Here is a 288,358-nt window from a genome sequence, read left to right on the forward strand (position 1 = left end):
TGAATATCCAGAGAGGTGTAGTCTCCAAATGGGGGTGACTTGTGGAGGGTTTCCACTGTTTAGGCACATCATGGGTTCTGCAAATGAGACAGGGTGTGTGCGATCTGCACCCAAAGTTATAAAAGTGATAACTTCCTTTCAAAACGCTGCCGTACGTCCAAAGAGTATTTTTTTCCTACCACATATGGGGTACTTGTGTACTTAGGAGAACTTGCACAACAAATTCTATGGTCCATTTTCTCCTGTTACCCTTGTGAAAATCAAAAATTTTAGGTTAGTGTAACATTTTAATTGTAAAAATTATTTTTTTCATTTTTACAACTCAACATTATTTAATTCTGTGAAGCACCTGTGGATTCAAGGTGTTCACCAAACATCTAAATTCTTTGAGGGTCTAGTTTCCAAATGGGGTGACTTGTGGGGTGGTTTCCACTGTTTACTCACATCAGGTGCTCTGCAAATGCAACATGCCATCTGCTATTTATTCCAGCCAGTTTTGCACTCCAAAATTCAAATAGGCCTTCTTTGCTTCCGAGCCTTGTCGTGAGCCCTCATAGTAGTTTTCCATCACATATGGGGTATAGGCATACTCAGGAAAAAATTCTCAACAAATAATATGGCACCTTTCCCCCTATTAAGCTTGTAAAAATGAAAAATGTGGAGCTGAAGCAATATTTTTGTGGGAAAAAGTAAAATGTTGATTTTTCCTTCCATATCGCTTTAATTCCTGTGTACCACCTAAAGGGTCAATTAACCTCTTAAAAGTGGTTTTGAGCACTTTGAAGGGGGAAGTTTTAAAATGATATCACTTTTGGGTATTTACTGTCACATAGATTTTCAAAGTCACTTCAAATATTGTGTTCCCTAACAAAATTGGTTTCGTAAATTTTGTTGGAAAAATGAGAAATGGCTGATAAATTTTTAATCCTTCTAACTTTTTAACAAGAGAATATTGTTTAAAAAATGGTGCTTATGTAAAGTAGACATGTCAAATGTCACTTATTGATGATTTTGTGTGATATAACCATCTGGTTTAGGCCCCCTTCACACATCAGTGAAAAACACTGATGTTCTTCACTGACGTGTAAAACACGCACATGTCCCTCCATGTTCCGTGATTCACTGCACATGGACAACCCATGTGCCATCTGTGATCCGTGGCCATTACTCACCTGCCTTCACTACTGCTGTCCATGGTGCTGAACTCCTCGGCTCTGCAGCGTCCACCCACCGCTCTCTGCAGCTACTTCCGGGTCGGCTGTTCCTGCTTTCATGAATATTCATGCGCCGGGCAGGAGCTGCAGAGAGCAGAGGCTGCACAGTGAATCGCTGGAAAGGTGAGTTGAAAATGTTTATTATTTGATATGTCAGTGTTTTTCTGGTACGTGTTTCACGTATCACACACGGATCACACCATAGTGTGGTCCGTGGGTCATCAGTGATGCCAGAAAAAAACTGACTTGTCTCCGTGCAGAATCACGGACACCCGTGTACGCTGCACGGAGACACGTTCAGTGAAAAATCACTGATGTGTGAGCAGACCCATTGATTATAATAGGTCTGCGTATGTCAGTGATTCTGGTACGTATTAAAAAAAACACATATGTACCAGAATCACTGACGTGTGAAGGGGGCCTTAAGAACATAAATATTCAGTGCTCAGCCCGCTTTATACACTACAATATATCTTACTATGTGTCGGCGGGGTCACGTTGTAAGTGACGCACATCCGGCATCGTTAGTGATATTGTAGTGTGTAACAGCTACATGCGATTGCGAATGAACGGTAAAACATTCATCGCACGCACGTCGTTCATTCCTCATGAATTAAACATCAGGTTGTTCATCGTACCCGGGGTAGCACACATCGCAGTGTGTGACACCCCGGGAACGATGAACAGATTTTACCTGCGTCCTCCGGCTCCCGGCCAGCAATGTGGAAGGAAGAAGGTGGGCGGGATGTTTACGTCCCGCTCATCTCCGCCCCTCCGCTTCTATTGGCCGCTGCTGCATGACGTCTATGTGACGCTGAATGTCCCTCCCACTCCAGGAAGTGGTCGTTCGATGCCCACATCAAGGTCGTATGCACGGGTAAGTACGTGTGACGGGGGTTAATCGTTTGTGCGGCACATTCAACAAAATTGAACGTGCCGCACATACGATAGGGGCGGTTATGATCGCATACGATATCGTATGCAGAATCGTAACATGTAAAGCAGGCTTAAAGTTCAAAAATTGAGAGATTTTTACATTTTTGTCAAATTTTCTTTATTTTCATAAATAACCACAAATTATATCAACAAAAAATTACCACTAACATGAAATACAATGTGTCACGAAAAAATATTCTGAGAATCACAGGGAAATATTGAAGCATTCCAGAGTTATTACCACATAAAATGACACTCGGGGGTGAAAGGATTAAACCTTAAGGCTTGAGTGAATTTTTTTTTTTTTTTTTAACGAAAAACCACAATTTTCGTGTTTTTGATTTTTTTTCTCCTCATGCTGTTTACCAATCTGATTAATTTATTTTAGATTTTAATAGATTGGACTTTTACGAGTAGAGGAATACCAAATACAGTCATGGCCAAATGTGTTACTACCCTTGAAATTATTCTAGAAGATTAAGTATTTCTACCAGAAAGTTATTGCAATTGTTTTGTCATACACATGCTTTTTTTGAAACACACAAAAAACAGAAAAATAGGATATAATTTCACACAAACCCCCAAAAATGGGCTAGACAAAATTGTTGACACCTTTCCAAAATTATTGGGTAAACAACATTGTTTCAAGCATGTGATGCTCGCTCAAACTCACCTGTGGCAAGTAACAGGTGTGGGCAAAATGAAAATCACACCTGAAACCAGATAAAAAAGGGAGAAGTTGAATCAATATTTGCATTGTGTGTTTGTGTGTGCCACACTAAGCATGAAGAATATAAAGAAGAGAAGAGAACTGTCTGGGGACTTGAGAATCATATTTATTGAAAAATATCAACAATCTCAAGATTGCAAGTCCTTTTCCAGAGATCGTAATGTTCCTTTGTCCAGAGTGCACAACATAATCAAGAAGTTTGTAACCCATGGCACTGTAGCTAATCTCCCTCGACTTTGAAAGCAGAGAAAAATTGATGAAATGTTGCAACACAGGATACTCCAGATGGTGGATAAGCAGCTCCTATGAACGTCCTAAGTAATTTAAACTGTCATGCAGCCTCAGGGTACATCAGTGTCAGAGCAAACTATCCATTGACTGAATGAAATGAAATGCTACAGCAGGAGACCCAGGAGGATTGCACTGAGACATAAAAAAGCTAAACTGTACATGACTAAGTCAAAATCCTTCTGGGAAAGCATCTTGTGTGCACAAATGAGACAATATAGAGCTTTTTGGTAAAGCACATCTATAGAAAACAGAATGAAGCCTACAAAGCAAAGAACACAGTACCTACAGTTAAATATGGTGGAGGCTCAAAGATGATTTGGGCTTGTATTGTGCCTCTGGCACTGGGTGTCTTGACTGTGACTGTGTGCAAGGCATCATGAAAACTAAATATTACCAAAGGATTTTGGGTTGCAATGTAGCACCCAGTGTCAGAAACCTGGGTTTGTTTTTTAGCTAATGGGTCTTCCAGTAGGACAATGACCCCAAACATACTTCAAAAAGCCCCTAGAAATTGATGGAAACAAAGTGCTGGAGAGTTCTGAAATGGCTGCAATGAGTCAGGATCTAAATCCTGTTGAACTCCTGTGGAGAGATCTTAAAATTGCTGTTGGGAGAAGACGCCTTCAAATATGAGAGACCTGGAGCAGTTTCCAAAAGGAGAGGGGTCCAAAATTCCAGTAAGAAGCTTGCTGTTATATGAAGCGATTGATTGCAGTTATTAATAACAAAGAGTGTGCAAACAAATATTAAGTTGAGGGTGTTAACAATTTTGTCCACCCAATTTTTGGGGTTTTGTGTGAAATTATGTCAAATTTGCCCTTTTTTTCCCCAATTTTGTTTTTTGTATTGTTACAATACACGAAGAACAAGCATGTGTAATCGCTATAATTTTCTGGGAGAAATACTTCATTTTCTGGAATAATTGCACGGGTGCCGATACTTTCGGCCATGACTGTATGTGCAGTTTTTGTTTGTTTTTTCAGATTTTGTTTTACTTTTTTTTTCTACTTTTCACTGTATTTAATAGTTACCTTAAGGGATTTAAACCAAACGCTTGTGCTATAAACAGCAATGCCACAACATATAGCGGAAATCACAGTCTCCTCTGAACGTCGGCCATGGGCTGGTTTTCACAGGAGTACTGTGATAACAGCCACAGGGGTCTTCAGGAGATCCCTAGTTGTCAAGGCAACATATCGGCGTCTCAAAATCATGTCCAGGCATGCTGATGAATAGTTATAACACTGTGACCCCCCTGACGGCGCACATTAAATGCTGCTGTTAGAGATCGACAGCGGCATTTAATATGTTAACAGCCACGGGCAGGTGAGGGCTGAATAATTCAGTCATGATCACACAAGACCCATACATTCACATACAAATAACACTGAGACAGACTACAGAGTATGGATTGGAATAAATTGGCCATTTGTTTATTATTAAGGGTTACCAAATAATCAAGTATATAAAAACCATAACAAAACATTACCATATAAAACCATACCAAAAATTCACAAAGATAATAACCAGAATCCACCAAGAGCCTCTGGGCGATTTTTCCCCTCTAATATAAACAAATGACAAAAAAAAAATAACAAAAGAAAAACTAAAAGGATAAAAAAGGGGGCGGGAGGGCGGGGCAACTTCTTCTTAGCTCTTCAGCTGTGAATGGCACAGCTGACCAAAACCACTCTTTTTATAGCAAAAACTCCTTCCCGCACAAAATAATACTACCAATAAAATACTTATAAACACCCGCGCGGTGTGCTGATTGGCCGCAGGCCACACACCCGCATTACCAGGCAGAATACCTCAGGGTCTGCCAAAGTATTTGTAAGCACCCGCGCAGTGTGCTGATTGGCCCCAGGCCACACACATCCGCGTTACTAGGCAGAATTATCCCAGGGCCCGTGTGATCATGGCAATCCCCCGCTAGTTGCTATGGGATTTTTTCATGATCACACAAGACCCATACATTCACATACAAATAACACTGAGACAGACTACAGAGTATGGATTGGAATAAATTGGCCATTTGTTTATTATTAAGGGTTACCGAATAATCAAGTATATAAAAACCATAACAAAACATTACCATATAAAACCATACCAAAAATTCACAAAGATAATAACCAGAATTCACCCAGAGCCTCTGGGCGATTTTTCCCACACGGACACTAATGCCTCATTAGTGTCCCCCCACACGACCAACAAGCCAATTCTCCACCATACTCTGTAATCCCAGATTAAATATATCTATACCGATATCAGATAGATGTACCCCATCTGATCTATATATGCCTTGTTCAAAACCCTCTAAATCCAGATGCCTAAAGGAAGCTTCCCCAATCGAACAGAAAAATTTTGATAAAACCCTATTAATCCGTTTTCTAATCTTTTCCATAAATGAAAACTGAGATCCACACCAAACCAACCTGGGGATGATTTCAGAGAACACCAGCGCTGCTGAAGGAAAAATATTTTTAACCAAAACAATGTCTCTTTTTATTCGGGCAATAAAATCAAGAGTTCGTACTTTTCCTACATCGTTCCCTCCTACATGAATGATTAATAAATCAGGAGATGGGTAGTACGCTGCTCCCCTTCTCAACTCAGCAAAAAGGTGCTCCCATTTCATACCCCGGCTGCTAAGCCAAAAAATGTTAACCTGTTCATGGGCAAATGCAAGGTTTTCAATATATGTCCGAGCAGCCGCACGCTTCTGGGCCCAGTAAACAAACGAGTGGCCAATTATCCAGACAGTCAGGGGCTCTGTAAACAAAAATGATTAGGTAAGCAACAAATGAGGCCTGACATACAGTTGGTACCGCCCTGAAGACCATCTCCCCAACTTCATAATTTTTCCTTTATTTAATCCCAAGCTGGCTGCCACCGTGGCGGCCCCGATTCTAAAAGAATGTGAAGATATCTTCAAATCACTCTTCCCCAGAAATGACAGACAACGTTTTAAAATTAAATTAAACTGAAATTTTGTTGCTGGGTCGCCCGAGCTATGAATAAATAAAGCTCCAGCCAAAGGAGGGCGAACGCCTAACCACTGTCTAAGGTTAAAAACTGGACACAGACGTGAATTGGCAATGGACGAAAGCTTAATTAATTGACCCCTCTTAAATTGATCAGTTTTTGAGCTACTAACAGAAATAAAACAATTTGCTCTAAAATCCTTCACGTCCTCAAACATTAACCCACTAACGACCTTCTTACTGTGAGAAACTAACTCCGAAATCCGCAATGCGGCAAAAAAGGCCACAACAAAAGCAGCCCGAAACAACAATGTCTCAATATTATTCAAACAAACAGACGCCAGTGCAACCCATAGTTCTTCTAACAACTCCATTGAGATAGGACGTCTAGCATCAGCCTGGATAGACCCTTTCTTAAGCCCTTTAAAAAACTGCCTAATAGAGAAAAAAGAAAAAAGCGACTGAAAACCCCATATTTTCAGAAAAAATGAAATACCTGACAAGGCTTTGTGTAATGCAGAATGACTACTCCCACCCAACAATTCAAAGTGTATGTAAGCCCAAACTGCGGGTAACTCACCCCTGTGACTATCAAACCCTCTAGCATCACAAAACTGTTTCCATTTGTGCCATGCAGCAGCATAAGCTGCCCATGTATTTGGAGCTAGAGAATTCTTTATACAACCCGAGATTAAATCCCCAGAATCTGGAAGAAGTGCTCCGGACAAGCTACTTCTACCTGTCCCTTCCGTGTTCCTTCTCTCCACCCGGATAACCGCTGCAAAAAAGATAGAGATGAAACCACGGTCTGTTCCTGAGTCAACACTGCTTTCAACCAGATGTTAGCTCTCAAGCATTGCAAAACAATCTGCCTCAGCACCCTGGCTGACCAAAAACACTTGGAAGACAGCGTGTTAACAGCAAAAACAAGACCTTTACTACTGGAACGAAGACAAATCCTTTTATTAGCGAGAGCCTCGCCCCACAGGGAAACGACCACAAAAACCGCAAATAACTCCAAAGCTACCTTTTTTTCTGTCAGGCCAACAGCTAACCATTTTTTTGGCCAGGCGTCCGCCGACCAGACACTGCCTAAAGAAACTAAAAAACCATGTGAAACATCTGTACAAAAGCTAAGACCTAACTCCTCCGACGAACAAAACTGTTCCTGCAGACAACTAATCCCATTAAACTCACATAGGAATCTTTTCCAAACCACTAAGTCCTCCCTCATTTCAGCCGATACCCGAATATGTGCCATAGGAGAACTAAGCCCTTTAATACTGTCATATAACCTGCGGCAAAACACCCTCCCCATGGGAATAATACGAAAGGCAAAATTGAGCGATCCCAACAAAGATTGTAGTTCACGAAGAGTGACCTTCTCCTTAAATACAATGCTATCTATCAAATCCTGTAGCTGTATCAATTTATCAGCTGGAAGGCTGCATTCTAATGAAGCTGAATCAATTGTAATACCTAAAAAATCTAAATTCTGGCAAGGGGATACTGTCTTTTCGCCGGCCACAGGGACCCCAAAATGATTCATAAACATCAAAAACCTCTGCAGCAACTCCCCACACAAATCAGAATCCCTGTGGCCCACGAACAAGAAATCATCCAAGTAGTGCATGATCCCGCCAGATGGCACGGAATCCTGCACTACCCAATGTAAAAATGACGAAAAGCTTTCAAAATAAAAACATGACAAAGCAAACCCCATTGGTAAACACCTGTCGAAGTAAAACTCCCCATTAAAATAAAACCCTAAGGAGTTGAAACCAGAAGGATGGACAGGCAGTAATCGAAATGCCGACTTTATATCAGACTTTGCCAGCAGAGCTCCGCGACCAAACCGTCGAAGGAGCTCAACTGCCAAGTCAAATGATGCATAATGAACAGATGCATCCCTGGAATCAACTTCGTCATTAAGAGACCCTCCCTTTGGAAAAGATAAATGGTGTATCACCCTAAAACTACCAGCCTCCTTTTTTGGCACTATACCCAAGGGTGAAATTCGGAAATTAGCAAACGGAGGAGAAGAAAATGGGCCCGCCAATCTGTCCAAAAGCAATTCCTTCTGAATGTGTTCAGAGACAAATTGAATATGCGGCCTAATAGAAGGTAAATTGCGAACCAAAACGCAACCTTGACCCAAAAATGTCGGTACGAAAAAACCATGCTCAAAGCCATTAGCTATTATGCTGCCTTTCAGCCTGTCTGGGAACCGTTTTAACCACGGAAGCATTTTTCCCAACATCACAGGAGTCTGTGCTTTTGAGAAAAAGCTCCCGCAGATTGTTTGCTTGCTGACCAGCTGGCGCATTTCGTTTGAAACATCTCGCCATGGGATGTGCGCCACCACAATTAGAACATTCGTGTCTAAACCTACAGTTGTTCAGCCACTTACAAGCTGATTCATTAAAAGCAAAGCAGACTCCTTTCTTCAACTGCAGATTAGGAGCCTGCTTTGCCACCATATTCCTTTGTGGTAACATTAAATTCAACCATAAACCCACGTCCTTCTCCCCCCACTTCATACTATCATGCATCGACATTTTTTGCCTAAATGACTCGTCATAAACAAGCCATGCGGTTCCCCCGAAATTGCGGTAGGCCTCCAATATTGCATCAATATGCTGGAACAGCCCACTGCACTCTCCAGGGAACCGCTCACCCAAGACTGATGCATAGATTGTGAACGCCTGAAGCCAGTTATGAAAGGACTTGTAAATCTTTTTTTTATCACCGTCCAACTCACCCCTGACCTCAGACCCCACAATCCGGGACTCCCTACCAGTTGGTAAAAGTGAAAAAACATCAACATATTCCTTTTTCCAAATCTTCTCCTTTACGGCTCCATTCAAATGGAACCCCAAAGGAGAAGATTTACATGTTAACGCCTCCTTGTAACAAGTTTGGGGGATACCTTGAACCATAGGCTCATGCAAATTTACAGGCAGCACTGACTGGGGGGTAGCTGATCTAGCACCAGTCTGCATAAACTCTGTACAAATACTGTAGATTAAGTCCCTAACACTATCTACACTACCTACACTTAGGTTAGCAAAAGGAGAATGTGAGAAGGAAAGCTCACCATTCCTGAAGTCCCGATTCTCCCTCCTGCCGCTGGCATCCGATGGCTGGGGGGCAGCGACCGATGGTCCTACGGCGGCAAGCCCAGGAACGCCACAGACTTCACCGCCGTCGCTGACCGAATTATCGGAGGCCCAGGCCTGTAGCGCTGCCGCTGCAAGGGAGCTCTTTTGCAGCAGCGACGGCATGCTACTGCCCGCGACAACCCCCTCACCGGCACCCTGGACAGTGGCAGCCCTTCGCGCGACCTCCGGCACCACGGACGCCTCCTGATGACCCGATCTCCTGAAGTCTCGCGCTGACCTCTCGAAATCCCGCGAGACTGCTGACGCAGCCCGCGCAGATCTCGCGCGACCGCTGCCACGACCGCTACTTCCGCTTCTTCCGGATCTTCGTACACCCTCGTGACTCCGCGATGCCGATGTCAGAGTCGCTGCCGCCGCCGCCTTCCTCCGGACACCTGCCGACGCCGCTCCAGCCTTGCTGCTCCTGGACCTCCTCTCCAACGCTGGCGGTGAGTAGCTCTCCTTTCTCTTCCTCGACCTCCGCACCACGCCGACACCATCCTCTGTCGCCGCTACCGGAACCGCCGTCCCCGACACTTCTCCTATCTCCCGGTCCTCCGATACTTCAGCGGCGCCTCCGCCCAGACAGGCTCGCATCCACTGGACGCCGTCCTCTTCGCCGGCCCTCTGGATCAGCTGTTCTAGCAGGGACTCCATGGCAACTTCTTCTTAGCTCTTCAGCTGTGAATGGCACAGCTGACCAAAACCACTCTTTTTATAGCAAAAACTCCTTCCCGCACAAAATAATACTACCAATGAAATACTTATAAACACCCGCGCGGTGTGCTGATTGGCCGCAGGCCACACACCCGCGTTACCAGGCAGAATACTTCAGGGTCTGCCAAAGTATTTGTAAGCACCCGCGCAGTGTGCTGATTGGCCCCAGGCCACACACCCGCGTTACTAGGCAGAATTATCCCAGGGCCCGTGTGATCATGGCAATCCCCCGCTAGTTGCTATGGGATTTTTTCATTATGTGTCTGCAAAGATGTGGGCTTTGCATGCGAGCCCGAATTACAGGCACGGAAAAGACTTATGACAGACATATTACAAGTCATTAATGGGTTAAATATTTTATAGCATCTTTTTTATTTTTCCTACGAAACACACCACATGTCAATTATGATTGCTTTTTTTGCCTTGATTGTTGTGTCTGTTATAAATTGGTGCCATAAAGTAGGTTTTATAGCATGCACTTATGGGATTTTGAAAGAGCATATAACAGATGCTCAGTTTTAACCCCTTAATGCTGAATTACGGACATAGCACATCTTGAGTAGGTGTCAGCTCCCACATAATGGCATGCTATGGATATAAACAGTCACTGTGAAAACACACAGTGACAGCTCCGTGCTGGCAGCAGTCACCGACAGCTCCACAGTCACCGACAGCTGACCAGCACGGCTAGAGATGCCGGGGTCAATTACAGCGGTCCCCACTCTCTTTAGTGTAATTTCCAAACTGGGTCAGTTGAGGGAGGATTCGCCTCTGCTGGCACTTAGGGGCTCTGTATATGGAGTCCTGCAAACTATGAAATGAAATGCTCCAGCGATTGATCTGCAGCCCAGTACAAAAATTTCAAAAATGTTCTCAACTTGTGCCACCACAATGCTGATTTCAATATCAGCGCTGAATGGAATTTTTTGGTACCAGTCATGGAAAGTCACCCTGTGATGGGATTGGAGGGACAGCAAAGAGGTTGGCAGCTCATGCCAGTCTTCAACGCCCAACTGAAAACCAAATATTGACCTCGGTGAATTTAATCAACTTTTGCAACAAGCAACTGCATGGAATCAAGTTTTTTTTTTTTGTTCCAAAAGAAAAAATTTATGAAATACGGGTAGTTCAAGAGGAAAGGTTCAAAGATGGACATACAATTGCTGGAACAAGAGAAAATCACCAGTTTGTGCCAATTGATGACAAAAAGATTCGCATTTCAAGGGTGTCAAATGACCCATCATCTTTCATTGCCCATGTAGATAGATCTGTCAGATCAGAAATGCCTTTTGTGCCAATTGCAAACCTCCAGCCAGGGCAATACATTTCCTGCATTTACGATAGGAACTGGTGTATTGGAAATATTTCTGAAATTTCAGTCGACGACCATGATGCATTAATAAATTTTATGCATCCTCATGGACCAGCTGGCTTCTTTCACTGGCCTGTGAGAAATGATACATGCTGGATTCCCGAGCAGTCAATCATTGCAATAATTCCAGCACCAGCTGCAACGGCAATAGGCCGACAATACAGCTTCTCTGAACCGATTATGTTGCAAATTCAGCAACAATTCCAGACCACTTAGACTGAACATTATGGCTTGGGAACCAACAAAAGATACCCAATATTAGGCTTGGGATCCTAGGCAAAGACACCTACCCTCAGGCTTCGGAACCTGCGATAAAGTGACCGCCCGCGGCTGGCCTTGCATGGCTATCGGCCATGGCTCCTAGGAGATGGGGCTGCCAATTCTCGAAAGACAGCATTATTACAATTCTTAATAGGATTATAAGACCAATTCTTAGTGAATTGGTTGTGGTATAACCACCATGGACCAACGCAAGGGTTTGAATAGTGCAGTTACCATTCATTGCGTATTAATAAATAACACCATGTTCAGTAGCATTTTTCTTTTCTTAAACTGAGAGACTCCAAAAAAACCCCCAATGATCCTTGTAGAGAAAAATGTGCTCTTTCTAATGATATCAGAATTAATATATTTTAGGGGTACCCTTTTTGAGAAATTTGACCTAAAAATAGGTAAAATTCGTTTTTTTAAAGTTTGTCATCATATGTGGGTGTGAATATTTCCACAAATACATATGCTTTGACCGTGATATTGCAGCAATGCAACGTCATGTAGATGTTTGGGGTACAGGGCAAAGCACCAGTTACTATTGGTTTTTGGTCTTGAGTTATATATGGGCAAAGTTAGGCATAAATTTTATGCGACACGTTTTACAAGCTACTTTGACACAAAATTGCGGCCGAAATATTGTTTTGTCATAGCCGGTAATAATTTTATCGTGTTAAGAAGCAAAGGTTGAGCTAGTATGCCAAATTTCAGCATCATAGCCAGTATAGAACTTCATTGGCTATGTGCCAAAGTTTGCAAAATCCTCTTAGCTGAAGCCGCTGGCTTGGTGGGACCTCCAGTGAAAGGTCAACAGTGCCCAATGTATTTGAGATCTGGCCCTAAAAATTTACAGAACCTCTTTTCAAACATACATGTACATCCTTATAAATTTTCAGCAAAATTGGAGAAGGTCGAGTGGGGACGATTTTTAAAACTGGTCCACTTGATGTGGAATGACCCATTTGTGGGTTCAAGGTGCTCCCCATACCTCAAGATTACATTCCCTGAGGAATGTAGTTTTCAAACTGGGGTCACTTGTGGGGGATTTTTACTGTTTAGGCACATCAGGAGCTCTTCAAATGTAACATGGAGTTTGCTATTTCGGCTTATTTTGCACTGCAAAAGTCAAATGGTGTTCCTTTCCTTCCAAGCATGGCTGTGTGCCCAAACAATAGTTTTCCACCCCCTATAGGGTATCGGCCTACTCAGGAAAAAGTGCACAACAAGTTAAATGGTTTATTTTTTCTGTTACCCTTGAGAAAATAAAACATTTGAGAGGCTAAAGTAACAATTTTGGGGGAAAAAGTAAAATGTTCATTTTTTTTCTTCCACATTGCTTTAATTCCTATGATGCACCTAAAGGGTTAATACAATTATTAAATGTAGTTTTGTGTACTTTGAAGGGTGCAATATTAATATGGTGTCACTTTTGGGTATTTTCTGTCACCTACGCACCTCAAAGTGACTTCAAATATGATGTGGTCACTAAAAATTTTGGTTTTGTAAATTTTGTTGGAATAATCAAAAATTGTTGACAAACTTTTATTCCTTTTAACTTTCTAATGAAAAAAATGATGTTTCAAAAACGGTGCTGATGTAAACTAGACGTGTTTAACCCATCTTTCCAGCATGTATCAATGAAATACATCTCATTGTAAGGTAATATCACTTTATCAAAGATTTTATGATCCATGTTGACCTGCAATCTATTTGTTTGTTTTTGCGTCATATTGCCTCCTGCTGTCTTAAATATTGATCGATTGTTAACAAGTTAAGTTAGCCCTGGATCTAAGCACAAACCTCCCTATATATTACACACAGATAAGGGGAAGGCACTTGTGCAGATTTTATGAAAGTGCCTTACAGTTACACATGGCAGTTAGATGGGCAGTTGTTATGATCTGGTAACCGTGGACGATCACAAAAAATCCCATTAATCAGGAAGAACCAAAACCACAAGAGTAGTTGGAAACTAAGCTGACCGCAACCCCCAATCTATCAGACAACACTAGAAGTAGCAGTGGGATGTTCCTAACATACCTAGACACCTCGTCACTGCCGGAGAAACTTGCTATGGTTAATATCCATGCCAGCAAAAGATCTTCCACGGAACCCAAAGAATAAGAGGAAAAATATACAGAATAAAAAAAAATTCTTTCTTTTGAGTACCTTTTTTGTTGTGTGGCCGGTGATACTGTTATGATCTGGTAACCATGGATGGTCCCACAAAATCCTATTAATAAAGAAAAAACAAAACCACGAGTAGTTGGAAACTAAGCTGACCGCAATCCCCTATCTATCAGACAACACTGGAAGTAGCAGTGGGATGTTCCTAACACACTTAGACACCTCGTCACTGCCGGAGAAACTTGGTACACCTCAAAGATAGAAATGAGAAATCCTAACTTGCCTCTGAGCAGTCCCCAAAGAAATAGCAAGCCTTTAACATGCAACAACGGGGATGTAAGAAAACACAATACACAGATAGAAAATATAGATTAGCAAAGGTGAGGCCCGATTTACTAAATACGACAGGACAGGACAGATAACTGATTGCGGCCAGCAAAAAACCTTGCAAAAAATACCAAACTCCTGATAGGAAAAAAAAAATACTAAGACCACTGGGCCTTCCCCCGCTATATCAGGTACTCTTGTGCCAGACATTTTAAAGTGAACTGGAGATATAATGGGAAGAAACAAAATCACAGAACAAACAATATTCTAAAGTGCAAATAATCCAAACATGAACAGAGAGCAAGCTCCCTTTCTTGCTGGAGGAACTGCCCTGCTCACAAAAGCAGAAAGACAGATTCTCACATACAAGAAATAAACACAGAACCAAATGGAATAAGCAGAAACACCCTTAAGTGCAAGTCCAGCAATTACGCATAGAAACTAGCAAAGTTATCTGTAGTAGATTCAGGCCCAGAATAAATGGGAGAAACTGAAGGGAAAGCTCCCAGCCATCTTCAGAAGCAGCACAAAAACAGCTGTCACCAGCGGATGTCAGGCAGAAAATGCTCTTTTAAATACACTAGGCTAATCTGCAATAGGACTTCCTGGATTCCCAATTAACTCCAACACCTGTCTTCGTCACAGATTCAGACTCAGCTTCATTACCATTCCTGGCCACCAGAGGGAGCTCCACACCAGCACCCACTCGGATGACAGTCACAACAGGCAGTAGACAGGTAAAGTCAAACAAGACAGCCAAACAAACTTGTTTTTAGTTCATTTATGCTGCAAACTGTTTTCACCATATGTATTTGTATAATTTATGTTCTAGTGCTTCAGTCCCTCATTTCTACCATCCTTTCACACACTCTGTACTTCATCTACATCAGTCCCTCTCTCTTCCCCTCTGTACAGCTCTTGTGCTGTTTTCACATTCTTATACCACAATGATCCTTTCACTACCACCATATAAGTTAACACAAGAGATACTCTCAAAAATCACTCAACCATCACTCTATTCTCCTTCTCTAAGTCATAGGAGATATCTCCTCTAACTCAGGTGCTTTTGCTACATTCAGAAACCCCACAAATTTCATTAATATTTTTTGCAGTCCTTCTGTCTCCTGACCCATGGTCAGCAGGTAACAAACAATCCTACATTCTGACCTTTTCCTGTCAGATTCCCTTAACCTCCTTGATCTTACTGAGACCTGTCTCCAGCAGTTGGACACCACTGTCGCTGTCTCATATGTTGGGGTAAAATTTTCATACTGAGAACAGAACAGGACAGTCGAGGTGCTACTTTCAACAAATTGTGCTTTTCAGGTTAACGCTCCTGTACACTTTTTACTTTACTCACTTAGCGCTATTAATTCCTCAGTGCTTTACAGATGTGATCATCACTGTCCCAATTGGGACTCACAATCTGAATTCCCTATCAGTATGTCCTTGGAGTGTTGGAGGAAACTGGAGTACTTGAAGGAAACTCATGTAAACACGAGGAGAACATACAATCTCATTGCAGATGTTTTCTCTGCTGGAATTTGAACCCAGGACCCCAACGCTACAAAGCAACAGTGCTAGCTACTGAGAAACCATGCTGCCCCTATTAAACTTATCTTCTTTTGAGGTCCACACTTTACAGGCCCTTCTCCCTTCAAGTGGCATGTATCCCCTTCCAGACCTCCCCCCACCCCCATCAATTGCTCGATCAATATGTCACTTGGCTTCCTCATTTTCTAGCCTGTTACACTCCCACTGTCATCATCGGGGACTTTACCATACCGATTTATGATCCCCTCGCTCCATCTGCAGCTCATGTTTTATCTCTATCCTCCTCTTTTGGCCTTTCACAACTTACAGAGTATGTCAGTGGCAGTGCTGCGGTCTTCATGGCTGGGGACAGGTGAGTGTGTGAGTGTTGTGAGTGTGTGTGAGTGTGTGTGTGTGTGTGAGTGATTGTACACATGCGGAGTGCGGGAGGGGGTGGAGCCGAGCGGGGGGCGGAGCCAGGCGCTGAGGATGTCAGTGGCAGTGCTGCGGTCTGCATGGCTGGGGAGAGGTGAGTGTGTGAGTGAGTGTGTGTGTGTGTACACATGTGGAGTGCGGGAGGGGGCGGAGCCGAGCGGGGGGTGGAGCCAGGTGCTGAGGATATCAGTGGCAGTGCTGCGGTCTGCAGGGCTGGGGACAGGTCAGTGTGTGTGAGTGTGAGTGTGCGTGTGTGTGTGTGTGTGTACATGTACGGAGTGCGGGCGGGGGGGCGGGGCTGAGCGAGGAAGTGTCGGCTCCCTGCACACGTAACCAGACTAAATATCGGGTAAAGCAAAGCACCCGATGTTTACCTTGGTTACCCGATATTTACCTTGGTTACGGGCGTACACCGCTTAGCGCTGGCTCCTTGCATCGTAACCAGGGTAAATATCGGGTAACCAAGCAAAGCTGGTGACGTGTGCAGGGAGCCAGAGAGCATGCGCAGCGAAATCCGACGGATTGCACTGCTCAACAAAGTTACAGGCTGCGTTCCTCCCGCCCGGCGGTCAGTCGTTCCACGACTGATCAGTTGTGGCGGAGGGTGCAACGCAGCATCATGAGTCACAATCCACCGCTCATACAAGTCTATGGGAACAACGGAATCCGCTAAACGGATTCCGTTGTTTACCAGAGCAGCGGATTGTGACTGATACAATTTAACGGTGTGAAATTGTGAACGGTGTGTAAAGTGTGAACCTAGCCTAACTCTCAAACACGTGAAGACCGGAATATGCTGGACCTGATCTTCTCCCTGCTCTGCTCAGTGCATGTATTTACAAACTCCCTTCTCCGTCTCTTTGACCACAACCTTTTTTCAACTACAAACACATTTTCTCCAGCAGTTCTCAAGATGCACTAGACCTCTGTGGAGAAAATCCAATCTGGCCGAAGATTGCATCCATTATAAGTTTATGCTTGAAACACAATTCTGCCCCTCACCTGTACAAACAAGCTTACTTCAACACTCTCATCACCTCACTATTAGGGATGATCGAATACCAAAATATTCGCCTTCGCGAATATCCGACGAATAGGTCGCCGCTATGCAAATATTCGATGCACAATGTAAAGGGTGCTTTACACGCTGCGACATCGCTACTGATACATCGTCGGGGTCACGTCGTTAGTGACGCACATCCGGCACCGGTAGCGACATCGCAGCATGTGACACCAAGGAGCGACTATCAACAATCGCAAAATCGTTAAAAAACGGTGATTGTTGACACGTCGCTCCTTTCCTTAATATCTCTGCTGCCACAGGTACGATGTTGTTCGTCGTTCCTGCGGCATCACACATCGCTATATGTGACACCGCAGGAACGACGAACATCTCCTTACCTGCGTCCACCGGCAATGCGGGAGGAAGGAGGTGGGCGGGATTTGTACATCTCTGCCCCTCCGCTTCTATTGGCCGGCAGCTTAGTGACACCGCAGTGACGTCGCTATGACGCCAAGCGCACCTCCCCCTTGAGGAAGGGATTGTTCGGCGGTCACAGCGACGTCGCTGACAAGGTATGTGCATGTGACGCTGCCGTAGCGATAAAGTTCGCTAAAGCAGCGATCACAAAATGTCGCACGAACGAAGGGGCGGGTGCTATCTCTCGCAACATCGCTAGCAATCGCTAGCGATGTCGCAGCATGTAAAGCACCCTTAAGTCTATGGGAAGCACGAATAATTGTTATTCGGGTTTCCTATAGACTTACATTGCGCATCGAATATTCACTGATAGTCGAATAGCGGCGACCTATTCGACGAATATTCGCAAAGGCGAATATTTGTGGTATTCGATCATCCCTACTCACTATCCATAAATTCTAAACGACTCTTTGACACTTTTTATTCTCTTCTTGGTCCAAGAGTACAGACCCCAACCACCAACCTTAAGCCTGCTTTACACGCTGCAATGTATCTTACAATGTGTCGGCGGGGTCACGTCGTAAGTGACGCACATCCGGCATCGTAAGTACATTGCAGTGTGTGTGACAGGTACGTGCGATTGCGATTGAACGTTAAAACGTTCATCGCATACACATCATACCTGTCTCTAGAATTGCATGTCAGATTGTTCATCATACCCGGGGTAGCACACATTGCAGTGTGTGACCCCCCCGGGGAACGATGAACAGATCTTACCAGCGTCCTGCGGCTCCCGGCCCACAGTGCGGAAGGAAGGAGGTGGGCAGGATGTTTACGTCCCACTCAGCTCCGCCCCTTCTATTGGCAGGCTGCCGTGTGACGTCACTGTGACGCCGAACGCCCCTCCCACTCCAGGAAGTGGACGTTCGCCGCCCACAGCGAGGTTGTATGGACGGGTAAGTACGTGTGACGGGGGTTACTCGTATGTGCGGCACGTTCAACAAATTGAACGTGCCACACATACGATGGGGGCGTTGCAAATCGCATACAAGATCGTATGCGAAATTGCAGCGTGTAAAGCAGGCTTTAGCCTAGATGATCTGGCCAATTATTTAAAGAAAAATAGACCATATCTGACAGGAAATTTTCTCCCAGTCTCCTAATATCACACATTCTCTTCCCTCCTGCACTTCACCTAGCTCATTTTCTGTTTTCACATAAGTTACCAGGCTCCTTGCATCTTGTCGCCCTACTCCCTGCACCAGTGAGTGACCCTATTCCTTCACATGCTTCAGTTCCTATCCTTGGCTGTCACCACTCACCTAGCTAAAATATTTAACCTCTCACTCTCATCTGGTGTCTGTCCCTCATCCTTCAAACATGCCAGCATACACCTGTTACTAAAAAAATATCCGTCAACTAAAATTGAGCTGCTAACTACAGACCTGTCTGTAATCTCCCATTCATCTCTAAACTTTTGGAATGCTTGGTCCAGTCCCGTCTAATCTCCTATCTTTCAGATAACTCTCTTATTGGTTCTTTATAATCCAGTTTCCGGTTCTTACAATCTACAGAAACTGCTTTTATTAAAATCTCTAATGGTCTTCTAACAGCTAAATTTAACGGTCACTACTGCCTGCTGATTAATCTGGATCTCACAGTAAGACTAAGTGGTTAGCACTGGGGTCCTGGGTTCGAATCGCACCAAGGACAAGATCTGCAAGAAGTTTGTATGTTCTCCTCTATCTAAAACTGAATCTGTCAAAAACTGAACTTCTCATGTTTATTCCCTCCTACTAAACTTCCTAAACACAATATTACCATTTTCATGTGTGGTTCTACTATTATTCCCCAGTAGAATGCCCGCTGTCTTGAGGTGATATTGGACTCAGATCTCTCCTTCACTCCCTAGTACATCCCATCACTCACTCGGTTGTGTCACCTAGACCTTAAAAACATCTTTAGAACTCGACCTTTTCATACCGTTGACTGCAAAAACGTTTACTGTCACTCTTATTCATTCTCATCTGGACTATTGCAACTGTGACACCCCTGGACTATTCAGGTCGTCACAGGGTACTGCACAAACTGCCCTCCTAGTGCAGTATTCAACCCCCCATGGTTCTGGGTCTCTATCCTGCAATGCTGCCTCCATCAGCATTCACAAATCCTAGATACATTTTGTACCACACCTGTCAGGCACACCAGTGGGCTTCTTAAGCAGGAATAGGGCCACCCCCCTAGGGGTCAGACACGGAGGTGGGAGGTGTCAAGTTCAGAGAGTTGAGTGGAAGCCCTCGAGCAGTGAGGAGCTCTGAGGAAACTGGGAGTTGGTGCTTCCAGGGAGAGAAAAACTAGGTCGCAGACGGTGGTCTGGACCTAGAGGAGTCGGACCCCCGGTCACAAGGGATTGAGGCTAGGTGCCTGGGCCATGTCGAGGAGAACAGACAGCAGCCTTGTCCTATCACCAGTCCGGGGCCGAAGGCACGACAGGGTACACGGACCCTAGGTCGGGGAGAAGCTTCAGGCAGCCCGGCAATTAACCTGAGGAGAACAGGGCCTTTATTGACTATTCCCATCAGCTCAGGGATCGGGCCACTAGCGCAACGAGGGGGATAGAGCTTTCCTAGTAAGCAGCCCACTGAAATCCCAAGCGTGAGCTCCTGAGAGCAGGCTCCTTCACTTAGCCACAGTGGGGAGCTGGGCCCGGATAGCTCCAAGCTACTGGATCACAACGGACAATCTAAAACTTAGTGCCAGGAGGCAGATTAAGGACCACCAGCAGCACTGTAGGGGACGGAACCCGGACGAGCTCCCCTCGAGAGGCAACGGTGTTCAGAGACTTGAGTTACCCTGTTGTCAGCGTCTGCTTCATTGCTGAGTGAGTACCTGACTGACCCCTGCACTGCATCCCAGCACCTCAAAACAGAGTCCCGGGGCCTGTACCTACCCATGGAGTGCAACGTCACCTAGCTGCCCCACTTCATCACCCCGGGTAGTCCCAATGGCAGTGGCGGTACTCCCAATTACCGTACACCACGGGTGGTGTCACGAACTATATCTAATCCCCTGTAAGTATTCCCCTTTTACATTTGAGTGTGGCCCCTAAGCCACCGGGTCCGGAGACCCTCGAGCCACGAACGAACACCACCACCGGATCCGAGCGGTTCGATCTGCTGCTGGGGCAGCACACCTCAAATTTCTGGCGTCACGAACAGGATACAAACTGGACCCACTAACCTGGGTGACGTGCGCCTTGAAAAGTGAAGCTGCGTGTCAAAAGTCCCGTTCCAACCATTTTCCACCATTTTCTGCCATCTTTGGCGCCAAAACGCCATCTTCTAGTCCAGGGGTGGGGAACCTTTTGCTGCCGGGGGCCATTTGGAAATTTCTGCCAACCTTCGGGGGCCGCACAAAATTATCAATGTGAAAATGAACCAACTATATTTGGTCAAACAGTTAGTTAACTCACCCCTATTGTGGTGGCCGGAGCAGCTTCTCTTTGGTGCGGCTGTGATGTTCGGTGATACTTATGTTGCTTCTCTCTTTTCCAGGTTTGTCACGGTCTGGAGCGCAGGCAACTCTTTGTGATAATAAGATTGGTAGACTATATACATCACACAACAGACACAGGGACTGGAGTATATAAATCACAGGAGACACATACATGACTGAAGGGGCTGTTGGCATATACATCACATAGGAGACGCAGGGACTGCTGTATATACATCACATAGGAGACGCTGGGAATGCTGTATATACATCACATAGGAGACGCTGGGACTGCTGTATATACATCACAAGAGACACCTACATCACAGAAGACACTGGGGGCACATACATCACACAAGGGGCTGAGGACATGTATATGCCCCCTCCTGTGATGTATATGCTTTCAGCCTCTCCTTTGATGTATATGCCCCCAGCCCCTCCTGTGAGGTATATGCCCCCAGCCCCTCCTGTGATATGTACAGTCCCAGCATCTCCAATGTGATGTATATACCTCAGTGTGTGATGTATATATCACAGGAGGGGTTGGGGCATACACATCACAGGAGACACTGAGGCATATCCATGACAGGAGGGGCTGGGAGCATATACATAACAGGAGATGCTGGGGAACTCACATTACTAGGTCACAGGGAGGCATAAGCATTGCTGTGGGGCACACACATCACTAGGGCGGCACAGAGAGCACTAGGGGGGCACGGACATCACTAGGTGGGCACAGGCATCACTAAGGGGGGGCACACAGACATCACTAAGGGGGGGCACACAGACATCACTAAGGGGGGGCACACAGACATCACTAAGGGGGGGGCACAGAGACATCACTAAGGGGGGGACACAGAGATCACTAAGGGGGGGGCACAGAGACATCACTAAGGGGGGGGCACAGAGACATCACTAAGGGGGGGGAAGGGGCACACAGACATCACTAGGAGGAGACTGGGAGGCACAGACAGCACTTGCAGAGCACAGACTTCACTAGGGGGTATACTGCACTTGGGGTGGTAAGGAGCACTGGAGAGAACTCAACAGTGGGGGTGATCCACATCGCTGGGGAGTCTGCACACAGCACTGCAGGGGGCACGCTGCACCGGAGAAGGGGCAGAGAGCAGGCAGCACACAGCACGTGGAGCTGCACGCTGCACCGGAGAAGGGGCAGAAAGTGGGCGGCACACAGGACGTGGAGCTGCACGCTGCACCGGAGAAGGGGCAGAGAGCGGGCAGCACACAGCACGTGGAGCTGCACCGGAGAAGGGGCAGGGAGCGACAGCACTGATCGAGGCACGCTGCACGGGAGAAGGGGTGTAGAGCGGGCGGCACAATGCAGGAACCGATGAAGCTGCTGTGGAACTAAACCCACCCACACAGTCTGTTCTGAGCATGCTGGCACCTGCCAGGGAAAGAGCTCATTGGTGCGCGCTAGCAGCGCCTGTGAAGCCTTAAATGGCCGGCGCCCGATAAGATCACGGCAGTGGCCGGAGCACTGCCACACCCGGGAATGTGCCCGGGGGCCGCATAAAAGGTCTTGGCGGGCCACATGCGGCACGCGGGCTGGAGGTTCCCCACCCCTGTTCTAGACCAAAAGTGCGCGAAGCCGAAGCCCCGCCCTTCGTCCTGAGAGTGTGCCCGGAACCGGAAGTTCCCAGAGGGCCCCAGCGCAGCAGTGAGTGGCTGGCAAAAATCGAGGGGGCGTGACTGCATGTAACAGCAGAAGTGAAGCAGGGACGGCAGGACTCTGCGATAACATTCCTGGGTATCGCAGAGGCAAGATGGCGGCTGCACGAAACTGGTCACTGGAGTGCGCTGCTCCTGGGACTGCAACTTGGATCAAACAAGAAACTGAGCAACTCTGCAGGAGGATGCGGACGCAGTTCCTCTTTATCCTGCACCATTGGAGGGAAGAGATGAAGAGCCTGGCAATGGCGATGCGAGCCCATGAGATCGAAGTCACATGTGAGGAGTGGGTAAGCAGCTACCCAGCCTTGGTTGACCCAGCCTTTATGGCTGCGGGGTACGGTCTGCCCCCACCCGTCGCAAGCGCTCCGCCACCGTCACACTCGTCAACGGCGGACGCCGAGCTGCCTACTCCTATACCGGCAGCGGAACCCCCAGTGCCCGTTTTTAGAGAACAACCTGCAGAGTTTCAGGCCCAACCACCCGACCAGGCCACACCGGCCCGACCAGACTCTGCCGCATCACTGGGCCCGTACCTTTATACGGAACACCCGGATTCTGCACCCCGGGCTGCGGAGCAGTCGGTCCCTTTTCCCATTGTGGCAGAGGTGGATCCTGAGGAGCTGCCAGCTCCACCACCGCGTGGCATCCCGGCGGCTGCTGGGGCTGCATGAGTCCACCTACGAGAGCTACCAGTGAGGCAGGCGAGGCCCGACGCTGACGCCCTTTACTGGGAAAGAGAATGGCAACTGGAGAAATTGCAATTAAAAGTGACAACCCGAAATCAGTGACGATGGAAGATTGTTGCCTGTACCCAGAGACAAAAAGGAGCACCTGAGAAAAGCTACCTTCCGAGTCTGAGGGCCACGGTACCGTGGTCTTGTGAGGCGCTTTGACCCCGATAAAGGGTGGGGGTTCATTATGGAAGCAGGCCTCATGGATGAGGTGTTTGTCTCCCGGAGAGATGTAGAGGAGCATCTCCCGAGGGGACATCTGGGCCGTAGCCTGGAACTGGGAGAGGTGGTGTCTTATACCCGTCATTGTGGAGAGCGGGGCTGGTATGCCCTAGATGTGAAGAGGCTCGTCATGATTGATGAGAAGGTCATGCCAGCCTCCTCCGTGGATTATAAGCATTGATGATAGCGGTGCTAGGCTATCTGAAGTTAGAATGTTAGAAAAATCTGTGTTTTCCTTTGTTGTTTTTCATAGTTTGTTATGTTATTGTTATTTTTCTTAAATGATAAGAAATGTTATTATATGCAAAATGATGATTACCGGGTTTAATCAACTGAGTGCCTCATCTGATTAGGAAACGTTTATAAGATGTTTGCACCAGGTGCATGGACTCCATTTCTTTATTATATAGATATTTTAGTGGTAAAAATGGACCACTTTAACCCTATCACGGACCCCAAGTAGAAATGCTGCGGGTCAGGTTTGTTTGAGTGGCGGGTTAATGTCAGGGCCGGGAGTACTGGTGGGCCCAGGAGGTGGATCCACTGGACCTTGCACCCCACCGGAGGGCAGGGCACACGGCAGCCGGAGCACTGGCGTGGCAGGGACAAGTATAAACAGGTCACCAGAGTCACAGAGTTCTTTAGGACAGTAATGTAAACAGGCAAGGTACCAGAGTGCAAGGACAAGAAGTCAGTAGGACACGGTACCAGGGGACCTGAGCACCTAGCTCATAAGACTAGCTACAAGACACGTTGATCAGGCCCCGCCCACATGGAAAGGCCAGTCTCATATACCCAGCACAGCCTCATGTCATTTCCTGCTGCAGGTGTGCTGGGCCTATAAGACCAGGAGAGTGGGCGCGGCCTGGTCCTATACAGAACCATGTGGCTAAGACTCAGAGTCAGACTCATAAGACCAGGAGCAGGACACAGGAGAGCACGAGCGGGAGCGGCAGCCATGACTGGTGAACACATGGACTGGATCAGTGGGTAAGGAGCGGTGCTGGGACACGGGGAGCGTGACAGTACCCCCCCTCTATGCCCCCCCCTCCGTGCACAGAACCCCAGGGGCACCCCGGATCGAGTCACCGGACCAGGATCCAACACAAAGGCGGGGAAGGACCGCTGATCCCGTACCGCCTTCCTGGCCGCACGACGCCTAGTCGATCTACCAGCAGTGGCAACGGGGGCAACGGGAAGCGGGGGGAGACAGTCAGAAGCAGGACTGGAGTCCTGGATGACCGGATCGGGCGCCTCGGACCAGATACAGGACAATGTCTCTTCCTCGGTAGCCGGTGGCATCACAGTCTCAGTTGTCAGGGACGGTGGAACGTCGCTGGAGTGCGTCGCCTCCTCTGGTTCCGGTGGCATCACAGTCTCAATTGTCAGGGATGGTGGAACGTCGCTGGAGTGCGTCGTCTCCTCTGGTTCCGGTGGCACCACAGGTACAAGTGACAGGAGTTGTGGTACGGCACTGGACTGCGTCGTCACCTCTTCCTCTTCCTGCGGCATAACAGGTTCAGGTGACAGGGGCCGAGGAACGGGCTGTAGGCAGTGGTCATGACACAAGGGCCCCCAGCGAGTAATAGCGCCAGAGCGCCAACTAATGGCAGGGTCATGGAGTTGAAGCCAGGGCAGACCCAGCAGGAGCTCAGGAGCCATTCTTGGGATGACATAGAAGGCAATGGTCTCAGTATGCAAAGTGCCAACCTGGAGTCTCACGGGTTCAGTGGTATACCGGGCAGGTTCGTATAGTGGTTTACCATCCACGGAGGCGAACCAGAGGGGCTTGGCAAGCGGGATCACAGGTACCTGGTATCGGTTCACTGCAGACTGGTGTATGAAATTACCCGCTGCCCCAGAATCAATGTGGACCTCTGCTGTGAACCTGATCTTCTCCGTCGTCACCTGGACAGTCTGCGTAACTGGAACGGAGGGGATTCCGGTGCCAAGGGTGGCGGTTCCCACCTCCCCTTGGACCTGGGGTCTACCAGGTTTCTCCGGGCAAGAACGTAGCATATGTGACCCGTCTCCGCAATAGAAGCACAGGCCCCGGGCGAGCCGTTCTGCACGGCGTTGCTGGGCCTGGGTCAGACGGTCCACCTGCATGGGTTCTGGCGATAAGTCACGGAAAGGCAGGGACGAGGAAACGGTAGGTCTCTGCGGGGGCAAGGCATGGCAAGGTGGTCGCTTCTCCCGGACTCTCTCTTTGGTACGCTCCTGAAAGCGAAGATCAATCCGGGTGGCCAGGGAAATCAAAGCGTCCAGGGTGTGAGGGACATCACGGCCGGCTAGTTCGTCTTTAATACGACCAGAGAGACCCTCCCAAAAGGCCGCTGTTAAGGCCTCATTGTTCCAGCCCAGCTCCGAAGCGAGCGTGCGGAACTGGATGGCGTATTGGCCGACTGTTTGGGTCCCTTGGCGTAGCCGGAGGAGCGTAGAGGTCACTGCGGTAGTTCGTCCGGGTTCGTCGAAGGTGCCTCTGAAGGCTCGCAGGAACTCCTGGATGTCGGTGATCATTGGATCCTCGTTTTCCCACAGGGGGTTAATCCAGGCCAGGGCTTCACCTTCCAGGTGTGACATCAGGAACGCCACCTTGGCCTGGTCTGAGGCAAACAAGTGCGGGAGCAACTGGAAGTGCAGAGAGCACTGGTTCAGGAAACCGCGGCAGGACTTGGGATCCCCTGCATAGCGAGGCGGAGCAGCGAGGCGAAGTTGCGAGGCCGTGGAAGAAACTGGTTCGGACCTGGAGACTGGTTGCTGCGTGGACGAGACGGCAGTCTGCAGCGTATACAACCGGTGGTCCACGGACGTCATGAATTTCAGCATCCGGTTCAGGGTTTCACGCTGTTGTGCCAGCTCCTGGCGCAGCTCAGCCAGCTCCGATGTTTGTGCTCCAGCGGGATCCATGGCTTGATCAATCTGTCAGGGCCGGTAGTACTGGTGGGCCCAGGAGGTGGATCCACTGGACCTTGCACCCCACCGGAGGGCAGGGCACACGGCAGCCGGAGCACTGGCGTGGCAGGGACAAGTATAAACAGGTCACCAGAGTCACAGAGTTCTTTAGGACAGTAATGTAAACAGGCAAGGTACCAGAGTGCAAGGACAAGAAGTCAGTAGGACACGGTACCAGGGGACCTGAGCACCTAGCTCATAAGACTAGCTACAAGACACGTTGATCAGGCCCCGCCCACATGGAAAGGCCAGTCTCATATACCCAGCACAGCCTCATGTCATTTCCTGCTGCAGGTGTGCTGGGCCTATAAGACCAGGAGAGTGGGCGCGGCCTGGTCCTATACAGAACCATGTGGCTAAGACTCAGAGTCAGACTCATAAGACCAGGAGCAGGACACAGGAGAGCACGAGCGGGAGCGGCAGCCATGACTGGTGAACACATGGACTGGATCAGTGGGTAAGGAGCGGTGCTGGGACACGGGGAGCGTGACAGGTAATGGGATCTGGGACATTGGAACTGGACTTTCGCAGGAAGGGGCTGCAACGGAGCAGGTTGAGCCCCCGCTACTATCATAACCGTTCCATAGTTTGTAAAAGGTGAACTCTAAGGGGCACTTTGCACACTACAACTTTACAGGTGCGATGTCGGTGGGGTCAAATTGAAAGTGACGCACATTCGGCGTCGCAGGCGATATCGTAGTGTGTAAAGCCTTTTTAATACGATTAACGAGCGCAAAATCATCGTAATCGTATCAACGGTGTAGCATTGGTCATTTCCATAATTTGGAAATTACCAATGTTACGATGTTGTTCCTCGTTCCTGCGGCAGCACACATCACTGTTTCTGAAGCCGCAGGAGCGAGGAACATCTCCTACCTGCGTCCTGCGGCTCACGCCGGCTATACAGAAGGAAGGAGGTGGGCGGGATGTTTACGTCCTGCTCATCTCTGCCCCTTCGCTTCTATTGGCCGCCTGCCGTGTGACTTAATAAGGAGGCGGGTCGCTGACCAGAGCAACGTCGCAGGGCAGGTGAGTGTTTTGAGCTGGCGTAGCGATAATATTCGCTACGCCAGCTATCACCATGAGCTGCGACGGGGGCGGGGACTATTGCGCTTGGCATCGCAAGCATCGGCTTGCGATGTCGTAGTGTGCAAAGTGCCCATAAGAGTTTGGTGAAACGTTAAAGTAAATGTGCCTTCTTTATGAGGGATGAAAAAAAAATAAAAATGTTATTCCTTTTTGCCTTTGCAATTTAAATAAATAAATAAATAAATAAACCTCTGGATGTCCTGTAGCTCGAGGACGAGCTAAGTTTAACTAAGGGGGAATGTGACGCCCCTGGACTATTCAGGTCGTCACAGTGTACTGCACAAACTGCCCTCCCCATGCAGTATTCAACCCCCCATGGTTCTGGGTCTCTATCCTGCAGTGCTGCCTCCATCAGCATTCACAAATCCTAGATACACTTTGCACCACACCTGTCAGGCACACCAGTGGGCTGTTTAAGCAGGAATAGGGCCGCCCATCTAGGGGTTAGACAGGGAGGTGGGAGGTGTCAAGTTCAGAGAGTTGAGTGGAAGCCCTCGAGCAGTGAGGAGCTCTGAGGAAGCTGGGAGTTGGAGCTCCCAGAGGAGATGAAAACTAGGTCGCAGACGGTGGTCTGGACCTAGGTGAGTCGGACCCCTGGTCGCAGGGGATTGAGGCTAGGTGCCTGGGGTCCGTTAAGGAGTACGGCCAGCAGCCTGGTCCTATCACCGGTCCAGAACTGAAGGCACGAGGGGGTACGCAGACCCTAGGTCAGGGAGAAGCTCCAGGCAACCTGGCAATTAACCTGAGGAGAACGGGGCCTTGATGGTCTGTTCCCACCAGCTCAGAGATCAGGGCACTAGCACAACGAGGGGGATAGGGCTCTCCTAGCAAACAGCCCACTGAAATCCCAAGCGTGAGCTCTTGAGAGCAGGCTCCTTCACTTAGCCGGATAGCTCCAAGCTACCGGACCACAACGGACAATCTAAAACTTAGTGCCAGGAGGCAGGTTACGGACCACCAGCAGAAAAGTAGGAGACGGGACCTGGACGAGCTCCCCTCGAGAGGCAACGGCGTTCAGAGACTTGGTTTACCCTGTTGTCAGCGTCTGCTTCATTGCTGAGTGAGTACCCGACTGACCCCTGCACTGCATCACAGCACCTCCAAACAGAGTCCTGGGGCCTGTCCCTACCTGTGGAGGGCAACGTCACCTAGCTGCCCCACTCCATCACCCCGGGTACTCCCAACGGCAGCAGCGGTACTCCAAATTTCCGTACACCACAGGTAGCGTCACAAACTATATCTAATCCCCTGTAAATACCCCCCTCTTCATTTGAGTGTGGCCTCTAGCCCCCAGGTCTAGAGACCTTCTAGCCACGGGTAATCACCCCCGGATCCGAGTGGTTCGACCACTGCAGGGGTGGCACACAACTCTCTACTAAACTGTCTCCCTTTTACTAAACTCTCACTTCTCAAATCCATCCTGAATGCAGCAGCCAGGATCATATTCCTCTACCACTGCTACACCGATGCCTCCATCTTGTGGCAGTCATTACACTGGTTGCCCATTCGCTGCAAAGTACAATATAGACTTATCACTCTCACCCACAAAGCCCTCCACAATTCTGCACCGCCCTACATTTCCTCCCTGAACTCTGTATATCACCCTGTCCATGACATCTGTCTCGCAAATGGCCTAAGACTGACATCCTCAATAATACGAACCTCCCACTCCCCCGTCTCCAAGACTTCTTGCCAGCTGTGCCAATGCACTGTAACTCACTACCAAGAACAATTCAATTAATTCACAATACCCACAATTTTAAGCGGGCTCTAAAAAGGCTAGTCTAAAGAAATGCCTATCACCTCACTTATCTAACTATTCCTGTTTTGGCCTTACAATATTTTCTTCAAAATCTGGTGCTTCTTGTCATCTGTGTACACCACCTCCATGCACTTAGTAGCACTCTATATACGCTCTATACTTGTACACATACTGGCTTGTAATCAGTTCATGCACAGTTATTTGAATTCCCTACTTATATTGTTGGTTGAACCAGACAATACAAGCACTTTTTACCATTTACCTTTTGTACCTCCCCTAATTCCTCATAGATTGTAGCTTGCAAACAGGAACCTCTCTCCTCTTGGTATCTGCTGAATTGTGTTATTCTGTAATGTCTGATATTGTCTGTACGTGTCACCTATGAATTTTAAAGTGCTGCAGAATATGTTGGCACCATATAAATAAAAATTATTATTAAAGGAAATTGTCACCCTTTTGAGCCTTTTGAGTTATCAATATGGTCATACAGGTTGTATATAGCTAAAATTAGTCATACCTGTATGCCTCCTGGATGATGTTCAGTATAAGTAATATTTTTTAGCTTTGATCTTCCATGCTAAGTGGTGTACACTGCCCGAAAGATAAGACTGCCTCCGGTCATCATTATGCAATATTTATCTTCAGTGTGCCTTTGACGTCAGGTACGGGGCCGGAAATTGCAAAGCAGCGCTAGCCTCCTGCATCCCAGATCTTACCACTCTGTTCCTGGCTTATTACTATTCATCTAAGCTGATAACAGAGGGCGCTCTGTTCACATGGCACAGTGCACAGAGTGCAGGAACAAGCCCCTGAAACAAACCTCACTGATGACGCTTTGTTTTAGGGAGGGGGAAAAGGATACAGCAGTGACCGTAGCTCTGTCCCCTGATGATGCTTTGTTTGAGTATTCCAGCATCCATTGGGAATTCTCAAAGGAAACCTCACCACACAGGAAGTGAAAAAAAATTGTAAAGCCATTAGATATAGTAGTGAGGGAGGTTAGGTAATTATTTAAAACAAGTATATTAGAAAATAGCTTAAATTATGGCATCAAATAAGGAGTTAGGAGGTAATTTACTTTGCCTTAGGACAACCATTTTAAGGTTACATATGTGACGCCCTGGCCGGGCTAGGTAGTCACAAATAGGCCCCTGCACAACACCTTCCCTCACAGGTTACAGCAGCCGACCTTTAAACCCTAGTCACCCCCCTCAGGGCTAGATGGACACACCAGGGGGCGGAACCAGGTGGTTGGAAGACGCCCACCGAGGAGTCTAGACAGTCCATGGCGGGAAAGTAAACAGTCTAGTCTAGTTTAGTGTTAGAGTTCAAGTTGGAGAGAAGTGTGGGCTGGAGCTGTGCCCAGCTCCAGCAGAGGCGAATACCCCAAAATTGAACGGCGCTAGGGTAGGAGCCCTGGTGCTATTGGCTAGGAGACAGACGGCGGTCTCCGTCTGCAGGTGACGGGAAGACGGCTCGGGGGAACCGAGGTGGGCCAGGACAAGGTTGTAGCCCGCCGGTACCGACCTGGGAAACCGACTCGGAAACCAGAGCACACAGGGGGGTACTCGGACCCTTAAGCCGGGACCAGAAGCGACTGGAACCGGTTAATTAACCGATTGAGACCAGGACTAGAGGTCCTGTCCCACCCAAAGTCCCTATTAGAAGACAACAGCCCACCGAGGGGGTTAAAAGGCCACCGCCAAGGTTCAGAGATCCCACGGGCCAGCGTCTGTGGGTAAGGGCTCCTTAGGCCACATTCAGCCGGGAGCGGACTCCTGAGGTTGCAAGCACAGGTAGTCCACCGTTCTAAAAAGGTGTAGGAGAAAGGCAGAGACCACCAGCTGGGTGGGGGAACCAGAACGTAGCCGGCTGCGGGCACCGACCACCATCACCTTGGTTTACCAGAGACTCGTGTGTTTCCTTAATAGTGAGTACACCAGCACCCTGCGGTCGCCCATCTCCCTGCACCAAACCCCAACGGGTCCCGGGGCCACCATCCCTGCCCACAGAGGGGTTAACAACTTTCTGCATAACATCTCCCCCGGGTGCCCCGTACCTGCAGCGGTGGTATCCAACCTCACCACACACCGTGGGTGGCATCACGAACTTAATACGGCTCAGCCCGTACATATTCGTCCTACATCCACCATCCCCCACCCTTTTCATTCGGAGTGTCCACGGGACCCCCCGGGTCTGGAGACCCTCGAGCTACCCACCGGAAGGTCCGGACACGAGCAGCGGCAGGCTGCTGGCACGGGGGCGGCACACATAGTCTCAGCATTTCCAACACATGATGTGATAAGAGGAAAATTTAAATTGATCCTCCTGGTCTTGGTTGTAAGAACTCCTTGAGACACCTAAAACAGTTTAGGGAAAATTAAGAATCGTAACGTTGGATCACAGATCATCACCTTCAGAGAGTGTGCAAAATACAAAATACAAAGGAAGAATCTTTGTGGATGTTGTGTTGGTGTTTTAAAAATATAGTGCTCCCTGAAAACAGAAAAAATCAGTGCTAGATTGAGAGTATTACAACTTGTAAACATTGATTGTAAATGTCACACAACACAAGGAAACTATTTTTGAAAAAAGGTGAATCCAAATTTTTTTTAGGAAAGTGAACAAACACTGGAAATCGAGTAAAATAAGTAGAGATGAGTGAACCTTTGGAGGTTCAGTTCACCAGGTGCATTTGAACCTTAAAAAAGTTTGGTGTTTGACCCTGACTTAATCTGAAACTCAATGGGAAATCAGTAATTGGGCAGTTCGTGGTTCCACCCATGTATAGCCAGCCATAAGCAGAACACTTCCAGAGAAGGGCAGGAGGGGTTTTTCAATTGTTTTTTATTGTGTGTACACTACATCTGATCACGCTGTTTTTACCCCAAGTGTGAGCCATTCAAATACTCACACAGGGCTGATCATAACTCATTCCTAAGCACAATGCTGTGCTGCTCGCTTTATTGGTTTGCACTCATAACTCACTCAAACTTTGAAAGCGAGCTTTGTTTCTTTTAAGTTGGTTTCCAAACCCGAACATCGAACCTCGCGTTTGCTCATCTCTAAAAAGAAGTATAATACGTAAGGAGAAGCAGCTGCTTTTTGGATGTTTGCCCTATTATTCAGAGCATCTAACATCAGTCGTGTTTAAACAAGTTGGTTAGGCTGACCTCTAGTTTGTTTGAGAACAAAGATAAAAGCTGTAATTTCTCGGTAGCCTGATGAGTGATGTCAATAAATAGTAAATGTTTTCATACGCTAAGAAATTCCACTGAAACACTCCTATATTCACCAACTGAACAGATAGCAGGAAACCTTTTCTCTTAAAGGGAATCTGTCAGGTCCCCAGTGCACCCAGAACCACGAGCAGTTCTACAACCTCTCTCTAACAGTCCCAGCATATAGTAGCACATAAACAGATTTTTACTTTAGAAAAAGTATTTCTAAAGATCGTTTATGATATGCTAATAAGAGCTGTGACTAGTTGCAGGAGCGTTACTTTCCTGGCTAGTCGGGCCACCTAGCATGTTAGCACACCCCTGTGAGCGTGCTAAAATGCTTTACAACAGCCAGAGTCATGGTAACGCAATACAAAGCTGTCAGCATCCAGGTTTTTGACGCTGGGTGTAAGCATCCCAACTTCAGAGATGCTCACTGCCCATGATCTGAAGTTGTCTGCACTTCCAGTAATGCGCACTACTCAGAAGCCGGGTGTATGTGTCCCAGCTTCAGAGAGAAGTAGTGTACCTGACCGGAAGTGCAGACGACTTCAGATCATGGGCAGTGAGCGTCTTTGAAGTCGGTACGCATACACCCACCGTAAAAGGAGCTGAAAGCTGACAGGTACAAAGCCACGCGCATGCGCGGCTTTGTATCGTGCTGCCATGATGCTGGCTGTTGTAAAGCATGTTATCACGCCCACAGGGGCGTTTTAATATGCTAAGCAGGCCAACTATCAAGGGGACTAACGCTCCTGTGACTAGTCAGAGCCCTCAGTAGCATCTAATAAACAGTCTTTAGAAATACTTTTCCTAAAGATCTGTTTACATCTGCTACTACATGCTGGGACATTTAGGCAGGGATTCTAGATATCTACCCAAAATTGCTAGTGGTCCTGGGTACACTGGGGACTTGACAGGTTCCCTTTAAGTGGTCACTATGATTTCAACAAACTTTGCATGCATTAGTAGTACTAGTGCTCAGAAGAAACTTTGTAGTATACTTTATCACAGAAATATGCTTCTGTTTCCAATAATAAGTCACATCCCTCAGCCCCCCCAGCCTCTTGAACTGATTATTCTCACTGAAAAACTGCTAAAATCAGTCTTGGTCAAAACAAGATGGACTGCCAGCTCACTGAGGGATCAGATTACAGCTACCTATTGAAGTTTATAGAGACTGAAGGCAAATGAGGAGGAAGGCAGCCATGAAATCTGTGTAGTTTGTATGGGAAACATCATAGCTAGGGATGGGCGAACCCGAACTGTAAAGTTCTGGACCTGTACTGAACACACCACACAGTGTTCAGGCACAAGGTCCCGAACATAAATTTTCCTGGGAAACGCATGTTACAGTTCAGCCGAGGGTCATGCGACTGTGATGGGATTTTGGGATCGCATCACAGGTGCGTAAAATAGAGAGGGAGCACTTTCTCCCCCATTTCCTCCGCTGCCTGTCTCTGCGTACTGTATATCGAACTGCACTCAGATTACATACGAGTACAGTGTGATGTTTCACACACTCCCATAGAGTTCTATGGGGGTGCGTGAGCCGATACTCGCTGCCAAATGCAGCATATAGCATGAGAAATCAATCGCAGATGGACACTGCCCCATAGTTTTGCACTGGTGTGAGAGCAATCCGATGTTTTAGCGGATTGCACTCGCCCATGCAAAACGCAAGTGGAACTGGACCCTCAGCCTGCTTCTCGCTCTGTATAGACGCTTGTCTGTTACGAGGGGGACCCGGGGAAGCGTGCCAAGATGGGAAATGGACAGCTTCCGCCGGTCAAGGTCCACTGTGCGGTGTAAGGGACTGCCGCTATGGTGAGGAAAGAGTGAGCGGGTTACTACTAGTGATCGTCTGGAAAGTCACAGACGATCTATGTACACCGGTCCGCCCTAACCCGTGAGGGTTGTATGGCTCGGGGCTTCTTGATCGGTGTACCTGTTGCACGGGGACGCACAGAGGTGCCTACGCACGTGTGCCAGCGGGAGTCACAAGATATGGCACGAGGGTAGCACAGAGGTGCCCACGCACGTGTGCTTTCAATAACCAGGTGAGTCCGGTGGAGACTCGAGGAGCTCACCTGGGACAGGGACACGGCCTGTCGAAGGAGATACTGCCGAAGCAGCAAGGCAGGAACACGGCCTGCTGAAGGAGATACTGCCAGAGCAGCAAGGCAGGAACACGGCCTGCCGAAGGGGATACTGCCGGGGCAGCAAGGCAGGGACACGGCCTGCAAACCAGGTGCTGCCTAAGCAGCAAGGGCCAAGCCCACAAAGGACAATAATGCCTGAGCAATGGCGTGGCAGCACGCTGCCAGACATCCAAACATAGAAGGACGGTCGCGCACCGCCATGATGGCAGGGGGAGCTTTTAAGGAGGTGTAGCTCCACCCAAGGGCGGGCGCGAGATGGGCGTGACCCAATCAGGGTTCGTGACGTCCTGGCCCAGCCAGTCAGGATTCAGCACATCACCAGCCTCGTCATGGGGCCGTGTGATATCAGTGAGCGAATCAGAAGACGTCACGTGGAGCACATGCTCATCTTCCTGCCTCTGGGTCATAAAGGCGGGATCCTCGGTTTCACAATGTGCAGAGACATGGGAAGTCTTGCTGCTTCCCTGAGTATCTATTCTTTGCACACTGCGCAACCTCCCAGAGCCTCTGTGATGCTGAGCAGGAGAGCTCGTGGCAGGCAAGGGATGGGAGATCGCTCCATTCCTTGCAAGGGGAGAACCACCAGGTGTCACCCTTCTGCTGTGTCTCTGAGGAGGCAACTCCTACAGACTGCGCAGTCTCCCAGACATTTGGTGCTGCTGAGCAGGAGGGCTCGTGGCAGACAAGGAATGGGGGACCACCTCATTCCTTACAACAAGAGAGCCATGACGTGTAACACTTGTCTGTATAGACTGATGAAGCAGAGCTGACGTTGCTCTCCCTGTGGACTACGTTGAACTAAAGATATTTTATAATAAAGATGGAGTCTCAAATGTTATTTTTCTTTTATTGCTAATAAAAAAAATTGTGTTGTGTTGTTTTTAAACTGTTTACTAGAAATTCATGATGGCCATGTCTAATTTGGTCTGACACCATGAATTTCGGGCTTAGTACCAGCTGATAATATAGAGCTGGCCCTAACCACATTATAACCCAGCGTGCCACCGCCAACATGGCCACTGGACGAGCCAGGTAAAGCGCCAGCAAATAGCGCTTCTATGAATGTGCCACTTTCTGAGGTGGCTGGGGACTGCAATTCGCAGTGGGGGAGACCCAGACAGCTTGGGCCACCCTGCGCTGGGGATTCCACCCCCCGCTGCCTGATTTTACCTGGCTGGTCATCAAAATATAGCATGAGCTCACACAATTTAAAAAAATATATATTTATTTAAATAATTTAAAAATAAAAATTGGGTTTCTCTGAATTTTGATTGCCAGCCAAGGTAAAGCCAGGCAGATGGGGGTGACAGCCCGTAGCCGTCCACTTTATCTGTGCTGAGAATCAAGAATACTGCGGAGTACTATGTATTTTTTTAATGATTTATTTATTTTTACAGTACTGTTATGTCAGGCAATCACAGACATCAGCACAGAGAATAGGCATCTGTGATTTATAGTTGGAGTAACCTGAAACCAGCCCATACATTCATATGCGGCAGGAACTGCACACAACCATAAAACTTATAGAGGAGAGGACAGCAACTTGAGGTGCAATCTAATGGATCTGCCCCTTTTAACTTCTGGGTCTCAAAATTGGACACCTGGCCTGAGCTTGCCCTTTATGCCTTGGAGGTGCTTGGGGTGGTCATAACAGATAAGCGCACACGTTTGTCCACAGCCAACGTGGGAGCACTGACTTTCCTTAAAATGAACCAGGCATTAATTGCACAGGACTTTTCGCTAACTTTGGCTTACTAGAGAACTATAACAGTCGCACACAGCCATGGTTAAACTTTATTTCATATTACTGTTATTTTGGTGTGACCCCAAATTTGAACCAGCACCCCCACCCCCCAAAAAAACCTGTTCTGTATCTCTACTGACAATATATATATACACCATGTTCCAAATTATTATGCAAATTGGATTTAAGTGTCATAGCGATTCATTTTTTTTTTTTTCAATGAAACTCATTGATGGTATTGTGTCTCAGGGTTCTTTGGAACACTGAAATCAATCTCAGATACCTGTAATAATTAGTTTGCCAGGTGAGCCCAATAAAAGGAAAACCGGATGTTCCACAATATTAAGCAGGCCACAGTTTTCAAGTAACATGGCAAAGAAAAAGGATCTCTCTTCTGCCGAAAAACATTAAATAGTGCAATGCCTTGGACAAGGTATGAAAACATTGGATATTTCATGAAAACTTAAGCGTGATGATCATACTGTGAAGAGATTTGTGGCCAACTCAGAGCACATACGTGTTCGTGCTGATAAAGGCAGAATGAGGAAGGTTTCTGCCAGGCAAGTTCATCGGATTAAGAGAGCAGCTGCTAAAAAGCCATTACAAACCAGCAAACAGATATTTAAGCTGCTGGTGCCTCTGGAGTCCCTCGAACCTCAAGGTGTAGGATCCTTCAAAAGCTTGCTGTGGTGCATAAACCTACTATTCGGCCACCCCTAACCAGTGCTCACAAGCAGAAACAGTTGCAGTGGGCCCAGACATACCTGAAGACTAATTTTCAAACAGTCTTGTTTACTGATGAATGTTGAGCAACCCTGGATGGTCCAGATGGATGGAGTAGTGGATGGCCACCATGTCCCAACAAGGCTGCGACGACAGCAAGGGAAAGGAGGAGTCATGTTTTGGGCTGGAATCATTGGGAGACATCTGGTAGGCCCCTTTAGGGTACCTGAAGGTGTGAAAATGACCTCTGCAAAGTATATAGAGTTTCTGACTGACAACTTTCTTCCACGACACAAAAAGCAGAAATGTGCCTTCAGGAGAAAATTCATCTTCATGCATGACAATGCACCATCTCATGCTGCAAAAAATACCTCTGTGTCATTGGCTGCTATGGGCATAAAAGGAGATAAACTCATGGTGTGGCTACCATCTTTCCCTGACCTCAATCCTGTAGAGAACCTTTGGAGTATCATCAAGCAAATAGATCTATGAGGGTGGGAGGCAGTTCACATCAAAACAGTAGCTCTGGGAGGCTATTCTGACATCATGTAAAGAAATTCAAGCAGAAACTCTCCAAAAACTCACAAGTTCAATGGATGCAAGAATTGTAAAGGTGATATCAAAGAAGGGTTCCTATGTTGACATGTAACTTGGCCTGGTAGGATGTTTTGGATTAAATAGCTTTTTATTTCAGTGAATGTGACCTCCTAATGCTGCAAATTCCACAATTGAGCATTTTCAGTTCTTTATAACATATAAAATGTTTAGAAACTCTAGTGTACCTAATAATTTGGAACCGTGCATTTTGAGTTTTTTTAATTTTGAAGATTAAACTGTTATCATTGGGAGGTTTCTTCAATAAAATTTGATGTATACTCTAACGGGTGATGACTTTTATTAGACTGACTGTCATTTGCACCGACCATTTAGGAAAATCAGAGAAAAATATAATTTGCATAATAATTTGGAACATGGTGTATATACAATATTTTGTAGTGTAAAATTAAATAAATAATTTAATAAAATGACGTAGCGCTCCACGGTATTTTTGATTCTCAGCGCAGATAAAGTGGATGGGTACTGACTGCCACCCCAAGCTGCCTGTCTTTACCTTGTCAATCAAAATACAGGGAAGCCCATTATTTTTTTTTTAATTATTTCAAAATAATAATGTGACACCCCTGGACTATTCAGGTCGTCACAGGGTACTGCAGAAACTGCCCTCCTCATGCAGTATTCAACCCCAATGGTTCTGGGTCTCTATCCTGCAGTATTGCCTCCACCAGCATTCACAAATCCTAGATACACCTTGCACCACACCAATCAGGCATACCAGTGGGCTGCTTAAGCAGGAATAGGGCCGCCCATCTAGGGGTCAGACAGGGAGGTGGGAGGTGTCAAGTCAGTTGAGTGGTAGCCCTCGAGCTGAGAGGAGCTCTGAGGAAGCTGGGAGTTGTAGCTCTCAGGGGAGAAGTAACTAGGTCGTAGATGGTGGTCTGGACCTAAAGGAGTCGGACCCCCGGTTGCAGGGGATTGAGGCTAGGTGCCTGGAACCCGTCGAGGAGGACGGCCAGCAGCCTGTTCCTATCACCGGTCCGGGACCAAAGGCACGTCGGGGTACACGGACTCTATGTCGCGGAGAAGCTTCAGGCGACCTGGCAATTAACCTGCGGAGCACAGGGCCTTTATGGACTGTATACACCAGCTCAAAGATCAGGGCACTAGTGCTACGAGGGGAATAGGGCTTTCCTATCAAGTAGGCCACTGAAATCCCAAGCGTGAGCTCCTGAGAGTAGACTCCCTCACTTAGCCATAGTGGGGAGCAGGGCCCGGATAGCTCCAAGCTACAGGGCCACAACGGAAACTTTCAAACTTTTGTGCCAGGAGGCAGGTTACGGACCACCGGCAGTACTGCAGGGGATGGGACCCGGACGAGCTCCCCTCGAGAGGCAGCGGTGTTCAGAGACTTGGTTTACCCTGTTGTCAGCGTCTGCTTCATTGCTGAGTGAGTTCCTGACTGACCCCTGCACTTCGCCCCCGCATCTCCATCCAGAGTCCCGGGGCCTACCCTTACCCGTGGAGGGCGACGACATCTAGCTGTGCCACTCCATCACCCCGGGTAATCCCAACGGCAGTGGCGGTACACCCAATTACCGTACACCACGGCTGGCGTCACAAACTATACCAAGTCCCCTCTAAATACTCCCCTTAGTGTGGCCCCTAAGCCCCCAGGTCCGGAGACCCTCGAGTCACAAACGATCACCACCCCCGAATGCGCTGCAGGGACGGCACAATAATAATAAAAAAAAATGTGTGGGCTCCCACTGTATTTTGATCACCAGTCAGGTAAAACCAGACAGCTAGAGGCTGGGATTCTCAGTGTGGTAAGGCCTAAGCATTTTGGGCCCCCACACTAAAAACCGCAGTCAGCAGCCTCCCCTGGAAATGGCGCATTGTTTCTTAGTGCCATTTCCAGGTGCTTTAACTGGCTTGTCCTGTGGCCCTGATGGTAGTAGCACGGTGCGTAATAAAAGGGTTAATGCCAGCTTTGTATTCTCAGCTGGTACTAAGCCCAAAATTCATGGTGTTATGCCAAATTAGACATGGCCAGCATGAATTTCTAGTAAAAAAAAACCCAACATATAGAAACATTTTTTTTAATAGAAATAAAACAAAAAAACATTTAGAGACTCCATCTTCATGATAAAAAAAACCCTTAGTCTGACGTAGTCCATAGGGAGAGCAATGTAGGCTCTGCTTCATCGCTCTTTACAGACAAGCTTCTCTACAGAGCGAGAAGCAGGCTGGCACTGACAGTCAAAGTTCTATTGAGTCCATGGCTAAGCCAAGGACTCGGGTGAACCCTAACATCACCGCGAACAAGGCCGAAAAAAGTCGAAGACTGCCGAGTGACAAGCAGTGCAGGAATTCCACCGAAAGTTAATGATTGGACCCCGATGCAGAAACGGCCGGCAGATAGTGGGTCTGCAAGATGCATCACGGGACCGGTAAATATAATGTCAATGTTTATTATTAACTATATTCTGTATTTTACAGCCCCCCGCCCCATTGCATAACTGTAAAGTCCAAGCTTGAGGGTCGGACGCAAGTTCGCGTTATCTCCGGCCCCGAACTCAGATTTTCCAAAAATCTCGGGCGAGTCTACCAATCTCGAGCATCGGGGGGTTTGCCCATCACTAACATAGCAGCTAATCTATACCCTACTATCTCACAGACAACTGAAAATTAGAGAGCGCATGCAAAGGGAAAAATGCAGGATACAAGTCATATAATGGTCAGAAATAGTATTAGGGTTAATGTATATACGCAGCAGTTTATTCTGAATTGTGAGTTAAAATTAAAGGGGTTGTCCATGCTTGGGTCAAATTTCTGCAGTCACTCTTTGACTGCAAAACGGCGATCATTACAATGTGCATTGCACATGAATGTCACGATTCCCTGGTATTTTCAGTACAAGTGGGTGGTCACATGACTTTGTGTACAGGATTTGCATACTTGCAGTCAAGTGCTGTTGAGACTCACCGGGCTTCTCTCAATTTTCTTCTATTGAGTGAAATCAAATGCGCATAGTTGACATGTGACCGCAAGGATGCTAATTCCATACATGAGGTCACATTACTGCCTGCTCTTCGCACCAAGAATATAGGGGATTTGTGACAGCACATGTACAACACCTTCTTTAAAGGGGTTGTCCAGCCTTAAGGTACAAGTTTGCAGTCACTCTGTTTCTCTGTGTCACTCTTTGTGACTGCAGACTTGTGAATCCACATAGCGATTCTCCAGGAGCAGAGGGAGTTTGACTGCAAGTATGCAATTTGGATACACACGGTCACATGCCAACTAGACGTGTGCAGCCTCTCTCAATATAAGTAAATTGAGCAATGCCAAATATGTTTAGTCACAATGTGGCCAGAAGTATTCAAATCTTATACTTCAGGCCAAATGACTTCCCACTCCTGGTAGTGGAAAATCCTCAGTGTGCAGTGCGCACGCTGTGAGTATTCACAAAGAAGCAATCACATAGCGTGACTGCAGATTTGTGCCCCAAAACTGGACAACCCCATTAGAAAGGTAGGATTTTCATCTAACAAAGCCAAAAAGTGAAAAAGGAAAAACCAGCTCACCTGCAAGACATGCACGGATCAAAAAAAAAACAAAAACAAACAACAACAGGGAACAAGCAAAAAGGAAAAGATCCAGCAGTGAAAATGAACTCATTTAATGCATATTAAAAATACAAACTGTGAAAATGGAGGAGACAGACAAAAAACACACCTGGATCTGGTTTAGATGTTTTGAGGAACAACCTCTTAATCATATATGGTTCTGATTAAGGCTATGTGCGCACTTTGCGTCGTCCTACTTGCGTTTCAAAACGCATATTTTTGCCCAAAATGGCTTTTGCTTTTTTGGATTTTTGCCACAACATGCATCCCAAACGCATCAGTTTGCCTTACGTTTCCGAAGCTTGTAACTTACGTTTCACTTGCGTTTATATGTACTTTCCTGCGTTTCCGAAATTTCATTCATGCTGCGTTTGTCACATATTTAACATTGTAAATAAAGTTGATTGTTGTTTTAGTTCTATTTAGTATAAAAAAAAGGATCTATAGAGATCTACTGATGTCATTTCCGACTTGGATCCTGAAATCAGCTTTTCTTGGTTTATGTGATTCCATTTGAAGATGCCTAATTCGTCGACGCATTTACGTTTGAGGAGGTCGCAAAGGCATCGCTTGTTGCTAATATTGATGTTATTAAATCGTAGAAGAAGACTACAGGTTTGGTTTTTTTTTTTCTTTGTAAATTTAAAATTATAGGAAATTTTTCTAAATTATTTTAGAACCCTCAACAGCAGACGACAAGAGGAATGTGGGTACATCCCCTGTTACAGGATCGCGCTGTCAAAGGCCATTTTGCTCTCTTATATGCGGATCTACGAAAGTATATATTTCTTGAATTATATCTTTTTAATTTTATTATGCCAAATTTAGAGTGCATTTAAACTTGCGATCTCTATTTTTTTTTTTTTAAATGTTTTGGTAAATATCAAATATTATTTATTTCATCCTTAGATTTGATGATAAATTCATCGCATTTTGCCGCCTGCCACAACAAGGCTTTGATGAATTGCTAACCTTATTAAGACCGAAAATTACCCACGCAGACACATATATGCGTCAAGCAATATCTGCAGAACAGAGACTTCTTGTTACATTGAGGTTTTTTTTGTTTTTTAAATTTTACAAACAAAATAAGCCTTTAAAAAATTATAAAATAAATTAAAATATTTATCTTACATTACAGATTCCTTGCCACAGGTGAAAATTTTTCATCACTCCATTTACAATTCCGACTAGGCAAAACCACAATTTCCGAAATAATCAAAGAAACTTGTCAAGCAATATGGGGAACCCTTCAACCTATTGTCATGCCTACCCCTACTGCAGAAAGCTTAAAGAAGATAGCTGATGATTTTTTCCAAATAGCAAATTTTCCACATTGTATTGGAGCAATTGATGGCAAGCACATCAGAATCCAACAGCCACCCCGTTCTGGTTCTAATTTTTTTAACTATAAAAAATATTTTTCCATTGTTTTAATGGCAGTGGCCGACGCAAAATATAATTTTATCGCAATTGATGTTGGTGCCCATGGAAGTACTGGTGATTCACGTGTACTACAAAATTCACAAATAGGACTTCAATTCATTTACAACTCTGAATTCATACCTGCACCTGAACCAATACCTGGGTCAGATATACCTTTTCCTTATGTTTTTGTTGCTGATGAAGCTTTTCCCCTTTTACAAAATCTACTGCGACCATTTCCCAGAAGAGGATTAGATGTTCCCCGTCGCATCTTCAATTACAGATTAAGCCGGGCAAGGAGATATGTTGAATGCACATTTGGCATAATGAGTAGCCAATGGCGAATTCTACATACACCCATACAATTAAATGTTTCAACAGTTGATTTTGTTATTAAAACTTGTTGTGTGCTACATAATTTTTTGCGTAAATACAGATTTGAAATTAACGAGGATGAAATTCCATTAAACTTCCATCCATGTCCTTCAATATCTGGCCGCTTAAATAATTTAGGAATATCTGTGAGAGACCAATTCACAGATTATTTCATGAGTGATGTTGGTGCCTTACCTTGGCAACACCGTTCTGTCGGAGTTGAGCCTCCAAATCATAATTAACCAAAAATAATTAAACTGCACGAATTGTGTCAATTTTGATTTATTTTTTTTTTTGTCCAAATCAAATTATGTTGCAAGACATTCGTTACAAATTCTGTATTAAATCAAATTTGTTAAGGATATGTAAATTTCTTTTGAAAGGAAAATGTCTAATTTCACAAAGCCTTTCAAAACCCAAAAAAGGTTTTTTTTTGGATAAATAAAAAACATTATTTCCATGCAAATAAATTTGTCAATATAATTTGTCAGAAACAATAATCTCTTAAGTAATTAACAACCATAAGGAAAAAAAAAATCATGGCTGAGAAAATAATTCATTTGTGAAAAAGCCAGACATTTGTTCGTTTGGTCTATTTCGATAACTATTTGTAGCTTGATAATTTTCAGGAATGGAATGAGCAAAATCTTTGCTTACTTTCATAGGGTTATAAGGTTGGTTACTTTGTGCAGAATATGATTCTTGACAATCTGGATAAAAACCAACTCTTTGTTTGTTTGATTGAAAATGAGGTTGAGACTGACTAGAAATTATTGGATTATTTTTTTGCTCAAAAGAATTTTCACAAAGATGAACTATTTCGCCACCTGATGGAAATTTACCATCATCCTCAAAACAGGCCAATAATCAACAGATGGCAGTCATACATGCCGATGTTTTTTTTTTTCTGTTAATTTTCTTAAACGGCAAGCAACACTAATTGCAAAATTGTCAAACTCCTCATCTTGGGTTGCTGTTTTTAAAATTTCTATAGTTTGATTTGTTAAATGATCTTGGTTGATTTCTTTTGCGCATGGTATATTTTTTTTTTTTGCTTTTGATTTTTGAAATCTCACAGGTTGTTGATCTTGATTTGGATTTGAAACAGATGGTTCTAATGGGCTTGGTTCAACATCAGACTCCAGATTTGTTGCCTCCTGATTATTTTCTGCCTCAATGGATGGTTGGATTTGGGCATTTTTTTCTGGATTAGTATTATCTTTTGATACATCAATGCTCTTTCTTGGCGCAATATTTCCGTCGGTCCTTTTTTTAAAACAAATTAAAAATTTATTTTTAGTTTTATTTAATATCATGAGATATTTTTAAATTTTTCAAATATAAAAAAAAACACTTACGTTCTTAAAACACGGCCGGTACTCAAGAATTTCAACTTATTGTAATAAATAAAATTAGGTTTCACTGGAGATGAACCACTTTTGCCAGGGTCAAATCTGATCTTATTAAATCTGTCACGGACAGATCGCCATCGCTTCCGTACATCATTTTCTGTAGTTTGTAAGATTTCAAAAAGAAATTATGTTTTAAAAGATTTGTGTAAAAAAAAATATATATTAAATAGAAAAATAAGAACAGTTACAAAAATAACATACCAATCTTAGTCTGGAGGATTTGATCGGCCTCATGCCATTGCGGATATAATTCTTTACATATTATTATCCAGCATTCTTCTCGTTTGTTTTTTATCATGTACTCGGGCGACGTGGGATCCCATAAGCAGGGCATTGATTCAACCTGAGTATGAAATTTTAAGTTTTAAAAATAAGATAATTGTTTAAGTAATATTTTGAACAAAAAAAAAAAAAAAATTACAAAAATATTTCACATATTTAAAAAAACAAAAAAAAAAAAAAGAGAGACAAACAACTTACCATACTAATAAGTTTGGAGACATCCAATTTAAATCTCTTATACCAAGACATGTTGGATATTTTTGACAGCTTTGCTTGAGACCACAATGATTAAGATCAGTGCAGCAATATTGTTCCCACATGGGTCTATTTATTGTTAAGCGGATGTGATGTTAATTTAACTCTTTTGTGAGGTCATTTGAAAATTTACATAGTTGCGTTCGGAAACATCAAAACGCATTACAAATGCAATTCAAACGCATATAAGACGGATGAATTTTTGAGTTGAGTTCAATTCCGGCGTTTCTCATTGACTTCAATGTGTTGAAAACGTAACTAAAAAGGCAAAAACAATTGACAGGGTCCTTTTCTGAACGCATGGTTTTTGACCAAACTTATGCAAATTTGGAGATGCGTTTAGAAACATTAAGTGCGGACAAGAAATCATGAATTCTCATTGTATTTAATGGAAAATCAAAACGCATGCATTTGGGCACAAAAACGTTGCAGTTCAAAACTGATCAAAAACGTACCTGAAACACAGGTGAAAACGGAAAGTGCGCACATAGCCTAAGAGGTTGTTCCTCGAAACATGTAAACCAGAACCAGGTGTGTTTTTTGTCTATCTCCTCCATGTTCACAGTTTGTATTTTTAACATGCATTAAGGCTATGTGCACACACTGCGTCTTTTTAACGGTGCGTTTTTGTGCGTTTTTGGCCGCTAAAAACGCACAAAAACGCACCTGCGTCGAAAAAACGCGGCAAAAAACGCACGCGTTTTGCCGCGATTTGGTGCGTTTTTTTGCTGCGTTTTGCTGCGTTTTTGCTCACTGCGTCTTTATGCGTTTTTTATCAGTGAACAAAAAAAAAGGTCTGATGTCATTTCCTTCTTCAATGTGCTCTTCATTCTCCACTAGTGTATGCAGAAGAGCAGACAGCTGCAGAACTACAAGGCTCAGCATATTCCATCCAATAGTGTATGCAGGAGAGCAGACAGCAGCTGCAGAACTACAAGGCTCAGCATGCTCCATCCAGGACTATATGCTTGAGGGAGAGTCAGGGGGAGCAGACCTACAAGGCTCAGCATCCTCCTTCCAGGACTGTATGCAGGATTTCTTTGCCCCCCCAAACAAAAAAAATGACGTGGGCTTCGCCATATTTTTGTATACTAGCCGGGTACAGCAGGCAGGTGCGGGCTGCCCCCAACCCCCAGCTGCCTATTTGTACCCGGCTGGGAACCAAAAATATAGGGAAGCCCTTTTTTTATAAATTATTTCATGAATTTCATGAAATAATTTAAAAAAAAAATGACGTGAGCTTCGCCCAATTTTTGAGTCCAGCCGGGCACAACTAGGCAGCTGGGGATTGGAATCCACAGTGCAGGGTGCCCATGCTTTCTGGGCACCCCCGCTGTGAATTGCAGTCCCGCAGCCACCCCAGAAAATGGCGCTTTCATAGAAGCGCCATCTTCTGGCGCTGTATCCAACTCTTCCAGCTGCCCTGAAGCCGGGTGGCTAGCTAGGTAATAATGGAGTTAGGGCTAGCTGTATATTATCAGCTAGCCCTAAGCCCGAAATTCATGGTGTCACGCCAATATTAGACATGGCCACCATGAATTTCTAGTAAAGATAAAAAAAAACACAACACAGAAAAATATTTTTATTAGAAATAAAACACAACACAATTAGTGACTCCATCTTTATTGAAATAAAGAACCCCCCCTCCGCAGTAATCCTGGGTTAGGGTCCCGCGCCGTCCAATCTGGATCCAATATCATCTGATCGGTTTGCTGGAAGGCAAAGCGATCAGATGATGTGTCAGGATCAAGTGCCTGAATCCCATCACACATCAGCTGATTGTATAAAAGCCGATTATACAATCAGCTGATGCATCGGTGCAAAAAAAAATAAAAAAAATAATACTCACTTATGTGCTGATTACCGGCAGCTTCTGGAGCGATGGGGCGGGAGTCTGATCCCGTCCGATCGCTGCAGCAGCTGCCGGTAATCAGGGATGAAGTCTCCTGACGCATCCGCTGATACCGGCCGGGCGCCCACGTCACCGCGATACTTACGATCACCTGATGCGTCAGGTGACTGCATCAGGTGATCCATCGTCAGGTCCTGCATCCATCGGAGGTTTCCCGGCCGTCTGCAAACAGCCGGAGCAGGGGGTGGCGATACCGTGAGAGGAGATGGGAGCGGGCATGGCACCGGGAGGCTGCAGACAGGTGAGTATAACTTTTTTTTTTTTTTCTACTGTTAACTTTTGTTTTCGCAGCCGCTTCCACCTCCTGCCTGTACATGGCGCCGCATGGCAGCATACATGCACAGGACGGGAGGTGGACGTGGCGGTGACGGTACCGGGAGGATTCACGCTTCTGTATATACTGACAGAAGGAATCCTCTTCCTGTACACGTCACTTTACTACCCACCTCCTGCGTTTATAGCTGCGTTTTTGGTCTTCAAAACGCACCAAAACGCAGCTATTTGCGTTTCTCATTGCGTCTTTCAACATCCCATTGAACTCAATGGATGAAAAGCGCAGTGAAAAACGCGGGAATAATTGACATGCTGCGTTTTTGTGGTCACCACAAAAACGCAGCTGAAAAAAAACGCTGTGTGGGGACAGCAAAAATGAAAACTCATAGACTTTGCTGGGGAAGCAAAGTCATGCAGTTTTGAGGCCAAAAACGCACCCGAAAAACGCCGAGAAAAACGCACTGTGTGCACATAGCCTAAATGAGTTCATTTTCACTGCTGGATCTTTTTGTTTGTAGGATTTACATCTACCCTATCTACCCTATATAAGGGAATTCTATCATTTGAATCCTAAGTTGGCTCATTATGGAAACTAAGAAAACTTTACATCAGTTCAGACTAGAAAATAAACAAGAATATTCATTTTTAAAGTTCTGTGATAATGTTCAGAGAAGAGATAAAGACACATTCTAAAGTGCAAGAATATGAAGGTTCACGGCTGGTAGTTTTAAACACTGCAAATACAAAAGAGTTTTTTCAAATAAAAAAGGCCCAGCTTCATCAAAGTGATTATGCCAGGAATTTGGCATAAAATGCTATGAAAAATTGCAAATATTTTGCGATATTTTCACTCTAGTAGTTTTGCCCAGTTAGGCTATGTGTCCACGGGAGAATGTAGCTGCGGATTTTTCTGCATCAAAATCCGCAGCTTTCCCGCAAAATCCGCACCTTTTCAAAGGTGCGGATTTACCGCGGAATTGCCGCGGATTTGATGCGGATTTTGGTGCGGATTTTTTTTTTTTTTCCCCCAATTTTAAAGCCAAAATCCGGATGAAAATCCGCAACAATAATTGACATGTTGCAGATTTTTCCGGACCAAAATCCGCACAAAATCCGCTGCGGAAAAATCCGCAGCGTGGGCACAGCATTTCCAAAATGCCATAGAAATGGCTGGGAAGTACCTGTGCTGCAGATTTTCAGGAAATCCGCGGCTTTTCCGCGAGAAATCCGCGGCAAAATACGCGCATTTTCCGCAGCGTGGGCACATAGCCTTATGCCAAAATAAGGGGCAAGATGGAAACACAATTAGTCCTAACTAGCTGTGGTGTAATCTTAGTCCCTGGAGGCACATAGAGGCGCATGTCCGTTTTCAGACGCAACTATACTGGGCTGGTTAGGAAGGGAATTTTGATTTGCAAATGTGAATGCTGCTGTCTTGGATTGCATAAGGGACCTGACAGGTTCCCTTTAAGAGGTGTGCACCTGTTATTTGACTGGAGTCAGACACTCCTGATTCATTAAGAGCCAAAGTTTGCAATGTGCATCAGGAAGGTGATAGGGCATACTTGTAGTATCGGGGACCGGTCTGGAAGTAACTGAGTGTGACTGCCTAGAGATAGTGGGCGGAGCGAACACAGTGAGCGGGACCACCCAGAGTAAGTGGGTGTGAGTGGTGATATTGGGCGTAAGCCCACGTGGTTATGGAGTTCTTTATAACAGAAGCGGAGGACTTCTCATTATTAATAATTAATTATGCAAGGGGGGGCTGCACCCTGTCTCCAACCCTTTGCCTAGGGGCATTACACCCAGACCTCTGCTTCTATTATAAATAATTCCATGACCACATGGACTTAAAAATGTATGTTTATACCATTGCGCCACAAAAGGAAACCCCGGGCTGGGCCACCGTCTCCACCCCTGCCCACTAGCTCCAGGTACTCCAGCCTACTGTCTTCACACCCCCCACTATCTTCAGGCGGTCACGCCCAGTCACTTCCAGTCCCTGATACTGCAAGTAAGCCGGTGATGGGTCAAGTGGTCAAGATTACTTTTTTTTCTCTTCTGGTATTAAATATGACCTATCTAGTTCTCAGGATGCTTGAGTGACTTAAAGAAGTATTCCAAATCTCCAAGATCCTATCCCAATATGTAGTAGGTGTAGTAATAATAATAATAATAATAATAGCAAATACCTCCAATTAGAAATGTAGCATAGTTCTTCTGACTCACTATGTCTCTTACTTCATGTTCAGGGCATTTCAGAACCTTATATATGGTTATGACCACTAGCAACTAACTAACTGTCACTATATACGTGGTCATAATTATGGATACCTAAGGTCCTAAAATGCCTAAAAGTTAAGAGACAGTGAATTGGGAGAACTATAGTGCATTTCTAATTGGAGGTATTTGTTAATATATTATTATTATACCTACTACATATTGGGATAGGATATTGCAGATAGGAATAACTCTTTAACTTCCACAAAGTACCTTGGTTCTGTTTGGCTTTAGTTATCTGTAGAGAAAACTGATATGGACACTACTGGTTCACTTGCAGGTGTTATTAATCTGCATTCACACTGTTTCCCTGCCAAATTACTTCGTGAAACAAATGTTTCACCTGCAAAACCGCAGGGGCATTACGATCAGCCGATTTGTCCTGCATGTGAAACACCTGTTTCCCTACACGATTAAGTAGTTCAACTGTGAAACAGGGCTGTTGCGGTTTTCAGCCCCAGTGTGAACGCAGCCTAAGGCTAGGGCCACACATCCGTGCTGCCGGCACGTGTTTGTCATTTTTTACACGTACCGGCGGCACGGAGACACGTTAACCAATGCTACCCTATTGTAGCAGGCACACACACGTAAAACCACACGGAACGTGTGTCCGTGTGCGTTTGTACGTGTGTGCGTTTTTCAAAGCGCTGACATGTCAGTGTTTTCTCCGGCAGCACGGGTGTCACACGGCCCGCACCCGTACCACACGGGTGTAGTGTGGATGCGGTCCCGTGTGACACGCGCCGGAGAAAACACACATGTCAGTGAAAAAAACAAAAAACATTAACTCACCTTCTCCAGCCCTCCTGTCTCTGCCGCTGCTGCCTCTTGCTGCCGACCGCCGCTCATTATTCTCATTGAATATTCACTTCACTGCCTGGCAGCAGCAGCAGCGGGGAGACGGGAGAGCTGGAGACCGAGGATCAGCACCACGGACAGCAGCGCGGACATCAGGAAGGACCAGGTGAGTATGATAATTACCGGTTCTACGTGTGCTATCGCGGATAGCACACGTAGAACACACGTGTCACGCACGTACCAGAGACACGTACTTACCTGCACGCAACACGCAGGGAAAATACGTGTCTCTTGGCACGTGCGTGATTTTCACGTGAGTGTGGCAGAAGCCTAAGGCTTCCTTCACACATCCATGTCTCCGGTATATGTGACGTCCATTTTCACACGTACTGGAGACAGGGGCACATGTAAACCCATTAAACTCAATGGGTTTGCGCACACGTGTGTGTTTTGCCATGGAACGTGTGTCCGTGTGCTCCACATGTAGACATAATGTCAAGAAGCATGGCACTTCTGATATAACTGGATGCTCTGGTAGGGTCCAACTCCATGAGATACAATATAATTGAATCAGGCACTCCCATGGGGAATTTTTTGAAGATTTTATTGATAACAGTAATAGTCCAAATCAAAACGTTTCGGTCTATATGCTGACCTTCATCAGAGGAACGAGGAACTAGCTATTATGTATGCAGACACTAGTAATTAATTGGCCAAGGGAAAAATGTTGGAATAATAGCATGAATCCGGAATAATGTATCAAGTCATATGTAAAGAGGTAAATAAGCAGGAAGTCTGAAAATAAGGGAACCATTTGATTAGCAGAAACCGTTGCTCATCTCCTAAAGGTATATGGAAAATGGATGATGGTAACCCAGGGGGTTAATAAAATTAGAATGGCAGCACGCGGTATCAATCACTTGTGCATAGGGCTATATACGTTGTCAGATAGTTTGTGGAGTGCCAAGCAAAACTCTGTTTTGGAATATGGCACAAGCCCTGTGTGAGTATATAAGCGGTGACCGCCACTAATGGATATGGGTTTAGATCCTGGCCTAGGTCTAGATAGTAGGTGCAGGGAGAGAGACACGCGGTGTCCACCGCAGGTGTACAAGAGACCTATTGCTGTTATCAATAAAATCTTAAAAAACTTCCCCTTGGGAGTGCCTGGTTCAATTACATTGTACCACACGTAGACATGTCCATTTTTCTCCGGCAGCATGGGTGTCACACGGATCGCACGGATGTGATCTGTTTAACATCAGTGTGACACGTACCAGAGAAAACTCACGTGTCTGTGAAATAAAATTAATATCTATACTCACCTTCTTCAGCCCCCTTTCGACCTCCGCTTATTATGGTCATCACATATTCACGACACAGAGGATCGGAGCAGCAGCAACAGCGGGGAGTCAGCAGGGCCGGAGACCGTAGATCAGCAACACAGACAGCAACGGCAGGGACAGGTGAGCAGAAAGTTCCTGTTATTTGTGTGCTATCACAGATAGCACACGGAGGACACACATGTGCCGAAATCAGGGCACATGGAGGGCAATATGCACCTTCTACACGTCCATGCAAAACGTGCGTGGTTTTCACGGACGTGTGAAAGAGGCCTAAGACTGTCTATAATTCAAGAGGAGAAAACAAGATGTCCAGCAATCACATCCAGGTTATATTAAAAATAAAAATTCTTTATTTTATTCCATATTAAAATAAATTAGTCCATCCGGGAATTAAAAGAAAAAATCCATTGAACAATAGAGTAGTAGAACTAGTCTATAATTCAGGGTATGACTGCAAAATATTTTACAACATTAACTAAGGGGTACTTTGCACCCTGCGACATTGCTAGCCGATGCTAGTGATGCCAAGCGCGATAATACCCGCCCCCGTCGCACATGCAATGTCTTGTGATAGCTGCCGTAGCGAACATTATCGCTACGGCAGCTTCACACGCACTTGCCTGCCCTGCGACGTCACTCTGGCTGGCGACTCGCCTCCTACCTAAGGTGGCGGGTCGTGCGGCGTCACAGCAACGTCACACGGCAGGCGGCCAATAGAAGCGGAGGGGTGGAGATGAGTGGGACGTAAATATCCCGCCCACCTCCTTCCTTCCACATAGCCGGTGGAGGCAGGTAAGAGAGATGTTCCTCGCTCCTGCGGCTTCACACACAGCGATGTGTGCTGCCGCAGGAATGAGGAACAACATCGTATCTCCTATTGGTGCGACATTATGAAAATGACCGACGCTACACAGATCACTGATTTACGACGCTTTTGCGATCGTTTATTGGCGCATCTAGGCTTTACACGTTGCGACGTCGTTACCGGCGCCGGATGTGCGGCACTTTCGATTTGACCCCAACGATATCGCAGTAGCGATGTCGCGACGTGCAAAGTACCCCTAACTCTTTGTGGAGTGTAGAGAATGGGTAGGGTTATTATTGACACAAACAACTTTCGACTAACATCCACACTAATCCGAACCTTCTATGCCCAGCTTTAAGACTCCTCCCGAGCTGCACCAATCCTCTGGAATGCTCTACCCCAAGAAACTAGGATGAACCACAACTTACTCAGCTTCAGACGCTCCCTAAAAACGTATCTTTTTAGGGTGGCCTATCAGATTCCCTAATCAAATTCAATTTGCATAGTCCCTCCACTACTTCTCAGAACATAACTGTCAAACTGCAGCCTTTATATATCCCTCAATTGAAATGGCTGGATTGTTGTTGTAAATATGCACCTGTACCTTGTCCCCACCTTATTTTGGATTTTAAGCTCTTATGAGCAGTGTTGACTTTATTTTTGCTCTAATTATTGTATCATCTGTAACTGTTAATTGTTTGTATATGAACCTCTAGATTGTAAAGCGCTGCGGAATATGTTGGCGCTAAAGAAATAAAGATAATTATAATAAATAATAATAAACGTTTTTGGTTGTCAGCATAATATTTTCCAATACATGACCTTGTATATGTGAGTTCACAAAATGTGATGACTTGATTTGATAAAACACTGGTTATACTGATAATTCATTGTAAAATGCCTTTATGTATAGAATAATCTTGAACATTTGCAGATGCCTGTAGGCTGCCTTTTATTACGAGTCAATGACCTCCTGAAACCGTACTGTAATACAGACCAGATACCTCATATTGTACACAACAGATGGAATCAGCTCTTTTTTATTTTTGTTGTTGACTATAGGTCCCAGGCTGCTCTGCGAGCGAAGCAGCCGCACCCCCTTTCAAGTGCCAATAGCAAGCAACAAGTGTGGAGCTGCCCATCCAACATAAAGGCTTGTGGAGCCCCGGTACATCATACAGTGAGGAGAAGAGCTGGGTGTCTGCTGCTCATCCTGGCACAGAGATGGAGTCTATACTGAGTGGCACACAGGAGGCTCTGGGGGAGGATTATTACTCCCTGCTGGGCTGTGATGAGCTCTCCACGGTCAGTGTCATCTATTCTGCTGCGCACATCTGTCTGTTGTATCATTACTGTTCATATTGGGTTATTATTTGTTATGACGTGCCTGTAATATGTCTTGTCATGTAAATCCAGCTTTCGCAAAGCAGCTATGATGTGGTTGTGTATATAGCGTGCACTTTGACATTTTGTGTCCATAGAGGCAGCCAATTTATCCATTTAAAAACTAGAAGGTAGGTAAACACATAAAATATTTGATAAATATACGAATTGAATATTGTTTAGCATTAATGATAAATTCTGACCATTTCTTCACATTCTGACTCAATTTCTGAACAATGCAGCAAATGATTATTGTTACAAAATTGTGATTCTCACAGTGGACAATAATATAACAGAATTATTACTGCAGATACAAACCACCAGCTCTGTATTTTTGGTTTTATATAATTCTAGCTGTATATCGGTTATTTGTCCCTATTAGTGATGAGTGAGTGAGCACTACCATGCTCAGGTGCTCGGTACTTGTAACGAGGATTTTGACGCTCAGATGAGCTCAATTCATTTATCGAGTAGAATGGAACTCAATGGTGAACTCAAGCATCTTTCCAGAAAATCACTCACTAGAAAAATGCTTGAGTTCCCCATTGACTTCAATTATACTTTATAAATGAGTTGAGGCCGTCCAAAAGTCAAAATGCTCATTACGAGTACCAAGCACCCGAACATGGTAGTGCTCACTCATAACTAGTCCCTATTTATTTAACTATATGGTTTAAAATATAGTGTTCAAAGAATAGTACCATTGTGTACTCTTAATATATTATATTTTAATAAATATGTAATTACTAGCTGTAGCACCCAGTATTGCCCAGGATAGTAACTGTCTCACTGTTTCTCACCCAGTCTCGCTGTCTTCCTCTCTGTCTGTCTCCCTCTCTATCTCTCCCTCTATCTTTGTCTGTCTGTCTCTCTCCCTGTTTGTCTCTTTCCCTGTCTGTCTGTCTCTCTATCTCTTTCCCTGTTTTTCCCTGTCTGTTTCTTTCCCCGTCTGTCTCTCTATCTCTTTCACTGTCTGTCTATTTTTCTCTTTAGCTATCTGTCTCTCTCTCTCTCTTTCCCTGTCTGTCTCTTTCCCTGTCTGTCTCTTTGTCTGTCTGCCTCTTTGTCTGTCTATTTCCTTGTCTCTCTGTCTTTCCCTGTCTGTCTCTTTCTCTGTCTGTTTATTTCTCTGTCTGTTTCTTTCCCTGTCTGCCTCTTTCCCTGTCTGTCTCTTTGTCTGTCTGCCTCTTTGTCTGTCTATTTCCTTGTCTCTCTGTCTTTCCCTGTCTGTCTCTTTGTCTATCTCTATCTCTTTCCCCGTCTGTCTGTCTCTTTCCCTGTCTCTTTCCCTGTCCCTTTCCCTGTCCCTTTCCCTGGCTCTTTCCTAAGGACAGGCCATCAATGTAAAAGTAGTGGACAACATTTTTAAAACGTCTAAGGACCAAATGTTTTTTGTTTTTTTTATTATGTCCTGATAAATAAAACCATAGAATTAAAAAACTGTGTTTTGTACATGATTGTAATAGTAGTATAGCGTTAATAGAAATAAAAACATATAGGGACCAATTGATCATGTAGTTTTCGCCAGTTTTATAGCGTAAAGCTGCTTGAATTGTTGCAAAATGTTTGTATACCTCAGTGTTGCCAAAAATGTAGCAACTTTTGTCATTTTTAGAACAGTCTTGGCCAGCTCCGCCAATTATTTCGAAAACTGGGCAGAGCTCAGGCAAGTTGGATCTGATGCATTCATCGTAATTTACGCCAAAAAGTGACGTACATTACAACAGATGTGTACGTTAGCTCTGCCGGTACACAATGCCAGGTGAAAGATGCAGCTCATCTTACTCCGGAACTTCATTAAAGCACAACTCAAACATTTTGGGTTTTTAAAGTGATGCTTTTAATCTAAGGTCTTTTAATCTGCCCCGGTCTTATACTTAGCAATGTGTGTGCTGTGATAATTCACAAGAAACAGTCACACAGAGTGCCACATAGAAAGACTGCAGACTTGAACCCCATGGCCGGACACCCTCTTTAAAGTCATCATTTACATTCACCCACACTGCATCTGCCGATATTTGCATAATTCTATATTCAAGTGAATTCTATAATTTGAATCCTAAATTGGCTCATTATGGGAACTATGAATACTTTATATCAGTCCAGACCAGAAAATAGACAAATATTAATTTTTAAAGCTTTGTGGTAATGATAAGAGGAGGGATGAAGACACTCTCTAAAGTGCAGGAATATAAAGGTTTACAGTTGTAAACATTGAAATACAAAAGCGGTATTGCCTAGTTATGCCAAAATCTTGCTCCAGCCCCTGGAGGCACAGAGAGACACATTGCAAAGAAAAAAGTCCAGCTCACTTGTTCCCTTGAGTGCAATGGATAAAAGGCTCCTGTAATACAGAAAAAAATGCACAAAAAATCCAGAGAAAATCCAGCTCTTCAAAAAAGGGTTAGGCTTTTATTGTATAAAAAAAATCACATATACAAAAGATAAAGAGATGGGTAGTAAAAATATTCCCCAATGCGGGTTACACATTTGAAGGCAACATATCTCTTAAAGTGAACCTGTCAGGTGCAATATACACCCAGGCCCACGAGCAGTTCTGGGTGTATTTTTGCTAATCCCTGCCTAACCGTCCCTGTATACTCTAGGATAGATAAAGAGATCTCTAGAAAAAGTATCTCTAAAGATCTTTTATCTTCTGCTAATGAGCGCGGGGGATAGTCCCAAGTGCATTTCTCCCCTTAGCTAGTCGGCTCACATAGCATGCTAGCACGCCCCTGTGGGCATAATAACATGCTAATGAATACGCACATACCTCACTTTTCATGGCGGCCGGTGGAGGGTGGATGTGCACTGGACATGATTCGGAGTACTCAGCACTACCGGTCATGTGCACTGTACCTCACTGAAGCCGGGAAGCTTACACCCGACATCAGTTTAGTGCTCATGATCGGAAGCCTCGGGTACTCCGGATCATGCGCACTGCACATCCATCCTGGGGCGTGCTAACATGCTATTCAATTCGGCATCACCAGCGGTGATTAGCGTACCTGTGTCCGCTGTGACTACTGATCTGAATATGAATGGGACACGTACACCCGGCTTTATATTGCGAATGTTACGGTACGGGCATTCAGAAGACTGGTGACCACGGACACAGGTAAGCATGTCACCGATGGTGATGCTGCATTGAATAGCATGTTTGTACGCCCCTGTGAGTGTGCTAACATGCTAAGAGGGCAAAATGAGCGCAACTACCTTTGCAACTAGTCCCTGTGTTCATTAGCATATCATATATGGTCTTTAGAAATACGTTTTCTAAAGATCTCTTTATTTATGCTACTAGATACAGGGACGGTTAGGCAGAAATTAGCAATCAGCATCCAGAACTGCTCGTGGTTTTGGGTGCATATTGCACCTGACAGGTTCCCTTTAATATAAATTCCCTTCCCCTGGAATAACCATTTCAAGAACATAACAATTTTATGTCACTAGTTTTTATGACAAATAAAACATCCTACAGCATCTGCCCTGATTCCCAAGTAAAATCTGCAGTACAAATCCTTCTAAGTAGGGTTTGTCCAGTTTAGAAAATTCACTTTAAAAGACCTGCTCTGCCTTGTTTTACATTACACAGACTGCAGACTAATTTTAATAGTAACTGTAATATTCAGCTTTACCTGTGGTGGCACTGTAATGAAATGGAACACTTTCCACAGATGATGATCACTGAGGGTTCCATCAGGATTCCCTTTGCAATCTGTTTATTTTGAAGGGTCACTTAACAAGTTGGAATTGTGACACTCTAAAAAATGATGAGGCATATACACTGCAAGATATTCATCAGTGAGCGTTGTTAAAAACACTTATTTCACAATTATATTGCTGAGTAAACGGGCTACCGATCACCTGATGCAAAATGTTGTTCTTCGGGTGAAATGATCTTTTGCACAATCATGGTTCTCGATGGTGCATAATTCTCTGTAAACAGGACTCACATTGCTGAGAACTAGGGCAGCCCGTGTGCACTGAGCAATCTATTATATGCATTGTCTTCTTTGGTCTGCCTGTATACACAGGCATTTCAAAATGGCCAACGATCAGTAAAGGTTTTCCAATCGGTAGTCGCATCGTGATGAGTCAATCCATGTAACTGGACTTTAAAGGGGTTGTTCCACAAAGTTCATTTTCATCTATAGATCTTTGAATAATAATAATTTCCCCAATTGGGTGTGTTTAAAAACAATGTTCCTGTACTGAGATAATCTTATATATGTGCCCATGTAATGGCCGTGTCTGACCATACAGGAACAGATCGATTATACCACAGCTTCAGGGCAAAGGAGGAAGCAAGAGAGTATACATACATTACAGCATGGGATCACAAATAATTCTTCCTTTGAGGTAAAACATTTTTAAAAAACAGACAGATTATTTTTTTTGTGGGGTAAAATATTTCGCTGTCTGTTTTTTAAAAATGTTTTACCTCAAAGGAAGAATTATTTGTGATCCCATGCTGTAATGTATGTATACTTTTTACTTCCTCCCCAGCCCAGGAGCTGTGGTATGATCAGAGCATGTCCCTGCACAGTCAGAAATGGCCATTACACAGTACATAGCAGGGGCCCATTATCTCATTATCTTATTTTTTAAAAAACACATTTAATTAAGGAACTTGATTTTAAACAGATCTTGGAATAATAATAAGTTCCTTAATGGATGTGTTTTTACAAAATGTTCCTGTGCTGAGATAATCTTATATATGTGCCCCTGCTATGTACTGTGTAATGGCCACGTCTGACCGTACAGAGACATGGTTTGATCATACCACATCTCCTGGGCTTGGGAGGAAGTAAAAAAGTATACAAGTAGCACAGCTTGGGATCATAGATTATTTTTTTTGTGAGGTAAAATATTTCCTTGTCTGCTTCTAAAAAAATGTTTTACCTCAAAGAAAGAATTATTTGTAATAATGTCTGTACTATTTTGCTTCCTCCCCATCCAGGAGATGTGGTATGATCAAACCATGTCCCTGCGCGGTCAGACACGGCCATTACACAGTACATAGCAGGGACACATATATAAGATTATCTCAGCAGAGGAACATTTTTTAAAAACACATTTAATTAAGAAACTTATTATTATTCCAAGATCCAGTATTTAAAATCAACTTTATTTGTGGGAAAATCCCTTTAATAGGTGATGCTCAATTCGAGAACAAAATCTCACAACATGGAAACTACTACTCTTTCTTGGAGAGTGAAAGCAAAAAGATACATACACTTTAAGGCAAAATTTGGAATCGGCAGGTTCCCAATTTATGGTTAAAAGTGAAAAATTAGTGTAATCTAAGGTTTTCTCTGTCCTCATTTCTTTCTTTTCACACCTATTTCTTGTTCCACCTTTCTCGTTTTTTTTGCTCCTTCTTTCTAGCTTATGGCGGGGTATGTGCGGTTGGGTTTGGCCCATTTTTTGCTCCGTTCTCCTTTATCAGTTGACAATTTAGACACATAGGTTTGGTCCTAACACTAATATATTCTATCAATAAGTGTTAAGGCCCAGTCACACACAATGACTTACCAGCGATCCCGAAAACGATGTGACCTGATAGGGATCGCAGGTAAGTCGCTGGGAGGTCGCAGGTGAGATGTCACACAGTCAGATCTTACCAGCGATGCAGGAACAATACAGGTCGCAGTAGCGACCTGTATAACGATCTCAGCAGTCACTGTGACCCTGTCACACAGTGTCAAACACAGCGATATGTCCTGCTCAGCAGGACATCACCTTTGAAGAAAATGGCCTGGACCATTCTGCAACGACTAGAGATCTCACAGCAGGGGCCTGATCGCTGGTAGGTGTCACACATAACGAGATCGCTAACGGGATCGCTACTGCATCAGCAAACGGTGACTCAGCAGCGATCTCGCTAGCGATCTCGTTATGTGTGACGGTACCTTTACTGACTGTGATACTATCTAATAAGCGTTAATAAGAATTTTGGGCTATTTTTGTACAGTAGTTATTTATACAGATCCTTTTTGTTTTCTTTCTTGCTCTGGATTACGTTGTTTTCCTAGTAATAAGAATAACTGAATACTAGCGCAGACGAGAGGGCAAAATAGCAGTGCTGAAAAGCAAATCCCGAATATGTGTCATTACGTCTGGGTGTTCATCTATCGTCTCCAGTGTTGACAGTAGTAATTGATTCTGCAGCTTTAAACTTTACACTTGTTATCAGGTAGGTAGTGGTGACTAAGGGAAAACATGGTTGTAATAACAAAAGACTCAGAAGAGGAAGATGAATCATGACAGGCTCCTTCTGCTGTAGGGGAAGAGCGGACCGTTGTCGGAAAGTGTAAGGCTTCGTCTTATTTGAATAGTCAGGACGACAGTTATTTATATTCAGAGACGTCACAAGCAAATCACTCTGTATGTTTTTCCATCAGGTCGAACAAATTGTTGCAGAATATAAAGTTAGAGCCCTGGAGTGCCATCCTGACAAACACCCCGGCAATCAAAAAGCAGGTACTTCATTATGTCATTCTAATAATAGGCAACAGCCATAAAAGATGCTAATATTGCCATAGCAGCCAACCAGGTTACTTCTTAATTTCAGCCTTACTAAAAGGGGTTGCCCACTAGATGAGCTGAAGAACCCCCTCTCAATCACCATATTTCCCCCATGTTAAATAATAATAGCTTTACCCACCTCTGGGGAGGGAGGTGTTTTAGTGATGTCAGCACCTGTTCTCCTGGGACTCACCTGAAAATGTTATGTCACACGAATCCTGCAGCCTATCTGCGGCCACTTCACTATCTGCGGCCTCCTTCAGACATAACTGATATCCAGATGAAGGCCTCGGTTTCATTTGTGTTTTGCACGGATTAGTGTAATCTGAAAAAACATCAGATTGCACTCGCACCAGTGCAAAAGTATGAAGCAGTGTCCATCTGCAACTGATTTCTCATGCCATATCGGCATAAAAACACAATTGCAGCATGCTGCGATTGTCTGCGAGTCTCGGTTCACTCACACCCATACATGTCTATGGGTGTGTGTGTGAAACATCGCACTGCACCTGGATATCATCCAAGTGCAGTGTGATATACGGCGAAACAGGCCGTGGAGAAGAAGGAGAAAGTGCCCCCTCCTCTTCACAGCTGAAATCCAATCAAAGTCAGAGAACAGCAGCAGCTCTCACTTCTTCTGGGTCTCAGTTTTGTCAAGAGGAAGTAAAACTGAATTAGCCTAAGATTTGCAGCACGGTTCATTTTTATGTCACGCCAGCCCCGGGAGAGAAGTCTTCAATATTGCAGTCATGGCGTCTGCGTCGGAAATGGGTATAGTTGTTACTATGTTAATAGTTTACATGGGGGAAATATGACAGTTCAGAAGGGGTTGTGCAAGTCATAGACAACCCCTTTAAAATAACAGAATCCTGATTTGCTACTAGGAGCATTTTTTGGACCATGAGGGGGATTTAATTAGGAAGATTCTTTGAAATGTAAAACAAAAGTTTTATTGGTGTGGTTCATTAGAATTGAGCTGATATTTCAGACAAACATCAAGGACATTTTCTGGAAAAAACAGACCTGTTTTTCAACAATCCATTTTAAACTAGTTTTACCATCATGAACAACATGGATAATAAAGGTGATTACAGATGCTACGGCTGGCTGCGTGCATCCAAAAGGCCTTGATGCCAAATGGACCTCACAATTTGCCATCAAAGTCTTGTGGCCATCCGTCATTATGATGGATGAAGCTTTGGATGAATGCAGCCAGTTACAGCAAGTGAAATCCCTTGAAGGGCTTCCATTATACGTGAGAGGATGGAGGGAGTTTACATTCATTACCCCAGCTGTACAGGTACATTTGTGACAACCTGTATTCTGCCCTAGTAAGGGAAATGGGGGAAACGAATAAACATATTAAATAAGCCAGAAGACTGGAATACAGCTTGTATGCTCTGCCATTCATTAAGGGAATTAGGATTGCTTGATATTTGTCATGTTTAAGACTTTCGGAAAACAGAGTACTTTTCTGTATCAGGAGTTTAGAATAGACTATATATACACTGTCTAGTCAATATGTAAGGAGGCAGCCTGCGCGAGAAACTATCCCGGTGTGTAAAGGACCAATATCTTATACCACAACATCCTAAAAATGCAGTCTGGTCATAAACATATTCTGAACCTTGGTTTGGTCATCACTATTTACATTTTTTGTTTTGTAGTGAAAGAGTTTCAGAAACTTCAACAAGCCAAAGACACCCTAACTAACGAGGAGAGCCGAGCACAGTACGACCATTGGAGACGGAGTAAAGTCATGATTCCCTTTTCTCAATGGGAAGCCCTGAATGATTCAATTAAGATGGTAGGTCGCCATGTATTTGTGAGAAACATAATACGGAACAGTCTGGAAAATCAAGTACATGAGAGCAGTAGAGGGCGAAAAGCCGAATTTACTGACAATTGTAGTGTTTATGGGACTCCACGCTGTCTGAGATAAATTTCTTAATTTCATAAGCATGCTTGGAGGAAATTATTCTTGTCATGCGACACAACAGAAACCCACTGACATTTTATAGCGTGAATGGTGTTCCTATAAAACGTGTTTGTTAATGGAACACGTGTTATTTCACAATAATTTGTTTTGATAAAATGGTTTCAGTTTTCAGAATCTTGTAACATTGTAAATAAACATTTCCCAATCCGAGCTTTGTAGTATGAGAAAACAGGCTGTTGATGTACGAGAAGCTTTCCGGCTTGATTTATTCTGTACAATCCTTGTTATTATTATAGTGAACCTGTCAACAGGTTTTTCCCATATAAGCTGCGGCCACCACCAGTAATACTGTATATAAGAACCCAAGCCACTCAGTATAACGTAAAAAACACTTATAATACTCACCTAGAGGATGATCCAGTCCGATTGGTGTCGCTGCTCTCAGTCCGGTGCCTCCTCCATCTTGTGTAGTCGCCGTCCTCCTTATTCCCAGCTCCATGTTGATGACGTGTCCTATGTCATCCACACAGAGACCTCCATTGAACTCAGGCGTATGTGCACTTAGATCTTTCCAGCTGAGGTGAGATCAAAATATTATAGTGTGCATGCGGTCTTCAACCTTTCCTCACCCTCTGTATGGATGACGTAGGACGCGTCATCCAAACAGGGCTGGGAAGGAGGACAGTAACTGTACAAGATAGAGGGGGCACGGGACAGAGATCAGCGATGCCCATTGGATCAGACTGGTGCCTAGGTGAGTATAATAAAGATGTTTTTTATGTTCTACAGACCGGCCTGGGCTCTTATATACAGAAATAGAAGGTGGCCCGATTCTAAGCATCGGGTATTCTAGAATTTACGTATTGTGTAGTTAATGTATGATTTTTGTTTATATATATATATATAAATTATATATATATATATAGATGTTGTCTGTAGTCACCAAGTGTTTGTGTAGGGCGCTGTAAATGTTCTGGGTGTTGTCTGGGTGTGGCGGGGGGTGAGAGTGGTGTTGTGTGTGTGTTGCGTGTGTTGCGTTGTTTGTGGAGCGCTGTGTGTCTGTAGCGTTGTGTGTGTGTGTGTTGCGCGGTTTGTGTGTGTGTGTGCACGGTTTGTGTGAGTGTGGTGTGTTTTGGGGGAGGTATGTTTTGTGCAATGTGTGTGTGTTGCATGGTATGTGCGTATATTTATGTATGCCGCGGTGTTTGTGTGTTGGGTGTTGTGCGTGTGCAGCGTTGTCTGTGTGTGTGGGTGTCTGTGTAGGGCGGTGTTTGTGGTTCCCAGTGTGTGTGTGGTGTGTTGTGTGTGTGTGTGTTGGGGGGAGGTGTGCACCTCCCATCGTGCTCCATCCCCTATGCTGCGCACTCCCAAACGTGCTCTATCCGCCATGCTGCGCACTCCCAAACGTGCTCCATCCGCCATGCTGCGCACTCCCAAACGTGCTCCATCCGCCATGCTGCGCACTCCCAAACGTGCTCCATCCGCCATGCTGCGCACTCCCAAACGTGCTCCATCCGCCATGCTGCGCACTCCCAAACGTGCTCCATCCCCCATGCTGCGCACTCCCCATCGTGCTCCATCCCCCATGCTGCGGACCCCCCATCGTGCTCCATCCCCCATGCTGTGCACCCCCCATCGTGCTCCATCCCCCATGCTGCACCAGCATCAGCCTCTCTGCCCCCAGCATCAGCCTCTCTCCTCCCAGCATCAGCCTCTCTCCTCCCAGCATCAGCCTCTCTGTCCCCAGCATCAGCCTCTCTCCTCCCAGCCTCAGCCTCCCCCCAGCATCAGCCTCTCTTCTCTCAGCCTCCCCCCTCCCAGCCTCCCTCCTTCCAGCCTCCCCCAGCATCAGCCTCCCCCTCCCAGCCTCCCCCAGCATCAGCCTCCCCCAGCATCAGCCTCTCGCCTCCCAGCCTCCCCCAGCATCAGCCTCTCTCCTCCCAGCCTCCTCCAGCATCAGCCTCTCTCCTCCCAGCCTCCCCCAGCATCAGCCTCCCCCTCCCAGCCTTCCCCAGCATCAGCCTCTCTCCCCCCAGCCTCCTCCAGCATCAGCCTCTCTCCTCCCAGCCTCCCCCAGCATCAGCCTCCCCCTCCCAGCCTTCCCCAGGATCAGCCTCTCTCCTCCCAGCCTCCCCCAGCACGCCGTGCTCCTCTGCCGACACTCACAGATCCGATCGCATACACTCACACACACACTGACGATATCGCACATACGCGCTCACACTCACAACATCCGGAGATACCACATGCTTCTGGCCATGTGATCCTCCGGCAGGTCCTGGAAGGTCACTCCACAGTATCGCCGCTGAGAAGCAAGCGATATCCCAGGATGTTGTGAGTGTGTGGATGCGATGTGATGTGTGTGTGAGAGTGAGTGTGAGCTGATGTGTGTGTGTGTTGTTATGTGTGTGCGTGTGTTTGTTCCGCCGCTGCAGGACCTTGATGCGCTGGTAACTATGCTACCATGGTTACCAGCGTATCCCGTCCCCCGCTCGCACGGGAGCCCACACCAGCATACCGCGGCAACCCCAGCAATGCGAGGGTATGTGTCGGCTGGGTTGGTGGCGTACGCTGATGTGGGCTCCCGGGGGTACAGTACTCACCTGGGAGTCGTGGCTCCGTGTCGGTTCAGGGAATGCGTGCGGGGGGCGTGGCCAGAGCGAGCGTGCATTGCGTGAGGGGGGCGGGGCGTGGCCGAGTTGCCAATGCGTGCAGGGTGCCGGGGCGAGAGGCCAATCCGTGTGGGGGGCGGAGCCTGGGCGAGCGGCCGGCCAATCCGTGTGCGGGCGGAGCCTGGGCGAGCGGCCAATCCGTGCGGGGGGCGGGGCCATGGCGAGCCCAGCGGCCAATCAGCTTTGTGTCACCGTATGGACACAATTTTGGAGCAAGATAGACAGACAGAATAAGGCAATTATATATATAGATTCTAGAATGCTGTATACAGTGATTGCCATAGCTCATAAGGGAAAATCCTGGTTACAGGACCCCTTTAATATAATTAATATTGATCACTTGGGACTTCAGGTATAGGCTACAAGATGGCGCAGTGGTTTCTACTTGCAATACTGAAGTCCTGGGTTCAAATCCGAATAAGGTCAACTTCTGAATGAAGTTTGTAGGTTCTTAACTGTGTTTGACATTTCCGTTTTTCTCACACATCAAATATGTTAGATGGTAAAGGGGTTTTCCAGGTGCAAACAATAAGAATAATCTGGCAGTCCCCAAACCACCATATTACCTTTTTTCTTAAGCTTCCTTTTAGTTCCTAGAAGCCATCCATGTACTTTATTGTTTGCATCCTGAGATTTCTGCCAGCTCTCCCTTGTTTGCCTATAGAAAGCATTTCTCAAAAAGCAGAGTTGTATCTGTTCCACAGCTCACACACTCCCAGCCTCACGCTGGCAGCCTGTGCTGGACCATATCCTGTGAGCGGATCACAGCTGTGGAGGAGAGGGAGGGATTAATCTTCCCATCTCCTCCATTGTCAGCTGATATCGCACTGCACTAAGGATGTCATCTGAATACAGTCTGATGTTTCACTCGCACTCATAGACTTGTATGGTTGCGGGTGACACGTCTCTTGCTGACAATCGAAGCATGCTGTGACTTTTCGCTCATCCAGAATCTGGATGAGAATAAAGCTGACCATCTGCTCTCCCTCAATGAATAACATTGGTCCGAGTGCAACGTGAGATTTTTGCACTTGTCCGAGTCATACGCTCATGTGAGCGTACGCTAAAGGGGGCTTTACACACAGCGACATCGCTAGCGATGTTGCTCGTGAAAGCACCCGCCCCCGTCGTTTGTGCATCACGGGCAAAATCGCTGCCCGTGGCGCACAATATTGCAAACACCCGTCACACATGCTTACCTTCCTAGCGACGTCGCTGTGGGTGGCGAACAACCTCTTCGTTAAGGGGGAGGTTCGTTCGCCGTCACAGTGACGTCACACAGCGGACGACCAATAGAAGCGGAGGGGCGAAGAACAGCCGCATTAACGACACGCCCACCTCCTTGCTGGAGGACGCAGGTAAGCTGTTCGTCGTTCCTGGGGTGTCACACGTAGCGATGTGTGCTGCCTGAGGAACGACAAACAACCTACGTCCACAACGACCAATGAGATTTTCAAAATGAACGATGTGTTAACGATCAACGATTAGGTGAGTATTTTTGATTGTTAACACTCATTCAGAGCTGTTACACAAGATGACATCGCTAATGACGCCAGATGTGCGTCACGAAATCCGTGACCCCCGACGACATATCGTTAGATATGTCGTTGCGTGTAACAGGGATTTAAGGCTCAGTTTGGTAAAGTTCTAGTTCACCAATAACACAAAGCAATATTCATTATTCTTCATAGCTTGTTTCCATCTTTAATCTGTTGCTTTGGAAGGATTAAACTTTATTATTACTAGAAAATTAGTATAGTATGTAGAGATATTCGGTATTGTATAAATTCCGTATCGCAATTGCATTAATTCAAAGAAAATTAAGGGTATTCCCATCTTATTCATGTATGGCATAGCCTTTGAATATTCCATAAGTTTGTGCTGGAGGTGGCCATACCCATGCGTGACCGGATCCGGCATGGACCCTATAAATCCCACCTGTTATTTCTGTCACATTATGTAAGATATCCATTTAGGCCAATATTTTTTTTAATGCTCATTACAAGAAAGTAATAATAAAAAATTATACTGTGATTTTCCATTTAATCATTTTTATTTTTAGTCAATGCACTGGGCTGTAAGGAAGAAGGAAGCAATGCTGGAGGCACCAGATAAATCTTCAAGTGAAGCACATAATGACATTTCATTTAACTCAGAAGAAAAGAAAAGCCAGATCAGCGATGAAAACGAGGATCATGTATTGGAGAAAACAACAGAAGATATTGATTTGCTGTCGCCTAAAAGTCCTGAAGGTAACAACACAATTAAATTAAGTGTTCAGTCGATATGGTCTTTAAGCCCATGCTTGGCTTGTGAAAAGTTCTTGAATGTCACCCTTCAGAATGGAATTATTAGCGCTTTATTATTCATACACGCTACGTGTTTATTTTTCTTGAAACATGAAAAAAGTTGAAAGACAAGACACAATGTCACTAAAATGTAACCTCTCCGCTTTGAGGTAGTGATTCAGTTATAAGCGCATAACAGCAGTGAGGATGAGATATCATGGAGATGTATGAATATGGAAGAAGACACACTGTGATCTACTCCTGAAAACTAATACACAGTATAATGTGATTAGGGTGTTAAGTATAGGACTTTACTTTTCTTCTCCATTGACAGTTTAATAATCGAGATTTATATAGCTATACAACATATATTAATATATTACTAACATTCACAATCTATAATGTGAGGAACTGCCCAATTCTTCTGATGTGCTTTCTATCACCTAAGGAGATGAACGTGCACATTTTTGACATTAAAGAGAACTTGTCACCAGATTTGTCCCCTATAAGCTGTGACCACCACCAGTAAGTCCTTATATACAGCATTCTAGAATACTGTGTATAAGAGCCCAAACCAATCTGTATAACATAAAAAAACAATGTTTTATTATACTCACCTACTGGGTGGTCTGGTCGGATGAGTGTCGCAGGTCTTGGGTCCGCTGTGCCACTTCCCTGCTCCGTGTGGATAAAGCATCCTACGTCATCCACACATAGTCCTCGTTTGCGCTCCTGCGCACGTGCACTTCTCTTTGCCCTGCTGCAGGCAGATCATAGTATTGTAGTGCACATGTGTCAGCATTCTTTGACCTTTCCCCGTGCCTGTACATTACAGTACTTTGCTCTGCTCTTAGCAGGGCAGATGAAAGTACACATGCGCAGGAGCGTAATGGAGGTCTCTGGGTGGATCACATAGGGTGAGTCATACACATGGAGCAGGGAAGGAGGACGGCGATCGCAAGCAGATAGGAGGCACCAGACAGAGACCAGCGACACCCATCGGACTGGTTCACCCTGCAGGTGAGTAGAATAAAGGCTGCTTTTTACGTTATACAGAGCGGCCTGGGCTCTTATATACAGAATTCTAGAATGTTGTGTATAAGGCTGGTTTCACATTTGCGTCGTTTTGACGGAAACGGAATCTAGCACACATGCAGTACAGTTCATTTATTTACAGTGGAAGTGCGACACAATGTTGACACATGCGGTTGTGTATGAAGCATGGTGTCACGCATCCACTATAAATAAATGAACTGTACTGCATCTGTGCTGGATTTCATTTCCGTCTAAACGACGCAAATGTGAAACCGGCCTAAGAGCTCACTGGTGGTGGCCGCAGCTTATAAGGGCAAAATCTGGTGACAGGTTCCATTTAAGAACGTAGAAAAAAATGTCTGGGACACTTTCTGGAGCAGCACCTATTGAGTACAATTATTGGGCAGCACGGTGGCTCAGTGGTTAGCACTAATGTCTTAGGGTATGTTTGCACGTTGTGTATTTCCGTGCGTTTATGCAGCGCTCTGCACTGCAGAGTAAACGCATACGTTCTGTGTCCCCAGCAAAGTCTATGTAAATTGTGCAAATTCCATGCGCATGTTGCGTTTTTGAACGCAGCAATTTGCCTGCTGAAATTTGTGGCCGAATCGCTGCGTTCAAAAAAGCAACATGTCACTTATTTTGTGCGCTTTGGATGCTGCTCCCACTCTGTCTCTGTTTTGGAGGGGTTTTGTACATGTGGGAGACGAGGTGTGAGGTGAATTAATGATGGATAAGCCATTATGAATAATTATTTATTAAAGGGGTGGTTCACCCATATTTTTTATTGTCTAGATCGATATTATATTGAGAAACAATGTTTCTCTCAAATACCTTGTGTTGGCAATAGTGCCTGTGAGAGGCGCTATTGCAGACCGCTGTTCCCCGTCCAGTGACGTACCCGTCCAATGCTGCCACGTCACATCCGTGCAGCCGGCTAGATTCTTCCAGACTCTGAGCTGTGAGCGGTGTTTCACTGCTGTCACAGCCCATTTGCTCTCTCCTCCCTCCTAGCACAGCACGGCGCGTCTCCTGCTCCCCCCCTCCCTCCTCGCAGAACGCTGCAAGCAAGAGACGTGCTGTGAGGGAGGAGGAGCAGGGAGCAGATGGGCTCAGAATGTAACCGGCTGCACGGATATGACGAGGCAGCATTGGACGGGTACGTCACTGGACGGGGAGCAGCGGTCTGCAATAGCGCCTCTCACAGGCACTATTGACAACACAAGGTATTTGAGAGAAACATTGTTTCTCAATATAATATCGATCTAGACAATAAAAAATATGGGTGAACCACCCCTTTAAACCAACGTCTGCCTCTATTGATTGTGGATGTCTGAATGGCAGTTCTACCACCAATGGCAATACCATTGTTATGATCCCTGATTGGTTGGGCTACCTATTACTTTCTTTGGAGAATTTTTCCTTACCCCTGTCTCTTACATGCTTGTCGGTGTCTTCCCTGATTAAATTCTATAGCACTTTTAATATTTTTTCACAATTGGTGTTTATTATATGCGGTTTTTAATCTTGTGATCAATAAAAATTTTGGATTTTGCCTATAAAGCTCCTGTTTTTCATGGTTCTAATTCTATTATGGAGTGGCTTTTTTCAAGCATTGAATGGTATTTTCTGAACTAGAGATGTGTCGGTTCAAAACTCATGGTTCTTATGGCTGAGCAAGCATCCAGAACGCATGAATTCTGCATCAATTCGGTAGTCACAAAACATCCATATCGACAGCGTTTTGAAACACAGATCCGCTGCCAAATCGCTGCAGAATTTTCAGCATGACAATCCGCAATGTGCGCACATAGCCTTACAGTGCTGGGGTCCAAATACCACCTAAAGGCCACTTTACACGCTACGACATCGCTAGCAATTGCTAGAGATGTCGAGCGCTAAAGCATCCGCCCCCATCGTACATGCGATATCGTGTGATCGCTGCTGTAGCGAACATTATCGCTACGGCAGCGTCACACGCACATACCTGCTGTGCGACGTCGCTGTGACCGGCGAACCGCCTCCTTTCTAAGGGGACGGTTCATTGAGCGTCACAGCAGCATCACTGAACCGCCGCCCAATAGAAACGGAGGGGCGGAGATGAGCGGGACATAACATCCCGCCCACCTCCTTCCTTCCGCATCGCAGGCGGCAGCAGGTAAGGTGAGGTTCCTCGTGCCTGCGGCACAACACATAGCGATGTGTGGTGCCGCAGGAGCGACAAACTACTTCGTAGACCGAGCAGCAGCGATATTCGAGAATAGGAGGGCATGTCACCGATGAGCGATTTTGACCGTTTTTGCGACGATTCAAAATCGCTCATAGGTGTCACTCACAACGACATCGCTAAAGCGACCGGATGTGCGTCACAAATTCCGTGACCCCAACAAGATCGCTTGAGCGATGTCGCAGCGTGTAAAGCGGCCTTTAGACAACATCTGCAAGGAGTTTTATGTTTTCACTTTGTTTCTGTTGGTTTCCTCTGGCTTTTTCCGGTTTCCTGCCACTTCCCAAACACAGACTGATAGGGAATTTAGATTGTGCTCCCCAATGGGGACAGTGATGATGATGTCTGTAAAATGTTGTGGCATAGGATAGTGAAGTCTGATCCAGGACCAGCACTTGTACCTTGTTAGCAGTGATAAAGAAAATCTGACAATGTAAGAATCAGTCAAATTAATGGCAGTATGCCCAGAATGTGTCCTGGAAATATCTGATAAGTGACACATAGGATTGAGAAAGCTATAGACACATTTCATTCTAGATATCAGTAGTAATCCACCTATGTGGTAACTGTATGATCGCTAATCTAATTGTTCTGTACTCATAGACCGTATGTTATCAACAGACCACCACCTGTTTACAGGGACATGGTCCTGCCACTAAGGATGATTTTTATGCTAGCATAAGAATCAGGTTGCTTAAAGGGTGCATTCAGGCTGTATAAATTGGTCTGAAATGATCGGACAGGCAGCGGCTCTCCAGATCTGAGCGGTACAGCTGCATATATTTCTATACAGCTATCATGCTCTGCTCAGGAGAGCCATGGCCAATTTTTATTATATGGTTGTCTCAATGCACCCTAAGAATGAGCGTTTTTTGCTTGTTCAGTGGGTGGTCGTCGTCATATTTAAACTGGCAGATAACGGAATAAATCAGCTCTTGTAAAAGGGTTATATGGCCTCATTCACACTTGCATATTTTTGTCAATGTTTGTGACCCCCAAACCAGATGTAGAACATAATTTATAATGGAAGTGACTACTCCTTACTATGCTTTGGACTACTGGCTTTGGTTTACAAGTGTGGCAAAATGCAGACCAAAACATACAAGTGCCCAAATTGTCTTTTAACATAAATTTCAATTATAGAAGAGCAAAGTTCTTTGTATCTGGTTATATATGTGACACTGTCTAGGTGCACTGTTCTAGCAGTTTGTTCTTTGTCATTGTAGACATGGCTTACTGTCTCCTGCGCTTTCGCTGGTCGGCTGAAGCTCCCTCGGATCTCCTTCGGAAATTCAGGAACTATGAAATCTAGAGAGCCTTCCCTGAAGTATTAAATGGTCTTTCCTCTATATTATAAATAGAAAATATATATTTTTAATGTATTTTATTTCAGATCCATAAAAGGTTTTGTATTTGTCTTTGACACATAGTAGCCCTATCAGTTGTATGTGTAACCAGAAGAAAAAAAAATATTTACCAGCATGTACATGTGCAAGGGATTTCTAAATGTATAAATTTGCCTTCCAAGTGCACATAATTTACTGTCCACACCGCTGTTTATCAGCATGAGCTAAGAGAGAACTTCTCATTGATTTTAATTGTTGATAAAAAGGAAGTATAAAGGCCCCGTCACACTAAGCAACATCGCTAGCAACATCGCTGCTAACGAACAACTTTTGTGACGTTGCTAGCGATATTGCTGTGTGTGACATCCAGCAACAACCTGGCCCCTGCTGTGAGGTCGTTGGTTGTTGCTGAATGTCCTGGGCCATTTTTTAGTTGTTGCTGTCCTGCTGTGAAGCACAGATCGCTGTGTGTGACAGCGAGACAGCAACAACTAAATGTGCAGGCAGCAGGAGCCGGCTTCTGCGGAGGCTGGTAACCAATGTAAACATCGGGTAACCAAGAAGCCCTGTCCTTGGTTACCCGATATTTACCTTTGTTACCAGCCTCCGCCGCTCTCCCTGTCAGTGCCGGCTCCTGCTCTGTGCACATGTAGCTGCAGGACACATCGGGTTAATTAACCCGATGTGTGCTGTAGCTAGGAGAGCAAGGAGCCAGCGCTAAGCGGTGTGCACTGCTCCCTGCTATGTGCACATGTAGCTGCAGCACACATCGGGTAATTAACCCGATGTGTGCTGTAGCTAGGAGAGCAGGGAGCCAGCGCTCAGTGTGCGCTGCTCCCTGCTCTCTGCACGTGTAGCTCCGTGCACTGGTAACCAAGGTAAATATCGGGTTGGTTACCCGATATTTACCTTAGTTACCAAGCGCAGCATCTTCCACGCGGCGCTGGGGGCTGGTCACTGGTTGCTGGTGAGCTCACCAGAAACTCGTGTAGCGACGCTCCAGCGATCCCTGCCAGGTCAGGTTGCTGGTGGGATCGCTGGAGTGTCGCAGTGTGACATCTCACCAGCAACCTCCTAGCAACTTACCAGCGATCCCTATCGTTGTTGGGATCGCTGGTAAGTTGCTTAGTGTGACTGGACCTTAACTTAGAGGCTCAGTTCAAACTCCATAGTTGAAATCAAGCAATAGCATCAAGGCGCACTCACGCGACTCCTCCAAGGATCACATCACAATGCTCGGACTGGTCGGCGGCTCTACGAACCCGAGCATGTTAGCATGTATTTCTATGCAGCTGTCACACTCAGGTCAGGAGAGACACCGGCCAGTCAGAGCATTGCAATGCGATTCTCGGAGGAGTCATATGGCTGCGTGAGTGCGCTCTCAAAGGGAATCTGTCACCAGGTTTTTGATACCTTTTCTAAGAGCAGCATAACATAGGCCAGAGATCCTGATTAGTGATGGGCGGACTTGCAGCGCAGCAGATACCCAGCATCGGTGGGTCCAACCGGGTTTTAAAAAAAAAAAGAAAAAGAAATCCGGTTCATGCCCGGAATTTATCCAGGATATCTGGTCGTACACCGGTCCCTAAATGAGTCTATGGGTACCAGAATCCGGTGCTTTAAAATGGTGGTAGAAGGATTAGGGGGATTGAAGCAAGCGTATTATACAGAGTCTCCCACGTGGCTGTGATGCTACTTCTGGGGCTGCTCATTATCCCTCATGCAGGGTTGCTAACTGCAACCAATTAGAGACGTGGGGGGGGGGACTGGCCGTGGGCGGGGGAAGCAGTGTACAGCCATGAGAGACCGTATGTATAACGCGCCTGCTTTCCCCTTTTTTCTCTTTTTTTAACTACCAGAGTTGCTGGACCTAGATCATTACCTGAAATTCCCTGAGAACTCCGACTCAGGTTGATGCTCGGGTGCATTTGAACCCACATGGATCCGGATGTTTACAGTCTGGGTCCGCCCATCACTAATCCTGATTTTGTGTGTCACTTACTGAACTGCTTAGTGTAGTTTTGATAAAATCATTGTTTAATCAGCAGTAGATCATCATTAGAGGACTACTTGGCCTGCTGCAGGCAGTCCTGCGTATTCATGAGCTCTGTATAACTGCTAGATCTGCAGCAGAGAAAACATTGATTTTATTAAAATGACAGCAAACAGTTTAGTAAGTGACACATCGCTGGAATCCGGGTCTGTCTCTACATTATGCTGCTCTCAGATGAGGGAGCAAAAACCCGGTGACAGATTCCCTTTAAAGGGAATGTTCTGTCCTTTAACGGCTAGCACGGAGTTAAAATAATAAAATCAGCTGTTTATTACCCCTCCCTCCAGTTCGCTGCTGTCTCTCTGCTGCAGACTTTGTTCATGTGCAGCAGGATGTCATGATTGCCTGCAGCGGTGAATTGTACTGCAATCACTGAGCTCAGCAGCTGTCGGTGTAGACAGGCTCAGTGATTGGCTTGAAGCGTTATGTACGCTGTAGTCACGGCCGCAGCCAGTCTATATACGTGATGATGGTCACAAGAGGCCATCAGTGGCATTACCCTTTAAAGTGGCTATCCCATAATATTTATCTCCTATACATAGCATTTTGCAGTCCTTGCTAACTGATACTCAATCTCATGGTCAGAGCTCCCTTTCGAGTGACCCGTGGGGCCCACAGCAGTCGGAGTTTCATGGCCTTTCCTGTGGATAGACGGTAACTGTGGGTTCTTGCCTATAAAGTGCCACAAAGTCACAATCCATCTATGCTGAATTAGATTGTATTGAATCTGGGAAATTTCAAAAACATCTCAATAAATGTAAACCACAATGTGCCATTACTTTTAAAGAAACACTCCAGGCAGAACTGGAAATTCAATCAGCCCCAGTATACTGTAAAGGGAGACACAACAGGGAGGTGCAGGGAGAGCGATGGCCGCCCTTTGTAATGAGCGGTGGTGACCTTCCCTGCACTGCCCAATTTTTAATGGATCCTTTCACTTATAGTCTTATATTAATCAGTGTGTCCAATCCATTAAGTATCAACCTATTCTCATCACTTTCCGTGGAACAGATTCAGCCATTCAAGTAAAAAAAAAAAAGGATGTAAAACAAACATCTTTGCAATGGGAAAAAAGGATCAGACGGCCTCTGCCTCCATCAGATTAAAAGCAGAACAGAAAATAACAGATGAAAACCAAATGGCAAACATGAGAAAATGGCCCAATATTTGAAGGATGTAAAAAACAAAGCATATTGATATAAAAATGTATAAGAAAAGCCTAAAGCGGCCTTTACATGCTACGATATATCTAAAGAGATGTCACGTCGTAAGTGACGCACATCCAGCATAGTTAGTGATATCGTAGTGTGTGACCGCTATGAACGAGCAGAAATACTCACCTTCTTGTTCATCGGTGACACGTCGCTCATTTTCAAAACAAAAAAAAAAAAAATATCGCGCGTCCTGTTGTTCATTGTTCCCGAGGCAGCACACATCGCTCCGCGTGACACCCCGGGAACGATGAACTGCAGCTTACCTGCATCCTGCCGGCAATGCTGAAGGAATGAAGGAAGGAGGTGGGCGGGATGTTTATGTCCCGCTCATCTCCGCCCCTCTGCTTCTATTGGCCGGCCGCTGTGTGACGTCGCTGTGACACCGAACGTCCCTCCCCCTTCAGGAAGTGGATGTTCGCCGCCCACAGCGAGGTCGTTTGGAAGGTAAGTACATGTGACGGGGGTTACAACATTGTGCAGCACAGGCAACAAATGGACCATGCCGCACAAACGATGGAGGCAGGTGTGATCACACGAGAAATCGACACATGTAAAGCAGTTTTTAGTTTTACCGTCAGATAAACAGCAACAGAGATAGTCAGTGGTAGCACATCCTATGACAGTAAGCGTGCTTGTATATAGGGAAACCATATGGCCTGCTATATAAATTATTACAGTCCTGTAATATGTATATATTATACAGTTTACCTGCCCGCTATTGGCATTGCATAGGAAGGCGCTAGTGAAGGCAGGTTGTCTGCGGACCCAACTGGTGCTAGAATGGTTCAGCCCAGAGGGTCAGTCACAGCAGGAGTTGTCCATAGTGTAATCCTGTAAACTGTAGTTGTTTGATATTTATGTATTTATTGTCAATGTGTTGTTGATGTGTATTATCTTGTAATAAAGAAAGTGGAAAGTAATATTCTTTATTATTAATTATTATTATATATTTTATTTCCTGATCACTGGGTGTGTAGAATCAATATTCAATTTCTAGTAAAAGCCTCTTTCTCTATATTTCGGATACGGTCACATAAGCCAAGAGAATAAGAAGCCTAGAAATGCTTATGTCCAGTGGTGTAATTATAGTGCGATGGGTCCTGCTGCGAAATTTGGACTTGGGCCCCCTTTCAGACGTTGGTCAGATGTATGGACACCTGTAGCAGCCAGCTCTTTCTCTGCAGGGCAGGCGCCGGGCCTCCAACGCTGCTGTGCCCGGTCGCAATTGCGACCACAATAGTTATGCCCCTGCTTGTGTCCTAGTATGGGGGCTGCTAATGTGACGCCCTGACAAAATCAGGTTGTCACAGAAGACCGCATCCATCTTCCAGATGCAGCATTCCCTCCTCCTTGGCCTTCCAACACAACCCCACAAACAGGTACAAACACCAGCCACAAAAGCCTAGTCACCCCCCCTCCCCAGGACAATAGGGACACACCAGTGGGCGGGACCAGGCAGATGGTGACTCCCACCTAGGGGTTCTGAGGTGTCAAGGGGAGGGAACACAGAGATAAAACAGTTAGTCTAGTGCTGATCGAGGAAGTGAGAGGAGTGAAGTGGTAGTCGGGGGTTGTAGCTCCGGAATACTTGAGCTGACTAGGTGTCAGACGGCAGAGCGGGGCCACAGGCGATGGAGATCCGGTCACGGGAGACCTTAAGTGGACCGGGGCAGGGTCGTAGCCTGCCGGTGCCGACAGCGGGAATCCGGTCCGGAGGCTGTGCACAGTCGGGGTACCGGGACCCTAGGGCGGGGACAGCTGCAAGCACCTTTCTAATTAACCAGCAGGGGACAAGATTCCAAGTCTTGTCCCACTAGCAGCCCAGATAGTTCGAGACGGAAGCCCTACGCGGGAGATAGGGTGTCTGCAAGTGCCTGCTAAAATCCCAAGGGTCAGATCTCGCGGGCGACAGCTCCCACAGCAAAGACACCGGAAGTGGACTTTTACCGTTTCATGCGGACTAGTCAACACACGAGACACCAAAATAAAGTGCAGGAGGAAGGGCCCCTGTTCTGTTCACTGATGTGCGGGACCAGAGCACATCCCTCCGGAGGCTACCGGTATCCGGCCGTTGGTTTACTATCTGGACTCTGTGATTTATTTAAAAACAGTGAGTACAACGGTATCATCCGGTCCATCCCCGCAGACTGTGCCCGATCACTCTGCCTCACCGACCCCTGGGCCCCGGGACAACACCTCCCCTACCCGTGGAGGGGATACCATCCTGCTGCCCCGCTCCATCAGCCCCGGGCACCCCATACCAAGGCAGCGGCGGTGTCACCAACAATCACCGCAACCCACGGATGGCGTCACTGAAACTCTTCCCTGTAAATAACACCCCCTCATTCAGTTGTGGGCGACTGACTGCTGCACGAGCCCAGGTCCGGCTGCCACTCGAGCCACAGCAACCACCCGGATCCGAGCGTCTTGAGCAGCCCCCCTGCTGTGGTCTGTTCCCCGCCCGCAACACTAACACAGAGGCTCTGCTCACATGTCCAGTAATCATCTAATAGAATGGATGCAGCAGCAATTTGTTAGCAAAAAATTTGTGCAAACAATTTTATGTTTGTTTTTAAAAAACTGATTTCAGCTGGATCAGTTTTTTTTGTTTTTTTTTTTTTAACATCTATGGAAAACAGATTTGTTAGTCAACAGTTTTTCTTTCATTTGAAAAGGATCCGTTTTTTGTTTACTGGATCAGTTTCAAATGGAAGAAAAACAGGTGCCTGATTAACAGACATGTTTTTTATAGACTTCAATGTTAACCCCTTCATGAGATATGACGTATACTTAAGTCATACGTCGTGTCCCTTGCTTTGGTGTAGGCTTGCACGCCAAGCCCGCATCTTTCCCCGCACATGGCAGCGGATTTGACCAGCCATCATGTGCTTCTAATAGCCGCAGGTAGATCGGAGATGGCTGTTAACCAGTTAAATCCCCATGTCAATCTCTAGCAGCGGGATTTAACACTCGCCACCTGGGAGCGCGTCAGTCCCACTCTCATCGGCGCGCCTGTGATGTGATCGTAGTGTGCCAAGGAGTTATCACGATAGCTGGGGTTAGCTGTGTGTCTGTCATGATGATCTTCCTGTGAGCACCGACTGCGAGCCGACGTTTATAGGAGATTGTGATTTCCCCTGTACAGAATGATATTGATGCGGATGCCCTGCTCTGTATAGCAGAAGAGATTGGGTGATCACAGCTTCAAGTCTCCAAAGGAAGTCATACAATAAAAAGTTTAAAAAATAAAATTTAAAAATTATGAGGAAAAATAACCCTGCACAAGTTAAAATCATCCCCCTTTTGCCCCCATTGAAAATAAAACCATAAAAAATAAAATACACATATTTGCATCACTGTTTCAGAATGTCCAATCTATCAAAATATAAATTAATCCAATCAGTAAAGAGAATACTGAGGAACTCCAGAATCAGAGTTTTTGTCACACAGCCAAAGATCTCAAAAAAATGAGAATGTTACAAGTCTTGGAAAATGGCGCCAAAAGCTGATTTTTTTTACATTTAACTTTTTATACAAATTAGATATTTTTTTTACCAAAATAACCCCTAAACAAAACAAATATATATATATGTTTGGTATCTACGTATTCGTGCTTACCTGGAGAATCATACTACCAGGTCAGAATTAACATATAGTGAAGATGGAAAATAAACTCATTGAAACATTGTGGAATTGCACTTTATTTCGCCGCACTTTGAAATTTTTTGCCTCCTTTCCAGTACACTATATGGTAAGATAAATGGTGTGTTTGAAAAGCACAACTCATCCTGTAAAAAAAAACAAGCCCTCATAGGACTACATGGATGGAAGAATAAAAAGTTATGACTCTGGAAGAAGGGGAAGAAAAAACAAAAAGCACCAAAACAGAAAATAGTCATGTATAAAAGTATTAGCTTGGCTATACACATTAGACAATTATCTCCTGAGCCCACAGTTATCAGCAGGACCAGACAACCCATATAGGAATATTATGACACTCCCCCAACTGGAGATACTTGTGAAAAAAGAATCAGGCACTTTATATTTCAACAAAATAGCAATCAGAAAAGCTGATTGGCAGACTAAGGTACTTTGCACGGCAGGAGTTTAAAGGGAATCTGTCAGCAGGTTTTTACTATGTAAGGCCTGTTTCACACGTCAGTGATTCTGGTACGTTTGTGCTTTTTTTTTTTTAAACGTACCAGACTCACTGACATACGCAGACCCATTATAATGAATGGGTCTGCTCACACGTCAGTGATTTATCATTGCACGTGTCTCCGTGCGGCGTACCCGCGTGTGCGTGATTGCCGCACGGAGACATGTCCATTTTTTTCTGGCATCACTGATGTCCCACGGCCCACGCAGTGGTGTGGTCTGTGAAACACGTGCCAGAATAAAACATGCTTTTAAAATAAAAATCATTTTTATTCACCCGGCTTCAGCGGCGCTCTCTGCAGCCTGTTCTCCCTGCTGCTTCTGAGCCGGCTCATTACTGTCGCACATATTCATGATGCACGACACAGCCGACCCGGAAGCAGCTGCTGCGGGGGTCAGCGCCGGCCGGATGCTGCACTATGGGAGCGATCAGCACCATGGAGAGCGGGAGCGCGCACAGGTGAGTTGATTTCTAAGTGCAATCACGGGCCACGGAGAACGGAGCCCGGATTGCACTTAGACAACCCACGTGTGCCGTAATTCACGGCACACGGAGGGACATGTGCGTGTTTTACACGCCAGTGAAAAACGTCAGTGTTTTTCACTGACGTGTGAAACGGGCCTAAGCTGAAGACAGTATGCTGTAGGGGTTAAAAAATGAAAAGCAACCGTGCTTCTCTTAGTGTGTGTACAATTGTTTATTTAAACTAAAAGCTTTATTACTCTGTGATTAACATTGCAGGACTAGAAACTCATGTGCAGGGCAGTTAACCCACCTCACAGTAAATGCATAATCTCTATAGAGAGCCTGGTGTGGGTGGGTCAGCTCCCCTGGCTCAGCTACATGCTTAAAATTCAATTCTTTGATTGCTGCCGTTCTCACACACTGTCATCTAGGTGATACACAATTGGATTCAGAATGTCCTTACCTACATCATGCTGCTCTCAGATGAGGTAGCAAAAACCTGCTGACAGATTGCCTTTAAGTTGAAGTATTTAATATTGCTAAATGTATTAAAGTCAAGTCAACCGACAGCTCTGTCCCCTTTAATGTATTACTAATATCTATAATGTTTCGTCACAGCATGCTGGATAAAGTTTAGCAACTAAAGCGATTTTATCTAGACAAAGGCTTCCTATAGGACAGCTAATTCATCAGAGAGTTTACAGCTAGAAGAATGTTGTACCCGAAACAAATCTAATCCTGGCAAGATGTGAACCAATAACACAACGCTATCAGATTCTAGGAATTAATATCCGGAGCAACCCACATTTCTAGAGTGATGCTTCACAGAAAAATTCTCATAATGTTATCTAATTGATAAGATCTTTTCCATTTTGCCTGTGCATCAATGCTTTGCAGATTTTGTTGTTGTGACGTCAGTTATCAGGTTATTTTTTTCTTCGCCACATTAGTTGCAAAACTGGAAACAATTGGAACCATTCATCCCGGAATTCAGATTCACCTGCAGCTAAATTCACCCTTCGATTATTTTTCTTGTACGTGAAAATATGATTCAAATCAAAGAATTGCATTGAAAGCTTGTGACGTAATTTCTGACTTCCGGACAGGCAGAAGTTACGGTCACAAGATTGCGCAGCAGGACCCTAGTGGCATTGGTAAAAGGTGAAGATGTTGGTGCGTGAGTATAAGCCTATGTGCCCACGGGAAATTAAACCTGCGGATTTATCTGTGGAAAATCCACGGATTTTCTCGATTTTCCAGATAAATCCTAAGGTTTCAGCATGTACAGACACTCCCCATGTTATCCTATGGGACATGGGGAGTGCTGTGTCCATGCTGCGGATACGTGCGGCTGCAGAACATGATGTGGATGTCCCAAAGCAGCACGTAATTGCATGTCAATTATTTCTGTGGAATTACCTGCGGAAATCCTGGCCCTTTACTATGGAGATAGAGGCCGGGGCTTCCGCAGGTAAGTCGCACGAATGCCCGCAGGTTTACCACACATATTTCGCTGGAATCCCACAGCTATGTATAGCTGCGGATTCCGGGGATCAGCTGCGGGAAGCCTGCGGATGTACCTGCGGATATATCCACAGGTACAAACTCCCGTGGGCACATAGCCTAAGAGTCGGGGCAGGGACCTTAGGTTAAAATCACCACTCAAACACTGAAAGAAAAAAAACTGCTGGTTGGAGCTTTAAACCCCTGATAATGAATATATACAGTGAGAGTTTAAAGTGACTGACCAAGTGACCCTGGAAAGAAGACAGAAGAGACTTTCATTTCTTTTCTGTGCTGACCTACACAGTATTAAATGAGGCAAAATTACTAATCTCAAATCGTGTAAACCTAAAATACGGGAAATTGATCACAAAAGTTCATGTTTAATTCATTTGCTGCATCCTCAAAATGTCATGTCCACTTTGATCCCATATTTTGGTGCATGGTGTTGCATTTCAGGTAATGTTCCCCTTTCTGACAAGCCCCACTACTTTCTTATAAGACAGGGATCTGAAACCTGTGGCTCGGGAGACACATGTGGCTCACAACTGTCCGCACCTTGGTGTATTAGCACAAGGTCTAGCAAACAACTATGAAGAGAAGGTCTCAAGATGATGACTTGTCATTATTCCTGGAAAGAACAACACTTCGTGATGCGCAAAAACTGGTGGGGGTAGGAGGGCAATGGGATTAATATGGTAATCTAGAGAGAGGAGGATGCTACCGGTATTATGATGCGTGCCCATGACCAGGGTTCACAGCGTTTTCTACAAAACCCATTCCCACTGTGCTTATTCTTCCCCCAACATAAACTGACCTGCGGTACGGCTTCCTGAGCTGCAGCATGTCAATTTATTGCTGCTGAGCCATGAGTGTTCTCTGCAGGGAGAACAAAGAAAGTCCGCAGCTTCCCGAACCCTGATCGTGGGCACAGACAGCTGCGGTCTCCTGCGGACAGCATTCGTGGCCCAGCAGGAGAGGACATGCTGCATCCAGGACGCAGCATGTATACATCGTGAGCACATACCATTCAATACAGGGATGATGAAGCTGGATACGATAGTTTGGTGGGAATGTTTCATGTGAGGCCTGGAGATAAAATGTAAACCAGTCTACGTGGTTTTCTGCCAGGAGATGCAAGTCTCATCGAGCAGTGTATATGTATGAGAGTTAATGAGCAGACCCGGAAGTAGTGTTACCGCTACATGGGAGACTCAGTAAGTATAAAGCTCCTGCCCTAATTCCTCCAGCCCTTCTTACCACCATTTTAGAGCACAATGTTTGGGTCCCCAAAGACTTATATGGGAGTTCGGCATCAGGGAGATTGTTCAGGTTCAAGTCTGGTCCTGGACCAAATTTTTTTTTATTTAAAGTCAGCTGGAACCGCCAAACCCGAATATCTGCAGGTTTGCCCATCTCTAGTTATTACTATTCCATAAGTAAACAATATATTAGCCCCACTCTTCTGCTAGGTGCTGCCTTCCAAGTCCTGGCCACTATGCTTCTGGTCCTGTGCATGACTCATGAAAGACTTTCCCTTGTTGACACATGACATTAGCAGTGAGTGAAGGGGACTTGCTCCCTCATTGCAGACATTTACGTTTTAGTTTGAAGTACAGTGGAATTTTAGAAAACAAAAAAAAGAAGCTGGGAATGGGGAGAATAGTCAACTAGGGGCTTCCTGTCAGCTTTTCTATGTTCTGCTCAGTTTGGGAGAGAACGGTCAAAGCTGAGCAGCGTCTAGAATAGCCAATAGGGACCATTTACTATGTACACAAAATGCCTTTTTCTCTCAAATATTGTTCACAAAGCTGTCTATCGGTGTTCGTGATCACTTATCCTTTGCCGAGATAATTCATCCACCTCCACAGGTGTGTCATATCAAGATGCTGATCAGACTGCATGATTATTGCACAGGTGTACCTTTGGCTGGCCACAATAAGGGAGGAGGATGGGTCAGAAAAGCAGTATCTTGTGTGACCACCATTTGCAACATATCTCCTTTGTTTAGCGTTGATCAGGTTGTTGAATGTGGCCATGGAATGTTTGTCTACTCCTCTTCAATCGCTTTGCAAATTTACTGGATATTGGCAGAACCCTCCTAATCATCTACATGGGCATACAGAAAAGACGTTGAAAAAAATGATATGTGGATATCTGCCATCCAATATCTTTTTCCAGAAAAATCAACTTTTTTTTCTTATATGCAAATGATCTGTTAAAATCTATGGGTTGGCTATAGACCTCCCTGAGTATCAGAATTAAGAGCTTATTTTAAATGAAAGGCGATGTTATCAATGTGAAACATGTAATGAGTGACACTTGGCTCTCATATCACTGCAGAGTTGTGTGTGATGAGAGCAAAAAGTACAGCAAAGCTGGCACAGTACAGCAAAGCTGGCACAGTACAGCAGAGCTGGCACAGTACAGCAAAGCTGGCACAGTACAGCAAAGCTGGCACAGTACAGCAGAGCTGGCACAGTACAGCAAAGCTGAAGTTTGGTTTCATTACAAAACCATTTGCAGCTACAGTCCTCTTAAAGCTTCAACTTCCATCTCACAAGCAGACAGTGTGAGACGGAGGGGCAGGACAGCAGAGCTGACATCACTGTATGAAAACTGCAAATGTTCTTGCTGTGTTTGTAATGAGACAAGGTTCAACTCTGCTGTATTGTTTTGGTTATAATCATGCACAGCTCTTCGGATTTGAGAGCACTATGAAAGGATAAATGGTACTACACATTTGTACTTAAAGTTGAGATCTGCTGTGCTGTGTTATCTCTGCAGTGATATCAGAGCCAACACAGCACACTGTGATAATGAGCATGGACTGTCAGTCATTGCATGTCTCACACTGATAGCACCACTCATGTAAAATAACCCCTGAAGGCAAATTATCCAGAAGATCTGTGTCCAGCCCATAAGCTGGGTTTACACACTGCAACATCTCAAACGACATCGCTGTAACGTCACCGGTTTTGTGACGCAATAGCGATGTTGTTTGCGATGTTGCAGTGTGTGAAACCTATCAGCGACCCGGCCCCTGCTGTGAAGTTGTAATCGTTACAAATCGTTCAGGACCATTCCTAGGTCCTTTGTTTCCCGCTGTACAGCATGCATCGCTGGAAAGTTTCAGTGTGTGAAAGACTTTGCAGCGACTTTGTTAGCAACTTCCCTTTCAAAAGACTGCTTATCAACGTCCCCAACAACCAGCTAGGTCGCTCTGCAGGTCCGGATCGCTGTTGCGTTGTTGGCCAGGTTTGCCTGTTTGACTGCTCACCAGCGACTTAGCAGAGACTTAGGGAGGTCGCTGTTACGTCACAAAACCGGTGACGTTACAGCGATGTCCTTTGCGATGTTGCAGTGTGTAAACCCAGCTATAGACCTTCACATTTTTCTCACATGCAAATGAGATTTTCTCTGGAATTAGACACTGCATAGCAGATCTCAAGGTATCCTTTTATTCAGCTTTCTAGGATCTGCACATCCATATTGATGCCTACAAATTCCCTATACCACAACTTTCAGGGCTTAATAAACAGGTTTTCTGTTATATGCAGAATACATATAAAAACAGAAAATACTTCAAATTTTAAAGTAAAAACTTTATTTTTATTGCATTTTTTACAATGTGATTGAGGATTATAAACAACAGACTTTATGAATTGAAATACACTAAATAGAGAAAATGAGAAGTTCTGACCACAAATTTCCTACTGAATTTTAAGATGAAAGGGACATTCATGATTATGTACAAGGTGCTGTACACAGAGCCTGTACAGGCCTTTTGTTTTAACTGCAAAACAGCCTTAAGAAAACTAGATTTATATAGAATTTTTAATGTCGTCTTGGCATGGCTCAGTTACTCAAGGCTGCAAAGTAAAGTAGAAGAGACGAAAATCTTCGTTATGCAAGGCTGAATCCTTCATAATGGTCAATGGCCTGGATCAGTTTTTCTTGTAGTGTCTCTTTACTGGTATATTTAGGGAGATCCAAAAGATTGAAACACGTGTGGGCGACAGGTAGGAAGCCATCTCCTCCGCCTGTTGGCTGGATTATGAGTTTTAAACTTTTCATTCCAAGAATAGGTATGCGGTCACTGCCAGTCAGAAACACTGCAAAGAAACCAAGGGACACGATCACATAATGGAAAGGATTCTGTATTTTGGGAAATTAATCTTTACCTTTTAAAAGACATCAACAAGTGAGAAGAGAACTAGGAAAAGCTGTGATCCCCATTGTCACAAACCACCGGGGGGTCACTCAGAAATCCCCCGCGCTGGCTACCAGTACGTCACAATCGGGGGGTAACAAGTGGGGGTCACCCCTCCTTTATACCTCCCGACCGACAGACAGAGCACGTGACGCGCTCTCTAGCGCCCCTCTTATAGTCAGGCCAATTATGGAATTGCCCGACAATAAGCAAGGAGGCCGCTATACTACTTATGCCGATTATTGAAGGGTCCCCGGTGAGAGTAAGGTATATATTCCCCCGACCTCCGCGGGCGGAATATATAAAATCTCCCCGAATCTCACTGGCCTCCCCACAATAATCCTTGGCACAAACTCGCTGCCACCAACCGCTTCACGGTAACTATTAGCCGAACACACAGACGTGGGATTCAAGATCGAGATAACAGAACAGCCCAAGATTAATTATATAATTTAATCAGCCTAAAGCACACTAGAAACTACAATATATACAATAGGGAATCTACAGAATATACATATGTCAGAGTACAGTTACAATCAAAGCATGGGTTACAAACAGGCATACACAGTTCCAGCAGTTACCTTGTTGCGTCTGGCCACAGGGGGGCGCTGTACCCAGGTTTCTAGGATCCTTCCCACAGATGTTTCCTACACGTGCCCCCAGCGAAAAGAACACTGGAAAATGGCCGAAGTAGGGTTATCAACCTGGACAAATCCAGGTCCCCTCCTACCTTCGTGACCTCAGAGGGAGCACTGCTCCACCCCTGGCTGGAGTTATGGACAAAATCCACAACATGGAATATGGCCATAACTTTGCCTGGGAGCGTCGTAGGCGGACGCCAATGCTCTCATTGTGACAGTTATGAATTTAGCTACAGAACGAGGTGACTCATGACCTGTCTGCCAGTTCCCCATTGGCTGATATCACGCCTGGGGCATTTCCCAATGTCCTGCTCCCATAAAAAGGGTGTGCCGGCATCGTCCGCATGCGGAGACACCATTTTTATGGTTGCCATATTTATCGGAAATATGGCTTGCGAGATATGAACCATTTTTTACTGGAGTCGTTCTGTCTGCTAGTTCCATAGCCTTGCTAATGAGATACAACTCTTGTTACAGGGTGACGGCAGGGAGTCATCCTGTGTCCATTGTTCCCACACCACCTCATCTCCATATCACAGGACATGGCCATGGAGGTGTAAGTGGAACACTGAGAACAAGAAGGGAGGGGGCACTGCCAGGGAGTGATGAGGGATTATGACTGGAGTCATAATTCATCTTCATATCCCGGGATTTGCCTCACACCCATCACTTCTATTCTTACATTTCATACACTTGTCATATTGTGCCATCCATTATGCTGCATTCTCGGACTGAATTTAAAGGGGTCATTCTTATTTTAGCCCAGTGTCTTAGTGATGTGTAATATAAAACTGAGCTTTACTTACCCTTCCTGGTTGCAGTCATTCCTCTCCTCTGCTGCTCCGGTCTCAGTTGCTTAACTGACATGGTGAAGTCATGTTGACAGTGCTGCAGACAATGAGCTCAACCGATGTAGATGGCACAAACTCCTGACTTCATTAATTGGCAGGATCACTGTTGACGTGACTTCACCGCTACAGCTGATCAATACAAAAAAGGGCAGCGGCAGAGAGGCAGTGCTCGACTTTGGGAGAGCAAGTAACATGGCGCCTTCCAAATTCTGACCAATTCCTGGTGTTGTATTCTTGGTTTAATGCCACTGCATTCTATCATACCACAATCAAAAGAACAAATGTTCATTTATAGAGTGGGTACGGAAAGTATTCAGACCCCTTTAAACTTTTCACTCTGTTTCATTGCAGCCATTTGGTAAATTCAAAAAAGTTCTTTTTTTTCTCATTAATGTACACTCTGCACCCCATCTTGACAGAAAAAAACAGAAATGTTTAAAAAGTTATTAAACAAGAAAAACATGAACATGTGATATTTCAAAGTATTCAGACCCTTTGCTCAGTATTGAGTAGAAGCAGCCTTTTGAGCGAGTACAGCCATGAGTCTTCTTGGGAATGATGCCACAAGATTTTCACACCTGGATTTGGGGATTCTCTGCCATTTTTTCCTGCAGATCCTCTCCAGTTCCGTCAGGTTGGATGGTGAACATTAGTGGACAGCCATTTTCAGGTCTCTCCAGAGATGCTCAATTGGATATAGGTCAAGGCTCTGGCTGGGCCAGTCACGAATGGTCACAGAGTTGTTCTGAAGCCACTCCTTTGTTATCTTAGCTGTGTGCTTAGAGTCCTTGTCTTGTTGGAAGGTGAACCTTCGACCAAGTCTGAGGTCCAGAGCACTCTGGACGAGGTTTTCTTCCAGGATCTCTCTGTACTTGTCCGCATTCATCTTTCCTTCAATTGCAAGCAGTTGTCCTATCCCTGCAGCTGAAAAACACCCCCATAGCATGATCCTGCCACCACCATGTTTCACTGTTGGGATTGTATGGAGCAGGTGATGAGCAGTGCCTGGTTTTCTCCACACATACCGCTTAGAACTTTTTGGTGATAAATCTATCTTCGTCTCATCAGACCAGAGAATATTATTTCTCAGTCTAGGAGTCCTTCATGTGTTTTTGTGCAAACTCTATGCGGGCTTTCATATTTCTTGCACCGAGGAGAGGCTTCTCTCGGGCCACTCTGCCATAAAGACCCGACTGGTGGAGGGCTGCAGTGATAGTTGGACTTTGTGGAACTTTCTCCCATCTCCCTAATGCATCTCTGGAGCTCAGCCATAGTGATCTTGGGGCTCTTCTTTACCTCTCTCACCAAGGCTCTTCTCCCACAATTGCTCAGTTTGGCTGGATGGCCAGGTCAAGGAAGAGTTTTGGTGCTCCCAAACTTCCTCCATTTAAAAATTATGGAGGCCACTGTGCTCTTCGGAACCTTGAGTACTGCAGAAATTCTTTTGTAACATTGGCCAGATATGTGCCTTGTCACAATTCTGTCTCTGAGCTCCTTGGGCAGTTTTTTTGACCTCATGATTCTCATTTACTCTGACATGCACTGAAAGATTTTATATATTGACCGGTGTGTGCCTTTCCAAATCAGTCCTATCAGTTTAGTTAAACACAGCTGGACTCCAATGAAGGATTAGAACCATTTCAAGGAGGATCACAAGGAAATGGACAGCCTGTGGTTTAAATACGAGTGTCTGAAGGGTCTGAATACTAATGCCCATGTGATATTTTAGTTTTTCTTATTTAATAAATTTGCAAAAATTTCTACATTTCATTTTTTTTTTGTTGTCAAAATGGGGTGCAGAGTAAACATTAATGAGAAAAAAAAATGAACGTTTTTTGAAGTTACTAAATGGCTGCAATGAAACAAAGTGAAAAATTTAAAGGGGTCTAAAGGGGTCTAAATACTTTCCGTACTCACTGTAAACCTTCAAGGACCAAGGCCACCCTGGCAGTAAGGCCAGCAGTAATTTAGCAAGACAGCATTCAGAGCCCATGACATTTTTATTTTTACACTTATGTGGCTGTATGATGACTGTAGTGATGAGCAAGTACTACCATGCTCGGGTGCTCAATACTCGTAACGAGCAGTTGGACGCTCGGATGGACTCTATTCGTATACCGGAGTATAATAGAAGTCCATGGGAAATTTTTGAATTTTTCAGGAAGATTTTCCAGAAATATGCTTGAGTTCCCCCTTTGACTTCCATTATACCCATTATACTCCGTATATAAGTCGTGGCCGTCCGAGCGTCCGACTGCACGTTACAAGTACAGAGCATGGTAGTGCTTGCTTATCACTAATTAGGATATCTTCTTGTTTGCAAAATGAGTTTTATTTTTATTAATAGCAGATTGTTATAAAGATCAAGGATTGGCCGTTATGGCCTGAAGTTGCCACTGGGCTTATTTGGTCATCATACTGATTTCTGTGCCATCACCATAACAAAACTACATCTTGGCATAAATTAAGACAATTTATGATGTACAGTTCTATCATGGCAGCTTAAAAAGGTACCAAGAGAAGAGCAGGAAAGCATACTTACATAAAAACTGCTTTTTCTTTTCAAGTGGTAACTCATGGAAAACCTCCCAAAACATTTTCATGGTAGGATGATCTGCCCAGTACTCCCCTTTATATTCAGTATGCTACATAAAGACAAAAGGTGAAATACAGCATTAGTATGCGCTCAGAATATTATCTACTATTGTATAGAGAATCATGGTTGTCCATTTTTGCGTTTTTTTTCCTCCCCTTCTTCCAAATGGGAGGTAAAATAAAGTTTTGTTTGTCAACATAGCAGTATGCTAGATTGTTATTTTTTTTATTCTGGGATTAGTTGTAGTTTTGAATGACACCAATCATTTTACTATGTGATGGACTGGAAAACGGGAAATATATTCCAATTGGGGTGAAAAAAAGGCAATAATCACCATCGTTTCTGGGTTTTACTTTTACATTGCAAGATATTATCTTGCAACAAGATTTCCACGATTTAAAGGGGTTAGCGACTACTTCACATGTCCCTTTCTACTAAGCTACCATAGAGAAGCATTTCACCAAGTACTTTGCTTTGTCAAATCCACCTGTAGCCTGAGCTGCTCTTCTGGTCATTATCTCTGGCCGAGAACCTCCTGCTTCCTGTAATGCCAGATTCTCCCTTACTTCGGGGCTGTGGAAACTGACCAGAGAGCGGGGCTTCACATGTATGTGGGCGGGGCTGCAGTTAGCAGAGCTCACTCGGTATCTGTGAATGCTCTCAGTGCAGCTCAGGTCTCCCTCATATCTGTATGTATACAAGGTGTGTTTACTTATACACACACTGCTGTACACCCTGTGTAATGTATATATACCCTACAGCATCTGTTACAGTGCCCCAGCCAGCAATCTCATGTATACAGTCTGTATGGCACTACTGAGCGGGTGACATCACTTTATTATTTTTTTTATTTACTTTTTTTTTTTTTTAACACCATTTCGTGAAATGCAGACACTAACTTGCAGGGACCTTCCACCATGCTTCACTGTTACCTGCATACACACATGATTGTACTGTTCTCCAGCCCTTCAGCAAACAACCTGCCTCTGTTACAGACAAATCGCTCACATTTTAAATCATCAGTCCAGAACACCAAACGCCATTTTTCCTGTACCCCAGTTCCTATGTTTTCGTGCATTGTGGAGTCACTTGACATTGCTTTCATGTCGAAGATATGGCTTTTTGGCTGCAACTCTTCTATGCGGATCACTTCTGGCCAGACGTCTCCAAACAGTATATGGGTGCAGTTGGGTTCCACTGGTTGCTGCCAGTTGTGAGATGATTCCACTTCCAATTTAGATTAGAAGCATGATGCATATTCCATCTGCTGCACTAAGTTTCCTTGGCCAGCCCCTGGTAATACAGTCCTCAGTTTTGTCCATGTTTTTGTGTTCTCAAGGCTATGTCTGGTCCAATTAACTTTTCCCAGGCAAGTGTAAAACAGTCAGCACCAGGTCATTATCTGCACCCTTCTATTTTGAGGACTGCTGGCACATTGTAAAGTGAGATACTAAAGTTAGAGACAATCCCAATTGGCTACACTATGTTGCAGTGTTTTTTTTTTTTTTTACAGTTTATTAAAAAATGTTTTTATCTTATGTTGTGTTTGTCTTCTACTAGCCAGTAGCCACAGTGTGAATTTACACCTAGATATTATACTTATTCTAACAGTTGTATATATATTTTGTGTCATTATAAAGGTGTGCCTCACTCTCTCCTGGTATACTTGTGAGTGCCTCTGTTATTTGTAAAATTTATAATAATATCTCAGCAGCAAATCAGGTTACCAACCTTCTCCAATTCCTTCCAGTCATAGTTTGTGTTGCCGATCACCATGGATTGAAGCTCATTTGGTTGGAAGAGCTCTAGGACTCTGCCTCCACACACTTTGTGAAAGCCTGCATAAAATGCGTCAAATAAGGCAGCCACAGAATGATTGAAGGTGTAGTCCACGTAGGCATCTACAAATTCCTGCCTGTGAATAAAAACATAAACCTATGAACACAACAGGACAAACCAATTTTGCGTAACTGCAAATTCTACCTACGGAGTCACGCTGATTAGCAAAAGGGTAACAAGGTTTTGAACTTTTGACTTTCAGGCTCCATATTTCACTATCCACTACAGCTTTGAGTGTGAGACTACCTTAATTTTATAGCCAATCATCTGGACCAGCTCATACGCAAGATTGACTTGCAACTATTTAGCATAGGATTAGTTTTGCAGATTACGGTCATGTCACTGCATTGTTAATGTTTTGCTCCTGGTGGTAGTAAAATCTTTGTTCCTGTATACTACAAATTACATCCTGTTCTCACATTCCATAATAGCTCAGTGTGTTGTTAGGTTCATTCCCAAGTGAATCAAGGTTAAGCCATGAAAAAAAACTTCAAGAAAAGAGGAACAGAATAATCCAGCTAATCTCTTGGTCACGATAACTGCCAAACTGCATCAGGTAAGAGCCATGAAAGTTGGAAGAATACGAAATGAAGTCTCTCCATCCATTCAAAAGCCAAGTGGTGGAAATCCAGGCAAAATATCCGAGTCAACAAGTCAGCTCATCAGAAGTACTATCAGTTCTGGAGCAACAAAACATCAGTGGAGGGGCTTCAATGCATCATAATAGTGAGATCATAGTGTTCATGCAAGCACCATGAAATGCACATTACACAAGTCTGGAATTCGCAGCCTGAAAAAAGGTGAAGCCTAGTTTTCAAAATTGTCATAAGAAGCGTTGGCTTGAGTTTTCAAAGAAGTACAAACTTAGCAGGCTGGAAATTGGCAATTTGGAGTGATGGGATGAAAGTCCATAGACTAGGCTCTAATGGGTGAAAATGGGTCTGGAATAAACAAAAATGGAAAAATAGGCTAATATTTGAGAAACTGAAGGAGCTGTCAAGTTTGATGGAGGAAGCTGGATGATAAGGGGGGGGGTGTTTCACAGCCAAAGGAGTTGGATACTTGATCAGGATAAAAGGTGGGTCTTAAAGCTGAGCTATATGTGAGTATCTGAGAAGACTAGTTACTTTCTACTCAGTAAAACAAAGAATTGATCCTGCACTACGAGTGTTTACCTTTCATGGTTATGGTTCAGTGGCCAGAGGAAAGCTGCTCCAGATCCAAAAATCAAACATGCTCAGAGGGGCACACTTCAAAAGGAGGCAGATGTCCAGCAGGTAATCCACAAAAAAAAAAGAAAAAGTGGCTCCACTCCAAGATCCGTGAAAAGGATTTATTGGTACAAAAAAGGTGTGCATAAAAAGGCAGTGGCAGAGCTGTGTGCGAGCTCCCCCAGAACTACTGCCCTTTTGCGCTAACCATGCATGCTTCTACGGGTCCATGGTCCATTTGCTAGTTACTTTCTACCAACGAGTACTATGGGTATGAAAAGGCCAACAGTCTTCCAGCAGGACAGCGACCCAAAGCATATGTCGAGATTGGAGCAGAAATTCTTCAATGACAATGAAGTAGAGGCGCTGGCTTGGCCCCCACAGTCCCCAGATCGCAATCCAATTTAACACTTTTGAGTATAGGTTAAGAATAGCTGTATAGATACCAAGGTGAGTCGAACAGTATGCACCAACATTGGGAAGGTGTAAAAGAGACCTGGGATCAAATTTCGGTCGAGACATGCTTAAACCTTATCAAGAGCATGCCCAGAAGGATTCAGGAAGTGTTGAAAGCCAAATGCAATTTAACCTTTTTTGGAAGGCCAATTCCTCCTTGTCCACTTTGTATACACATTGATTGAGACCTTGCATTTTTAAAAATTGTATGGTTTCCCTTTTGAGGTCGGCCAGCACTACATCTGTAGCCCTTGCTCTACGCTTATATATGGTACATCTCAATTTCCCGTCCCCCTTTTATCATGTCTTATGTACTCTCTGATATTTACCCTATGCCTTTGCACTTTGAATAATATTTAAAAATGTGTATTTTTTCAGCTAGCTATTCTTGCTCATGTCTTTCTTCTGATTGTACTATGCTAATATGAGCTGCTGTTGACCTATTGTGGGCTCCTCACACTTTTGGTCTCCATTCAAGTTTATCACTGCATGTATGCAAATTTAATTAAATTCCTTTATCTAAATGCTAATTAGTTAAATTTAGGTTGATTTCACAGAAGTGTGATTGACTTGGGAGTTAAGCTGGGTTTACACACTGCAACATCGCAAAGGACATCGCTGTAACGTCACCGGTTTTGTGACGCAATAGCGACCTCCCTAAGTCTCTGCTAAGTCTCTGGTGAGCGTTCAAACAGGCAAACCTGGCCAACAACTCAACAGCGATCCGGACCTGCAGAGCGACCTAGCTGGTTGTTGGGGACGTTGATAAGCAGCCTTTTGAAAGGGAAGTTGCTAACAAAGTCGCTGCAAAGTCTTCACACACTGAAACTTCATGCTGCACAGCGGGAAACAAAGGACCTAGGAATGGTCCTGAACGATTTGTAACTATTACAACTTCACAGCAGGGGCCGGGTCGCTGATAGGTTTCACACACTGCAACATCGCAAACAACATCGCTATTGCGTCACAAAACCGGTGACGTTACAGCGATGTCGTTTGAGATGTGGCAGTGTGTAAACCCAGCTTTACATTGTGTTGTTTAAGTTTTCTCATACATACACTTTTTTTTTTATAGAATTCTGACTACTCTCTCACACAACATACAGGAGAAAATCATATGAAACATCCTTTTTCTAGTTATACCCAATGAGATCTTGTTATCATCCGAAATGTGAATGACTGACATATTCCAATTGGAAATCTTCATGAATTACATAGTGGAATGCGTTGAGAACAATAAAATATAAAAATGATCAACGTAAATCAAAATTAATATCTCATGGACGTCTGGTTAGGAACGATACTCGACATCAGTGTGGAAAATCAAATTAAAGGCTAAATCGAACTTCAATGTAAATGCCTCAAGACAAGAAAATGAGGCTCAGCAGTGCGTGTGGCCTCCACGTGCCTGTATGACCTCCCTCCAATACATGGGCATGCTCCTGATGAGGCGATAGATGTTCTCTTGAGGGATCTCCTCCCAGACCTAGATTAAAGCACCAGTTAACTCCTGGACAGTCTATGGTGCAACGTGACATCGGTGGATGGAACGACACATGATATCCCAGATGTGCTCAATGGTTTTCTGTGGAACAGGCAAACCAGTCCATAGCAGCAATTTCTGCATTATGCAGGAACTGCAGACACACTTGAGCCACATGAGGCCTAGCACTGTCATGCATCCGAAAGAACCCAGGGCCTACTGCATCTGCATATAGTCTCACAAGGGTTCCGAGCATCTCATCCCTATACCTAAAAGCAGTCAGGGTACCTCTGGCTAGCACATGGAGGGCTGTGCGGCACTCCAAAAAAAAAAAAAAATTCCTCCCCACACCATTACTGGCCCAATGCCAAACCAGTCATGCTGGAGGATGTTACAGGCAGCAGAATATTCTCCAAGGTGTCACTAGACTGTCACGCTAGGTACAGGGAAGTATCAAGCGAACAGCGAAAGGGAAGGGAAACCCTATGTTTAGGGAAAAGGAAGATTGTGATCTCTGACCAAACCTACTGCTGGTCCCTGGGGTCCCTCACCACCCTAGATAGCTGCGGAACCTATGCGCCGAGCTGGATACCTGATCTAGGTATCCCTAGGTCAACCCCACTAAACCCTATAGACGACATAAGGAGGACACACAGGGGGAAAATGAATGAGCAACTTAACAGATGACTCAGGTAGAAGTTCACCAAGGTTTTCAGCAACAATACTACAGAGGAGTACAAGTCCCCTGCTTGAAACCAAGAATTGAATGAACTGAAAATATCACCAGCACCAGTCCAAGGAAGGAAGGGGTATTTAAGCACCAAGAAAATGATGATGGTTAACAGCTGGGTGGAAGGAGAGATCCTGATGGGTCCAAAAGGGGGAGAGATGAATCCAGCAGGAAAGCTACCTATACCAATGAATACTGACACCAGGATCAATGGAAAGTCAGGGAGCATTCTGCACAGCCAAATGCTATGACCTTCTATGGCCAAAAACCACATGACTGTCACCCGTGACAGTCACATCTGTCACATGTGCTCAGTGTGAACCTGCTCTCATTCGTGATGAGTACATGGCGCCAATGTTGAATCTGCAAATCTGCACGGTGTTGGGCTGTAAGCACAACACCCACTTGTGGACCTCAGGCCCTCATGGAATCTGTTTCTGACAGTTTGGCAGACATGGATATTAGTGGCCTGCTGGAGGTTATTTTGCAGGGCTCTGGCACTGCTCCTTTTGTTCCTCCTTCCACAAAGGCGGAAGTAGCGGTCCTGCTGCTGAGTTGTTGCCCTCCTACAGCCCCCTCCAGGTCTCCTAGTATCAGCTCCATGCTCTGGACACTGTGCCGACAGACACAACTAACCTTCTTGCCACAGCTCACATTGATGTGCCATCCTGGCTGAGCTGCACTACCTGAGCAACATCTGTGGGTTGTAGACATGGCCTCATGCCATGTCTAATTCTAACTACACTCTCACACAACATACAGGAGAAAATACAACTCCATATCCCCCTATTTTGACTCCCTAGGACAGTGATGGCAAACCTATGGCATGCGTGCCAGACTGGGCACGTAGAGCCCTCTCTGTTGGCACGCGTGCGGTCGCCTCATCCAGCCGCTTTGAACTGCTGGTGTGATCATGCCTGCAGTTCAAAGTTGTGTTAGAGCGCAGGAGACATTTTTTATTGCTATAACACTCCTCTCCTAGGCCGCAGGTCTGCTGCCTAGGAGATGGCAGGAGCGTCAGTAAGCAGTGCAGTAATGACGTCTTGTGGCTGTGCGGAAATTGAGGACTCAGCAGCACACAGTGGTGGAGTGGGTGTTGGAAGGTGAGGTTTTTGTGTTTTTTTTGTTTTTTTAACTGTGTGCGGCTGTGCCAAGGTGGTGGGAAACATGGCAGCATGGGGGAAACATGGCAGGATGTGGGTACATGAACATGCCAAGATGGGGAGACATGCCAGGATGGGGGAAACATGCCAGGATGGGGGTACATAAACATAGCAGGATGGGAAGACATGACAGGATGGGGGTACATGAACATGCCAAGATGGGAAAACACGCCAGCATGGGGTATATTTACCAGGATGGGGAACATTTAGCAGGAAGGGGAACATGCCAGGAAGGGTGACATTTACCAGGATGGGGGACCATGCCAGGATGGTGTACATTTACCAGAAAGGGGGAACATGCCAGGATCGGGTACATTTACCAGGATGGGGTACATTTACCAGAAAGGTGGAACATTTACCAGCATGGGGGTACATTTACCAGCATGGGGCCATGATGGGGACAAATATACAAGAATGTAGGAAATATATATATGAGGATGAGGGACATGTTTACCAGGAAGTGTCCCAGGAAGGGGAACAGTACTACACAATGAAAGGGGAGGGGAGCAACTCGTACGTCTTTATGCGATTTCAAGATGTTCAGACTTTGAAATGTAGATTACAGGGTGACATCTGATTGCATTCCATGCTAAAATCTGTCTAATATGCTGCAATTTTTTGTAGAAAAATCAATCCAACTGCTGTGTCTGCAAAGGGCAGTGGGTCAGCTTCAATGTGTGGTAAGCATGAGCGTGATGCCCCCTGCTGAAGAGAAGAGAAAACTGCAAAGGTAAGGTTAAAATCAATTATTTACATAATAGGATTGGTTGGCACTTCGGAAAAAAAATTGGGTTTAGGGCTACAGTTTGGACACTCGGCATATGAAAGGTTCACCATGGACTGCTCTAGGAGATAGCAGCTGTAGATAATGTAGTGCATTGGATTTAATCACAATGGCTTTCCACCAACTAAAAAAAACAAAACAAAACTGAAAGAAGAAACAATTATTGTTACTTGGCATTTTTTTTCATTCAATATTTTAGTTGTTTATTCCATGTGTGTTAATTATTTGTTCTTAGTTATTGAGGACTGCAGCATCTTGAATAATCTAACGTAGTATAAGGTAATTGTCACCAGATTTGCCTTTTACCAGGTCTGCACATATGTCTGATAAAGGGTTATTCCATCCTCCTTTACTTTCCATGGCAGAGAGGCTGGAATACATTTTTGTAGCAAAGGCAGGGGGGGGTTAAAAGGAATGTGTCAGCAGAAAATGACCTATTTTAAAAAAGGTTATTGTGTTAAATGTGTTTTTAATAATATGTGGATAGATGTGAAAATAATGCAGTCAGAAATTCACCTTGTGTGCGGGCTGACCTACTCCTGGTCATCACAGATCTCGAACATCTCTAAATAGGGGAGCACTCGACGCCCCTACCTCAGGCGTGATATTGGCGTGCCAGGTGTTCAATCCTAAAATAACAGCTCTATCTTACAAAGAGGAGGCAACACAAGCTTAGGTATGGTGCAGTTTGTGCAACACATTGGTAGACCACCAAAACTGACACTCTATATAAGCATGATACCCACCACAGAGAGACCCATTATCATATATCAGTCATGCACAGTCTATGAGCCGGAGCAATGGTGGAGCCCGGCGATCAACTCTAATAATAACCATGCCTGAAACGTGAAGACCTTTGGCACTCAGACAGGATAATTAACAGACAAAGGTTATGTGTTCACACTGGTATTTATAGGTCTGTCATCAGTTCTTTACAATATGGCACCTAACATTATGGCTGACTATGAATCTATTCATATCTGAAAGGCTGGAGTTGTTAGCTATGCTGGGATGTCAGCTGTAACCTCTACACTTGACAAGTACATTCATTTTGGAAAGGTGACATCGCTGGTTAGTTCTCTTAATTCAGTGGGAGTGAAAGGATTCAATTTTTTCTTTCATCATAAGGATTGTAAGCCTTATTATTGTCTCTAGACGCCACTGTATGGTTTTCATATTCATACAATTATATACAGGCAGTGGCATAACTAGAGTTTGATGGGCCCCAGTGCAAAGTTTGGACCTGGGCCCCCCCCTCCACGTACACAGACACCAGAGGTACAGGATAATGACGCTGACACTTGGCTCTTAACCCTCACTACCCAGGTTTCCCATGATCTGAAATCCCTTTATCGGCACCCAGCTTTCCTATGTTCTGATACCCATCTGGTCTTCGACACCCAGCTTCCCCATGCTCTGCTATACATCTTTCCATCAGCACCTAGCTTTCCCATATCAGAGCATGGGAAAGCTGGGTGCTGAGAAAAGATGTATAGCAGAGCATGGGAAAGAGCCTTTTTCCCTCAGCACAAAATGTTCTCATCCCATGTTTGTATCTTTGTCCCTCTAATGCGAGTATATTAGTTCTCCAAATACTATAATGGCCCCCAAATAGCCTTCCATATAGTATAAAGGCAAATCAAAAGGTCCGTGGAACCTCTGTTAGGAGTCTCAACACGGAAACTAGCCAAGGAGTGGCTCTTTTTAGGAGACCACCATAACCAGAATATTAAGTGGCCCTTCTAGTCAATATCCAACTCTTGACGAGTTTAAGGATATGACAAGGGACAATATCAAGGCAGGTATCCATCCACAGACAGCTGTTTCGGGGTATTGCCTCTCATCAGTGTGGAGTAGATTCTGGCCAGGTGAGAGCAATGCTTAGTAGACCAGCAAGACAAAACAATCACTCATCTCGGGGGAGACCAGCCAGAGAAAACACTGCCGGCAGCCAGCATGGCGCTCAACACAGTGAAAACATAGGTGCATTGCCCCCTGGGAAGTATGCAAATCAAAAAAGTCCGTGAAGCCTCTGTTATATAATATAAAGGGTCCCACATAACCCTTCATATACTAGAATGCACCCGCATAGTCCTCCATGTATGATAATGCATTTCCCATAGTTCTCTATGTATTATAATTCACCCCATAGTACTCCATCTATTCTAATGCAACTCCATAGAACGCCATATATTATACTACACCCCCCATAGCCCTCCATGTTTTATAATGCCTTTCCATAGTCCTCTATATATTATACATGGACTATAGGGGTGGATTATACATGGGAGTAGTATGGGGTGCAGTATAAGGTGTCCTTCATGCTGTATAATGCATCCCCATAGACCTCCATATATAATGCATCCCTATAGTCCATGAATAAAGTGTTCTTTATGTTGTACTATGCAGCCATGTATAATGTAGCCCCCCCCCCCAGGGCCTCCATGTATAATGTAGCCCCCCCCCCCCAGGGCCTCCATGTATAATGTAGCCCCCCCCCCCAGGGCCTCCATGTATAATGTAGCCCCCCCCCCCAGGGCCTCCATGTATAATGTAGCCCCCCCCCAGGGCCTCCATGTATAATGTAGCCCCCCCCCCCCAGGGCCTCCATGTATAATGTAGCCCCCCCCCCCCGGGCCTCCATGTATAATGTATAATGTAGCCCCCCCCCCAGGGCCTCCATGTATCCATGTATAATGTAGCCCCCCCCCCCAGTGCCTCCATGTATCCATGTATAAAGTAGCCCCCCCCCCCCCCAGTGCCTCCATGTATCCATGTATAATGTAGCCCCCCCCCCCCCAGTGCCTCCATGTATCCATGTACAATGTAGCCCCCCCCCAGGGCCTCCATGTACAATATAGCCCCCCCCCCCCCCCCCAGGGCCTCCATGTATAATGTAGCCCCCCCCCCCGGGCCTTCCATTGTATAATGTAGCCCCCCCCCCCCCCAGGGCCTCCATGTATAATGTAGCCCCCCCCCAGGGCCTCCATGTACAATGTAGCCCCCCCCCCCAGGGCCTCCATGTACAATGTAGCCCCCCCCCCAGGGCCCTCCATGTACAATGTAGCCCCCCCCCAGGGCCTCCATGTACAATGTATCCCTCCCCCCAGGGCCTCCATGTATAATGTATCCCCCCCCCCCCAGAGCCTCCATGTATAATGTAGCCCCCCCCAGGGCCTCCATGTATAATGTAGCCCCCCCCAGGGCCTCCATGTATAATGTAGTCCCCCCCCTTCCAGGGCCTCCATGTATAATATAGCCCCACCCAGGGCCTCCATGTATAATACAGCCCCCACCGTCATGCGCTTTGCATGCCTCAGCACAGCGGTTGCACAGGAGTGACATCACCACGCAGGCACAGGGGGAGAGTGATGAAGCATGGAGAGGCGCTCGCCTGTGTGTGATGACTGACGAGGGGGGCCCGATGCCGCCGTCGCTGACACTGGCCCCCCTGACTCACGGGTCATATAGCAGCTGCGTGGTCTTCGACAGAACAGTGCAGCTCCTCTCTCACAGAGAAGAGCCGGCTGCTGATCTGCAAGCTGGGCCCCTAACCTGTCGGGCCTGGCCGCAATGATGACCTCTGCGACCGCGGTTGTTACGCCGCTGTATGCAGGACCTAATTTACACACAGTGGGGCCCTGGGCAAGTTTAAAGTGGGGTCCTAAATAGACAAATATTGCACCATCACACTCAAGCATTTAGGATGCACTTGAACATGTTCGGACCATTAAAACATGCGATCGACAATATTGAAGTCATTAAGTTCTTGTTTCTTGGCCTCTTTACACAGGATGAGGAAGAATGAAGGGCTTATAATGATCACTAGCGCCGCAATCTGCCCCCTAAAGTATCATGCTATCAGCAGCACTTCTGCAGTGCATTGGGCAATGAGCTACTGAGAATTATGGATTGTTTATGGCGGATCAAAAAAATCAATCACCGGATGAATCTGCGGCATTTTGCTTGTTCATTGGTCAATTCCCGACATGTTTACTTACACCTATGAACTTTCATCTGTGCACCTGAGATTTACAAATGTGGAAGCTACAGACACATAGTATGTGACACAAACACATGTATACAGTTGAAACCAGAAGTTTACATAATCTTTCTAAAAAGACATCTGCAGGTTTTTCTCACTATCTGACATGAAATCAGAATAAATCTTTCCTGTTTTAGGTCAATTAGGAACCAAAATTATTTATATTTGCCAAATGCCAGAATAATGTGAGAGACAGAAGGCATTTTTATTACTTTCTGCAAAGTAAAAAGTTTTCATACATTTCATTAGTATTTGGTACCATTGCCCTTGTACCATTGCCCTTAAACTGTATGACTTGGACAAACGTTTTCAATATCTTTCCAGAAACTTCTCAATAGTTGGTCGGAATTTGCGCCCATTACTCCTGACAGAACTGGTGTAACTGAGCCATGTTTGTAGGTCGCCTTGCTCGCACCTGTCTTTTCAGATTTGCCCATAAATTTGCAATAGGACAGAGATCAGGGGTTTGTGATGGCCACTCCAAAACATACACTTTGTTATCCTTAAGCCACTTTGTAACCAGTTTGGCAGTATGCTTCAGATCATTGTCCATTTGGAAGACCCATTTCTACCCAAGCTTTAAGTTCTTGGCTGATGTCTTGAGTTTGTTGCTCAATATTGCCAAATAATCTTCTTTCCTCATGATGCCATCTATTTTGTGAAATGCACCAGTCCCCTCTGCACTAAAACAACCCCACAACATGATGCTGACAGATGAACAAGGCACCATCATGTATCTGAAAAGTGCACCGAAGGATGAACCAGACGTGTGTGCAAGTCCACAATTGTCTTCCTGAGATCTTGCCCGATTTCTTTTGACTTTCCCATTATGCTGCACAAAGAAGCAGTGTGTTTCAGGTGTGCATGAAAATACATCCACAAGTGTGGCTCTACTTTCTCCAATCAGAAGCTTCTAAAGACATGAAATTATCATATAGGCTGTCCCATATTGATTTAAAGGGACAGGGACCGCGTTTTTTTATTTTTGTATTAAAAATAGTGATTCTGAAATCAAGTATTTCTAATACAAAATGAAAATCGTAGCTTATTTACTTTTTCTGTTATTCTAATTTTACTGTATGCACTGGGGGCCATGTTGGATTTGCTGTGTGTGTAACAACAGTTACACACTCCTTTATGGCAGCCCCTGTGCATAAAAAATAGTGGTCGCTATCCGACCCTATGTTTAACGTTACAGTGGACGTATGCTGTGACCTGGACGCGCCCCCTGGGCTGTCAAGATCACAGCAGAGGGAGGAGTTCAGCGCCATCATCGTGGAGCTCACAGCGTATGCTGTTTGCTCCACTTCACCCCTGTCAACCGCCGGGATGTGCGAGTACAGGCCGCCTCCCCTCCCCTGCCCCCAATACCGATGACACCGGCCTCCCTCCGCTCTCCCCAGCCCCCGCTACCGCTAGTGCCCGCCCCTCCCCCCTCGCTGTTACCGTCTCCGCTGACACCCCATCCCTCCGCTCTCCCCAGCCCCTGTTACTGCTACCGCCGCCCCCTCCCCCCGCCGTTACCGTCTCCGATGACACTTCTTCCCTCCGCTGCTGTGTATGTGTGTGCCCATGCCCCACTGCATGCGGAGTACCGCCGCTGATGCTGTCTGCACGGCTGTGTATTATCCTCTCCTGTTTGATACTATCTGCTGAGCCGTGTATCTAATCCTCTCTTGGGTGATACACAGCTCAGCAGACAGCATCACCCAGGGACAGGATTAGATACACAGCTCATCAGACAGTATCTAATCCTGTCCTGGGTGATGCTGTCTGCTGAGCTGTGTATCTAATCCTGTCCTGGGTGATGCGGTCTGCACGGCCGTGTATCTAATCCTGTCCTGGGTGATGCGGGTCTGCACGGGCCGTGTATCTAATCCTGTCCTGGGTGATGCTGTGTGCACGGCCGTGTATCTAATCCTGTCCTGGGTGATGCGGTCTGCACGGCCGTGTATCTAATCCTAGCCTAAGTGATACTGTCTGCTGAGCTGTGTATCTAATCCTAGCCTGGGTGATACTGTGTCCTGAGTTGTGTGTCTAATCCTCTCCTGTGTGATACTGTCTGCAGAGCCGTGTATCTAATCCTGTCCTGTGTGATACTCCTGCTGTCCTTGGTGACACTTTAAGCTGGGTTTACACACTGCAACATCTCAAACGACATCGCTGTAACGTCACCGGTTTTGTGACGCAATAGCGATGTTGTTTGCGATGTTGCAGTGTGTGAAACTTATCAGCGACCCGGCCCCTGCTGTGAAGTTGTAATCGTTACAAATTGTTCAGGACCATTCCTAGGTCTTTGTTTCCCGCTGTGCAGCATGAAGTTTCAGTGTGTGAAGACTTTGCAGAGACTTTGTTAGCAACTTCCCTTTCAAAAGGCTGCTTATCAACGTCCCCAACAACCAGCTAGGTCGCTCTGCAGGTCCGGATCGCTGTTGAGTTGTTGGCCAGGTTTGCCTGTTTGACAGCTCACCAGCGACTTAGCAGAGACTTAGGGAGGTCGCTGTTACGTCACAAAACCGGTGACGTTACAGCGATGTCCTTTGCGATGTTGCAGTGTGTAAACCCAGCTTTAGACATTTCTGGTCACCAACAAAATGGCTCTGCATTGTGTCCCTACATGTCATTCTCTGTTATCTGTTGTAAACACTCAGATTGGGAGGTGGAGGCGTGCCACCACACACAGGAGAGCAGACTCCGCCCACTTTACTGCAAGCTGTAACGTGAGCTTTTTCCTACAGTGGGATTTCTGTAAGATTTCAGAAGCTGCTCCCCCTAGTGTTTAACAGTGGAAACAGTGGAAAATATTAAACTTTTTTATTTTTTTTTTTACATTTTGCTCAATTAAAAAAAGAAAATAATATTTAAACAAAACATTAAAATAATATTACTATACATTTTTTCAGGTATTTAATTTTTTTTTTCTGACGATACATTCCCTTTAAGGCATAGTACTCTTCGTGTATGTAAACCTTTGATTTTACAGAAAGTAATAAAAATGGCAAACATTCTCGCAAATATTTGGCAAATATATATAATATTGGTTCCTAATTGACCTAAAACAGGAAAGGTTTATTTTGATTTCATGTCAGATAGTGAGAAAACATGCAGATATGTCTTTTTAGATAGTGTATGTAAACAACTGGTTTCAACTGTACATAGCACACGCATGTATACACCGAGCACACACACACGAGAGAGAGAGAGAGAGAGAGAGAGAGAGAGAGAGAGAGAGAGAGAGAAAGAGAAAGAAAGAGAGAGAGAGAGAGAGAGAGAGAGAAAGAGAAAGAGAAAGAAAGAGAAAGAGAGAGAGAGAAAGAGAAAGCGAGAAAGAGAGAAAGCGAGAAAGAGAGAAAGCGAAAAAGCGAAAAAGCGAGAGAGAGAGAAAGCGAGAGAGAGAAAGCGAGAGAGAGAAAGCGAGAGAGAGAAAGCGAGAGAGAGAAAGCGAGAGAGAGAAAGCGAGAGAGAGAAAGCGAGAGAGAGAAAGCGAGAGAGAGAAAGCGAGAGAGAGAAAGCGAGAGAGAGAAAGCGAGAGAGAGAAAGCGAGAGAGAGAAAGCGAGAGAGAGAAAGCGAGAGAGAGAAAGCGAGAGAGAGAAAGCGAGAGAGAGAAAGCGAGAGAGAGAAAGCGAGAGAGAGAAAGCGAGAGAGAGAAAGCGAGAGAGAGAAAGCGAGAGAGAGAAAGCGAGAGAGAGAAAGCGAGAGAGAAAGATAGTGAATATATTTTTTGCCTTATTCTGTCTGTCTTGCTCCAAAATGACGTCATTACAATGACAACCATCGCATTGGCTGCTCGGCCCCGCACGCATTGCCCGCTCGGCTCTCGCCCCTCTGCACACTGTGCTTGCTCGGCCACGCCCCCTGTGCTCGCTCGGCCACGCCCCCTGCACACATTGGGCACCTATACACCTCCCCCCAGGACTACTCCACCTATTAGACACCTCCCCCCAGGACTACTCCACCTATCCTCCTCTCCCCCCCAGGACTATTCCTCCTATTATTCACCTCTCCCCCCAGGACTACTCCTCCTACTATCCTCCCCTCCCCCCAGGACTACTCCTCCTACTATCCTCCCCTCCCCCCAGGACTACTCCTCCTATTATACTCTATACTCCTATTATATAAATAAATGTAGGGTACTATATAGTCAAACAACTCCACACTATATTACTGGATAGAGTTATATATAGCTCCACTGCACTAAACAGTATATAGTTCACTACACTGCAGCAGCACACTGAACTATACATACAGCACTATAGTATACTCCCCACCACATCATATAATATAATATATAGTATATATACACACAAACACACACACACACACACACACACACACACACACACTGCACTGCACTGCACAGCATAGTTATAACCTTTGTAGTGGTGTATAACCATATACAATTTGTGTATATCGTTTAGTGCGCTGCAATGTACATAGTTATATACTGTGGAGTGCAGTGGAGGTATATACAGTAGAACTGAATACTATAGTGTGGAGCTGTGTTTGACTATATACTTTAGTGCTTTGTATACAATGTGACGCTCTGTATAACTACAGTGTATTCAATATAGTGTGGCGTGTTTGACTATATATGGTAGCGCTTTGTGTATAGTATATACACTACATAGTTTCATAGTTTAAACGTCATTTGAGCAGTGTTTATCTGCTCCACTGGAGTCCTCAGTGGAGCAAAAAGCATACACTATATAGTATATACATTGCACCACACTATATACTACAGTATGTAGTATCTAGCGCTTCACTGGACTCCACATTATGTACACAGCTTCCTGGCGAGAGCTGCATAAAACTATTTACTGTGGGGTCTAGAAGCACACTATATAGCAGTGATGGCGAACCTATGGCACGCGCACTGTCACCACACTGAGCCACTTTGATCTGCCGGTGTGATCGCGCCAGCAGATCAAAGTGGTGTTGAGCAGAGGAGACATTTCTTTTCGCTCTGACACGCCTCCTCTCCCAGGCTGCAGGCCTGTTGCCTAGGAGACGGAGGAGCATCAGTAGGCGGCGCCGGCGTCTTGTGGCCGCGTGGGAACTGAAGGACCCAGCGGTGCGCAGCAGAGGAGCGAGTGCTGGAAGGTAAGTTTTTTTTTTTTCATTTTTAAAAGCTGTTGGGGACAGTGACAGCAAGGGGCAAACATACAGAGCACGGGGAAAGCAAACATACAGAGCACGGGGAAAGCAAACATACAGAGCACGGGGAAAGCAAACATGAGAGCACGGGGAAAGCAAACATGAGAGCACGGGGAAAGCAAACATGAGAGCACGGGGAAAGCAAACATGAGAGCACGGGGAAAGCAAACATGAGAGCACGGGGAAAGCAAACATGAGAGCACGGGGCAAACAGAGCACGGGGCAAACGTGGCTGCAAGGATGGGGGGGAACATGACTGCAAGGATGGGGGAAACGTGACTGCAAGGATGGGGGGGAAACGTGACTGCAAGGATGGGGGGAAACGTGACTGCAAGGATGGGGGGAAACGTGACTGCAAGGATGGGGGGAAACGTGACTGCAAGGATGGGGGGAAACGTGGCTGCAAGGATGGGGGGAAACGTGGCTGCAAGGATGGGGGGAAACGTGGCTGCAAGGATGGGGGGAAACGTGGCTGCAAGGATGGGGGGAAACGTGGCTGCAAGGATGGGGGGAAACGTGGCTGCAAGGATGGGGGGAAACGTGGCTGCAAGGATGGGGGGAAACGTGGCTGCAAGGATGGGGGGAAACGTGGCTGCATGGATGGGGGGGAAACGTGGCTGCAAGGATGGGGGGGAAACGTGGCTGCAAGGATGGGGGGAAACGTGGCTGCAAGGATGGGGGGAAACGTGGCTGCAAGGATGGGGGGAAACGTGGCTGCAAGGATGGGGGGAAACATGGCTGCAAGGATGGGGGGAAACGTGGCTGCAAGGATGGGGGGAAACGTGGCTGCAAGGATGGGGGGGAAACGTGGCTGCAAGGATGGGGGGGAACATGGCTGCAAGGATGGGGGGGGAACATGGCTGCAAGGATGGGGGGGAAACATGGCTGCAAGGATGGGGGGAAACATGCAAGGATGGAGGGAAACATGCAAGGATGGGGGGAAACATGCAAGGATGGGGGGAAACATGCAAGGATGGGGGGAAACATGCAAGGATGGGGTACATTTAGCAGGTAGGAGTACATTTACCAGGATGGGGGGGAAACATGAAAGGATGGGGGGGGGGGGGGAGGGGTAAGACATGCCAGGATGAGGAAAAATGCCAGGATGGGGAACATTTAGCAGGAAGGGTGACCTTTATCAGGATGGGGGAACATGCCAGGATGGGATACATCTACAATGATGGGATACATTTACAATGATGGGATACATTTACCAGGATGGGGTACATTTACAAGAATGGGGTACATTTACAAGAATGGGGTACATTTACAAGAATGGGGTACGTTTACCAGAATGGAGGACATTTAACAGGATGGGGCCATGATGTGGACAGAACTACAAAATGAAGGGGAGGGGAGCAACTCGTACGTCTTTATGAGATTTCAGGATGTTCAGACTTTGCAATGTAGATGTGGATTACAGGGTGACATCGCTGTCTAATATGCTGCAATTTTTTCCAGAAAGATCAATCCAACTGCTGTGTCTGGAAAGGGCAGGGGCTCAGCTTCAATGTGTGGTAAGCATGCATGAGCTTGATGCCCCCTGCTGAAGAGAAGAGAAGACTGCAAAGGTAAGGTGAAAATCAATTATTTACGTGATAGGATTGGTTGGCACTTCGGGAAAAAAAATGGGTTTAGGGCTACAGTTTGGGCACTCTGCCTGTAAAGGGTTCGCCATGACTGCTATATAGTATATATACTCATAACGCCATATTAATTATACACTGATCCGCTGATTTGTAACTGTGTACTATTGCCTTGTTTTATAATCCGTGACAGGAGGAACGCCAGGAGGGAGATAAGTGACTGGAACGATCACGGAGGTATTATAATGCAGAGAGCCGGAGGAGCAGCAGTGCAGGAGGAATAGCGTCAGTCTCTGAGGTGTGGAGATCGGAGAGCGATGCAGAGTGGTGAGAGAGACAAAGAAGCCCGTGCTTTCTCCTGACTGGCCACCTCCTCACCAGTCCTGCACTCATTTCAATGATTCATCACTGTGGCTGAGCGCGCAGCAAGTAGCACACAGGGGGGAAAAAACAAAACAAAACAAGGACAGTGCTTTTTTCCTACCAAACATTACGAATCGCAGGATAAAGCACCTGTTTTTTGCGGATTGTCTGAATACATAGACAGTTGGCAAACCAGCATACATTCTGATGTCCTCACTAATACAATACTCAATAAACAGTGATATTTGGCTTTCAGGTGAAATTTCAGGATAATGGTAAAACACTATCTAACCTTTTCAGGTGAACATAATAATGTGACCTTCTGTAAACTCTTGAATGCACATGTCCAACTGTTCAATGTTTCAGTACTTTTTGCACAACTTGCTGTTCTCTAACAAGGAGCTTAATGGCAAAATTCGCAACAAGTGTTTGATCCATGAATCTCCCAATAAATGTTAGTTTTTAATTAGAATTGATATTTCAATAGTCCTCCTCATCATGCTGTTCACATTTTGACATCATGAGACTGAGACGACACCTAATAACTGATCAACACTACCTAACCATTGTAATGCTTCTCAGATGGAAGTGGCCACTGTGCTTAGTGTCACAGAGTGTCATCAACAGGTTCCAACAGAGATACAAAGAAACACAAAAACATAAAAGTGAACATCTTTTGGCCACATGCCACACTGATCACCGCTTCATTGTGATCAGTGAATCGGATGAGGAATGCCACACAACTCCAGGCACATGTAACGGAGGAGAGAGTCACCCAAGTGTCACGTCAGACCATTTGAAACCATTAAAATCAGTGTGGTCTGCATGCTAGATGACCTGGAAGGATACCTGACCACACCACCAGGCACAGGGGTTATTGTCTTGCATGTGCCAGGGAGCATTTACGCTGTACAAGGGACAATATTGTCTCCTGTAGTACTATGCCCATATTGTTCCCCATAGTAATGTCCTCATTCCGGTCGCCTTCTTGTCCCCTATTATGTCGTTGTTCACACACACACACACAAAATTATTCTCACCTGTCCTCCATTCCCACTGCGCCACAAAGCATTTAAGTGAATAAAGCATTGAAGACAACAGCAGCGGTCTCTGCACCTACCGCGATCACCAAGGGGTCTATATGCCTGCACTCCGCAAGAAAAAGGTAAGAGGACACCACGGGACCGGAAGACAGGTGAGCATTTTTTTTGTGGGATCCTCACTCAAATATAAGTTGAGGGGGGCATTTTCAGCAGAAAAAAAATGGGCTTAAAAACTTAGCTTATACTTGAATATATACAGTAGCTGAGATGATTTAGGAAAACCTGCACTTGCAGTGAGTTGGACCCAATGGTCCTTGAGGTCCCTTTCAACTCTACCATTCTTTGAAGAAAAGAAAAGAAAAAAAAAAAAAAGGAAAATTTAGGCCTTAAAAAAAATAAATGAATAAAAAAAGCTTTGATGAATTAGGCCCAATGTGTACAATTTCCCAGAAACACCCCACACATCTTAGAGACAGAATGTATCTCATGGGAAGTAATCCTGGACACAGTAAGGGCTCATGCGCACGTTGCGTACTCACATGCATTTACGCTGCGTATTGCACTACAGCGTAAATGCATTTGTCCAGCGTCCCCTGCACAATCTATGTAGATTGTGCATGATACGTGTGCCCGATGCTTTTATGAATGCAGCGATTTGGGTGCTAAAATACTGACCCAAATCCGTGCGTTCATAAAATGAGCATGTCAATTATTTGTGCGTTCTAGATGCAGCTCCCACTCTGTCTATGGTGGGGGCAGCAGCTATAGCGAATGAAATCGGCTTTTTTCGCTGCAGAATATTCAGCATGCACGTGCGCATGAGCCCTTAGTGAGGAACAAATGGGAGATTTTAGCTCTGAAACCTGAACAATTATAAACATATCTATAAACTATAACAGACCATAAGCCAAGATTACCTGATCGATCTGCACTCAAGTTCTTCAGAACATATAACTAGTATAAGGAACATTTTTATTTCCCATATGGGACGAGCTATGCCTGACAGGTGAAGTTTAATCAATCAAAACAACTTACTTGTTTTTCTGATCTACAATGGTCTCTGCACCATTAGGAATTAGTTCCCTGATTTCTGTAGTCCCAAAGTTATCCACAGTAACCTGTGCCAAAGAAAGGGAAAGTCAGTAGGGGAACGTTCCGCCTAAGAGCTCACATTGACTGGAAACTGTTTTTTGTGATTTTTTTAACCCAAATTTTCAGACGGAAAACCTGCAGTTGCATACGGTCAGTCATCCATATGCTACAGAATTTTTTGTAAAGAAAGTAATCTATTGTGGGAATTTATACATCTGTGCTGTGCTAATTTTTAGAAATTCTGTCGCTGCTAATTTTTTTGTAAATCCAAAAATAACCCACAGCAAAACTGCAGAAAAAAAGTCCACAAATCCAAATAAAGTTTTAACATAAAACGCTATACTCACTTATCCTGGCGCATTCATGACAACTCGTCCTTAATCACCCCTACCCTTTTCTGCACACCCAACATCAGTGATGACGAGCAGCAGTCCCATGGACGACATGTCTTCTCTGCAGGCTGAGTGTACAGCATTGTCAAGGACGCACCAGAGGAGAGTATAGTTTTGTTTTTTTTAATATGCTTAGCTGTTTTCCACATGGAATCAACTTGGCTTCTGTAAGTCCCTACAACAAACCTGGATATGTAGACATATCCTGAAATCTAACAAGACATTGCCCAAAAATCAGAGAAGCCATGAGATGCCGTCCCAAATACATGATTTAGAATTAGAGATGAGCAAACCCGTGGAAATTTGGTTCGGCGGGTGCAGCCGTACTATAGATAAAGTTCAGTTTTGGACCCGGACTTTACCTGAACCCTAATGGATGTCACTAAATGGGCAGTCGGGGTCTCCACCCACATGCACCCAACCATAAACAGAGCACTTCTGGGGGAGGGGTTTTTCCATTTTTTGGTTTGCTTGGTGCAGACTACCACCGATCACCCTGTTGTTAGCCCCCAGTGTGACCCATTCAAACAATGGAAGTGGCTCGCACTGGGCTGAGCACTGAGCGTACCAGAGCACAGATGCTCGCACTAGTGGTCAACATACATAAAGCACCCGAACACGCTTTTTAGTAAATTCCATGTTCAGCACGAACACCGAACTATACTTTTCAGGTTCGCGCATCTTATTTTTATTTCTATGAATCCTCTGACAGATTAAAAGTGGATCCACAAGTGGAGACTTTCGCATATGGACCATTTTCTCCTCAAACATTCAGTTTCTGCAAATTGTTGAGTACTATGTAGAATATAAATAGATATCTGGGGGATTTAGATAACAGAAACCCTAAAACTTATAATAGAAGAGGCCTGTGACTTGGTGGCAGATGCACATTATCAATGGCATGAGCAGACACATACTGTAAAGTTGAGGCAGAACGTCTCTTCAATGTTATCCTCCATGTAGTCCAGCAGCTGCTGCATGCTCCTGAAAGATGAGCATACTGGTGTTATAGGTGTCAATCAACACATCGTCAGAATTTTTAAAACCAATGCACAAAATATAAAAAACAAAAAAAAAAAAACAAAGAACAAAATATGAAAATCTTTTCTTAAAAGATCAAGAAAATAGGAGTGTAACGGTGGGAGATTGATTAGATATTTAAAGGGACCTTGTCACGTTAAAGAAAAAGGAAAAAAAACCCGCTATTAACCTGCAGATATGGGGTTTACCTGCAGGTTAATAACGTTTGGAACCTGCCCAGCGCTGGCACTTTGAAACTCACTGCCGGGAAGAAAGTGCAGGTGATGGGAGGGTTCCAAACCCTATTAATAAGGAGGCCAAAAACATATCTGCAGGTTAATGGTTTTTTTCATGTCACAGGTTCCCTTTAAGGAGGACAGCATAAAGAGAACTACAAAAGGCCAGAGGATATCCAGGCTAAAAAAATAAAATAAAATAAATTAAAAAAAAAAAAACAAAAAAAAACCAAAAACACTAGGACCACTGTGTCAGCAATGTTAAAAGGTTGTTCCCACATTTACATTTTTCACAATTGGCAGCATATGCATACTTATAAATATAAAGACTAAACCTAATTCAACATTTCTTTCTTGTACCTTTGACTCATGTTTCAGCTCTATCTGCCCCTTGGTGCATCAAGGTTCACATCCCATAATGGGCAGTCCTATTTTATCTGCTAAAACTAAATTTCTCAGCAGCCTTCTGTTTGTTCTCAGTGCTTTAGACCCTTACCCACATCTGTATGCCTCAGACTAAATCCACCTCTCTGAGTTATCATCAAACTAATCTAAGTGTAGAATTCAACTTCTGTGCACTGTTCCTGTACAGTACCCTGCCTGAACAATATCTTGTGCCATCTACATCTGTATAGCAGTCTGTTAATTTACAACAATGTTAGTTAGTTCAAGCAGTGTTCGACTGTCATGCAGTCCTCCACAACGGGTGGCAGATCATTTTGTGAAACTGCAAATGCCGCTATATTGATGCATATGGCAGAAGATGATCCACTGCCATGTGAATCAATAGATCAATTTCACATCACTCGTCTAATGTCATTTTTTCTATATACAGCAACCTATTGATGTGAAGGACTGATGAGTGTATTTATACCATTGGTGCGAGTATAGGCTTCGTGTTTGATATGACGATAACTACATCATACCTAATCCTGTGTCTATCAATCACATTTAGGCAGAGTTCATTTTTTCTGGTTATATATTGAGACCAGGTATACAGAGATGTTTGTGGATTTGTAGTGGTTTGGGACGCACACAGTGAAACAGGGATAGTCTTAGGGACTTTAGGGAGAGTCTACGGTGAGAGGGAGCTGTAACAAAATGTCCCTCCCCTGCCCGTGCTCATGTTGTAATAGTCTGTCTCTCCTTGACTGTCCTGTATGTACTACTGGTGGGGGATTGTTTGTTCTTCTCAGCATGGGACTTCTCCAACCACAACTTGGTAAACAGAACAGAGCCAGGAGTCTAAAGTCCATTCATGTATCAAGTGTCCAGGCGGAGTTAGACTCTTCTGCCCACCTTAGGGGCTGATCCCAGGAGAGAAGAACAATGAGACCCATGTTAGGTTAGTTAGTTGGATCTCGGCTGGAGAAGTACTAGGATCTATAGCTGAGGCTGGATCCTAGAACCTGTGTATGGACTGTCACAGATTGGAGATCAGTGACCACGTGGGATTGTGTTGCCTCAGCCACGCTATCGGATTTAAGGAACACATCTAAGGACTCTTGTTGCATTTTCTTTGGCATCGGATTGCTGTGTGGCGCCCCGGATCTGTTTTCTTTGTGCAGACTCATTGTGGACTCTAAAGAACCATTTGGATATTGGATGTTTTATGCTCCCTGCCTCATTAAATCTTGTTGGATTGTTCATCAGCCTGGCATCCCTTACTGCTCTGTCACATACCCAGTCACAGGGGCACCATTTGCGCTGACTAGGGTGCCAACCTCCGCAGGCAGAGCGATCTATTAAGGGCAGCGACAAGGCAATATAGATATGTGATTTAATCGGATCTTGCAGCTCTGAACACCTACCTCAATTCCCCTAATCTGTCTCTACTATAGTGAATTTTTTAAAGGGAGTGTTTTTGTGGTATTTATTAGGAAATAATTTTAATGCATATTTAATAAAAGTCATATTTTAGGACTTTTTTGATATTTGTTAACTACTGTTTATATTAACTACAGAACAACATAATCTAAGCATCAAATTGTGGAAAACCCTAAATACTACCCAATCTCGTCTGTATAATCTTATTAAAAAGGAACCAGTTACATTGACAATGCAGTCTAAGCTGTAAGCAGGTTCATATAGAGCAAGAGGAGCTAAGCAGAGTGATGTATGGTCTAGTAAGAAATTATTTGGGGCCCGATCTGGTGCAAAGTTACTTGACAACCAACATGTTTAGAAAACAGTTACTCGTATAATTGTGCTACTTTGAGTGTTTTTCCACCAGAATTGAGCCCAGGCTGGCATATATTTCTAGTGATGGATCACGGCAGTTGAATGCAGCACCAAATTCATTGAAGAGACACACAAAGGTCCCAATTTGTCAAAACTGATGTGAAACTTGCCCTTTATGGAGTAAATATCTAACTATTTAAGGTTTTTCAGTGAAGTGAGCAGTCATGCCATTGACCGACACCTTCCTTCTATAAGCGTGCATGCAGAACTGGCAGTAAGCCACCGTTTACGATCACCCACTTAGTTTAAATGCCCACAAAGATCAGAAATCTAAATAAAAAACATGTTATTCTGACACTTTACCATGTATCGCTCTGCTCAGCTCCTGCTCTATATCATGCTGCCAAGAGATTGAACCGCATATTCAATGTGACAGCTTCACCTTAATACAGTTGCTGTTTTCCATTAATATTGGAGACTGTCACAGTGTTTTTTCCCCATTCACACCATGTTGTAAATCAGTGATAAAAGAAGTTCCACAGTGAGTTGTTAAATATGAGTGTTAACCCGAAGAAGTAGCTAATATCTATTAAATCACCTGCCAACATCTGGCATTAACTCCTTTAAATCATCCAAGTTTGGTTTCCTCTTTAAAAGTTTCTTATATAAGGCCAAAGGAAAATGAAGCTCAACAATTGCAAAATTGTAAATCGCTAAGCCACAAACCACACCGATGAGATGGAACAAATTGCTGTCCTCAAAAGTCTGGAAGAAACAAATGGATTATATGGCAAAATATATACAACATAAATACTACTGTAAGATTAAACAAACATGGCTGGTTGTACTTTATTGTACACATCAATAAAAAAAAGTTACTTTTTAGGGAGCCAATAAAAAGGCTCATGGTATAAAGCAGGAGAGCGGAGCAGAGTGATATAGAAGATAAGTACAACAGACTAACAAAAATACACAAACCGATCACACAGGTGTATGGCACGGTCAATATACAGACGACAATGCCCAGTCTGATAGAGTGTCTCCCAACTTGCACTTATAAGGTCGCAGACAGATATCATGCTGTAAATTCAGATCGGGACACCCGCACTCGGTCTGAATATTGCAATGTGTATATGGTATATAAAATATGCCAGGCTGAACCCAGCCCTTCACTTGAGAAACAAATAAAATATTGTGCCGCGCAAACACCCCCCCCCCTCATCCATTCCGCTCACCCCTCTTACCATTACGCTCACCCCCCCCTCCCACTCCGCCGCTCACACCCCCCTCCCCGCATGTGCTCACCTTGGGCCTCCTCTTCTTGCTGCTCGTACTGTGATCACTGACAGGACAGGCTGCCGGGGGCGCAGGTCTGAGGAGAGTGTATGCGGCTGGAAGCGGTGATCGCGGCATGACATCTGTAGTGCAGTGCCACTCAGGCTGCAGATCACCCCTCTTCGCCGAATGTCATCTCGGACCTCCAATCCCGGCCGGCAGCACAGTATATGGGGGCCCAGGATACAGTGAGGCATTTGGATACAGTCAGTGGGTCATTGGGTTACAGTGCGGTGCACGATACAGTGGAACACTATACAGTTGGCTTTAGTGACACTTTAGACATATTAGGATCCCTTTGCGGCCACCTACAAAATGGCTCTGCACTGTGATCCTAAACTTCATTCTCTCGTATCCTTTTTGGAAACACCCAGATTGGGAGGGGGAGGTGACATCACACTCGAGATGCACTTTTACTGCAGTTGTAAGGTGAGCTAGTTCTTTTAGTATTGGCTGGGGAAATTGAGGGGTGTGTCCTGTGTTTCAATGCACTTATATAGTGCTGGGCAGCCCGCCTGATCTAATAGTATGGACAACACTAATAGGCTGTAAGCCAGACACTCTGTACTACACATATGCATGACCGACGCCCTATACAAGCCTCATGCATCTGCTTCATAACACTAGGCAACTACTCCCACCATTAATGGTTGGCGTGAGTGGCTGTTTCCTCAATATTTCACACTTGTGCTGTCTCCACCTATATCATAGGAGCCAGCTGCATGCTGTGATGCATTATAAGTATGACCTGGCATTGGTAAATACAGCTGCTTTTCTTTGTGATGTTTGGGGTTTTTTTTAAATCAAAATCTTTTTCAATGAGTTGTGTACCTGATCTGAAAACCAAATAAGTCTGGAATCTTCATGGAAGCGAAACATTCCATACTTCGGATCTAGAAGTTCTCTCATTATGAGTAAGAAGAACTCCTTACGTACTCCACCGGCATCAACGGCTTCTTCACCCACAAAAATGACCTGTAATTCCCAATACGGAAATTATTATTATTAAACAAACCAAAAGTTGAAAAATGCAAATGAAAAGTCAAGTTCATACTTTACCTTTAGTGGTTTCTTGTAATCTATATTTTTTGTTTTCCTTAACACATCCATGGCATCACCCACAATGTTTTCTCTGCGTACTATTAAAATTAGGCAAGGGTCCACAGATTCAACTACTGGGAGAAACATGGACGAAAAATTCTGTCTGTTGGCTTGATCAATTGCCATCTAATAAAATATAAAGTGTATGTATAAAAATCATCATTCATTGGTTAAATCAACATAATACACATGGCAATTTTGGTTTTAATATTTTGGTCGATAGAGATGTGTGAGGGCTTGTTTTTCCCCTTCCTAGCCTGACAATTTATTGATTGAGACATAGAGATAGATAGTTAGATATGTATAAATAGATATAGGTAGCGAGAGATAGATTATATATCTAACTACACAACACACACACTGTTAGATACAGATGACTGAATAACACAGCCATCTGAGAGGAAAGAAGCACGCTCAGTACCTGTTAAATCGTGCTACTGGCATGACCTTCTGCTGTCAAGGCAGCCATAGGGCCCCCATGATCCCATCGCAGGAGTCCACATTGGGTGAGAAGGAGATCCCTTCTCTCTCAAACTGCTAAATGCTGTGATCACTATCGATTTAGAGGGTAAACAGCCAGAGGCGGTATGGGCACCATCCCTAGCTGTGACAGTTAAGGTACCGTCACACATAACGAGCTCGCTAGTGAGATCGCAGCTGAGTCACGTTTTCTGTGATGCAGTAGCGATCGAATTAGCGATCTTATGTGTGACACCTACCAGCGATCAGGCCCCTGCTGTGAGATCTCTAGTCGTTGCAGAATGGTCCAGGCCATTTTCTTTAAAGGTGATGTCCTGCTGGGTAGGACACATCGCTGTGTTTCACACTGTGTGAAAGGTCACAGTGACTGCTGAGATCGTTATACAGGTCGCTACTGCGACCTGTATCGTTCCTGCATCGCTGGTAAGATCTGACTGTGTGACATCTCACCAGCGACCTCCCAGCGATCCCCATCAGGTCGCATCGTTTTCGGGATCGCTGGTAAGTCGTTGTGTGTGACTGGGCCTTTAGAGCTCTGCTATGACTTAAGCCGAACTCATGGTGGTGACCGTGTGTGCACAGCTCTTGTGCCTGCACAATCACCAGGACCTACAGATACATCCATTTATGGGAACACACTACAACATTGGACCTACCGGTACATCCAATGTCAGGAACACACTACAACATTGGACCTACCGGTACATCCAATGTCGGGAAGGAGTTAAGGGGGTTGAAAGATATTTAGGAATTTATAATAACATTTCCTTTAGTTTTTTTATTTTTATTCCTGGAGTATCCCTTTAATTTTAGATGAAGAAAAACTTACAAGAGTTTTATATATTTTTCAGACACTTTAAAGAGACTCCACCAAATTTTTCATGTTAATGTTCAACCAGACACTCGTAATAGGGTTAGTAGGGCAGTATAGAAGCTTTTTTTTTTTTTCAATTTGCCTCGATTGCAGAAATACTAGCTTTCAAAGTATTTGGCCCCTAAACAGTTTGTTTAATTTTTATTTGGGCATTGCCAGGGAGAGTTCACTGGGACTCTCCCCAGTATGTTGCTTCCTGCATATGATTGGTCAAAGATACACACCTTCACAATAGCACTGACAGGGTGGCCTCATCACTGCGGTGATGACACGTGCTGTAGCACAGCAGACCCGAGTGTGATTAACTGACAACTTTCAGCCATCATCTCTGGCAGTCTCATTACAAACACTTTTTAGCTCTTTTCTTATAGTGCTACCTGCTCTGCCAATCATAAGCAGGCAACCACATAAAATTGGAAAAAGAACATACAGCCACTATAGCTTAGTACAGGCTCTGCTTTGACATAATGGCACAGGCTGCTCCAATTACTGCAGAGTGATTAAATATTTGTGGAGCACAGCAGACCTAAGGGTGATACCAGCTTTCATTTCCAGCAGTCAGTGTGGGTGAGAAGACAGTACAGCAGAGTTGTCAGCACTATACTTGCACCACGAGCAGTTCTGGGTGCATATTGCTAATCCCTGCCTAATTGTCTCAGCATCTAGCAGCACACATAAAGAGATCATAAGAAAAAGTATTTCTAAAGGTCCCAAATGATATGCTAATGAGGCCAGTGACTAGTCGCAAGGGCGTTAGTTTCCTTGGCTAGTTGGCCTCCTTAGCATGTAAGCACGCCCATGTGAGCATGCAAACGTGCTAATGAATGGGCAGCGTCAGAGACATGGTCGCGTTCACCTCTCTGCTGCCATTGCGCCTGATGCTGGATTTCGGCTCAGTACAGATGGACTTCCGATCATGTGCACTATGAAGCTGGGTGTACGAATCCCAGCTTCAAACTGGTGTAGTGCGCATGACCGGAAGTGTCGGGGGACTTCTGATCATACGCACTGACCCTATGCCCTTCGTTCTGAAGCAGTGCAACGGAGATAAGTACGCACGTCACTGCCGATGATGACGCTAGGCAATGGGTATTGAAATAGTATGTTAGCATGCCCCTGTGAGCATGCTAACATGCCAAGAGGCCGCAATGAGCGCAAGAACTAACACCATGGCGACTAGTCCCTGCGCTCATTAGCATATCAAAAGAACTTTAGACATACTTTTTCTAAAGATCTCTTTATCTTCTTTATCTATGCTAGTGTATACAGGGACAGTTAGGCATGGATGAGAAATATGCACCAAGAACTGCTCGTGGTTCTGGCTGCATATTGCACCTGACAGGTTCCCTTTAAAATCATACTCAGGTCTGCCGTGCTCCTGCAGTTATCATCACACTGCAGAGAGGAGTGTGTCCAAATTTGGAGAGAGGTAATCTTTAATTATCTGCGAATATGTGAGGGTTCAGATCCTGAAGTCCCCAATCTATCAAAGGAGCAGTGAAGAGCACAGCTCCAACCAGATGAAACGCACAGAGTGGAGTACGGATTCAATAGTAAGTCATAGGCTATTAAATCCGTACTTTACTCAGATACGAGTAGGAGTATAGATAGTGATGGAACAAATGTCAAATTCCCCCAACGCATCATGTTATGCTCATTGACCGTACCTGCATCTGTATAACGGCATCTGTCTGCAGCAGAGTTGTCTTCGCTTGTGCATCAAAAACAAATGGATATGTACAAATTGTGAGCGAACCATCTGGTCCCTGTACAACAGAGAGAAAGACATGATATAGAATATCCATATATATTGTATAAAATGAATCTTAGAGGAAAAATGAGTTGTGTTACTGCTAATTTATTTAAAGGTTTTTCCTGGGAATGTCATGCAAACATGCAGCTAGGTCATGATGGTTATCGGACACTGTAGAGGATTTGCTTTTAGCATGATTATACTTTTCTCATCACGGAGCCGCCATGTTTATGCTGGATTTGTCCAGTCAGGGAAGAGCCTTAATATTCACAATTATGTGTGGGTCAGCCATGATCAACAACTGATGTGCTGCCCCTGATGAGCTACTAAAAAGTGGGAGGTGAATGCTTTATCTATACATGCTCCAAATAAATCTTAATAAAAAGTAGGTGTACAAAATAAAAACCCCTTTCAACACAAATACTTAATGGAACACTATTATCAACATTTTTTAGCCAAATCGCACTAGGTTTTACAAACGTGGGATTTTTTATAGTATACTAGTGTTATTTTCTAGATGAAGGTTTTTTTTAAGGAATTCTCAATCTGTAAATTAAAGGTAAAGAGGAGAAAAACTTGTCAACTAGTCTACAAAATACATGTAAAATAGGATCAATAGTGAGGAAAATACAAAAAAAAAAAAAAAAAAAGGCGCACAGTGGCCTTTCCATCTCCACTAGGAAAACATTCTCCCGAGCAGTCAGACTAACGAGGAGTCAGTGTTAGACCCTTATCAGGTTGGGAGGTTGAGGCAAATGTTAGGGTAAGTTCACACAGTGCGTTTTTCGCTGCGTTTTTGCGCAGTTTTCGGGTGCGTTTTTGCTCAGAAAACTGCATGGCTTTGCTTCCCCAGCAAAGTCTATGAGTTTTCATTTTTGCTGTCTGCACACAGCGTTTTTTTTCAGCTGCGTTTTTGTGGTGCCACAAAAACGCAGCATGTGAATTATTCCCGCGTTTTTCACTGCGCTTTTCATCCATTGAGTGCAATGGGATGTTGAAAGACGCAATGAGAAACGCAAATAGGCGCGTTTTGGTGCGTTTCTAAGACCAAAAACGCAGCTATAAAACGCAGGAGGTGGGTAGTAAAGTGACATGTACAGGAAGAGGATTCCTTCTGTCAGTAAACACAGAAGCGTGAATCCTCCCGGTACAGTCACCGCCACTTCCACCTCCAGTCCTGTGCATGTAAGCTCCCGTGCGGCGTCATGTACGGGCAGGAGGTGGAAGCGGCTGCGAAATCAAAAGTGAACAGTAGAAAAAAAAAAAAAAAAAAAAAAATGTCACTCACCTGTCTGCAGGGTCCCGGTGCCATGCCCGCTCCAAGCTCCTCCTCCCGGTACCGCCGCTCCGGGTGTGTGTAGTCTCCCCGGGTACGTATGCCTGCAGGATGCAGGACCTGGCGATGGATCACCTGATGCAGTCACCTGACGCATCAGCTGATCGTAAGTCTCGGTGTGACGCCAGCGGCCGGCCGGTTTAACCTATCAGCGTCAGGAGACTTCATCCCTGATTACCGGCGGCTCCTGCAGCGATCGGACGGGATCAGACTCCGCTCCAGGAGCTGCCGGTAATATGCACATAAGGGAGTTTTTTTTGTTTTTTTTTTGCACCGATGCATCTGCTGATTGTATAAACGGCTTTATACAATCAGCTGATGTGTGATGTCAGGTTCAAGTGCCTGAATCACATCATCTGATCGCTTTGCCTTCCAGCAAACCGATCAGATGATATTGGATCCGGACTGGAAGGCGCGGGACCCTTGACCCAGGATTACTGCGGAGGGGGGTTCTTTATTTCAATAAAGATGGAGTCACTAATTGTGTTGTGTTTTATTTCTAATAATATTTTTCTGTGTGTTGTGTTTTTTTTTATCTTTACTAGAAATGTATGGTGGCTATGTCTAATATTGGCGTGACACCATGAATTTTGGGCTTAGGGCCAGCTGATAATATACAGCTAGCCCTAACCCCATTATCACCCAGTGAGCCACCCGGCATCAGGGCAGCTGGAAGAGTTGGATACAGCGCCAGAAGATGGCGCTTCTATGAATGCGCCATTTTCTGGGGTGGCTGCGAACTACAATTCGCAGCGGGGGTGCCCAGAAAGCATGGGCACCCTGCACTGTGGATTCCAATCGCCAGCTGCCTATTTGTACCCGGCTGGACACAAAAATTAGGCGAAGCTCACGTCATTTTTTTTTTTTTTAATTATGTCATCAAATTCATGAAATAATTAAAAAAAAAAAAAAAAAAAAGGGCTTCTCTATATTTTTGGTTCCCAGCCGGGTACAAATAGGCAGCTGGGGGTTGGGGGCAGCCCGTACCTGCCTGCTGTACCCGGCTAGCATACAAAAATATGGCGAAGCCGACATCATTTTTTTTGTTTGGGGGGGCAAAGAAATCCTGCATACAGTCCTGGAAGGAGGATGCTGAGCCTTGTAGTTCGACAGCTGCTGTCTGCTCTCCTGCATACACTATTGGATGGAGGATGATGAGCCTTGTAGGTCTGCTCCCCCTGACTCTCCCTCCAGCATACAGTCCTGGAAGGAGGATGCTGAGCCTTGTAGTTCTGCAGCTGCTGTCTGCTCTCCTGCATACACTATTGGATGGAGTATACTGAGCCTTGTAGTTCTGCAGCTGTCTGCTCTCCTGCATACACTATTGGATGGAGTATACTGAGCCTTGTAGTTCTGCAGCTGTCTGCTCTCCTGCATACACTAGTGGAGAATGAAGAACATATTGAAGAAGGAAATTACATCAGACCTTTTTTTTTGTTCACTGATAAACGCATAAAGACGCAGTGAGCAAAAACGCAGCAAAAAAACGCACCAAATCGCGGCAAAAACGCGTGCGTTTTTTGCCGTGTTTTTTTACGTGGGTGTGTTTGTGCGGTTTTTGCCGCAAAAAAAGCACAAAAACGCAGCGTCAAAAAAACGCAGTGTGTGAACCTAGCCTTAGACAAGTTTGATTACAGCAGCCGATTCTTGGCAAGGAGTCAGACTGGCGGACCCCCTTCCATACAGTAAAGCAGGTTTCTTTAGGAGGAGCAAGTGTGTGTCTAAAGCTTTTGCAAACCATGAGGAATTTACAAAATTACTACGGAGAGCCTAGGAACACCCGGACAAACGTTTTTCTGAAACGTAGTCTTATGGAGGGTTGTACCTTTTTCCAATGTAGCTAATGGCATCCTGGTCTACTCCGCCTGAGGTTGATACTCCTGCATCCTGCCTATCTAGAACGACAACTCTGCCTCTTGGGGAGGTTGAAGGACCCCATAGACAGATGCATAAAGTCTGTGGCTAAATCTGCCTTTGTGGCAGCAGGGTTTGCCCTTTGTCCTGTCTTCACTGCCCCTTGGGTTGCTAAGGCTGTAGTGGCTTGGGCCAAGAACTTGCAATGCAGCTTTTTAGCTGGTTCTCAAGTACTGGAATTAGCTCAAGTAGCAGTTCAAATTGCGCAGGTAGCTAAACTATTATGTTCTGCGTCCCTTGATGCAGTGGAATGCTCAGCTCAGGCTGCAAGCAATAATGAGGTTATCCGTCACATGCTGTGGCTTAAAGTAATGGAGAGCAGATTTGAAAGAAGTCCCTTACAGGTTTACCTACACTTTTGCTTTAGTGAGCCATTTTGGAGGTGCAGAGCCTTGCCTTGCAGCTCTATTACTTTCAACAATATCCAGCTCCAAAAGGTATCTGTCTATCAACGTAGATCCCATACATCCCAGGGATCTAAAAGGGCTTCCTGTAGGCCAATGCCCACAGGGCAAACTCCTGGGCCCTGTGGTAAGCACCTGTTTCAAGAGGCAACAGGAGGGTCTAGGCTTGTTGGGTGGATACTCGCGGGTGGGCGAGTCACCACCTCCTCTTTCAGGAGGCATGGTTGGGGCAGTCAGGGCTCTACAGACTAGAGTTCTCCTCCATTCCAGATGATCGATTTCTCAGGTCTCATCGCCCCACTTTCATCAGCATACGATTCAGCGCCAAGCATGGATGAAGCAAGGGTCTGGCCACACCGGATTTGTTTAGAGGTTTCTATTCAAATAAAATCAATTATCCTCAAGACAGACGTCTTGGTGAGGTCCATTCTGGGACCTGAAGCATTTCTACAAGTGGATGCAGCTATGTAGTTTCAAAATAGAGTTGCTCCACTCTGTTATCACATCCATGTAAACTGGTGAGTTTCTTTCAGCTATAGATATTCAGGACGCTTGCCTGCACGCACCGATATTTCCGACTCACCAGTGTTACCTTTGGTTTGAGATTAATCAGGATCACTTTCACTTCAAGGCTCTTATGATGACATGGACACTCAGTGCCTATCATGGATTAACTTTCTTAAAAGGGTGGTTCACCCATATTTTTTATTGTCTAGATCGATATTATATTGAGAAACAATGTTTCTCTCAAATACCTTGTGTTGTCAGTAGTGCCTGTGAAAGACGCTATTGCAGACCGCTGCTCCCCGTCCAGTGACGTACCCGTCCAATGCTGCCTCGTCACATCCGTGCAGCCGGCTACAGTCTTCCAGACTCTGAGCTGTGAGCGGTGTTTCACTGCTGTCGCAGCCCATTTGCTCCCCCCTCCTCCTCCCTCCTAGCACAGCACGGCGCGTCTCCTGCTCCCCCCTCCCTCCTCGCAGAACGCTGCAAGCAAGAGACGTGCTGTGAGGGAGGAGGGAGGAGGAGCAGGGAGCAGATGGGCTCAGAATGCAGCCGGCTGCACGGATGTGACGAGGCAGCATTGGACGGGTACGTCACTGGACGGGGAACAGCGGTCTGCAATAGCGCCTCTCACAGGCACTATTGACAACACAAGGTATTTGAGAGAAATTGTTTCTCAATATAATATCGATCTAGACAATAAAAAATATGGGTGAACCACCCCTTTAACATTCAGCCAGACATGAAGACAGTTTGTTTATAGATGGGGATAATCCCTCATTGTTCTACAAGACTCTTGGGAGTTTAGTATTGAAGTTTTTGTTGACTCATGTAATTGTTTTGGCCACTGAAGGCCAGACACCCATTGTATTTCAATGTGTTTGCTGGATGCGATTTAACTTCGCTGTCTCTCCCTCATCTCTGCCATTGACCATTATTACTGGGATATTCTGTATTCGGCTTGAAATCTAGCCAATAAGAGCCCAGTCTTATCCACCAATCGTGAAGACCCCAATGGTCTGAATGGAGAGCTCAGGGGTATGAGAAGGAGGACTGTCCATTGCCCAGAGAGACTCTTGCTACATGCTACCAATCTAGGACCTGCGGATCAGATTGGCAAGCCATAACTGAACCTGGATTATAATAATACATGGACTTCAGCATCGAATGCAAGGATTCGGCTGAGATATCAAGGACTACCTAAGGAAGGAATCCAGCTTGGGACAATCCAGTCATCTGACTACAGACTTTGCAGACCTCAGCCAGCTTCCTAAATCTGGCACTATTTCATTCTCGGTGGGTGCTCGCCGAAAGTGGGGTGCTGCTGGATTGGAGTAAGTAGCCCTGGAAGCTCTGAGGCACAGACATTCTAATCCTAATCTCTGGTGAGCCAGCGGAAGGGTGAGACTCTGTTGCCTGTTACATTTGTGTGTTTTGCTAGTTGTTATGTGACGTTAATTGTTTGGGGATCCAATAAAGTCTTAATATTGTGATTCCCTCACCCTGTGTTGTCGGAGTAGTGTTCCACCCACGGTTAAGGAGGTCGGGCGTTCAGTTGGGATGAGCCCTGGGCCACGCTGTCTTTCTAAAGGCAGCCATTCCAGAGGATGAGAGCACCCACTGACCCCCGTGTCTCCACAGCTCTGCCGTTCGGATTGGCTGCAGTGCCCAGAGAATTTACGAAAATCTTGGCCCCACTTATGGCACTCTTGGGGTCTCCAGATTGGCCTCCAAGGGTCTGGTTTTCGGACGTTGTGACGGGACCTCTTCCAGAGCACCCAGATCTTTTATCCCAGGGTCCATTCTTCCATCAGAATTTACAGTCACTTACTTTAACCCCTTCACGACCTTTGACGGATCTAGCCGTCATGGTGCCCTGGTACTTGAAGACCCATGACGGCTAGATCCGTCATGGCGGAATCGCGGCACCAGAGCACCGGGCACCGCGATCGGTTTTAAAAAACTGTAGATTCGGGAAGGAGAGGACTTGTACCTGACCTCAGGAGGGGTGGTGTCTCCTTCCCGGACCTACGGAGGCTGTGATTGGCTGAACGCCGTTCGTCAGCCAATCACAGCCAGTGTTATGTTTCAGCCATTGAAAATGGCTGAAGCATTGAAATCCAGCTATGTCAGTGCTGCTGCAGCACTGGCCATTGGCTGGAGCTCAGTGAGCTTTACTGCACCCGCCCCCAGCTCTGATTGGAGAGATCGGCCTTGTGACCGATTTCTCCAAGCAGCACCGTGCCTCTGGAACCGGGTGAGCTCGCTGTAGGAGATCGCTCTCCTAAAGGTACTGTCACACATAACGAGATCGCTAGCGAGATCGCAGCTGAGTCACCGTTTTGGGGACGCAGTTGCGATCCCGTTAGCGATCTCGTTATGTGTGACACTTACCAGCGATCAGGCCCCTGCTGTGAGATCGCTAGTCGTTGCAGAATGGTCCAGGCCATTTTCTTCAAAGGTGATGTCCTGCTGGGCAGGACACATCGCTGTGTTTGACACTGTGTAACAGGATCACAGTGACTGCTGAGATCGTTATACAGGTCGCTACTGCGATCTGTATTGTTCTGCATCGCTGGTAAGATCTGACTGTGTGACATCTCACCTGCGACCTCCCAGCGACTTACCTGCGATCCCTATCAGGTCGCATCGTTTTCGGGATCGCAGGTAAGTCGTTATGTGTGAAGGTACCTTTAGCTTCTCCCTCCGTGGAATCTGAGGAGAGCGATCCCTGCAGGCGCCCATCTGTGAGTCACAGCCCCCGATCCACCGCTGCCCTGCTCCATGTGCTTCGCCCCTGCTCTCCCGCTGGGCCCCTGCATCTGACGCCGCTACTCTCCCCCTGCATGTGACGCCGCTACTCAGCAGTAAGAGCAAGCGGCGTCAGATGCAGGGGGTGGCGCAGCGGGAGGAGAGCGTCACGGCGGCCGCTGCACTCTCCCCATCAGCCGCTCCACCGCCCCAGCATCTGCCGTCCCCTCTCCCCATCAGTCACTGCTGTCGCCCCATCTGCTGCTCACCGCCCAGCATCTGCCGTCCCCTCTCCCCATCAGTCACTGCTGTCGCCCCATCTGCTGCTCCACCGCCCAGCATCTGCCGTCCCCTCTCCCCATCAGTCACTGCTGTCGCCCCATCTGCTGCTCACCGCCCAGCATCTGCCGTCCCCTCTCCCCATCAGTCACTGCTGTCGCCCCATCTGCTGCTCCACCGCCCAGCATCTGCCGTCCCCTCTCCCCATCAGTCACTGCTGTCGCCCCATCTGCTGCTCACCGCCCAGCATCTGCCGTCCCCTCTCCCCATCAGTCACTGCTGTCGCCCCATCTGCTGCTCCACCGCCCAGCATCTGCCGTCCCCTCTCCCCATCAGTCACTGCTGTCGCCCCATCTGCTGCTCACCGCCCAGCATCTGCCGTCCCCTCTCCCCATCAGTCACTGCTGTCGCCCCATCTGCTGCTCCACCGCCCAGCATCTGCCGTCCCCTCTCCCCATCAGTCACTGCTGTCGCCCCATCTGCTGCTCACCGCCCAGCATCTGCCATCCCCTCTCCCCATCAGTCACTGCTGTCGCCCCATCTGCTGCTCCACCGCCCAGCATCTGCCGTCCCCTCTCCCCATCAGTCACTGCTGTCGCCCCATCTGCTGCTCACCGCCCAGCATCTGCCGTCCCCTCTCCCCATCAGTCACTGCTGTCGCCCCATCTGCTGCTCCACCGCCCAGCATCTGCCGTCCCCTCTCCCCATCAGTCACTGCTGTCGCCCCATCTGCTGCTCACCGCCCAGCATCTGCCGTCCCCTCTCCCCATCAGTCACTGCTGTCGCCCCATCTGCTGCTCCACCGCCCAGCATCTGCCGTCCCCTCTCCCCATCAGTCACTGCTGTCGCCCCATCTGCTGCTCACCGCCCAGCATCTGCCGTCCCCTCTCCCCATCAGTCACTGCTGTCGCCCCATCTGCTGCTCCACCGCCCAGCATCTGCCGTCCCCTCTCCCCATCAGTCACTGCTGTCGCCCCATCTGCTGCTCACCGCCCAGCATCTGCCGTCCCCTCTCCCCATCAGTCACTGCTGTCGCCCCATCTGCTGCTCCACCGCCCAGCATCTGCCGTCCCCTCTCCCCATCAGTCACTGCTGTCGCCCCATCTGCTGCTCCACCGCCCAGCATCTGCCGTCCCCTCTCCCCATCAGTCACTGCTGTCGCCCCATCTGCTGCTCACCGCCCAGCATCTGCCGTCCCCTCTCCCCATCAGTCACTGCTGTCGCCCCATCTGCTGCTCCACCGCCCAGCATCTGCCGTCCCCTCTCCCCTTCAGTCACTGCTGTCGCCCCATCTGCTGCTCACCGCCCAGCATCTGCCGTCCCCTCTCCCCATCAGTCACTGCTGTCGCCCCATCTGCTGCTCCACCGCCCAGCATCTGCCGTCCCCTCTCCCCATCAGTCACTGCTGTCGCCCCATCTGCTGCTCACCGCCCAGCATCTGCCGTCCCCTCTCCCCATCAGTCACTGCTGTCGCCCCATCTGCTGCTCCACCGCCCAGCATCTGCCGTCCCCTCTCCCCATCAGTCACTGCTGTCGCCCCATCTGCTGCTCACCGCCCAGCATCTGCTGTCCCCTCTCCCCATCAGTCACTGCTGTCGCCCCATCTGCTGCTCCACCGCCCCAGCATCTGCCGCTCCCCTCTCCCCATCAGTCACTGCTCTCGCCCCATCTGCTGCTCCACCGCCCAGCATCTGCCGCTCCCCATCAGTCACTGCTCTCGCCCCATCTGCTGCTCCACCGCCCCAGCATCTGCCGCTCCCCTCTCCCCATCAGTCACTGCTCTCTCCCCATCTGCCGCTCCACCGCCCCAGCATCTGCCGCTCCCCTCTCCCCATCAGTCACTGCTCTCTCCCCATCTGCCGCTCCACCGCCCCAGCATCTGCCGCTCCACCGCCCCAGCATCTGCCGCTCCACCGCCCCAGCATCTGCCGCTCCCCTCTCCCCATCAGCCACTGCTCTCTCCCCATCTGCCGCTCCACCGCCCCTACATCTGCCGCTCCACCGCCCCAGCATCTGCCGCTCCACCGCCCCAGCATCTGCCGCTCCACTCTCCCCTGCATCTGCCGCTCCACTCTCCCCTGCATCTGCCGCTGCACTCCCCAGCATCTGCCGCTGCACTCCCCAGCATCTGCCGCTGCACTCCCCAGCATCTGCCGCTGCACTCCCCAGCATCTGCCGCTCCACTCTCCCCAACATCTGCCGCTCCACTCTCCCCAACATCTGCCGCCCCACTCTCCCCAACATCTGCCGCTCCACTCTCCCCAACATCTGCCGCTCCACTCTCCCCAACATCTGCCGCTCCACTCTCCCCAACATCTGCCGCTCCACTCTCCCCAACATCTGCCGCTCCACTCTCCCCAACATCTGCCGCTCCACTCTCCCCATCAGCCGCTCCACCGCCCCTGCATCAGTCGCCACACTCCCCCATCAGCCTCTGCGCCCCTGCATCTGCCACCTCACTCCCCCATCAGCCTCTGCGCCCCTGCATCTGCCACCTCACTCCCCAATCAGCCTCTGCGCCCCTGCATCTGCCACCTCACTCCCCAATCAGCCTCTGCACCCTTGCATCTGCCACCTCACTCCCCCATCAGCCTCTGCCCCCTCCCTTATCTGCTGCCTGCTCTCTCTCATCCCCTTAATCCTCTGCCCCCTCTTCCCCCCTCCCGGATCTGCTGCAATCCTGCTGCCTAGATGCATTCTGTAAGGTAGCTATCCCCAATCTCACCTCCCACTCCCCTTCCACCCTTCCCCTCGCCCCCCCTTCCTCCGCCACTCCTGCATCCGTTGTGCCCTCACCCATCCTCAACCGCTCCTCCATCCGCCACGCCCTCCCATCCTCCGACGTGCCCCCTCACCAATCCTCCGCCGTGGCCCCTCACCCATCCTCCGCCGCTCCTGCATCCGTTGCGCCCTCTTCTATCCTCCATCCATCTTTTTTCCATCCCACCTAGTCCCCCCCTTTTTGCAGTACATCTGTGCGTTTGTCCTAATTTTTTTTTCTGTAAACTAAGAAAGAAATACAAATAAACTTAGTTTAGGGCCAGTAAAATTATACTGTAGTAATAATCAACTACAGTATTTTTTACTGAATATTGTAAGGGTCAGCCCAGTGCCACACATGAGAGCGATGCTCGAGTCTCACACCGCATCATCCGGCACGGTCGCTCTCTTCCAGACAGGAGTGTGCGGCTGTGTCTGGTGATGCGATGCGAGATTTGTGCATTGCTCTTACGTGTGGCACTTGCCTTAGTGTCAGTTGCAGGTGCATATATTTTTTTTTTTTTTACTGACGTCTGTATTTTTTTATTATGCCAAACTAATATTTATTTGTATTGGGGGGGGGGAGGTCTAGTTTCCAACATGGGGTCACATGTGGGGGAGCTCCACTGTTTGGGCATATCAGGGGGATCTCCAAACGCGACATGGTGCGGCTAACGATTCCAGCTAATTTTCCATTTAAAAAGTCAAATGACGCTCCTTTCCTCTGGAGCTCTGCCGTGCGCCCAAACAGTGTTTTTCTGCCACATATGAGGTATCAGCGTACTCAGAACAAATTGCCCAACAAATTTTGCGGTCCACTTTATCCTGTTACCCCTGTACAAATTAAAAAATGGAGCCTAAAATAACATTGTGGAAAAAAAAAAAAAGTACTTTTTTGTTTTTATGCCTCAATGTATGAAGCACGTGAGGGTTCAAAGTGCTCATTACCCATGTAGATTTATGCCATGGGGGTTTAGTTTCCAAAATGAGGTCACTTGTGAGGGAGCTCCATTGTTTAGGCACCTCAGGGGGTCTCCAAAGGCAACATGGCGTACGCTAATAATTCCAACCAATTTTGCTGTGAAATGGCGCTCCTTCTCTTCTGAGCCCCGCTGTGTGCCCAGACAATTACTTTCCACCACATATGAGGTATCTGTGTACTCAGGAGAAATTGCACAATACATTGTATGGTGCATTTTTTCCTGATACCCTTGTGGAAAAAAAAGCTACCTGGTTGAAATAACAATTTCATGGTAAAAAAAAAATATATATATTTTCACGGCTGAACGTTCTTAACTTTTGTGAAGCCTCCAGGGGTTCAAAGTGTTCAGTAAACATCTAGATAAATTCAATGAGGGGTCTAGTTTCCAAAATGGGGTCACTTGTGGGGGAGCTCCATTGTTTAGGCACCTCAGGGGGTCTCCAAACACAACATGGCATCCACTAACGATTCCAGACAATTTTGCGTTTGAAAAGTCAATTGTCGCACCTTGCGTTCCGAGCCCTGCTGCGCGCCCAAACATTTGATTTCCACCACATATGAGTTATCTGTGTACTCAGGAGAAAATGCACAATACATTTTATGTTGCAATTTTTCCTGATACCCTTGTGAAAAAAAAGCTACCTGGTTGAAGTAACAATTTCGTGGTAATTTTTTTTTTTTTATTTTCATTGCTCAAAGTTATTAACTTTTGTGAAGCCCCCAGAGGTTCAAAGTGCTCAATAAACATCTAGATAAATTCCATGAGGGGTCTAGTTTCCAAAATGGGGTCACTTGTGGGGGAGCTCCATTGTTTAGGAACCTCAGGGGGTCTCCAAACGCAACATCACATCTGCTAATTATTCCAGACAATTTTGCTTTCAAAAATTCAAATGATGCTCCTTCTCTTCCGAGCCTTGCCGTGCGCCAAAACAATTGATTTCCCCCACATATGAGATATCGGTGTACTCAGGAGAAATTGCACAATTAATTTTATGGTGCATTTTTCCTGATACCCTTGTGAAAATGCTAAATTTTATGGCTAAAGTAACATTTTTGTGTAAAAAAGTAAAATTTTCATATTTTCCTTCCACATTGCTTTGGTTGCTGTAAAGCTCCTAAAGGGTTAATAAACTTCTTAGATGTGGTTTTGAGCAGTGTGAGGAGTGCAGATTTTAGAATGGGGTCACTTTTGGGTATTTTCTGTCACCTAGGCCTCTCAAAGTCACTCCAAATGTGATGTGGTACCTAAAAAATTTTTTTTGTAAATTTTGTTGGAAAAATGAAAAATTGCTGATGAACTTTGACCCCTTCTAACTTCCTAACGGAAAAAAATTTGTTTCGAAAATTGCGCTGGTGTAAAGTAGACAAGTGGGAAATGTTACATAGTAACTATTTTGTGTGACATATCTCTCAGATTTATGGGCATAAAATTTCAAATTTTGAAAATTGCGAAATTTTCAAAATGTTCGCCAAATTTCCAAACTTTTCACACAAACGCAAAAAATATCGGCCTAAATTTACCATTGACATGAAGTACAATATGTCACGAAAAAACAATCTCAGAATCGCCAGGATCCGTTGAAGCGTTCCAGAGTTATAACCTGTCAAAGTGACACTGGTCAGAAATGTAAAAAAATGGCCGGGTCTTTAAGGTGAAAACAGGCTGGGGGCTGAAGGGGTTAATGGCATGATTGTTGAAGCAGCGGTTTTGAGAAAGTCAGGTCTCTCGGAAGTCATTCAGATATGATCAGGAAATTTAAACACTTTTCGCGATGTATTTACCACCGCACTTAGAAGGCATTCTTTTTTTCTTGTAAGTGTACTAATACTTTTCAAATGTCATTATCTTTGCAGTTACTGATCTCCTTTTTGAACACTGGGTTGGAGGCAGGGATAATGCTGAACTCCCTTAAGGGTCAGGTTTCCAACAGGGCTATCTAGTTTCAGAACAACTTAGGAGCAGAGCCACAAATAAAGGCTTTTCTCCAGGGAATGGAGAATATCAAGCCTCCTTATTGACCACTTTCAATTGCTGCGATCTTAATCTAGTTTTGGAGGCTCTGCAGTTTCCCCCCTTTGAGTCCAGCGATCTTGGTGCTTCTACTGTCTTGTAAGATGGCTTTCATATAGCCATCACTTGCATCAGAAGGGTTTCAGAGGTGGTGGCACTTTCTAACCATGCTCGCTACCTTGTTCTTCACCAGGATAAGACTGCTGACGCATGACATTTCTCACAATGTTCATCTCGGCCTTTTAGCTTAATAAAGACAATGTCTTGCCTTCTTTTTGCCCAGTCTGTTTCACCTGATTGAGGAGAGACTGCACAATCTGGATGTGGTCAGTGCCATATATTGCTACCTGTCAGCCACCGCCTCAGTTAGGTCGTCTGATTCTCTATTTGTCCTGCTCTGTAGGCCACATAGTCGCTTTGAAGTGGCTTTACCCCCTATTTCTAGCAAGATCAAATCAACCATTATTCAGATTAATAAGTCAAAGTAAAGGGCGCTCCCTTTAGTATCAGAGCACATTCTACACGGGCGGTGGGAGCTTCGTGAGTGGTCCGTTACTGGGCTTCGACCCTGCAGTTCTGTAAAGCAGCAACATAGGCATCAGTTCATACTTTTTTATAAAAAAAACGTTAACAGGTTTCACACCTTTGCTTCGGCAGATGCAAGTTGAGCAGAAAGTTTCTGAAGGCAGTAGTAGCTCAAGCCTCTGCTTAAGGCTCACCAGTAGGTTCTATTATTTCAACAGAATATTTACTTTTCCTTTCCCTACCCTAGGGACAGCTTTAGGACATCCCATGGTTCTGTGTCCCCTAATGAAGCAACAAAGAAAAGTAGATCTTTGTTACTCAGTGTAAGTTGTTTCTCATTAGTCTTCATTGGGTGACACAGCTCTCTTTCTTGGTTGCCCAGGTGGGAGTGTAGAATCATAGAATGGTAGAGTTGGAAGGGACCTCAAGGGCCATCGGGTCCAACCCCCTGCGAGTGCAGGCTTTCCCAAATCATCCCAGCTATACGTTTATCCAATTTCCGCTTGAAGATTTCTATTGATGGAGCGCTCACCACCAGTTTTTCCTAATGTCTAATCTGAATCACCTTCCTTTAAGTTTCATCCCACTGCTTCTTGTACTTCCTTGTGCTAATGAGAATAGGGTAGTTTTCTCTGCACTGTGACTACCTTTCAAATATTTGTAGACAGCTATTAAGTCTCCTCTCAGCCTTCTCTTTTTCAAACTAAACATCCCTAGTTCTTGAAGGCCCGTTTCACACATCCGGCATTTCACCGGATGCCAGATCCAGCACGCATGCAGTACATTCATTTACACTGGAAGTGCAACACCATGCGGTTGTGTGCTTCATGCACGACCGTATTTGTCCGCATGGTGTTGTGCTTCCACTGTACTGCATGCGTGCTGGATCCGGCAAAATGTTGGACGTGTGAAACGGGCCTTAGCCATTCTTGATACGACATGGTTTGCAGACCTTCTACCATCTTGGTTGCTCTTCTCTGGACTTGCTCCAATATATCGGCCTTTCTTGAATTGGGGCGCCCAGAACTGTACACCGTATTCCAGGTGGTCTGACCAGGGCAGAGTATAGTATATATTTACGCTGTTCTTATCTTGAGGGTGCACTATAATTCCCTTTTACTTAACGATATAATTCTTTATATCCTTCTCACTAAACTGAGGAGGCCATATGCTGACAGACCAGGTATAGTCTGCTGGGGAGGAGACAGTTTTATTTCTATGTAACAGGTGTCAGCAGACTATCCCATGGTTCTTAGTAACAAGAAAAAGAGAAAGCTGCACTCTGTAATACTAAGATATTTAAACAATGAATATAGGAATATAAATATGCATTACTGCTATGGAAAACATGTAAAAATTTAGATACTTGGCACACAAAAATGGCCAGTTTCATGTGAGCCCAACAGAAACCTGCCAAGGCGACCTTTTATTGCTGGGTCCCCATTAAACTAATGCTTCTCTTTGGGTTAAAAAAAAAACCTTACAATTTATGGGGGGGGATAGGAATCTTCTAATAGGGAATTAAAATCACCTAAGGCTGAAGAGCAGAAATGCTCAATCAGAACGCATGACCCTATAATCTAAGAAAAAAGACTGATGGTACTTTCTAAGGAAGTGCCATCAGTCTTTTTTCTTTTCCCATGGTTTTGTCTCCTACAATGAAGACAACTAACAAGAAACAGATTTTACAGAGCGTACGAAAAAAACCAAAAAACAACCTAATAATCACCGCTCTGGCAGGTGAAAGGACCTGCTGAATTGTCATTTACTGTATTATTTGGGATATTGAAGAAACAACACTTATTTGGACTGTGGGCTGTACAATGTTTCACCTGACATATCTTGCCACATAGGGGTTCAAATTGTTTAGCAAAGATACAAAGTGAAAAATAATTTAATGAGCATAGACTAATTAATAAGCATTAACAAAAAAGAAAAAAAAAAAAACAAACAACAACCCAAAAAACCTGTTAATTTTTTTTAACAAATGTAATCTCGTTCTTTGATGTTGAACGAGCATATGACAAAATGCTTTTATGTAAGAACTATAAGCAGCACATTTATAAGATGGATTTGAATGTGACACAAATACGATGAGTTTAGGTTATATGAATACGGGAGGGAAAACAAAGCAAATTCCTAATCTTACCTCAGGTAATCCCTGGTTTACGTCCTAAGAAAATGCAGTAGGAGGAAAGTGCTAATTAGTACCTTAAGTCCCCAAAAATCTTGCATTTAACCTTTTGAAAATCAGTATTTCCTTATGTTACAGATTACATGCATTTTTTTAAAAAATATTCGCAGTTAGCTCCAAAATTATTACTTATTCTAAATATTCATTTAAAGGCAAAAATCGATCACAAAGTTTTTGCTACCCTGATAAGAGATCCCGATTCTAGCAATGCATCACTTACTGGGCTGCCTGCTGCAGTTTTGATAAATCTTTATATCTGCTGTAGATCTTCCAGTTCTCTGAATGCTGAGCTCTGTATAAACCCTGCCCACATCACTGATTGGCAGCTTTTTGTGTACATAGGCAGAATGTGGCCAATCAGTGGTGTGGGTGGGGTTATACACAGTGGTGGGATTCATCAGGTTCGGGCAAACTGGTTTTTAAAAAAGCAGCCGGTTCCCTGAAGCGGCAAGAAACTGCTCCAGCGATCCGGTTCTCTGTATTCACTTGTGTTAGTGTTAGTGTTAGTGTCTTTAAGAAACGAACACAAATGAATCCCCATACGCGCCTAACTTCTATGTTCAGTGGAGCCTGTCTGCTCCCTAACCTAGCGTGCAACGACAAGCTGATACTGCAGAGGTCACGGCAGCGTAGGGAGGTTGCTCATCCTGCTGCCGCCTGCCAGCGTCAGTGCTCCTGCAGAGTGCTACGGAGGAGGACGGAAGACAGAGGAGGGGCCGCAGGTGCTTGGAGCAGATAAGCGCTCAGTGAACCGAAGATGCAGGGAGACCAGAATCATGCAAGGGAAAGGAGCCGCATAAGATGGGAACTATATGGGAAAAGGAGCCATAACGGGATGGGATCTGCAGGGGAAAGAGGCCATAACGGGATGGGATCTGCAGGGGAAAGAGGCCAGGATGCGATCTGCAGGGGAAAGAGGCCAGGATGGAATCTGCAGGGGAAAAGAGGCCAGGATGGAATCTGCAGGGGAAAAGAGGCCAGGATGGAATCTGCAGGGGAAAAGAGGCCAGGATGGAATCTGCAGGGGAAAAGAGGCCAGGATGGAATCTGCAGGGGAAAAGAGGCCAGGATGGAATCTGCAGGGGAAAAGAGGCCAGGATGGAATCTGCAGGGGAAAAGAGGCCAGGATAGAATCTGCAGGGGAAAAGAGGCCAGGATAGAATCTGCAGGGGAAAAGAGGCCAGGATAGAATCTGCAGGGGAAAAGAGGCCAGGATGGAATCTGCAGGGGAAAAGAGGCCAGGATGGAATCTGCAGGGGAAAAGAGGCCAGGATGGAATCTGCAGGGGAAAAGAGGCCAGGATGGAATCTGCAGGGGAAAAGAGGCCAGGATGGAATCTGCAGGGGAAAAGAAGCCAGGATGGAATCTGCAGGGGAAAAGAGGCCAGGATGGAATCTGCAGGGGAAAAGAAGCCAGGATGGAATCTGCAGGGGAAAAGAGGCCAGGATGGAATCTGCAGGGGAAAAGAGGCCAGGATGGAATCTGCAGGGGGAAAGAGGCCAGGATGGAATCTGCAGGGGGAAAGAGGCCAGGATGGAATCTGCAGGGGAAAAGAGGCCAGGATGGAATCTGCAGGGGAAAAGAGGCCAGGATGGAATCTGCAGGGGAAAAGAGGCCAGGATGGAATCTGCAGGGGAAAAGAGGCCAGGATGGAATCTGCAGGGGAAAAGAGGCCAGGATGGAATCTGCAGGGGAAAAGAGGCCAGGATGGAATCTGCAGGGGAAAAGAGGCCAGGATGGAATCTGCAGGGGAAAAGAGGCCAGGATGGAATCTGCAGGGGAAAAGAGGCCAGGGTGGAATCTGCAGGGGAAAAGAGGCCAGGGTGGAATCTGCAGGGGAAAAGAGGCCAGGGTGGAATCTGCAGGGGAAAAGAGGCCAGGGTGGAATCTGCAGGGGAAAAGAGGCCAGGGTGGAATCTGCAGGGGAAAAGAGGCCAGGGTGGAATCTGCAGGGGAAAAGAGGCCAGGATGGAATCTGCAGGGGAAAAGAGGCCAGGATGGAATCTGCAGGGGAAAAGAGGCCAGGGTGGAATCTGCAGGGGAAAAGAGGCCAGGATGGAATCTGCAGGGGAAAAGAGGCCAGGATGGAATCTGCAGGGGAAAAGAGGCCAGGGTGGAATCTGCAGGGGAAAAGAGGCCAGGATGGAATCTGCAGGGGAAAAGAGGCCAGGATGGAATCTGGAGGGGAAAAGAGGCCAGGATGGAATCTGCAGGGGAAAAGAGGCCAGGATGGAATCTGCAGGGGAAAAGAGGCCAGGATGGAATCTGCAGGGGAAAAAGAGGCCAGGATGGAATCTGCAGGGGAAAAAGAGGCCAGGATGGAATCTGCAGGGGAAAAAGAGGCCAGGATGGAATCTGCAGGGGAAAGAGGCCAGGATGGAATCTGCAGGGGAAAGAGGCCAGGATGGAATCTGCAGGGGAAAGAGGCCAGGATGGAATCTGCAGGGGAAAGAGGCCATAATAGGATGGGATCTGCAGGGGAAAGAGGCCATAATAGGATGGGATCTGCAGGGGAAAGAAGCCATAATGGGATGGGATCTGCAGGGGAAAGAAGCCATAATGGGATGGCATCTGAAAGTGAAAGAGACCACATGGGATGGGATCTGTAGGGGGAGAAGGAGCCATATGGGATGGTATCTGTAGGGGAAAGGAGCTACATGGCATGGGATCTACACTGGAGAAGCAGCCACATGGGATGAGATCTGTATGGGGAAGGTCATCGTTTCCAATTTTAGCAGGGCTCCTTTAGTAATCATTTTTAAAAATTGTAGAAAATCCGCTTAATACAATATAACTAACAGTGACTGGAACAACTGGTGCTGGTCTGGAGACTGAAGGTATAAAAGGGTAAGAAGGGGGAAAGAGATTTTACTTTAAATTACTTGTATTTTTTGGTTGAGAAAAGTGTGAAAATGGGTGTGGCTAACAAAATGGGTGTGGTTACAGAATGGGTGTGGTTACAGAATGGGTGTGGTTACAGAATGAGTGTGGTTACAGAATGGGTGTGGTTTTCAAATGGGTGGGGTTTACAGAGAACCTGTTAAAAATTTTAATCCCACCCCTGGTTATACAGAGCTCAGGAATATGGAAAAATCCATAGCAGGAGGAAAGGTAGTCCTCTATTGATAATGGTTTAATCAGCAGGAGATCATTTGATCAAAACTACAGCAAGCAGCCCAGTAAGTGACATCACTGGAATCAGGGTTTCTGTGTCTACATTACACTGCTCTCAGATTATGTTACCAAAACTTGGAAACAGATTCCTTTTACAAACAAAAAAAGTAAAACTACCACCATGTTGTTGCCCGGAAAGAACCCTACTCTAGCAGGAGTCTGATTTTTTTGGGTTGTGGGATCTCAACATTCTGAATTTCTTCCTACAACCCTCCATGATCAAGCAATCAGGATGGGAGATTTTGCACATTATTGCAAGATCTCACAGTTTTGAGTAAAGAACAAAGAAGGGCCGTCTGCAGCATTAAACAGCAGTTATCTGTTACATTATTACATACTAGAAGGTGGCCCGATTCTACGCATCGGGTATTCTAGAATTTACGTATTGTGTAATTCATGTATGATTTTTGTCATATATATATATATTCTATATATATATATTCTATATATATAAAAATATAATATAATATATATATATATATATATATATATATATATATATATATATATATATATATATGTTGTTGTGTGTAGTTACCAAGTGTTTGTGTAGGGCGCTGTACATGTTCTGGGTGTTGTCTGGGTGTGGATGGGGGGCGTGAGAGCGGTGTTGTTTGTGTGTTGCGTTGTTTGTGGAGTGCTGTGTGTGTTGCGCGGTTTGTGTGGGTGTGGGGTGTGTGGGTGTTTTGGTGGGAGGTATGTTTTGTGCAATGTGTGTGTTGTGCGGCATGTGCGTATATTTGTGTGTGCCGCGCTGTTTGATTGTTGGGTGTCTGTGTAGGGCGGTGTTTGTGGTTCCCAGTGTGTGTGTGGTGGTGTGTGTGTGTTTTAGGGGGAGGTGTGCACCCCCCATCGTGCTCCATCCCCCATGCTGCGCACCCCCCATCGTGCTCCATCCCCCATGCTGCGCACCCTCCCATCATGCTCCATCCCCCATGCTGCGCACCCCCCATTGTGCTCCATCCCCCATGCTGCGCATCCCCATCGTGCTCCATCCCCCATGCTGCGCACCCCCCCCATCGTGCTCCATCCCCCATGCTGTGCACCCCCCCATCGTGCTCCATCCCCCATGCTGCGCACCCCAATCGTGCTCCATCCCCCATGCTGCGCACCCCCCATCGTGCTCCATCCCCCATGCTGCTCACCCCCCATCGTGCTCCATCCCCCATGCTGCTCACCCCCCATCGTGCTCCATCCCCCATGCTGTGCACCCCCCATCGTGCTCCATACCCAATGCTGCCCACCCCCCATCGTGCTCCATCCCCCATGCTGCGCACCCCAATCGTGCTCCATCCCCCCATCGTGCTACATCCCCCATGCTGCGCACCCCATCGTGCTCCATCCCCCTTGCTGCTCACCCCCCATCGTGCTCCATCCCCTAAGCTGCGCACCCCCCATCGTGCTCCATCCCCCATGCTGCACACTCCCCATCGTGCTACATCCCCCATGCTGCGCACCCCCCATCGTGCTACATCCCCCATGCTGCGCACCCCATCGTGCTCCATCCCCCATGCTGCGCACCCCATCGTGCTCCATCCCCCATGCTGCGCACTCCCCATCGTGCTCCATCCCCCATGCTATAATAGTTCTCCTATTATACTCAGAGAGGAGTATAATAGGAGGACTATAATAGGAGGAGTAGTCCTGGGGGGAGAGAAGTATAATGCCGGCTCCCTGCACATGTATACCGGGAGCCGGTGTACGCTGGTAACTATGATACACATCGGGTAACTAAGGGACCTTAGTTACCCGATGTGTATAATGGTTACCAGCGTTCACCGGCTCAGTCATGATCCCAGCAGCGCAAGGTTATGTCTGGCGATGCGTGCGGAGGGCCGGGGCAAGCGGCCAATCCATGCGGAGGGCGGGGCCAGGCCGAGGCGAGTGACCAATCCGTGGGGGGGGGGGCGGGGCGGGGCAAGGCCGCTGGGGAGCCGGTGTACGCTGGTAACTATGATACACATCGGGTAACTAAGGGACCTTAGTTACCCGATGTGTATAATGGTTACCAGCGTTCACCGGCTCAGTCATGATCCCAGCAGCGCAAGGTTATGTCTGGCGATGCGTGCGGAGGGCCGGGGCAAGCGGCCAATCCATGCGGAGGGCGGGGCCAGGCCGAGGCGAGTGACCAATCCGTGGGGGGGGGCGGGGCGGGGCGGGGCAAGGCCGCTGGGGAGCCGGTGTACGCTGGTAACTATGATACACATCGGGTAACTAAGGGACCTTAGTTACCCGATGTGTATAATGGTTACCAGCGTTCACCGGCTCCGTCACGATCCCAGCAGCGCAAGGTTATGTCTGGCGATGCGTGCGGAGGGCCGGGGCGAGTGGCCAATCCGTGCGGGGGAGCGGGGCCAGGCCGAGGCGAGCGACCACTCCGTGGGTGGGGGCGGGGCCAGGCCGAGCCAGCAGCCAATCAGACGGTTGTCACCGTAAGGACACAATTTTGGAGCCAGACAGACAGACAGAATAAGGCAATTATATATATAGATTTACTGAGCAGTTGTTGCTTTAATGCTACAAAGCTCCTTTAATAATAAAAAACGGAGCTCTTGCGTTCTGACTACAAGAGTTGCTACAGACTGTGGGAAAGCTGCTTAGTATACTGGGATCATACAACCTGGAAGATCAGACCTGAGTCCAGCTGGAAACTAGAATCCTTTCAAGGCAGCAAAATCGCATTTTTTTTTTTGTGAAAAAAAAAATATATATATTTTGCAATACATTATTTTGGGGTCTAGCTATGCATTATTTCAATAAAAAAAAAACAAAAAAAACAAAACCTCAATTTTGCATGATCGGCACACTAAAATTATAACCATCTCCAAGATCATTTTAAAAACATTGGTAAAAGTGACACTTTTACATATTCGTAATAATGAAATGTAAAGCTTTACCGAAGGGAAACCTTAGGCTACGTGCCCACCATCCATATTCAGTGTCCTGGACGCAGCATGTTCTCTCCTGCGAGGTCTCGAGCGTTCTCCATAGGAGCTTGCAGCTTCCCATGATCAGGGTTTGGGGCGCTGCGGTGACCCTGTTCTTCCTCTCAACAATATCCTCACAACAGTAAATGGATACGCCGTGGCTCGGGAAGCCACACCGCAGGTCAATTTTCGCTGCGGGCCGTACACACAGTGTGCAGGAGATTTATATAAATCCATCCACTGTGCTTGTACTGTACAACGCAGCGTTTAGGACATAGAGATAATACGCTGCGTCCAAAACACTGTGAACCCTGATCATGGACACTCGGCCTTACTCATGTAATTGCAATTTTGGCTTTGTTTATTTTAAAGAATCACTTATAGCATAACCGGCGTTTCAATTTTTATTTCATAAATTTCACCAGTAACATCTGCCATCTCCTATCTCAGTAATGCGAAATTCTTCACTGAATACAGATTTTACCTCAGAAATGAGAATTTTGATAATGACTGATCAATTCTGGCAGAGAGAGAAGCAGATTTGTCTGATAACATATATTACAAGGTTGCTTATTTTCATGTGCGCTAACAATTTATGAAATAAACATGACGATTACACTTTAAAGGTTTCACGCTATTGTGCATTTTTGGGAACATTTACTTGACTTAAAAGTATGTCTATAGGACTAAAAATTCATTTTTTCAATTAGGTTTCATAAAACAATTTGCACCATTTGAGTGTTTACAAGCTCTTTAAATTCCATTTTTATTAAACATTGATGGTGTTTGTAGTGATAAATCGGCAGAAAAGAAAAAAAAAAAAAAAAAAAAAAAAAAAGAAGAGTTTCAAACTCTCCCATTAACTATCAGTATCAGCTCAATGATGGATTCTCAGTTAAAGGGGTTGTACACTACTTGGACACCCCCTTCTCATTCCCTAGGTTTGCCTTTATTAAAATAATAGAAAAAAGTTTTATACTCTCTTCTCATGATGGCACTCGTGTTCTCGAGGCTCAACCGAGGTTGTTACGTCACACGAGCCCAGTCACCACCGGCTTCACTGTCCCCTCCTTCAAACATATAAGTAATCAACAGGAAGTATAAGCTACGGCTGAAGCTCACTTCCTGTTACTTACACGTCTGAAGGAGAGGACAGTGAAGCCAGTGGTGATTGGGAGTGGGCTCGTGTAACGCAACAACTTCTCGTGAGCCCTGGGGAACTTAATGCCGGCATCCCTAATACGATGAGTATAAGCTTTATTTTTAGTTTAATGGGGCGTGAAAAGAGATGTATGTGTATATGGTGTGTAGTGAGAATGTAGTAATATACTCGCCAACTGTTGCTCTCTTCAGGATCCAGCGTCGTTCTGCTCCTCTTCTCAGTGACGTCACCGCTCTGCAGACTCTCCGGGTCACACTGCGCTCTGTGTGACCTGGAAATAGCCTTTACAATGTAAGTCTATGGAGACTTCATAGGCTTACAGTGGGGAAAAAAAAAAAAAAGGCTTGGCTCACATATAGAGCGATCTAGCTAGCCGCAATAGCGGTGACGTCACTGACAAGCGAAGCAGAACGAGGCTGGATTCCGGGGAGCAGCAGGGAGTTTATTAACACACAAACCACACAACACACACACACACACACAAATGTGAGTGCCTCTTTAACTCACTCTGCAACTAAGCCAGCAATAGACATTACAGAAAAGAGGCTAAAGGCAAAAACGTGCAACATTTTAATGACACCTGATTGCAAGAATATATTTTTTTTGCCAAAAATACATTTACAGTGCCTTGCGAAGTATTCGGCCCCCTTGAATTTTTCAACCTTTTCCCAATATCAGGCTTCAAACAAAGATAAAAAAAATAAAATTTTATGATGAAGAATCAACAAGTGGAACACAATTGTGAAGTTGAACGAAAATGTATTGCTTATTTTAAACTTTTATGTTTGAAGCTTGAAATGTGAGAAAAGGTTTAAAAATTCAAGGGGGCCGAATACTTTCGCAAGGCACTGTACTTTAAAATGGTTATTCCCACCTCCAAGATCTTTTCCCAATATGTAGCAGGTATAATAATATTAGCAAATACCCCTAATTACAAATGTTGTATAATTCTCTGATACAGCCATGTCTCTTACCTCATGTGCAGGGCATTTTAGCTTAGGATCAATGGTTACGATCACGAGCAACTAAGTAACTGTCACTATACGTATAGGTGGACACAACCATGGATATCTAGGCTGCAGGGTGTTGCATATGAGGTAAGTGATATGGCTATATCAAAAGAACTATACTACATTTCTAATTGGACGTACCTACTACGTATTGGGATAAGATCTTGGAAATGGGAATAACCAAGTCCTCAAAAGGTGTTCAACCACTTCAACAATTGAAATATGCTACAGACCAGATAGCAAGTGGAAATTTTCTGAACAAATTTATAGAATGGAAAAAGAAAAAACACTTCAACATTCAGCAATTACACTGAAGTAAGCTAATGCAAGATGACTGCGATGCATATACCATACTGGAAGTCCAAGAATATTATGTCGGGGCTGGGGTATTAGATTGTTGTATTTTTGCTCACCACTATATAAATTGTAAGTCATTTAAATATACAACCAATAAAACAAGATTGTATTCCCACAAGATATTAGACACAAAATTCTGATTGCATTACTCTGTGTGAACGATTAGCAATTTTATGGTCAGAACATACATAAGGACACTTCCGTTCAAATTTTTATAGAATAAAAAAAAAAAAAAAGCTTTAGAAAAATTCAGTAGGTAATTCCTCTAAATAATTAGGAGCAAAAAAATCCGATAAAATGTAATCAATTTTATTGTAAACAATATTAAAAACATACAGAAAATATAAAACAGATGTATACAGAATAAATGAGGGGATATAGCGGCATAATGTGCAAAATTACATATTGTGCTATAAATCGTTCTTAATAAAAACAGCAAACTGGAACTACCACAATAAATTATAAAGATATATAAAAATCAATATAGATTATTCCCTCTGTAATTACAACAATTTTTAAGGTATAATAATATAACGTGGTTTAGTGCAAATAAATAATTGCATACAGTAATACAAAAGAATACCTTTCAAAAAGTGAATATATAAAAAAAAATATGTATAAATTATTTATGTGAAGACAATAAATTAATCAATTATATTGAGGGATAAAAGGTTTATGAAAAATCCATATGTAAAAATTTGTGAAAAAATATCCAGCTGCCTTAATCTATTCTATCACTAGTAAAAGTGCTGAATACGGACCCAAAAACACTATGTCCCGGCTGTATTTCCCAAAATGGACCACTAGATGTCGCTCAAATAAAAAATATATACAGATACCAATTAGGTGTATATAACAAACCTATAGAACCGTAGAAGCAGAGCGTAGCGAAATGTACGTCGGGGTGAGAGGATTGTGCCATGTAGTACATCAAGTTACCTGGGCCGATGCTGTATGTGGTGCAATCCTCTCACCCAGACGTACACTTCGCTACGCCCTGCTTCTACGGTTCTATAGGTTTGTTATATACACCTAATTGGTATCTGTATATATTTTTTATTTGAGCGCTATCTAGTTGTCCATTTTGGGAAATACAGCCGGGACAGTGTTTTTGGGTCCGTATTCAGCACTATTACTAGTGATAGAAAAGATTAAGGCAGCTGGATATTTTTTCACAAATTTTTACATATTATGGATTTTTTATATACATTTTATCCCTCAATATAATTGATAATTATTTGTCTTCACATGAATAATTTATACATATTGATATATTTATTCACTTTTGGTAAGGTATTCTTTTGTATTACTGTATGCAATTATTTATTTGCACAGAACCACGTTATATTCTTATACCTTAAAAATTGTTATACCTTATAAATTGTAATTACAGAGGGAATAATCTATATTGATTGTTTATATCTTTGTAATTTATTGTGGTAGTTCCAGTTTGCTGCTTTATTAAGAACTATTTACCGTATATCACAATACGTAATTTTGCACATTATGTCGCTTTAGTCTCATTTATTCTGTATACATCTCTGTTTTATATTTTCTGTAGGTTTTTGATATTGTTTACAATAAAATTTACTAAATGTTATCGGATTTTTTTGCTCCTAATTATTTAGAGGAATTACCTACTGAATTTGTGTGGACGATGTATGATGCGTCATCCACACAGAGCAGAAAAGAAAAAACGATTACGATCGCAAGAGAGGAGGCTCCGGACCGAGAGAAGCGACATCCATCAGACCGGACCATCCCGCAGGCTAGTATGGTTAAACACTTACCATATCTCTACTTCACAACTGGATCATTTCATTACTATTTTTATGCTAGGACGTCTAAAACAGTTTAGTATCAAATTTTCATTTTTTTCAAGGAAATTTTAAAAAAGAGAATTTTGTTTACTTACCGTAATTTTTTTTTCTTATAGTTCCGTATTGGGAGACCCAGACATTGGGTGTATAGATTCTGCCTCCGGAGGACACACAAAGTACTACACTAAAAAGTGTAGCTCCTCCCTCTGAGCATATACACCCCCTGGATAACCAGATCTAGCCAGTTTAGTGCAAAAGCTGAAGGAGAATAGCCACCCACAAGTAAAGACAGAGCAAGAACCGGAACAACCGGAGACTCTGTCCACTACAACAGCCGGTGATAACACGCGGAACAAGAAACTGCCAACAGGCAACAGGGAGGGTGCTGGGTCTCCCAATACGGAACTATAAGAAAAAGAATTTACGGTAAGTAAACAAAATTCTCTTTTTATTTATTGTTCCTATGGGAGACCCAGACATTGGGACGTCTCAAAGCAGTCCATGGGTGGGAATAAACAGAAAACTGAGAAGTAGGCAGAGCCTAACTTCACAAATGGGCGACAGCCGCCTGAAGGATGCATCTGCCCAAGCTCGCATCTGCCGATGCATGAGCATGCACTTGGTAGTGCTTTGAAAAGGTATGCAGGCTAGTCCAAGTGGCAGCCTGACAGACCTGCTGAGCCGTAGCCTGGTGCCTGAAAGCCCAAGAGGCACCCACAGCTCTGGTCGAGTGTGCCTTGATCCCCGGCGGGGGAGGCACCTGAGTACACTGGTAGGCATCGGAAATGGCCGACCTAATCCAACGAGCTAAGGTCGGCTTAGAAGCCGAGAGGCCCTTACGCCGACCTGTGGTTAGCACAAAAAGAGAGGTGCACCGCCTAAGAACAGCGGTGCGAGACACATAGATCCGGAGCGCCCGCACCAGATCCAGAGTATGCAACGCTTTTTCAAAGCGATGAACAGGAGCCGGACAAAAGGAAGGCAGGGAAATGTCCTGGTTAAGGTGGAAAGGCGAAACCACCTTAGGGCGAAAGTCCGGAGTCGGACGGAGAACCACCTTGTCTTGATGAAAAAACAAAAAAGGTGACTCCGAAGAGAGCGCAGCCAAATCAGAGACTCTCCTGAGGGAAGTTATGGCCACTAGAAAGACCACTTTCTGTGAAAGACGAAACAAAGAAACCTCCCTAAGAGGCTCAAAGGGGGGTTTCTGCAAGGCCGTGAGGACCAAATTGAGGTCTCAGGGATCCAAGGGCCGCCGGTAAGGCGGAATGATGTGAGAAGCGCCCTGCATGAAGGTGCGGACCTGAGCCAGCCGGGCGATACGCCGCTGGAACAGCACTGACAGAGCCGAGACTTGTCCCTTGAGGGATAGTCCTAGCTGCAGACCGGACTGTAGAAAGGACAGAAGGGTCGGCAAGGAAAAAGGCCAAGGAGCATGGCCGGAAGAGCGACACCAGGACAGGAAAAATTCTCCAGGTCCTGTGATAGATTTTGGCCGAGGAAGACTTCCGAGCCCGAGTCATAGTGGAGATGACTTCAGGAGGAATACCAGAAGCCGTCAAGATTCAGGACTCAAGAGCCACGCCGTCAATCTGAGAGCCGCAGAATTCTGGCGGAAAAACGGCCCTTGTGAGAGAAGGTCTGGACGGTCCGGAAGATGCCACGGCACCTCTACGGACAGATGGAGCAGGTCTGGGTACCAAGCTCACCTGGGCCAGTCCGGAGCAATGAGGATGACCCGACGGCCCTCCATTCTGATCTTGCGCAGAACTCTGGGCAAGAGAGCTAGAGGGGGAAACACGTAGGACAGACGAAACTGGGACCAATCTTGAACCAGAGCGTCCGCTGCAAAGGCCTGAGGATCGTGGGAGCGAGCCACGTAAACCGGAACCTTGTTGTTGTGCCGGGATGCCATTAGATCCACTTCCGGAGTGCCCCACTTGCGGCAGATTGACTGAAACACTGCCGGATGCAGGGACCACTCGCCACTGTCCACGGTTTGACGGCTGAGATAATCTGCTTCCCAGTTTTCCACGATTGGGATGTGGACTGCAGATATGGTGGACTTGGAGTCCTCCGTCCATTGAAGGATGCGTTGAACCTCCAACATTGCCAGGGGGCTGCGTGTCCCGCCTTGGTGATTGATGTAGGCAACCGCTGTCGCGTTGTCTGACTGGACTCGGATGCGCTTGCCCGCCAACAGGTGGTGAAAGGCTAGGAGAGCTAGAAGCACAGCTCTGGTTTCCAGCACATTGATCGAGAGGGCTGACTCGGACGGAGTCCAAGTGCCCTGCGCTCGGTGGTGGAGACATACTGCTCCCCAGCCGGATAGGCTGGCATCCGTGGTGAGGATCACCCAGGACGGGGCCAGGAAAGAGCACCCCTGAGACAGAGAGAGGGGCCGAAGAGGAGGAAGTCCGCTTGTCCCAACAGCGGAGAATGTCCAGCTGCAGAGGACGCAGATGGAACTGGGCAAAGGGAACAGCCTCCATTGACGCCACCATCTGACCCAGCACCTGCATTAGGTGCCTGATGGAATGACGGCGGGGCCTCAGCAGAGAGCGCACCGCCAGATGGAGGGACTGCTGTTTGACTAAGGGCAGCTTCACAAGTGCCGGCAGAGTCTCGAACTGCATCCCTAGGTACGTGAGCCTCTGGGTCGGAGTCAGAGTGGATTTGGGCAGATTGACAAGCCACTCGAATTGGTCTAGAGTGGCGAGAGTGAGCGAGACACTCCGCTGACAGTCTGCGCTGGATGAAGCCTTGACTAGAAGGTCGTCCAGGTAAGGAATCACTGCCAACCCCTGGAGGTGCAGAACCGCAACCACTGCTGCCATGACCTTGGTGAATACTCGAGGGGCCGTGGCTAACCCGAAGGGGAGAGCCACGAATTGGAAATGTTCCTCTCCGATTGCAAAACGTAGCCAACGCTGGTGTGAAACTGCAATTGGCACATGCAGATAGGCATCTCGGATGTCGATGGATGCCAGGAAATCTCCTTGGGTCATTGAGGCAATGACTGATCGCAGAGACTCCATGCGAAAATGCCGCACCTGAACATGCTTGTTGAGAAGCTTGAGATCCAGGAAGGAACCGTCCTTTTTGGGGACTAGGAAGAGATTTGAGTAGAAACCTCTGAACCGTTCCCGGGCGGGAACCGGTACAATTACTCTGTTGGCCTGCAAGGATGCCACGGCCTGAGAGAAGGCGGCGGCCTTGGAGCAGGGGGGGGAGTTGACAAAAAATCTGTTTGGCGGGCTGGAAGAGAATTCTATCCTGTAGCCGTGGGAGATGATATCCCGCACCCACTGATCGGAGACGTGTTGAAACCACACGTCGCCAAAGTGGGAGAGCCTGCCACCGACTAAGGACGTTGCTGGCGCGGCCAGATAGTCAAGAGGAGGCTGCCTTAGTGGCAGCAGCTCCTGCGGTCTTCTGTGGACACGCCTTTGTGCGCCAGTTGGATTTTTGGTCCTTGGCTGAGTTAGTGGACGAGGCCGAGGGCTTAGAGGACGACCAGTTGGAGGAACGAAAGGAATGAAACCTCGACTGATTCCTACCCTGGGCAGGTTTCCTCGTTTTAGTTTGTGGCATGGAAGTACTCTTCCCGCCAGTAGCTTCCTTAATAATTTCATCCAGTTGTTCACCGAATAGCCTGGATCCAGCAAAAGAGAGCCCAGCCAGGTACTTCTTTGAAGAAGCATCTGCCTTCCACTCTCGAAGCCACAAGATCCTGCGGATAGCGAGGGAATTAGCCGAAGCCACCGCAGTGCAGTGAGAAGCCTCCAGCATGGCAGACATGGCATAGGATGAAAAAGCTGAAGCTTGGGAAGTTAAGGCAACCATTTCGGGCATAGATTCCCTGGTGAGGGAATGCATCTCCTCTAGAGAAGCAGAGATGGCTTTGAGAGCCCACACTGCTGCAAAAGATGGGGAGAACGAGGCCCCTGCCGCCTCATACAGATTTGGCCAGAAGGTCAACCTGGCGGTCAGTGGAATTCTTAAGAGAGGTGCCATCAGCCACTGATACAACGGTCCGGGCTGAGAGTCTAGACACCGGAGGGTCTACCTTTGGTGAATGAGCCCACTCCTTGACCACCTCAGGTGGAAAGGGAAAACGGTCATCAGAACCACACTTTGGGAAGCGTTTGTCAGGACAGGCCCTAGGCTTGGTCACAGTGGCCTGAAAACTGGAGTGGTTAAAGAACACACTGCTTGTCCTCTTAGGAAAGGTAAACTGGTGCTTTTCTGCCAGAGAGGGTTGCTCCTCTGATACTGGCGGATTGAGGTCCAGTACAGAATTAATGGACGCAATCAAATCACTAACATCTGAGTCACTTTCGGACAGATCAATGGGGCACATGGAGGTAGCCTCCGAGCCCCCAGTAAAGGCATCCTCCTCGTCCTGCGAGTCAGCTCTTGAATCAGAGCCGCGGGACGAGGAAGGAGAGGGGACCCTGCGTCTCCTTTTAGGAGGACGGGGTCTGGGACCAGATGATGAATCCTCTGTGAGCTCCGCTGAGAGAGCCCTAGCAGCAGAGGCACCCCTGTGAAGGGGGCTGATGCATGTTCAGCAAAGTCAGGGACAGCTGTCCCATGGAGTCGGCAACAGACTGGGAGATTGACCTAGAGAAGGATTCTACCCAAGCCGGGGATTCAGCCACAGGAGCCGGAGCGACCACTGGGGGGGGCGATTCCAGGCTGAGGCATTGTCAGGGCAGAGCAGGCATCACAATGTGGATATGTGCTCGGTTCAGGCAGCACAAGCTTACATGCAGTGCATACTGAATATAGCTTTGGAGCCTTGCTCCTCGTGTGAGACATGCTGCTGAAGTGGGGGCTCTTGCCAGAGTGACCCCCAGAGAGTATATACGGAGACCCACAACCAGAGGTTGTGGCTTACCAGACCGCTGGAGCGGTGTTGTGTGCCCTGCAGATCTCAAAGCCCGGACCCCCAAGCACCTCAGCAGGGATGCTGCAGCCAGTGTTGATTGCAGAGAAAACGCTGATAAAATGGCGCCGGAGCGAGGAGAGGGGGCGGGGCCAACTCTGAGAGCGGGATCTGGAGGGCCAAAGAGACTTACAGGGGAGGAGACATGTACTCAGTGAGGAGTGTCTCTCCCCTGTGCAGAACGGCCGCTGGGCGGAGCCACACTGTCCCTCTGCATGAATGACATGCGAGGGCAGTGAAACCGAAAGTAGGCCTCCGGCGAAGCCGGGGCCTAAATTTGAGCGGTGCGGCCGGCGCGCAGGCACCATTGGCGCGGTTCTCAGGCGACAGCCAGAGAACCCGCCGGAAATGTCACAAGAAACACTCAGCGCACTCTCCCCACATAATAAAAGTACAAGGACCCCCAGAACATAAACGTCTAAGGTACTTAGCTTGCTGAGATGCAGGGCCATGTCCCTGGGGATGAGTGCTCCGTCCAGCAGGATCCTGAAGGGCTGCGGATGAAGACCGGTCTCCTGCAAAGCATGGAGAACCGTGCTGGCTCCCACTTCAAGCCAGAGCCCGAGGGATGGTGAAGGAGCGCGGCATGTAAGGCTCCAGCCTTGGAATCAACCTTAACAACACCGCCGACACAGTGGGGTGAGAAGGGACATGCCGGGGGTCCAGACTTGGACCCGCTTTTCTTCAAAATCTTTCCAAAAATTAAAAATCAGATGAGAATGCATGTGTGGATGTATGCCTCCTGAACACAAAGCAATGAACTGGCTAGATCTGGTTATCCAGGGGGTGTATATGCTCAGAGGGAGGAGCTACACTTTTTAGTGTAGTACTTTGTGTGTCCTCCGGAGGCAGAAGCTATACACCCAATGTCTGGGTCTCCCATAGGAACGATAAAGAAATCTTTTCTTTATGGACCTATTCACTTTTGAAACCACTTTTGAGAAGTTGTTATAGCAGCCATTGGCAACTCATGATGGCGTCACAGGTGTGCCTCTATTAACCATCTACATGCCACTGCTGCTACTGAAAACAGCATTCAAGTGGTTAAATTACCATGATCGGTGCTAGCCTAGACTGCGGCAGATACAATGAGAAACCACACGACCAAAGTCCAATATGCAAAAGTGATCGTCTTTATTGACACAGGGGTAGGTGCGGGGCGGCACGAAACAAGTGAGGGCACGGGCCAATCAATCACTGACAAATTCGTATAAACAAGTATCAAGAAGTATCAAAAGCTGACAAACTGGTATCATATCCATAGATAAATAACAATTACAAAACAGTAAAAATGTGTATATATGGACTCAGAGTGTCAGCGATTCCCCAGGCAAAAATGTGTCACTATGTAACAGGGGGCAGAGCCACAATCTTGTGTCAATGTGTCCTTGAATCAAAGCTAAATTACATGCTGGAAAATCAGTACTAGGACAGTGCCATATACATAATTGCTGTGCTGCCTTGAAATTCAAAGGACCCTACTCCCAACCATTATGTGGGATAAATAACTAGTGGCACATGTTACCTGGAGGAATGTAGTGGTCAGCGAGAGGTCCTGTGTCCTTCCCGACGGACGTTTCGGCTATAGAGCCTTCGTCAGACTGCGGCAGATGCAGCAGTGTCAGATGTCGTATACAGGTAACACTGGCTGCATCCTCTAATGTCGAGGGGAGCCATTCCCTTATTTCTCAGTGATGTTAAAAAGGTAGTGCTGAGGAATAAGGACTAATTAATACCATTAATGACTACTGTAAAGAGGCATACTGGCAGTCAATAAGGGGTTAAACATGTCCTGTCAAGTTTCTAGAGTATTTCTATAGCTCTATTGGAGAAGTTGAAAATTACTCAGCTAGTTTCAGCCTCCAATAAAAGAGAATGGATGGTACATGGTTTACATTCATATTCTGAGACTTTCCGTTAAGTACAGCCCATAAGTCCTGACTTACCATACAAAGTGCCCGTTGCTGGATCCAATTCACATAGTCGTTCTGGATATCTATAAAGTCTTGTATTTCATGAATGTAGAACTTATCATAAGGTATAATCTGCCCTGATCTTTCATTTACCTGGCAAAAAAATAAATAGTAAAATTAACGCCTAATACAGTAATTTAGGTGACCCTTTATCCTTGCCACACGTCACATAGCATAGTAATGCTTACCCTATGCAGACTCTCCAAAACCTTCAGAGCTGTATTAAGAAAGGTGTTGAAAATTCTTCTTTCCGAATGAGGAATTCCTGTTTTTGCCAATTTCAATAGATGCAACACAATGTTTTTAAAAAGCTGCACCAGTCGCATGAACTCTGTATTTTCAAGGGCGGACCACCAGTTTTCTATAAAAAAAAAAAAAAAAAGAAAAAATTATATATACAGCTCTGGCAAAAATTAAGAGACCACTGCAAAATTTTCTGTTTTTATGATTTTCCTCTTTATAGGTATATTTCTGAGTAAAATGTAAATTGTTCTTTTATTCTATAAAGTACTGACAACATGTCTCTGAATTTCCAAGCAATACATTTTGTATTTAGTTTCTGAAAATGAGAAATGGTCAAAATAACAATAAAAATGCATTGCTTTCACACCTCAAATAATGCGATATCCCTTTCTCTGCTTATTAGCCATTTTAATATCTGTTAAGAATCTCTGCACTGAGTGGAAAACCATGACACCTATGTAAGTTATTTCGGTCAGTCACCGAGGAATCATAACAGACAAAGCAGAGCTTCAGAGACTAAATGAAGAGGAAGAAGAGAGGAAGGCTGCGAACAGTCTCTGCTAACCAGAAAAATATTCACACAGGAATATTGCAGGGTTGGACAGTATAAACCCCTTATTTAAGCCATACTTGACCCATTTGAAAGAAAACCCAATGAAAGGGAACCTGACAGCGGATACCGGCTGCCTAAACTCTGGTCAGCATGTACCGGACCACTAGCTGTATGATCACAGCCAGGTATGTCTGACTCAAACGCTGCAGTGAGTAAGAGAAAAGGATAATTTAAGGCTATGTGCGCACGTTGCGTTTTGGGGTTTTTTTTGGGCTCAAAACTGCATGACTTTGCTTCCCCAGCAAAGCCTACAAGATTTCAGTTTTGTTATCCGCACAGTGCAGTTTTGTTTGGCTGCGTTTTTGAGCTGAGAAAAGAAAAAAAAAAAAAAACGAACATGTCAATTCTTTCCTGCGTTTTCCTGCGTTTTTTAACCCATGCAATGCATTGGAAAAACGCAGCCAAAAACGTCCAAAAACGCGGTAATACGCAGTGCTTTTTTTACCGCTGCATTTTTGCCACAGGTGCATTTTTTTTACGGCCAAAAATGCACAAAAACGCGTCAAAAAAACGCAGCATGTGCAAATAGCCTAATAGCTGCTGGAGACCTTCGACTATTTGGACAGGATGCTTCCCAGAGTCTCCTTCCCGCCCACTACGCTCACATATCTCTGACTGACAGGTCGCTCCATACGTGCGTGTGTAGGCAGTGTCAGTGGCCGGGAAAAAGCTTCTGGGGACCATCCTTTTCGACTAGACTCCAGCACAGACGGCTGCTGAAGTACATTTTGCTGCAGCATTTTAGAGTTAAAAGTATCTGGTTGACATCATACAGCCAGTGGCTGATACATGCTGCCCACGGTTTGGGCAGCTGTCAGATTCCCTTTAAAGGGGTTGTCCAGTGGCTTTAAACATTGACTTATCCTTAGGTCATCAATCCTTAGGTGAATAAAGGTAAAGGGTCACCTAATCAATCACTTATCCGTAGGTCATCAATGTTTGATCAGTGAGGTTGTGACACACGGCACCTCTGCTGATCAGCTGTGCCTGGTGCTGCCACCGGCCAAAACTGCACAGCTGCCAAGCTGCACAGCTCTGTTGACAGAATAGTGGCCTTGGCTGGGTACTGCATATCTGACCCCTTTTGATGTGAATATAGGGTGGATATGCAGTACCTTTCCATGGCCACTATACAGTTAACGGAGTTCTGCAACTAAGTAGTTCCAGCCGGTGGCAGCAGGAACAGCTGATTTGCCATGTGTCAAACCCTCACTGATCAGACATTGATGATCTGTCCTAAAAGGTGAGGTCATCAATGTTAAGGTCCCGGATAGCCCCTGTAATATTCAGTCCCAGTTCTTTTCTCCACCACATATAGTGGTCTACTGGGACACAACTAGCTTTTCCCTGGAGCTGGACTATGCAAACCCTTTCCCAACATCCCACTGGTAATAATTTTGAAGAGTGTCCCTTTCTATAGTCATGTGGAATTCTATCAAAGAGTTTAAAAATAGGCTTAAAGGATATTATCTAAACTGTCTCCTCTTATCAAGCAGGGGATTAATATCTGGGATTAGCACATCAATACTGTTAGCTGTAGAAAAGAAAAAACAAAAAAGTAAAAAAGAAGTCATGCCTAAACTCACCTAATACTCTTAAAGGAGCCTTTTCAAGCTTAAGGATTGCAGTCCCAAAAGGAATCGCTAAAGAGGAAAAGTTGTTTGGATCAGTCATAAGCGGGCACTCTGGTAGTGTGAGGTACAATCTCAAAGCCTCAATGTCAGGTGGGGAACTTGGTAGTTTTGGTATTAGATGCTTTTCCAAACTGGCAGCCACCTAAATGTAAAAACACTAGACTGAGATTAAAAATAAGTCTTTAAAGAAGACTTGTCACAACACCCGACACATCCGCTTTGTTAATAATAATACACCTCCCTAGGCAATTAAGTTGGAGGATTTTTCTTTTAGGCTACATTCACACTTGCGTTGTTTTGAATCAGTCACAATCCGTCACCTTGAGGAATTACGGTATCCTGCATTATATTTTGCAGGAATCGTTTTTTCCTATAAACTTCTATCAGCGACAGATTGTGGCTGATGGCCCTGCGTTGCATCCACCGCGTGACGATTCAGTCGTTTACCATCAGGTGAGAGCAACGGAGAATGTAAAGTTTTTTTTTATGTGCGGCGGATCGTTTTTTTTGCTGTGCGCATGCGCACAGTAAAAAGCCTTGATCGACTGTAAATTCAGTTCCAGTGGCCGGAACAATCAGCTGACCACCCGGCGGCTAGCTTTTGTGAACAATGATCGTTCACAAAAGCTGGCCGCCGGTAAAACAGTAAAAAAAAACAAAAAAAACCCAAAAAACTGAGTTTTATTTTGCAGCATCAGTCACATCAGTTGTGCCACTATCTGCAACACATCCGTTGCATCAGTCACACAACTGATTGTGACAAATGCAACCCACCACAAATGTGAATGTAGCTTGAACTCTGCATTATGCTGTTCCTCTGTTCATACCAGACATTTTTGAGTAAATTGACAAGTGGGTCTTACCATCCTGATAAAACGTTCCCTATACAGCGTAAGGCACCTTTCAGATGTCCATGTGACATCCGTTTTTAATAAGGATGTCACATTTACCCATGTTATTTTACGGTGTTACTCACAAGTCCGTGTTTTCAAATGGACGAGGACACAGAGACATGTCCATTTTTTCTGCAGCAGCATCGATATTACACGGCCCGCACACTGAGGTGATCCGTGTGACATATAGCAGAGAAAACAAAAGTCTTTGAAATAAAATGATTTTCTATACTCACCTGCTTCTAGCGCTGCCGTCCCTGGCAATGCTGCTGCTTCCAGGTCCCCAATGCAGTGAATATGCATGCGCATAATGAGCAGGCATGGAAGCAGGAGACAGCAGCGTCGAAGACAGCAGCACTGGAGACAGGCAAGTATAGAAAATCATTTTATTTCAAAGACATGTATTTTTTCTGGTACATGTCACACTCATCTCATACGTATGCAAACATGAGTGTCACGTATGACACACAGATGTGCCACTTATGGATTGTACGTGTTTAAACAAGGACTTCTGAACGGGGCCTAAGGACTCATTCAACTTTTTCTCATGGATTTTCATTAGTGCTTTGGATCAGATTTTTATCAATTTATCAATTTTTACCTTCAGTTTGCTTGTTTGCTAGAAGAGAACTTTTTTTACGCAAAAACAAATATGAAATTCTGTCAGCATACGGAACACACCAGATTCCGACCCAATTTTTTTTACTTTGTTATGACTCAGATCAAAATCGGACATATCTGTGTTATGGTGTGGACACTGTAAACAAGTATGGGAGTTCCTCCCATGAACAACACAGAACGCTTATGTGAAAAACTGATGTGTGAACGAGCACCAGTATTGTCAGCACGGTTTGGACAAGGTCATATTGGGCACGGACACATTTACGAGTAACACTCAATTGTCCATTTAATATCCATTTCTGGGAGGAATAAGAGGAACAGCACAGAGTCCTTAGAAAAGATGCTCCAGAAAGGTTATTTTATTTTATAAGGAATACAATTATTTATTAAACTAGACACTTCTGGATTGCAGACAGGTCCTCTTTAAGTTAAAATGTAAAACTCTCGAACAAGTTGCTTTGTCTGGTGCACAGAGAGGCTGGACAATATTTTACAACCAACAGAATAAAGATATCTCAAAATTCAGATAAAAGATCCTAAACCCTTTAATAACCAGGACTATTAAGGCCTAAATGACCAGACACTTTGTAGAAATTTTGCAAATATTGTGGCTTAGAGAGGATTGGTCATCAAGTCAATAGTGGCTAGTTTGGTTTTTTTTTTTTATCTTATTTTATTGCCGTTGCTCCCCTATTACTTTGTTTTTGTAAATCTGCCATAGGTTTCCAGAGAAATTAACCATTTTATTTGATGCACATTTTTGTGGTCTTTACCAAGGGGGTGGTGCTCCCAGAATCCTCTGGGGTGTGTCTTTAGGCTGCTCTGCATTATTAGCCTGTAAAGGTACAGTCACACTAAGGGACGCTCCAGCGATCCCACCAGCAACCTGACCTGGCAGGGATCGCTGGAGCGTCACTACACGGGTTGCTGGTGAGCTGTCACACAGGCAGATCTCACCAGCAACCAGTGACCAGCCCCCAGCCAGCAGCGACACGTGGAAGCATGGAGTGCTTAGTAACTAAGGTAAATATCGGGTAACCAACCCAATATTTACCTTGGTTACCAGCGCGCACCGCTTAGCGCTGGCTCCCTGCACACCTAGCCACAGTACACATCGGGTTAATTACCCGATGTGTACTCTGCTACGTGTGCAGGCAGCAGGGAGCCGGCTTCTGCGGACGCTGGTAATCACGGTAAACATCGGGTAACCAAGAAGCCCTTACCTTGGTTACCCGATATTTACCTTCGTTACTAGAGTCCGCCGCTCTCACGCTGCCAGTGCCGGCTCCCTGTTCCCTGCACTCCTAGCCACAGTACACATCGGGTTAATTACCCGATGTGTACTCCGGCTACATGTGCAGAGAGCAGGGAGCCGGCACTGGCAGCGTGAGAGCGACGGACGCTCCCTTTTCTCTCCTTTTTCATTGAGGGAATGCCAAATAGTTTAAAAAAAAAATGAAAAAATAAAATGTAACCCCCCCCCACCTTATTATTATCTATAAAAGTCTTTATTGTATTCACTTCTAATTGACACCCATTCAAAATATTAAAAATGTTTTCCCTATTTTATTTTGGTTGTTTTGATAGATCATATACAGTACTGTCATATTTCACATACGGCCAGCAATTTAGTTGCAGTGGTCACATTCCTATCTGTCCGGAAGAGGAAGAATGGAGAACGGTGGGGGACAAGGGAAGCAAACTTTTTTGTTTTTGTGGATTTTAGGACATGGATTAACAACCCCTGTAACTCCAAGCTTACCTGCTGTACAATTTGTGGTGGTGCAGAATCCAACATCTTGTGAAACAAAAGTCTAGCAGCATTCAGATCTATCCCTGAGAACTTGGCACTTGTCCGATAGTGATCATTATTGCTAAAAATCCAGAATAGCATAATACCAATTAGAAAAAACACATTACCGAGGACCTTTTAGAATATTAAACTGAATAAAATGTTTTTATTTTTTAATTTCTATTTTGCATTGTGAAGATATTAGCTTGCAAAGTTCTGGTTATGATAAGACCAATGGGGTGTTACCGGAGATTGTTCTTCTGGGGGTGTTCCCTTTTCCCTCTGCTTGATAATGACCAATCATTACTCATATGTTGTACATAATATTTTGGATCCATATTAGTAGTAAAGTTTTTAGCCACGCAGAAAAACCAGTTAAAAGGATAGCGGTGTGCAAAGCCGGGTAATTCTAACACAAAATTAAAACCGCAGAAACTGCACCATTCCAGCGATGTTTAATTGCTATCACGAACATTGCAGCCCATCAGTGGCTGCTGATGGGCAGTAACCTTCACACTTCACCCACTCCAAAGTCCACTGATTTGTCCAAGGGAAGTCTGTCCGCTGATGCTAATGCCATACTAGTGCTGGCAGACACAGAGCAAACATCGTTGGAACAATGCCAGTCTCAGAGAAAAAGTACAAGTTGTTTATATTTTACAATGGCCATTTTTTTTTTTAAATTTAGGAATGGGTCTCCCAGAAAGTTGACAACGTCTTGAAGTTTTGGTATAGCATTTAGATTTTTTTTTTTAATTCCCAATATACTTAAAATAAAAGCTTAAAAGGGGTTTTCCAATCTCATGAAGGGTTTATCCAGGACTTTTTATTTTTTCTTTGTGGCTAAGCACTAGAGACTGGCGAGCACTAAAATGCTCGGGTGCTCATTACTTGAGACGAAACGGCATGACGCTCTGAAAGGGCTCAAGTATCAAGTATAAAGGAAGTCAATGATTGGAGTTTACTCTCTCAAACAACATACAACCAGCCACAAACTGAGCATTTCTGGGGTGAGAAAGAATTTTTTTTTGTTTTGTTTTTCCTTGACACACTACAACCAAAAACTTTCATTTTATTCCCCAGGAGAGCCATTCAGACACTACAAATGGCTCGCACTGAAGTGTTGGCTCCTATCATTCAGTGAAGCAAGCCTGTCCTTTGTGGTTATGGTTTCATTAATGACACACCCAAGCACCCACGACACTTGGCTAAGCACCCTGAGTAACTGAGCACCCTGATGCTCAATCAAGTAGTTGCGAGCACGCTTGCTCATCACGAATAAGCACCTGTTAGCAGGTGGCTACTACCTGATTGTGTTGATCTCTTCCAGCTCAGAGTGGTCCTGGACTGCTCCTGCCGGTGATGCTACTGCTCCCTGTGACATCATGGGGCTTCACTGCCTACATCTTGATTGACAGCCAGCTTCCCACTCCATTAGGCTAAGCCGGCTAACAAACGCAGAGCGGAACAAAACTAAATGCTCTAGCGACGTGACGTCACATGAAGGAAGAAATGTGCCGGCATGAGTGGGCTTTGACAGCTTTGAGTCAGAAGAGAACGCTGCAGGGCATCAGAGGCAAGTAATTAGCAACTACACACTGATAATTGCTTAAGTCCTGGATAACGCCTTCAACTAAGTCATAAAACTAGTAAAAAATAACAAAAAAGAAGTACGACTTACCTTTCTAATCCATTGCCACTCCTGTGCCATCACTTCCCTGGTTCCCCAATGGTCTCTGATTACCGGGATCCAGTGAAGAAATGCCGATACATGACAGCTTCAGCCAATGTCTGGCTTTAGCATTGACATGTTGACACCACTGAAGTCACTGTGAAAACAACATAGCTGGAACTGGATGAGCAGAGACCGGCAGTAAACCAAGGAAACATCAGCACAAAAGCAGCAGAGGATTGGTAACTTAAGAGTCACTTTTATTTTATGCCCATATTAGCTTTTTTTTTTGTTTTGTTTTTTTTTACAAAAACAAACTAAAAATTACTAAACTATTTTAATATTTAACTTATGTAATACACCATTAAGAGGTTTAAAAAAAAGGTCATCATATTAGCAAATCAAGTTGAAGTAGGGAAAGTTTTGCAAATCTGCTTCTTGTTTTTAAAGAGATTATTTTCTTGCATCTTGCTGGTGACCAATTTTCTTAAAGGGATAAGAAGTGCAGATCTAATAGTTTTCTCCTCTAATTAGCTTCTTAAAAACTAATGACAAAATGTGGCAGTCTAATTAGTAGAACCTAAAATTATGTTTAATTACCTGATAATCTAGTTAAAAAAAAAAAAAACTAATATGACTACTTGCTTTTGTATCTTTTAAAGTGACTGCAGCACATATGGATTTTAGTAGGGGTGAGTGGGTGTACCGATGACATACAAGAAGAGAATATCCACTTTAATGGGTGTATGTTTCTAAAAGTATGCCTTTATCATAGGAGCCACTTTGCAGAAACATGCATGGAGTACTGCAGCAACTCCCCGATATCAGAAATCACTGTACACTCGATCCAGATATGAAATCCACACATAATACTCACCTGGTAGAGAGAAAACTTCCATTTATACAAGCAGCCGACGAGAATACTTTATCAATTTCACTATTAAAACAAACAGAAAAGAAGAACCAGTCATGGCTTATGGGTTATGCATGGATGATCCACAGTGGAAAAAAATCATTTCCACAGAGTTTTATTAGGAATGCTCATTTCTTATTTACTACAATATTTTCTAAATTAAAATGTCATTTATTCAGAGCTTACAACCGAAGTAACAGACACGGAAACAGGCGTAGCCTTGGAATATACTTGCACACACGGCGAGTAATACGGAGCAAGTGGAATGTGAAATTATATAATTATATATTATATGTACCCGTATTACTCTATGGGGCAGCTCCCATGAGCGATTATTTTCTCAGCCCTAATTGGATCGAGAAAAGAGTCACAGCACACTGCGGGTGCAATGCAATTCTGTTTCACTCGCACCCATTCAAGTCTATGGGGACAAGAGAAACATCGCATTGCCCACTGGTATAACGCGAGAGCAGTGCAATTCTCTCATCATCCAGCAACGGAGGAGATGGGGAGATAAATCCCACCCTCACTTTCGCAGCGCTAGCCCTCCCCTCTGCAGCTGTGGTCTGATTGCACGATCGGACCACAGTCGCATGACACTCATCTCCTGCTGTGCTACAAGCGTGAGTAAAGTGTCATGTGAGCACTCGCACAAATCCCTGTGTGGCCTCAGCCATACACGTTTGCTATAACACCAAAAATGATCAAATTCCCCATTTCCCCGAAAATAAGATCTACCCTGAAAATAAGCTCTGGTAAGATTTTGGTTGTTTTTTTTAGTATGCTTCAAATATAAGTCCTACTCCAAAAAGAAGTCCTACTTGCCGTTTCATGAGGAAGTGTCCAAGCAGCTAAAAATGTTAAAGAATACAGCAGGACTCTTCAAAGAAAGCAGACACCCCAAAGACACCAAACGATTATAGTTGACAAGTACCGATGGTGAATGGGCTCTAACACAGATCTGCATCAGGTCCCTCGCCATTCCAGCTGCATTGCACCGCAGCTATCACAAACAGATCGGGTACCAGTATCACTCTGCTAGAGTGATACTACTTCCAGTCACCAGGGGAACTAACCACTGTAGAACCAATTCCCTTACCAACTGTAATTGTTTGGGGTCTTGTAGGTGCGATTCTTTTAGGGGCTGCCTGCTTTCTTTTGAGGGTAAACTTAGCTTACATAGAGAATAATAAGTTTCAGCAGGTAATTTAAACCATTGTAAATATATGTACCCACCACTATAAGACTGGTTCTGTTCCATGAGAATATCAGATGAGATAAGAAAATGTGTATCTGAACCAGTAATAAGATTAACACAAAATGTTGATGTTCCAGAATGTGACGGCACTATTATATTTGACTAAATGTTGATTTTTTTTTTGTTGTTCATGAATAGAGTTGAGCGCGGTTCGCGGTTCTCCAGTTCTAGGCTCGAGTGATTTTGGGGGCTGTTCGAGATCGAACTAGAACTCGAGCTTTTTGCAAAAGCTCGATAGTTCTAGATACGTTCGAGAACGGTTCTAGCAGCAAAAAGCAGGGCTTTTTACAGCTACAGTGTGCAGGAGCCATCGCTGGCAGCCTGCCACAAGCTGGTAACCAAGATAAACATCGGGTATCCAAGCAAAGCGCTTTGGTTAGTAACCCGATGTTTATCCTAGTTACGTGCAGGAAGCCCACACTTCCCCGCTCAGCTCGCTCCGCCCCCTCCTGCCCGCGGCATGTACACATACATACACACACACACACACACACACACACACACACACAGTCCCGCTCGGCTTACCTGCGGTGATGAAGTCCCGCCATCCCGACCTCAGCGCTGTCACTGTGCTCCATGGCCGCCGCTTTCACATCACCTCTCGCTTCCGACCGGAGACTGACTAGCAGTGACGTCACGGACCTGTCGCGATACTTGGTGTGAAGGTGCCGGTCATTGAACTCAGTGACAGGGGCTGTCAGTGTGCTGGAGATCAGCACAGGTAATGTACCTCGCTGACAGCAGCACTTGTCATGCCCTGCAGTGACCTGGGCTGACCCATTGATGTTAGCTCAGGTCACTGCACTGCTCTCCCAGCCAATGGGGAACATCCTGCTCTTCACTGACTGGGACAGTGTGGATCGTCATGGCAACCCCTTGGATTACACCAGACCTGGATTTGTTTTTCATTCTAATAAATTGGTTAAAGAGGGAATGTTTTGGGGAGTGTTTTTTCAAATAAAAATGTGTTTGTCGTCTATTTTTTTTTATTACTGACTGGGTTGGTGATGTCGGGTATCTGATAGACGCCTGACCTCACCAACCCCAGGGCTTGATGCCAGGTGACATTACACATCTGGTATTAACCCCATATATTACCCCGTTTGCCACCGCACCAGGGCGCGGGATGAGCTGGGGCGAAGCACCAGGATTGGCGCATCTAATGGATGCGCCACTTCTGGGGCGGCTGCGGCCTGCTATTTTTAGGCTGGGGAGAGTCCAATAACCATGGACCTCCCTAGTCTGAGAATATCAGGCCCCAGCTGGTCTGCTTTACCTTGGCTGGTGATCCAATTTTGGGGGACCCCTACGTGTTTTTTTTTTTTAAATTATTTATTTAATTTAAAATAACAGCGTGGGTGCCCTCAGTTTTGGATTACCAGCCAAGGTGAGGTTGCCAGCTGTGGTCTGCAGGCTGCAGCCGTCTGCTTTACCCTAGCTGGCTACAAAACTAGGGGGAACCCTACGTCATTTTTTTTTTCATTTTTTTGGCTAAATACAAAGCTAAGCACCCCTTAGTGCCACATGAAAGGCACCAAAGGGTGCTCCACTTTTTCTCCACTTTTTTCTCCATTCTTTTTCTATGGTCGGTCTACCCATTAGCTCTGCCATGCATACTGTAGCTCTACACCTACTGCACATGTTACTTTATGATTGACATCTCTTTCGTACCAGAGCTATCTAAGCCTACTCTGACCCCATATTTGTCATTACTATATTGTTCTTGTACTGTATTATGACATTTGTATCATGCGTTTCATTTCTTGCTGTGTTGCAATTTTTTTGCTGCATCCCAATTGTACCTCTACATTGTTCGAGTTTATGTTATTGTTCTCTCACTCTTATGTGATACTGATTATTGTCATTTTTCATGATTACATGCAGATAAGTCCAATCTGACGAAGGCTCAGGCCGAAACGTCATTTGTAACTTGTTTTGGACAAAAACATATGCTTATGAAAATTATTTTTTTTTCTTAATACGGACCAATAAAGAGTGATTTTGCATTACTATCCGTTGTGACTTACTGACTTAGTCTGGGAGATTTAGAGTGCCGAGGTTACTCACTAATTTTATCTATTATTACCTCTGAGCACCTATATACCAGTGAGCAGAGCTTCCTCTACAGTAGTTCTCCTGATTAGGCATGCCCTTACCTCATGAGCAGGGCATTGCAGCTTTGGTAGCAACCATTACGACATCGACTCTGCTGCTGTGGACCCAAGAAGAGTGAGTGCAGATTCATTGCACCCACACTCCTCACATGAAGGGTCCGCACTCCTAGAAAATGGGGGATACGTTCCCTGAGTGTCTCCCCCCCATATTCTAGACGGTCCAGAGTCGTCGTGGGACCCCTTTATTTTTTTTCTTACAATAAATTGGTGAAAGAGGAAATGTTTTGGGGACTGTTTTTTCAAATAAATTTCTTTTGTCGATTTTTTTTTTTTTTTGTTAGTACTGACAGTTTATGATGTTGGGTATCAAATAGACGCCATGACATCACAAACTGCTGGGCTTGATCTCAGGTGACTTTACAGCTAGTATCAACCCGATTTATTACCCCGTTTGCCACTGCACCAGGGCACGGGATGAGCTGGGGTGAAGCGCCAGGATTGGCGCATCTAGTGTATGCGCCACGTCTGGGGTGCCTGCGGCCTGCTATTTTTAGGCTGTGAAGGCCCAATAACTATGGACCTTCCCACCCTGAGAATACCAGACCACAGCTGTCCGCTTTACCTTGGCTGGTGATCCAATTTGGGGAGGACCCTACTTTTATTGTGTAATTATTAATATTTATAAAATAATTATAAAAAAAAGCCTGAGGGGACCTCCACATTGGATCCCCAACCACGGTAAAGCTGCCAGCTGTGGTTTTCAGGCTACAGCCGTCTGCTTTACCCTAGCTGGCTATCAAAAATGGGGGGACCCAACGTCATTTTTTTTTTTTTAACTATTTTTTAAATAGAAAAAATTAATGGGCTTCCCTGTATTTTGATTGCCAACCAAGGTAACGGCAGGCAGATGGGGGTGGCAACCCATAGCTGTCTGCTTTATCTGCGCTGAGAATCAAAAATACCGCGGAGCGCTACGTCATTTTTTTAAAGATTTATTTTTACAGCACTGTGATGTCCAGCAATCAAAATACAGGGAAGCCCATTTTATTTTTAGTTATTTAAATAAATAATTAAAAAAAATATATATGGGCTCCCGCTGCATTTTTTGTATTGCTAGCTAAGGGTAATCCAAGCAGCTACTGGCTGCTAACCCCCACTGCTTGGTGTTACCTTCACTGGCAATGGAAAATCCAGGGAAGCATTTTTGTATTTTTTTTGCCAAAAAACTACAAAAAAAGGACGTGAGCTTCGCCATATTTTTGTAAGCTAGCCAGGTATAGCAGGCAGGTGCTGGAAGAGTTGGATACAGCGCCAGAATATGGCGCTTCTATGAAAATGCCATTTTCTGAGGCGGCTGCAGACTGCAATTCGCAGCAGTGGGGCCCAGAAAGCTCAGGCCAACCTGTGCTGCGGATTCCAATCCCCAGCTGCCTAGTTGTACCTGGCTGGACACAAAAATGGGGCGAAGCCTACGTCATTTGTTTTCTAATTATTTCATGAAATTCATGAAATAATAAAAAAAAGGGCTTACCTTTATTTTTGGTTCCCAGCCGGGTACAAATAGGCAACTGGGGGTTGGGGGCAGCCGTACCTGCCTGCTGTACCTGGCTAGCATACAAAAATATGGCGAAGCCCACATAATTTTTTCAGGGGGCAAAAAACTTCTGCATACAGTCCTGGATGGAGTATGCTGAGCCTTGTAGTTCTGCAGCTGCTGTCTGTCTGTATGGAGAAGAGCAGACAGCAGCTGCAGAACTACAAGGCTCAGCATACTCCATCCAGGACTGTATGCAGAATTTTTTTGCCCACCAAAAAAATGACGTGGGCTTCGCCATATTTTTGTATGCTAGCCAGGTACAGCAGGTAGCCACGGGCTGCCTCCAACCCCCAGTTGCCTATTTGTACCCGGCTGGGAACCAAAAATATAGGGAAGCCCGTTTTTTATAATTATTTCACTTATTTCATGAAATAATTAAAAAACAAAATGACGTGGGCTTCGCCCCATTTTTGTGTCCAGCCGGGTACAACTAGGCAGCTGGGGATTGGAATCCGCAGCACAGGTTAGCCCGAGGTTTCTGGGCGCCTCTGCTGCGGATTTCAGTCCGCAGCCGTCCCAGAAAATGGCGCTCTCATAGAAGCGCCATCATCTGGCGCTGTATCCAACTCTTCCAACAGCCCTGGAGCCGGGTGGCTTGTTGGGTAATCATGAGTTAATACTGGCTTTGTTTTACTAGCCAGTATTAAGCCAGAGATTCTTAATGTCAGGCACGTTTGACCCGGCCATTAAGAATCTCCAATAAGGGGTTAAAAAAAAAAAAAAACACCACACAGAGAAAAAATACTTTAATAGAAACAAATACACAGACACATTAGAGACTCCATCTTTATTACCCCCTGTCAGCCCTCCACGATCCTGCTCTTCTGTCTTCTTTCTTTCTAGTGTAGTAGTAGTGACGATTGTAGTGAGGATGAGGTGCACCAGCCCATCATGGGCTGGGGAACCTCATTCTCAGTACAATCCTCACTACAATCGGGAAGCAGCGTGCAGCCTTCACTCCATGAGTGATCAGTGCTGACTGTCAGCAGTAACAGCGGTAACGCTGACAGACGTGTTACCATAGCAACGGTGCTCTCGGAGACGCGGTTAGCGGTGACGTCACCGCTAACTGCGTTGCTATGGCAACGGTGATCTCCGTTAATGACCGGCTGTGTCAGCCGGTCCCTAACGGAGCAGGGAGTCGACCGTGTGCTAGAGTATGTCGCCGGTACACGGCGATACACATATGTGCACCGTGTACCGGAGAGATGCACTCGCAGGTCCTACATGACGTGTCATAGTCATGTGACCAGTCTGTAGCCAATGAGATAATAGCCACGTGACTGGTCACATGGCTATTTTGACGTCACGATAGGTCCTGCATCTCTGCTGGCAGTGCAGGTCACCGGGAGGATTCAGCGATCATCGGATGGAATAGCGGCAGGAGACAGAGTGCAGAAGGGATCGCGAGGACCGGTAAGTGTTATGGCAATGTTTATTAACTGTTTGTGTACATTTATAATGCATTTTTATGTGTTTGTGATTGCCTCCCATTATAGCCTATAGGTTCGAGTTTGGTTCGTCGAACCGAACTCCAACGGGACCCCCGTTCGGCGAACCGACCTCGAGCCGAACCGGGACCGGTTCGCTCATCTCTATTCATGAATCAATGTGGATTGTTGTTCATAAGGAAATATAAAAGACAATCCCTGAAAATTAGCCCTAGTGCATCTTTCGGAGCAAAAAATATAAGACCCTGTGTTATTTTCAGGGAAACACAGTAGTAGCTAATTTACACACAAAAATTGCAAACTAATTTTACCAATGCAACAAAAAAAAAAAAAAAAATTGTCACTCATCACACATTGTAATTGTACAATTGGCTGTTTATTGGTCGGCTTTGCTTACTTTACTATATCTAAAGGAAGCCGTCCTGAGCAGTAACTCAGCCATCTTTGAATGAGCTCCTCATTTATGGTCCATATTTGTCTGGAATGGTTGCACTTTCTGAAGTCGTCTGGTGGGAGGCAGTTCTGAAAATGAGAAGAGGCACAGATTAATCATATCACACGTGCTTTAGTGAAGGAAAGCATGAGCGGTATTCTAAGAAACGAAGGCAAGTCATGCTTGGCTAAGACCACCATATTCGCCCATAGACTTTTATGAATAGGTTTTGCATATTTTTTTTTTATCATTACCGTGTTTTCCCAAAAAAAAGCAAAACCTCTTTCCCAGAAGAATCATACTTACCAGATCTTGGGCGTCTGCGTGGCTCCCAGGTCCTTCTGCGATCTTTGGCGGGCGCTCCCAGAAGGCATGCTCCACGCGGTCCTCCCCTGCTTCTGGCCGACACTCACATCAGATCGCGCACGCACGCAAGCACGGATTGCTTCCAGCCAGCAGGGGAAGATGGGACGCAGTGCAGTGGAGCACAAACACCTGTGGTGGAACCCATGGAGGACTCCGCAGTGGAACACACTGATGAATCCCACCACAAGTCCTCCATGCATTTCACCGCACTGCGTCCCTGGATTATCTGCCGGCCAGAAGAAGTGGGGATCTGTGTGTGTGTGTGTGTGCGTTTGTGTGATCTGATGGGTGTGGGTGTGCGATCTGGTGCGTGTGGGTATGCGATCCCCCGCAGGTCCTCCCGTTTGGCGTCTGGTGAGTATGATTGCAGGATCATCCGTATTCTCTCTTTTGGGGGTGTCTGCTCTCTATAATGAAGTATCCTGCAGTATTTTGCTTTTCAGCTGCATTAACACTTTATATTCAGGGTACGACTTATACTTCACTCGTGCGTCGAAAATGCTGAAAATTCCCGCTAGGGCTTATTTTGGGGGGAGGGCTTATTTTTGGAAAAACACAGTACATACAAATCTTCTGTAGAAGGCCATCGTCATACTGGACGGCTGTATTCTAGCAATCAGTACAAGTGCCAGGAGTACTTAGCTTAGTTCGGTGTATCAGTTCTAAATGTTATTCGAAGCAAAATGTTTGCTTTAGAGCTCTGCCTATGTTTAGAACAAAAATAAAAAACAGTCGAGGATTGCAGTGTCCAACTTATGACTATTATACTAAACCAAAAAACAATATGGACAACTAATATACTGTATATATTAGAAGCCCATGACAGCACCACATGAGAGGTTCCACCCACCTCAGGACAGGAAACCCGCTGAACTAAAAGGGCAGCACCTCTCCTCCGCATCAGTAAAATTACAGAGCCAGAGAGGACCAACAAAAAAAAACCAAAACCAAAATGGTTAATCACATCACCACCAAGAACACCATTAACACTAACACTCCCCGAAGGGTGCCTACAACCAGGGAATAGGGAGGGAACTAAGGCTGAAAATCCCATTACCGGTAAGCAATTAAGATTTTTCCCTTTCGCCCATGACAGCACCACCAGAGAGATTCTAGAGACCAAACACCTTAGGGAGGGACCACCGCCTGTAATACCAGTCTACCAAAAGAAAGGTCGGCTGTGGAGGACAAGTCAAGTCTATAGTGACGGAAAAAGGTAGTGGAAGAGGACCAAGTGGCGGCCCTGCATATCTGATCAATAGAGACCTCTGCCTTCCCAGCCCAAGAAGTAGAAACTGACCTAGTGGAATGGGCCCTAATCTGCATGGGAACTGGCACCCCCTTAGATGAGTAAGACAGGGAGATAGCAACCCGGATCCACCTAGCCAAGGTGCTTTTAGATACTTTACAGCCCCAGGACTTTCCCTGGAACGCAACAACAGGGCCTGAGATTTCCGCCACACCCTGGTCCTATCTAAGTAGGTTATAAGGGCCCAACTCACATCCAATCTATGGAGCCTGGCCTCGTTCATTGGAAGGAGGGTCACAAAAAGGAAGGCAATATGATTTCCTGGGATCTGTGAAAGGGCTTTACGACTTTAGGCAGTTATGAGGGATCTGTACCCAATACCACCCAATCGACCAAAATTTGAGTATATGGATGGACAATGGAGAGCGCCTGTAGGTCCCCCACCCATCTAGCGGACGTCAACGCGATGAGTAGTACCACCTTCAGGGACAAAGTCTTAAGGGGAACATCCAAAAGGGGCTGAAACAGGGAGTCTATAAGGGAATCAAGGACAAGATTTAAATCCCAGGGAGGCATACGAGGAGAAGGGACAGGAGTCGCTCTAGCACAGGATTTAATGAACCTGCTAATTATTTATTCTGTTTGAGGTTATGATTATAGAGGGCTCCTAGGGCCAAAACTTGTACCTTCAAGGTGCTAGTGGATAAGCCCAACTCCAACCATGTCCGAAGGAATTCCAGGATGGCCGGGAAGGGAGGGGGACTACCAGACCCTTTCATTAATACCAGTGGTGACCGGCTTCCTACTTTTAAGGAGAGTTTCTACTAAATTCTCAGAGAATCCCTGTGCTAGGAGCAAGTGCCTTTCAAATGCCACGCTGTCAAGTGGAGGGCAGGATGCCTGGGGTGGCACACTGGTCTCTGGACTAGGGGGTCTGTCTCGTCCGGCAGTATTCAAGGGTCTGATATTGCTAGTTTTTGGAGCCAATAGAACCAGGCTCTTTTTAATGTGGGCTCAGTCTTCCCGAATCTTCCTGAGTACTGCCGAAAGAAGAACTATGGGTGGAAAGGCATATAGAAGACCCTGAGACCAGGGGATCTGCATTGCATCTATTGCCATGGGTTGATCCCTGGGTTTGAAAGAACAGAAACTTCCTGTTGACCCTGGTTGCAAAAAGGTCCAAACTGGAGTCCCCCAAAGATCTGTAATTAACTGAAAGACTCGGGCTATTCTCCTTGATGCAGATGCCTGCTGAGGAAAATCGGCCTCCTCATTGTCCTTCCCCCTAATATGGAGTGCACTTAGGGAGAGAAGACTGGACTCTACCATTTGAAAAATTTCTATTATAAGGGCGAGCAGTAGTGGAGATCTGGTCCCCCCCTTGATGATTCAGGTAGGCCACAGTCACTTTGTTGTCTGAAAGTATCTGGACCCGTTGATCTGTCAGATAAGGGAGGAATCATCTGAGTGCCAATTTTACCGCAGTAAGTTCCCTGAAGTTTTAGGACGGATTCCTCACATGATCATCCCATAGTCCTTATAAACAGGTGAGTTCTCAGGTGAGCTGCCCAGCCTAAAGCCTGCTTTACACCTTATGATTTTGCATACGATATCGTATGCGATCGTACCCGCCCCCATCGTATGTGCGGCACATTCAAATTGTTGAACGTGTCGCACAAATGATTATTTCCCGTTAGACGTACCTACCCTTCCATACGACCTCGCTGTGGGCGGCAAACATTCACTTCCTGGAGTGGGAGGGACGTTCGGCGTCACAGCGACGTCCCACGGCAGCCGGCCAATAGAAGTGGAGGGGCAGAGATGAGCGGGACGTAAACATCCCTCCCACCTCCTTCCTTCCGCATTGCCGGCAGGAGCCGCGGGACGCAGGTAAGCTGATGTTCATCGTTCCCGATGTGTGCTCATTTTTAGGAATTGAACGACGTGCGTGCGATTTACGTTTTAACGTTCAATCGCAAATCGCACGTAGAAGTCACACGTTACAATATAACTTACGATGTGTCGGCGGGGTCGCGTCGTAAGTGATGCACATCCGGCATCGTAAGATATATTGTAGCGTGTAAAGCCCGCTTAAGTGACTTGCATCTGTTGTGATGATATCTGTGATGTTGGGACACCTGCTTCCTCCGAAAATGATGGCTACGAGGGAATGGAGTTTGTACAGTCGGAAATCCTAGTTTCTTGTCTGCAGCCTTGGACAGAAGGTCATCCAGCTGTGTACCAAACAAAGTTTCCTTCACAAGGCATTCCGCATAGTCTGCTCTTTGACTGTACATCTCTCTTCCAGGATTTTACCCAAAAGGGCCCTTCTGGCTGAATTGGAAAGAGTTGCTGCCTTTGCGGATAATTTGAGCGAGTCGATGGAAGCATCCGCTAGAAAGGCTGCTGCCCCTTGTATACGTGGAATTGAGGAGATAATGTTTTTTTCTAGACACGTCACCTGTAAGTTGGTCTTCTAATTGTTGGAGCCAGACCATTAGGGACCTTGCTACACATGTACCTGCCACCACTGGGCTAAGAGCTCCTGCTGCAGCCTCACAGGTACCATGGAGAAACCCATCCGATTTCCGGTCCGATTGATCACGGAGTGAACCTACATCATCAAAGCGGATCGTAGTTGACTTGGATGCCTTGGAGACCGCAACATCAAATCTAGGTCACTTGTCCCATGAAGTGGTAGCTGTTTCATCAAAGGGATACTTTCTTTTCAGGGAAGATGACAGTGATACCTTTCTATCTGGTTTCTTCCATTAATCCATGATCAGGCCCTGGACTTTTTGATGAATTCGGAACACATTTTTCTTCCTGCATGCCAGGCCTTCAAACACGAGGTCTAGTGTCTATTCAGGATCTTTATCATCCACCAGCCCCACAGTGGAGCGCACAGCTTTCACCAGGGCTGTCACCTCAGAGGATGGGAACCATGGTCTGCCGCCCTAGTCTGAGGAAGATGAGGAGCCCAAGGATGAGGAAGAGGCAGGTGACAAATTTCTGGAACCCCGTTCAGAGCTGCCCGATTTATCTGAAGCTCCCCCCATGTTTCCTAGTAGAATTTTTTTTATGTGTTTTCGGTGCGGACAGAGAGGGAGCCTATGGAATCACTGACTTCAGCACGGATAATATCTCTCAATTGAGTTGTAACCTTGGTGTTTCCGTACAAAGGATCTTTTTTATACGGGTGGCGCAAAGGTACTTTTGGTAATCTGAGGATAGGCTGTCCTGGCAAATCCCACAATTCCTATGATTCCTCTTAGAGGTATGCTTCTTAGATACCTCCTGAAAGAAAGAAGGGAACATAGGGGGAAGTCTGCTGCAGCTTTTCATTATTTAACAGACATTCACCCCCCAAGATGGCGGATCTAGTACCGGTTTCGGAGGTGGTTTTTGACTTCCAGGTTTTGATGTCTTAGAACCCCCGGAATGTCGACTTGCCGGACTGGAGGAACTAGCCCTGCCGGAATAGCGCTCCACTCGCTGCTGCATCTGTGAAGCCTGGGAATCCTCATGCTGTTCCAGCGCATCCTGCTCTGGTGGAGAGTTGTCTTCCATCCTGAATAGGAAAAAAGCCATACTCACCAGAATGCAGCAAAGATGACTCCTTATACCTCCCCGGTTCAAATTTCCTGTCAGTTATCCGCTCGCTGGGCGCCGCAATCTTGGAACAACCTGCGCATTCGCAGTTGCCGAATTTCCGGGTACCGCGTCACTTCCTCTTCACCCCGACATTCCATCAGCAGGGCACCCATCTCGCGGGCTCCATGTGAGGACCACATAGCCTGGGGCGACGCAGAGCAGAGCTCCTGCTCCAGGCCCGTGCCCCACCACCGCAGACAGCCAAAGCCTTTGGGATGTGCATCCAGGCCCGAATGCCAGCTTTTGGTAAGAACCAAACTTTCACACCGGGCTGGACCTGGGAGATTCCGTGGGTGGTCCCATCAGGACAGGAAACCAAAACTGATGCGGAGGAGAGGTGCCGCCCTTTTATTTCAGTGGGTTTCCTATCCTGAGGTGGGTGGAACCTCTCTCTCAGGTGGTGTGGTCATGGCCGAAAGGGGAGAAAAAAAAAAAAAAAAAAATGGTGCAATTCCCAAAACAACAAGCCCTCACACAGCCCCACTGAAACAAATTAAAAATAAAAAAATAAAAATGTATTTTTGGTATCGTCGTAATTGTACAGATCTGGAGAATTATAGTGTCAGAGCAATTTTTACTATAATGAATGTAGTAAATAAAAAAAAAAAAAAAAAAAAGAAAGAGAATTTTGTTTACTTACCGTAAATTCTTTTTCTTATAGTTCCGTATTGGGAGACCCAGACAATGGGTGTTTAGCTTCTGCCTCCGGAGGACACACAAAGTACTACACTTAAAAGTGTAGCTCCTCCCTCTGAGCTTATACACCCCCTGGAGAACCAGATCTAGCCAGTTTAGTGCAAAAGCTGAAGGAGAATAGCCACCCACAAATAAAAACAGAGCAAGAACCGGAACAACCGGAGACTCTGTCCACGACAACAGCCGGTGATAACACGCGTAACAAGAAATTGCCAACAGGCAACAGGGAGGGTGCTGGGTCTCCCAATACGGAACTATAAGAAAAAGAATTTACGGTAAGTAAACAAAATTCTCTTTTTCTTTATCGTTCCTATGGGAGACCCAGACAATGGGACGTCTCAAAGCAGTCCATGGGTGGGAATAAACAGATAAACTAAGAAGTAGGCGGAGCCTAACTTCACAAAAGGGCGACAGCCGCCTGAAGGATGAGTCTGCCCAAGCTCGCATCTGCCGAAGCATGAGCATGCACTTGGTAGTGCTTTGAAAAGGTATGCAGGCTAGTCCAAGTGGCAGCCTGACAGACTTGCTGAGCCGTAGCCTGGTGCCTGAAAGCCCAAGAGGCACCGACAGCTCTGGTCGAGTGTGCCTTGATCCCCGGCGGGGGAGGCACCTGAGAACACTGGTAGGCATCCGAAATGGTCGACCTAATCAAACGGGCTAAGGTCAGCTTAGAAGCAGAGAGGCCCTTACGCCAACCTGTGGTTAGCACAAAAAGAGAGGTGCCCCGCCTAAGAGCAGCGGTGCGAGACACATAAATCCGGAGAGCACGCACCAGATCCAGAGTATGCAATGCTTTTTCAAAGCGATGAACAGGAGCCGGACAAAAGGAAGGTAGGGTAATGTCCTGTTTAATGTGGAAAGGAGAGACCACCTTAGGAAGAAAGTCAGGAGTCGGACGGAGAACCACCTTGTCTTGATGAAAAACCAAAAAAGGTGACTCCGAAGAGAGCGCAGCCAAATCAGAGACTCTACCGAGGGAAGTTATGGCCACTAGAAAGACCACTTTCTGTGAAAGACGAAGCAAAGAAACCTCCCTAAGAGGCTCAAAGGGGGGTTTCTGCAAAACCGTGAGAACCAAATTGAGGTCCCAGGGATCCAAGGGCCGCCGGTAAGGCGGAATGATGTGAGACGCGCCCTTCAAGAAGGTGCGGACCTGAGCCAGCCGGGCGATATGCCGCTGGAACAGCACTAACAGAGCCGAGACTTGTCCCTTGAGAGAGTTGAGGGACAGTCCCAGCTGCAGACCGGACTGTAGAAAGGACAGAAGGGTCGGCAAGGAAAAAGGCCAAGGAGGATGGCCGGAAGAGCGACACCAGGACAGGAAAATATTCCAAGTCCTGTGATAGATCTTGGCAGAGGAAGACTTACGGGCCCGAGTCATAGTGGAGATGACTTCAGGAGGGATAGAAGCCGTCAAGATCCAGGACTCAAGAGCCACGCCGTCAATCTGAGAGCCGCAGAATTCTGGCGGAAAAACGGGCCTTGTGAGAGAAGGTCTGGACGGTCCGGAAGATGCCACGGCACCTCTACGGACAGATGGAGCAGGTCTGGGTACCAAGCTCGCCTGGGCCAGTCCGGAGCAATGAGGATGACTCGACGGCCCTCCATTCTGATCTTGCGCAGAACTCTGGGCAAGAGAGCTAGAGGGGGAAACACGTAGGACAGACGAAACTGGGACCAGTCTTGAACCAGAGTGTCCACGGCGAATGCCTGAGGATCGTGGGAGCGAGCCACGTAAACGGGAACTTTGTTGTTGTGCCGGGATGCCATTAGATCCACTTCCGGAGTGCCCCACTTGCGGCAGATTGACTGAAACACTGCCGGATGCAGGGACCACTCGCCACTGTCCACGGTTGGACGGCTGAGATAATCTGCCTCCCAGTTTTCCACGCTTGGGATGTGGACTGCGGATATGGTGGACTTGGGAGTCCTCCGCCCATTGAAGGATGCGTTGTACCTCCAACATTGCCAGGCGGCTGCGTGTCCCGCCTTGGTGATTGATGTAGGCAACCGCTGTCGCGTTGTCTGACTGGACTCGGATGTGCTTGCCCGCCAATAGGTGGTGAAAAGCTAGGAGAGCCAGAAGCACGGCTCGGGTTTCCAGCACATTGATTGAAAGGGCTGACTCGGACGGAGTCCAAGTGCCCTGTGCTCTGTGGTGGAGGTGTACCGCTCCCCAGCCAGATAGACTGGCATCCGTGGTGAGGATCACCCAGGACGGGGCCAGGAAGGAGCGCCCCTGAGACAGAGAGAGGGGCCGAAGCCACCACTGAAGAGAGCTCATGGTCTGTGGCGACAGAGCCACTAACCTGTGCAAGGAGGAAGGCCACTTGTCCCAACAGCGGAGAATGTCCAGCTGCAGTGAACGCAGATGGAACTGGGCAAAGGGAACAGCCTCCATTGACGCCACCATCTGACCCAGCACCTGCATCAGGTGCCTGATGGAATAACGGCGGGGCCTCAGCAGAGAGCGCACCGCCAGTTGGAGGGACTGCTGTTTGATTAAGGGCAACTTCACAAGTGCCGGCAGAGTCTCGAACTGCATCCCTAGGTACCTGAGCCTCTGGGTCGGAGTCAGAGTGGATTTGGGCAGATTGACAAGCCACCCGAATTGGGCTAGAGTGGCGAGAGTGAGCGAGACACTCCGCTGACAGTCTGCGCTGGATGAAGCCTTGACTAGAAGGTCGTCCAGGTAAGGAATCACTGCCAACCCCTGGAGGTGCAGAACCGCAACCACTGCTGCCATGACCTTGGTGAATACCCGAGGGGCCGTGGCTAACCCGAAGGGAAGAGCCACGAATTGGAAATGTTCCTCTCCGATTGCAAAACGTAGCCAACGCTGGTGTGAAACTGCAATTGGCACATGCAGATAGGCATCTCTGATGTCGATGGATGCCAGGAAATCCCCTTGGGTCATTGAGGCAATGACTGATCGCAGAGACTCCATGCGAAAATGCCGCACCTGAACATGCTTGTTGAGAAGCTTGAGATCCAGGAAGGAACCGTCCTTTTTGGGGACTAGGAAGAGATTTGAGTAGAAACCTCTGAACCGTTCCCGGGCGGGAACCGGTACAATTACTCCGTTGGCCTGCAAGGATGCCACAGCCTGAGAGAAGGCGGCGGCCTTGGAGCAGGGGGGAGTTGACAGAAAAAATCTGTTTGGCGGGCTGGAGGAGAATTCTATCCTGTAGCCGTGGGAGATGATATCCCGTACCCACTGATCGGAGACGTGTTGAAACCACGCGTCGCCAAAGTGGGAGAGCCTGCCACCGACTAAGGACGTTGCTGGCGCGGACAGATAGACAAGAGGAGGTTGCCTTAGTGGCAGCACCTCCTGCGGTCTTTTGTGGACGCGCTTTTGGGCACCAGCTGGATTTTTGGTCCTTGGCTGAGTTAGTGGATGAGGCCGAGGGCTTAGAGGACGACCAGTTGGAGGAACGAAAGGAACGAAACCTCGACTGATTCCTACCCTGGACAGGTTTCCTGGTTTTGGTTTGTGGCATGGAAGTACTCTTCCCGCCAGTAGCTTCCTTAATAATTTCATCCAGCTGTTCACCTAACAGCCGGGACCCAGCAAAAGGGAGTCCAGCAAGGTACTTCTTTGAAGAAGCATCTACCTTCCACTCTCGAAGCCACAAGATCCTGCGGATAGCGAGGGAATTAGCCGAAGCCACCGCAGTGCGGTGAGAAGCCTCCAGCATGGCAGACATGGCATAGGATGAAAAAGCTGAAGCTTGGGAAGTTAAGGTAACCATTTCGGGCATAGATTCCCTGGCAAGGGAATACATCCCCTCCAGAGAAGCAGAGATGGCTTTGAGAGCCCACACTGCTGCAAAAGTCGGGGAAAAGGAGGCCCCCGCCGCTTCATATACGGATTTGGCCAGAAGGTCAATCTGGCGGTCAGTGGAATCCTTAAGGGAGGTGCCATCAGCCACCGACACAACGGTCCTGGCTGAGAGCCTAGACACCGGAGGGTCTACCTTTGGTGAATGAGCCCACTCCTTGACCACCTCAGGTGGAAAGGGAAAACGGTCATCAGAACCACGCTTTGGGAAGCGTTTTTAAGGACAGGCCCTGGGCTTGGACACAGCAGCCTGAAAACTGGAGTGGTTAAAGAACACACTCTTTGCCCTCTTAGGCGAGGTAAACTGATGCTTTTCTGCCAGAGAGGGTTGTTCCTCTGATACTGGCGGATTGAGATCCAGTACAGAATTAATGGCCGCAATCAAATCACTAACATCTGAGTCACTTTCGGACAGATCAATGGGGCACATGGAGTTAGCCTCCGAGCCCCCTGTAAAGGCATCCTCCTCGTCCTGCGAGTCAGCTTCTGAAACAGAGCCGCGGGACGAGGAAGGAGAGGGAGCCCTGCGTCTCTTCTTAGAAGGACGGGGTCTGGGACCAGATGATGAATCCTCTGTGAGCTCCGGTCCTGAGAGCCCTAGCAGCAGAGGCACCCTGTGAAGGGGGCTGATGCATGTTCAGCAAAGTCCTGGACAGAAGTCCCATGGAGTCGGCAAAAGATTGGGAGATAGACCTAGATAAGGATTCTACCCAAGCCGGGGGTTCAGCCACAGGAGCCGGAGCAGCCTGAGAGACCACTGGGGGTGCGACTCCAGGCTGAGGCACCGTCAGATTAGAGCAGGCATCACAATGTGGATAGGTGCTCGGTTCAGGCAGTAGGAGCTTACATGCAGTGCATACTGAATACAGCTTTGGAGCCTTGCTCCTCGTGTGTGACATGCTGCTGGAGTGTGGGCTCTGCCAGAATGACCCCCAGAGAGTATATACAGAGGTCCACAACCAGAGGCTGTGGCTTACCAGACCGCTGGAGCGGTGTTGTGTGCCCTCCAGATCCCGAAGCCCGGACCCCCAAGCACCTCAGCAGGGATGCTGCAGACCAGTGCTGATCGCAGGGAAAACGCTGAGAAAATGGCCGCCGGAGCGAAGAGAGGGGGCAGGACTTACTCTGGGAGCGGGATCTGGAGGGCCATAGAGACCTACAGGGGAGGAGACATGTACTCAGTGAGCAGTGTCCCTCCCCTGTGCAGAACGGCCGCTGGGCGGAGCCGCACTGTCCCTCTGCATGAATGACATGCGAGGGCAGTGAAACCGAAACTAGGCCTCCGGCGAAGCCGGGGCCTAAATTTGAGCGGTGCGGCCGGCGCGCAGGCACCATCGGCGCGGTTCTCAGGCGACAGCCAGAGAACCCGCCGGAAATGTCATAAAACACACTCAGCACACTCTCCCACAACAATAAAGTACAGGGACCCCCAATATATAAACGTCTCAGGTACTTAGCTTGCTGAGACGCAGGGTTCCAAGTCCCTGGGGATGAGTGCTCAGGTCCAGCGGGATCCTGAAGGGCTGCGGATGGAGACCGGTCTCCTGGCAAGCATGGAGACCCGTGCTGGCTCCCACTTCATGCCAGAGCCCAGGAGGGATGGTGAAGGAGCACGGCATGTAAGGCTCCAGCCTTGGAATCAACCTTAACAGCACCGCCGACACAGTGGGGTGAGAAGGGACATGCCGGGGGTCCAGACTTGGACCCGCTTTTCTTCAAACTCTTTCCAAAAATCAAAAATTAGATGAGAATGCATGTGTGGATGTATGCCTCCTGAACACAAAGCGTTAAACTGGCTAGATCTGGTTCTCCAGGGGGTGTATAAGCTCAGAGGGAGGAGCTACACTTTTAAGTGTAGTACTTTGTGTGTCCTCCGGAGGCAGAAGCTAAACACCCATTGTCTGGGTCTCCCATAGGAACGATAGATTATATATATATATATATATATATATATATATATATATATATATATATATATATATATATATATATATATATATATATATATATATATATATATATATATATATATATATATATATATATATATATATATATATATATACCGTATTTTTCGCTTTATAAGACGCACCTGATTATAAGACGCACCCCCAAATTTGGTGAAGGAATAGAGAATTTTTTAATAAATGGGGTCCGTCTTATAATGCCAGTGTCCGTCTGACAAATCATATAGGGTATATGTCCCTCATAGCCCCCCCCATCCTAAAATTAGCCCTCTGAATCTGGATATGGCCCAGTGATGCCACATGTCCCCTATGCCTGGCACACATCCTCTATGGCTGGCACACAGCCCACTGTGGCTGGCACACGGCCCACTGTGGCTGGCACACGGCCCACTGTGGCGGCACACGGCCCACTGTGGCGGCACACGGCCCACTGTGGCGGCACACGGCCCCATGTGGCTGCACACGGCCCCATGTGGCTGCACACGGCCCCATGTGGCTGCACACGGCCCCATGTGGCTGCACACGGCCCCATGTGGCTGCACACGGCCCCATGTGGCTGCACACGGCCCACTATTGCTGGCACATGGCCCCATGTGGCGGCACATGGCCCACTATTGCTGGCACATGGCCTCATGTGGCTGCACACGGCCCACTATTGCTGGCACATGGCCCCATGTGGCTGCACACGGCCCCATGTGGCTGCACACAGCCCACTATTGCTGGCACATGGCCTCATGTGGCTGCACACGGCCCACTATTGCTGGCACATGGCCCCATGTGGCTGCACACGGCCCCATGTGGCTGCACACAGCCCACTATTGCTGGCACATGGCCCCATGTGGCGGCACACGGCCCCATGTGGCTGCACACAGCCCACTATTGCTGGCACATGGCCCCATGTGGCGGCACCCGGCCCCATGTGGCGGCACACGGCCCCATGTGGCGGCACACGGCCCCATGTGGCTGCACACGGCCCCATGTGGCTGCACACAGCCCACTATTGCTGGCACATGGCCCCATGTGGCGGCACATGGCCCCATGTGGCTGCACACAGCCCACTATTGCTGGCACATGGCCCCATGTGGCGGCACCCGGCCCCATGTGGCGGCACACTGCCCCATGTGGCGGCACACGGCCCCATGTGGCGGCACACGGCCCCATGTGGCTGCACACGGCCCACTATTGCTGGCACATGGCCCCATGTGGCGGCACACGGCCCACTATTGCTGGCACATGGCCCCATGTGGCGGCACACGGCCCCATGTAGCGGCACATGGCCCACTATTGCTGGCACACAGCTCCCTGTGTTATATATCGCCCCATGCTGCTGCTTTTAGGAAAATAAACTTTCCTTACCTTCTCCAGCATTGTCCTGTCTGTGTCCCCTCCTCGGGGTTGATCTCCAGCCTCCTGCATTTCCTGGTTCTCGGCCGGTCATGTGATCGGCACGGCAGAGTGAAATCTCTTGTGCCTTATCACAGCAGCAGGAGGGAGGCCTGGCAGACACGCTGGAGGAGGTGAGTAAAAAGTTTATTATTTTACTGTTTGCAGCAGCATAGGGGACATAGCTAACACGGGGGAGGGGGCATGTGCAATCAAAGAAGGGGCAGGCAGATATAATATACACTGCTGCCCCAGCCTATCGCCGCGGTGCACTTTCAGCACCATGGTGGTGGACAGCAGCTGTGCATATTATATGAGCGGGTGCAGGAGATCAAAGGCTTCTGCTCCCAGCTTTCATAAGTCCCCCAGCAGAGCTCCAGAGCTGCCCGCACCTCCCCTGGACTCTGTAGTGTGTGTATATATATATACACCCCACCCCCCGTATATTCGGATTATAAGACGCACCCCCTACTTTCCCCCAAAATTTGGGGGAACAAAAGTGCGTCTTATAAAGCGAAAAATACGGTATATATATATATATATATATATATATATATATATATATATATATATATATATATTATTTTTTAACGCTATTTCAGAAGTAAAAGACAAAATACAAAGCTTCAACATATGTGGAGGATCACCAATGAAGTATAATCCTTTATCAAGAAACAGGACACCAAAAAAAAAAAAAAAAAAAAAAAAAAAAAACACATTTAAAAAGATCCATGATGTGGGGCTAGTGTGTCCATAATAAGAGAACACCCTACTGCTATTCCAAGATGATGTTAAATCTCCAAGGAAAAATGGGTAGACATGACTCCAGCAGATATGGACACAATGCATCACGGGGGCCAGTTATTAAATAAGATTGTACATATAATATAATATATATAGGCAAAACACCATATATACTGAGAAGTCACCAATATGTATGAACAAGATCTATAGATGTATTAGACCAATACAAAAAAAAAAAAATAATGAAGTACTCCACTGAACTGAGAATATCTACTTTGTTCTTTTAGCTATTTCACCATACTTTGAATTCGTACAGCACACGGATGACATCAATGTGCATTCCGTTTGCCGTCTGTGTTTAAAGCGCACCAATCCCCAGGATTTTCCTATATAACCTAAAGCCAGTGTTATACTGGCACTATCAGGCTGATTTTTTACATACCATTAGTTTAAATGCCACTGTCAATTGGGACAGTGGTATTTAAAAGGCTTAAAAAAACGGGGAAGGCGTGCCGAATCTGACCGCTCTCAATTTCCAACGCCAGAAAACCAATGGTTTATCATGGCACTACAATACTGCAGTCACATAGACAATTAAGTGAATGTAGCTTCAAGCCCCATAAGGGTCTAATAGATAATGTGCATAATTATCTCAACTAATAAAATATCAACATATTTATTCCACAGGGTGAATGCATAAGTAAAAGATAGAAAAGCAAAAAAAACAACTAGAGAAACTTGGTATCACCCTAGCTGGATAGGCCAGTGGAATAAAGTTACCCTTTATTGTTATAATAAAGTGAATGATGTAAAAACAAAAGAATCTGTTTTTCTTTATTTTTCTCTTAAATCTACTCCACTTTTATTACCAATTTTCATTATTTTACATGATAAAATGAATGGTGCCATTAAAACCTAGAAATCATACAGCAAAAAGCAAGCTGTCATATGAGTCGGCCCATGGAGAAATGAAAAAGAGTAATGGCTCTTGAAAAAGGAGGAAAAAAAAAAAAAAACACCACATACCAGACTGACAGACAGACAGACAGACAGACACACACACACACAATCAACCACAACAACATCAACAACCACAACAACATCAACAACCACAACATCAACCACAACAACAACATCAACCACAACAACAACATCAACCACAACAACAACATCAACCACAACAACAACATCAACCACAACATCATCAACCACAACATCATCAACCACAACATCATCAACCACAACATCATCAACCACAACATCATCAACCACAACATCATCAACCACAACATCATCAACCACAACATCAGAAATATAGCCAAATCTCCAAATATAAGTAATATTTCACAAGGTGCGTTTGTTTACCTGTACATGATAGTAATGTGCAAAGCTCTGGTCTCCGCCAGAGAAAATTTTCTTCACGCAGTAGTAGCCCTCTATACCTGCAAAGAAGTAAATGAATGTAAATCAGTAGATGTAGGATTACCAAACTGATAAAGAGAAACGAGATCAAATCAACAATATACAAAACAGCCCCTTACTATCAGTATGGTGGGAGAAATCGCTGTGGGATATCCAGTTTCCTTTCACAGTAAATGGACTTTTTCGGTTACATGTTGAACCAGTTCCTAGTTGTCCATTGCCACCAAGTCCAAAGGAATAGATCCGACCAGATGATGGAACGAAAGCCAGAGTGTGCTGCCTAGATGCGCAAGAAAACATTCAAGACAAAATGAAACATCAGTTGCCATTTAGAGCCCCATTTTAACTACTTATGTAACTATTTCCCACCCATGACATACTACTGAGTCATGGGGTGGGTGTGGAGCGACTAAGGAGCTGAGCTCCACACATTATAAAGCAGAGTGCTTGTCTCTAAATGGAAGCAACCTGCACCCTGTGGTCACAAAAACGCATCCAAAAAGGCATGTATTCTCCATGCGTTTACCATATTTGACAATGTGTTTTTGGGTTGTTTTTTTTTTTTTTTTTATCACCAATGAGTGAAAAATACTGGTAAAAACTACAAGAAGAATTGACATGCTGCATCTTTGTGGTCACCACAACACTTCAGGGGTGGGGGGGGAGCAACTTGCACACAGCAAAAATTTCAGACTTTGCTAGGGAAGGAGATGCATGCAGTTTTGGGCAACCAACTGCACCCAAATATACAACAAAAAAGGCAGCTTGCGCATTGGGCCTTACAGTGGCATTCAGGCAATGTGCGCACTTTTATAAAAAAAAAAAAAAAAAAAAAAAAAAAAAAAAAAAAAGGAGGAGACATAGGAGGACAACATTGTGCAATTAAATTATTTTATGAGTAAATAAAAGCAAGCATCACTGGTAGTACTAAATAAAGTGCAAAATACCAATGCAAAATATAGTAATAAATTGGCCAGTGATGCTTAACATAGCATATTGAATATCCCAATACTACCCCAGTAAGTGGAAAACATCAATAACAGCTCTGAATAAAGTACCAAGAAAGTACAAAGTATAACATTAAGTGGATCCACTCCCCTCCAAGAAGAAGTGGGGTCTCTCACGAAACGTGCGTTGGGACAGGGTGTTCTATTCTGCACCTGTGACTGTTAGACTATTTGGTAAACATTACTGGCCAATTTAATGTCATCAATTTAGTAACTCTGTAATCGTGCTGACCTCAGGAATCATGGTCAGGTCATTTTTGCCACACAATTAATGCGTGGAAAAAACATTGGGGGAATTGCATTTTTTCCCCAACATTTCACTGCACAGAAATTATTTCCCCCCATTTTCCAAAACATTATATGGTAAAATGAAGTGTGTGTTATTCAAAACTGCATCCTGCAAAAATGATGCCCTCGTACGAGTGTCAGTAAAAAAAAATAAAAAAAAAAAAGGGGTTTTGAAAAAAAGCGGAAGAGAACGAAATGGCAAAAATGAAAAGATTTTTTTATTTTTACGCTGAGCGGGTACTTTTTAGCATGACGAGATTACGTTTTCAAGGAGACCATATTTATTAACATTTGATTTTTCTTGGTCGCTTCATTGGTGGTGGGGGGTGGGGGGACAGAAACCATGGGATAATCTGCTGCCAGCTGACACTAATATTACATGCTGAATTAAAATGGTCTCATCACCAGAAGACTATACCTCACCTACACCTTCTAGTATCAGGCCTCCTCAAATTTTGTTAGTGTCAGTTGTATGTGACTAAGATTTGAGTGTCAGGCCTTTTTCAGGCCATTCATTATAGGATAGGTTAGGCATTAACAGTTTCTCTTCTTTCTTTTACAGATGGATCTCTTATAGGATAGCAGTGTGTAATTGTGTAATCTGTTTTCACCCACGTAGTGGCAGAGGAGTACAGGCTGTAATTGGTCAGTCAATATCCTCTAGCTCCTGTACAGCTAGATCATGTACCTTGACGCAGTTGGTGACAACACAATGGTCTTTCAGCCTCGTGGTTTCCTGCCAGCCCGGTGGAGGTATAGGTCCTAGATGGTGGTGGTTTGTGCATTTGTAACTCTTGTTGTGCAGTCTCAGATTAAACTTGGGTGTAGCAGTGCTCTTTTCACATTCTAGTTTACTTTTTAAGATTAGTTTGTTTAGTGTGCTCACACCTCAAACCAATGAACATAAATAGTGGACCCTGCTCAATAGTGAATCAATAGTGCCAGCATGTGTGTCTGCCAAGCAGTGCACACCCCCCTGGTCAATTAGCGCAGTGGAGGTTCCCTCCAGCTTGTCAATCAACGGAGGCAGCATGCATACACCCTCTGGTCAAACTGGACATGTAATTGTGCCACATTGCGCTCTCCACGCCCCTTCCTGTCATTGGTCCCACTCTTTGGGAATGGCCCCGCCCTTTTTCCGGTGTTAGGGGCCACTTTTTCCTGGGTATGCACCTAGGATAGTTCCTCTTATCACTGCTCGGCTTGCTTCACACACCACCTTCATGCACTGGCTGGCCCCGAAGCCCTCGGTCACTCATGTTGGGAGTCTCACTGCGTTCTTAGACCTTAGCAAGCCTTGGACCAGGTAGGTGATTTCTTGTTAGGGAACTTGACACTTGCAGTATCCCTGCTGCTCCCCTTCTCTACTATCACAATTTAGTTTTCCAAGTAGTTACTGTGTTTTCCCGTTTTAGCATAAAGGTCAGAGTTAAGAGAAGAACCGTGGACGCTCGAATTTCCAGACTGAGCTAGTTACGACTGTTTGCACCTCATGCAAGGTCGGTTTTCTCTCAGACCAATCTCTAGTATATTAAAGCTCTACAGGTTCCTTCCTCCTCTGCCTATTGTTGCACAGGGGACTCCCACAGCCTGGGTAGGAGGAAGTGTCTTTCTCCCTGCAGACTCCTGGCCTTTATCTTTTGTGTATTCGGTACTTTGCTTGCGGAATTATTGTCTAGGGCCTTTATTACCAGTAGTATTAAGACCTGTGCCCAGTGTCACATCCACCAGCAGAACAGCATATGCACCTCAGATGGTGGAGGCTGTCTATGCAGCCCTGGATTGGTTTTGCCAGACTGCCTTGGTTACTCCTCAGTAAGCACACGTGTTTCAAGGCTTCAGTCCGTGGCGATACACACTTTTGGTACTACCGCAACTTTTTTTGTTACTTGTGCACTCCACTCAAATATCTCAACAGAGGTTTAAGTTTGCGGTTGTGAAGTATCTAACGGTTTCCTACTTGTCCTTAATACACTGACCACATTTTGAGTAAATCAGACCGAGCAGCTTCAGCTGTACAACCAGGCAACGTAAAGCCCACTTTACACGTTGCAATTAGTTGTACAATCGCATTTGCGATGTGACACGCCCAGGTTGCATACGGGATCTATGAGATTTCACGTTGGTCGTTCATTTGCTGTCACACGAGCGTTAGTAGTCTATGTTAAATTGGTCAATTTTGTGTGCGATCCTTTAGATCATGTGTTCTGTGACGTATGCATTGAGCACCTTTTTTTTTTTTTTATTTATTGACTTGCCAAGTGTGTGTAATGTGTAGGGATGCGTTTTTACTATGTCATCTGCCATTCAGCTCTGCTACATGGCCGCTGACAGCAGACACAGACAGCCATGTAGCAGAGCTGAATGGCAGATGACAGCAGACACAGACAGAGCCGCACTGTCAGAATGAACTCGGGTGAACTTCACCCGACTTCATTGTCATGCTGCGGCTCTGTCTGTGTCGCGCCCTGATTAGCGGTCACCAGTGAAGACTCACCGGTGACCGCTAATCTCCTGAGTGACTGAAGTGACCAGCCCTCTCTCATACTCACCAATCCCCGATCCCCGGCGCTGCACGGCTTTCTCACTGCTCCGGCGGCTTTTACTGTTTTGAAAAAGCCGGCCGCCCATTAAACAATTTCGTATTCCCTGCTTTCCCCGCCCACCAGCGCCTATGATTGGTTACAGTAAGACACGCCCCCACTCTGAGTGACAGGTGTCACACTGCACCCAATCACAGCAGCCGGTGGGCGTGTCTATACGGTGTAGTGAAATAAATAATTAAATAATTAAAAAAAACAGCGTGCGGTTCCCCCCATTTTTAAAACCAGCCAGATAAAGCCATATGGCTGAAGGCTGGTATTCTCAGGATGGGGAGCTCCACGTTATGGGGAGCCCCCCAGCCTAACAATATCAGCCAACAGCCGCCCAGAATTGCCGCATACATTATATGCGACAGTTCTGGGACTGTACCCGGCTCTTCCAGATTTGCCCTGGTGCGTTGGCAAATCGGGGTAATAAGGAGTTATTGGCAGCCCATAGCTGCCAATAAGTCCTAGATTAATCATGTCAGGCGTCTATGAGACACCCTCCATGATTAATCTGTAAGTTACAGTAAATAAACACACACACACCAGAAAAAATCCTTTATTAGAAATAAAAACACACACATATACCCTGGTTCACCACTTTAATCAGCCCCAAAAAGCCCTCCATGTCCGGCGTACTCCAGGATGATGCAGCGTCGCTTCCACCGCAGCTGCATGGAGGTGACCGGAGCCGCAGCAGACACAGCCGCTCCGGTCACCTCCACACAGCAAATGAACACAGCCGCGCGATCAGCTGCTGTCACTGAGGTTACCCGCGGCCACCGCTGCATCCACCGGTGGCCGCGGGTAACCTCAGTGACAGCAGCTGATCACGCGGCTGTCTTCATTTGCTGTGTGGAGGTGACCGGAGCGGCTGTGTCTGCTGCGGCTCCGGTCACCTCCATGCAGCTGCGGTGGAAGCGACGCTGCATCATCCTGGAGTACGCCGGACATGGAGGGCTTTTTGGGGCTGATTAAAGTGGTGAACCAGGGTATATGTGTGTGTTTTTATTTCTAATAAAGGATTTTTTCTGGTGTGTGTGTGTTTATTTACTGTAACTTACAGATTAATCATGGAGGGTGTCTCATAGACGCCTGACATGATTAATCTAGGACTTATTGGCAGCTATGGGCTGCCAATAACTCCTTATTACCCCGATTTGCCAACGCACCAGGGCAAATCGGGAAGAGCCGGGTACAGTCCCAGAACTGTCGCATATAATGTATGCGGCAATTCTGGGCGGCTGTTGGCTGATATTGTTAGGGTGGGGGGGCTCCCCATAACGGGGAGCTCCCCATCCTGAGAATACCAGCCTTCAGCCGTATGGCTTTATCTGGCTGGTTTTAAAAATGGGGGGGACCGCACGCCGTTTTTTTTAATTATTTAATTATTTATTTCACTACACAGTATAGACACGCCCACCGGCTGCTGTGATTGGGTGCAGTGTGACACCTGTCACTCAGAGTGGGGGCGTGTCTCACTGTAACCAATCATAGGCGCTGGTGGGCGGGGAAAGCAGGGAATACGAAATTGTTTAATGGGCGGCCGGCTTTTTCAAAACAGTAAAAGCCGCCGGAGCAGTGTGAATGCCGTGCAGCGCCGGGGATCGGGGATTGGTGAGTATATGAGAGAGGGGGATAGACTGACATGGACAGAGAGTGAGGGACAGAGATAGTGACTGACTGAGATTAGTGAATGACAGACATTGTGAGGCGCTTCAGAACGCAGCTTTTCAGCTGCGCTCTGAAGCAGACCTTTTTTAAGCTGCGGTGCAGAGCGCACACCTGCGCACATAGCATCAGACAACAAAATCGTATGAGGGATGTCACACGTTACAATTGACTAGGTTCGTGCAACAAAACGCTCAATTCTAGAGAATGATACGATGTGTTTGCGATCAACGGTTTTGCGTTCAATCCTGATCGCATGTAGCTGTCACACGCAGATACCTCACAAACGATGCCGGATGTGCGTCACTTACAACTTGACCCCAACGACGGATTGTGAGATATATTGAAGCATGTGTAGCGGGCTTTAGAGAACCCTGCAACTTAGATGCTGATGTTTACCATCCTGAGAAGGACAGACCCTCGAGCTAAGTCCATCAAATTGGATGAACTCTGTAGATAAAGCTGCAATCCAGATCTTATTCTGACCACCTTACAGAGTCAGACCTATCAGCTGAGACCTTCCAGCTGGGCAAATCCCACAGAGGACCCTGCAGACCCTGAGGTTTTTCGGAACGCCGTTTCTGAGGGAGTCAAACCTTCCAGATAAGACCTCACAACCACACAGATTCCATAGGTGATCTTACAACTCTGATACAAGGTGGACCACCTCCCATAGCAGGTAAGGTGGTGCATCGCAAAAGGGATACAGATGGCATTCAACTTCTTTCCTGGGTGAGACAGATCTGCTGCAGATTTTCTAAGCGCACCACATATTTAGAGATCTACAGAGCTCCAAGCAACTTACTCAGTGGTTCTGAATCCCCAGCAGAGACTTCTTTAAAGGAAGAGGGTCGCATGGGCTGTTTAGGCTATGTGCACACAGTGCGTTTTTCTCGGCGTTTTTGCGCGTTTTTCGGGTGCGTTTTTGGCCTCAAAACTGCATGACTTTGCTTCCCCAGCAAAGTCTATGAGTTTTCATTTTTGCTGTCCCCACACAGCGTTTTTTTTTCAGCTGCGTTTTTGTGGTGACCACAAAAACGCAGCATGTCAATTATTCCCGCGTTTTTCACTGCGCTTTTCATCCATTGAGTTCAATGGGATGTTGAAAGACGCAATGAGAAACGCAAATAGCTGCGTTTTGGTGCGTTTCTAAGACCAAAAACGCAGCTATAAACGCAGGAGGTGGGTAGTAAAGTGACGTGTACAGGAAGAGGATTCCTTCTGTCAGTATACAGAAGCGTGAATCCTCCCGGTACCGTCACCGCCGCTTCCATCTCCCGTCCTGTGCATGTATGCTGCCGTGCGGCGCCATGTCTGGGCGGGAGGTGGAAGCGGCTGCGAAATCAAAAGTGAACAGTAGAAAAAAAAAAAAAAAAAGTCAATGCTCACCTGTCTGCAGCCTCCCGGTGCCATGCCCGCTCCCATCTCCTCCCGGTACCGCCGCTCCGGCTGTGTGCAGACGGCCGGGAAAGCTCCGATGGATGCAGGACCTGGCGATGGATCACCTGATGCAGTCACCTGACGCATCAGGTGATCGTAAGTATCGCGGTGACGCCGGCGCCCGGCCGGTATCAGCGGATGCGTCAGGAGACTTCATCCCTGATTACCGGCAGCTGCTGCAGCGATCGGACAGGATCAGACTCCCGCCCCATCGCTGCAGGAAGCTGCCGGTAATCAGCACATAAGTGAGTATTATTTTATTTTTTTTTGCACCGATGCATCAGCTGATTGTATAATCGGCTTTTATACAATCAGCTGATGTGTGATGGGATTCAGGCACTTGATCCTGACACATCATCTGATCGCTTTGCCTTCCAGCAAACCGATCAGATGATATTGGATCCGGATTGGACGGCGCGGGACCCTGACCCAGGATTACTGCGGAGGGGGGGTTCTTTATTTCAATAAAGATGGAGTCACTAATTGTGTTGTGTTTTATTTCTAATAAAAATATTTTTCTGTGTGTTGTGGTTTTTTTTTATCTTTACTAGAAATTCATGGTGGCCATGTCTAATATTGGCGTGACACCATGAATTTCGGGCTTAGGGCTAGCTGATAATATACAGCTAGCCCTAACTCCATTATTATTACCCAGCTAGCCACCCGGCTTCAGGGCAGCTGGAAGAGTTGGATACAGCGCCAGAAGATGGCGCTTCTATGAAAGCGCCATTTTCTGGGGTGGCTGCTGGACTGCAATTCACAGCGGGGGTGCCCAGAAAGCATGGGCACCCTGCACTGTGGATTCCAATCCCCAGCTGCCTAGTTGTACCCGGCTGGACTCAAAAATTGGGCGAAGCTCACGTCATTTTTTTTTTAAATTATTTCATGAAATTCATGAAATAATTTAAAAAAAAAAAAAGGGCTTCCCTATATTTTTGGTTCCCAGCCGGGTACAAATAGGCAGCTGGGGGTTGGGGGCAGCCCGTACCTGCCTGCTGTACCCGGCTAGCATACAAAAATATGGCGAAGCCCACGTCATTTTTTTTGTTTGGGGGGGGCAAAGAAATCCTGCATACAGTCCTGGAAGGAGGATGCTGAGCCTTGTAGTTCGACAGCTGCTGTCTGCTCTCCTGCATACACTATTGGATGGAGGATGCTGAGCCTTGTAGTTCTGCAGCTGCTGTCTGCTCTCCTGCATACACTATTGGATGGAGTATACTGAGCCTTGTAGTTCTGCAGCTGTCTGCTCTTCTGCATACACTAGTGGAGAATGAAGAACACATTGAAGAAGGAAATGACATCAGACCTTTTTTTTTTTGTTCACTGATAAAAAACGCATAAAGACGCAGAGAGCAAAAACGCAGCAAAACGCAGCAAAAAAACGCACCAAATCGCGGCAAAACGCGTGCGTTTTTTGCCGCGTTTTTTCGACGCAGGTGCGTTTTTGTGCGTTTTTAGCGGCCAAAAACGCACAAAAACGCAGCGTCAAAAAGACGCACTGTGTGCACATAGCCTAAGACAGCGCGAGTATTACCTCACAGTCCTCTGGCCACTTTCCTGAGTTGATCAGACTTGCAAGCAGATTGCCTTCCAGTGGGTGTAGTGCTCAGGTGAGTCCCAGTATCCTGACTTAGCTCCCATGTGGAGGGCAGCTATGCTGTGTTCTCTCTTTGAAGTAGAGAAGTGCTCAGACTATCATCTGGCATGGTACACAAACCTAAGAGTTGAACCATTAGGCCAGAATCACACTTGCTAGTGCCTCGCATGTTTCTCGCGCGAGTCTCTCATGGTAGAACCCGGCATGGCCGCACAGTATGCATTTAGGAGCGTCTGAGCTGCATAGAGATACATGCAACCGACCCGCTCCTGTCAGGGGAGTGTGCGGCCAAGCCGGGTTCTACCATGGGAGACTCGTGCGAGTTACACGCGAGACACTAGCAAGTGTGATTCTGGCCTTAGCTCCAGTTTGGTCCTGTTAGATCGCTCAGGGTACTCAATTTGACCTCTCAAGGAGAGAACGGATCATCAGGCAGAGCTGCCCAAGTCGGACGTGATTGTACAAGTGAATCTGACTGTACTGAGAGTAAGAGAGAAACCTTTTAACCAAAGTCTTCTCATTTTTAGGTCAGAACGCACAGGTGAGTTATGACATGAAAACAGACCAGGTGGTGCTCTTTCCACTAACCTTAGCTGGGTCAACTTAGCGAGATCACTTGCAAGAGACCACTTGGTAGGTCGTTTGCACATGGATCAGGTGGTACTTTGGCTTCATGTTTGGAGAGTCGGTTCAGCTAATTCAGACCCCTCAGTAAGGTGTTTTTCTGGTGAAGAACACGTCTCTGAGCTCTAGGTGACTCAGACCTCTCAAACATTTCGGTTTGGTGAAGTTGCAGGTCTTTTGTGCATTTCTTCAAATTCCAGCTAGCATTTTTGTTTGGAAAAAGACTTCTCAGCTTATAGCATCCTTTTACCAGTACAGATAGCCGTACTCCGGGGTTTCCGCTGAAGGACTAGGGCTCCCTTTTGATTGAGGGGTCCAGCCTTTAGTTGCACCATTTCCTCTAATTCTAGCAGTGAGGGTTACTGACTTACCCGAGCAGGTCGATGTTGATTTACAGTTGTGGATGCAGATAGCTCACACTCATTTGGGCTTATTCAGCCAATAAGAAACCAACAAGTAAGTTACACCAGGATTGATGGTGCTTCAGTAGGGCGGTACTTGTTAGATGCATTAAGTGACTATTGAGGTCCCCCGTAGAGGCAGCTAATTCAGCACTTGGATTCATCCTTTAGGCTGTCCAGGTCTACACAATATCCTAGTTCTTGTCAGCTCCTACGGAGGTCTAGCCAGATTTATCTAATTTGGGTTAAAAGAGGTTGTCCACTATTTGACGCATTCTAGGTCATGAATGTCTGATCACCAAGGTCCGATATGTGACACCACTGCCGACCAGCTGTTCTTGGTCTCGGCAGCAGGAAATACTCAGTTCCGGGGCTGCTCCGTCTCCTGATGGGTACTGCATATCCGCCTACTATTCAAATCAATAGAAGGTGGATATGCAGAACCTGGCTTTAACCACTATCAGAAGATGGAGCAGCTTAGAGGCTGATCATTTCCAGCAACCTGCTGCTGCCGCCTGCACAGATAACAGCTGATTGGGGGTGCTGGGTGTCAGACCTGGGTCAATCAATCAGATTTTGATAAACATTGACCTATCCTTAGGAGGATAGGTTAAGTAGTGGACAACCTCTTTAAAAGCAATTTGTTCAGATGATCGACTTCCAGGGCTTTTTGAGATCTTAAGCCTCTGAGGGTCTCAATAAGCCTACTGTGTACACTAGAGCTTCCCTCACTAAGCGACAGGTAAGGGCAGACATCTGGGATCTTACACATTCCAGAGGAATTGTGGTCTCTCCTTATTAGGAGAGCATTCTTCTTTTCCCAGCTTGTATTGGAAATATTGAATGTTGGTTTAGCTTACTATTCTGCACTTTGAGTCCAGAACTCCTGTTCGTTGTGCAGATGCCCCCAGGCACCATCTATAGCATCCATTGGTTGTCCTCTTCTAGACAGTTTTTCCTGCCATTTATTTAGCACAGTTTTCATAGGTGAGAAACTATGGGCAGCACTCATATGGCATTATGCTTTTCAATTTTTTGCATGTCTAGATTGAACTAGGTTAGACTCCCAAAAGCCAGGTTTCTTTTTATAGGCTATGGGTAGGGACTGTCCTTTTGGGCAGGGACTGTCCTTTTGGGCAGGGAAGATTCAAGATGACCATAGCATACTATGGTCATCTTGAATCTTCCCTGCCCAAAAGGACAGTCCTGGGATTCGAGAGATCTCTATGGAGTCCTACCGCCTTCTTAGTATTTTTCATTCTTAGTAATTTTTCCTCTTTTTTCCCTAGACAATATGTTCTGGTGTTCAGCTACCTCCTTTCACCCTAGCGGAGCTCATAGTCTATTCAGCTCAATGAAGAGATTGCATTTTTTCCTTTTAGGTACTTACTCATCTCCCGGAGAGGTTCTCACATAGTCTGACGGAGTCACAGTTATGGCTGTCTCTCACAGCTCTGCTCAGATGCCTCGAGAGTCATCCTGGTATGCTCTGGCAGAGGTCCGACCGCCTCTAGGATGAGCATTGCTCACTTATTAGATCAGCCATTAGCGGGGCTCTTCCATTTAGGTTAGGGAACACACTGCTTGGGCTGTAGGAGATTCCAGGGTCATCCTTCACCTCCACTTCCGCAGATAAAAGTGTTGTCAGGAAGATACTGCAGGCAGCAGCTGCCCAGGTGACCGCTTAAGCAGAAGTGTGAAACTTCTGTGTTAACAGTATATCTGTGGTTCATTCCCACACCGCAGACAGCTTTATGACACAAAAATTAAGATTTGTGGTACTCTCCAAAAAATTTCTCTCGTAGTATAAGTGGGGGAGGGGGGTGGGGGGGTGGGACAGCTCCCACTCTTAGTGGCCTGGTGGGGAGTGCATTTACTTTGGCTTTTTCTCAGGCTGTAATAAGATTATCCTCTTTTTCTGTTTTGGCTTCTCCTACTGCCTTCTCACTAAACTGATGAGGCCTGATGTTAGCAGACAAGATATAATTCTGCTGAGGACAAGCTAATTTTCATTTAGTATGTAATAGTGTCAGCCACCAGTTGGCAGCAAACTGTTCTATGGTTTATGTGTCCCCCCAATGAAGGCTACGAGAATTTATTTTATTATTCTTTTAAATCTCTTAATTTTGAATGCATTTTATTTTTCAGGCGGTTTTAGGAAGCTTAATTTTAAATATTTTTTCACAATGTTCACTGAAAAGGTTAATGTCAGTTTTAAATATAGGGTAGTTCTGGATGCGGAAATAACAAATATGTACTTTTACTTTGTTTCATAAATATTTGTATTGGAGTAATTTTTATTTTTAAATTGTGATTTTTTTTTTTTTTTTTTTACTTAGTCCCTCTATGGGACTTTAACTTTTATTAATCTGATCACTGGTCTAGACCTGTCAGTTATTAGACCCGCCATTGTTACACTGGCAGAACGCCTTTTAAACCATGCTCGTGGTTTGGTTAAGAGGCCACCATAGCTGACAGACCAGTAGGACATTTGACCTCCTGCTGTCAAGTCAACCAACGGGTTCCTGTGATTGCATCATGCGAGTTCCAATGGGGTGAGATCTAAATGCTGCGTTCACTAGTGATGGCGACATTTAGAGGAATAAACAGCCAGTGGCGATGCAGCTGTGACAACAGGCTATCCCTTAAGCCGAGGTCCCGGCAGCGAATATATGTGCACAGTGGTACATCCATTTACAGGAATGCACTGAAAAATAGGACAACACTGGTGCTTCCAATGTCAGGAAGGGGTTACAAGCAGCAATTTAGGAGTTTCCATAGGAAATCACATCCTGATTACTGATACAAAACTTCACATGGAACTTAGCAGATCTGGGCTGAAGTCCTGAGGCATTGGTGCATGAAGCCTTACACATTTTGAGAGTCACTTTTAGGCTATGTGCGCACGTGTGCGTATTGCATGCAGTTACGCTGCGTTCTGCACCGTAGCGTAACTGCATGCGTCCTGCGTTCCCAGCATAATCTATGAAGATTGTGCATGAGACGTGCACACGTGGCGTATTAGAACGTAGCGATTCTGCTGCTGCCCGAAGCGTGCGTTCTAAGAAGTGACATGTCACTTCTTTCGTGCGCTTTGCATGCTGTCTATAGGGAGAGGCAGCAAGCAGAGCGTACGAATTCTGCAGGCACCAGACGCTTCAGAACGGAGCTTTTCAGCTGCGCTCTGAAGCGGACCTTTTGTGTGCGGTGCAGAGCGCACACGTGCGCACATAGCCTTATATATTTACAAGCATCCTGTTTAGAATTACTGTCATAAGGTGTATAATTATCTAATCCTAGCAATACCTGTCTAAACAACACTTACCTTCCACAAGCAATTTGCGTGACAATGCTTCCCATGAGTTCAAACACTTTCCTGGGGTTGATCTCGTGATTTGTAGAATTGTGACCAAGCTGTCCATAACCTCCAGCTCCAAAAGTAAAAACTCCTCCTTCCTAAACCAAAGAGCACAATTATTAACAAAAGCTAGATTGATTATAGGGTGGCCATACAGTTTCAATAGCTTTTGGCTCTACTATTGACTCCCCCATACATGTTCCTGCTCAGTTTAGCTGAGTGTGCATGTGTTTTCAATAGCCGCTAAGCTAAAGGCCCAGTCACACTAAACAACTTACCAGCGATCCCAACAACGATCCAACCTGATAGGGATCGCTGGTATGTTGCTAGGAGGTTGCTGGTGAGATGTCACACTGCGACGCTCCAGCGATCCCACCAGCAACCTGACCTGGCAGGGATCGCTGGAGCGTGGCTACACGAGTTGCTGGTGAGCTCACCAGCAACCAGTGGCCAGCCCCCAGCGCCGCGTGGAAGCGATGCTGCGCTTGGTAACTAAGGTAAATATCGGGTAACCAACCTGATATTTACCTTGGTTACCAGCGCACACCGCTGAGCGCTGGCTCCCTGCTCTCCTAGCTACAGTACACATGGGGTTAATTACCCGATGTGTACGGCAGCTACATGTGCAGAGAGCAGGGAGCCGCGCACACTGCTTAGCGCTGGCTCCCTGCTCTCCTAGCTACAGTACACATGGGGTTAATTACCCGATGTGTACTGCAGCTACATGTGCAGAGAGCAGGGAGCCGCGCACACTGCTTACCGGTGGCTCCCTGCTCTCCTAGCTACAGTACACATGGGGTTAATTACCCGATGTGTACTGCAGCTACATGTGCAGAGAGCAGGGAGCCGCGCACACTGCTTAGCGCTGGCTCCCTGCTCTCCTAGCTACAGTACACATGGGGTTAAATTACCCGATGTGTACTGCAGCTACATGTGCACAGAGCAGGATCCGGCACTGACAGCTGAGAGTGGCGGACGCTGGTAACGAAGGTAAATATCGGGTAACCAAGGTAAGGGCTTCTTGGTTACCCGATGTTTACTGTGGTTACCAGAGTCCGCAGAAGCCGGCTCCTGCTGCCTGCACATTTAGTTGTTGCTCTGTCGCTGTCACACACACAGCGATGTGTGCTTCACAGTGGGAGAGCAACAACTAAAAAATGGCCCAGGACATTCAGCAACAACCAACGACCTCACAGCAGGGGCCAGGTTGTTGCTGGAGGTCACACACAGCAACATCACTAGCAACATCGCTGTTACGTCACAAAAATTGTTCGTTAGCAGCGATGTTGCTAGCGATGTTGTTTAGTGTGACTGGGCCTTAAGGGTAAGGCTATGTGCCCACGGGGAAAGTGTCCTGCGGATATATCCGCACGACATTCCGCAGGTGCTCCCAGGAAACAGCACCACAACTTCTGTCTGTTTCCATGCTGCGGAATGTCGTGCGGATATGCTGCGGGCATTCTGCATTGAGGATACAGTGCCATGGCTTCGGCACTGCATCCTCAATGCAGAACAAGTGCTGCCGTGATCGGGGAAGTTTATACTTACCTCCATCATGCAGCACCTCGCTTTCCGGCGGCCGGGTCACTCTGTCAGCGTCTGGTTTCACTGTGCTGGAGGTGGGCAGGCCTGAACTAGTCCGGCTGTCACATGACCGGAGTTCGTGCAAGCTCCGCCCACCTCTTCCTTCCTGTACCTGGCTGGATCCACCGCGCTGCTGCCGCTACACCGGACGGAGAAGTGACTCGGGTCTCTATCAAGGCAGGTAAGGATATGGGACCCTGCGAAGAAATCAGCTACAATAATTGACATGCTGCAGATTTTTCCGCATGGAAATCCGCACGATTTCCGCTGCGGAAAAATCCGCAGCGTGGGCACAGCATTTCCCAAATGCCATAGAAATGGCTGGGGAGTAGCTGTGCTGCAGATTTTCGGAAAATCCGCGGCTTTTCCGCGAGAAATCCGCGGCAAAATCCGCGCATTTTCCGCAGCGTGGGCACATAGCCTAAGGCCGCGGATTTTGCTGCGGATTTCTCGCGGAAAAGCCGCGGATTTTCCGAAAATCTGCAGCACAGCTACTTCCCAGCCATTTCTATGGCATTTGGGAAATGCTGTGCCCACGCTGCGGCTTTTTCCGCAGCGGAAATCGTGCGGATTTCCGTGCGGAAAAATCTGCAGCATGTCAATTATTGTAGCGGATTTCTCCGCAGGGTCCCATATACTTACCTGCCTTGATAGAGACCCGAGTCACTTCTCCGTCCGGTGTACAGCAGCGCGGTGGATCCAGCCAGGTACAGGAAGGAAAAGGTGGGCGGAGCCTGCACGAGCTCCAGTCATGTGACAGCCGGAGCTAGTTCAGGCCCGCCCACCTCCAGCACAGTGAAACCAGACGCTACCTGACAGTGACCCGGCCGCCGGAAAGAGGTGCTGCATGATGGAGGGAAGTATAAACTTCCCCGATCACGGCAGCACGTGTTCTGCATTGAGGATGCAGTGCCGAAGCCATGGCACTGTATCCTCAATGCAGAATGCCCGCAGAATATCCGCACGATATTCCGCAGCATGGAAACAGACAGAAGTTGTGGTGAGGTTTACTGGGAGGACCTGCGGAATGTCGTGCGGATATATCCGCAGGACAAAGGATCTGGCATGTTTAAAGTCAACACGACTGCTCCTTTATTCCCTCAACATCTGCAGAATGAGCTTGGATACCCCTATGTACATCATATAGGAGCTCCAATCAATATCTGACAAGACACAATTAACACACTTAAATGACATCCCATCGCCCCTCCACTGCACATGGGAGTGCAACCATGGCGCCAGGGGAATACTGAAGACCCCCGTTGCTAACATCTTAGTTCTCAAATGAAGTTCATTCAAAACCACAACTCCTCACAGAAAAAAAAAAGTCCTCATATAGCTAGGTCAATGGAAAAAAAAAACAAAAAAAAATAAAAAATTGCATGGTCCCAAAGTCCACCTTTAGGCCTCATTCACACAATGTTTAAGGACATACGTGGAAACCCCCCCCCCCCCCCCCCAAAATCAAAAACAAAAAACATTGTACCTGTATCAGTGTACAGTCCGTGTGTGTTTTCACTATCATAGCTTCTCCTATAAATTGTAATATTAAATACGTACAGCATGCGGATTGTGCACTGATACCACCCGGTGTGCCGTAAGTGTTTATCAGGGACTCTTTAGTTCTTGCATCTGTGTATGTACCTGTTGTAAGGTTTTTATTTATTGCTTCATTGGAGGAGACCGGAGACCATGGGTGTATGGTTCTGGCACTAGGAGGCTAAGGCTGTGTGTGCACTAGGCATTTTTTTCACGCTGCGTTTGTGCGCAAAAACGCACCCGTATTTTTACCGCGGGTGTGTTTTTGGCTGCGATTTTGTGCACTGCATTCAATAAGTGAAAAATGCAGAAATAATTGACATGCTGCGTTTTTGTGGTCACCACAAAAACGTAGCTACCAAAAAAAAAAAAAACCCGCTGTGTGCGGACAGCACTTCTGAAAACCCATAGACATTGCTAGGGAAGCAATGTCACAGAGTCTTCAGCACAAAAACGTGGTAAAAACCGCCACAAAAAAAACGCCGCAAAAATGTCTAGTGCGCACAAGGCCTAACACTCCGAAAAAAGTCAGCTCCTCATCAGCAGGTCACACCCACCAACTGACAAAAAGCCAACTAGTTCGTCAGAAAGCAGGAGGAGAAGCAACAGAAAGCAAAAGTTATAGGCAGACCAAACAAATTCAACAAGGGCCGGAGCTGTATCCACCAATGAAGGCTCCAAGAAAGATTTTATGCGGAGTACCCAAAATAGCTTCATTAGGACACACAGGAGACCATGGAACGTACAATAGCAGTCCCCAGGGTGGAAAGAACAAGAGGCAGAGGACAAACAAAACAAACCAAACAAACACACACACACCATCTCAGGTTGGAATTCAAGCCATTGACGCTTGCAGGACCTTTTCCACTGAGGTTCGCATCTGACGAGGCATAGGTGTGAACTCTGTAGAACTAGGAGAATTTATGAATAGAATACCAGGTTGCAGGCATGCAGAGCTGCAGAAAGGAGGCCTAATACCCAGTGAGCCCCCACAGCAGTCAGCATGGGTGGAGTGAGTCAATCCAGAGTAAGAGCTTTCTGTGCTGTGCTTTATCAGTTCAGCTTCCAGAATGAATCAAACGAGCAATGGTGGCCTTTGAAGCAGGAACACCTATGCGATGACCCTCAGGAATCACAAACCGGGAATCTAAGCCTCTGAAAGCTACTTCTAGAAAGACAGACGCAGTGCTCCTATAAAGATCCAACTTATTAGTGTCCGCTCTAGAGGGTGGGACGGAGATGGGTAGAATGAAGGACACACATATCCCTAATAGGTTCAAAGGAGGACCCTAAAGAACATCCAGCATCAAGTTGAGGTGCCAAGGGTCTACAGGGGCTGATAAGGAGGAACGGAATGGGAGGCTCCCTGTAGGACGTTTTTAATCTGAGGGTGAGATTTGATGGAATTGAAGGACAGACCGGATTCAGAACACCAGTAAAAAAGGCCAAAAGACAGGGAAGACAAAAATGACAGGGGGCAGTCTGATTGGATTTGCACAAGCTAAAAAAAGGCCTTCATGTGTGCTGACATATGCGAGAGGAAAAAGGGCTTCCTTGCCTTGATCATGGTTTACATAACCTTGTCGGAAAACCTTGCAGACTTCAATACTGCGGCTTCAACATCCATGCCATTAAAAACAGAGACTGAATTCTGGTGACACAAAGCTGAAAATTGACCAGCTTGGCACTGGTTGGTAGGTGTAACCTGCTGAGGAGGTGGTAAATTTTTGTGCCTAGCGTCAGCAGCATACACCCATGGTTTCCTGTGTCCCCAATGAAGCGATAGAGAAAAATTGATGCAACACATATGTACAAGACACCATCTGAATGAGGCCTTAGATTGAACAAGGAGAACCAGTAGAACCCTGGATAGTACAGCAGTCAGGGGCACTGTACGATTCCAAAAGATCAAGTTGACAATTGTCAGATATTGTCTGCCACTAATCTGTACGTGCTGATTTTGCAGCATATTGACTTTAGAAATTGCATTAATATCCAAGGACATTGTAAATTCCAACAGATTTCCAGTGCTGATTCCAAAGCCATTTCACCACGTGTAAACATGGTGAGTCTTATATCTAACTAGCTGTACTACCCGGCTTCGCCCGGGTTAATAACTGCTGTTAACAAAATAGAATGTATTAACAAAAATTTATTCTGCACACAAAAACCACAAAACAAATAGAAATGTAATTATTAAAAGACAAAAACTAAGCTAATAGCAGCATTTCACAACATATATTTATTTCAACACCCCAGATATTCCCCACAGATTTAACTAAATTGGCCAAGTAATATGCCCCGTCTGCCTCTTTCCCCATCTGCCAGTCTGTGTCTCTATATCCAGGTCTGATCCAGGTCTGTGTCTCTATATCCAGGTCTGTGTCTCTATATCCAGGTCTGTGTCTCTATATCCAGGTCTGTGTCTCTATATCCAGGTCTGTGTCTCTATATCCAGGTCTGTGTCTCTATATCCAGGTCTGTGTCTCTATCCGTCTCCCCACAGACATCTTATTACCTCACACATAAGCTTCTTATACTATGAATGTCCTTTGTTCCTATAGCATGCATTTTTCCCGCGGTTTTGGTGCGTTTTTTTACCGCAGGTGCGGTAATCTTCAACTCCCAGAAGTTTCTCAAGAAATTTTCTTGAGAAAAATCACTTTTCTAGTGCGCACAGAGCCTTAAAACGGCAAAAAAATTCCAAATGCGGAAAAATTGCAAAAAAAGTGCAATTGCAATATTGTTTTTTGAGATATTTTATTCACAGTGTTTCATGTATGATAAAACTGATGTATCGCTGTGATGCCTCAGGTCGGTGCGAGTTTGTAGACACCAAACATGAATTGGTTTACTTTTATCTAAGGGGCTAAAAAAAAAAAAAAATCAAAAGTTTGTCCGAAAAAAGTGGCGTACGTTTAGCGTCATTCCGTGACGACAAGTAGCATTCTCATTTTTCGGGATCTATGGCTCAGTGACTGCTAATTTTTTGCGTCTCAAGCTGACATTTTTAAATGGTACCATTTTTGTGCAGATGCTACATTTTGATCGCCTGTTATTGCATTTTGCGCAAAATTAGTGGTGACCCAAAAAAAACAATTTTGGCGTTTGGATTTTTTTTGCCGCTATGCTGTTTACCGATCAGAGTAATTGATTTTATTTTTGATCGGGCGTTTCTGACCGCGACGATGCCAAATTGTGTATATTTCTTATTTTTTTAACCCTTTAATTTTCAATGGGGTGGGGGTGGGGTAATTTGAACTTTTAGTTTGTTTTTTTAATTTAATTTTCAAAACTTTTTTTTTTTAAAACTTTTTTTATTTTACTAGTTCCCCTAGGGGCTATAACGATTAGCTGTCTGATCGCTCATTCATTTCTCCTGATCAGAGCAGCATCGCTCAGACCGGGAAAAATGATTATCTCTTGTAACAGCCAGTACTCGGCTGTTTGCTTACAGGACCTTAGTCATGTGAGTACAGAAGTCCTACCATGACAACCACCGGATCCACGTGATCACGTCATGTGACTTCAGGTGGAGGCTTTGTGAGTAAAGTTATAGCGCGATCGCTATTATAATGGTATTGTCACATATTGACAGCACCATTTAAGAGGGTTAAAAGGTACAAGCGGAATGCAATTCCGCTCATGCCTGGCAGGCACACATGTCAGCTGTAGAAATCAGCTGAGATGTGCGCCAATCTCCCCCTGCTGCCGGATTAACACTGACTGCTAGGACGCAAGATTACTGCCCATGGTCGTTAAGGGGTTAAACCCACTGCCACATCACAGCGAACCTTTAACTTGGTCCCTAACTGCCACGTGGGAAGCAACCTAGCTGACCTATAGCCCCGGGGTACTTGGTGTTGCTGCTGTGTGGCAACCATTGTTTCTGTGCCTGTGGGTCGGTGTAGCATAGAATCATGGGGGCTTCGCCTTGCCATACGAGTACAGTGGTGCACCTAGGAGCTAGTCCCTGGTGGCATGGTGACACTATGGCAGTGGTCATGATACAGCACGCCACCTTATAGGTTAGAGACCCACTGAGGGGGTTCGCCATTATGGGACAGTGGGCTTTATGTATTTTGATCAAAATATTATCAGAACATATATTCCTTAGTGTAAAAGAAAATGTAAAAGTATAACCAATGGCATAAACCGGTAGTAAAAACAAACAATCTGATCTAGCAGGATACGCTCATTCTCTTGGGACATGTTTGTGGCGGCGTCTTGTCCTGACTTGTCCTTACCTTTGTTAGTGCAGCGGTATGATCTTCACCACAGCAGATATGTGCAATTTTCTGACTTCGCAATGATTTCAGGAGACACGGACAAGCTCTGTCTGTAGGTAAAAAGAGTGATGTGTGAAAGACCACTTTGTGTGTTACGAATGACAGCGGTAGCCCAATAACAGATGGAAAACATATAATAGGCACTTTAATCAGCCCTATATACTATAACTATTTCTTACCCATTTCATCGTTGAGACCAAGCTGGCCAAATTTGTTCCGTCCCCAACCAAAAACTGCTCCTGATGGTGTCAGAGCAAAACTATGCGCTCCCCCAGCTGCAATCTGGCGAAAAGGGATCCCAGGTAAAGACTTCAAGGGTCTAGGCGTCATTTCTTTCTTGCACTCGGAGCCTAATCCAAGCTGGCCATATCTGTTGTCTCCCCAAACAAAAATTACACCTTCTGTGGAATAGAACATATAAGAAAATAAAATATACAAGTTTACTTTAAAAAGATAAATTTCACACTTTAAAAGCAAATGAAAACTTTACACAATGGCTGAATACTTTTTTTCTTTATAACATTAAGGCTAAGACCGCACTTTGCGTTTCCACCTGCATTTCAGGTGCCTTTTTGGTCCGTTTTGAGAAGCACCTTTTTCATGCCAAAAGGCATGCGTTTTGATTTTCCAGCAAAGTCAATGGAAAATGGGGATTTCTAGACCGCACTTTGCGTTTCTAAACGCTGCGTTTAAGTTGCATATTTTGTGGCAAAAACCATGCGTTCAAAGAAGCAGCAGGTCAGTTGTTTTTGCCATTTTGGGTGCGTTTTGCTAACATTGAAGTCAATGAGAAATGGCAAAAACCAAGATTCCTTCAAATTCCTGCGTTTTACCTGCTTTTTCAGTGCAGAAAACATGCGTTTTAGACTACCAAAACGCATGCTTTTTGGACAACAAAATAATGATTTGATATGTCCCTTTACACACACACATAATCCGACAATTAAATTTAAGGAAAATATGCATTTATTGCTATTTTAGCGATAAAATGTATATTACCGCTAGAATTTTATGAAATATCTATTTACATTATTTTTCCCATTAATATAGATTTGATCCTTTTTTTCTTTTTTCATTCTGACTAAACTTTATTAAGCAGTGTCTTGATGTTCAAAACGCATCTGTCAAAACGCAGATGAAAAAGCATGTAAAAAGCGCTGAAAACGCATCAAAAACACGGTAAATACGCATGCGTTTTCAGCGCTAAAGTTCTGAAAAAGGCAACTTTGGTCAAATCAATTAAGCCCAAAACGTGCGTTTAGAAATGCAAGTAGGAGAACGCAAAGTGCGTTCTTAGCCATAAGGAGACTAACATGGAGCAGAGTAGCCATACATTACGTAAAATAGCGATTTCACAGATTAGACCTAACAACTTCTCACCTGGGGAGATCGCCCTCCTAAAACAATTTGTGGCGGGTGCACTATTCTAAATAATTAAGGTGGTATGATAAATACGGCTTGTAAAAAAACTGCTCATGTTATATTAGAGAATCACCAATCAAGAAAAAGATAAATAAATCTGAAACATTCAATAAAAAGTGGCTGAAACTGATGCTAAATCCCTTCACCCTGAAGACGCTTCTCACTTTTCCTGTTAACCCCTTCAGCCCCCGGGCACTTTCCGTTTTTGTTTTTTGTTCCCCTTCTTCCGAGAGGCGTAACTTTTTTATTTTTCCATCAATCTTGCCATATGAGGGCTTGTTTTTTGCGGGACGAGTTGTACTTTTAAATGAAACCATAAGTTTTACCATATAGTGTACTGGAAAACGGCAAAAAAATTCCAAGTGCGGAAAAATTGCAAAAAAAGTGTGACCGTACAATAGTTTTTGGGATATTTTATTCACTGTGTTCACTATATGGTAAAACTGAGGTATCTATGTGATGCCTCAGTTCAGTGCGAGTTTGTAGACACCAAACATGTATAGGTTTACTTGTATCTAAGGGGTTAAAAAAAATTCACAATATTGTCAAAAAAAAGTGGCGCACGTTTTGCGCCATTTTCCAAAACCCGTAGCGTTCTCATTTTTCGAGATCTGAGGCTCAGTGATGGCTTATTTTTTGCGTCTCGACCTAAAGTTTTTTTAACGGTACCATTTATGCGCAGATGCTACGTTTTGATCGCCTGTTATTGCATTTTGCGCAAACTTTGCGGCGACCAAAAACGTAATTTTGGCGTTTGGAATTTTTTTTGCCGCTACGCCGTTTACTGATCAGATTCATTGATTTTATATTTTGATAGATCGGGCATTTCTGAACGCGGCGATATCAAATATGTGTGTATTTTTTATTTTTTTAACCCTTTAATTTTCAATGGGGTGAAAGGGGGGTGATTTCAACTTTTAGGTTTTTTTAAAACTTTTTTTTTTTTTACTTTTTTTTATTTTACTAGTCCCCTTAGGGAGCTATAGCGATCAGCAATCCGATCGCTCTGCACTGTCTGCAGATCTCAGCTACAGAGCTGAGAACTGCAGATTTGCTGCTTTACTTTCAATGCCGGCTGTATTCCGGCATTGAGAGGAAGTCAGACATTTTAGCTACAGGCGTCATCACATGACCCTGTGCTACCATGGCAACCTCCGAAAGTCACGTGATCATGTCACGTGACTTCCGGTGGGGGCGGGGCAAGTGACCGTCATGGTGGCGCCCATATACATATCGCTGCCAGATTTTGGCAGCGAAATTTAAGGGGTTAATGGCCGCGGGTGGAAGCTAGCAGGCACACGTCAGCTGTTTACAGCTGATATGTGCGCGGATCGCCGCCGCCTGCCGGCGGCAGGAGGCGGGACTTACCGGCACACGATCCATGACGTACCCAGTACGTCATGGGTCGTTAAGGGGTTAAAATACCCTTAGGAAGTTCAATATTACAAAACCCCCACATTTTTAGATGTGCTTTATTAAGAAAATATTAGGTCAGTCGCCTATTTATTCATTTACTTACTGCTTTAAATCACTAAATATCACATTAGGGTTGTAGGATAACAGCAGTATGAAGGCTTTGGTAACATGCCATCTGTACATCGGTTCATGGGGAGCTATGCATCACTTATACAGGTACCAGAAATTCCTGTATGTTGAAATTGCATTTAACTGTTCTACATATGCTCTTAATAGAAGACAACAGAAATGCCTATCACAGTTACTGATTATTATTAGACAGCTCCCATCACACACACAAGATTACAGCTTAGCCTCTTTTACTGTATTTATGCGTCCAAGTCATTGCCAATTTAAATAGAATATAAACAGAGGAAAATAGTCAGATTGCATTCCCCAAAAGGCAGACATGTGATCCTGTGCTAATGCCTCTTGGGATTATATTAGAGTGAGCAGAAGCACACGTGAGACTGAACTCTTGGGAACTGAGTATAACGTGAAAAACAGAGTGATATCCAAAGGGGATACTATAATTAAAAAGTTACATCTCTTTTCAATGTAAAAATCTCTGAGCCACAAGAAATCTTGGTAATCTAACGTTCAACGCACTATATACTAATGCTGCTATTAACACATTACCTCTGGAGAGTGAAATTGAGTGATTATGACCACAGGCAACCTGCGCGATCTGAACATCAGATAAACTCTTTATATTCCTAGGGCAAAAAATAAAATATGGTAAGAACAAGGAATTAAAGACGGCTAATAAAGTAAATACGGTGTCACAGCACTTTGAGGAAAGAACACAGTCTCAGTACACAAGTTAAAGGGAACCTGTCAGCAGAGAGACCTGAATGTAACAATGTATCACTTAGATTACTGGGTGCAGCCATTCTGACACAATCGGAATTTTTAGCTTTAGCCATATAGCAAAGCTAATTGTCCCATCCACACCAGGTTCTCAATAGAGATTCACACCTCACTGTCAATGTTCCATCAGAAGTGGTGGCATGCTGGGCTGGACTGCCATGTGTGACATTGTAGCCCAGCAATGATAAACGTCCTGCTGCTTATACAAACACAGCAAATAAACAGATCAGACCTTGACAACACAGGTATCCCCAAACTCTGTTAACCCTTGCAGCAGCTTACATAGCAAAAACCTGCTGACAGATTCCCTTTAAAGCATCGGTCACCAGATTTCACAATACAAGTTGCATACATTAAACAGATTTCTTAGACCTGATGAGACTGTATATTTATAAACGTTTGAAATAAATCTCTGCCCATCTCGCTGGATTGGCAACTCCTTAAGAATCCCTTCTATTTCTGCTGAGATCGACGATTACTACAAGCTGTAGTTATCAGTAGGGAAAAATGTTGTGAATTTTGGCATTTTCACGCCACTTTGCAAGTCATTGTGATGGAGCGTAAAAAGAATACGGCGAAGTCCGCTCTTCTAATTCATGACGAGTTGTGGCATACCTACTCTAGTCTCCACCACGTCAGATGCCGTGGGATCATCCGCTCTCACATACATATTGCATTATGATCCAGTTATCGACCACGACGAACAGAATGGCCACATGCCTCTTGACCAAATATCAAAACTATAGATGGACTAATTTTGAAAGATTATACAACCATTCTGACATGGATTTTCAAAACAAGTCTCAATGGGTCTAAGATCTTTTTATTACTGTACACAGTTTTTACTGACAAATTGCTTTAAAAGGGTGTTTAAATTAATAAAAATGCTCTTGAAAGCAACAGCATTTATTAAAACAATCATACAAATTATGAATTATTTGTGCAGTTTGATATCCTGTTACACAGGATGTGGATTACTTCCATCACGCGTGACCGTAGCGTTGTCCAGCCTTATCTGGACCTCCTCCCTGCAGTGAATTGGTGGGGGACATAGACATAGTCCAGCCAGGTTTACATGGTAATGCGATGTCTTGTGAGAGAGAGATAAGCTCCATCCGTCCTTGGTCAACAGGACAAAGTGTGTAATCTAAAGATTATTTTAAAAGAGGCTGTGAATTCTTATTTCCTTAACCCCTTCACCTCCTGAGTCTGTTTTGACCTTCCTGACCAGACCAAGGGTGGGATGTTTACGTCCTGCTCATCTCCGCCCCTCCGCTTCTATTGGCCGGCTGCTGTGTGACGTCGCTGTGACGCCGAACATTACTCCCCCTTCAGGAAGCGGATGTTCGCCGCCCACAGCGAGGTCGTATGGAAGGTAAGTACGTGTGATGAGGGGCTACAGCACTGTGCGACACGGGCAACAAATTGTCCGTGCCGCAAAAAACGATGGGGGCAGGTGCGATCGCAAATTAATTGAAACATGTAAAGCAGCCTTTATCTAGAGGTGTGGTGAGCATCTTGAAACCACTGGTGCTTATCAGAATTTTACGACATTGAATCCTGAAAATGGAGGGGGAAAAAAAAAAAAAAAAAAAAAAAAAAAAAAGCAGGGCTCGGAAGGGAAGGAGCACAAACTGAATTCTGGAGCACAATAGATTGCAGACATGTCACATATGAACAGCCCCTGACATGTCAACATGGTAGAAACCCCCACAAGTGACCCTATTTTAGAAACTGCACCTCTGAAGAAATTCATCTAGTGGTGGTGTGAGCATTTTTAAACACAGGCGATTCACAGAATTTTATAATTTTTGACTGGGTAAGTGAAAAAAAAAAGAATTTTGTTTACTTACCGTAAATTCTTTTTCTTACAGTTCCGTATTGGGAGACCCAGACCATGGGTGTTTAGCTTCTGCCTCCGGAGGACACACAAAGTACTACACTTAAAAGTGTAGCTCCTCCCTCTGAGCTTATACACCCCCTGGTGAGCAGACCCAGCCAGTTTAGTGCAAAAGCTGAAGGAGAATAGCCACCCACAAGTAGAACAGAGCAAGAGCCGGAACAACCGGAGACTGTCCACGACAACAGCCGGTGATAACACGCGGAACAAGAAAATTGCCAACAGGCAACAGGGAGGGTGCTGGGTCTCCCAATACGGAACTATAAGAAAAAGAGTTTACGGTAAGTAAACAAAATTCTTTTTCTTTATCGTTCCTTTGGGAGACCCAGACCATGGGACGTTCCAAAGCATTCCCTGGGTGGGAAAGAAACAGTATAAACTAAGAAGTAGGCAGAACCTAACTTCACAAATGGGCGACAGCCGCCTGAAGGATGCGTCTGCCCAAGCTCGCATCTGCCGAAGCATGAGCATGCACTTGGTAGTGCTTCGAAAAGGTATGCAGGCTAGTCCAAGTGGCAGCCTGACAGACTTGCTGAGCTGTAGCCTGGTGCCTAAAAGCCCAAGAGGCACCGACAGCTCTGGTCGAATGTGCCTTGATCCCCGGCGGGGGAGGCACCTGAGAACTCTGGTAGGCGTCCGAAATGGTTGATTTAATCCAACAGGCTAAGGTCGGCTTAGAAGCAGAGAGGCCCTTGCGCCGACCTGTGGTCAGCACAAAAAGAGAATCGCACCACCTAAGTGCAGCGGTGCGAGACACATAAATCCGGAGAGCACGCACCAGATCCAGAGTATGCAGCGCTTTTTCAAAGCGATGAACAGGAGCCGGACAAAAGGAAGGTAGGGTAATGTCCTGGTTAAGGTGGAAAGGAGAGACCACCTTAGGAAGAAAGTCTGGAGTCGGCCGGAGAACCACCTTGTCTTGATGAAAAAACAAAAAAAGTGACTCCGAAGAGAGCGCAGCCAAATCAGAGACTCTCCTGAGGGAAGTTATGGCCACAAGAAAGGCCACTTTCTGTGAAAGACGATACAAGGAAACCTCCCTAAGAGGCTCAAAAGGGGGGTTTCTGCAAAACCATGAGAACCAAATTAAGGTCCCAGGGATCCAAGGGCCGCCGGTAGGGCGGAATGATGTGAGACGCGCCCTGCATGAAGGTGCGGACCTGAGCCAGCCGAGCGAGACGTCGCTGGAACAGGACTGACAGAGCTGAGACTTGTCCCTTGAGAGAGTTGAGGGACAGTCCTAGCTGCAGACCGGACTGTAGAAAAGACAGAAGGGTCGGCAAGGAGAAAGGCCAAGGAGGATGGTCGGTAGAGCGACACCAGGACAGGAAAATTCCTGTGATAGATCTTAGCGGAGGAAGACTTACGGGCCCGAGTCATAGTGGAGATGACTTCAGGAGGAATACCAGAAGCCGTCAAAATCCAGGACTCAAGAGCCACGCCGTCAATTTGAGAGCCGCAGAATTCAGACGGAAAAACGGACCTTGCGAGAGAAGGTCTGGACGGTCCAGGAGACGCCACGGCCTCTCTACGGACAGATTGAGCAGGTCTGGATACCAAGCTCGCCTGGGCCAGTCCGGTGCAATGAGGATGACTCGACGGCCCTCCATTCTGATCTTGCGCAGGACTCTGGGCAAGAGCGCTAGAGGGGGAAAACACGTAGGACAGACGAAACTGGGACCAGTCTTGAACCAGAGCGTCCGCGGCGAATGCCTGAGGATCGTGGGAGCGAGCCACGTAAACCGGAACCTTGTTGTTGTGACGGGACGCCATTAGGTCCACGTTCGGAGTGCCCCATTTGCGGCAGATTGACTGAAACACTGCCGGGTGCAGGGACCACTCGCCACCGTCCATGGTTTGACGGCTGAGATAATCTGCCTCACAGTTTTCCACGCCTGGGATGTGGACTGCGGATATGGTGGACCCCGAGTCCTCCACCCATTGAAGGATGCGTTGTACCTCCAACATTGCCAGGCGGCTGCGTGTCCCGCCTTGGTGATTGATGTAGGCAACCGCTGTCGCGTTGTCTGACTGGACTCGAATGTGCCTGCCCGCCAACAGGTGATGAAAAGCTAGGAGAGCTAGAAGCACAGCTCGGGTTTCCAGCACATTGATTGAAAGGGCTGACTCGGACAGAGTCCAAGTGCCCTGCGCTCTGTGGTGGAGACATACCGCTCCCCAGCCGGATAGACTGGCATCCGTGGTGAGGATCACCCAGGACGGGGCCAGGAAGGAGCGCCCCTGGGACAGAGAGAGGGGCCGAAGCCACCACTGAAGAGAGCTCCTGGTCTTTGGCGACAGAGCCACTAACCTGTGTAAGGAGGAAGGCCGCTTGTCCCAACAGCGGAGAATGTCCAGCTGCAGGGGGCGCAGATGGAACTGGGCAAATGGGACAGCTTCCATTGACGCCACCATTTGACCCAGCACCTGCATCAGACGCCTGAGGGAAGAACGGCGGGGCCTCAGCAGAGAGCGCACTGCCAGTTGGAGGGACTGCTGTTTGACTAAGGGCAACTTCACAAGTGCCGGCAAAGTCTCGAACTGCATCCCTAGGTACGTGAGCCTCTGGGTCGGAGTCAGAGTGGATTTGGGCAGATTGACCAGCCACCCGAATTGGGCTAGAGTGGCGAGAGTGAGCGAGACACTCTGCTGACAGTCTGCGCTGGATGAAGCCTTGACTAGAAGGTCGTCCAGGTAAGGAATCACTGCCAACCCCTGTAGGTGCAGAACCGCAATCACTGCTGCCATGACCTTGGTGAATACCCGAGGGGCTGTGGCCAACCCGAAGGGGAGAGCCACAAATTGGAAATGATCTTCTCCGATTGCAAAACATAGCCAACGCTGGTGTGAAACTGCAATTGGCACATGCAGATAGGCATCTCTGATGTCGATGGACGCCAGGAAATCCCCTTGGGCCATTGAGGCAATGACTGATCGCAGAGACTCCATGCGAAAGTGCCGTACCCGAACATGCTTGTTGAGAAGCTTGAGATCCAGGATAGGTCGGAATGTACCGTCCTTTTGGGGACTAGGAAGAGATTTGAGTAGAAACCTCTGAACCGTTCCCGGGCGGGAACTGGTACAATTACTCCGTTGGCCTGCAAGGATGCCACGGCCTGTGAGAAGGCGGCGGCCTTGGAGCAGGGAAAGAAGGGGGGGGGGGGAGGGGGTTGAGAGAAAAAATCTGTTTGGCGGCGTGGAAGAGAATTCTATCCTGTAGCCGTGGGAGATGATATCTCTCACCCACTGATCGGAGACGTGTTGAAACAAAGCGTCGCCAAAGTGGGAGAGCCTGCCACCGACTAAGGACATTGCTGGGGCGGGCAGATAGTCACGAGGAGGCTGCCTTAGTGGCAGCACCTCCTGCGGTCTTCTGTGGACGCGCTTTTGTGCGCCAGCTGGATTTTTGGTCCTTGGCAGTGTTAGTGGACGAGGCCGAGGGCTTAGAGGACGACCAGTTGGAGGAACGAAAGGAACGAAACCTCGACTGATTCCTACCCTGGACAGGTTTCTTGGTTTTGGTTTGTGGCATGGAAGTACTCTTCCCGCCAGTAGCTTCCTTAATAATTTCATCCAGCTGTTCTCCGAACAGCCGGGACCCAGCAAAAGGGAGCCCAGCAAGGTACTTCTTTGAAGAAGCATCTGCCTTCCACTCTCGAAGCCACAAGATCCTGCGGATAGCGAGGGAATGCATCTCCTCCAGAGAAGCAGAGATGGCTTTGAGAGCCCACACTGCTGCAAAAGTCGGGGAAAAGGAGGCCCCCGCCACTTCATATACGGATTTGGCCAGAAGGTCAATCTGGCGGTCAGTGGAATCCTTAAGGGAGGTGCCATCAGCCACCGACACAACGGTCCGGGCTGAGAGCCTAGACACCGGGGGTCTACCTTTGGGGACTGAGCCCACTCCTTGACCACCTCAGGTGGAAAGGGAAAACCATCATCAGAACCACGCTTTGGGAAGCGTTTGTCAGGACAGGCCAGGGCTTGGACACAGCGGCCTGAAAACTGGAGTGGTTAAAGAACACACTCTTTACTCTCTTAGGCGAGGTAAACTGGTGCTTTTCTGCCAGAGAGGGTTGCTCCTCTGATACTGGCGGATTGAGATCCAGTACAGAGTTAATGGAAGCAATCAAGTCACTAAGATCTGAGTCACTTTCGGACAGATCAATGGGGTACATGGAGTTAGCCTCCGAACCCCCTGTAAAGGCATCCTCCTCATCCTGCGAGTCCGCTCTTGAATCAGAGCCGCGGGAGGAGGAGGGAGAGGGAACCCTACGTCTCTTCTCTGGAGGACGGGGTCTGGGACCTGAGGATGAATCCTCTGTGAGCTCCGGTCCTGAGAGAGACCTAGCAGCAGAGGCACACAGAGGGGGGCTGATGCAGAGTCAGCAAAGTCCTGGACAGAAGTCCCATGGACTCAGCAAAAGACTGGGAGATAGACCTAGAAAAGGATTCTACCCAAGCCGGGGGTTCAGCCACAGGAGCAGGAGCAGCCTGAGAGATCACTGGGGGTGAGACTCCAGGCTGTGGCACCGCCAAGGTAGAGCAGGCATCACAATGTGGATAGGTGCTCTGTTCAGGCAGCAGGAGCTTACATGCAGCGCATACAGAGTAAAGCTTTGGAGCCTTGCTCCTCGTGTGAGACATGCTGCTGAAGTGGGGGCTCTGCCAGAGAATGAACCCCAGAGAGTATAACAGAGGTCCACAACCAGAACCGGTTGTGGCTTACCAGACCGCTGTGCAGAGCGGTGTTGTGTGCCCTCCAGATCCCGAAGCCCGGGCCCCAAACACAGCACCTCAGCAGGGATGCAGAGACCAGCGCTGAGTGACATGTGAGGGCAGTGAAAACGAAACTAGGCCTCCGGAGAAGCCGGGGCCTAAATTTGAGCGGCGAGGCCGACGAGCAGGCACCATCGGCGCGGTTCTCTGGCGAAATGTCAGTAAATACAACAAGCACACTCTCCCCAAACAATACAGCACAGGGACCCCCAAATATAAACGCCTCAGGTACTTAGCTGCTGAGACGCAGGGCCAGGTCCCTGGGGATGAGTGCTTCGGTCCAGCAGGGTCCTGAAGGGCTGCGGATGGAGACCGGTCTCCTGCCAGGCATGCAGACCGTGCTGGCTCCCACTTCAAGCCAGAGCCCAGGAGGGATGGTGAAGGAGCACGGCATGTAAGGCTCCAGCCTAGGAAATCAACCTTACAACACCGCCAACACAGTGGTGTGAGAAGGGACATGCCGGGTGTCCAGACGTGGACCCGCAGTTCTTCAAACTCATTCCAAAAGGAAAAAAAATCATATGAGAATGCTGGCTGGGTCTGCTCACCAGGGGGTGTATAAGCTCAGAGGGAGGAGCCACACTTAAGTGTAGTACTTTGTGTGTCCTCCGGAGGCAGAAGCTAAACACCCATGGTCTGGGTCTCCCAAAGGAACGATAAAGAAATTATTTTTTTTTTCTCCACTGAAATGTTGCTTTGGCCCCAAGTTTTTAATTTTCAAGATGGTAATAGAAGAAATTGAATGGTACAATTTGTTACACAATTTCTCCTACACAGATAACCCATATGTGCTTGAAAACTACTTTTGAGGCATAGTGCAAAGCTCAGAAGAGAAGAAGCACCATATTGGAGTTCACATTTTTGCTGGAATAGATTGAGTGTGCTGTGAAAAACCGCACCTTGCAGCCGTGCCTGACATCACTAATACGTCAGGGTCATGCGGTACAGTCTCCCAACTTTCACCAATATGACATTCTGCAGCCCCTGGGGATACGTAATGTCATCTTGGCACAGTTTTACACAGACAACCCCTGCCCACAGGGGCACAGCAAGTGAGAAAGTGGCCCTCGTAACACTCGCTCATGACCACGACATGCCAGAGTTTTATTCCAGTTTTTTGGGGGCAGTATTATAAAAAAGCTTTTTTTTTTTTTTTTTTTTTTTTTTTAATTACAGTGTTCACTGAAGGGGTTAACTAGTGACTGTGTTCTAGATCAGGTCGTTCTGGATGTGGCAATACCAATTGTGTACTTTTTTATATTTAAGTTTTATTTTTTAACAACGTATTCATTGGTATAACATTTTTCATTTCTTTATTTTGTGATTTTTTTTTAAATATTTTACTATTGTTTATAAACTTATTACCGTTATCACTGGTTTAATCCATTGCCGTGCTCATGCACGGCAATGGTTTATACCTGTCAGTGTTACACTGACAGAAGCCTTTTGAGCCATGCTGCTGGCATGGACTAAGAGGCTACCGTAGCTGGCAGACCCAGAGGTAGTCATTACGACCTCGGGTTGTCATGGCTACCATCGGGCCCTCACAATTACGTAGCGGGGTTAGCAATCGGGTGGGAGAGGGAGTGTACTTCCTCTGTCTCTGAATGGCTGCAATCGCTTTTGATCGCAGCATTTAGAGGGTTAAACCGCCAGGTGCAGTGCTGCCACCATGCCTGGTTGTAAAACCCAGAGCACAGCTATTACTTACGCCAAGCTGCGGGCGGCGATTGTGAGGGCACAGCTTATTGAGCCAGCATAATCGCCATGACGTACCCCCACACCACTGGTCGGGAATCCCTATTCGACCAGAATGTATAGGTACATCAAATGTCATGAAGGGGTTAAATCACAATTTAAGTTTACCTTGAATGCAAATTAATATCAGACATTTACAAATATGGGACACTAATTATAACTAACAGGCCTTGCCAGTGAAAACTTCCATACCTGTGTGAACAAGGTAGACGCAGCACACTGCAAACTTGCACAAAGCTTGGTCTGAATTTGCCTTTTGACATGGACTAATTTTTACACAACTCCCAGAAAAAGCATGAGCGAAACGCACATCAGAGTGGAGGAGCTGAAAGGTAGATAGCCGTAACATGCGTTTCCCACATTGGGCCTTTTTATCCCGTGCCCTTTACAATTATGATACTTATTGGCTTTAGTCTTATATTTTTATGAATGACATTGCTACAATGACTATGCAGTATAGTAACTAGATCATTTATCTTTTTCTCCTACTTAATATTCTTGCCTGCTTCCCCTTATGTAGCTCTGGCACAGAAATACGCACTTGCAATTTATATAGTATGTTGTCCACTACTTTGACGGCGTATCCTTAAGTGGGCTTTACACGCTACGATATGGTTAATGAATTATTGTCGGGGTCACGGTGTTTGTGACGCACATCCGGCGTCATTAACGATATTGCAGTATGTGACGCTTATGAGCGACCTTAAACGATCGCAAAAGCGGTCAAAATCGTTTGCCGCGGAGTGGTCGTCCTGAAACAAAAAATTGTTTTCTGATTATTAGTGATGTTGTTCGTCGTTCCTGAGGCAGCACACATCGCTGTGTGTGACACCACAGGAACATCTCCTTACCTGCCTCCACCGGCAATGCGGAAGTAAGGAGGTGGGCGGGATGTTACATCCCGCTCATCTCCGCCCCTCCGCTTCTATTGGGCGGCTGCCGTGTGACGTCACTGTAACGCCACACGAACCGCCCCCTTAGAAAGGAGGCGGATCGCCGGCCAGAGCGACGTCGCAGGGAAGGCAAGTGCGTGTGACAGGGTTAAGCGAGGTTGTGCGGCACGGCAGCGATTTGCCTGTGTCGCACAACCGACGGGGGCGGGTACGATCGCTTGCGATCTCGCTAGCGAGATCGCAGCCTGTAAATCTCGCTTTAGGATAGGTCATCAATTTCTAATCGGCCAGGGTCTGACACCCCGCACCCCCGTTGATCGGCTGTTTTCAGTCCCAGCAGTGGCAGCAGGCGGCTGGAAATGTTCAGCTCCAGCAGTGCTCCCTCTTCTGATAGCGGCCAGGTACTGCACATCCGCCTTCTATTGATTAGACTGGGGAGTACCAGACCGCTATCAGAAGACGGAGCAGCACCGGAACTGAGCATTTCCGGCCGCCTACTGCTGGGACCAAGAACAGCTGATCGGCGGGGGTGTGGCATGTTGGAGCCCCGCCAAACAGACATTGATGGTCTATCCTTGGATAGGTCATCATTGTCAAAGTAGTGGACAACCCCTTTAATGTTTTGGGGTTTTTTATTCATCTTGTGCCTGGTCACTATATTTATCCTCAAAAAGAATTTGATTTATCCATCTTGTAGCATTTTTATCCTTACTGAACTTCAATCTTTGCACAAGTTTCTGTACAGCAACCCAAAGTTGGGAAAAAGTAAAATGGAGGAAAAACATTAACGTCTACTAAACCTGACAATTTTGATGGGGCAGCCGACCAACTAACGTGTATTAATTGTTCAGTAAAATTGGTTTGGCATATGTAACCAAAAAAATGTCAAATGTGGCGCGATTTGTGCTCAAACTAAATCTGCCGCTGCCAGGAGTCCCTCCAATGCTAGGTTTCATCTCTCCATTGGTGAAACCAAGCCTAATTTTATGAACGAGTCAAAAGGAAAAACATATTAGAAAAGTGGAAAATTCTTCACGTCTGGTGTTCACTTTTTGCCATTAAATATTGCTTAGCTGTGCTGCAAAGCTTCGATCCCGACCTAGTGCTGCTCACAGCTGAGGTTTTGTTACTAGAAATCTGTCCAGGTTACCGTGTGAATTGTGTTTTTTGAAATGCCATGCTCATTGACCAAGTGAGACGACATTCATTACAACATGTGCTGTAGATTGTCATTACGCAATCAGCACCACAGTACAAGTGAATGGGTTTGCAAAACATTCACATTGCAGAAAAAAAAACATTTTGCAGCAGATCTGTAGATTTCACCCACTAAGCATATTCAATGCAATATATACTAATATATATACATACTAATATATATATATACATACTAATATATATATATATATATATATATATATATATATATATATATATATATATATATACACACATACACACACACACACACACACGGAAGCAGCGGTACATATATAGGTGTCAAAATGGAAACATTACCTTGGTACTCTGACATATTCTTCCATTATCGAAAGACCAAGCTGCCCTTCCCTAGACAGACCCCAAGAGAAGACTTGACCTTTGTCATTTAGTGCCAGTGTGTGCGCTTCCCCACACGAGACCGCAACGATACTCTGAGCATCAAGGGCTCCGACATGTTCTGGAAAAACAAAGTAAAAGCATTACTGGGGACCTGGCAGTCACAATATGGATAAAGAACAATAAAAATGGTTTAGAACAATACATTGTAAGGAACAATTTAATAGGGTATAAAAATTACTAATGTACTTTTCAGTACAGATGTCAGCGCCCCTCTCCTGGTCTTCGCTTCTTTACTTCCCCATTGGGTGTGACCCAACATTGGAAGGCACTTCATCCCCACCGCCTCCTGCCTGGCGACACATTTAGTGACCTGTCAGTCAAGCAGAAGGCGGTGCTTGACAGGGAACAAAAGTGGCGAGAGAAGTGCTCCAATTATGCCTTGAGCATTTCGGCCTCATTTGCATATAAATTATATTACAGATTTTTCGGAAATGGAATGGAAGATTTTGTAAATAAGAGGTATAGATTGTCTCAGCTAAAAATAAAAAAAAAACAAAAAAAAATAAAATAAATATTTGACCATATCAGCTTGTGGGGGGGGGGGGGTTTCAAAGTTGGCTCCTTTACTCTTTATTAGGTTTGCTTATATAGCTGCTTTACAGACACTTAGGTCTTAGAATTGTGGAAGGAAACGCAGTACCTGCAAGAACCCCAGACAGACACAGGAAGGACATACAACTCCATGCATATGTTTTCATTTATCAGATATGGATTCAGTACCCCAAGTAAGGCTGGTTTCACACTACGTCTTTTTAACATCCGTTGAAAACGTTATTTTAGCGGAAGTACGGATCCTGCTTTTACAGCAAATAACGTATGCAAACGCATCTGTTATTTTGCAGGATCCTGCACTGGATGTTTAGGGGCGGGCATTGGAGTCATGTGATCGGGAGTGAGGGGGAACTAGACTGGGAGGAGGCTTCTGACAGCTGCAGACGCTGGTAACCAAGGTAAACATCGGCCTTGGATACCCGATATTTATCTTGGTTACGAGTGTCTGCAGCTGCTAGGAGCAGGGCTGCCTGCACGCGTAACCAACGTAAACATCGGGTAACTAAGAGAAGTGGTTACGCGATATTTACCTTGGTTACGAGTGTCCGCAGCTCTCAGGTGGGGGAGAGAGGGAGGGGAGGAAGGGGGAAAGACAGAGATAGAGAGAGAGAGGGTGAGGGAGGGAAGAGGAGAGAGAGACAGATCACGCGAGACTGGTTCTGGGCATGCTCAGTACTTTCTGGGCATGCTCCGTACAAAAGCAGGATCCTGTCTATCAGCACGCCAGCGTTCACCTGCGTTCGCGTGCTGTTTAGTCAGGATCCGGTGACTTGCAGTATTTTGACGCAGCTCAAAAACGCTACAAGTAGCGTTTTTGAAACATGTTAAAAAACTGCAAGTCACCGGATCCGCACTATAACGCACGCAAACGCAGGTGAACGGATGTTAACGCGAGTCCATTGCAAATGCATTGAAATTAAAACGCATTTGCACTGGATCCGTACTTCCGCTAAAATAACGTTTTCAACGGATGTTAAAAAGACGTAGTGTGAAACCAGCCTAACCACACTTCCTCTTGTTGCAGTGCTTAGATTAGAGTACTTTACTGACGAATCCTTACAAAGCCCTTAGAGACCGTTTCAAGAAGAACCATCACTCCAAGAGGCAGGAAGCCAAAACTTCCAAGTTACGAGGGTTTCTCCATTCTGCTGTGCATTAATCTAGATTATAGCCACAAAAAAAAAAAAAAAAAAAAAAAAAAAAAAAAAAAACACACCAACTTGTCCACCCAAATTCAGAAGTGGCTCCTGAGATATAAAATATTAAAAAGCACCACTCCACCACTTTTGTTTTCCACCGCTGGAGCATACTCACCCCTTCGGCGTTGTCATACTTTTTCTGCACCACTATGGTCACACAGCGCTATCTTGTAACCATAACGTCTGACTGGCCAGAAGTAAAGTCACACACTATCAATACCAGTCTATGTGAGCAAGAACGAGGCCCTCATAGATTTGTATTGAGTTGTGACCTCCGATGCTCCTCATGAAACACTGGAGCTGCCAACAGGTCCCAGGTCACAAATCACAGGAGACCCCAGCAGCAATAGAAGATTAAGCCACCAAAGGGCGAGTATACTACAGGGGGCAGGGGACTTAGATTTAAAGCACCAATCTAGCTGTGCAGTTATGGGTGAGGGGGGGGGGGGGGCAAAAAAAAAAAAAAAAAAAAACATTCAAAGAGCTTATGAAATCAGTAAGCTTGTTCGATAGGAAGAGGGATGTGTTTAGCAGGCAAAAGGTAATAGTCGCATGGCAGCATTTCTTTTCTGTGACACTAAGGAGGACACAGTCATTTGGATATTTTCTTAAATGGAACCGGTCATGTCAGATAATGCTACTAAACTGCAGGTTAAAGGCAGGTCATGCACAGCGCCGACATAACCAGCGCCATGCTCGTACCAGCCCATAATCTCGCGCCTGCGCATTTAGCTGACCGGCACGAGTGATGGCAGCTACGTTTTCTGCTATGCCCGCGATATTGCAAAGCTAACTGCGCCTGCGCGAGCGGCCATAACTGCACAGGCGGGAGATTTGAAAATGAGAAGAGAAGAACGACGGAGGGCGTCAATCAAGAAAGGATCAGCGGCAGGCGGGGGATAAAGGAGCAGGAAATGAGCCCGCCCATCTGGCCAACACAGGTAATTAGCATAACTAACGGCCAGGTTTTATAAAGTTATTTTTGGGGTCTGGAAGGGGAGTCAGGGCCGAGGTGCACCTTCATAGAAAGCAGCCCAGGAGCTGCAGAAGGGGAGTCTTTTAGTTTAATAGGTAAAAATCTGGTGACAGGTTCCCTTTAATAGCATTTAGAAGAGCATTTCTAGAACTTCTCGCTGACAAGAATGTGATGTTCAATTTCTAATAAAGGTTTGTGAGACAGATACCACCACACAAAGCCCCTTCTATGGTATCATGCCCAGATTATACAAAGCAAAGGCTGACTGAATTTGAAATGAACATCCAATCATAGTAGCAGATTGACATTTAACCAATCAATAATGTATGACCAATGAAATGCTTCTTTTATACCTTATGTTTTGTATACAACTAGTGATGGGCAGACTTGCAGATAACTGGGAACGGCGGACCCTGGTGAACTGGTTTTTAAAATCCGGTTCAGAGCCGGATTCTGGCCCCCATATAAGTCTATCAGGACCAGAATCCGGCGATTAAAAATGTTGGTAGAAACGGATAGGAGCAGGCGCGCTACACTCAACGAGGCTCTGCCACAGCTGTACACTGCTCCAGCGGCCGCTCATTCCCTTCTGGTGCCGTGCATTATCGTTCATGCATATACACTGCTTTACCTGCCCACCGGTGTTTGATTGGTTGCAGACACGCCCCCACCCTGAGTGACAGTGTGTCTAACGCTTCCAATCACAGACTATCGTGGTATAAAAATAAATATTTGGCATAGGGTCCAGATAAAGCATACAGGCTGCAGCCCTCAGGCGTGCACTTATCTTTGTTGTGTATCCAAATACGAGGAACCGTATGTCACTTTTTTTTTTTCTTTTTTTTTTAGTATTATTTAAATAATTTTAAAAACGGCATGCGGTACCCCACCATTTTGATACCCAGCCATCATCACCTTTATGCCCTCATTGTGAGCATTCATCAGGGTAGACAGAGTAAGGTGGTCGCATTTTACCAGACCTGTCTTTCCAGTGGAAACAACATGGTCTACCTTTGGTGAATCCTGCAAAGTACATAGAATTTTAAATACGTAACTTAAATGCTATATTATCTGCAGTTCCTATGCAACAGACAAGCAAAAAAAAAAAAAAAAAAAAAAAAAGACCAGATATATATATTTAGCTATGATGTAGAGGACCTCTGTGAGGTGCAGCAGAGTGAGGGTAGTCAACAGTTTCTGCTGTGAAATAAAAAAAACACTACAAATTATTTAGACACTAAAATAGTGGTACATGTCCTTACCTGGCTTCTTTCTGCCTTTGTCATGGCCTAGTTGCCCCAAGTCATTACAGCCACATGTGTAGACCGTCCCATCGTCCAGCACAAACACCGTATGTCTGCTTCCACACCCAACATCCCGGACTATTTTGTTGGAAAAGAAGTCGCATCTTCGGGGCTCTGCAACGATTTCTTCATCTATTCCTCCTAATCCCAGCTGTCCGAAGGAAGCATTTCCCCAGCACAACATGTTTGGAGGGTTTCGAATATCAGTGATATTCCAGGATTGCAGACGCAGAAGGCTCCCTCAGTGATAGGACATTGGAGTGCTGGAAAAAAAATCAGCTGGAAAAATAAAAAATAAAAATTGTATAAATATCAGTATCCATATAAGAGTACGTAACAAGATCTCTAGATACAATCCCCAAGAAACCCAACAAACAAGTCTCAAGACAGGTACACAATGTACTGAGTGGGGACAGCATACCCATGTAGCGGCTTTTTTGGGTACTGCAGCTCAGATCACTTTCTTCTCACATCCACTGTACGTGCAAGTGTCTAACGGTTGTGCGACACGGGCAAATCGCTGCCCGTGGCGCACAACATCGCTTACACTAGTCACACGGACTTACCTTCCTAGCGACGTCGATCTGGCCCGCGAGCCGCCTCCTTTCTAAGGGGGCGGTTCGTGCGGCGTCACAGCTGCGTCACACAGCAGCCGTCCAATAGAAGCGGAGATGAGCGGCCGGAACATGCCGCCCACCCCCTTCCTTCCTCATTGCCGGTGGAGGCAGGTAAGGAGATGTTCGTCGTTCCTGCAGTATCACACACAGCGATGTATGCTGCCGCAGGAACGACGAACAACATTGTACCTGCAGCAGCAACAATATTAAGGAACGGAGCGACGTGTCAAAAATTTGACGTTTTTGCGATCATTGATCATTGCTCCTTGGTGTCACACGCTGCGATGTCGCTAACGGCGCCGGATGTGCGTCACTAACGACATGACCCCGACGATATATCGTTAGCGATGTCGCAGCGTGTAAAGCACCCTTAAAAGTAGGTGAAGACCTTTGGCTTTTGCTGCAAATACTCAAGTGCTGGCAAGAAAGACACTGTGTAACATGTGTTTTCTATGCATTTTTTTCCTACTCATAATTATGGGTGTAAATTGGTGCAAAAATGCTGAAAGCACCACTGCAGCTATTTTTTATTGCACCGCTGGAGTGGTCCTTTCCATCTAAATCCTCCGCCCCCTGTCTGATATTCACCTGCCACCGTCTTCATCTTTTCCCAGTGGCACTCGTCTGTCTCCGGCAATTTGTGATCTGCCGGGAGTTCATGGAGTGGCCGGGGTCACAACTCAATCCAAATCTATGAGAGCCTCCTTCTGGCTCTCAGACTTGTATTGAGAGCTTCTGATGACTTGTGGCCAGTCAGAAGTTACGGGAACAATTGGGCACTATGGGACCGGAGTGGAGCTCTAAAACGATAAAGCCGCCGGAAGGCGAGTATATGACGGGACTTACATTTAAAGCACCACTCCAGCACTGAAAACTAACAAAGCAAAAAACCCTAGAGCAATGTTTGAAACAATTGATATGCTGCAAATTTGAAAACAAAAAAATAAATAAATAATCGCCTTGATTATTCAAATCTGCAAGGAGCAAATAAGTGGAAAGTGCATGAGATTCCAATAATGTCACTCACTTTTCTGGTACTGTAAAGTGCTGCTATTTTTCCCTTAGGCTGCTTTCACACATCCGGTTTTTCTTCTGCGGCACACTCCGGCACTTTGCAGGAAAATCGCAACCGTTTTTTTTTTTGCTGCCGGTTGCGATTTTCCTGCATAGACTTTAATTAGTGCCGCATGGCCTTGCGTTCCATCCGGATTTAGCCGATGCGGCGGCTGGATGGAACGTTGCCTGGCACGTTTTTTCGTGCGGCAAAAAAAACCGCATCGCGCCGCATTCAGTCGATGCGGCGCATTTTTCAATGCAAGCCTATGGCGGCCGGATGCGGCGTGATGCGGCAATAACCGCATCCGGCCGCCGCATGCGGTTTTTGCCACTGCGCATGCTCAGTAGCATGCCGCAAGCGGCAAAAACCGGACTGGCCGCAAAGGAAAAACTTATGCAAAGGATGCGGTGTTTTCACCGCATCCGTTGCATAGCTTGCACAGCCGGATTGAGCCGCAGAGCTCAAGCCGGATGTGTGAAAGTAGCCTTACAAAACAAAAACGTGTGGCAAAAACAGTGTGTGAACAAGCCTTAAAAAAAGCCAAAATAAAAGAAATTACAGTGTGGCTTTTATGATACCAGAACATTTTAATAAATTGACCTGTGTTCCAGTTGGTTGATGTGGGCAACAAAAATGTTCCTTTTAGGCAATTTTAATAAATTGAGAAAGGCCGTGGGCTCTGTGCACCTACAGTGGATACAAGACAGTTACTAGCCAATCTGTCCTATACCAAGAACTGAGGGTTGGTCACCAAAGTCTGCATTCTGAAAAATCCATTTAAGATATCTATTACTGTAAAACTGTTTAAAAGCAATACCATTACTACTAAACACTACAGTATTGTGGCTCAGAGACAGAAACATTGAACCTTGTGTACAAAAGGAATCAGCAGTGATATGGGGAAGACACAACCTGCTACTTTCACATTGCGTTTTCCATACGTTCTCTGCTCCCGTCAGGGCATCCGTCCGAACCCCCTCCCCGCAAAACGTGTTTTGGACACATGCGCTGACATGGCCATTGACTATAATGGAGCAGACGAAGTCAGCGTGTGCTCTGTCTTGCACTATTTTTGCACATATATGTTTTCTGCAGGCAGACACCCCATTGACTTCCATTATACTCCGTAAACTAATCGACCCCATCCGGACATACGACTGCTCCTTACAAGTACCGAGCATGGTAGTGCTCGTGCTCGCTGATCAGTAGTAGCTATGCTGCGGGTGCCATGCGATCCTTGTTTCTCTCGCACTCATTCAAGTCTATGAGGCGAGAGAAAAATGGCACTGCACTTGCATTACACCGGTGTACTGCGAGTGCAGGGCGAGAATCGCAATAGCTGGCAACGGAGGAGAGAGGGAGATAAATCCCTCCCTCCCCTCCACAGAGTTGCCCCGCCCCTCCTCTGTGACAGCCCGTCCGCTGCAGCTGAAGTCCGATCGCATGATCGAACCTCAGGCGCAATGACACTCACATGACACTCGGCTCCCACTGTGCTGCCAGCGTGAGCCGAGTGTCATGCGAGGATCGCAGTAGTCCCCGTGTGGCCCCCGGCCTTAGGGGCACCTCTCACAAAGCGAGATTGCTAGCGAGATCGCTGCTGAGTCACTGTTTTTGTGACGTACCAGTGACCTCATTAGCGATCTCGCTGTGTGTGACACTGAGCAGCGATCTGGCCCCTGCTGTGAAATCGCTGCTCATTACACACTGCTCTGGTTCATTTTTTGGTAGTTGCTCTCCCGCTGTGAAGCACACATCGTCCGCCGCTCTCAGGCTGCCAGTGCTGGCGTACACATCGGGTAAATAAGCAAAGCGGTTTGCTTATTAACCCGATGTGTACTCTGGCTACGAGTGCAGGGAGCCAGCGCTAAGCGGTGTGCGCTGGTAACCAAGGTAAATATCGGGTAACCAAATGCTTGGTTACCCGATATTTACCTTTGTTACCAAGCGCAGCATCGCTTCCACGCATCGCTGGGGGCTGGTCACTGGTGAGATCTGCCTGATTGACAGCTCACCAGCGACCATGTAGCGACGCACCAGTGATCCTGACCAGGTCATATCGCTGTTGGGATTGCTAGAGCGTCGCTAAAAAGTGTGACAGTACCCTTAGGATGTCCATTGGATGAAGGATAATGGCTCTGAATGGAAATGGGAGCAGTTTGAGATGCCGCGAGACCTGACAGATAAGCTACTGGTATGAGGGGCTGCTGATAAGAATTTGGCTTTACCCAGAAAGAAACGAGATAGGATGATGAAACTTTACAATTATTCCACATATTCTCCACTGATGTCAACACACTTCTTACATCGGTATTCCAAGTTCTGTAAGGCTGTGTGCACATGTAAATGCTGAAATTTCTGCAGCGATTTTTCAGCTCATGTGCGCTTCAAATCGCTGCAGAAACACTGCATAATGGATGCAGTGTTTCTGTAGAAAAATTCGAATTCATGCGCTCGGGATGCTGCCTCTCCCATAGATAAAGTGGGAGCTGCATCCAAAGAGAACGAAAGAAGTGACATGATGCATTTTTGAACGCAGCGGTTTGGATCAAAATTTCAGCATCCAAATCGCTGCGCTCTCAAACGCAACGTGCAGATAGATTATGCACAATCTTCATAGATTGTGCTGGGGACGCAGGATGCATGCATTTATGCTGCAGTGCTAGACACTAATGTCTAGTCTAAATGCATATGTGCGCACATGCCCTAAGCCTAGCAAAAAGAAGGATTTCGGTTGTGCCTTAAACCAGGCATCCGTAGCAGCGATGGCATCAGAAATGGTGTGAAATTTGGTACCCTTGAAGTGTTTCTTCAGGTTTAGAAACAGATGATAGTCGGAGGGAGCTAGAGCTGGAGAATAAGCTGGGTGGTGGAAGCCCAGCTCTGCCAGTTTTGCCATGGTCACTTGTGCGTTGTGAGTGGAGGTGTTGTCTTGCAGGAGCAAGATTCCTTTGGACAGTTTGCTGTGCTTTTCGGCCTTCAGAGCTGCCTTCAATTGGTCCAAAACTTCAATGTAATACCTTGCATAAATGGTGGAACCCTTTTGAAGGTAGTCCACTAGCAGCACGTCCTCCTTATCCCAGAACACAGACGCTATTACATTAGTGGCTGATTTTTGCAGCCTGAACTTCTTTGGACGAGAAGAACCACTGTGTCTGCAATCTTTTGACTGCTGTTTGTTTTCAGGGTCATACAAATAAATCCGGGTCTCATCCATAGTGACCAGTCGATCCAGGAAGTTCTTATCAGTCCAGAAACGCTGACAAATGGACCGGGAAGTTTTCACTCACATGCTTCTCTGATCTGTTGTCGAACATTTGGGGACCTACTTTGCAGATAGCTTCCTCATGTCCAAATGTTCATGGATAATGACACAAACACGTTCATGGGAAATCCCCATGATGTCTGCTATTGCTTTAGCTGAAATTTGTTGATTCTCCAGTGCGAGGTTGTGCACAGCATCAACGATCTCCGGAACAACAACCACTCTCAGTCGTCCAGGATGTTCCTCATCATTGGTGCTGAAGTGGCCTGTATTAAATTTGGCAACCCAGTTCTTAACTATGGACTATGAAGGGCATTGATCCCCCAATATCTGCGACATATCCCCATGAATATCCTTTGCAGACTTTCCTTGCAGAAACAATAATTTTATCACTCCTCTGCTCTCAGTTCCTGTGAATATCGCATTAGACTCCGCCATTTTTGTTTTCCCGCGTGTGTAGAACACTGTTGCCATAGGCAACAAAACACAACATTTTTAAAACATATATTAAGCACATAAGGATTTCATGCAATGTAACATTCATTACCATAGAAACAAAAAAGATCACAAAGCCAAAGACTTATCAGCAGCCCCTTGTGTATAAACTGGATATGTATAATTTATTGTGGTCAGTAACTGGAGGACTGAAACCTGGTAATGAGACCGATCACAAACAGTGAAAGGGAAGGCGAAGGAGAAAGTGAAAGCAATGAGAGATACCGGGAGCCAGTGTGATGCATATTAGGGGGGGGAACAAAAGCAACACATACATACATATATATATATATATATATATATATATATATATATATATATATATATATATATATATATATATATATATATATATATATATATATATATATATATATACACACACATATATGCTTAAATACCCTTACAACCCATTTTGAAAAGAAGTTAGAAGGATAAACATTTAGTCTGCTGTGTCAAAAAAAAAAAAAGTTAGTATTAAAATATAAAATTATTTAACTGCATTACAAAAACCTAAAAAACAACATGACCATTCTTCGCAATTGTTGCGATTATTCCTCCTGGTCTCGTTCTGAATGGTCTTTTTAACCCTAATATCCCCGTACAGTCCGGCCATAATGCTGTGGTAAGAACCAGGCAACGAACCCCTTGAAACCAAAACCCAAAAAATATGGCAGAATCCCATTTTTTGTTTGTTTCTCCCAAATTACAAAGTGAACAGCGTCAACGAAGTGTATAACTTGTGCCATAAAAACAAAAATACACCCACACGTCTATACAGTGAGAAATATAAATAAAAAGTTACAGGGCTCTGTACGAGGAATAGTAAAACTAGAGAATGAAAAATGACACACGGCCGGTCATGAAAGGGTTAGTAGCCCAGCTGGCCACCAGCACATAGTCACTAGCCCTCCCTGCAGGAGGATGGGCTGTAACCTGCCGTCTGTGTGTCCGCAGCAGCAGGGTAACGCGATAGTATCAGGGATAACGATCAGGACGGGATGACAACGGAAAACAAACGGCTCCGGTTCCCAGGCCTGATCCGCTGTCATGTGCTGAGCGCACGCCCCCGGCTCTGCTGCAGCCGCCACAGCCACCACTCACCCCGAGCCTCCAGCTCCAGCCGCTGCCTCCGTGCAGCGAGCGGTGACGTATATGGAGTGCGCGGTGACCGGGGGAGGGGAGGAAGCTTCCAGGCAGTTCTGGTGACCGGGAGGGGGAGCAGCCGCACCGAGCGCGGCACACGTGACGTCATCGCCAGCCCTGCAAACCGCCCGAAGCTTCCCGGCCCAGCCGTGGTCGTGATGTGTCAGAGCGGCGCTGCATTAACCTCTCCATCACCGCAGCATTTGCACCCCTCCTGTCTTTTGTTTTGTACTTCTTTTGTTTATTTTGTAAATACATATGTCTGTGTTCACAACGGAGCGTTTTTTTTCCAGGAGTTTTCAGACACACTTTCTTTTGTGGCGGTTTTGCACAGTGTTTCTTCTTTTGTGGCGGTTTTGCACAGTGCTTCTTTTGTGGCGGTTTTGCACAGTGTTTCTTCTTTTGTGGCGGTTTTGCACAGTGCTTCTTCTTCTTTTGTCGCGGTTTTGCACAGTGCTTCTTCTTCTTTTGTCGCGGTTTTGCACAGTGCTTCTTCTTCTTTTGTCGCGGTTTTGCACAGTGTTTCTTTTGTGGCGGTTTTGCACAGTGTTTCTTCTTTTGTGGCGGTTTTGTACAGTGTTTCTTCTTTTGTGGCGGTTTTGCACAGTGTTTCTTCTTTTGTGGCGGTTTTGTACAGTGTTTCTTCTTTTGTGGCGGTTTTGCACAGTGCTTCTTTTGTGGCGGTTTTGCACAGTGTTTCTTTTGTGGCGGGTTTGCAGCAGTGTTTCTTTTGTGGCGGTTTTGCAGTAGTTTTTCTTCTTTTGTGGCGGGTTTGCACAGTTTTTCTTCTTTTGTGGCAGTTTTGCAGCAGTGTTTCTTTTGTGGCGGTTTTGCACAGTGTTTCTTCTTTTGAGGCGGATTTGCAGCAGTGTTTCTTTTATGGCGGTTTTGCAGCAGTGTTTCTTCTTTTGTGGCGGTTTTGCACAGTTTTTCTTCTTTTGTGGCGGTTTTGCAGCAGTGTTTCTTCTTTTGAGGCGGTTTTGCAGCAGTGTTTCTTTTGTGGCGGTTTTGCAGCAGTGTTTCTTCTTTTGAGGCGGATTTGCAGCAGTGTTTCTTTTATGGCGGTTTTGCAGCAGTGTTTCTTTTGTGGCGGTTTTGCACAGTGTTTCTTCTTTTGAGGCGGTTTTGCAGCAATGTTTCTTTTATGGCGGTTTTGCAGCAGTGTTTCTTTTGTGGCGGTTTTGCAGTAGTTTTTCTTCTTTTGTGGCGGTTTTGCAGTAGTTTTTCTTCTTTTGTGGCGGTTTTGCAGTAGTTTTTCTTCTTTTGTGGCGGTTTTGCACAGTGTTTCTTCTTTTGAGGCGGATTTGCAGCAGTGTTTCTTTTGAGGCGGATTTGCAGCAGTGTTTCTTTTATGGCGGTTTTGCAGCAGTGTTTCTTTTGAGGCGGATTTGCAGCAGTGTTTCTTCTTTTGAGGCGGATTTGCAGCAGTGTTTCTTCTTTTGAGGCGGTTTTGCACAGTGTTTCTTCTTTTGTGGCGGTTTTGTACAGTGTTTCTTCTTTTGTGGCGGTTTTGCACAGTGTTTCTTCTTTTGTGGCGGTTTTGTACAGTGTTTCTTCTTTTGTGGCGGTTTTGCACAGTGCTTCTTTTGTGGCGGTTTTGCACAGTGTTTCTTTTGTGGCGGGTTTGCAGCAGTGTTTCTTTTGTGGCGGTTTTGCAGTAGTTTTTCTTCTTTTGTGGCGGGTTTGCACAGTTTTTCTTCTTTTGTGGCAGTTTTGCAGCAGTGTTTCTTTTGTGGCGGTTTTGCACAGTGTTTCTTCTTTTGAGGCGGATTTGCAGCAGTGTTTCTTTTATGGCGGTTTTGCAGCAGTGTTTCTTCTTTTGTGGCGGTTTTGCACAGTTTTTCTTCTTTTGTGGCGGTTTTGCAGCAGTGTTTCTTCTTTTGAGGCGGATTTGCAGCAGTGTTTCTTTTATGGCGGTTTTGCAGCAGTGTTTCTTTTGTGGCGGTTTTGCACAGTGTTTCTTCTTTTGAGGCGGTTTTGCAGCAATGTTTCTTTTATGGCGGTTTTGTGGCGGTTTTGCAGTAGTTTTTCTTCTTTTGTGGCGGTTTTGCAGTAGTTTTTCTTCTTTTGTGGCGGTTTTGCAGTAGTTTTTCTTCTTTTGTGGCGGTTTTGCAGTAGTTTTTCTTCTTTTGTGGCGGTTTTGCACAGTGTTTCTTCTTTTGAGGCGGTTTTGCAGCAGTGTTTCTTCTTTTGAGGCGGATTTGCAGCAGTGCTTCTTTTATGGCGGTTTTGCAGCAGTGTGTCTTTTATGGCGGTTTTGCAGCAGTGTTTCTTTTGTGGCGGTTTTGCAGTAGTTTTTCTTCTTTTGTGGCGGTTTTGCACAGTGTTTCTTCTTTTGTGGCGGTTTTGTAGTAGTTTTTCTTTTATGGCGGATTTGCAGCAGTTTTTCTTCTTTTGTGGCGGTTTTGCAGTAGTTTTTCTTTCCTGAAGCATTTTTGGACAAGTATTTATTTATTTTTAGGGGATTGTGTTACAGCCTTTTGATTGCACAGTGCTCAGTCCGGAGGGGTGTCTGTGACATGCACAGGCGTTTATAACACCTCTTGGTCTGTGTGCACACAGTGCATTTTTGTTGCATTTTTGTGTGTACGTGGTTTTTTTTTTTTTTCACAAACATCATTGGCGACCATCATTTCTCTGCTCAACGTGACGCAACTTTCATTAACGAACAGAGCTGAGGCCACTGGTCCCTCATCCAGAGTAGATGGCGCCTGTGCCTGGTGGTGTGGTCAGGTACTCCTTGTAGGTCATCTAGCACACAGACCACGCTGATGGTTGTGAATGGTCTGTCCTGACACTTGGGAGCCTCTCACCATCCTTAAATGTGCCCGCAGCGGTGTAGCATTCATCATCTTATTCCGAAGGGCAGTGTTCACAATGAAGCGGTCATCAGTGTGGGATGTGGCCAAAGGACGTTCACTGCTATACCTTTCTGTGACTCTTCCAGTCTCTCTGTATCTCTGTTGCAACCTGCTGATGACACTCTCAGCTCAGTGGCCACTTCCATGTTTAAACATTTTGTTTGAAGCCTCGCAATGGCGACATACTTTTGCTAATATATGGGTGGCGTATTAGTTCAATGATTAGCACTCCAGTCTTGCTGCACTGGGGTCCTGGGTTTAAATCCCACCAAGGACAATGTTTGCAAAGAGTTTTGTATGTTCTCCCCATGTTTGCATGGGTTTGCTACCAAACTCCAAAGACATACTGATAAGGAATTTAGATTGTGAGCCCCAATGGGGACAGTGTTGCTGATGTATGTAAAGCGCTATGGAATTAATAGTGCTATATAAGTGACTAAATATTATTATTAATACACTTCTTTGTATAGTACAAGCGATCATATGATTGCAAGTTTAAAGGGAACCTGTCACCAGTATTTTCCCTTATGAGCTGCGGCCACCACCAGTGAGCCCTTATATACAGCATTCTATAATCTATATATATAATTGCCTTATTCTGTCTGTCTGTCTTGCTCCAAAATTGTGTCCTTACGGTGACACAAAGCTGATTGGCCGCTGGGCTCGCCATGGCCCCGCCCCCCCGCACGGATTGGCCGCTCGCCCAGGCTGCGCCCCCAAACGGATTGGCCGGCCGCTCGCCCAGGCTCCGCCCCCCCCCAGATTGGCCTCTCGCCCCGGCACCCTGCAGGCATTGGCAACTCGGCCACGCCCCGCCCCCCTCACGCAATGCACGCTAGCTCTGGCCCCGCCCCCCCCACACATTCCCCGAACCGACACGGTCACGGAGCCACGACTCCCAGGTGAGTACTGTACCCCCGGGAGCCCACATCAGCGTACGCCGCCAAACCAGCCGACACATACCCTCGCATTGCTGGGGCTGGCCGGCGTATGCTGGTGTGGGCTCCCGTGCGAGCGGGGGACGAGATACGCTGGTAACCATGGTAGCATAGTTACCAGCGCATCAAGGTCCTGCAGCGGCGGAACATACACACACGCACACACATAACAGCACACACACACACATACACACACACACACATCAGATCACACTCACTCTCACACACACATCACATCGCATCCACACACTCACAACATCCTGGGATATCGCTTGCTTCTCGGCGGCGATACTGTGCTGTGAGCTTCCAGGACCTGCCGGAGGATCACATGGCCAGAAGCATGTGGTATCTCCGGATGTTGTGAGTGTGAGCGCGTATGTGCAATATCGTCAATGTGTGTGTGCGTGAGTGTATGCGATCGGGTGTGTGTGAGTGTATGCGATCGGGTGTGTGTGAGTGTATGCGATCGGGTGGGTGTGTGTGAGTGTATGCGATCGGATTTGTGAGTGTCGGCAGAGGAGCACGGCGTGCTGGAGGAGGCTGGGAGGAGAGAGGCTGATCCTGGGGAAGGCTGGGATGGGGAGACTGAGAGAAGAGAGGCTGATGCTGGGGGGAGGCTGAGGCTGGGGTAGGCTGGGAGGAGAGAGGCTGATGCTGAGGACCGAAAAGGCTGATGCTGGGAGGAGAGACGCTGATGCTGGGGGAGGCTGAGGCTGGGGGAGGCTGGGAGGAGAGAGGCTGATGCTGGGAGGAGAGAGGCTGATGCTGGGGGAGGCTGAGGCTGGGGTAGGCTGGGAGGAGAGAGGCTGATGCTGGGAAGAGAGAGGCTGATGCTGGGAGGAGAGAGGCTGAGGCTGGGGGAGGCTGAGGCTGGGGGAGGCTGAGGCTGGGGTAGGCTGTGAGGAGAGAGGCTGATGCTGGGGACAGAAAAGGCTGATGCTCGGAGGAGAGAGGCTGATGCTCGGAGGAGAGAGGCTGATGCTGGGAGGAGAGAGGCTGATGCTGCGGGAGGCTGAGGCTGGGGTAGGCTGGGAAGAGAGAGGCTGATGCTGGGAGGAGAGAGGCTGATGCTAGGGACAGAAAAGGCTGATGCTGGGAGGAGAGAGGCTGATGCTGGGGACAGAAAAGGCTGATGCTGGGAGGAGAGAGGCTGATGCTGTGATGAGAGAGGCTGATGCTGGGGACAGAGAGGCTGATGCTGGGGACAGAGAGGCTGATGCTGGGAGGAGAGAGGCTGATGCTGCGGGTAGAGAGGCTGATGCTGGGAGGAGAGAGGCTGATGCTGCGGGTAGACAGGCTGATGCTGGTGCAGCATGGGGGATGGAGCACGATGGGGGGTGCGCAGCATGGAGGATGGAGCACGTTTGGGAGTGCGCAGCATGGCGGATGGAGCACGTTTGGGAGTGCGCAGCATGGCGGATGGAGCACGTTTGGGAGTGCGCAGCATGGCGGATGGAGCACGTTTGGGAGTGCGCAGCATGGCGGATGGAGCACGTTTGGGAGTGCGCAGCATGGCGGATGGACCACGTTTGGGAGTGCGCAGCACGGCGGATGGAGCACGTTTGGGAGTGCGCAGCATGGCGGATGGAGCACGTTTGGGAGTGCGCAGCATGGCGGATGGAGCACGTTTGGGAGTGCGCAGCATGGCGGATGGAGTACGTTTGGGAGTGCGCAGCATGGCGGATGGAGCACGTTTGGGAGTGCGCAGCATGGGGGATGCAGCACGATGGGGAGTGCGGAGTATGGCGGATGGACCACGTTTGGGAGTGCGCAGCATGGCGGATGGACTACGTTTGGGAGTGCGCAGCATGGCGGATGGACTACGTTTGGGAGTGCGCAGCATGGCGGATGGAGCACGTTTGGGAGTGCGCAGCATGGGAGATGGAGCACGATGGGGATTGCGCCGCATGGGGGATGGAGCACGATGGGGAGTGCGGAGTATGGCGGATGGAGCATGTTTGGGAGTGCGCAGCATGGCGGATGGAGCACGTTTGGGAGTGCGCAGCATGGTGGATGGAGCACGTTTGGGAGTGTGCAGCATGGCTGATGGAGCACGTTTGGGAGTGCGCAGCATGGGAGATGGAGCACGATGGGGGGTGCGCAGCATAGGGGATGGAGCACGATGGGGAGTGCGTTCCATAGGGAATGGAGCACGATGGGGAGTGCGCTGCATGGTGGATGGAGCACGATGGGAAGTGCACACCTCCCCCCAACACACACACACACACGCGCGCGCACTGCACAACACACCACACACACACACTGGGAACCACAAACAACTGCCCTACACAGACACCCACACACACAGACAACGCTGCACACACACAACACCCAACACACAAACCGCAGCACACACAAATATACGCACATACCGCACAACACACACATTGCACAAAACATACCTCCCCCCAAAACACACCACACACACACAAACCGCGCAACACACACACACACAACGCTACAGACACACAGCGCTCCACAAACAACGCAACACACATACAACACCGCTCTCACCCCCCGTCACACCCAGACAACACCCAGAACATGTACAGCGCCCTACACAAACACTTGGTAACTACACACAACAACATCTATATATCTATATATATATATATATATATATATATATATAAAACAAAAATCATACATGAACTACACAATACGTAAATTCTAGAATACCCGATGCGTAGAATCGGGCCACCTTCTAGTCTATATATATAATTGCCTTATTCTGTCTGTCTGTCTTGCTCCAAAATTACGTCATTACAGTGACAACCGTCGCATTGGCCACTCGGCTTGGCCCGATCACACCCCCCGCACGCATTGGCCGCTCGGCCCAGCCACGCCCCCACACGCATTGGCCGCTTGGCCTGGCCACGCCCCCCGCACACATTGGGCACCTATACACCTCCCCCCCAGGATTACTCCACCTATTAAAAGCAAAATGGTAAAGCCTGGCTCACTCTTGAAAGTAAATAGGTGATAATTACAAATTGGTACACATATATCAGTTGGTAATATGGCACTTGGCCAGTCTATTGTTACAATAGTAATCACTGTTACATTATGTTATAGACTGCAAGCTGCACAGGCTGGAGATAACAGACTGCTTTTTGCCTGAGGCGTAACTATAACCTCAGTTCTATCTGCAAATCTCACTTCCATAGTTTTAATGGTAAATGCCATCATTTTTTATATTATACCACCAAGTCATACTTCATTTTTTAAGTTTCTAATGTGGAATTATGTGTCACTTGTCACACAGTTCTGAAAGGTAGTGGATAAGAGGATCACACAAATCCTATATATTCACACGAGGATGTTAAGGTATTTATACCTGACATTTATTGTCACATTATCCCAATCAGCCAGTAGTCATGTGATCATTTTGAGTTTTACTCCATGCATGTTACTTACCGTTTTCTATTATCCTTTGACCCCAGCCTCCTTAGGAGTGGTAAACTTTAGATTAACGTAAACAGACCTTTTCATGTGACGTGTTTCTCTACAAACTCACTGAGGTTTGTGTTTCTTGTATTCATGTCTTGTATATTCATGACTCCTCCCTGATGTATACAAGTGGATTTCTTTAATCTTTGTATAATATGTTGTATTTTTCTCCATCTTCCAATATAGTACCCTCTATCTGATATTGTGTTTTCTCTCCACTTTCAGTGGCATTTTTCATATGTATTACCACTGTGATTGTATAAAACACATGCTGTTTACTCACTGTAATTTTGTTCTTTATGTTGTTTTTGTACTTTATAGTCCTTGAAACAGGCCAGAATTGTGGCCGAAACGTTGGACTTAAGGACTTTAAGAGAAAAAATATACATTTTTTGACATCCTCAAAAGAATAACACAATAAAAATTCTTAAGTTAAGATATCGTTGCAATCCTTTTCATTAGTGTGCCAGATTTATCCTATTGTCTACTCCACCTATTAGACACCTGCCCACCAGGACTACTCCTCCTATTGGACACCTGCCCCCCAGGACTACTCCTCCTATTAGACTCCTCTCCCCCCACGACTACTCCTCCTATTATACTCCTCACCTCCAGGACTACTCCTCCTATTATCCTCCTCTCTCCCCAGGACTACTCCTATTATCCTCCTCTCCCCCCAGGACTACTCCTCCTATTATCCTCTCCCCCCCAGGACTACTCCTCCTATTATACTCCTCTCTCCCCAGGACTACTCCTCCTATTATCCTCCTCAACCCCCAGGACTACTCCTATTATCCTCTCCCCCCCAGGACTACTCCTATTATACTCCTCTCTCCCGAGGACTACTCCTCCTATTATCCTCCTCTCTCCCCAGGACTACTCCTATTATCCTCCTCTCCCCCCAGGACTACTCCTCCTATTATCCTCCTCTCTCCCCAGGACTACTCCTATTATCCTCCTCAACCCCCAGGACTACTCCTATTATCCTCTCCCCCCAGGACTACTCCTATTATACTCCTCTCTCCCGAGGACTACTCCTCCTATTATCCTCCTCTCTCCCCAGGACTACTCCTCCTATTATCCTCTCCCCCCCAGGACTACTCCTCCTATTATACTCCTCACCTCCAGGACTACTCCTTCTATTATACTCCTCTCCCCCCAGGACTACTACTCCTATTATACTCTTCTCCCCCCAGGACTACTCCTCCTATTATACTCCTCTCCCCCCAGGACTACTCCTCCTATTATACTCCTCTCCCCCCAGGACTACTCCCCCTATTATACTCCTCTCCCCCCAGGATTACTCCTCCTATTATACTCCTCATCCCCCAGGACTACTCCCCCTATTTTACTCCTCTCCCCCCAGGACTACTCCCCCTATTATACTCCTCTCCCCCCAGGACTACTACTCCTATTATACTCTTCTCCCCCCAGGACTACTCCTCCTATTATACTCCTCTCCCCCCAGGACTACTCCTCCTATTATACTCCTCTCCCCCCAGGACTACTCCTCCTATTATACTTCTCTCCCCCCAGGACTACGCCTCCTATTATACTCCTCTCTCCCCAGGACTATGCCTCCTATTATACTCCTCTCTCCCTGGGACTACTCCTCCTATTATACTCTTCTCTCCCCGGGACTACTCCTCCTATTATACTCCTCACCCCCCAGGACTACTCCTGCTATTATACTCCTCACCTCCAGGACTACTCCTCCTATTATAGTCCTCTCTCCCCAGGACTACTACTCCTATTATACTCCTCTCCCCCCAGGACTACTCCTGCTATTATACTCCTCACCTCCAGGACTACTCTTCCAACACACACACTGCACAAAACATACCTCCCCCCAAAACACACACACGCACCCCACACACACACACCCACACAAACTGCGCAACACACACATCACCACACCCACACAACGCTGCAGACACACAGCGCTCCACAAGCAACGCAACACACACAACGCAACACACAAACAACACCGCTCTCACACCCCCCCACACCCAGACAACACCCAGAACATTTACAGCGCCCTACACAAACACTTGGCAACTACACAGCAACAACATCTATATATATATATATATATATATATATATATATATATATATATAAACAAAAATCATACATTAACTACACAATAAATTCTAGAATACCCGATGCATTAGAATCGGGCCACCTTCTAGTACTCTATATAAGAGCCCAGCTGCGCTGTATAAGGTAAAAAGCCGCTTCCTAATACTCACCTAGGGGGCGGTCTGGTCCGATGGGTGTCGCTGCTGTCAGTCCAGCGCCTCCTCCATCTTGTGCGATCACCATCCTCCTGCCCAGCCCCGTGTACATGCGCACTAAAATACTTTGATCTGCCGTCAACAGGCAGATCAAAGTCCACAGGAGCTCAATGTCTGCCAGTGTGGCTGTTGCAGGTCGCATCTTCCACACTGGGCTGGGAAGAAGGAGGATGGCGATCATACAGCAAGCATCTGACTGGGAGCAGCGACACCCACTGGACCGCCCCCTAGGTGAGTATAATAAAGGTGTTTTTACAGTTAGGCTCTGTGCCCACGTGTGCGTATTGCCTGCAGTTACGCTGTGTTCTGCACTGCAGCGTAACTGCATGCGTCCTGCGTCCCCTGCACAATCTATGAAGATTGTGCATAATCCGTGCCCACGTGGCGTTTTGGAACGCAGCGATTTGCATGCTGCCAAATCGCTGCGTTCTAAAAAGCAGCATGTCACTTCTTTCGTGCGCTTTGCTTGCTGTCTCCATTCTGTCTAGAGGTAGAGGCAGCATCCAGAGCGCACGAATTCTGCAGTCACCAATGTTTCAGAACGGACCTTTTCAGCTGCGCTCTGAAGCGGATATGCAGTGACATTATGCTGCGGTGCAGAGCACACACACGTGGGCACATAGCCTTATACAGAGTGGCCAGGGCTCTTATATACAGCATTTTGGAGTGCTGGATGTGTACTGCCCCGGGGCTCGGCCGGCTGCCGAGCCGCTCGGATCCGTGCTCGTCGGTGGGTGGCTCAAGCTCCTCACGGACCCGGGGGTCACGTCGCTCTGAAAGGGGGGGTTGGCGCTACGCGTAGGGACTTCGGTGGGGAGGTCCACGGCCAGAGCCGCGGTTGTTTGTAGTTGAGATTTGAGTTTGTGATGCCACCCACGGGTTGTGGTGAATGGATGGACACCACCGCTGCCGTTAACTAGGCTCCCGAGGACGGTGTTGCGCAGCTTGGTGTTGACCCCTCCGTGGGTAGGGGGATGATGGTCCCGGGGGCCCGAGGGAAGGTGCTTAGGTGGGGGAATGGATGCGTGCTGGCTTTTGGTGCGCGGCCCTAAGGCACTGTTGTACTCACTATTACAAACACACTGGAGTCTCTGGTAAACCAAACAAGATAATGAACGGTGCCAGCAGCCGGCTGCAGTTTTCCCCTTATCAGGTTGGGGGTTTCCGCCTTTCTCCTGCACCTTACTTATGTAGAAAACGTCAACTCCTATGCCTGAGCAACGGTAGTCCGCTACCCGGCTTAGTATGTGCCGGGAGAGCCCTCTTTGCCCGCAGACGCTGGCCGCTCGGGTCTCTATGCCTGGGCGGTGGCTTTACCCTAATGGTTGGGCTGTTGTCTTCAGTCGGGTCTTAGGCAGGATAGGTCCTAAAGTCCAGTCCTCAATCAGTTGATTTGACTCAGCCCGGTTGTTTCTGGGCCTCGTACTGGGTCTGAGTACCCCTCCTGGTGCTCCGGTTTCCAATCGGTTCCCCGGTTCGGTACCGGCGGGCCACCGCCAGTCCCTGGTCCCTACGGTTCCACCGGCTGTAATCCCAGCTCCTGCAGGCAGCCACCACTGTCTGCCTCCTTGCCAGAGGTGACTGGGCTCCAACCCAGACACCGGGTGTAGACTATGGCAGACCTAGGCACAGGTCTGCCCTTGAACTTCACTCCACTCCACTCCACTTCACTGTCAAGACTAGACTAGACTAGAGTTTTTCCCGCCTCGGGGCCTGTGAACTCCTCGGTGGGCGGAGCCAACTGCCTGGATCCGCCCCCCTGGTGTGAACATCAAACCCGGAGGGAGGTAACAAAGGTTTTGTAGTTTGGCTGCTGTCACCTTACTAAGGGGGGGGGGGGACTACCTGTGACAGCCTGGCTAGTCCAGGGCGTCACATATAGCTTACTGGTGGTGGCCACAGCTCATAAGGGAAAAGCCTGGTGACCGGTTTCCTTTAAACCAAACTATCCTGTGAAACGTTTTTCAATTTCAACCTTGCTTCTACAAAGCCTCCTTATTTCAGGGGTTCAAAAGAAATTGGTCAAAGTGCCGTATTTTTCGAATTATAAGTCACACTTTTCTTGAGTGGTGTGTCTTATAGTCCGAATGTAGCTATAGAAGCATCACACAGACTGTCACACAGGCTGGGGGCGCTGTCTGACTGCAACCAATCACAGACACTGGGGCGGGGGAAGCAGGGAGTATGCATGAGCCTAATAAGCAGCTCTGGAAGAAGGAGTGGCCGCGGGAGCAGTTTTCTTTATTTTTACTTTATTTGTTATTTCCAGAATTCCCGATCCGGATTAATGCTCGGAATTCCCTGAGAACTCGAGTGGTTTTGAACCTGTAGGGGTCAGACTTTACAGTCTTGTCTGGGCCATCACTATTTTTCACAGAAAATCACATCAAATCAGAATTGACAAAAACCCACCTTCATTACAAGCATTTTTTCTTTACATTTCCAGGCTCAGTGGGACAAGGTGCAGTTTTTGGTGCAGTTTTGATGTCTCAAAGGTGCAGGTTTTTTGTGACAACAAAACTGCAGTGTGCGCATGTAGCCTTAAGCATGTGAAATGCAGCTCAATGAGGTTGAGATCTGGTGATTGACTTGGTCATTGCAGCATATTCTACTTTTTTTTTTTTTTAGCTTAAAACACTCCTGTCTTGCTTTCGCAGGATGTTTTGCGTCATTGTCCAACTTCAATGTGAAGTGCCATTGTGATGGTAGCCTCCATCTTGAAAATGACAGTATGGCTTTAAGAATGTCTGAAAACATACTGTATGAATTCTGTTTGGAATTCTGAACAGGGGCATCTTTCTATGCGCATTAACCTTGAAACAAACACATTATTAATAGTGATGAGCGAGTACCAAAAAGCTCGGGTGCTCGAGGCTCGGGCCAAGCATCCCAAGATACTCGTGTACTCGGCCTGAGCACCGAGCCCAATGTTATCCTATGGGAGACCCGAGTATTTTTCTGAAATGACCCCCGGCAGCATGTAGAAACCCTAAAAATGTCACAAAAGTCTCAGAAGAGTGCTCAAATGACATGGCAACAGCATGGGGAAGACCCCTTGAAGCATTTATCACTCAAAAGTCACAGCTGTGAACAATTTTGTCCGAGTTTTACGCCATTTTTACAGACTCACCAGAAAACCTTCCAAAATGACACCAAAATGAATTTTCATGGCGGAAATGTTAAAGGCACATACCCAATAGTGAGATAGAGCTGGTGTATGTTACTTTTTGAGATTATTACATGAAAGATTTTACGTAAAAACATTGTGTGGCACTCCGATGTCCAAAACGCACGTTTTGTGCTTTTTACTAGCGATGTCGGTCATTTTTTTTTTCATTCTATCTCCCGTCGGTCGGTCTCGCTCTGTCTGTCTCTCTCTGTCTTGTCTGTCCCCCTCTCACAGTCTGTCGGTCAGTCTCCCCCCTATCTCTCATACTTACCGTTCCCCAATCACTGCCGCGGCGCTGCACAGCTGTTCACTAAACTCCGGCGGCTTTTCCTCTTTTGAAAAAGCCGGCCGCTCATTAATCAATCGGCACCTATTATTGGTTGCAGTGAGACACGCCCCCACGCTGAGTGACAGGTGTCTCACTGCACCCAAACACAGCAGCCGGTGGGTGTGTGTATACTGTGCAGTGAAATAAATAAATAATTAAAAAAAACGGCGTGCGGTCCCCCCAATTTTAATACCAGCCAGATAAAGCCATACGGCTGAAGGCTAGTATTCTCAGGATGGGGAGCTCCACGTTATGGGGAGCCCCCCAGCCTAACAATATCAGTCAGCAGCCGCCCAGAATTGCCGCATACATTATATGCGACAGTTCTGGGACTGTACCCGGCTCTTCCCTATTTACCCTAGTGCGTTGGCAAATCGGGGTAATAAGGAGTTAATGGCAGCCCATAGCTGCCACTACATCCTAGATTAATCATGTCAGGCGTCTCCCCGAGATTCCTTCCATGATTAATCTGTAAATTACAGTTAAAAAACACACACACCCGAAAAATCCTTTATTAGAAATAAAAAACACTAACAAAGTCCCTCATCACCAATTTATTAACCCCGACAAACCCTCCATGTCCGGCGTACTCCACAGTCCTCCAGCATCGCGTCCAGCTGTGCTGCATGCAGGTGACAGGAGCTGCAGAATACACCGCTGCTGTTGTCAGCTTCACACAGCAACTGAAGACAGCCGCGCGATCAGCTGAGCTGTCACTGAGGTTACCTGGATGCAGCGGTGGCCGCGGGTAACCTCAGTGACAGCTCAGCTGATCGCACTACTCACCGCCGCACCGGTCAGCTCCACGCAGCAACTGAGGTGAGTAGCGCGATCAGCTGAGCTGTCACTGAGGTTAATCGCGGCCACCGCTGGATCCAGCGGTTGCCATGAGTTACCTGACTGACAGCAGCTGATCGCGATACTCACCTCAGTTGCTGTGTGAAGCTGACAGGAGCGGCGGTGTATTCTGCAGCTCCTGTCACCTGCATGCAGCAGAGCTGGATGCGACGCTGGAGGTCCGTGGATTACGCCGGACATGGAGGGCTTTGTCGGGGTTAATAAATTGGTGATGAGGGACTTTGTTATTGTTTTTTATTTCTAATAAAGGATTTTTCGGGTGTGTGTGTTTTTTAACTGTAACTTACAGATTAATCATGGAAGGTATCTCGGAGAGACGCCTGACATGATTAATCTAGGATTTAGTGGCAGCTATGGGTTGCCATTAACTACTTATTACCCCGATTTGCCAACGCACTAGGGTAAATCGGGAAGAGCCAGGTACAGTCCCAGAACTGTCGCATATAATGTATGCGGCAATTCTGGGCGGCTGCTGACTGATATTGTTAGGCTGGGGGGCTCCCCATAACGTGGGGCTCCCCATCCTGAGAATACCAGCCTTCAGCTGTATGGCTTTATCTGGCTGGTATTAAAATTGGGGGGACCGCACGCCGTTTTTTTAAATTATTTATTTATTTATTTTACTGCACAGTATAGACACGCCCACCGGCTGCTGTGAATGGGTGCAGTGAGACACCTGTCACTCAGCGTGGGGGCGTGTCTCACTGCAACCAATCATAGGCGCCTGTGGGCGGTGAAAGCAGGGAATATGAGATGGCTGTGTGCAGAGCACAGCGCGCCCGCCGGTATAAAGGCTCGGTCACGCTGTGCGGGCCGGCCAATCACTGCAATTCCACAACTAAGAGGGCTGTGGCATTGCAGTGGTCTGCCAGCCAATCCCTGCATGAGGGCTGGCTCTCAAAAGAGCGCCAACATGCAGGGATGAAGACCACGAGTACAGCACGAGTATCGCGAAATTACTCGGTACCCGCCGAGTAGCCTGAGTACAGTGATACTCGTGCGAGTACCGAGTAGTGACAAGCATACTCGCTCATCACTAATTATTAAATCTTAAACATGAAAATAGACATCAGAACTTCTTGTGAAGAAGAATGTGATGTTCATGTACTGCCCCTTTACCAGCAGCCGGTCGCTGCTCGGGCCTGGACCTTCAGGGGTGGTGGCTCGAGGGTCTCCGGACTCAGGGGTCTCGCGGACACGCCGAATAAAATGGGGGGGGATGACGACAGCAGGGGGTGTTGGTGTACTCACTTTTAGTAAAACACACAAGTCTCTGTCTCTGTCTCTTAATTAACCAGTTCCACTTGTTTCTGGCTCCTGGCTTCAGGGTTCGAGTACCCCCCTTTGTGCTATGGTTTCCGTGTCGGCTCCCCGTGTCGGTACCTGCGGGCTACAACCCTGGCCTGGTCCACCTTGGTTCCACAGAGCCGTCTTCCCATCTCCTGCTGACGGAGACCACCGTCTGCCTCCTAGCCAAGGCACCAGAGCTCCTACTCTGGCACCGCTCAACTTGGACTTGACTGATGGAGCTACCCCTAGCTCCAGCCCACACTCCTCTCCAAACTGAACTCTAAGACCAACTGTACTTGACTGACTGTTTTCCCGTCCTGGGCTGTCTAGACCCCTGGGTGGGCGTGTCCCAACCGCCTGGTCACGCCCACTGGTGTCTATCTGTCCCAAAGGGGGGTGACTAGGGTTTAATGGTTGGCTGTGCGTATCCTAGTGAGGGAAGGTGTTATGCGGGGGCCTATTTGTGACTACCTGGTTTTGCCAGTGCGTCACACTCCTCCTTTGTTAAAAGCAGACTGTCCACGGGCTGTCCGATCACCACCGGTTTATTTTTTCTGCAAGAAGATAAAAGAGTAAAACAATTACAAGTATAATAACATATTTACATTTCAAGAATATTTTGTTTTCTTCCCTTACGGGAGGCAGGTTGCTAAAACGTTGCACATACATAACCGGGACGGGACGGACCGGGTCCTTTCCACTTCACCCACCTAAAACAACCTAGCCCTGGTGCCACCACTAAAACACAGGTTAGCACCCCTTGCCCAAGTCCAGGCTAGGTCCGGGTGTTGCCCAAACGGGCCAGGTAAAAAGTTCATTACCCGGCAGTCCTTTCAAGGGCACCACGTCCAGGGGACCCCTGACCCGGAGGGTAGTCACCGGTCTCATTGGTGACAGGGCCTTGGCCTACTCTACCGCAGGCCCGTCCTCCAATCAGCCTCTCCAGAGACTGCGGCTCGGTGAAAAGGATGGTCTGGGGGCTATTTACAAGGCCCAAAAGTTTATGGGTTGGCCTGCAAGTTCTCAGCCATTGTCTTTGTTTTTAACTTTTTAACTGCAGAAACGGGACATAGACGGTCCCAACGGGGACTAAACTTGTGGGTAGCCGGGATCTGCTACCACTGCTGCATGGGCCCGTATGGCTCACTGGGCGCCCGGGGGACAGCATTCTGGGACCAGCTACAATGCATTCCGGAGCTTTGGACTTCCTTCGGGAACGGAGGTGGTATAGCAGGTGATGCCACTGCTCCTGGGAGCAGTGCCGGCCAGCACTCTCCCATCACATAGGGAACAGGCTCCAGCTCCGGGCGAATCAGCGAGGACGAAACGGTCTGGGTACCTTTCTCCCGCCGGGACACTGTGCGGGTAGCTCGGCTCTCTCGGTCCCACACCACGGCCACCATCCTCCGAATCTCTGCCTTCCACTCTAGCACCTGTTGCAGGGATTTTGACCGCACCCGGACACAGAACCTCGCCAGCTCCCGCTCCAGCCAGGCAGCCGTCCCCATCGGTAAGCGATATGCGTCTCGTTCCTCCGCGGGGATCTCCACTCCACCTCGGGGTGCCGCCGCTCCGACGGTCGCCGCAGGGCCGGCATCAGGTTCAGGAGCAGACATCCTCCCGCTGCTCCCCCTTGGTCTTTTGCTGGAACTCCTCTTTCAGGCCTGTAAGTTTCGTTTTTCGACTTCCGGTCTCGCATTCCGGCCGCGTTCCCAGGGGGCGGGGCTTTGGCTTTCGCGCCCTTTTCATGGGGAAGAAGACGCTGGGCTGTAGTTTTTCGCGACAAAATGGTGACCAAAATGGCGACTTCTGAAAATTTGGCAACGGATCACCGCTGACTGTCCAATACAAGGCGCACTTCCACAAGGTAAGTGGATGGGTATGTATCCTGTTCGTGACGCCATGTTTCGGGGTGTGCCGCCCCCGTGCCAGCAGCCGGTCGCTGCTCGGGCCCAGACCTTCAGGGGTGGTACCTCGAGGGTCTCCGGACCCGGGGGTCTCGCGGACACGCCGAATAAAATGGGGGACGTAGATGTACGGGCTAGGCCGTAATAAGTTCATGATGCCACCCACAGTGTGTGGTGAGGTGGGGCACCACCACTGCTGTTACGGGCACCCGGGGGAGATGTTGTGCAGCAAGATGTTAACCCCTCCGTGGGCAGGGATGGTGGCCCCGGGACCCGATTGCTCTGGTGCAGGGGGAATGACGACCGCAGGGGGTGTTGGTGTACTCACTTTTAGTAAAACACACAAGTCTCTGGTAAACCAAGGTGGTGGTGGCCGGTGCCGCGGCCGGTTGCGTTCGGGATCCCCCACCCGGCTGGTGGTCTCTATCCTTTTCCTGCACTGTTTAAGTAGAAAAGACTTCCCAGTTTGAAACGTAGGAGTCCGCTCCCGGCTGGATGTGGCCTAAGGAGCCGTGCCCGCAGACGCTGGCCCGTGGGATCTATGGGCCCTGGGGTGACCTCTTATCCCTAATTGGTGGGCTGTTGTCTTCTATGAGGGACTTTGGGTGGGACAGGACCTCTAGTCCTGGCCTCAATCGGTTAATTAACCAGTTCTACTTGTTTCTGGCTCCTGGCTTCAGGGTCCGAGTATCCCCCTTTGTGCTACAGTTTCCGGGTCGGCTCCCCGTGTCGGTACCTTCGGGCTACAACCCTGGGCCGGTCCACCTCTGTTCCACCGAGCCGTCTTCCCGTCTCCTGCTGACGGAGACCACCTTCTGCCTCCTAGCCAAGGCACCAGAGCTTCTTCCCTGGCACCGCTCAACTTGGACTTGACTGATGGAGCTACCCCTAGCTCCAGCCCACACTCCTCTCCAAACTGAACTCTAAGACCAACTGTACTTGACTGACTGTTTTCACACCCCGGGTGGGCGTGTCCCAACTGCCTGGTCACGCCCACTGGTGTGTCTATCTGTCCCAAAGGGGGGTGACTAGGGTTTAATGGTTGGCTGTGTGTTTCCTAGTGAGGGAAGGTGTTATGCGGGGGCCTATTTGTGACTACCTGGTTTTGCCAGGGCATCACATTCAAATTCTCATAAATAAAAGTTCATGAGACAGATAGATGCCCCCCACAGATCCCCCCACCTTCTGTGGCAGAATGCCCAAATTATATCAACCAAAGGATGCATTAATTTGAAATGAATGTCCAATCCAGTGGCGTACCGCCAATGGTGGCCTATCACACAGAAGCATCAGGCCCCCCTTGCCACCTTCATTGCGCAAAGCAATGATGAGAGAGGGAGCAAAGTACTCTGTTCCATCCTTCATCATTCTCCCCCTGTGCTCGATAGCGCAGCGGAGCTAGGTGATGTCACTACTGCGCACCGCTGTGCTGAGACATGCAGAGCACAGGACGCTCTGACTGGAGCAGCAGGGGAACAAGGAGAGGTGAGTACTTGTTGTTTTTTTTTTTGTTTTTTTTTAGTCAGTGAATATATGATGACCAGAGGCCTATTATTGTTATTTATTATTATTATAGCGCCATTTATTTCATGGCACTTTACAAGTGAAAGAGGGTATACGTACAACAATAACAGTACAAAACAGACTGGTATAGGAGGAGAGAGGACCCTGCCCTCGAGGGCTCACAGTCTATAGGGAATGGGGGTGCATTAAACAGTATGGGGGCTGTCTATGTGGGATACCTTATACATGGACTATGGGGATGCATTATAATACATGTAGGGCTATGGGGGTGCATTAAACGGTATGGGGGCTGCATAATACAATATGAAGGACTATGGGGGCTGCATTATAATACATAGAGGACTATTGGGACTGCATTATATTATATTGAGGACTTGGTGTTACCTTATATATGGACTAGGGGGCTGTATTATAATATATGGAGGACTATGGGGTGCAGTATAATATATATTATAATATATTATTACTTATTATAGCGCCATTTATTCCATGGCACTTTACAAGTGAAAAGGGTATACATAAAAAAAAGTACAATAATCATGAATATTACAAGGCACAGACTGGTTCAGGAGAAGAGAGGACCCTGCCGGCAAGGGCTCCCAGGGAGGGGGACAATAGGTGAGGACAGAGCTGATTGCACAGTGGTGTACTGATCTGAGGGTTATTAGTAGTAATAAACCAAAATTAATGAAAAACAGGAGCAATAGAGCAAAAAAAACAAAGAAGAAAAAACTCCTAAAAAAGATTTTATTAATATTCAAAATTAAAATCGTAATTATAAAAAGCTATATTGCTTCTCAATGTCCACTCAGTACAGACCAGTCACGTGAGGTGAGTGTAGAAGATGGTAGAGACGATTAGTGGGATGAGTGATGGTAACTTATTTAGAATAAATAAATCAACTTTAGTAGTTGTTATTTTGGGGTAGTCGTACTACTTATAATAGGGGGGGGGTATTATCCCTCCCTATCGCCTACCTACCAGCGGAGGTACACCATAAAGTTTCGGGTACCCCCGCTCCTCGTCGTCTCGCCCTGTTCTCTCCCTGCAGCCCGCCAGTTGCCAGAAAGAGCACCCACCACCAAAAAGAAGTTAGTGCCAAATGTCACAGGTCAGCAATTATCAATTTACTAAGATTGCCATAAATATAGCAACCATAATCCAGCTGCACAGACCATTAAGCCTGCACAGCTGTAAAAAAGCAAGGTAATATGTAATCACACCAAGCTGAGCCTAGATAGAAATAACAACAAATCCCAGCAGGGATGACTTATCTGCTGGGACCATCCACTGAAGTATCCCGACGCGTTTCCCCCCTATATGTTTGCTTAGGGGCTCATCAGGGGAAGTTCAAAGGGTTTCACGTCCAAAACAATACCATCTCGGACAGTCTGATGCACTTGCAACCACAGAGCGAGAGCAATCTAATATATAAAGCTGAATGTGTGTGTATGTGTGAATGTATGTCCGGGATTGGCATCCACACCGTCACAGCTACAGCCACAAAATTTTGCACACTCACACTTCTGGACCCCGAGAGCATCATAGGCTAAGTTTTGAGGGGAAATTTTAACCCGCTCTTTACAGTTATTCAACAAAAAACCTGCCTCCATTAAAGCGAATGGAGCTGGGAGCCACAGTGCAGCCAGAACTTCAGAAGAATGCACGGCCACGCCCTTATATGGAATGTTGGCGTGTCACAATGCAGCCAGGGAAAGAGACAGACACAGACCCATGCCCTTATATGGAATGTTGGCGTGTCACAATGCAGCCAGGGAAAGAGACAGACACAGACAGGGAAAGAGGCAGACACAGACAGGGCAAGAAACAGACATAGACAGGGTAAGAGACAGACACAAAGAGACAGACACAGACAAAGAAACAGACTGACAGGGAAAGAGACAGACAGGGAAAGAGAGGGAAAGAGACAGACAGGGAGAGAGACAGAAAGGGTAAGTGACAGAGATAGATAGACAGACAGGGAAAGAGATAGATAGACTGACAGGGAAAGAGATTGAGACAGACGGAGAAAGAGACAGAGACAGTCAGGGAAAGAGACAGACAAAGAGAGAGAGAGACAGAGAGATATATACAGAGGGGGAGACAGACAGAGAATGGGAGAGAAACAGAGAGACAGTTACCATCCCGGGCAGCGCCGGGTGCTATGTTGTGAGGCGAAATTTTAACCCCGCGCATTCCAATTTACCAATCAATTTTGCCCCTATCTACATAATAGGGAAAAAGTGAAACGAAAAGTGTTGGGGGCAAATTGACAGCTGCCAGATGTGAACAAGGAGGACTTAAGGAATGAGAGCGATGGCGCCAAAGAGTATATACCGTACAGTTGCTAAAGTGGGGCCCCGACATGGGATACTCACCACACTCGGGGATATGAACACACACACAAAATGCGCCACACACTACCACGTACTTGAACACATATACCACCCTCAGCACACATTTCACCACACATACACCAACCTCGCCACATAATCGCCCTAAAACACACACAAGTCTGGTATTATCCTTCAAAAATAAAAATCTGATTAATAAGCAGCCAAACTACAAGAACAACAAATGTACAATGTACCTCATAGGAAATACGGCAGCTGTCAGTCACATGACCTGTCTATTATGTGTATGTGTGAGCTAATATATACTGTCAGGGGGGAGGGCTTTCTGTTGCCTGGAGATTTATCAGGCGGCCAATAGCAACCAATCACAGCTTAGCTTCTATTTTGCTACAGTTAATTAATCTGAGCTCTGATTGGTTAATATAAAGGCAACAATTTAATAATTACATTTCTATCTATTTGATTTGTGGTCAGAATACATTTTTGTTAATACACTCTATTTTGTTAACAGCAGTTATTAACCCGGGCGAAGCCGGGCAGTACAGCTAGTGGCCTATAATAAAGGGCAAGTCGTCTTCCGTGCGGTGACTGGTTGCACTACAGGTGTAAGAAATCCCACTGTGCCGGCTACCTGCAGGAAAGTGCCTGCTGGGATTTTTTGTTATTTCTATCTAGGCTCAGCTTGGTGTGATTACATATTACCTTGCTTTTTTACAGCTGTGCAGGCTTAATGGTCTGTGCAGCTGGGTTATGATTGCTATATTTATGGCAATCTTAGTAAATTGATAATTGCTGACCTGTGACATTTGGCACTAACTACTGTATTTTTCGCTTTATAAGACGCACTTTTCCTCCCAAAAATTTGGGAGGAAAATGGGGGGTGCGTCTTATAAGGCGGTACCTGGGGGGGTCCTGTCTGAGGCGATCGGGCGGCCGGGTGCCTGTGGCTGCATGCAAGCAGCCGGGTACCTGTGCTCGCGCGCGGTGGCAGCCGGGTACCTGTGGCTGTGTGCGGGCGGCAGCCGGGTGCTGTGTGGGGTCGGCAGCCGGGTACCTGTGCTTGCGTGCAGTGGCAGCCGGGTACCCGTGGCTGTGTGCGGGCGGCAGCCGGGTGCTGTGTGGGGTCGGCAGCCGGGTGCCCGTGCGGGCGGCACCCGGCTGCCGCCCTCACACAGCACCTGGCTGCCGCCCGCACACAGCCACGGGTACCTGGCTGCCACTGCACGCAAGCACAGGTACCCGGCGGCTTGCACGCAGGGTGGGCGGGCAGCCTGCTGGCTGCCACTCTGTGCGTGCGGGGCGGGCGGCTGTGCAGCAAGTTACCAGGTGTCCGCGGTCCCACTTTCAAATGATGGCGCCGGTGGAGCTCTTGGATGAGAGCTCCATCTGCGCATGCGCTGCTCCGGGAGTTAGCGCATGCGCAGATGGAGCCCTTGGATGAGAGCTCCATCTGCGCATGCGTCGCTCCGGGCGCCATTACTTGAATGGGACCGCGGACACACTGGGAAAACACCGCATCAGTCTGCTCCACCACTGAGCAGTCCCCGCCGCTGCCACCACTGAGCAGTCGCCGCCGCTCCCACCACTGAGCAGTCGCTGCCACCGCTCCCACCACTGAACCGGGACCGCGGACACTCACTGCACCGGCCTGTTGCACGGCTCACCCGCCGCCGCTGCTGCCGCCACCACGGACGTCACGGCTCCTGACACCGTGGACGCCACCGCGCCTGCAACCACGGCACCTGCAACCACGGACCCCGCTGACACTGACCCGCCGCGCCTGCCAGCACAACCTGTGCCTCCTGTGACCCCGCTTCACCACCACTGCTGCCCCCCTCCGGTAAGAGAACACCGGAGTATAAGACGGACCCCATTTTGTCTAAATTTGGGGTGCGTCTTATAATCCGGTGCGTCTTATAAAGCGAAAAATACGGTAACTTCTTTTAGGTGGTGGGTGCTCTTTCTGGCAACTGGTGGGCTGCAGAGAGAGAACAGGGCGAGACGACGAGGAGCGGGGGTACCCGAAACTTTATGGTGCACCTCCGCTGGTAGGTAGGCGATAGGGAGGGATAATAACCCCCCCCCTATTATAAGTAGTACGACTACCCCAAAATAACAACTACTAAAGTTGATTTATTTATTCTAAATAAGTTACCATCACTCATCCCACTAATTGTCTCTACCATCTTCTACACTCACCTCACGTGACTGGTCTGTACTGAGTGGACATTGAGAAGCAATATAACTTTTTATAATTACGATTTTAATATTGAATATTAATAAAATCTTTTTTAGGAGTTTTTTCTTCTTTGGTTTTTATTGTCAGTAGTAGGCTTGTCGGAAGAGGTGGGTCTTTAGGATCCTTTTAAAGCTTTCCACAGTAGCTGGTAGTGTGATATGCTGTGGTTTTATTTTTGATACTCTCCAATAAAAGTTGAATTTGAATTTTTGTTTCCTCTTGGCATTGGGAAAAGGGGCAATCGCTTAATGGTGTGGGCAGTCTGTGAACAGTCTTCAGAGAGGAGTATTAGGCTATATTCACATACTGCATCTTTTCCAAAAACAAAGATGCAGCGTTTCTGGCCTCAAAAAAAGGCACTCGCGGCAAAAATGCATGCGTTTTTTATACGTTTTTACCACATTTTGCCCAATGCATTTTTTAAGTTAAATCTATTGACTGGAAGGGCTCAAAAACACTGAAAAAACACATATAGAATTGACATGTTGCATCTTCAAAAACGCTGCCAAAAAAAGATGCACTGTCTGCACAGCAAAATAGAAATCTCATAGACTTTGCTGGGGGAAGGAAATACATGCATTTAGGTGCATCTTTGTGACCTCCAAAATGCACTAAAAACATAGTAAAAGATGCAGTGTGTGAACATAGCTTTATACTTACAGCAGAAGTAGAGTTTAGTACCAAATCTGAGCCTGGGAACAAATGCCGATTGTAGAAGTAAATATGAAATAAACTAAACCCCAGCAGCTGCCTACAAAAAAGAAAAGTGCAGGATTCTCAGTGACGCAGAAGATTACAGGTTTAAACTGTTGACAGAGATACAAGAGGAAGGAGGCACACACATACAAAGGATTGCAGACATAGTACAGGACACATAAGGAGACCAAAAATAAACTGCTTTTTGAGGTCGAACTATAACTGCTAGCATAACCTGAGTTGCTGGGAGTTGTAGTGTTCCTTAGGCTTAGTTCAGGTGTTGAAAATGTGTTCATCGCAATCCTGACTTGTTACAAAAAGACTCAAAACACAAGGCTGACACTTGGATATTTGATGCTTGGATTCCTCCTTCAGATGTGGTGCTGATTAGAGATGAGCAGACCTGTGGATATTCGGGTTCGCCAAAACTGTACGGACTAAAAAAAAGTTTGGTTTGGGAACCAAACTTGACCTGAACTTGACCCCTGACAACGAACCCCAAACATATCAATGGAGACGAGAAGTTCTGTGCTATAAAATAGACATAGTAAAAGCTACAAATAGAAGCTAAATGGGGGTAAGAGCAGGACAGTTATACATATTGTGTTTCCTGAAAGATAACACTGCAGTCAGACTCAAAATATCGCATCTGGGGGCGGAGCTGGACATGGCCGAGTGAGGACGCTGCATGCTAGAGCTCCTCTAAATAATCTTCCATAGATCCGGTTTACTATATATAAGGGGCAAATCTACTACGAAAAAGAACAAGCCCAGCACCTCAGGGCAACCCCCTGCACCCCAGAGCACAACCGGGGCTTATCTCACCCGTTCCCGGGAGCCTGGGATTGTGTCTCAGCCAGGGAGAGAACTGCGGCCTGCGGGGCCTGAAGGGATCCCTGCACCGGTGTCCGTTGGGAAAGCAAGCCCGAAGACCCAGGGAAGGGGTGAGGCAGCAAGGACCCCCGTGACCTAGAGGGACCCTTTAGAAGACACGCGGCGACGGTGGGAGCCTGCGGATCCCCCGCGGTGGGAGAAGCGGTACCGACAGCGGCGCCATTCCAAGATGGCGGCCGCGCTTCAGAGCCGCTGACAGGCAGCCCAGGGCGGGAAGTCGGGTCGCCCGCGGCAGTCGTCCTGCCTGCCTCGCCCTCTGCTGTGACTCTGCGGGAGCCGGGTAGCTCATCTGCGGCCAGCACCAAGGAATCTGTGAGGAGTGAGGCGTGCAGGCGCAGAGCACACGTGTGCTCGGGCTCGGAGGATGACTCACCGCTGCAGCCCCGGGCACTGAAGAAGCAGGTGCCGCACGGAGAAGCTGCACACCAGGCATCACTGCTCCCGTCAGCAAGTACAAGTGCAGCGATCAGAGGTGAGGAAGGAGCAGCACCTAACCCAGATGGACTGCTGGGCTACAGTACCTAGGTACAGGGCCCGCGGGAGGGCTTGGTGAGCGGGGCTCAATCCAGAGAGGGGGGCAGCGCCATCAGCCATGCACTCCCACCAGGGGCCACAAGATCCTCAGGGGGAGCTGCGAACAGAGGAGGGCAACCTGACCACCTGACTGTGGTGGTTGCTACAGAGTCTTGGGGGTTACCCCAGAGGGAAGCACCCCCTTCCTCCCTAGATCGGTGGTCTACTGGATCCTCCTGGGCTGAGAGCCTGACGGCCGCAGGCGGAGACCTGGAAAAGGGCACACTGATTCCCATGAATGGAGGGCCCAGGGTACTGGGAACACCTCCAATTCGTCACATGTCCATGCCACAAATATGGGATGATATAAAGAACCCCCAAAGCACGCAAACACTAATATATGGTCCAGCCCTACAGGACTATTTCTATGCATACCCCAATATGTCTCACACTACCGCCTCGATGGGCGATGACCGCCCGGCTTCCCTGGAAGACCTTCAGTCACTGTTACAAGTGATCCCCACCAAGAACGACATTGCAGCATTGGCTAATCAAGTGGTGGCGGAGTGTAAACAAGAATTTAGCCAAATACGGTAGGATCTCTCCTCACTTACTCACAGGGTAGACACCCTGGCTGAACAGCAATCAAATTCTCAGGTATCTATTCAAGAGACTGTAGAAAATCAATCCAAGCAACTATTTGCCCTTCAACAACATGTAGATGATTTAGAGAACAGAAACAGACGGAACAATCTACGCATTAGAGGTATTCCGGAATCTATCGCTGCCCCTGATATACCTGCTGCTCTTCGTTCCATCTTTAATAATTTGCTAAAAAGGCCACCAGGAGCTCCCCTTGAACTTGATAGAGCCCATAGGGCTCTACGTCCTCCGGATCCAGATGACTCCCGTCCGAGAGATATCGTGTGCAGAGTGCATTTTTTCACTGTAAAGGAGGCCATTCTACAAGCAGCCAGGAGGAAACAGAATCTGTCATTTAATGGCTCTACCATTCGCATAATGCCGGATCTTTCACGGCACACCCTGGCCCAACGTGCGACTCTTAACTCTTAAGCCCCTTCTTGATGCTTTAAAAGAGAGGGGTCTACCGTTTCGGTGGGGTTTTCCATTCTCCCTGTCGGTGCGGAAGGACTCCCAATGGATGGTCCTGCGATCCCCAGAAGACCTCCCGGCCTTTACTAAGAGTCTGAATCTGCCTACAATCCCTATTGCAACCTGGCCGACTACCCTACTCCAGCAGTGGGTACCTAGGGGACGACCTGCCTTTTCCAGACCAACTCCACCTCCTGAGCCCGTCTGGGGGCTGCCTCCGAGAGAGGTGCGGGATCGTGGGGCGGGCCGCCCCCGGTAACTGATATAGATGTGCTCAGTGGCGGAATGCGCCCTTATGACTCATGCCTCTTACAGTTATTTGAGTCACTTGACTCTCGTATGTTGCCTCTCAGTCTATCCATCGCCCATATTACATGAACATTTGATACTCTTGCAGGTTATCCTTAATGTTTTTAGTATACGCGGAGCTCTGCTTGGCTATGTCTGACATCCTTTTTCCCCAAATAGGTCGGGATCCTCTGTCCTGCCTAGATCAGGCGGATATGTTCCCTAGCAACATTTGTTCGGATTTAGTCTACTGTGCAAGGGTTTTTTTGCCTGATGTTCTCCCTGTTTTCTTCTCTCTTTTCCTTTTCTCCCTGCTGCATCTTACCCACCTCCAGTCTTCTCTTCATTCTATCTTTGGCGGCCGGGCTGATCGTGTTCCATACCCTCTCTTATATATCTCTAATGTACTATTCTTTTATAGATGGCGGACCTAACCATCGCTTCTTTCAATGCCAGGGGCCTCAATGTTCCGGAGAAAAGGACACAGATACTGTATCATCTTCATAAACGGAAGGTGAGAATAGCGTGTCTCCAGGAGACACACTTCAAACAAGGACATGCCCCTATTCTTAAAAATAAATATTACCAGACATGGGTATCCTCGGACAACCCAGACTCCCGCTCCAAAGGTGTGGCAATAGCCATCCATAAATTCCTCCTACATCAAATCCTAAAGTGCGCGACAGATAGTCTTGGAAGATATATTATCCTCTCACTGAGGGTGGGAACCCACATCTTCACAATAATTAATGCATACGCCCCAAATCAAAAACAGGACAGTTTTGTTTCCCGTCTGATCGACGTCGCGATCCCCTTGCTACAGGGTACGGTGATTTTATGTGGCAACCTTAATGTCTCCCTTGACCCCACATTAGATAACTCCAAAGGGAAATCTAGTATTGCATACACCACCATTAAACGTATCAAAAAAGCTCTACTGCGCATTCAACTGTTCGACACCTGGAGAATACAACACCCGTCGGACAGAGACTATAGTTTCTATTCCCACACTCAGGATTCCTATAGTCGTCTTGACTAGATACTAATACAACATAGCGCGCTCCCGTGGATCCAACACACGGGAATGGATAATATACTGTGGTCAGACCATGCGCCGGTGTACTGCACAATAGAGATCCCCTCTCTTTCGGCTCCTAGAGGGGCGTGGCGGCTAAATGAGTCGTTGCTACTGGATGAGCTTTGTGTTACTGATATTCAGACCTCTATTACAAGGTTCATGGAGGACCACTCAGCAGATGACACAGCCCCCACATATAAGTGGGAAGCATTGAAATGTGTCCTACGAGGTATTTTTATTAAGCACGGGTCCCGAATCAAAAAAGAAAAGGCCCAAGACATAGTAAAACCTCTCCATAAGGTCTCTGAACTGGAGCTCATCCACAAGCGAGCCTTATCGGCCACAAATTTACAAGCTCTCTTACAAGCTAGGTTCCAGGTTAAAAAACTGCTTGATTCCTCATATCAGCGTCTAATATAGGTGGGAAAGGGGAGGTTTTATGAGTTTGGGGATAAACCCGGCAGATTGTTGGCCAACGCGCTGAGGGAAGAAAGAGCTCATACCCTCATACCTTGCATCAAGAACCCAAGCGACGAAATACTCTATGCCACCCCAGACATCTCAAATACCTTTCACGACTATTATTCCAAGTTACAGTGCCTACAAGTAGTATTCAACCTCCTGCAGATTTAGCAGGTTTACACATTCGGAATTAACTTGGCATTGTGTCATTTGGACTGTAGATCAGCCTGGAAGTGTGAAATGCACTGCAGCAAAAAAGAATGTTATTTCTTTTTTTTTTTTTTTTTAAATTGTGAAAAGTTTATTCAGAGGGTCATTTATTATTCAACCCCTCAAACCACCAGAATTCTGTTTGGTTCCCCTAAAGTATTAAGAAGTATTTCAGGCACAAAGAACAATGAGCTTCACATGTTTGGATTAATTATCTCTTTTTCCAGCCTTTTCTGACTAATTAAGACCCTCCCCAAACTTGTGAACAGCACTCATACTTGGTCAACATGGGAAAGACAAAGAAGCATTCCAAGGCCATCAGAGACAAGATCGTGGAGGGTCACAAGGCTGGCAAGGGGTACAAAACCCTTTCCAAGGAGTTGGGCCTACCTGTCTCCACTGTTGGGAGCATCATCTGGAAGTGGAAGGCTTATGGAACTACTGTTAGCCTTCCACGGCCTGGACAGCCTTTGAAAGTTTCCACCCGTGCCGAGGCCAGGCTTGTCCGAAGAGTCAAGGCTAACCCAAGGACAACAAGGAAGGAGCTCCGAGAAGATCTTATGGCAGTGGGGACATTGGTTTCAGTCAATACCATAAGTAACGTACTCCACCGCAATGGTCTCCGTTCCAGACGAGCCCGTAAGGTACCTTTACTTTCAAAGCATCATGTCAAGGCTCGTCTACAGTTTGCTCATGATCACTTGGAGGACTCTGAGACAGACTGGTTCAAGGTTCTCTGGTCTGATGAGACCAAGATCGAGATCTTTGGTGCCAACCACACACGTGACGTTTGGAGACTGGATGGCACTGCATACGACCCCAAGAATACCATCCCTACAGTCAAGCATGGTGGTGGCAGCATCATGCTGTGGGGCTGTTTCTCAGCCAAGGGGCCTGGCCATCTGGTCCGCATCCATGGGAAGATGGATAGCACGGCCTACCTGGAGATTTTGGCCAAGAACCTCCGCTCCTCCATCAAGGATCTTAAGATGGGTCGTCATTTCATCTTCCAACAAGACAACGACCCAAAGCACACAGCCAAGAAAACCAAGGCCTGGTTCAAGAGGGAAAAAATCAAGGTGTTGCAGTGGCCTAGTCAGTCTTCTGACCTTAACCCAATTGAAAACTTGTGGAAGGAGCTCAAGATTAAAGTCCACATGAGACACCCAAAGAACCTAGATAACTTGGAGAAGATCTGCATGGAGGAGTGGGCAAAGATAACTCCAGAGACCTGTGCCGGCCTGATCAGGTCTTATAAAAGACGATTATTAGCTGTAATTGCAAACAAGGGTTATTCCACAAAATATTAAACCTAGGGGTTGAATAATAATTGACCCACACTTTTATGTTGAAAATTTATTAAAATTTAACTGAGCAACATAACTTGTTGGTTTGTAAGATTTATGCATCTGTTAATAAATCCTGCTCTTGTTTGAAGTTTGCAGGCTTTAACTTATTTGCATCTTATCAAACCTGCTAAATCTGCAGGGGGTTGAATACTACTTGTAGGCACTGTATATAATTTACCTGTCGAGCCCCCCAGGTCGAGTGATGGGTGTCCCTCAATGCCCTCACCTTTTAGATGTCTCAATAGCTCTATAATTGCCAACTTGGAAAGTACATTTATACTGGAAGACCTGTTGGCAGTGATTCGCGACACTCCTGGAAATAAGAGTCCTGGCCCTGATGGGTTCCCCGCCAAATTTTATAAATCCTTTTCAGAACAATTAGCGCCTCTAATGCTCCTTTCCTTTAACTCAATTTCGGACTCTGTCCCCTTTCCGCCCCACTCCACCACGGCTCATATCTCACTACTCCGTAAGGCCGGAATAGACCCCATGGTGTATAGCAGTTTTAGACCGATATCACTTCTTAATGTAGATTTAAAATTCTATGCCAAGCTTTTGGCAAATAGACTTGGTCCTTTGCTCCCTGACTTGATCCATTTTGATCAGGTCGGGTTTGTCCCTTGTAGAGAGGCAAGGGACAGCACCATAAAAACCTTGGATTTAATTCAACACGCACATACTAAACAACTTCCTTTGATGTTGCTGTCTTTGGACGCTGAGAAGGCTTTCGACAGAGTCTCCTGGCAGTCACTTGCACAGACCCTGGACCATATAGGCCTGGGACCGGTTTTCTCATCTAAAATTATGGCTTTATACCATTCCCCGACTGCTCACCTTAAGATTAATGGCACTCTGTCGAAACCCTTCTCCATTCAAAACGGGACCCGGCAGGGGTATGTCTTAGTCATGGAACTCTTGTTGTCGGCCATCCGGGCCAACCTCGGACATAAGGGAAATTAAGATCGCCAACCGGGAGCATAAATGCGCTGCCTTTGCTGACGATCTCCTTGTTTATCTGTGTAATCCCATCACATCCCTCCCATCCTTAATGGTGGAACTGAACCGTTTTAGCAAGTGGTCCAATTTTAAAATCAATTTTGATAAATCAGAGGCCCTAAATATTTCTCTACCCCAAACAACTGTGAATGTTATAAAACCAAACTTCCCCTTTAGATGGCCACCCCACGGCAGTATTGGATACTTGGGCATTAGGATCCCATCTGACTTGTCCAGGCTCTTTCAATTAAACTACCAAAGTTTCCTGTCACGGCTCGAGGGTGATTTAGCCCTGTGGCACAGAGGCACTCTTTCATGGTTCGGCAGGATCAGCGCGCTCAGGATGACGGCTCTGCCGAGATTGCTGTATTTGATACAGACGGTTCCGGTCTCTGTTCCAGAAACCTTTTGGGCCAATATGCAGCGCATATTCAGTCAATTTGTTTGGTCTGGAAGGCGTGCCCATATAGGGAGTAGCATCCTAACTAGGACCAAGAGTGCGGGAGGGACGGGACTACCTGACTGTAGGTGGTACTACTTGGCAGCCGCCCATGCCAGGATCCTGGACCTTTTACATAATTCTGGTTCTAAGCTTTGGGTCTGCCTGGCACAGGACATGTGCCCCTTATCATTACCAACCCTGCCGTGGACCTGGCCGCTCCTCACCAAACATAAGATTGAGATGTCCTATAGCACTAAACAAACATTGAAAACGGTTCACTCTGTGTCATCACGCAATCTCATGATCCAGCCTAGAGGGCCCCTTATGCCACTAACTGACAACCCAGAGTTTTTACCAGGAGCATCATCCCACAATTTTCTGGGAAGCACGAAACTGAACCCTTTGCGATTAAATCGGGTAGCCCCGGGCGGGTCTCTCATCCCACTTATGGAAATAGTAGAGGGCCGGAATTTCAAACTGCGATTTAATTTTGAATATGCTCAACTCAAACATTTTTTAACCTCCCAAGACACTATCAGGGCTCATCCCTCACTCCAAACTCCTTTTGAAAACCTTTGCACTGGGCCTTCTGATACGCGCCATGCAATATCAAGGATGTAAAAGCTTATGACAAGTGCGGCAGAGGTGTCGCCTCCTCGCTTTTGTAGAGCATGGGAGTTAGAGCTCAATCAAACGATTCCTGGGAATCAATGGGAGTGTTGTTTCTGCCTGACCCACAGGTCTGTAGTTGCCACTAGGATGCAAGAAACCAGCTATAAAATACTTTCCAGGTGGTACAGGGTTCCGGCGTCTCTTCATGCGTGGTGCCCCGAAATACCGGATACTTGCTGGCGTTGCGGAGCGTCGGGAGGCACCATGTCTCACATCTGGTGGCACTGCCCAAGCCTGTCGATCTTTTGGAGCAAAGTACTGGCAGCCGTAAAAGAGGTCACAGGGATCGTAGTGCCCAGTCGCCCGGAGGCAGCTTTACTGTATATCTTTAACGTATCGGAAAGGGCTTTTAAAAAATCTATCTTGGGCCACCTTCTTCAGGCCGCCAAGACAGTGGTCCCATGGCGCTGGAAAGACTCTACCCCCCCGATGTTGGATGAGTGGGTAACAGAGGTAAATGTGATCCACCGCATGGAAATGGTGATGGCCCAATCACGAGGGCAGACAGTGGAGACAGCCACTAAGTGGTTCCAGTGGGAGTCTTTCCTGTCCAGTGAAAAATTTCTTGAACTAATTTAATCTCCGGATTGGGGGCACTCTGGCTTTTTCTCTTTTAGACAGTATACACCATCCTCTCGACAAATCTTAGCTCAACAGACAATGCATCAGTCCCGGTCGCCTTACCCTGCTTTCTATTTCCCCTCTCCTTCCTCTGAAATACCCCTCCTTCTTTGGATTCTGTGGCTATCACTCGACTTAATCTCTTCTTCTTGTTCTATTATTATCTAAGGTTTTGAATGATTATCCATGTACTATCTCTACCATCCATAGAATATTACGAAGCCTGTGAAGGCTTGGTGTAGCATTGATTTTTGATTTCTGATTCGTATCATTTGGTACAGCATGGATGTATGTTCTAATATTGTAATTCCATTGTAATTCCTTTGTAATTCCTTTGAAAATCAATAAAATCTTAAATTGGAAAAAAAAAAAAAATCGCATCTGTCATCAAGCCCTAGGTTAGTAATGGGGAGATATCTATGAGACACAGAAACACTGAAAAATCCTTTATTTTAAATAAAATATATACACACCCTCATTCACCCCATTATTAACTCCCAAAAAACTCCTGCATGTCCGATGTAATACACATGATGTCCCATGACGATCCCGGCTCTGCTACATTCCAAGGCTGCAGTGGTGGACAACGCAATGGCTGACTTCAACATTCGGAATACACTGATGGCAGATGGGAACCTGACTATGAGAATTGGTGAAGTGAGTGAGTTCACCGGAGGATAGCAACTGTGACCACCAGTGAACCCGCTGCCAAATTGCTGGACTGCCGGTTTGCAGGACACAGTGGCTGTAACGATGACTATGGGGACAGCAGTAAACCGGGCTCCTAAGCTGATACTATGCTATCCCTAGCCTCAGGGATATCCCTAAAGGTGGGGATGCCTGAGTCTCCTTCCAGGCCCTGCTGCTGAGCAGACCTGATCTGATACCCCTTACCCCAGGACAGGAGTGAGATTAAACCCACAAAAATAGACAGACAGAGAAAACCAAAACTCTGTCACACAGCATGCTCTCACAGAGGTATAAAACAATAAAAAACAAGGAGGCTAACAAGAGCAGGGAGGAAACAAGACGATGAGTAAACTCCACAACCACTCCAAAAAACAGTACTTTCCAGATAGTCTGGGACACTAAAACACACAGAACAACCTATAGCTGGCATAGGTAGAAGATTTCATCCAGCTTAAATATGAGAGGAGCAGATGTGATTGGCTTCCTCACAACATGTGATGAAAGGGAACAACTGAGGAGTTGTGAGCATATTAGATGCATGATTAGATCGATATATAAAATATATCTCATAATTAAATCAGCAACATAAGAGTTAGGACCATGAATAGATGGACTAATTGCTGAGAAAACACTGGAAAAATGAAAAGAAAAGGTGATCAAGCATCCATATACAATAAATTATTTATTAAACCAAGTGAGTGGGGTGAAAAAAAGCTTATAGCCTGACTTTAAATGTATCCATTGGTTTTATAAATTACTGTTTTGAAAGCCTCACAAATTTGGTTTAGGTTATGAAAATAAAGTTGCTGCAAAGTTGAAATAGTGATCATTTAATGAACACAGAAAGGTCAGATTTTGGCATGACAAAAGTTTGTCATGTCCAGGGACTGTATTGCTGGGTCATAATTTGTACAGGAAGGCATATAGACACAATAACAAATAAATGACCTAACACACTAGAATGTGAAAATAATATTAAACAATTTTTCCAAAAAAATATATAATTTTTATTGAAAAAAATCCAAGAAACCAGAAATATATATAAATTGTGTCAGAGATGTCTGCTGGTATATAATCTAAATAGTAACTAGGAAATGTGTCATATGGGAACCATCTAGTCCAAGGGAAATACAGCCCTCGTTCTACCATCAGATGCCGGTTATAGAATCTCATTCTTATGCTGACCACTTTGGAAGGAGCCTTTCTCTGGAAGAACCTGAGGAGTTGTGACAATTGCACTTGTGATGTTTAGCTGCATTGGATTAGCTTGGAGTGTCTTCCTTTTTGTTTTCCCTCTGTATGTCTCCTTATGTTGTATTATCACTCGCGCCGGCCTTCTCACTAGCAAGGGTGAGTTCAGGGCACACGAGGGCCTTGGCATCTAACGGCGACGGTGGGGGGGGGGTCTTGAAGGACCTGTATAGTGACGTTAGGTAGCGTAGGATGGAAATTCAGGTGAGTGGCTGCGGGTGCCCCATCTCCCTATTGCCAGGATCTTTCTTCTATAATACCCCCATTGTTACCCCTGCATTGGTTCGCACACTGAGCGTCACTATGCTCTGGTGTGACATTTACTAAATGCTTTATTTGAAGGTACTGTCTGTATAGTAATGTTTAGTAAAACTATGACAGGCAGAGGCACATGTTGTCATGACCTCAACATCTTGAAATATGATAGGCAGTTTTGTTAACCTTTTCCTTTCAGTTCAGATGTTTTTCTGATTAGTCAGATTGATGGGGCATCATTTTGCTGTGAGCAGTGCATATCATATACAACCACCTGTTACAGAAAATGCAAGCACAAGTTGGCTTGGACTGAGGCTGAAAAGTAGACCTCCCATGTTATACACGCTGCTTTGTTTAACTGGGACTCTTCCAAAGAATAATGGGTGTTCCTTACAAATTCCTCTTCATTGCACATTTATAACAAATTAGTAAATGTATAAACCAGTTTAATCACAGCTTGCTTTACTGTACATTGCACTGTTTTTGTTTTTAAAGCTGAAGCTCACTATGCAGCACTGACAGCAGGTGGCACTGCAATCACTTAATTTCTTCAATAATACATTTATTTCAATAAGATACCAAGCTTCTAAAAATAAAATACGAGGGGCTGCTGATAAGTCTTTGGCTTTACCCAGAAAGAAACGAGATAGGATGATGAAACTTTACATTTATTCCACATATTTTCCACTGATGTCAACACACTTCTTACATCGGTATTACATGTTCTGTAAGCCCAGTGTAGCGCCCCCAAAACCCTCAGGGTGCTACAAGGTTCTGCATCCCCACTACGATGCAGGGCCTACCCCCTCAGGGACCCAGAACCCCAGTGCCGGTAACACCAAGAACCCAGGTAATCCCAGTTTTCTCCAACAATCCCCCATACAATGGTACTTAGCTAGGGTGGGACCAATGGATGGCTGCCTAGAGGTGAAGCCACTCCAGTCCACTAGCTGACCAGGTGGGAGGGGCAGACTGTAGAGAATAGTCAGTGGAGTGTAGAGTTGACAGCAGGAGTGTGAAGGTGTGACTGCGCAACGTCCTTACTCGGGTTGACAGTGACCTGATACCCAGGAGAGGCGGTTGCCGGTGGAGTACTCCCGGAACTACGCACCAACGGGGTACAGGACTCTAGGACAGGAAACAGCTTCAAGCCGACCTGTTAACACCTGCACAGCAAAGGGGACCATCAAGGACCTTGCTGGCCCTAAAGAATCCGAAGACTCAGTAGCAACGGGAGAACCGGGAACAGGACCAGAGACTCCAACCTCACAGGGTTCACGCTACCATCAGGCGGACAGAGGTGGATAAACCACAAAATGGGGACCCCCAGTGTTCCATACCATGGGGACCCACTTACCAGATAAAGGTGCAGGGGAAGAAGGTACCAGAGAACCAGACTGGCACTGGGGCGAAGGGGACCTGGAGGCGAAACCAGCAAGCCTCGGGCAACCAGTTAGTAACTAAAGTGAGTAAACCAGTTGCACTGAATACCTGGCTGGACGCCTTCTTTCGACGCCCATCGCACCATACACCCGCTGGGGCAATACTCTACTTGTGGAGGGACTACCATACTAGCTACAATATTCTCAGCCCCAGTAGAGACATTCTGCAGCAGCGGCTCCCTACATATAGCCGCAACACCGCAAGTGGCGTCATAAATAAACTTTATTCACCAATCCCCTGTACATATCCATTACAAAAAGGGCCCAGAGCACTGAACCGGGTAATGGCCACCATCGTGACATTCCCAAGACGTACACTGCCCGGAACCGAGTACCCCATATTATTCCTGGGTGCTGCACTAGCAAAAAGAAGGATTTCGGTTGAGCCTCAAACCAGGCATCTGTAGAAGCCATGGCATCAGAAATGGTGTGAAATTTGGTACGCTTAAGGTGTTTCTTCAGGTTTGGAAACAGATAATAGTCGGATTAAGCTAGATCTGGAGAATAAGGTTGGTGGTCAACCAGCTGGAAGCCCAGCTCAGCCAGTTTTGCAGTTGTCGCTTGTGCAGTGTCAGCGGAGGTGTTGTCTTGCAGGAACAAGATTCCTTAGGACAGCTTGCTGCGCCTTTTGGCCTTAAAAGCTGCCTTCAATTGGTACAAAAGTTCAATGTAATACCTTGCATTGATGGTGAAACCCTTTTGAAGGTAGTCCACTAGCAGCACACCCTCCTTATCCCAGAACACAGACGCCATCACCTTGGTAGCTGATTTTGGCACCCTGAACTTCTTTGGACGAGGAGAACCACTGTGCCTCCACTCTTTTGACTGCTCCTTATTTTCAGGGTCATACAAATAAATCCAGGTCCCATCTATAGTGACCAGTTGATCCAAGAAGTTGTTATCAGTCCGGAAACGCTGACAAATGATCTGTTGTCAAACATTTGGAGACCCACTTTGCAGATCGCTTCCTCATGTCCAAATGTTCATGGATAATGACACAAACACGTTCACGGGAAATCCCCATGATGTCTGCTATTGCTTTAGCTGAAATTCGTTGATTCTCCAGTATGAGGTTGTGCACAGCATCGACGATCTGCGTAACAACAACCACTCTCGGTTGTCCAGGACGTTCCTCATCATTGGTGCTGAAGTGGTCCGCTTTAAATTTGGCAACCCAGTTCTTAACTGTGGAATATGAAGGGCATTGATCCCCCAATGTCTATGACATATCACCATGAATATCCTTCGTGGACTTTCCTTGCAGAAACAGGAATTTTATAACTCCTCTGCTTTCATTTACTATGAAATGAAAATAGCATTAGACTCCGCCATTTTGTTTTCCCGCGTGTGTAGAACACTGTTGCCATAAGCAACAAACACAAATTTTGAAAACAATATATTAGACACATAAGGCTTTCATGTGATGTAACATTCGTTACCATAGAAACAAAAAAAATCACAAAGCCAAAGACTTATCAGCAGCCCCACCTTTATGCTTCGGTCAAGATTTTTAAAAAAGATTGAAATTACACAAAACATAGGATGCAACACGACTTTGGTTGATTTCTTCTTCCCAAAATAGCTTCATATTTTCCTACTTTAAAGGGAAGATGTCATCAGAAAATTACCCGTTTTCACACTGTCCACAGTGAGGCCTAATATCAAATTCTTACTTCTTGTTATTTCAGCAGCCAAATAAGCAGCAATACGCTCGCTCTGAAGCTTTTCACTTGTATAGCAGAATCTTCTGTTCATGCTTTGTTTTTGGCAAAGGTTATGGTTAGTGATCGGCGAGCATACTCAGCACTCAATCAATCATCGGGGATGGGGTGCTTGAGACTGTTGATAACCAATCAAGTAGGGACTAGGGAGAAATTCTGCTGGAGAAGGGACAGTTTGTTATAGTGGAAAAATACTTGCTGGTGCAACATTAAACCAGCAGTCTTTTCAGGACTAATTAAAATCTATTCTATTCTCAAATATTACCGTTCGTAGCTGCATTTAGTGTAGGGCAAGCTGCTGGAGTAGGGTTAGTGTATTAGAAGCCTGTAGGTAGGGATTCTCGCCTTACAGACCATGCTGATAATTAAAAAAAATCTATTCTATTCTCTAATAATGTCGCACTTAGCTGCATTTGGTGTAGGGCAAACTACTGGAGTAGAGGTAGTGGATTAGAGGCCTGTAGGCAGGGATTCTAGCCTTACAGATCATGCTGCTGATACCTAAACATTCTATTCTCTTCTCTAATAATATCACAATTTGACTACATGCCAGGTATGAGAGGTCTCCTGGCGAATGACGCAACACAGTGGGAACACCTGAGTTGTGTTACGCCGGGAGAGGGAAACACCCCCGGCATGCGACACAATGCAGGGGGTACACAATACAATGGCAGGCCATTGCACTAGGGAGAGGGTAATGGGGTCACTTCCTAACACTCACCTGAAGCTGATCCATGTAGTAGCCAGGCAGGGCACAGATCTATAAATAGGACAAAATTAGGGAAATATTTATACTGTAGACAGGAAAAAATTCTTACATTGTCCTATTTTTTCACCTGCCTCGAGCAGAGGTTCCCAGTTCAGTTTCCTCCTTGGACTCTCGACAGACACCAATTTGCATAGGTTCGCTCGTATCCACTGGATGAGAGTACAGAGTTAAATATTCCCCTATCCCTAAGACATCTGTCTAGATAAATTGCCAGTGATATTGCCTCCTCCAGTGAACACGGGAAGGAATTATGACTTATAATTTATAAACCATCATGTCTCTGATCTTACTAGAAAGTCCCTGACAAAACTGACTGCGGAGAGCTGGATCATTCTAGGAGGTGGCCACTGCCCATTGTCTGAACTTGCAGGTGCTAGAGGTGGGGAAACAAAAGGCGCAATAGGGTCTTACCCGATATAACGTGAGATGATAAGAAAGAAATAGGTACACTCACCTGATGGGGTTGTGCCAGTTGATGATTTCTTTTTCCCTGAAGAAGGAGTTGGTCCTTGTCTCTGAAACGCGTTGGGATGCTGAAATAAAAAAGAAATTTCTACATTAATTCTGCATCAGTTGTTTTTAAACGTGGCATATACCCGTTTTCCCTTTGATTACATTGTCTGAACTGGGATCAATAATCATCCACTTTTTTATTACCCTGAGTCAAATTTCAAATCTCTGACTTTCATATCAACTACAATCTTATTGGAGTCGCCGTAAATGAGACTCAATGAGGAAAAGAAAACATCTAGGCAGGAAATATTGAAGTACCCTCAGGCAAAGAAAATGCCGAAACTGGAGGACCCCCATGTAGCAAAAACATAAAAAACCCACTCTTTGCCCGTTCCCCAGAGGAAACTTGTTTACATAAAGAAGACAAAAATGTATAACTTACTTCGGTCTCCGATGAAGTAGTCAGGCAAGTTACCTTAGGTCCGGAGACAACGTTTGGATGAACCGAACCCTCTGCAGCGGTGGAAAGTGCATGCTGTTGAAGTTGTTTAACCCCTGTCACTTACAAAGATAGGAACTACAACTGAGCAGCCAAGGCGTTCATAGCGCCCATAGTGATTTCTCAGAAAATAAGGTGGGCTGGTGATAATATTGTACGCGCTAAAGTGCACATGTGAAAGAAAACATAAATAACGTCTAACTCAATACCACTGCACCTGACCCGCATTTTTCTTGTACGGACTAGACGTCCTAGATGCAGGGCCGACATCAGCATCCGGCACACCTGGGCAAGTGCCGGGGCCCTGGACCGCCGAGGGGGCACACTATGGTAGATGGTAGGGTGGCGTAGCACCAATGGGGGCAGGCCACGAGGCCGCTTTGGAGCCCGTAAGTCGGAGAGGAGAGGCCCAATGCCAGCGTTGCACCGACCTCCCTCACCTCCCACGGGCCCCCTCCCCCTCGCTGAGAATCGCACTTGCAGATGCCAATACAATTGAAAGCAATGATGATAGAGGGAGCGGCGCTCTGCCTCTTTCATCATTCTCCTGCATCGTCTATCTGCGCTCTGCCTCTGATAGCTCAGTACACAGGAGCGCGATGATGTCATTACTGTGCACGCCTGTGTCCTGAGCTGTTAGAGTGGCAGAACAGTGGACACGCTGAGAAGACTGGAGCAGTGGGGGAACGAGGAGGAAGTGAGTATGTATAGAGGACGGTGGCCAGATGACTATGGGGCTGCATAATGCTGCTACATAGGGCTGCATAGTGCTGTTACATGGGGCTGCATAGTGCTACTACATAGTAACATAGAAACATAGTTTCTAAGGCTGAAGGAAGACCTTATGTCCATCTAGTTCAGCCTATTTTTAGTGCCGCTGTTCTGCAGTGTTGAACCTGTGGAAGGCAAAATCCCACAGAGTAGAAGCCATTTTCTTCATAGAAAAAAAAATATTTCCCGACTCCTAAGCTGGGTCAACTATCTACCTGTAATATTATGCTATTCATAACCTTTTATACTGTTGCTATCAAGAAAAGCATCCATTCCTCTCTTAAATTCATTCAGTGAGTTGACCATCACCACTTCCTCAGGAAGAGAGTTCCAGGGCCTCACTGCTCTTACTGTGAAGAACCATCTTCTATGCAGGTACAGAAATTTTCTTTCCTCCAAACGAAGAGAATGCCCTTTTGTTCTTGTCACAGTCCTTGGTACAAACAGATCATGGGAGAGATCTCTGTATTACTCTCTGATATACTTGTACATATTTATTCATGGGGCTGCATAAGGCTGCTACATGGGGCTGCATAATGCTGCTACATGGGGCTGCATAATGCTGCTACATAGGGTTGCATAATGCTGCTTCATGGGGCTGCATAATGCTGCTTCATGGGGCTGCATAATGCTGCTACATGGGTGCTGCTACATGGGTGCTGCTTCATGGGGGCTGTTACATGGGGGCTATTACATGGGGGTTGATACATGGGGCTGCTGCATGGGGGCTGCTGCATAGGGGCTGCTACATGGTGCTGCTACATGGGGGCTGCTGCATGGTGCTGCTACATGGGGCAGAATTATATTATGTGGAGCAATCTGGGGTGCATTATATTATATGGATGAATATTTGGTGTATTATTCTATATGGATGAATATTTGGTGCATTATTCTATATGGAGGACTATGGGGGATGCATAATACTATGGGGGAATATGCGGGTGCAATATATGTAGTAATATGAGGCTGCATTCAATTATGTGGAGCAATATGGATGCATTATGTTATATGGAGGAATGTGGGGGCTGCATACTTCTATACCCCTCAGAGCTGTATGATCCCTCCACCCCAGTATTGTATACCCCCCAGAGGTTTGTGTCCCTCCACCCCAGTGCTGTATACCCCACAGAGCTCTGTCCTTCCACCCCAGTGCTGTATACCCCCCCAGAGCTCTATGTCCCTTCCACCCCAGTGCTGTATACTCCCCCAGAGCTGTATGTCCCCCTCCACCCCAGCGCTGTGTACCCCTCAGAGCTGTATCTCACTCTCTGGAGCTGTATGCCCCCCATTGCTGTATTCCCCCTCCTCAGTAATGAGTATACCCCCCAGTAATGGGTATGTCCCCAGCCTCTCCTGTGATGTATCTACAGCAGTGTCTGTGTGTGCCCATGTCTGTTAGTGAGGTCCACAAATCGGTGCAGCACAGCCACATGCCCTGGAGGAGCTGGACGGGAGACAAGCGGGGGAGGTGAGTGAGGCTGCTGCCAGCTTCCCCATAATAATATCTCTAATGTGTCTGTGTGTGTATGATGTGTATTGTGACGCCTCGGACTAGTCGGGTCGTCCCAGGTAGTCACACACAACACCACCCCCCCTCCCGGTTAGGTGACATCAGTCAAACTAAAAACCTTGTCACCACCCTCCAGGTTTGATGTCCACACCAGGGGGGCGGAGCCAGGTGGTTGGCTCCACCCACTGAGGAGTTCACAGGCCTGGAGGCGGGGAAAACACACAGTCTAGTGGAGTCTAGTTCAAGTACAAGTGTAGAGCAGTCAAGTTCACGGGCAGTCCTGTGTCCAGGCTGCCAAGAGACTACCAGGTGGCTGGGACGAAGCCCAGTCGTCATGAATAGTGATGAGCGAGTACTAAAAAGCTCGGGTGCTCGAGGCTCGGGCCGAGCATCCCAAGATACTCGTGTACTCGGCCCGAGCACCGAGCCCAATGTTATCCTATGGGAGACCCGAGTATTTTTGTGAAATGACCCCCCGGCAGCATGTAGAAACCCTAAAAATGTCACAAAAGTCTCAGAAGAGTGCTCAAATGACATGGCAACAGCATGGGGAAGACCCCTTGAAGCATTTATCACTCAAAAGTCACAGCTGTGAACAATTTTGTCCGAGTTTTACGCCATTTTTACGGACTCACCAGAAAACCTTCCAAAATGACACCAAAATGAATTTTCATGGCGGAAATGTTAAGGGCACATACCCAATAGTGAGATAGAGCTGGTGTTTGTTACTTTTTGAGATTAATACATGAAAGATTTTACGTAAAACATTGTGTGGCACTCCGATGTCCAAAACGCACGTTTTGTGCTTTTTACTAACGATGTCGGTCATTTTTTTTTTCATTCTATCTCCCGTCGGTCAGTCTTGCTCTGTCGGTCTCTCTCTGTCTTGTCTGTCCCCCTCTGACAGTCTGTCGGTCATTCTCCCCCCTCTCTCTTACTTACCGTTCCCCGATCTCCGGCGCGGCGCTGCACGGCTGTTCACACTGTTCCGGCGGCTTTTCCTCTTTTGAAAAAGCCGGCCGCTCATTAATCAATCTCGTATTCTCTGCTTTCCTGCTTTTCGGCGCCTATGATTGGTTGCAGTGAGACACGCCCCCACGCTGAGTGACAGGTGTCACACTGCACCCAATCACAGCAGCCGGTGGGCGTGTGTATACTGTGCAGTAAAATAAATAAATAAATAATTAAAAAAAACGGCGTGCGGTCCCCCCCAATTTTAATACCAGCCAGATAAAGCCATACAGCTGAAGGCTGGTATTCTCAGGATGGGGAGCCCCACGTTATGGGGAGCCCCCCACCCTAACAATATCAGTCAGCAGCTGCCCAGAATTGCCGCATACATTATATGCGACAGTTCTGGGACTGTACCCGGCTCTTCCCGATTTACCCTAGTGCGTTGGCAAATCGGGGTAATAAGGAGTTAATGGCAGCCCATAGCTGCCACTAAATCCTAGATTAATCATGTCAGGCGTCTCCCCGAGATTCCTTCCATGATTAATCTGTAAATTACAGTTAAAAAACACACACACCCGAAAAAATCATTTATTAGAAATAAAAAACACTAACAAAGTCCCTCATTACCAATTTATTAACCCCGACAAACCCTCCATGTCCGGCGTAATCCACGGACCTCCAGCGTCGCGTCCAGCTGTGCTGCATGCAGGTGACAGGAGCTGCAGAATACACCGCCGCTCCGGTCACCTCCACGCAGCTAATGAGATGAGTATAGCGATCAGCTGAGCTGTCACTGAGGTTACCTGGATCCAGCGGTGGATGCAGCGGTGGCCGCAGGTAACCTCAGTGACAGCTCAGCTGATCGCGCTACTCACCGCCGCTCCGGTCAGCTCCATGCACCAACTGAGGTGAGTATAGCGATCAGCTGCTGTCACTGAGGTTAATCGCGGCCACCGCTGGATCCAGCGGTGGCCGTGAGTTACCTGACTGACAGCAGCTGATCGCGCTATTCCCTTCATTAGCTGCGTGGAGGTGACCGGAGCGGCGGTGTATTCTGCAGCTCCTGTCACTTCCATGCAGCAGAGCTGGATGCGACGCTGGAGGACTGTGGATTACGCCGGACATGGAGGGTTTGTCGGGGTTAATAAATTGGTAATGAGGGACTTTGTTAGTGTTTTTTATTTCTAATAAATGATTTTTTCGGGTGTGTGTGTTTTTTAACTGTAATTTACAGATTAATCATGGAAGGAATCTCGGGGAGACGCCTGACATGATTAATCTAGGATTTAGTGGCAGCTATGGGCTGCCATTAACTCCTTATTACCCCGATTTGCCAACGCACTAGGGTAAATCGGGAAGAGCCGGGTACAGTCCCAGAACTGTCGCATATAATGTATGCGGCAATTCTGGGCAGCTGCTGACTGATATTGTTAGGGTGGGGGGCTCCCCATAACGTGGGGCTCCCCATCCTGAGAATACCAGCCTTCAGCTGTATGGCTTTATCTGGCTGGTATTAAAATTGGGGGGGACCGCACGCCGTTTTTTTTAATTATTTATTTATTTATTTTACTGCACAGTATACACACGCCCACCGGCTGCTGTGATTGGGTGCAGTGTGACACCTGTCACTCAGCGTGGGGGCGTGTCTCACTGCAACCAATCATAGGCGCCTGTGGGCGTGGAAAGCAGGGAATATGAGATGGCTGTGTACAGAGCATAGCGTGCCCGCCGGTATAAAGGCTCGGTCACGCTGTGCAGGCCGGCCAATCACTGCAATTCCACAACTAACAGGGCTGTGGCATTGCAGTGGTCTGCCAGCCAATCCCTGCATGAGGGCTGGCTCTCAAAAGAGCGCCAACATGCAGGGATGAAGACCACGAGTAAAGCACGAGTATTGCAAAATTACTCGGTACCCGCCGAGTAGCCCGAGTACAGTGATACTCGTGCGAGTACCGAGTAGTAACAAGCATACTCGCTCATCACTAGTCATGAACTAACATCCCAAATCAAACCACCGCAGCCCCGGCCGTGGAACTCCTCACCCAAATCCCCGCATGTAGCGCCAACTCCTTTGCAGAGAGACGTGACCTCCGGGTCCATGAGAGGCTCGAGCCACCACCCGCAGTACGAGCACGGATCCGAGCAGCTCGGCGTTCGCAGCCGAGCCCACAGGGCGGTACACATCGACTCTTCTGGCATCTGCGAACAGGATAGAACCGTCCACCTACCTGTGGAAGTGCGCCTTCAGATCATCGCCAGCGGCGTCCCGCTGAAAAATTGGAGAATCCGCCATCTTGAGCGCGAAAAGTTCCTGCCCGAGCCGTCTTCTCTGAACAGAAAGGGCGCGAAGACGAAGCCCCGCCCCCCGAGAGCGGAGCGGAGCTAAAAGCAAGGGAAGTGCTCGGAAAACACCAAGGGGGGGGCGGGTGAAGATCCAGCCTCATGTGACTGAGATAAAAGGCAGGGACGCCAGGACTCTGCTACCCGTTTGGTTCCTGGACTCCTCAACAGCACCATGTCCGCCCCGCCAAGAGAACCCGAGTTCCCGGAGCCTGCGCCTGGATCGGCGGCGTGGCTGAAGGTCCAGACGATGCTAATGTGCCGCCGCCGCCGAGCCAAAGTGCACCTCCTGATGGAGCGATGGACAGCCGAGGTGGAGGAGCTGGTTGCGGTCGCGTGGTCGTACGAGGTGGAGACAATTTTTGCGAAGCGGGTAGGTGACCCACGCCCCTATGTCCCCGAGGGACCGGCCGCTGTGGCTGAGGGACCTGGTCTGCCCCTGGTCCCTATATGGTCTTCCCTGTTGCCCGTGCCAGCCACCTTGCTTCCCCGCCAGGCCCGCTGCCACCTCCACCGGCAGCGGAGTCCACGGCCCTGGCCCGAGCGGATCCAGATACCCCTAGGATCGTTGGCCCAGAAGAGGGCATAGCAGTGCCCGCGGGGGCTGAAGGAGCGGCCGACCCGGAGGTGCCGCTGCGGCCCCCGGTGTGACAGCTGGCGGTGAGCGGCCCGCAGCTGAAAAAGGGGTGGAACCCGGCCCGCAAGATCCCGTCGCCAGTCCCGAAGAGTCGGATAGCAGTGACTCGGGGCCCGACATGGAGCCGGTTTCGGAAGGTGAGGAGACCCCTGGCCTGATCAACATGGAGGCCACGTACATCCCGTGGAATGGTGGGAACGGGTACTGGATGGCCCTCTCCCGCCGCGCCTGTTGTGTGCTGGAGTTGTACGAGGGCGAGGCGGAGTCTGCCTCAGAGGATGAAATCCCTCGCCCCCGACCAGAAGACAACTCAGAAAATGAAGAAAGTTAAAGTGCGGTAGCGGTTCTCGGCTACCATGTTGAAGTCTCCGTTGGGACCCTGACTGCCCGTCCCCAGTGGGATTTTTGTTGCCCCTGTTTTATAAAGACAAGGCCGAGAACTGGCAGGCCACCCAAAAACTATTGGGCTTGTAAATAATACCTCCCCTTAACCGGCCGTCCGGTGTCACCGCCTCCGGAGAGGCAGACTGGAGGATGGGCCTGCGGGAAGCTGTTGGCCGAGGCCCGCCACCACTACAACCGGTGGCCATCCTCCGAGTCAGGGGTCCCCTGGATGTGGGGCCTCTGAAAGGACTGTGAAACCTGCACCCGTCCCGTTAAACATACCTGGGCCCATTCCTGGACTGGTGAAAAGGGGTGCTGCCCATTTCTTAGGGGCAGCATCAAGACTAGGTTGTTTGGGTGGGTGACTGAGGACCCGGTTCCCGTGTTATTAAAAATGTTATCGTAACGTTTTAGTATGTGCCTCCCGTAAGGGAAGATCCAAAAGACAAAAATGTTGAAACTTTGTACAAATGTTATTATGCTTGTATTATGTTCCCGTTTTCTATTTTTCAGAAACAAAAATAAACCGGAGATGGACGGGCAGCCCGCGGACGGGTTGCATTAAACCAAGGGGGAATGTGACGCCCCAGACTAGTCGGGTCGTCCCAGGTAGTCACACACAACACCACATCCCCTCCCGGTGAGGTGACATCAGTCAAACTAAAAACCTTGTCACCACCCTTCAGGTTTGATGTCCACACCAGGGGGCGGAGCCAGGCAGTTGGCTCCGCCCACCGAGGAGTTCACAGGCCTGGAGGCGGGGAAAACACACAGTCTAGTGGAGTGTAGTTCAAGTCCAAGTGTAGAGCAGTCAAGTTCACGGGTAGTCCTGTGTCCAGGCTGCCAAGAGACTACCAGGTGGCTGGGTCGGAGCCCAGTAGCCATTGGCAAGGAGGCAGACGGTGGTGGCCGCCTGCAGGAGACCGGGAAGACGACCGTTGGAACCGTAAGGGACCGGGACAGGGTAGTGGCCCGCCGGAACCGAACCGGGGAGCCAACTGGATACCGGAGGACCAGGCAGGGTACTCAGACCCCGAACTAGTCCAGAAGCCACTGGATTTTAGTCAAATTAACTGATTGTGGTCTGGACCTCAGGGTCCTTTCCCACCTAAGTCCCGATTGAAGGCAACAGCCCAACCAGTATGGATAAGTGCCACCGCCAAGGGCCAGAGATCCAAAGGGCCAGCGCCTGCGGGCAAACGGGCTCCTCCAGCGTACACAAGTTGGGGAGTGGACTACCGTTGCTTAGGCATAGGAGTCAAAAATAACTACACAGAGGTGCAGGAGAAAGGCGGACATTACCAACCTTACTAGGAGAACACGCAGCCGGCTGCGGGCACAGATCATCACCGATCTTGGTTTACCAGTGACTCTTTGTGTGGTAATAATCGTGAGTACAACAGTGCCATCAGGTACCGCACCGCAACACTTCGCCCTGCACCCCGGCCCTCGTCAACCGGGCCCCGGGACCAACATCCCCTACCCACGGAGGGGTCAACACCTAGCTGCGCCATTACACCGCTCCCGGGAGCCCCCATACCTTCACCGCAGCGGTGGTGTCTACAATTACCACGACCCGTGGGTGGCGTCACGAACTTTACCAATACCGCGGCTTCGGCCGTGAACCGTCCACCACACCACCCCTACCCGTAGCGGCAGCAAGATCACCCCCTTTTTCGGAGCGACGTGACCCCCGGTCCAGAGGCGCTCGAGCCACCGACAACCCGAGCCCGGATCCGAGCGGCTCAGCAGGCAGCTGAGCCCCTAGGGCGGTACACATCCATGTATCATGCAGCCAGCCCCCCCAGGGCTTCCATGTATCATGCAGCCAGCTTATCCAGGGCCTCTATGTGTCATGCAGCCAACAAAATAAAAAACAAGTACCTCTCTTCTCCTTCCGAACCCTGCAATCTCAGTAGTTCCGCCCCTGCCCTCATATGTCACACACCTGCTCCCCATACTACCTGCACCACTAATATCACACACACTACACCCCCATATGTCACACACCCTGCTCCCCATACAGCCTGCACCCCCATATGTCACACACCCCGCTCCCCATACAGCCTGCACCCCAATATCACACACTACACCCCCATATGTCACACATCCTGCTCCCCATACAGCCTGCACCCCCCATATCACACACACTACACCCCCATATGTCACACACCCTGCCCCACATATCTCACCCAGCCTGTACTCCAACTTACCCCTCTCAAACACTCTGCACCCCTTCACATCCTTCTGTCACAGTCTGCAGCCCTCATATACCACTCACCCTGCACCCCCTCTCATTTCCCCTCTTTTCTTATTACCAGTCAAGTGTCCAAATCTTCCTCAGGAATCAGTATCTTTGCTTTCTGCCGGAAAACCTGTGTCTCCTCCCACACAGTCACATGGGTGTGACATCATCGCAGGTCCTGTCAGGATGGATTCCGTCTTCTGTGCAGCAGCACTTCTGCTCTGCCGCAGGTCAGAGAGCCCCTCTACTGACACCGGGCCCCCCTGACTCACAGGCTGGCCCCCTGGTAGTCGGCCACTACACAGCGAATCTCCTCTCTTACAGAGAGGAGACACCTCTGTAGAATGGACGATGGGCCCCTATAACCCTGCGGGCCCGGTCGCAGTGGCGACCTTTGCGACCGCGGTCGTTACGCCCCTGCGTGTAAGGATCTTAGAGAGTGCAGGCATCAGCCTCAGGTGAGTGTATCTGTGACATCCCTGACCTTATCACAGGGAATTGCACTCCTTTCTCTTATGGTGCAGAACTCATCCTCCATGGTCCTGGGATCCTAACTCTGGTATTGTTTCCATCACCACTCAAATCCTAACCATACCTCACACCACACCCTGTCAGGCACACCAGTGGGTTATCTAGCTGGAAAAGGGCCACCTGCCTAGGGGTCAGGCAGACTGGTGGGAGGGACATAGTCAGTTTAGTAGTAGCCCTCAGAGAGTGAGGAGCGGAGGGAGTTGTAGCTCCCTGGGAGACTTTGGTTAGGTCGCAGACGGTGGTCTGGGACCGGAGGAGTCGGAGACCCGGTCGCAGGGTATTGGAGAAGGGTGCCCAGACTTAGTTTTGGAGAACGATCGGCACCGGAAAGTCCAGTAATCAGACCGGTACCGAGCACGGCAGGGTACAGGACCCTAGATCAGGGAGTAGCTTCACGCAACCTGGTAATTCACCTGTGGAGGATAGTCTCTTTATGAACTTTCCCCAAGAGCTCAGAGATTGAAAGCACCAACACAACGAGGGGGATAGGGCTTTCCAGCTTCTGCGGTCTACATAAATCCCAAGTGTCAGCCATCGAGAGCATAGCTCCACTATTCTAATATAGGGAGCGGGACCCTGACAGCTTCAGGCTGAAGGGTCACTTAGGAACTTTTACAATTGTGCATGGAGGCAGGCTCCAGAACACTAACAATACCAGCGGGGACGGATTCCCGGACGAGCTCCCCAGAGTGGCAGCAGCACCCAGAGACTTGGTTTACTTCTGTGTCAGAGTCTGCTTAATGGTTGCACCAACATCCACACAGTCTGAGTGAGTACACTGATCTCCATGCGTCATGCCTGCCCACACAGCCCACACCACGCCATCCTCCACCTATTCTCTAGAGTCCCAGGGTCTCCCCTACCCATGGAGGGAACATCATCTGGCTGCCCCGCTCCATCTTCCCCGGGTACATCCCATCAGCAGTGGCGGTACTCCCTTTACCATGAACCACGGGTGGCGTCACAAACTGTCCCTTGTAAATAATCCCCCCACGTCGAAGTGGCCGCAAGCCCCCAGGTCCAGAGACCCTCGAGCCACAGCGACCCCGGATCCAAGCAGTTCGACTGCTGCAGGGGCGGAATATATCCCTACCTCTAGGGCCCAGCATTGTATCGTGTTACCGGTGTAACCCGTGTGTTGCCATGCTCAGCAGGGGTTCCCTTATACCTGGCAGAACCCCGGTAGTCACTGTGTGACAGTGTCATATCTTCAGTGTTGTCTCATGGAAAGATATAACACAATATTTGCAAAAACGTGAAGGGTGTACTCACTTTTGTCACATACTGTATAATGTCCAGGGAAGGGACTGCTTTTCCCCCAGATTACAGCCCTATGATCTGATAGCTATGACATCTCCTATATGTAACAGCATTCTGTGATGGAAATACACAAGAAAGTTGATAAGAATATTGAAAAAAATCCTTAAATAGCAGCCGGTGATGTCTGATTAATACTGAGATTTGTTCGGAACATAAAACCCCATTTTTCGGCCCATTACAGACACTACCAGGCCTTCTTTATTCATGTACTATTGACAACTCAAATAATTTCACCCCATATTTCTCTACAGCGCCTCTAAGCAAATCTATGTAATATATGAGCGATACAGGAGCGTCTGCCCACACATTATCTGAGCAGCTCCATGTAATATACAGGGATATACGACATTCATGGTAAAATGTACAATAGCGCAATGACTTCATCCTGTCCCTTTAAATCTGCAGCTCTAGCTCTGTAACCATGGTAACCACATTGAAACAGCCAATAGAATTGCTCAGTTTGAATTGAAATGAAGAAAAAAAGCCGTTTATTCTCAGTTTGTTACGCTTCATCTGAGAGTGAAGACAGACATCAGCAATCAGCGAGAGATTTGTATACATTACTAGGAGCGACAATGGCAGAGGAACCCATTGATTGGACTGCATATGGAGCCAGCGGAGGATCAGGTAGTATCCTCAGTCTGTGAGGGCCGACTGTTCCCTAGATTTAGGGTTTCCAGGAATATTTCTTTGCTAGACTTTGGGCCTAGAACCTATCAGGCAGGTAGATGCCGACTCCCTGCCTGTTACTTCTCAGGCCCGTAGTAAAGAAAATTAAAATAGCCCCAGATAGCCCCTTTAATTTACTGCTAGTTTAATGGGATCCATGAATAATAATTGCATGGGCCTAGTAAACACGAAAGATTGCCAAGATAACGATATTCCAGTACTGACCCAAACAGTTTGCTGTGCGCTGGTCGTGCCTACATGGACAGGACTACTGACAGGGAGGACGGGTCAGCATTAAAAAAGTAACAAAAAGCTTAAAAAGTAAATGTCATCAGAAATCGGCCTATTACTTATATCACGTTTTTGTGTATAATGTATTTTTTAACAATAAAATTTGTCATTGTTTTTTTTTATTCATCCAGTTCACAGTCTTTATTATACGGTTAGGACTGATCCTAATTTCTGGTTGTGTTTCCTTCAGCTTACGTCACACCTGAGGAGAAGCTGAGAAGATTGTCACATTGTATGATGATGATGCCATCACCCCTCTTCAAGAAGGAGGTCAGTGAGAAAACTGAGGGCAACATCACTGTCTTTTTTTATAAGGGGGTTGTGTATTTGGATGTTCATATTCATCTTTCTAACTTAATCTATTGTCTTCCCAGCGCCTGATGCCGACTACTCCAATGGCCCAAAGGAGATATCAAGTCAGGCAAGACGAATATTCAGGACCATCCAAGACCGTCCAGACCAGAGAGAAGAGAAAGGGAGAAGAAGAAATAAAGACCATGAGAGACCTCTGCAAAGACCTGGATGAAGAAGAACAAGTGAAAAAGCCGTCAGTAAAAAAACTAAAATTGGACAGATTAAATCTACGGATTCCTGAGAGAAGAACAACACGAGAAAGACAGATTCCTGAGAGAAGGACGACACCAGAAAGAAGAATCCAGCAGGACAACAACCGCCAAAATGTGAACAGGGTCCTTGGAGGAATAAGAAACGTCATATGGACCATCCTGCTGGGACCTCTCGAATGAACGGCGGTAGTGAGTATTAATAAAAAACTAGAAATAATAATAATAGTAATAACATGAGTAATAATAAGAAAGTAGTAAAATTATTAATGAAATAAGGGTAGTGATAGCAGTAGGTAGAACAGACATTTGATCCAGGGTCCTGGGACTGATCGCCTTTTCTCGGGGTCGAGAAGGAATTTTTCCCCTGTGACACAAATTGGCTGAAGGTGTCATGGGGGTTTTTGCCTTCTTCTGGATCAACAGTGGGGGGATAGTTTAGTATTGATAGTTTTAGAAACCACTAAATTAGAAAAAAATAATTTAGAATAACACTGTAATAAGAGAGCAGGATAAGAGTAGTATAATAGCTACTCTCTGTACACACTATAGGACTTGTAAAATTAGCTCTGTAATATTAATTACTTCACTACACATAATATCATTAGTTTTGATCCAGGGTCCTAGGACTAATCACCTTTTCTCGGGGTCAAGAAGGAATTTTTCCTCTGTGGCACAGATTGGCTGAAGGTGTCATGGGGGTTTTTGCCTTTTTCTGGATCAAAAACATTAGGAATTATTTATTAGGAGTTTTTAATACAACACTTAGAACAACAAGGATAAGGAAAAAAAATAACAATAGGTGAACATATAAAAAGTAATAGTGCCGTAATAATAAAAATGGTAGTAATAATCTCAGATTTGTCCTAGCCCCAGTTAGTTAGTAATTTAGTGATAAGTTAGTGTAGGGACCCATCTGAAGAGGTCGCCTTGACGTTGGCAGATGGGCTCGCACAATTTGATCACATTGTACACCAAGAACCTCACATGTATTTGTATAGAAAATATAGTATCTATGTAGAGATCATGGCAGCTTAACCCCTCATATGCTGAAGTCCACATCCAGGTGGTTAGTCAGAAAGAGATGGCTTTCTCTACACTCAATGACTCCCAGTGATGAGATTGCAGGTGCTGATGGATTTCTAAGACCCCGCATGACTACCATTTTACTCCTCCTATTTGACCCCGACACAGCCTGTCAGAGTTGTACCGCTGCCCACCATCTCTTTACCATGTCATGGAGCCCGGCACCTTATAGTGTGAGTCATCAGACATCACACACACCGGCTGACAAAAGTAGTTCACCACCAAGCTCAGAACTGACGGATCAGTGAATTCATTTTTAGACCTTGATAAATAAAGATCACTCCATCAGCCACCTCCTGTGTTCTGGTGATAATTGTCCTCCGTCGTATCTATTCTAATAAAATACTAAGTGAAGAGCAGATATTACTGTATTCCAGACTCGCACATTCATACACATTACTCTGCGTGCAGCCACCTTCACGCTCCGCTCTCAGAAGTCGTGTTGTCCCTTCATCACTATTCCCCCCTCTACGCAGATTCAGGCTCACAACCCCCAATATTCACAGTGTGAGGATTGGTGTTTTAGTACCAAACTTTCTCCTCTACGTATGATACTTATCTGAGGCTATGTGCACAGGTTACTTTTTTGTGTGCAGATTTTCTATACATTAAAAAAAACATGTTTTAGCATGGAAAAGACAGGCAGCAGAAAAAAAATGCACATTTTTTTTATCGTTTGCGAGTTTTTTCATGTGTTTTTCATGATTTATTTTTTCTCTTGGTGATTGCTGGGGTTTTGGCACCGTAGCCACGTGATCGCTACCAGGTCTCTGGCTGATGTTACAGCAGGGACCCAACTCTTAGTGCCTGGAGCGGTGCCTGCGCTGCTCCTGGCAGTTTAACCCCCTGAATGCTGCAATCAATGCGATAGCAGCATTCAGGAAGCAGGGAGAGGGATCGCCTACCTCTCCCTGGCGATCGGGTCCCTGTTATGTGATCACAGGGACCCGATTGCTGCCATGGCAACCCTAGGTCGTTACCATGATGACCATGGGTTACCGAGCTACGGAGAGCCTCACAAATCATACCGTATTCATGGTGTGTGAGGTGAAGCATCAGTGCTGCAAGTGCTGCCCTGATAGATATAATCCATTGTAGTGATCGAGCTCGAGCTCTGCAGGGGATTATATCAGATGCAGGAGAAAACGCAGAAACAATTGACTTGCTGCTAATTTTTTCTGCAACAAAATCTGCAAGAAGCGACATGTGAACAGCAAGTCAGGATTGTCATACACTTTGCTGGCATGCGTTTTTTCTTGCAGTACTGATTAAAATCTGCAAAGAAATACGCATGAAAATAGCAGCAAAAATCAAAGTGTGCACATGGCCTTACAATGTTTTTTAGTTCAGCCAAATTTAGCTTTTTTGCCCTTTCTGTGTAACTGCCATGCTGCTGTATTGTATAAAGGATTATTTGTGACTAGTGATGGGCGACCCCCCCCCAATGTTCAGTGTTCGGGAGACTCGCCAGAATGTTTTGTAAAGTTCTAGTTCTTGTTCTGAGATAACACGAACTTGCGTCTGAACCCCCAACTTGGACTTTACAGTTATGGAATCGGGCGGGGGGGGCTGTAAAATAAAGAAGACAGTTAATAATAAACATAGTCATTATAATTACAGGTCCCGCGACGCGTCCTGCAGATTCTGTCTCCCGCCGCTTCTGCTTCCGATCATCGCTGTGCCCTCCCAGTGACCAGCACTGACGATAGGACCTTCTGTGACCTCATAGCAATGTGACCAGTCACGTGTGAATGTTATAATATCTCATTGGCTACAGACTGGTCACATGACTATGACATCATGCAAGGTCCTGCCGTGTCAGTATTTCGGTATTTGCCATTACTAGGTGCTCATCCGAGCATCTCACTACTCGATATACTCGGTGAGCGATGAATACTGGCGAGATGCTCGGGCAAATGCAGAGCTCCCCCTACCAGCATGTCAGCGCTCTTTACAGAGTCAGCCCACATGCAGGGATTGGCTGCCACACACTCATGCCACAGCCGATTAATAGCGGCGCTGGTAATCAGGTGATCGGAGATCACCGTAGCTATAGTAACCCACTTGTTATATTACTATGTCAACGGTGGCAGCGGTGACATCACCGCTTATCAACCCGCAGCCTCTGCTTGATTACATAGCACGGGGAACAGAAGCGTCTTCCTCTCCCCATGCTGTCTGATATAGCAGAGCTAGATCGGTTGAAGAAGAGGACCATGATCGTGGGAGCGTGAGATGGAGTAATAAAGATGGAGTCCCCAAGTGTGTCTGTGTATTTATTTATAAAAAAGTATTATTTCTGTGTGATGTCTTTTTTTATTTAACCCTTTATTGGAGATTCTTAATGGCCAGGTCAAACTTGCCCTGACATTAAGAATCTCAGACTTTATAACAGCTGGTAAAACAAAGCTGGTATTAACCCCTTATTACCCAGCGTACCACCCGGCACCAGGGCTGCTGGAGGGATTGGATACAGAGCCAGAAGATAGCACTTCTACAAATGCGCCATTTTCTGAGGCGGACGCGGACTACAATTCTCAGCGGCGGGGGCAGAAAGCTTGGGCCACCCTGCGCTGCGGATTCCAATCCCCAGCTGCCTAGTTATACCTGGCTGGACACAAAAATTGGGTGAAGCCCACGTCATTTTTTTTTAATTATTTCATGAAATACTTAAAAAAAGGGCTTCCCTATATTTTTGGTTCCCAGCCAGGTATAAATAGGCAGCTGGGGGTTGAAGGCAACCCGTACCTGCCGTCTGTACCTGGCTAGCATACAAAAATATGGTGTGTTTAGTTTTTTGGTAAAAAACTTTTAAAAAATAAGGGCTACCCTGGATTTTCTATTGCCAGTGAAGGGAACACCAATCAGTGGGGGTTAGCAGCCAGTAGCTGCTTGGATTACCCTTAGCTAGCAATAGAAAATGCAGCGGGAGCCCACACATTTTTTTTTAATTATTTTTTTTAAATAACTAAAAAAAATTAAAAAATTAATAAAAATGGGCTTCCTTGTATTTTCATTAAAAGCCAGGCAGATGGGGGTGGCGGCCTGTAGCCATCTGCTTTATGTGTGCTGAGAATCAAAAATACTGCGGAGGGCTATGTCATTTTTTTAAATGATCTATTTTTATATAACTAAATATTGTGTACAATATAATATATATATATATATAAATATATATATATATATGTCCACATATATACAGTACAGACCAAAAGTTTGGACACACCTTCTCATCTCTAGAACAACTGTTAAGAGGAGACTTTGTGCAGCAGGCCGTCATGGTAAAATGGCTGCTAGGAAACCACTGCTAAGGACAGGCAACAAGCAGAAGAGACTTGTTTGGGCTAAAGAACACAAGGAATGGACATTAGACCAGTGGAAATCTGTGCTTTGGTCTGATGAGTCCAAATTTGTGATCTTTGGATCCAACCACCGTGTCTTTGTAGAAAAGGTGAACGGATGGACTCTACATGGCTGGTTCCCACCGTGTAGCATGGAGGAGGAGGTGTGATGGTGTGGGGGTGCTTTGCTGGTGACACTGTTGGGGATTTATTCAACATTGAAGGCATTCAGAACCAGCATGCCTACCACAGCATCTTGCAGCGGCGTGCTATTCCATCCGGTTTGCGTTTAGTTGGCCATGTGACGGGGTATGCGACACAGCAGTGAGGGACGCCAGGCCAAGGAACAATCCAAAGGGCTTAATTGTAACCACAAAGATAAAGCACCAAACATAAATATAAATCCTTAAAGGGAAGGTATCGTGGTTTTTTATTTTTGTATTAAAAATAGTGATTATGAAATCAAGTATTTCTAATACAAAATGAAAATCGCAGCTTATTTAGTTTTTATGTAATTCTTATTTTACTGGAGGCACTGGGGGCTGCCATGCTGGATTTGCTGTCTGTGTAACGACAGTAACTCCTTCCTTTATGGCAGCCCCTGTGCATAGACTCGGATAGTCGGGCTCCGACCCCATGCTGTACGTTACAGTGGGCGTCTGCTGTGACCTGGACACGCCCCCTGGGCTGTCCAGGACACAGCAGAGGGAGGATTTCATCGCCATTATTGTGGAGCTCACAGCGTGTGCTATTTGCTCCACTTTACCCCTGTCACCTGCCGGGATGTGTGAGTACGGGCCGGCTCCCCTCCCCTCCCCTCGTTACTGTCTCCGATGACATCCCATCCCTCCATTCTCCCCAGCCCCTGCCCTGCCCCAGCTACTGACGCCGCCCCTCCCCCCCGCCGTTACCGTCTCCAATGACACTCCCCTCCCTCCGTTCTCCCAAGTCCCCGCTCTGCCCGCCGCCGCTGCTGTGTGTGTGTGTGTATGTATGTGTGTATAGCACAAGGTCCCCATCAGGGGGGATTGTGTGTGTGTGTGTATAGCACAAGGTCCCCATCAGGGGTGATTGTGTGCGCGTGTGTGTGTGTGTGTATAGCACAAGGTCCCCATCAGGGATGATTGTGTGCGTGTGTGTGTGTGTATAGCACAAGGTCCCCATCACGGGGGATTGTGTGTGTGTATAGCACAAGGTCCCCATCAGGGGTGATTGTGTGCGTGTGTGTGTATAGCACAAGGTCCCCATCAGGGGTGATTGTGTGTGTGTGTGTGTGTGTGTGTGTGTGTATATAGCACAAGGTCCCCATCAGGGGTGATTGTGTGTGTGTGTGTGTGTGTGTATATAGCACAAGGTCCCCATCAGGGGTGATTGTGTCTGTGTGTGTGTGTGTGGCACAAGGTCCCCATCAGGGGTGATTGTGTGTGTGTGCACGCACCCCACTGCATGTGAGTACCTGTGTGTGTACCGGTGATACTGTCTGCAGGGTTGTGTATCTAATCCTCTCCTGTGTGATACTGTCTGCACGGCTGTGTATCTAATTCTCTCCTGTGTGATACTGTCTGCAGGGCTGTGTATCTAATCCTCTCCTGTGTGATACTGTCTGCTGAGCTGTGTATCTAATTCTATCGTGTAATACTGTCTGCAGGGCTGTCTATCTAATCCTATGTTGTGTGATACTGTCTGCTGAGCTGTGTATCTAATCCTATCCTGTGTGATACTGTCTGCAGGGCTGTGTATCTAATCCTCTCCTGTGTGATACTGTCTGCTGAGCTGTGTATCTAATCCTATCGTGGGATACGGTCTGCTGAGCTGTGTATCTAATCCTATCCTGTGTGATGTCTGCAAAGCTGTGTATCTAATCCTCTGCTGTGTGATACTGTCTGCAGGGCTGTGTATCTAATCATCTCCTGTGTGATACTGTCTGCTGAGCTGTGTATCTAATCCTATCGTGTAATACTGTCTGCAGGGCTGTGTATCTAATCCTATCGTGTAATACTGTCTGCAGGGCTGTTTATCTAATCCTCTCCTGTGTGATACTGTCTACAGGGCTGTGTATCTAATCCTATCGTTTGATACTGTCTGCAGGGCTGTGTATCTAATCCTATGTTGTGTGATACTGTCTGCTGAGCCGTGTATCTAATCCTATGTTGTGTGATACTGTCTGCTGAGCTGTGTATCTAATCCTATCCTGTGTGATACTGTCTGCAGGGCTGTGTATCTAATCCTATCCTGTGTGATGTCTGCAAAGCTGTGTATCTAATCCTCTGCTGTGTGATACTGTCTGCAGGGCTGTGTATCTAATCCTATGTTGTGTGATACTGTCTGCACGGCTGTTTATCTAATCCTATCGTGTGATACTGTCTGCAGGGCTGTGTATCTAATCCTATGTTGTGTGATACTGTCTGCTGAGCTGTGTATCTAATCCTATCCTGTGTGATACTGTCTGCAGGGCTGTGTATCTAATCCTATCGTGTGATAATGTCTGCTGACCTGTGTATCTAATCCTATGTGATACTGTCTGCTGAGCTGTGTATCTAATCCTGTCGTGTGATACTGTCTGCTGAGCCGTGTATCTAATCCTATGTTGTGTGATACTGTCTGCACGGCTGTTTATCTAATCCTCTCCTGTGTGATACTGTCTGCAGGGCTGTGTATCTAATCCTATCGTGTGATACTGTCTGCAGGGCTGTGTATCTAAT

At 46.6% G+C, this 288,358-nt stretch overlaps 2 protein-coding genes across 4 annotated transcripts; one reads left to right on the plus strand and one right to left on the minus strand.

Annotated features, from left to right (window-relative positions):
• The first annotated feature begins 53,763 nt into the window (after positions 1–53,763).
• Positions 53,764–76,268, plus strand: DNAJC12 (DnaJ heat shock protein family (Hsp40) member C12). Its single transcript, XM_075348781.1, has 5 exons — positions 53,764–53,965; positions 60,451–60,529; positions 62,242–62,381; positions 67,248–67,437; positions 71,962–76,268. Exons 1-5 carry the CDS (start codon positions 53,885–53,887, stop codon positions 72,045–72,047), a joined length of 576 nt encoding a protein of 191 aa, XP_075204896.1. The 5' UTR covers positions 53,764–53,884; the 3' UTR covers positions 72,048–76,268.
• An 8,788-nt stretch (positions 76,269–85,056) lies between these two features.
• HERC4 (HECT and RLD domain containing E3 ubiquitin protein ligase 4) lies at positions 85,057–229,461 on the minus strand. Of its 3 annotated transcripts, XM_075348782.1 has the most exons (25): positions 229,344–229,457; positions 222,764–223,084; positions 218,673–218,832; positions 207,594–207,670; positions 204,257–204,478; positions 204,036–204,127; positions 196,633–196,763; positions 183,811–183,971; positions 183,635–183,711; positions 168,331–168,455; positions 161,478–161,537; positions 158,899–159,010; positions 155,575–155,764; positions 153,321–153,493; positions 153,106–153,225; positions 135,714–135,737; positions 120,013–120,111; positions 116,950–117,117; positions 116,722–116,865; positions 115,154–115,320; positions 112,036–112,102; positions 110,670–110,752; positions 91,508–91,691; positions 89,723–89,825; positions 85,057–85,590 (listed from the first exon to the last, which is right to left on the minus strand). In XM_075348782.1, exons 2-25 carry the CDS (start codon positions 222,987–222,989, stop codon positions 85,382–85,384), a joined length of 3,174 nt encoding a protein of 1,057 aa, XP_075204897.1. In that variant the 5' UTR covers positions 222,990–223,084; positions 229,344–229,457; the 3' UTR covers positions 85,057–85,381. The 3 variants fall into 3 exon arrangements, with proteins under 3 accessions (XP_075204897.1, XP_075204898.1, XP_075204899.1); XM_075348783.1 differs by lacking the exon at positions 135,714–135,737; XM_075348784.1 differs by lacking the exons at positions 85,057–85,590; positions 89,723–89,825; positions 91,508–91,691; positions 115,154–115,320 and having other exon boundaries at positions 229,344–229,461.
• Between the last annotated feature and the right edge of the window lie 58,897 nt (positions 229,462–288,358).

The sequence above is a fragment of the Anomaloglossus baeobatrachus genome, chromosome 5 (assembly GCF_048569485.1).
Source record: "Anomaloglossus baeobatrachus isolate aAnoBae1 chromosome 5, aAnoBae1.hap1, whole genome shotgun sequence".
NCBI lineage: Eukaryota > Metazoa > Chordata > Amphibia > Anura > Aromobatidae > Anomaloglossus > Anomaloglossus baeobatrachus.

What these genes read in the sequence shown, in the direction of transcription:
- DNAJC12 (XM_075348781.1), top strand. Translation starts at nt 53,885, where the DNA reads ATGGAGTCTATACTGAGTGGCACACAGGAGGCTCTGGGGGAGGATTAT. An exon ending in GCTGTGATGAGCTCTCCACG is followed by an intron (nt 53,966 to 60,450) that starts GTCAGTGTCATC and finishes TTTTTCCATCAG; the next exon opens with GTCGAACAAATTGTTGCAGA. An exon ending in GTCGCCTAAAAGTCCTGAAG is followed by an intron (nt 67,438 to 71,961) that starts GTAACAACACAA and finishes TTGTCATTGTAG; the next exon opens with ACATGGCTTACTGTCTCCTG.
- HERC4 (XM_075348782.1), bottom strand. Translation starts at nt 222,989, where the DNA reads ATGTTGTGCTGGGGAAATGCTTCCTTCGGACAGCTGGGATTAGGAGGA. An exon ending in CGTTCTGCCTCAACTTTACA is followed by an intron (nt 110,753 to 112,035) that starts GTATGTGTCTGC and finishes TCTTTGGCACAG; the next exon opens with GTTACTGTGGATAACTTTGG. An exon ending in ATTGTAGATCAGAAAAACAA is followed by an intron (nt 91,692 to 110,669) that starts GTAAGTTGTTTT and finishes TTTTATTCACAG; the next exon opens with GCAGGAATTTGTAGATGCCT.